At 38.7% G+C, this 288,358-nt stretch overlaps 1 protein-coding gene and 1 pseudogene across 5 annotated transcripts; both read left to right on the forward strand.

The window, feature by feature from the left end:
- The first annotated feature begins 4,314 nt into the window (after positions 1-4,314).
- LOC110552615 (DNA-directed RNA polymerase III subunit RPC9-like) lies at positions 4,315-12,574 on the forward strand (annotated as a pseudogene).
- Positions 12,575-39,970: 27,396 nt separating this feature from the next.
- Rspo2 (R-spondin 2) lies at positions 39,971-205,235 on the forward strand. 5 transcript variants are annotated; one of them, XM_060389487.1, is made up of 6 exons: positions 39,971-40,725; positions 40,843-41,128; positions 123,566-123,754; positions 141,756-141,899; positions 143,993-144,181; positions 202,938-205,235. In XM_060389487.1, the coding sequence occupies exons 2-6, from the start codon at positions 41,014-41,016 to the stop codon at positions 203,051-203,053; spliced, it is 753 nt and encodes a 250-aa protein (XP_060245470.1). In that variant the 5' UTR covers positions 39,971-40,725; positions 40,843-41,013; the 3' UTR covers positions 203,054-205,235. The 5 variants fall into 5 exon arrangements, with proteins under 5 accessions (XP_060245470.1, XP_060245471.1, XP_021499772.1 ...); XM_060389488.1 differs by having other exon boundaries at positions 39,971-40,467; XM_021644097.2 differs by having other exon boundaries at positions 39,971-41,128.
- Positions 205,236-288,358: the final 83,123 nt, after the last annotated feature.

Here is a 288,358-nt window from a genome sequence, read left to right on the forward strand (position 1 = left end):
AGGACTTCCCCTATAAGTGGACTTGGAGAGGGGCATGGGAAGAGGAGAGGAAGGAAGGGTGGAGTTGGGAAGGGAAGAGGTTGGGGGCTACAGCTGAGATTCAAAGTGAATAAACTGTAATAAATAAAAAATAAAGTTATTGTGCGTGTGTATCTGAGTGTGTATCTGAGCAGAGGCCTCTGGATCCCTCTGGAGCTGAACTTACAGGTAGCTATGAACCATCTGACATGGGTGCTGGAAACCAAGAGAACAATACATGCTTTTTATACTAAACTATTTCTCCAGGCCCCATTATCATTTATGTTTATAATTAGCTTTGAAGAATGGTTTTTTTGTTTGTTTGTTTCTGAAAGAGATAGCAGCCTGAGTAGAAGTCTAATAATATGGTGATAACTGTTGAGAACATGGGGGAGGAGACTGTTGTCTGGGTCAGTCTAAATGTACAATATAAAGCTCCCTAGCAATAGAGGATGGTCTCTTTCTGGGGTTCTTATCTTTTCTGAAGTCTTCTTCACCCCTTTCTCTGAAGCTTCTCTTCATCAGCTTCCTGCTCTTGGTAAAGCACTTATCCAGCAATTCTGCCAAAAAGAAAAATTGGATTATTTATGTTTTGGGAACCCTTTCATGTCCATTACCAAATTGAAGAAACAGTGCCAAGGAAGTGCTGGCTCTGAATCCTTCTGGTTTCTTGCCCTCACCAAGCCTCCCCACTCCTATCTGTATGGTGGCAGCTACATGGGCTAATATTTAAGAGAAAAGGTGTGTGGAAAACTTAAGCTGGATAAAGTGTTAGAAACAATAATTATTGACAAGAAAACTATGGACCTTGCGACAGAAAAACAAAACAATCAAGACTGAGTTCAGTTAGCCTCCTGTTGGCTTAGGAGTCTTGGGGCAGAAGTCTAGCCAGCATTACCAAATGACCCTCTTTCGATTTTTGTTATTGTTGTTTGTTTTGTTTTGTTTGTATGTTTGTTTGTTTTACTATGGCTTGTCTCAGCTTTATGAATAGAGCAAATCTATGCCCCTGGGACAAGCTGAAAGCACATACAATTTACACCTCTTTCCTCATATACACTGGCTAAAAGGCAGAAGGTGGCAGGGGAACAGAAATGGACCTTAGATTCTTCATCTTGAGGCCACATGTACACTCCAGTATGGCAGCCTGCATGACAGAACAAGGGTACCAGCATAGCGGCCAGATAGACTGGGTTACAGTCCCAGCTCTTTGCTTTGCTACTTAATAACCTAGTCCTGGCTGTTAATGCTTTGCTTATCAGTGCCCTCACCCAACAGATGAAGTGAGAGTTGTTGCATATACGGTGTTGGACCTGCTGAGTCAGTGGATAGAGACATCTCCTCTGGGGGGCCAAGCAGGTACTTAGCACAGTCTTTCTTATCACCAAAGTCAGAAAGGGCTGCTCACTAAGATCTCAAAGACCCAATACTGATTCTTTCCCTCTCCCAGCTCCTGGCAGGATCTTCTTGGCTTTTCTTGTCAGCTGCTAATGGTTTTGAGTTTCAGCTGAATTTTAAGTATGTGCAAGTGCTTGCTCTAAGATTGCTCGGACTCATAGCTCTCCATGAGCCACCCTCTGGGGAGAGTCAGCCTGGGAGAGAATTCACAGACTCCCATCCTTGCCTCCTGTGCTGACCCTTCCAAAGTCCTTCCCTGCCACATCCAATCTGAGTGAGGAATCTTATAAACTACAGATGCACTCAAAGGGCACTCGAGTGGGGCAGGGCAGAGGAACTGATTCTTCCCTGTGGAATGATCTCTGTGAGGGAAGGCAGAGGAGGGACAGGGTACACGACAAGGAATAATGCAGTGCAATCTTGCATTGAGAGGTTTCTATTGGCAGTTTATTTTGGTTTCTGGTTTTGAAACTGCTGTGCAAAGTCAGCTACTGACAGTTTGGGTTGCTGTTTGTTGATATAAGAGGATTATAAACTCAACCAAGTTTCCCCCAAACCTCCTCTCTGGGATTGGGTCGAAGGGAAAAAAAGATTCACTGGTCCCATCTCCCTCTTAAGATGCACTAGTTTCCCCAGAATTATTACCCTAGAAAAGAACTCTGGCTTAGTACTCATGGAAAGACACTGGGAAGCAAGAGTGCAAAGGTGATAGATGGCAGGACACACCACAGGCTGAGACCTCTTCAGTTCAAGCCCCGCCTTCCTGGTGGCTATGAACCAGGATCCCCACAGGTCAGAGGAAGGTAAATGTGATTTATGCTTGTAATGAACATGTCAAGAAGGCATCAGGACCCAGAAAGTGACTTTACAAGCCCTGGACCATAATCTCTTCACAGATAGCAGACATCTTTGATAGAACATTTGGTTACTTTTAAAAAAAAGAAATAGATGAAACATTTGTCTCAGCTGAGTATTCAGTATTTAGAGGTTGATTAAATGAATGCCTGGGTGACCATCCAAGTCTGAGTGTTTCAGATACATTTTGTATGTGTGTAATTTTAAATGATATCATTTAATAATGTATTGAAATGGCCTCAAATATAATTATGTTTCTCTTTTTGGCCCCCTTTCTCTCTTATTATCTAATGACTTCTTGCCATTAATTTAAATTCCTGAAACCAGGTGGTTGTCAAAATGTTAAAGAAGTTTTTATTGGACTTGAAAGAAATATTGGGGTCCTTGTCCTTTCTCTGTCTCCTTTTTGCTTCCTGATGGCAAAAAGATGAGGGCGTCACCACCACACACCTTCACCCCACACTCAGAAGCAATGGCCAACTACGCATAAACTGAAGCTTCTAAAACGTAAGCAAAACAAACTTTTCTCATTTTAACTTGATTTGCTCGGGCATTTTGTCACAGTGATGGCAGAAGCTGACTCACAATGCTCAAAAAAAAATTTTTTTTTTCAACTTGATACAAGAAGAACTGAATTTGGGGATGTTAAAAACATACCTAGAGACAGGTTTATATTGACTCCTGGTGAGTCAGTTCACAGCTCAAATGAGCAAAGGACCATTACCTAAAGAGATGGATAGCAGAAAGAGATACTCTCCAGATAAGATAAGATCCATGGCTTTGCACAGCAGCTCTGTGGACCACTGTGCCCCAGACTTGCTGTGTAAGTGCCTTTGTGATCTTATTCTTCCCTAACAAGGTAGAGTGAAGCAAGTACAACCATCTTCATTTTACAAATAAGACAAAAGTTCACAGAGGTTAAATATTTTATCCCCAAACATATAACCTAGTATAACTCTCTTGGTTGGAGTCCCAAGGCTATTGCCCTCATCACTTTGCAAAGCTGAAAGTGACTTTTGAAAAACCCCAAGGGTGAAATTGCTTGAGCAAAAGTGTGGCCTGAGATGGATGACATTGGCCCAGTGACTGATAAACCTGAATAAACTACACAGCAAAGAAAGAAAGGTTGAGAAAGGGGAGCAGAGTGGCAAGATCTTTCTAAACAGAGAAGAAAGCTGGGCCTCCTCCTCCCTCCGCCTGGCGGGTGCAGCACAGAGGTGGCCACTGTTTGGTTGCTTTTCAGCAGTGCAGTTGTTCTCCCAGTTCTAAGGTTGCAGCGTGAGGCTCTGTTCACCTGACACTATTGAAAAGCGGAGCGGGTGTAACAGTGGCTTATCACGAGGCACCGGAGGTCTCTGTTTCTGGCTGGGTTCTGCAGTGGACTTGGCATTCAGAAAGCACTTGCAGACAAACTGCCAAAATACCAGCTTTATAAAAACTCCAAGGTAGGGTCGAGTTTTCTCTCAATCTTCCCTCCTCTCCCTCCCCCAAGGTAGTAATCACATCACAGGGAAACCCGAGCTCCCTTCCCTTTTGCTGTCTGCTCCTATTTGCTTGGGAAAGATGACATTTACTGGAGAAGCCTCGGAGAGGAATTGCTGGGTTCTGATTTATTACTCTTTGCTGAAGAAGTTTTTGCTTCTGAGAATTCTATTGTGTCAGAGCAGGGGTGGGATTTGAGTCTTGCTCTGAAGGGATTCAATCTTGGTAATGAGATTAATAAAAGACATGTTCTGGCCTCTCAAAGAACTATGATGTGGCAACTTACTAAGGAGAATAGAGGAGGGTGGTTTGCTACATTGCTATGCTGTTCATGAGATCCTGTAAGTACAGTCTTTATGCTCACGATGGGGCAGCTCCCAGGTCCCAGGCTGGCTCTCCTGTCCTCTCCTGAACTCAGTCTGTGTCTTGCCTTTACTGTCAGTCCTTTCACAAGGACAACACCAAGAGGCTGTTGACAAGGGAAACAAGAAAGCATGTCCTTTCCCTTCAGTACCAAACACCATTTTGGACGAAGTATTCCAGTGGCTGTGTGTTAGATAGATGAACCTGGATTTGTGGGAACAGAGGGTGCTAGTGGGGATGGACCTGAAACATGGACGAGGAAGGTGGTCTATGAAGCAAGGGCTATCATCTGCTGATCTGCTCTCTCCCTTCCACAATCTATCGCCAGTCGTGTTGCAGAGACCAGAATGCACTGACAATGCTTACACTGAGGGGGCCTTTCTCTATGTGAAACCAGGGAGTACCTTCAACGGTACTTAAAAATCTGTCCTTACACTGGTGTTCCAAAAGGAACTCAAACCCAGTGACATTTTCTCTTTTATGGAACACATGTACTTTAGTCCTTGTCACTAACATCCTAGAAGGAATTTCCTGTCCCCAAGGGCTGAGGAGAGGGACTTTATCTTATTTCGGTTCAAAAACCAGCCGAGAAAGAAAGGTTATTTTTTATAAATATGTCGAAAGATGAAACAAATGTTATTATCATTAAAGCAATACAATTTCTTGTGTATGTGTGTATGTATGTATGTATTTGTCTGTGTTTTGTGAGTGTGTGCATATACACATGTTTGTGTATGTATGTGCATAGAGGCCTTAGGTTAATGTCAGATGGTTTCCTTCATTTTTTTTAAATTAATATTTTTAAAGTATTTTGGGAATGTGTCTGTGTCTTTGTTTCTAACATTTAGTGTGTGTCCACCAGCATGCCATGGTGCACTTGTAGATGTCAGATGACAACCTGTGAAAGTCAGTTGTCTCCTTCCACCATGTGGGGTTCTGAGGGTCTAACTTGAGCCCTATCATTTGGCAGCAAGTGTCTTTACTCACTGGCCCATCTCATTGGCCCCCACCCAGCTCATTTTTGGACATAGTCTTTTATTAAATATAGGTCCCATGCCAGTGAGCTTTTATGTAGATGCTGGGGAACCTTACTCAGGTCCTCATACTTGCAGAATGACCCCTTTACTGACTAAGTCATCTCTCCTAGCCCATACAATTGCTTTTAAATGATAAAATGCAATACTAAAATCCAAATGTGTAGAAAAAATGTGCATGTTTTTAGTGGTCTGGACTAATCTCCTGAATAGTCACTTAGCTGCTAAAAATGAAATAATTTCTTAGGAATCAGGGATCAGAATAATTTGATATAGAGTTTCTAATACTTTCAGAATGGGAAAGATGGTGAAATACTTTCAGGTTAAATAAAAAAGAAGAGGGCTAATGAAAAACAATAACAACAACAAATTAATTTTGAAACATTGCTGGTGCTGGAACTGGCAACGATGCTTAAACCTGAGCAGGCCGAAATGTGGAGGAGTTGGAAGCACCCTTAGAATTCTAGTGCACCTCTCTACACAGCAAAGAGTGACTCAAGTCTCCCTGCTGAGTTCTGAAACCACATAAGATCTCAGAGGTCAACAGCTATTTCATGATAGTGTTGATAGCTCTAGATACAACTCCCAATAAAGACTTGTTTCTCAGGGAGTATCCAGTAACTGCTGAATAGATCAAGTAAAATGAAATGGGAAAGTCCACCAGAGACTCGGTAGGTTAAGTGTGCCAGGTTCATTGTCTGAGGCTAGGCGTTGGTGATGCTGGAGTGAGGAACACAAAAGCAAGCAAATGAAAACAACATAGTCCGTTTCGCTGTTTCTTCTGAGTTGAGAGAGGCTCATAGACTTCGGCAGTTGAAACAAAATTAACAGGAAACTTAGAAGACCAAGGAAGTTATAGGATTCATAAGGTCCTAACTCATGGTTACATAACCAGTAAATAATTGCTGGGGAAGAGGGGAGTCTTCAAGCAGAGCTGCCTGCAACTTGCATAACAGGCTCCAGAAATGCAGATTTTATGGGCCATCCAGGCTTGGTTGCATTTTTCAGTGATGCAGCTGCCTTTGAGTCATCTGTGCGCCTGTGCGCCCTTTCACCCTCGCTCCTATGAGTAGCCTAGGGCACTCAACAAACTGGCTCACCAAACTAGCCTGGGTGGAGTTATCTCTTTGCTCTGTCTTCACTGTCCTGTCTGACGTAAAGTTACATAGCATCACCTCTATAAAACTATTTTCTTTCTTACTTGATAGTGCCATCATGGAGAATTTCATCAGGATTGTTCCAAACCAATGTGCTTTTGCTGAGAAAACATTTTTTTCTCCTGTAACAAATTGTATCAAATCAGTTTCTTTCCTGAGCAATATTCTAGCGAAAACACTGAAAACATTTCAGTTTTCATCTTTACCCTCCTATTCTTGTGGAGATCTCTTTTTCTTGTGAAAACAATAGGATGGAATTTAGTTTGCCATTTTTGTTTTTGTTTGTTTGTTTGGTCTACATATAGCATATCCAAATACAGTCTTCTTCACATTTTTGTTTGATCCATATTTTTTATTAAGCTGAAGCCATGAAGTCTCATATTTTACCTGTTGCTAACCTTGTGGTAGACTGATTCTGCTACATGTTGATAATGAGTTACAAGGTTCTTTGTGTTTGCCCCTTGTAACTGAACAACAATGTAGCAGGACTCTGCTGTGATGTAGCTTTCTCCCACCACTGGCTCCTCCCACCACTGGCTCCTCTAGCAGTGCTTGTGAGTTCTGTTTCATTCCCATCACCTTCCAGGATACCTGGGTGATAGAAGCCAAATGCACTACTCAAGGAATGTTGTTGCTACAGTATTTTCATTCTTTCTTGCTTAAGGTTATTTTGCTTATGTAAAAACTTGCCAATCTTAATGTTTAATTTTCTACATATCAAGTTTTGAATCAAGACCATCACTATACAGTTCAGGATGGTTTAAGACTCAGTCTGGAGGCCAGGCTACCCTCACCTTGTCGTCCTGCTACACTAGATGCTAGTACAGTTGAGTAATCCCACCTAGAGAATTTTACTAGTCTTGTTACTTACCTGTGGGAAGGCTTCTGGTTTTCACCATAGAATTAATTACTTTTGGTCCTCACAGGCACAGGTACATTATGTTACAGTTTGTTATACTACGGTATGCTATTGTATTAGTAAGCTCTTACCTTCTATATTAAGATAAAAATTTCTTAGAAACAGGGTTCATATTTTATATTTATATATGTTCACTAGAATAATTATCATTGTGTTTGTGAATGGTGTTTGTGTGTTACATTAACGTGTGTGTGGGTTCACATGCTTATGAATACACATGAAGAAGGGAAGAAAGACATCACCTTTCTTGTCTCATTCTACGGGAGCTTGCTATTTGGACCAAGCTGGCTTCCAAAGAAATTATGTGGTCCACTGGTCTCTGCCTTCCAATGCTCAGGTTGCCTGTGTAGCCATGCTCAGCTTTTCATGTGGGTTCATAAGAATTAAAATTCAGGTCCATATGCTTACACTGAAAGTGCTTTACCCCACTGAGCCATATCCCCAGACCACACCTGGACTTATTTTTAAAAATAAAGTTGAAGCCCTCTTGAACTACTATTATTATAGTCTGAAGAAATGATGCCTTTTGTTACTGTTCCCCTCCCATGATTGGCTGGTCCTCATGGCAACTCTGTTTCTGCTGCTCTGTCCTATCAGTTTCTGTGGCTGGTTACATCTGCTCTCTTCTTGTGGTGAGGGAAGCTCAGATACTGGTGGCTGCTAGGCTTAAGTCTCTTGGTATTTAGATAGCTCTCATCTGTTGCCTTGCACATTTCCAGGGATGCTTCTCTGGCATCTTCTGCTTCCTGTAGATTACATGTCTTTTTCTTTTCTTTACGGAAGGGCTACTTTTTTATTTTTATTTTTAGCAAATCAGAAAATCTACCTTTTTCAAGAAACTTCTACCTTTTCAGCAGTATTTTATATGTCCAAGAAGTAGAGTTGTAGTCAGCTGCCCAGAAGGCTTGACTTGAGAGAGCAGGCAGGTTGGAACAGTATGAAATGGGAAATAAATACTGGCTGGTGAGACCCTGGGAATTCAGTAAAGAGATACAGAAAAAAAAAGTCATCAGAGGGTAGAAAGCATCAGGAAAGCTTGTCAGAGATGGGAAAGGTTGGAGACTTGTACATAGGATATTGGCCTTCAAGAGGACAAATTGTACCTAGGTGGACCTCAGTACTAGAACAATAGGACATAGCATCAAGACAGGTCGTTCAATGAGGAAGAATTCCACGAGAACTTAATATCCAGAAAAGAATTTGAAGAGTACCCCTGTGCAGAAACAAGGCCGGCTTCTTGTCTGTGTTACTGAGTCACTGAGCTACTAGATTCTGATTTCAGCATTTCTCCTGTAATAATAGAAGGAAGGAAGTTTTGGTCCCAAAGTTGGAAGTGGGGCTAAACTCCAGCCTGCAGCAGAAATCTGAGTTGCCCCAGGGATCGGGAGTGGAGGGATAGGAGAAGGTGTAGACAATGAGTCAGACAGGCCGTTAAGCCAGAGTCTGGATGTACAGTGTTTGAAACGGACAACGGCGGAGGTATTAGTCTTCATACACTTGTCCACACATGGATACTGTCAATACAAACTTTAAGCAGTTCTGCTCTTTAGAAAACCATCATTTATATTTCTTTTCTAAACGTCCAATGGTCACAATCCAACATAGAAAACACTCTATATGCTGAAAACATAGCAATGGTATTGGCCCGATGACTTAGTGAAGTCTCAAGAACAGATAGCACAGTACGGGGAGTGATCAGAGCCACACCATAGATGATTGCCAGTTTATGAACCATTAATTCGAAAACACTGTGCAGTGTCTCAGGCCTTCAGTGAGGCAACAACTGTAATCGGTACAGTGTAAGCCCTGAACATTATCCAGTGACTTCAGATGCAAATAAATCCAGTCTCTTTCCATTTAAATGTAGGACACAATGAGAACAGTCTCTCTCTCTTTTTTCAATAACATTTTTTATTTATTACAATTTATTCACTTTGTATCCCAGCTGTAGCCCCTTCCCTCCTCCCTTCCCTCCCTCTTCTCCTCCCATGCCCCTCCCCAAGTCCACTGATAGGGGAGGTCCCCCTCCCCTTTCATCTTACCCTAGCCTATCAGGTCTCATCAGGACTGGCTGCATTGTCTTCCTCTGTGGCCTGGTAAGGCTGCCCCCCTAACCCCCAAGCTCAGGGGGAAGTGATCAAAGAGCCAGCCACAGAGTTCATATCTGAGGCAGCCCCTATTCCCATTACTAGGGAACCCACTTGGAAACTGAGCTGCCATGGGCAACATCTGAGCAGGGGTTCTAGGTTATCTCCATGTAAGGTCCTTGGTTGGAGTATCAGTCTCTGAAAAAAAAAAAACCTTTGCTCAAATCTTTTGGTTCTGTTGCTCTGCTTGTAGAGCTCCTGTCCCCTCTGGTCTTTCACCTTTCCCTTCTTTCATATGATACCCTGCACTCTGCCAAAAGTTTGGCTATGAGTTTCAGCATCTGCTTCAATACCCTGCTGGGTGGAGTCTTTCAGAGGCCCTCTGTGGTAAGCTCCTATCCTGTTTCCTGTTTTCTCCCTCTTCCAATGTCTATCCTGTTTGCTTTTCTGAATGAGGATTGAGCATCTTACCCAAGGTCCTCCTTCTTGCTTAGCTTCTTTAGGAGTACAGCTTTTAGTATGTTTATACCATATTGTATGTCTAATATCCACTTATAAGTGAGTATATACCATGTGTGTCTTTCTGTTTCTGGGATGCCTCACTCAGGATGATCTTTTCTCCTTCCAACCATTTGCCTGCAAATTTCATGACATCCTTGTTTTTAATTGCTGAGTAGTATTCCTTTGTGTAAATGTACCGCAACTTCTATATCCATTCCTCAGTTGAGGGATTTCTGGGTTGTTTCCAGATTCTGGCTATTACAAATAAAGCTGCTATGAACATGGTTGAGCAAATGTCCTGTTGTATACTTGAGCATATTTTGGATATATGCCTAGGAATGCACTGCTCCTAATTTTCTGAGAAAACACCTAATTGCTTTCCAAAGTGGTTGTACAAATTTACATTCCCACCAGCAATAGAGGAGTGTTGGCCTTTTCTCTACATCCTCTCCAGCATTGTTGTCACTTGAGTTTTTTATCTTAACCATTCTGATGGGTGTAAGGTGAAATCTTAGGGTGGTTTTGATTTGCATTTCCCTGATGACTAAGCACATTGAGCATTTCTTTAAGTGTTTCTCTGCCATTCAGGATTTTTCAATTAAAAATTCCCTCTTTAGCTTTGTACCCCAGTTTTTAATTGGATTACTATTTAACTTTAATTGCTGTTTAACTTCTTGAGTTCTTTATATATTCTGGATATTAGCCCTCTGTAAGATATAGGGTGGGTGAAAATCCTTTCCCAGTCTAGAACAATCTCTTTTCAATTACTAGTTCTATACATTTATCCTCTCACTTCTAAACTTCCACTGGGTCCCTAATGTACCCAAGGTCAAGCCCGAAAGTTTTCCTTCCACTTTTGATTCCACTAGCTCAGTAACAGCCTGCACTTTAACTTGTTTCTCAGTGTCAAACAAATTTGTCCTATACGCATGTTCATCCTACCGAAAACAGCTACTTTTGTGTTCTCCTGGGTACTTAATCTGTGCTGTATTTTCAAGTCTACCTTATTTTTCCTTTCCATGGTAAAAACTGCCAGTAATACACGCCGTGAATACTCACCCTTTTTTCGTATCTCAATATTTCAGAAATAAATGATCACCTACCTCATAACTCTCTCTTCTTACAGAGCTCTGATTTTATTCTGGGAAAATGTGTTGGAGCAAAGGTGGTTAATATGCTGCCAAGTGAGACAAGTGGATTTCTAAAAACATTTTCCTGGGGGTCAGAGAAATGGCATAGAGGACAGTGGCTGCTCTTCCAGATGACCCAGCGTCCCAAGGCAGCTAACAACTGCCTGTAACTCCAGTCCTATAAGACCCTCTTCTGGCTTTTGTGGGAACGAGGCACACACGTTATGCATAGGTCTACATGCAAGTAAAACATTCATACATATAAAAATATTAGAATAAATGTCTCTTTTAAAAAAAGAAAGAAATTGGTTTCCTGATATTGGCATAGCACAGCAATTTCTCTTGGGTGTCTTTTTTCCCCTTGAAACTTGGACCAGAAGTGCCAAGGGAAATTGGCATCACTTGTTCATAACGTAAACGAAAGAATGAAAACTAAATGCTAAGGATGGCATCATGGGAAGGGAGGAGTGCGCGCTGCTGCCTTGGATCTACTCTACCGTCTTACGGTGTCTTTATGTGGTCAAGGTTTGCATAGAAGAAAGTAAACCCCTACTGAATAATTCACTGTGGCTTAGTAGGCAATATATGCATCTTCATAAACCAAAGTCAAGAACATACCATATATCAATTATTTGTTCTATTTTCTGTTTTTATTGATTTTCTCTCGATAACTAGATACCCCCTTATCTAGCACTGCACGTGCAAGTGTCTCGTGACTATTCTTTATAGACTGAGGGATATAGTCAGTGACTATTAGTGCAAATATTGTTAGTATATATATATATATATATATATGTATGCTCAATCTACTAATCATACATAATAATATGACTAAACAACACAAATGCCTGATGTGATATAGCAAATATGAGGTTTTGGAGTAATTTCATTGTGACACTAAAAATCAGATCCTTTCATGTAGAACTTATTTGTTTAAAAAATCATAGCAAGGTCAGATATAGTTCAGTATTTACTATTCTTATATTTCACTGTTAAAGAAATACCATATCGCCCAGAGTGCCCTGCGGCACACACTGAGGCGGTGAGCAGTGTGGCGGTGATGCAACTTGAGGCCTTTCCCTTCCAGCGGCTGCACGCGATGAAGCAGAGACAATATGGAAGTATAAGCCGCATGTCCAGGAGAAACTGGGCTCAGCTGAGGAGCTGAGAAACTGGGCTTGGCTGGCGGCCGAGGAGGACAAAGATGAGAATGCCGCACTGCTCAGTAACTATGAGGTGTTCCAGTCACTGATGGATCTCAAAGAGCAGCGAAAGGAGAGCGGGAAGAACAAACACAGCGCTGGGCAGCAGAACTTGAACGCCATCACTTACAAGACATTAAAATACACATCAAAACCACCATGCCGGAACCAGAGTTCTGAGATTGTCCAAGAATTCCTCACAGCAATGAAAATGTGACCAAAACCGAGAAGCTTCAGCTGCTGAATCACAGGCCAATGACCGCTGCTGAGTTCCAGCTGATGGTAGAAGAGAGTCAAGAATGGCTCACAGAGGAGCAGATTGAAGCCCTCTGCACACTGTCACTAGCATTCTGCTTGCAGGGCCAGAGGATGAGCAGAACAAAAGTGCTAGCAATGATGTGGAGATGGAAGAGGAGGACCCAGCATAGATGTCAACAACGGCTGGCCAGGTTGTCTGTGAGGTTCAAAGCCCCAGTGGTCACTTCCTGGATGTGCAGAGGATTGTTTGCTTGGCTTTACCCCCTCTCTGAATTTGCCTCATCTCAGGAAAATCACAAAAATAAGATGAAAAGAAACCTTTGTGAGCAGGGAAAATGGCGATGCAGCCCTCTGGGATAGAAAGACTTCTGTGGCCGCTGCCATACTTGGACAGAGTGGAAAGCTATTCAGGCGCCTTGATGGCTGTGTTGTAGGCAGTGACAGGTGCTGCTGGGTAGAGTGGAGCTGCGGGAGCAACTCAGATGGTTGAGAGCGCCCAGAGCTACACACAGCTGCTCCAGGTGAAGGACCCGGGGCTTACTTAGCTCACTGTAGAGAAATGTTGTCATTAGAACAGGAGGTGAGAAATGGAGGCAAGAGCAAACTGGTTTGAGCCCAGCCTGGTCTACATGTGAACACACCTACCATGTATGAACATCACACACATACAATGAAATTAGTCCATTTTCTGTGACTAAAACACAGAGGCTTATTTTGGCTCATGGTTCAACCAAAATAAGGGGCAACTAGGTAGCGTGGGATGAGAAGCATTTGTTTGTTTTCAGAGTCGCTTATAGTCCATATTGATCTTGAATTCATTATTGACCCTGAATTCACTCTGCCTCACACTTTTGATGATTCTTCTGCCTCGGCCTCCTTCATGCTGGGATTAAAAGTATGTGACTAGGCCATAGAGGAAGACTATGATGAGACCTAATAGGCTAGGGTCAGATGGAAAGGGAGGAAGACCTTTCCTATCAGTGGACTGGGGAAGGGGCATGGGAGGAGATGAGGGAGGGGCAGAGGGAGGAAGGGGCGCATTGGGAGGAAGGGTAGGGCTACAGCTGGCATACAAAGTGAATAAATTGCAATAAATAAAAAATTATAATAGCCAGAAGCTGGAAACAACCCAGACGTCCCTCAGTTGTGGAATGGATACAGAAATTTTGGTATATCTACACAATGGAATATTAGCAATAAAAAAAAAACAAGGAAATCATGGAATTTTCAGACAAATGGTGGGAACTGGAAAAGATCATCCTGAGTGAGGTATCCCAGAAGCAGAAAGATACACAGGGTATATACTCACTTATAAGTGGATTTAGACATATGTTATACCATAAACATACTAAAATCTATACTCCTAAAGAAACTAATCAAGAAGGAGGATTCTGGCTAAGATTCTCAATCGTCATTCAGAAAGGCAAAGAGGATGGACATCAGAAAAGGGAGAAAACAGGGAACAGTACAGGAGCCTACCACAGAGGTCCTCTGAAAGATTTTACCCTGTAGGGCATCAAAGCAGATACTGAGACTTATGGCCAACTTTTGGGCAGAGTACAGGAAATCTTATGAAAGAAGTGGGACATAGTAAGACCTGGAGAGGACAGGAGCTCCACAAGGAGAGCAACAAAACCAAAAAATCTGGGCACAGGAGTCTTTTCTGAGACTGATACTACAGGCAAAGATCACTCATGGAGATTGGCCTAGAACCCCTGCACAGCTATAGGCCCATGGCAGTTCAGTGTCCAAGTGGGTTCCATAGTAATGGGGACAAGGACTGTCTCTGAGAGGAACTGATTGGCCTGCTCTTTGATCATCTCCCCCTGTGGGGGGAACAGCCTTACCAGGCCAAAGAGGAAGACAATGCAAACACTGCTGATGAGACCTGATAGACTAGGTTCAGAAGAAAGGGGAGGAGGACCTCCCTTATCAGTGGACTGGGGGAGGGATACAGGTGGAGAAGAGGAAGGAAGGGTGGGATTGGGAGGGGAAGAGGGAGGGAGCTACAAGGGGGATACAAAGTTAATAAATTGTAATTAATAAAAATAAAAATAAATTAAAAAATTAAAAAAACCCAAAACACTGTGAAGGGATATAATAAAAAAATAAAATGTAATAAAACTTTAAGCAATATTGAAATGCTTAAAGAAAAATTAGGCTTTTACTAGAGAAATTTATTATGTTGTGCAATTAAATTCTACATAATCTTAACTGTTGGTCATCAGAAAATTCTATTTGATGAGAACCAGTACTTCAATAAAAACTTCCAGAATAAGGGGAGGCAGAAGAAATCTCTGAATAGTTTGAGGGATAATGATGGCACAGCATTAAGTTTATTGGGTCTTCTAATCCCAACAGATATAATCACATTAGCACAAGGTTCAATGTATGTGCAGCACGGAGGCTAACCACCCATATCCCACAAATTATCTTTAAAATCACACCTACTGACCATGAGAATAAACTGGGTTTTTCTTTAAATTACTCCTGTCTTGACTAGACCTGGAAATTTCTAACAGATTTGAGAGGGTGTTTTATCCCGCACACCTTCTCTTATCTCCATCAGTTCACAGTGCAGAAGGCTAATGCAGGGGAGACCGGACATCTTACTGTAACCACAGAATGAAGAAGAGGAGTAAATATTGTATGTGAACTTTCTAGCATGTAGAGGCTACACAGGAAAAAAAGGTAGAGCTTTGTAATACTCTCTGACTCTGAACTTTCCTTTTTTGAGAGACTGAATAGTTCTATGCAGTTCCTTAATTTTCAGGGGACAGGATTAGAACCAAGAGAATGTGCACATGAGGTGACAAGGTTCTGGACTGTGAACTGGTAGAGAAAGAAGGCAGGTACGTGGGTAATCTCTCTCTCTCTCTCTCTCTCTCTCTCTCTCTCTCTCTCTCTTACTCTCTTGTCTTTGTTATAGGCTTGAGAACCTGAGAAGGTAGCATATCATTGGTTTCTTTGCCTGCTTTGTTTTGTAGAGTAATGGAATTTACTGGATGGAAACAACAGACATACATCATTACTCCTGTGTATGCAATAAGTAATGCATGTGATATGTGTGGCACACGTGGGTTAAGAGGCACCTGGGCTAGTGATTTTGGGAGATGAAATAGCTCTGATGGTAACAGTAGCTCACGACAGTTCATCGCTTACACTATATAATGAAAACAAATCTGACACATCCACTCTGTTTCCCTGAAGCCAGTTGATTCCTGAAATAAGTTACAAGAGGATAACTGTAATATCTTATGTTTGTACTCACCAGCAGCAACTTGAAAGCATTTTGCCCTGTGTTTTTGCCATGACTATGGCTGAAATAAGGATGCAATTTTGTTAAGAAAAGTTGGCCAGATACAAATATATTTGAGCTTAACTGAAACCCTGGATGTATTCATTAGCTTAAAATTTACGAGGCAGTTAAAGTATCTATAAATGCAAATTGTGACAAGTGGATAAGTATGTCCTCAGTGTTTGCATTAAAGGGGCATTGTGGAGACAGCATGGTAGCTCACATGGAGAGCACTTGCCCACAAGCATAACAATCTGAGTTTCACCCCAAGGATGCGTGTGGCAGAAGAAGAGTACCAGCACCTGCAAGATGTCCTCTGATCTCTACATGCATCTAGTCACCAGCATACCCAAGTGCACACTTCCTCACACCCATGGATAAATAAAGTGGTAGTGTGGTCTAGTGAGTGGAGGAGCTCGGGTCAGTCACTACCCAGTCACTACCCAGTATATGATTTTGCATGGGTTATTCAGTCTCTCTAACTGTTTGCTGAGGAGAGATTAAGCTAGTAGCTCCAGACAATATGACTCATCTGACATGGTACCTTAGTGTAGAAAATGCGTAGTAAATACTATTCATCATCTTATATAGCTTATAATTTATTCCAGTTTCTATTCTGCAAGTTAAAGCAATAAGAAAACCACTGGATCTATTGATTAAAAACAAAACAAAATAAAACAACAAAACAAACTGCAGCTCCTCAGGACGTGACTCAGTGGTCAAGTGCTTGGCTAGAATGTGCAGAGCCTTGGGTTCACTCTCTAGCACTACAGGGAAAATAAATAAAACTACACCGAGACCCCCAAAAACTCAGCTTTAAATTATGCAGACAGAATGATTAGAAAATATCTGAAAACCTTTCTGTTCTAATTCCCTTTCACAGTCTAGTATATTCGGATTTAGATTTGCACTTTAGGGTGTCAGGTGAGATATCTTCAGAGCAAGCAATAGCACTTGGGAAGCTGAGTCAAGAGACTCACAAGTATGAAGGCAACTTGTATTGTGTAACGAAACCTTGTCTCAGAAACAAAACAAAACAAACAGCACCCTCCCCCCCCCCAAAAAAAAATAGCATGGTTCCTTCAGTTTAGAGGTGAGTTTTATTTTATTATTTTCTAGTGGCTAAAAGTAATGCTAGGCATTTTTATGTTCTAGTTATACATAGGAGATAGGGTTAGACCACATAGATTGCATAAGAAATAAGTCAATAAGAAAAGTCAAATCAATAAGAAACACCTTTTAAAGTTATACTCTTATATCTTAAGTCAGAAACATCCTCGGGCTTCTGAGTCAGTAACAGTGGAGCTTAGTGAACGTGAAGCAACCAACCGGTACAGCCAGCTCTCTGGGTGTGCGCAAAACCAGCAGCTATGTCATGAACTAGCAATTTGCATGGGTATAGCTGAACATGGAGACTGGGAAAAAGCTGAGCATCACTGCAGCTGTGAGAACTGGTTCTAAAATGACAGTTTAAATTGCCATCCAGTGAATCTCCACGGTAAACTGTCAGATAACTTTGATGTTACAAATTTAGTTAGCGTGTTAGACCCATTGAGTAAGTTGCAAATTCTGAAGGCAGGTGCTGTGTTTCCTTTTTCTGTGCATACCCACCCTCTAGAAAAACCACTCAATGCATATTTAAAAGGTGAGTAATAAATGAATAATTGCGAGATGAAGTAGTCTGAAGCTAACAACCTGGATGGCCTTCCAGTCTAAAGAGATGGAGATTTGATTCAATGAGTTATCTTGAGAAGTTAAGTTTATTCTTCACATGTCTAGAGACAAATGGCCACTTCCTATCATAAACTGAAGGCTTAATCATAAACTCACAGGCTTAATGTGTCTATATTTAAAAACGTTAAGTTTAATGACTACATATGGAAATTGGAATATGCCATTAAAAAGGGTTTGCCTAATTTTCTTGGTTGGATATTTCTGGAAAGATTTGACTCCAATGTTTTTGCAAATGCTTTGTTAAATGTTTGTGCAAAACTGTTTGGTCATAGCTGAGTTGTGGCTACTTTCTTGGAATAGGATGAACAAATTCTAATTCCCTACAGTTCATTCCTATTCACTTTACCAATTTATGTTGCCTGTTAGAGCCCTTCTAGAGAGTAGAGCATGTGACCCCTGCCCCTGATGAGGACCTGGCATATCATTTTAAAGGACACAGATGAATTAAGAAGCCATCCCTCTTCCAAAACCACAGAGAATGCAATTGGGCTTGATGGGGTGCTGTGTTGGTTGACACTAGAGGGAATGTATATCTGCAGTGGGGCTGAATTGGGGGTGGCACTGTGCCCTGAGAGATAGGGAGGGAGATTCAAATTCCATTTTGGTGAAATAATAGTCCTTATTTTGGTAAATATAGCCCCTCCCCTCTGAAGCCAGGGACGTGCAATTACAGAACTTGATTACTGCAGAGGAAGAATGAAACCTGGGAGTACTGAGACCGAGCTTGGTCTAAACTACCTCATGCAGCTCACTGGTTCTTAGAAGTTAGCCAATTCAATTCACTTACATTTGGCTTCCATTTTTTAAAATGTATACATCAGATGACACAATCTGTTATAGTAAATTTACTCATATTTTATAGTGATATGGCAAAGTGTAAGCCAAATGTTGGAGACACATGAGATTTATAACTGTAATTAATCTTGTAAAATAATGAATTGCCACAAAAAAAGGGGGAAAGAACAGATTCTTTCCCCAACAGGAATGGAAATCAAATATACTTATTTGATGGGTGAATATTTCATCTCAAACACAGCACACACACGCATACACATGAAAATAGAATCTAAAATATTTCTTAGCACCCAATGGACATTTCCCCAAACCACCTTGGGGGGTATGACCAGCAGACTGTGTTCTCTCATCTTTCTTACGAATCTTAGCAAGTCGCAGTAGATCTTTGCTGAAGAAACCTGATATTCTTGCAGTGTTCCAGCAGGGACACAGCCCTTTAGTTGGCACGCTGACTGACACTTACAAACAGGTCCAGTGTGAAAGACGGGGATTCAGGACGCAGAACACCACATCTTTCTTATTATTTTTATGCATATTTAGCCTTTTGGAAAAAAAAAAAGTGAGAAAAGTTCCTGGACTTAAAACTCAAAAAGAAGTGTAAGCACAATCCCTTCATGTTTTTTGTTTATTGCTTTGTTTTACTCTATGATTTGAAGAGGAAGAAAGAAAACAAAAATGTACTCTATTATAAATTTAAATGAGTATTGTTTGCCTATCTATCTATCTATCTATCTATCTATCTATCTATCTATCTATCTATCAATCTGTCTGGTCTATCTATCTATCTATCTATCTATCTTGAGGAAGAAGATTGTGTAGAAGCCTGGTTGTTCCATTTGCTTTTTTGGAGGGTGAATGGGCAAGATCTGTAGCCTAGGCTGGCACTGAACTTAGGGCAACCTTATCACCTCAGCCTTTTTAGTACTGGGGTTGTAAAGCAGGAAATATACTACTTGAGTAAGTATGACCATGTCTTTATGGCTCCCTGTGCACCCACAGGCCTGGCGGCACTATGGGTCTGATTATCACCATTTTAAAATGAAGATCCCCCTTCTCTGAATTGATGTTTTCATATAGCCTAATGCTTCTTTTGTCCTCCCTCCCCCTCTCTCTCTTTTCTAAATTTGAGTTCCACATAAAAACACGGGGTCTTTATCATGGTATTTTTGTGAAAGAAAACATTTCCTTTGCAGTTCAGAATTTTAAAAAATGTTACCATTGAACTTGTTTTTTCCTTTTCTCCTAAAATCAAGAAATATAATTTTTATTTTTTATTTTTTATTTTTTTTTACATTTTATTCACTTTGTATCCCCCCATAAGCCCCTCCCTCCTCCCCTCCTGATCCCACTCTCCTTCCCCCTTCTTCACGCATGCTCCTCCCCAAGTCCACTGATAGGTGACTTCCTTCTGATCTTAGTTTATCAGATCTCATCAGGAGTGGCTGCATTTTCATCTTCTGTGGCCTGGTAAGGCTGCTTCCCCCTCAGAGGGAGGTGATCAAAGAGCAGGCCAATCAGATTATCTCAGAGGCAGTCCCTCTTCCCATTATTATGAAAACCACTTGGACACTGAACTGCCATGGGCTACATCTGTGCAGGGGTTCTAGGTTATCTCCATGCATGGTACTTGGTTGGAGTATGAGTCTCTGGGAAGACCCCTGTGTTCAAATTTTCTGGTTCTGTTGCTCTTCTTGCGGAGTTCCTGTCCTCTCCAGATCTTACTATTTCCCACTTCTTACATAAGATTCCATGCACACTGCCCAACAGTTGGCCATAAGTCTCAGCATCTGCTTTGATAGTCTGCAGGGCAGAGCCTCTCAGAGGCCCTCTGTGGCAGGTTCTAGCTTGTTTCCTGTTTTCTTCTTCTTCTGATGTCCCTCCTCTTTGCCTTTTGGGATGTGGATTGAGCATTTTAGTCAGAGTCCTCCCTCTTGAATAGTTTCTTTAGATGTACAGATTTTAGTAGATTTATCCTATATTACGTGTCTATATGAGTGAATATATACTATGTATGTCTTTCTGATGGGACAGCTCACTCAGGATGATCCTTTCCAGTTCCCACCATTTACCTGAAAATTTCATGATTCAAGAAATGTATTTTTGTTTCTTCACTGAGACCATCATTGAACAGCAGATAACCAGTTGGATCCCCAAAACAATATATGTATTGTCTGTAAATATTTTTATGGTAGCAATGGTGAAAAGGGGGCACACCTTATGATTTTTATTTTTGCTACTTAAAAGTGAAATCCTTTTTTTCCTGCTGTGACACAAGCATAAACAGTGTGTGCTGCAATACAAAGTGAAATATTTTATTTTCTTTCTTTCTTTATTTGAGGCAAGCTCTCTCTACAGAGTTCTGGCTATTCTGGACTTACTGTTTAAAACAAGCTGTCCTTACACTCACAGACCTGCCTGGTTTTGCCTCCCAAATGTTGGAATTAAAGGCATCACCTGACCAGTGGCAAAGCAAAATATTTGTCACATTGGGAATGGTAATTGGTAAAGTATTATGGAAAAGTAGTAAACCATTATTTTTGGAAGACTAGAAATAAATCAAACCTATTTTCTCATTTTTCTCTTATTTTCTGTTTTAAAATTTTCATTCCCATCTTTTAATAGACTCTGTTGTTTTATTCTTGGTTCAGGCTTTGGATATACCAACCTGCAAACAGAACAGCCAATTCAAGCCAACCTAAGGAGGTAGACGGAAGGCACTGCCTCATAAAAAAATCTATAAACATTTGTCTTTATACCCACAGATAAATGTAGTTCTCTCCCCTCATCAAAGAAACTTCTCTTTGCAACAGAGGGAGACCACTACAGAAAACCACAAGAAACCAGCATCCAGAGTTGTAAAAGCTCAGACCTGGTGGATGCATCTGCAAAATCCTTCAATATCCAAGGCTTAGTCAGGGTACATTGTGAAGGGATACAAAAAGACTGTAAGAACTGAAGGATCTGGGCATTTTCTTTGAGATTTTGACTGCTAGTAACATCAGAAGCTATACCCATAAAATCCGATCAACATCACTGCCCAACCAAACATGAGCTGAACAAGGATGATACCAATGGGAAAATTCCACAAGGTCTCAAGCTTACACAAAGAACAGCAGGCAATTGAGCAAGGCAGGGAGCAGGAGACGTGATCTTCATCAGAGAAGAGCACATCAATTGGTTGCCCAGTCCCTAATGGTCAGCCCCCACCCTTACCCCCCCCCCCAAAAAAAACAACTACACACAAGCAACATATAGACTCAGAAGTTTCTATTTTGGAATATATATGTATATACAAATACATGTAAGCACACAATAACAATTGAGAAAAGAGGCCATGAATTTGAAGGAGAGTGACAATGGGTATATAGGAGTAATTTAGAGGGAGAAAAGGAAAGGGAGAAATGCTGTAATTCAAATACAGTATCAAAAGTAAACTAAAAATCAAAGTCGCTGGGCATTATGTGCATGTCTTAATTGATTTCCTGCTGTTCAAACAGAATGTCACAGGCTGAGTAAACTATAAGTTGTTTGAGTCATGTCTCTGAAGGCTTCAGTACCCAAGAGCACAGTGCTGCCTTCTGTCTACAACATGTTGGAGAGGCAAGTGAGCCTGAGATTAAAAAAAAAAAAATGGGACAAACCATTTTCTTTTTAAATAATAGCTTTCACTCTGTCACAAAGATTCCACAAAGACTTTATCAAGTTTATGGAGTCCAGTTCTCAATGCCATCACAGTACATTTCAACAGGTTCTCTGAAGAGGAGAGTCAAGCTACAGCAACATAGCATCTAGGCACTGCTGCTTTCCATTACCTGTGGTTTGGCTTTCCAGTTACCCGTAGCCAACCACAGTGGAAAATTCCCCAAAGAAACAATTTATAACTTCATAAAAATGTTGACCTGTGTGCTGTTCTGAATGGAATGTTGCATCTTCTACCACCCTGCATTGTCCTCACCCAGGGTATGACCCATCTTTTCCTCCCAGTGTGTGTCCATGCTATTATTATGTTACCTGTGATTTAGCCACTTATCAATTGTCTTACTTATTCATATGGACTTTCTCTGTACCACTAGTTTATATTTCAAGTAAAACCCGTTTAACATAATAACAGCTTTGTGTCCAAGAGCACTTCTGCCTGGAAGTGTCAAACAGATATTTCCTCATGGGTGTTACATGCACAGGTTTGGCCATTGTCTATGTAGGTTTTGGTTCTACCCATGGTGTCAGGTAATTCCTCTGAAAATTGGAACATAGCTCCTACAGGTTAGAAGAGACTATTAACCTTTAAGTGTTTTTTTTTTAACTTAAAAAAGTGAAAGTTATTACCACAAATATGTTTATATTTATTGGCTGTTATCCCTGGAAACCCATGACTCTAATATATTCACCTAATAAGCAACCCATTGGCACAGCAACTTCAGTGTTTCAGTCTCTTCTGTGATTTCAGATAGTTCTACTTCCATGATATATCTTGGGAAGTAACCTTGCTCCAGAATCACTCATCGCGAGCAAGGGAAAGGAAAGCTTCCATTAGTTGGGCTGAGGTCAGGTTACCTCTCAAGAGCCTGCGGGAAGAGAATCCATACTTATAAATGGTGTAGGATTTTGACAGTGGCAATGCTGGGGAGATGACTCAGTGGTTAAGAGAACTGGCTGCAGTTCAGAGGATCCAGGTTTGATTCCCAGTATCCACATGGCCATTTACAATCTCTGGAACTCCAGGTTAGGGATTGGATGCTCTCTTCTGGTCTCCAAGGGCACTGCCTGCCCATGGAGCACAGACATACAGGCATGCGAAATACCCACACACATTATTTCTTTATTTACATTCTTACAGCTTCAATTGTATCCTTTGCATACTTGATAACTAAGTTTTATATCACTAATATTGTACTCTTTAAGATGTTCCAGCTCCATTATTATTGCCCAAAGCTTTCTGGCAGTCTTTACCAGATGGTTGTCCAAATAGAAATGTTTTGTGATTCCAAAGCATGACTCTTCCAGGTCAGGATTTTCTGGTAGCATCTTGACAGTTACCTGAACTTCCTAGCTAGGGTTTTATTGCTGTGAAAAGACACCGTGAACATGGCATTTTCCTTCTTATAGATGAAAACATTTAACTGAGGATGGCTTACAGTTTCAGAGGTTTAGTCCATTATCATCATGGCGGGAAGCATGACAGCTCAGAGTTCTACATCTTATTCTACAGGCAGCAGAAGCGAATAGTGCCCCACTAGGCCTAGCATGTTAGACAACAAAGCCTGCCTTGCCTCCACTGTGACAGACTTCCTCCAACTAGCCCACATCTCGTGACAGTCTCACTCCCTATGCGCCAAGCATTCTCACGCATGAGGCCATTCCTAATCAAATCACTACATCTTTTAAACAGAAACTTGGCATTGTCTTTGCATCTTACCCTGTCTTCATTCCAAAAATCTGTTTTTCTTTCTTGCTTTTCATTTACACAAACGTGTTAGTTTAGTTTCATGGATGTATTTATGTAGAGTCAACCTATGTTATCCAACAAGTCCATTTTTATAGATTTGCCTGCTTTTAAAAATTTATTAGTAAATCAGTGTTTATGATACTTTCCCTGCCATTGAGAGACGTGGCCACAATTATGAAATATTTTTTTATTGTCTAGTGTGCACATTCCCATCTGAGGTCAGCAAGGTTCTGTCCTACCTTTCCGTCTTTGCTCTCATACTGTGAACAAGCCCCAGTTTTTTGTGCACTATGCAGGGCAAGGCTTTTTACAATTTTTGTGCTTTAACATGACTGTTCACTACTGAAAACGGTTAAAGGATTGTGATTTCCTAAGGGCAAGGAGGCTGTTGGGTGCCTTATATAAAAGATAATGTAAATGATCTTACAATGGGCCTGAAATATGAAAGTGTCACCTTGTCTCAATGTCAGTGAATTAGTTTATATATTTAATAAGGTATCTTGAAACATACATGACTTATACATGTATGATGTGATGAAGGCTTTTAAGAAACTAATACTGTGCTTTTCCTCAGAGCAACCTTCAGTATTAGCTAATTCAGTTTCCTAGTGACTTTATGGAGCATATCTATAATGAGAATGAGAATCAACCTTACCTTTATTTTTTAAGTGATGTGTAATAGCCTATGTAAGATAAAACTAATTATATGGCATCATATATTTTATAATTATTTTGTTAACTGGTTTCTTTCTAATACAGACTTAATTTGGCTAGTATAGTTGTCTTTCAAATGTAAAACTGAACATGCTATGCTTTCTGCTTAAAACGTACTCTAGGCATTGACGAAAGGTTCACATTTATTAGATGGAAGTACAGTTCACCTGCACTCTGGCTGTTGTCTACTTGATGAGTCTAAATAAGTAGTTCTCAACATTCCTTGTGCTGTGTCCATTTACTGCAGCTCCACATGTTTTGGTGACCCCAACTATACCGTTATTTTTGTTGCTGCTTCATAAACAGTAATTTTGCTGTCATTATGAACTGTAATATAAATATCTGTGTTTTCCCATGGTCTTAGGCAACTCCTGTGAAGGAATTATTCAACCCCCATAGGGGTTGAGAAAACTCACAGGTTGAAAAACACTGTTCTAAACCTGCTTCTTTTTTTCTTTTTGCGGTAGAATATCTCTTTTAATTGGTTTACTATTTTATTAACATTTTTTATTATTAACATTTATTACAATTTATTCAATTTCTATCCAGGCTGTGGTCCCCTCCCTCATTTCCTACCAATCCCACCCTCCTTTTCTTTTCTCCCCCTATGTCCCTCCCCTAGTCCACTGATAGGGGAGGTCCTCCTCCTCTTCTACTTGAACCTAGCTTATCAGGTCTCATCAGGACTGGTTGCATTATCTTCCTCGGTGCTCTGGCAAAGCTGCAGGCTCCAGGGGGAGGTGAGAGCCTGTCACTGAGTTCATGCCAGAGACAACTCCTGCTCCTCATACTGTGGACCCCACTTGGATACTGAGTCTATGGACTACGTCTGAGCAGGGGTTTTAGGACCTCTCCATGCATTGTCCTTGGTCGAGGTACCAGTTTCTTCAGGACTCCCAGGGGTCAGTAATTTTGGCTCTGTTGGTCTTTGGAAGTATCTCCATTCCTACAGCTGTACTATAGAGCAACAATTATAAAAACTGCATGGTACTTGCATAGAAACAGAATGGTGGGTGGAATTGAAGATCCAGAAATAAACCCACACACAAAAGGATACTTGATTGTTGACAAAAAAGCCAAAACCATTAAGTGGAAAAAAGACAGCATCTTCAACAAATGGTGCTGGTTCAATTGGATGTCTCCATGCAGAAAAATGCAAATAGATCCATATTTATCACCCTGCACAAAACTGAAGTCCAAGTGGATCAAAGATCTAAATATAAAACCAGACACACTAAACCTGTTAAAAGAAAAAGTGGGGAAGAGCATTGAACTCACTGGCACAGGAGACAACTTCTTGAACAGAACACTAACAGCACAGGCTCTAAGATCAACAATCAATAAATGGGACCTCATGAAACTGAAAAGCTTCTGTAAAGCAAAGGACACTGTTGTCAGAACAAAAGGACAGCCTACAGTCTGGGAAAGGATCTTCACCAACTCTTTATCTGACAGAAGGCTAATGTCCAGAATATATAAAGAAATTAAGAAGTTAAACACCAACAAAGCAAATAATCCAATTAAAAATGGGGTACAGAGCTAAACAAAGAATTCTCAATAGAGGAATATTGAATGGTACTTAAAGAAATGCTCAATGTCCTTAGCCGTAAGGGAGATGCAAATCAAAACACCCAGAGATTTCACCTTACACCCATCAGAATGGCTAAGATCAAAAACTCAAGTGACTAGGAATAGCACTTCCTCAAGATCGAGCCATACCACTCCTAGGCATATATCCAAAAGAGGCTCAAGTACACAATAAGGACATTTGCTCAACTATATTTGTAGCAGCTTTATTTGTAATAGCCAGAAGCTGGAAACAACCCAGATGCCCCTCAACTGAAGAATGGATATAGAAATTGTGGTATATCTACACAATGAAATATTACTCAGCAATGAAAAATAAGGAAATCATGAAATTTGCAGGTAAATGGTGGGAACTGGAAAGGATCATCCTGAGTGAGCTGTCCCAGAAGCAGAAAGACACACACGATATATATTCACTCATATAGACATATAATAAAGGATAAACCTACTAAAATCTGCACATCTAAAGAAACTATTCAAGAGGGAGGACTCTGACTAAAATGCTCAATCCACATCCCGAAAGGCAGAAAGGATAGACATCAGAAGAAGAAGAAAACAGGAAACAAGCTAGGAACCTGCCACAGAGGGCCTCTGAAAGGCTCTGCCCTGCAGACTATCAAAGCAGATGCTGAGACTTATGACCAACTGTTGGGCAGTGTGCATGGAATCTTATGTAAGAAGTGGGAAATAGTAAGATCTGGAGAGGACAGGAACTCCACAAGAAGAGCAACAGAACCAGAAAATTTGAACACAGGGGTCTTCCCAGAGACTCATACTCCAACCAAGTACCATGCAGGGAGATAACCTAGAACGCCTGCACAGATGTAGCCCATGGCAGTTCAGTGTCCAAGTGGGTTCCATAGCAATGGGAAGAGGTACTGCCTCTGAGATAATCTGATTGGCCTGCTCTTTGATCACCTCCCTCTGATGGGGGAAGCAGCCTTACCAGGCCACAGAAGATGACAATGCAGCCACTCCTGATGAGATCTGATAAACTAAGATCAGAAGGAAGGAGAAGAGGACCTTCCCTATCAGTGGACTTGGGGAGGGGCATGAGTGAAGAAGGGGGTGGGAAGGTGGGATTAGGAGAGGAGGAGGGTGGAGTTTATGGGGGCATACAAAATGAATAAAGTGTAATTAATAAAATTAAAAAAAAACTCAAGTTACATTACATGCTGGAAAGGATGTGGAGAAAGGGAAACTTTCCTCCATTGCTGGTGGGAATGTAAACTTGTACATCCACTCTGGAAATCATTCTGGCACTTTATCAGAAAATTAGGAATAGTGCTACCTCAAGAGCATATATCTGAAATATGCTCAAACATACAACCAAGACATTTGCTCAACTATGTTCATAGCAGCTTTCTTCATAATAGCCAGAATCCGGAAACAACCCAGATTTCCTTCAACTAAGGAATAGATACAGAAATTATGGTACATCTACACAATGTAATACTACTCAGCAAATAAAAACAAGGAAATCATGAAATTTGCAGGCAAATGGTGGGATCTAGAAAAGATCATCCTGAGTGAGGTATCCCAGAAGCAGAGAGACACACATGGTATATACTCACTCCTGAGTGATTATTAGACATATACTATAGGACAAACATACTAAACCTTTATTCCACACTCCACCCCATGAAGACACAGTTAGCTAGACAACTATTTGGCTTCATGACTTTCTGTTTTCACCCAGTCTATTATTTCTGATTTAAATTTCTTAATTCTGCGATAACTTTTTACTGAGCTTTGAAGGCTCAGCTCACACTTCTCTCTGTGCTTCCGCAGCACCAGTTGTTGCTCTCTCATCATTTCCACATCTCACTATCACTGCTGCAAGGAGACAGCTACAAGAGTGGAAAAGGAAAATGGACTGGAAGGGCAGGTTTTAGCTCTGATGCCGAGAAGGACCAGACACTGTGATTTCAGGGAAGAATGAACACACTCAAAACTCAGGTCCTCATACTTAGTATAATTCTCTAAAAGAATCAAACAAAGCTGCTTGGAGAAAGCCTCAGTGTAGGCTTGGGACAAAGAAAATACAAGATGAGTCTGGAGGTTAAGTTTGTGCCAAAAATTAAGAGGGAACTCAAATACATGGGGATATGTTATTTTATCTCCTGGGTTAGAGTCCATCATGGAGGGAAGCCAAGACAGACATTCAAGGCAGAAGCTTGCAGTTGAAACCAGTGGAAGAATACTGCTAAATATTGCTGAATTTGAGCCTGGGGGTAAGTTCTTTCTTCTTCAAGTTGCCTTCAGTCTTGGTGTTATCACAGCAACAGACATCAAACTGGGACACAAAATTTAAGAAGATAATAGGAAGTCTGTACATGATCAACAAGTTGAATTCATTCCCAGGATGCAAGTTTAGTTCAACACATGCAAATGAATAAGTGTAATACAGAACATAAACTTAAGTACAAAAACCACTTGGATCTTCACAGATCCAAGAAAGGCCCTCAACACAACTCCGTATTCCTTCATTACAGAAGTTGTAAAAAACCAGTAATAGGGGAATCTTACCTCAAAGTAGTAAAAGCTATTCATGAGAAACCTATGGCCAATATTACACTAGATGCAGAAAAACTTTCTTTTCTTTTCTTTTTTTTTCTTTTTTTTTTCTTTTCTTTTCTTTTCTTTTCTTTTCTTTTCTTTTCTTTTCTTTTCTTTTCTTTTCTTCCTTCCTTCCTTCCTTCCTTCCTTCCTTCCTTCTTTCTTCTTTCTTTCTTTCTTTCTTTCTTTCTTTCTCTCTTTCTTTCTTTCTTTCTCCTTGAGAGCATTTTCTTTTGAAATCTGATACAAGACCCATTTCGAAGAGTGGAAAGAATGGGCATAGTGTCTTATTATAGGAGTAGACAAGAAGTTTCTGATTGCATTAAATACCATTCCAAAAATTAGAACTCATGCCTGTTACTATTAATTTGGCCCGAAGCCTGTATCTAGCTTAGGCAATAGGCCCTAGGGTAGAACGTAATGATATTATTCTGTTAAATGAACACAAAAATATGTTCCCCCTATGCTTTTATTTTTATACCCACATATAAGAGAAAGTTTTTGTGTCAATGGTGGTTAGCATAGTGGCCCATAACTGATCAAATGCAGAAAATAAGAGACTGTGGTGAACTCAGCAATAATTGGGACATAGTCCCATTACATGCACTACATATATGTATGAAATTATTAAGTAACAAAAAGAAAAAAATTAGTATAGTACCAAAGGCAGGTTACAAATTCAGTGCATCCCCCAATACCAGTGAAATTATTCCTAGAGTTGGAAAACAATCCCTAAATTCATATGAAAGCACAAAAGAGTCCTAATAGACAATGCAATTCTAAGCAGAAAGGGTGATGTTGAAGCTATCATAATTCTCAATCTTAAAATACAGAACTTTAGGAACCAAAACAGCCACAATAACAGTGAAATACGGGATCTAGAAATGCACCCACAGGCTACATCCACCTAACTTCTGAAAAACAGCTAATCAAAAATGTCCACTGAAATAAAAACAAACTCTTTAAAATATAGTTCTAGGAAATCTAGAATTTTATATTTAGAAGAATGAAACTAGATCCATATCTTTTACTCACCACAAAAATCAATTAAAAAATGGACCAAAGACTTTAATGTAAAATCTGGAACTTTAAAAGGTAATAGTGAAACACATACACACACACACACACACACACACACACACACACACACATACACACACACACATACCATTTCAAGATATGGGTATAGTCAGGAACTTTGTAGTGTAACACAGGAAGTAATCCTAAGGCTTGACAAAAGGGATTACACAAAAGTAAATTCTGCATATCAAAGGAAACTGTACCTAAATGAAGAGACAGTGTTCAGAGTGGGAGAACCCCTTTACAAAGTACTCATAAGACAGGATTAATATCTAGGATATGTAAATAACAATGAAAACAAAACAACCAAATCATCCAATCAATATAATAGGCCAACAAATAGGCTGTCCTCCAAAGAAGAGATTCAGTTGTCCAGGAGGTAAGTGAGCCATTGGGAAAATGCAAATTAAAACTGCTCTGAGATACTGTCTTATCCCAGTCAGAATGGCTATCATAAACAAAACAAAGCAAAACAACAAACAATAAACCAAATAACAAATTATGGAGAGTATGTTAGGAACCTTCATTCACAGTTGGGAGATAAATGGCTGCCGATTGAAGTCGACATTGATACCAAAAAGACTGCAAATGAAACTATCTTAGCACTCAGCTATATATACACTGTAATGAGCACATACCTGAAAGACTTTAAGTCACTCAGCTTAGAGACAGTTAGACATCCTCCTTTTCCCCAAATGACTCACCAAGAAATGCAGCCAAGCCTAGTGTCCATCAACAGGGGAATGCATAAGAAAATGACATAAAGGCACACCACAGGATTTTATGTAGTCATGAAGAACAGTGAAGTCACGCTGCTTTCATCGACCAGAAATCGTTTTCTTAGGTGAAACAAGCCAAACTCAGAAGGAAAATTCCAGTTTCCTCTTTCTATGTTGGAGCTCAGACTAAAGGTGATGTGTGTGTGTATTTATATCTGCATGTACATAGGTCATGAAACTAAAAAGAGGTTTATGGAAAAGGAAGGAGAGGGCTTAAGGGAGACAGAAAGTAGGAGAGGATGATAAAAGGACAGGGCACAAATGAGAGGGCACAAATGGCAGGGAAAGATGTTGAAGACAACACAATAGTACACATGTATGAAAGTTCCATGACAAAACCCATGTTTGCATGATAAAGATAACCTAAATGAATTTTAAGGTTTAAAAATTAAAAAAAAACAAAGTAAAAAGTACTAAAATAAAATAACAATGACAGGAAACAAAAATAACATCTTATTTGTTATTGTTATTGTATTATTATTTATTATTATCTATCTGTTTGCAGTTGGAATCTGTTGCTTTCCTTTTTCGCAGGATATCGGCACTGCCAATACAAAAGGTTCCAATAAATGTTTGTTAAGTGACGAAAAGAAAGCACTTGAAGAGAAATAGCAATTAAATGTACTTTTAGGCCTCTGATGTTATTCTCTTCAGAAATGACAATGAATACAAAGTAAAATAATTATATTCCAAAAGAAGACTCTGTAAGAAAGAACAAGAGAAAAAAAAATCAGCCATTGTAGCAACTGTGGAGCCCTTTGTTGGCAAAATATGAACAGTTCTTTCTGTGGAAAATATGACTTTCCCTTTGAAAATAATTAATAAATTATATTGGTTTTCTAGCCAATGATTCCATCAGTTTACTTATGTTCAGTTTTTACTGCATAGTAATATGCAAATAGAAAATCAAGTTTCAAATTCTAAAAGTTTTGAATCAACTTTTAATATCTTACTTTTAAATACAATCATTTCCCAGAAATTACCAAATTTTTATAGATGAAGCATGAAGACAAAACACAGAAAATATGGTTGAAAGAAACAGTTTACATGTTATATATATATACATATATATATTATATATAACATATATATGTATACATATATGCACATATATATTTAAAAACAAGTAAGATCTTGGAAGAAAGAGATGGAGAGAGACAGAGAAGCAATCGAAAACATGTTAGATTAGTTGGAGGATAAAACTGAGGGAAGAGAATAGAGAGAAAAAGTGACAGATGAAAAATAGGGCAAATATAGGAAAATTAGAGATTACTCTAGAGGTTATTAGAGGTTATTTCAATTTTTGAATAATAGTGTGGAGAGTGAAACAAGAAGGAGAGAAGGTGAAAATCATGTGTAAGTTAGAATATTTTCAGGGTGAAAGAAATAAATTTGTGGTTTAAAAGGCCAGCTAGTTCTCCCAAAACACAACAAAACAAATAGCCACCCCACATGCACAAGCTGCAGATGCATAAGCTTCCTGGAGTGGACTTAGCACAGGAGCCAGGCCAGAATAACAACAACAACAACAACAACAATAATAATAATAAAGCGTTGGCCTTCTAAAAGAAGTAACACTGGAAGTTAAAATGTGATACTTTAAAAATTCAAATTGTCAAATGCAAATGAACTCAGTGTTGAAGTTTATACTGAGACAAACAACCAGTTGTGAGGGTAGACATATTTGTATACAGATATTTTGAGAGCATTTATTCCTACATTTTAAAATACGATTCAGTAAGTCTTTACAGAATGCACTACACTGTGACATAGTGAAGGCCTAGTGGGAAAGCGGAAGTGGTAAGGATGGTGAAGGGACATCCCAGGATAGACACCAAAGATAACTCCTTGGCAGTAGCTCTTGAACCTTCAGAGGGAACTTTTTGGGGGTGGGGAGTGGGAGAGAGAAGTTAATACAATCAAAGAAGAGACTGCTTGGGGAAGGCAGGGAACCAACCTGAACAGGGAGCACAGTGCAAGGCTGAGAAGGAGGGAGCTGAATTAGGGCATAGCATATTGACACATATTTGAAGATACTGTAATGAAGCTTGTTACTCTTTGTGTTAATTGCTTTTTTATTGTTTTTTTTTTTTTAATTAAAAGATAAAACCAATGTTCTTTTGGAGCGAAATGAACATAGCAGAAAGTGATTCGGCTGACCAGAAAAGCATCTAAATTGAATTTATGGTCTGCAAAGGTGATAAAAATTCCAGAGGAAACAAAATAAAGCTTAGGAAAGCAACTGTAGTCCTAGTTTGCTACATGACTTTGCCCAGAATAGCATGGTTAGTAATAATAATAAAGCCACTTAATATGGATTGAAGTGGATGCGAAGGATGTGCAGATGATGTTGACAGAATGAAGGGAAAAGGAAATACATTTTCATCTTGTGTAGTGCAAAAATCAATGGATGATAGCTTGCATCAGTCATGGCACGCTCTGTTACTGAATGCTGTGGACATGAATTTCTCCATAGGAATTATATCCTACACAGCTGCAAAATGAAGCAAGGCCTTGATGCTCTGGAAGGAAAGGCGAACACCAGGAAAGCGGAAGGTCTGAGTGGTGCACACAGGCCCACATGTGGTAACGGCAGCAGGTGGGCACAGCAGAGAAAAAGTAGCCTTCACAGCTAGTCTCTGATATCGACTAGATTTGAGACCCTGAGTCAGGAGAGGGCTTGGATGAAGAGCCAAAGAGTGTGAGTTTAGGCTACTCTGTCTGTGGGCTTCAGCGTTTCTTCCTCATTATCTCATACTAAAAATGAGTTTCAAATAGCATTAAATATTTTATTTCTGTTCCTTGGACCCAAATTTCATGTCAATTCCTCTTTCTCATCCAATTCTTTCTCAAAATATGCAGGTGGAGATTTAGGAGAAACTGTTCTCATTTAATCCAGAAGACACAGTGCATACCATATCGGTTTAGCCCTTGACAATCTGACATATGATGTATATGTCTTAATCACCTTTAATTTCCAAACACAAAGGTAAATTTATGCTTCCACATATCACCAGTACATAGTAAACACAGACATACCAATATCGATATTCAATATTTGTATAACGTCAAAGAACTATTTATGACCATTTAATCTATTTTTATAACTAATTGAAATCTCTGTATCTGTTAAATTGGACAGTTAATGCCTTATCTGATTTGAATAACAGAAAAACATTCCATGTGGCTTACAAGTGTAACTTGACTCACCACAACTGAGTCACATCCAGGCTTGAGCCAGTTCATAGCCCCAGACTTCCTTAATAGATGATGTCAAGTCTAGAACTGGAATTCTTTCTCCTGGCCATCTTCACAAAGATCTAGGGTTGTTTACTTAGATGACCATGTTTTAGAATGGTAAATAATTAGACTTTGGGGGACCTTCAGATATTACTTTCAACTTACATTAAGTTTTGGTGCCTCAGAATATCACTGTGGTCCTCCAGAAGAAGGGCTTTTGAAGATTTAGTAAGGTTTTTCTTTTTCTTTCTTTCTTTTCTGTTGGCTTGATCTATCTCCTGTTGAACATGGGGGTTCACATCATGCTTATTTTCTCATTTCCATCCTGAGTAAAGTTGTCTTCAGGAACTCAAAAACTACCATATTATTTTTCTGACAAATGCATATGTTTTTTCTATTACATTTAAAAGCATTTCCCCATAATGGTCCACTGTAGTGGCTTCTGGAAATATATTTAACTTTACAAGGTAAAATGCATCAAAAAAGCAAGAAAACAATGACAGAGGTAAAATAGAGATGGAAACAAAATAGAGCAAGCAATGAGAGCAATCCAGGAAATGCCTGCCATCAGCTCCCATTTTCTGCTCACAACACTAGCTAAATTTGTTATAACTAAAAAACACAAAACTGTGTTTGGAAAAGATGTAGCTGCTTTTGGATGGTAAGACTGAGAAGCTCTGGGGAGGATGTTACCTGCTCAGTTGTTTATCTCAGCCACACCAAAAACAGATTAGCTATTGTCCAAACAAAGTGAAAGAGATACCCCATTCATAGCAGTGAAAACTGAACCCAAGTCTTAGATAACTGAGGATCTTCTTGTATCTCTTGTTGTCACAATAACATTTGCTTCCAGAAGCTACACAAGGAAATTGAAGTGAGGTAGGTTATTTTAGGGCACAGAAGATAGGGAATGAAATAACATTAAAACTTCAGGTTAGATGTTGAGTTTTCTCTCTTGAGCTGGTCTGACCTGGATTTCCTCTGGAATCAACAATATGGCTTCTGGATTATTTCTAAGAGATTGAGAATAAAATTTAAAAATATAGGCGTTATCATATCAGTATAGAGCCCAGCTTTCAAGTGGCAGAACACAGGATTAGTTTTTGGAGAATCAAATGGTTACACATCAAATGGTTACACATTTTTTAAACATTAAATAAGTGATTATGATATGGCTTTTTAAAACAACAAATTTGGCTGGATAAGGAGTGATCTGTGACCTTGGTGAAGATTTTTCTTATTAATTTAATTTCTCTACATAAATACAGTAAATGAGCATGTACTATTTCATACAGCTAGCAAAATGGACACTTAACTATTTAAAAGGAAAATTTTACATAATTAATATTGACACAATGGGACAAAAAGTCAAAATTGCTTCAGCCTTTAACTATATGTACTCTTAACAAATATCAACAGTGAATAAAAACATTGTGGGAAAATTCAGTATGAGAATATGAGTATCTGATAACATAAAAGATAAGAGACTCTAAATCAGTGAGCTAATGAAAACAAGAATCAGTGCCAAATTCAACCAAATCTGTGAACATAAACATTCAGGATTCAGAAGAAGCTAAGTCTTTTCTTCTCTAGCCTCTGTCATCCAGGCATTAGATCAATCATGAGCACTCTCAGTTCACTGTGGAAACTATGCCTCTGTCACCCCCTGGATGAAAATGTGAAGAAACTGCTATGGACAACAGTTCTGTCAATTGTGACTTATGTGAGAACATGACTGCCAAATTCCACTACTGCACATTATTTAAAGTTTTCTGTATACTAATATACATAAAAAAACACGGTTAAAAGACAATTGATAAAATTGAAAAGAAATATATTTTCAACTCACAACACAGCCACAGTACATATTAGCAGACTATATTCTGCAAAGCAAAAAACAGCACAAAGAAAACAGAAAAGGGATATATTGTACTTTGTTCATGGAAAAGTAAATATAATGATTTAAACATACTAGGGGAACTAAATTTTGTTTAAAAGCAAATAATTAATAATTAAAACTACTGTGAAGCCACTTTTGCTTACCGGTATTTAAGAAATATATTTGGTTTTTAGTAAGAAAGAATTTTCATATAATATAATATTAAACTTTTATGGAAGGCAGTTTGAAGGAAACACACACATACACACAAATGCAAACACACTAAAATACACAGAACACAAAGGTATGTACTACTGTTTGATTCAACTTCCCTAGTTTTAGAAATTTATCATATAAAATCTTGTGAAGTAGGGCTTTAAGGAAAAGAGAAAAAGAATGACAATGTACCAGTGGGGAGCTGACCAAATAAAAGGAAAATATATGTGGTTATATGAAAAGAAGAAAAATGAACACTGTGACCTAGTGTGGAATGGTCTCTAAAGCACAATTAAAATATTGAGTTATGAATTGGTAACTACAATATCCAACTAGTTCCAAAAAGAGAGATTATGATGTAAGCAAGAACACATTTGTGTAAACATGCATATATTCACATATGTAAATATATACATGTATATGTATATATGTATATATATGTATATATAAGCACAGTGATGGCAAAAGTATTTACTTCTGAAAGTCTACTCAAAACTTGGAAAGGTATACAAAAATAACTCTAAGAAAGAAAACAGGGTCCTGGGAGAGAGAGGTGCGAGAGCCTTTGACATAATGTTCTTTTGCAAGAACTGAGAATTTAAGCTATGCGAATAAATGACTTATAAAAGTAAGATACAAGAAACTGTTTGCCCTCTAGGACAGCTCGCACTCCTGTTCTTATAACCCTCTAGCTAAAAAAAAGAGAAAGATAAGAATATCTGCTAAAGATAAGGACATAACATGCACAGATACACATATTTGATTGATAAGCACACATATTTTATTAAGAATATATTTATCTCTTCAAGTCTACTCAAAACTCAAAAGGTTATTCAAGAATAACCTGCTTCCAAGGAAGAAAGCTTTTCTGACAGCACTAGACGGTACGAGTCAGCTTCATCAGTGTGCTTCTTTGTAAACAAACACTGGCACACACCCAAGTACAAAGCTCCTTAATGAAACCAATAAACTCAGAAGGAAAAGTCTATTGAGTCTCCAGAATAGAATGACTGAATGACGAGCTTCAACAAGAGTATATTCTGCGTTTGGAAAGGAAAGGAAGCAAAAGATATGAGACTAAGGTCCTTAACAGTTTAGGATCCACTGAAGGTCTATTTTTTAAGTGGGAGAACAATTTTAGATTCAGTGGGGGCCAAGGAAAAGATTTTATATAGGTAAGTTTGCATCAGAAGTGGAGCATGAGATTTTCAGTACTACATGCGTGACAGACTTTAAGGCTCTGCTCTGTCCTTTACAAAGAAGAACAAGACCAGAATGCCATCAAAGAGTAGTCAGGCATCTTCTCTTCCATAGCCTATTTTTGTATTATTAAACACATTTGACCATAGGCTGCAAAAGTGATGTGATAAATTCTTTTCTTGTGCATTGAACCCTGAAGTTCACCATTGTAAAATACTTCAGGTTAAAACAGGGCAATCCAGAGGAATAAATTCTGAGATATTGGGGGGAGGGATAAGGTCATATCCTTTCACTGATGACTTTGCTCTCAGACTCCTTAGACCCCAAAGCAAATTCCTCAAAAGATAGATTTTAGGTGGAAGAGGTGAAAGAGAACTTGACCTAATTTTCTGGAAATACTGCCAAAGAAAACGAGATACTGATAACTGTGTAATAGTAGCATACATATGCTTGGGTTTGTGCACATTTGAATGGACATTGATACATTTTTTTCCTCCCTTGAATTTCATCCTTGTAAGTATAGCACACTTGGTGTGTGCATGTGAGTATGTTGGGAAAGAGTGGCATTTATCAAGCTAGAGAGAGAAATGCCTATGCTGAGTCATTTCCAGTCTTTTCCACATTTTGTGATAAAATGTTAAGGATTGGGGCTGGAGAGACTGTCAGCAGTTAAAAGCACTGTGTGCTCTTCCAGTGGATGAAAGGTTCAATTCCCAGCATCTACATGTTGGCTGACAACTGTCTGCTCCTTCAGTTCCTGGTGATCTGACACCCTCTTGTGGTCTTAAAAGGCACCAGGAGCGAAGGCAGTATACCTGCATACATGTAGGCAAAATGCCAAATACACTTACAACACACAAGCAAACAAAGGAATGCATTTAAAAAATTTATTTTACATCCAGATTGCAGCTTGCTCTCTCTCCTGTCCTCTCTCCTTTCTCTTCCCTCTTGTCCCCCCATACTCCCTTCCCTTTCTCCTCAGGGAGGAGGAGGTCCCACATGTCTATCAACCTGTATTGTCATATTAAGATGCAGTAGGACTAGGCACATCTTTTACTTAGGCGACAATGCAGCCAAGCTAGGTAAGTGGGATTCAAAGGCAGGCAGAGTCAGAGACAGCCCATGCCCAGTTTTTAGGCCACTCCCACAAAGACCAAGCTACACATATGTTACATATATGTACGGGACCTATGTCCAGTCCATGCATGCTCCTTAGTTGGCAGATCAGTCTCTGTGGGCTCAGGTTAGTTGGTTCTGTATATTTGCTTGTGGTGTCCTTGACCTACCTGGCTCCTTCAACCCATTGTCCTCCACTTCTTCAAGGTTTCCCAAGCTATACCCAATGTTTGGCTGTGGGTCTATGCATCTGGTTCCATCAGTTGCTGGGTGAAGCCTCTCAGAGGACAGTTATGCTAGGCACCTGTCAGCAGGTATAGCAAAAAGCATCATGAGCTGGCTCTCTCCTAGGATGGGTCTCAGGTTGGGTCACCAATTGGTTGGTCAATTACTCAATTTCAGCTCCATCTTTATCCCTGAGCATCCTGTAGGCAGGACAAAAAATAAAAGAAAAAAATGTCAAGGATTTGGGAAGCTGGGTCAAAGAAACTGCTGTTATATGTCCAATCAGAAGTTTGCATCCTGTGGACGAGTCCCAATTTTCTTATCAGTGAAATGGCACAGCTAACTTCAGTTCAGGTTCACTTAGGTGTTCCGAGGCACTGAAATTCCTAGAACGGGAATGCCACTGTCTAACAGTGATGTCAGCGAAATTGTTATGGACAGCCAATAGTTGAATAATTAATAAACATGGCTTTTAATGCTTCTATTATTTCTATATGATTCTTTTCAGTTCAATAATTTGAGTACATGCAGAACTGAAGGAATAGCAAAGGAAATTGAAATTGTATAAAATATTATTATAGAGCTTGTTGGCATGTGTTTGTAACCCTAGCTCCTTGGAGGCAGAAGGATCAGGAGTTTTAGGTCAGCCTTACCAGGATGAGTTCCAGCTTATCCTGGGCTACAATCCAGTCTCAAAAATAAAATCAATCAACAGCCACTATAAAGCTACTACAATAATGTGCCTAGGAACACATCGAAAGAGACACCTGTATTGCCATGTTTAGCAATTTTGTCTTTTGCTTAAAGAAGAAATATATTATTTCCAATAGCAGTGAGTGTAGGATGGAAGAATTCACTAGAATAAAATAGGTACCACCTAGTGTATTTAATGAATGTTGTACTTCAGTATTTTTCCAAACCCAAGGCATCGAAAAGTTTAATTCAGACCCTGGAAGACCGAGGAGGGTTAAAGATTAAAATCAAAACACATTTCAGAAGGAAACAAACTGTTTTCTTCAAAGTGAAGAAGATAGTTTCTTGTTTTTTTTTTTTTTTTTTTGAATTTTGCAAAGTATCACATATCTTTGTGAAATTTTCTTGGGAAAAATAAAAAAGAACAGTTGTGAGGAAAGATAAAAGCAATGGGATACCAATTTCCCTCCTTAAACTTAGTGTGTGTTTTAATTTCAGCCCTGTTCTCCCGTCTGGGGAAGTCTGCCTTCAGAGCAGGGCTAAGATCTATCTATCTATCTATCTATCTATCTATCTATCTATCTATCTGTCTGTCTGTCTGTCTGTCTGTCTGTCTGTCTGTCTATGGGGGGGCAGAGGTGTGCCTTCTTATAAAAAAGTGGCTCAAGTTTAAACTCTGCTTTACAGAAGCAGCAGCTTCAGACTGGAGCTCAGGAAGCAAGGTAGAAGGTGTCTTCAGCGCTCCCTCAGATTCTCCTGGAGAAAGGCTAGTGGTGAGGTGGGGACCGACCCTGTTGCTTCAAAGAGGATGCTTTGGGTACGACCATATCTCTCCCCCTCTGTGCTCTCCAGTTTAGACAACCTCTCTGTGAGAGTCTGGTGAGCATTTCTTCCTACGTGAAGCTATCTGTGTGCTGTCAGTGTTCTTTAGGACCTCAGGGAAACCCGAGCGTTTCTGGCTTTAGGACCCAGGAACTCTGAGGCAGCCTGGCTTTAGATATGCTTAGGACCACAGCACCACCTACTTATAGAAGGCACCCCGAGCCTTAGCTTGTCTGCATCTCCATCGGAAAGTGCGCTGGCCACATCCCTTTGGCCTCCAGGCAGTGTTCCGTCTCCCCCAGCTCAGGCAGGGAGAAACCTCAGCTGTGAAGTGGTGGTGGAGAGAGCCGTGGGAGCAGCGACTGGACCCGGACGCCAAAAGGAGAGTGGACGAGCCCCTCGCCCAAGAATCGCTCTCTCGGAGCGAGACACAGCATCCCAGCGCGAGCAGTCGCGCTTGCCGGGCCGCGCGCTCCTGCTAGGCGAGCCAGTCCCCAGGACTCTCGGGGTCCGCGACCCCTGCTGCTGCTGGCGGGAACCCAGAGCTGCAAGAGCTCCCGGCGGGTGTCGGCAAACTTTTTCTGAGCCCACGTGCTGACTAAAAAACCCCTCCTTGTTCCCCGAGCCTAGGATGGATCGCCGCGCCTAGGCACACTGTGCAGCAGAGGCAGGAGCGCACGGTAGGCGAGCCACACCTGGTGAAGCGGCGCTGGGATAGCCCAACCCGGGAGCAAAGGGCAGGAGAGCGCCCCTTTAAAGCCCCGCGCTCGGGTGCTGCTTGAGCGCTTTTCCTTCGGCAGAGCTCGCACAACGCCCTCTCCCCAGGGTCAGAAGCCACTGCTCGGCAGAGGTTGCTAATTCACTGATTGTAATCACCTTCCTCTCCAAGTCGCCTGCAGCTGTACCATCTGCGTTAAAGTGCTGCGTGGCTCCTGCCAGTGAGTTCGCGTCCTCCCTCCCTCCTTTCTTTAAAGCAAGAGGCGCGAAGGTGCAGCTAGCTCCTTCGGGTTCTCTTCGTCCCTCGTCTACCCTACTTCTCTTTCCTCCTCTCCTAGGTTTAAGGCGGAGGGGGAGATGCTCATCGAGCCAAACTGACCATTGCAGCCCCCGGGCCAGTGGCATCTGTCTCTGAGTCCTTCCTAGGAGCGCTACCCGCGCTGTCTCCTTGCAGGAGCCCCGCGTTTCCTCTGCTTTGAGAGGTGTCTCTCCCCAGACCCACCGTCCAGATGCGTTTTCGCCTCTTCTCTTTTGCCCTCATCATTCTGAACTGTATGGATTACAGCCAGTGCCAAGGCAACCGATGGAGACGCAATAAGCGAGGTGGGTCGCGCTCAGCTGAAGGTGCGTGGGGTTCCAGAGTAGGTCTGAGTGTCGGGAGAGTTCATTTACAGTTAGGCTTTGGGGACTCGGGGGACAGGCTTGTGCTCCACAACTGCCCACTCTCAGCGTCTCGGAGCTCCACAGAAGGCTTTCTTCTGCCCCTATCAGGCGTGCTGAGACACACAGTGAGAGCTGAGAGCCTGGTGAGCTGGGCTTCCCTCCCGCAAGAGCAAGCGCTCAGAGATTCATCATGTGGTTCACAGCCTGTGTCGCCTCTCCTGAACTCTTCTTTGGATCATATTTCTTACGTAGCACCCATTTTTCTAGTGTTCTCCTTTTTTTCCTTCTTAATCATCATCCTCACAGTCCAAGTGTCTTTAATTTCCCGACCCACGTGCTCCCTAAATCCTATCCCAGATAGTTTTAGACATGGTCTGGCATGTGTGTGTGGTGTGGTGTGGTGTGTGTGGTGTGGTGTGGTGTGTGTGGTATGGTAGGGATAGCGAGAAATGTCAAATTGCATGAGAGAACCTGAATTGCCAAGAAAAAAGCCACACTGTTCTCTTTTCTGGAACCTGAGAAGAGATGGGAACTTAATGAATTAAGTAGCGACTCCTGCTCTGGCTTTCTCGGAAGTTCTCCCCTGCAGCGTGAATGTTTTTAAAAATAGGCTCATGTTGCCCTGTTTATTTGTTTTCTCAAAAGCAGCAATTTCGGAGAAGGGTTTTTGTCCTCAATGAAATTAATTTGAGGCCTTTTAAACGCTCACTTCTCCATCACCTGTGTGAAGGGTGAAGGTAGATGGAAACCTCCAGAAAAATTTCAGAGAATTGGACTTTGGTGTGCGCTCATGTACTGTCTTCCGTTTTACTGGGGGCGGTGGCTAACCCAAATGCATTTTTGAGCAAGTGGGGCCAGACACAATGAGGTTTTCTGGAGGGACTTAAACATAAACCACACCACACTAGCGTAGTGTTTGAAGTACCAGCGCAGGGCTCTTGCACAACAGCCCTTTGTTAGCACCTGATGAAAGTCAGTTGTCTGACCACCGGTTTGGCCATTTACACCGTTAGAGTTTGTAATGAGGCTTGTAGACCTTGATTTTGTTTTTCCAGGCTGTAAATGTCTATGTGGTGGGTGAAGGACTCTGATCCTGCTAGTTTTGGAGACTATCATCATCGTCATCATCATTATTATTATTGACATTTTGAAGGGTATTAAGCAGTTTGAGCTGAAGAGCTTGACCTACTCCAGAGCAAGGCTCAGGGTCGCTGATGATACTGGACTTTGAAGGAAGCAGTGTTTTATTTATTTATTTATTTTTGGTTTGGTTTTTTTTAATTGTTGCCATGTATCACTGGCTTGTTATAAAGGATACATATATCCTTTCTCTGACTCATTTCTGACATTTGGAAAATAAACTTATTTTCGGAGATTACTATGTATAAAACATAAGGGAGAAACTCCTCCCCAAAGCTGTGAGAGTATTTGTCTTTGAAAAATGACTCTCCACCTCCTCACCCCTTCTCAAGGGGGGGTGGGGTGTCCTTTCTCCATGCCATCATTGTATTTTCAGGTATTGCTTGGCAGAGGTGGCAACTTTTTATTTTACTGTGATCCACAGTGTTTGGAGGAGCTACACCCACTTTTAAAAACTGGAATTGTAATCGATTTTGTTGTGAACACCAAAGAGCATAAGGCTTGCAAAACACAGAAGTATGTAAAGATCCTTGGCACATTCTTGATTGTTACATGACTTACCAATTCAGTGATGGATTTCTGACTCACACTGTGGTCTAGTGGAGAAGAATTAAGCACATTGTCTGAAAACTTCAATGCAGAGATGCTGCTTGGTGGAGAAAGGCATTACAGCACTCATGCGGCCAAGAGTGATACTGCATGCATTTATTTTGCTTATAGGGCCATCTCCCAGGCTCTCTGCCTGTGCTTTTCTTCTTAAGTATCTGAATCAGATCCTATTTTGTTTCAGAGCTTGCTTCAGCAAAATCTCTTGTAGCATTTGCCATCTTCAGTCTCAAGCTCTGACATTTAAAAACCCGCCTAGAAACTATGCAATAGTAACATGTGCCAAATCAACCTTGTCGCTTCATAAAGTTTGAAGGCTCTCAAGTACATGTCGATTGGTATGGCTATTTCAAAAGTGCCTATCAAAGTATGTTTCTGGCTTTCTCTCCCTCAACAGATGTCTCTTTCTGAATCCCAAGTTTATGCCTAAAATAACTACAGTTTTTAAAGTGACCATACTATCTGTGCCAACAAAGGGGGCACTGTGTTTTTAATTAAAAGTGGAACTCCTTAAAGGGCTGGCTAGACAGCGCAGGGTCATAGTAGCCTTTCTGCCCTGCAAGGAAGCTTAAGGACTGTATTGTGAGAATATTGAAATGAATAGAGATCTAACTCAAGTTGTGTGTATTGTCCCTCTTCACAAACTTAAGCTGATTTTAATTGATCTCATGTCCACTGATTGATCCTACACCAATTGTTGTGCATACCAAACAACTGGCTTTTCCAAAGGAGATTGATTTAGTCTTTTTTTTAATTTTTTTTTTTGTGTTTGTGTGTGTGTGAATGCCTGACTACCAGCCATATCATGTCAGGAGTGACAGTTGACATGCTAGAGCCTATTGTGGTACCAACATGTCCCCTTGCCCCTTTGTTTTGCATAGTGACAGTTAAATATTACCTTCTAGGAAAAACAGTGATTGCTACTTAAACAAAAAAGGTGTTGTAGCATAAAAGATGAGTGATTTCCTTGGCTTTTGTGCTCTGATACAGGCAGCAGCAATGGCACCAGGATTGGCTAGCCTTGCTCCTGGGACCTGAGTTTTTTCTTTTTTGTATTCCATCTGCAAATAATCAAACCTTCACTGTGGCACATTCTCAGAACTCCTTTGGCATTATGTTTAGTCTGCTCCATGATCTCAGATGCTCCTTAATATCATTTTCTTAATGAAATAAAATCTTTGGCTGGGATCAGATCATTTAGTCAGTTAAAATCAATTGCATCCAGTCAGAAATAGAGAGCAAATGTATCATTTATCCTTATGTTTTATTTCAAAGATATCCAGGGGCTTGAGAAAATAAAATATGAACCTTGTCAACTTTAGGGCAAAACTTTGTCCGGTGAAGACCATCATAGACTACCACTGGCTTTTCTTCCCTTTATTCCATAGAGGTGCATTTAATGTTCACTAATAGGGCCCAGCTGAAACAATTTTATTAATTGGGTGCAAGCACAGTGCTGAGAATGCATATCTTTGTAGAAGGGACACACATGCCAATATTTTGGTAGGCTGATCGAAAACTGATGATTTGTCTGCATAGTAACTCTTCACATTTGTCAGCCCCTTCATTCCTCTTCACTCAGTATGTAGTCCCTACGAGCTACTGTTAACCACCACCTCTCTGTCTTGGCTTCTTGTGATTTAATTGCATTCTTAAATGGGGTTCTTTAGTTTCATTTACTTACTTTATGGGGCAATTGCAAGCCACAACCTTTTTAAAGCTGAATTACTGAAAATGTAAAATATAACTTTATTGTTATGGCCTTTCAGAATTTCCTGAGCTTGGAATATGGTGGCTTAATCTTTCACTTCCACTCCTTGGACCTGCTTGGTTATAGCAGAGTCAGGGACGCACATAGAAGAGAGACACTTAGGGGCCTATGGCTTGTGTTTCTGGTAGGCGTGGCACTCTGAGAGCTGTTGCTTGTTGCATTTTTTTCTCAGAAGCTTCCAGCACTTCTTCGCCCTAACATCTTGTGTTCACAAAATTATGTTTGGCTTCTTCTACAAAGATGAAGTGTTTATCACAAACAGTGTGGTGTGTTTCTGGCAGCTGAGGTTGGGGAAAAAGACAACAATTTCTCCTTAACTGTATTGAGCTAAATTAATTTGTTTGTCATTTATAATTCAACGATGAGACTTAGTGGTATTTGTTTTCCATAAGTACTTTTTAATAATAGCTTATTTCTTCCAGTACCCTTTCAAAAAATACAAACTAGCACATGGAACATATTAACCTACACTTAAAAGCTTCAAAATACATTTTGTATGCATGCTTACTTTCTTAAGTTCTAAAGTAGTTCAGAAAAGTTGATGTGATGTTTAACTTTCAACATAAACATGCTCTTTCTTTTCTTTTCTTCACTCCCCCAACCCCCTATTGGCTGTTTTTGCTTCCAGCATAATTGCATCAGTTTTTCTGGCCAGTGTTTTAACCAGTACAACGAGGTCAGGAAATTGCTGAACTCAGACCAACATCTTATTTGCCACTGACATTTGGAAAGGATTCAGAATAGGTGATGTTCTCTGAGCCTTCCATTTAATTCTGGCATAGTTTATCTACTCTTTCAACTAAGCCTGAGTAGAATCCAATACTGCAGCAATCACAGGTTGAAAATGACACTTCTAATTCCTTAATGCAAACCTACCTCTTGATTTATTCAGGAATTGGCTAGTTCCTAGGTTATCATTTTACTTAATATACTTATTCTTTTATTTCTTTTATACAAATTGACTGCCTTTAAATCCCTTTCTCCCCCTTTTTGAATATAGTCACTCCTATCCCCCTAACTCCAGGAGATAAATGACAGGCAAATCTTTTGCCATAATGCTTGATCTGTTGATCTCTGTTGAAAAGAGTGCTAAGCTTTGTGGTGATGATAAAGTTAAATTTTTGGAACTTTTCAAGATGTTGTTAGGGTCATTATCCTGCCCTCTCATTATGCTTAGGAAATCAAGAACTAATCCCTAGGGGATGACCGTATCATAGTTTTGGCTGAAACAAAAGTACCAGATGATAATCATGGTATAATAGATGTATATGTACCTATTATGATGAGGGTATCTATATATGCATATTTGTTTGTGTGTGTGTGAAGAGAGTACATTAGAAAAGGTTTGATAATGGAGATTTAGCTTTTTAGAACTAAAATGATTTTTTTTACTCATCTTTAGTCTTTCCTTTCCTTTGTTTTTTTCTAAGGATGTAAGAATCAGGATCAAGGTAGGGTGATGAGATGAGCATGTTTTTCTCCAAGGCTTATCTCACCTCTGTTCTCTCCTCTGGGACCTTTCTCTCTGTTGGACTCTTCAGCTATTCTGCAGTGCTGCTAACCCAATGTATTGTTTTAAATTATTATTACTATTTTAGTTAACATACACAATAATGGGCTTTGTTATGGCCTTTCCACACATTCATGCCATCATACGTTGCTCCTCTTGAATCCCTGCCACTGACCTTTCCCATCATTTCCTGTCTTGCTGGCCACCTGCTGCTTCTCAGATAGTGGCCCTTCTGTCCTCATGTCACATGCATTCCTTTGCCTTCTCTTGCTCCCTCACCACCCTTGTCATATCACTGTTCAATCTTCTCTCCCTCTTTTCACATTAGTTTTCTTGCTTGCTGTGCTTAGTCATCTTGTAGGCATCATTCATTTTGGAGTTGGTTACAATCTGGCTTCTATTGCCATTCTTTTTTTCTAAAAGGAAAAAAGGAAATTTATTCAAGATTATTGCTCTTTGCTTTTATAATAGTTTTATTTAACAGCAAAACAAAGATTGATGAGGAGATTATCTTTGAAAAATAATTTCATAATTGACCAGTGGTGATGCAGGTATCTAATTCCAGAACATGGGAGGCAAAGATAGTTGGATCTCTGTGAGTTCAAGGATAACCTGATATACAGAGCTAGTTCTAGGATAGCTGGGGCCACATAGAGAGATGCTGTCTCAAAATAATAAAAATAAAAATAACCCCCCCAAACCAACCATCTAACCAACTAACCAACCAATCAACCAAACAACCACTAGCACCACAACAACAAACCAAACCAACCAACCAAGCAGCCAGCCAAATACTTTTGTAATTTAATTTTATGTATATGTGTAGGTGTTTCACCTACAGGTATGTTTCTATACTACATGTCGCCTCAGACCTGGTGGCTAGGAATGCCGATCCCCTGAGAGACTGAGTTACAGAGTTACGGATGGCCATGTGGATGCTGGCAACTGAACCTAGTCCTCTGGAAAGGCAGCCAATACTCTTGACAACTGAGCCGTCTTGCCAGTCTGCAAAAAAGTATTCTGGATGGCCATTTGTACTCTATACTTTCCTGGTGACATCAGTTTGATCCTTCATGATGCAGCCTCAGGAGATACCCTATTGTCTCTTCTTCAATGAAGGTTTCTTCTTCTACCCAGTGATACCACACCATAGGTTTTGTTTCCAGTTGTCTCTTCATTCCCAATTGTTGGTTCTTATTCAGAGCAGGTGGGGCCTATTATTTATTTACCTTTATTCTCTTTATTTTCTCTCCATCCTTGTTTCTTCAACTTTTACTTCCCAAAGCAGTTTTCAACTTTAGTTCTTAACTTTTCATTTTAGGCTTCAGATTACATCACACTCTGATTTCCCAACAACCAGTGATACTTGGATAGATGTTTTATGTAAACTCAGGCTTGACAACTTATTTCCTCCTCATGGCTCTCCCCTGGATACGTGCCTTTGCTTGTGTTCCTGGTTTCCACTCATGGGGTTTCTGTGTGTTAAGACTGTAAGTTTTGCTCTTGCTTTGACATTTCTTTTGCCTTCTAAAATTTTTTTATCAGTTTATTTCAGTTGAGGCTATCCTTTAATTGTTGAGTATGCCTTAGATATATTTGTTTAATAGATATATATTTTTTTCATATTCAGTCATATTTCCTATCTTGGACCTTGTAGCCTTTCTATCTAACAACATCTCTGTCTTTCATACTCCAGCCATATAGAATCTGGGCACACGCCTTTAATCCTAGCACTGGGAGGCAGAGGGGCAGAGAGACAGAGGCAGGCAGATCTCTGTGAGTTTGAGGCCAGTTTGGTTTCCAGAATGAGTTCCAGGACAGCCAAGGCTACATAGAAAACCTTGTCTCAGCAAGCAAGCAAGCAATCAAGCAAACAAACAAACAAACAAACAAACAAACAGAATACTGCCACATGCACCATTCCCAGCCACAGATCTACTCATATTAAGTAACTAACTGCTCATAAACATCAACCATTCAGCCTCAATCTTACCCACAGAGTTTGTGTCAGCCTCTGCTACCTGGTAGTCAGTGTTGCAACTTTCTGATTAAAGGATGTTCTCACAGTCTCCCTTCCCAGAGCATCACATAGTTAAACTGCATCAGGCTACTTCACTTGCATTGTTGAAAGTGTTAGGTTATCTAGTTACAAAGCCATTAACACTAGACAGCCTTCTTGGAATTACCTGCTTGCCTTTTCTGAGGCCCAGTGACTTTATACCTATTTAACTTTTTAGCTTTTCATGCTACTCCTAAATGGTTCTTCTTTTATTCCTTATTCTGGTTATTTTGCTGCATGTTTTCCTACTTTGCACTTCTGTATGTCAGCATAAACTATGGTACTGACACCTTGATATTCCTTGCTGTACCCAACAGAGTATTCCCTACACAAGTTGCAGCTAAACAAATAGATATTGAATAGATTTCATTGTCTATCCTTAGGAAATTTTGGTGACTTAGGACTTACAGTGTTTGGCACATAGTTGAAGTTTTAATGTCCAACTGTCAGTTGTAATCTTATTGTTTACTATGGATGTCTAAGAGCATTCCTACCCCGCACACGGTGTCAGTCTTTGAAATTCTAGTATGCCAACACATGCATTGGACCCAAGCACTTGCCTGTCATTTAAATGATAGTTTGATAGTTTCCTAGATGGCTTTTGACTAGAGGACAGGGTAGAGAAATTCCTGGAACAGGCATGCCTATATTTCTATAAATACTTCTTTTAGAGAAAGGAGCAACAATGGACTTGTATACCCTGGATACTTTATTTATAAGAATGAACAAGACATTGAGAAATTAAATGAAAGATAGGCACTTTCATAAAAGGCATTCATACTAATATCATAGATAAATTCTTGCAAGAAGCATTTACTCTTTATTTTGATACTTGCAACTTTGACATAATATATCCAAAAAAATCATAGTTCTAAGAGTCACAGGAATATTCGTGTGTCTATGTAGTCAAGTCCCTTCATAGATGTGAAGAGGATATGAAGAGTTAGATTACATAATTCCTTTCATAATCCTGACATTTCATTGCTATGTGTAGGTGGTGCTTGCTTGGTAAGGAAGAGGAGATGCTTAGTAACATAATATGTGAATTTTAAACCTAATGGTTAAGAAAAAAATGAGTAGAACTAGATCCCAACCCTTCTGAATTAATCAGCATTTTGTTATATAAATATTTACAAAAAATAGAAATAATTTTAAATTTTGATCCAAAAGATTTGGAGACTACAGACTTTAATTACTCTCAAAATGTCTTACACCTCATAATTATACTAATAAAGAACTGACGTTAAATAACTGGAAGTTAAGGATGGAGTAATTAAGGGACCATAAGTATACTGTAGTGAAAATTTGCATAATTGGTATGTTTTCACCAATTTAGAATATGAGTTATAGCTACTTCTTATTTCTGAGACTCCAAAAGCCAGAACATGTGACTATGACACATGTATATATTTGTGCTTGCATATGTTTTATGCATGCATTTGTAGTGGCATGTATTTTATGGATATACATACATTATAGTCAAAATAACCAATAAATGATAGAAAAACATTAAAATATTTTTACTTCCTTACTCTAAAATATAGTGGAACCAATTAGAGATAGCTTTTCTTACCTTGTCATTTGAAGAAAACATTTATAATTTACATGGAGCCATTCCATTTTAATGATATATTGATAAAATAAATGCTTACCAAAGAGACATTTTCCATTGAGCAGACATGATGAATTTGGAATTAAAGAGAGGGGCAACGGCTTTTTTGTGCTTCCTGGAATTAAAAGCAAAACTTGTTTCCTTTTGGGGTGGGACAGGGAGGACAATATAGATCTAGACCTTTCCCTGAAGTGTCCAACTGGTCCAAGCTCCAACTCTTTCCTTTAATAGTTTAAGAGATGTTGGTTAATTGAAACCTTAATGAACATGGTGTCTAATGACTGCTTCAAAGTGATGAAAAATTTGTCTCCTATAAGCTTTTATTTCCTGTGTGGGGTTTCAGCCATTCTCCAGGGCACACCTACTATAAGGCCACATCAGAGACTTGTCAAATAATTTTTTTGGCATAGTTCCCTTCCTCAAAGATAATACTTAACCTTTACTGAGACCTCCCTAAGAGAACACACCTCTTTCAAGGTACCTTCTTCACCTGTCTACAGAGAGACAAGAAACAGTGCCTCATGTCAAGACCCAGTTCCTATTCCACAAATATGAAATTCCCATGATGCTATCAATTTTCCATGGTCTTTACCTGTGCACAGATGTTAGTTTGTGTAATGGTTGCCCCACTGTCTTGTGTCAGCTTCGGTATGGAAATAGAGGAGATAGGTATAGTGATTAAAATCTGTTGTAATTTTCATCCGCCGATACACAGCACCAGCTGCAAGATGACTTGTATCACACTCTCTGTCTACAGAATGCTTCGAGCCAGGGCTTGGTACTCTTGCATTCTGGGATGGCGTGCTAGATCCTAGCTTCTTTGTCAGCACATTAAATGATATTTATACCATGATGGCTTTTGTCCCTTACCTATTGCTGAGAAGATATACAACTTGTGAATCAACCACCTCAGCAATTAAAATGTATAGGCCAATAGAGGGCACACTTTGCATTCTTTTCCTGCTTTGTTCTTAAGGTTCTGTAGGATTTCTATTTGGTTTCTTGGCAGTCCTGCTCTGCTTTCTCCACTGATAATGTGATTATCTTGATATCATTAGATAGAGGGACAAAAGCAAGGAGTACTTAGAACTTTAACTGTTCCCAAGCACTTTTGGCTTGGGTTCTTTATCTTCTCTCCAGAAACCAACCTCACAGTTTTAATGCTTGTGACATGGATATTAAAGTTTGAATTTGTCTTATTTTGCAGTTAAACACTAGCTTCTATACCGGCTTATAAAAATGCCAACTTAAGGTGATTATTTAAATATTTCCCATTAAAGTGCATGCTTTAAAGTTTAAAGCATGTTGATAAAATTTGGAGTTGTGTAAGGGACTCCAAATTAGCATTTCTCTTTACTCATTACAAGTGGATTAATCACACATGCACATATATCCCTCACATTTTAGTGCTTGAAAATGGTCATTTTTTTCTGTTATTTTTTTCTGAAAATGGTCATTTAATCTTATATGGAAATTTAAAATTTACATTTTTAAAAAAGTGTGCTTTCCCTATCTTGTATAATAAAATGTAACTTAGGTTTTAAAAAGTTATTATTTCATTATTTTCCTCACATGCATTCCAACACATCTTTCATGTACTCAAAGCTAGATTTTGATGATGTACAGGGATTTGTGCTATGTCAATGTTAACCTGCACAGTTAGCTAATGCCCCGCCCCCCCCATTTTTTTTTCCTTCAAGACTTTGAAGCTCAAATTTGTCCTGCTGGGATGCCCAATCTGTTCTCTCTCTCTGAGGATTAATTGAATCGAATCACAGTGTAGTATTTATCCTATGATCAAATGACACATCCTGTATACACCCCCCAAGATAGAACACTTTGAGATAACTACATTTATTCTGTTATTCCATGGCTATTGATGCTCTTTTAATAATGCCCTTCTCTGTCTAAGAGATGCTTGCTGAAGGTCCAGTTAACTAGGGAGAATTTCTGATAGGATTTCCAGTTCCCATACCGAAGTAGGTACTAAAATGAAGCAGTCTTGGTCTTTGATTTGTGTGTGTCTTATAGATAAAAATAATTTGTGGAAAATTAATGCTAGGTTTTGGCACTTTTGTTTTGATGTTGTTGTAAAGGTGCTTTCTTTCATATATTTGCATTCCTTCTCTTTCTATGCTCAGATGTGTAAGGGTCAGGTCTTTTGGGGAACTGTGAGGGGCTCTTGGGTGCTAGTTCTGGGCTATGATATGAGATGGTGGTGGAAAACAACCTAAGGTAGATGAGTGGAATGAACAAACTTGTCAACTTTTCCATTTCTTGAAGGACCTCTACACCTACCTGATGGTGTAGAGGAGGTAGAATTCTTGTAGCCTTTCTTTCACATATATGTTGCTACCCACTTTCTCCAGCATAGCATGATGGAGAAATTTTCCTGGGGTCAGGAGACCCACTAACTAGGAACAACCAGCAACAGCCACTGATGCCTGTAAAGTGGACAAGTGGCAGTCTCCCAAATTACTTTTAGTAGGTTGGTTGAGGCTAGCATATTGTGGAGTTGGGGAAGTGTGTTTGACCTCTCCTGATGGCAAGTCATGGCATAGACAATATGACTCTTGCTAAATCCTGCTAATTATGAAAGACCTTTACCTCTTCCTTTAAGACATGTTATCTGAAAATTGATAGAAAGCTTAAAAACTACTGCTTATAGATTTAATGCCTGAATTGGGACTATAGTGTGATTTACTTGCTCCTTTATACAGAGATCCTTTGCACATTAATTCTTTGGAGCTACCAGGGGTGACCTCAACATGCCAGCGACTTGAAATGAATTCATTGCTACTCTAAAGGCTTCTGTGCATCAAACACTCAAATTTGTTTTGAATTTAAAGAGAAAGGGTTGAAGGAATGGGGAGGCAGTTAGTCTTAGAAAGAAGAAGAAAAAAAAAAAAAGCAGAAACATGTTCATAGTCTCCAGGGTATGAGGCTCCTCAAGTGGAAAGAAATTGTGAATTATCTATTCTTTTGAATTAATGTAAAATTAAACTTATACACAAGGAGGAAAGTAAATGTTGATATTTAGAAAACTGTTCATTAAACAAAATAAAATGTAATTACTAATTAAAGAGACACCTAAACACCTTGACTTTAGTTTGCTTTTACCAAGCAATAGGAACCCTTATGGGAGTATATTGAATAGGTAATTTCCAAATGCATGATGTTCAAGAACCATTCACACAGGAAACGTTACTATGTGGACAGCTGAATCCATGTGATACCTAATAGCTACTTACATTGAATTCTTGTTAACAGTGTTTGAACAAAGATGATGAGACTCTTGCCATTCTAAACAGAGAATATGAAACAAAATTGCATCTTAGAGTATTCACCAAATGCCTACACCATCAGTGTGGCCTCCAGTAATAACTAATGCGCTTTGATGATTGGTCTGAATTCCTAAAAGAAGGCATGTTTATCAGTTCTTAAGTGTCATTGATGTCAGTTTGGAGAATTACAGCTACAACCAGCATGAGTTGGTACCATATAATCATTATTTTCTATAATGAAGGAACTTTGTCAAGGTAAGTACTTGACAAATATTGATTAACAGCTGCAATTTGAAATAGCATATTGGGTTTAACAAACTATTTGGGTCCAGCAGTATAGGTGCATCCCTTACATAACTTCAGCTACTTACTTACTTATGTACTGTAAAGAAGGGATTGACATTTACTGGAGAGAATTCTCTGCCATAGTGGATGTCTCTGTCTTCAGTCTTATTGAAAGAAGTATTTTATTAGAGATTCAATTAAAGACAAATTGTATGCAACCCCCCCCCTTTTTTGTAGAATGTGAAGTAATATAGAACACTTAATATGCTGGGTGATTGTAGAAATAAAGCAGTGAAAAGTGACTGGGAGTGATGGGATAAATTTATTAATGAAAACTTAACCACAAAACACATATAACTAATTGTTTGAACTAATTGGAGACCATGGATATTAGTTGTTGGTTTTTTTTTAGACATAGTCTTACTATGAAGCCCCATCTGACCTCAAGTTCCTGATTCCCCTGTCTCAGCCTTGCTAGTGCTGAAATAATAGGTGTGTGATACCACATTGAACTTTATTGATTTTTGACTTATCCCAAGATTATGATGTGACAAAATAAGAATGGGCTGTATTAAGAGGTATTGATTTTTGACTGGGACAAAATAAAACTGGGATGTATTAAGAAATATATCTATCTTGACTCAAGAATAAAGCAGATGAAGTCCCCAACCCATGGCAGTCTTCTGTACTATTCTGAATGCTGCTTCTTTCAGAAGTATATTGGAAGCATACATTATGATGTTGTATTATTTCCTAGGGCTGTTGTAACCGACTGTAACCGACTGCCACATTCTAGTTGGATGAAAACACCAGAGACTTACTTTCTCACAGGTTTAGAAGCAGAATGTCCAATATTAAGACAATAATAAGTCTGCAAGCTTAAGCATCTGCTAAGATTCTAGAGGATAATCTCTTGTGGTCTTTCCCTGCTTCTGCTAGACCGGTATTCCTAGGAAAGCTGGTACGATGACTCTAGCCCCTGTCTCTTTCTTTGTATGCTCACTTCCTCCTGTGTTTCTCTCTTGCTTCTAATGAGAACCAGCTATGCTAGGTGTGGTGGTACAGCCCTGTTAAATGCATAAATCTAAGCATTTATGAGGCTGAAGAAGGCAGGATCAGGAAGTCAAAGTGGCCAGCCAGGGGTACTTGGTGAATTTTTGTTTTAAAACAAAATAATGGCAGGTAAAGAATACCAGTTATACTGTATTAACATTCAACTTACTGGTCTCTTGTTTACAACTATAAAAACCCTGTTTCCAAACAGGTACTGAAAATAAGGTATATTTTTGAAGTACACAGTAATACATATAACATGCTGACTGCACATCAAAATCTATAGTCCTTAAACCTTATTTTCACAATAGCCCCATAGAACAGATACCATTATGTGGTGATAACGGTAAGTACCATAGGTGATTGACCAGTAGTACTGATAGAAGTCATGTGTATTTCACATAAATGAAGAGTCATTTTAATTGCAATTCAAGGACTTGAGGACACAGTGACTTAGGGGGTGGGACATTTAAGAGATATTCCAGGCATGTTAATGTTTGGCGTATATAATTCCCAGTTTCTTTCTGCTTTGTGCAGTTCTAGTTAACTTCATGAATCTAAAGTTTCGCTTATTCATTCCTTTATAGACTCAATACATGCATAGCCCTTTTCCTGAAGCTGAATATGGGGTTCAGTTGTTTCCCCCAAAACTTACTATCCTTTTAGAGCTGTGAGTACTCTTCAGGAAGCAATATAAGTAATGTCAAAGTTACCTGCTATCATGACCTGTGGTGTTAGTCATTACGTCTCTCTGTGATTATGAGCAATATCTGACATTGGCATTGGGAAGCAAATGGGCTATTTCTATTGCTATGCTACATCTAAAGTTCTTGTGAGACTATTTAATTGTTTTGAGAATTTTGTATATGAATATTCTGTTTATATCATTCCCACCTCCATTTTCTCTGCAACTTCTGTCCTGTTTTGCTTATATTCTTCTTCTTTAATTGTTACACATGTGTGCACACATGCATGTATGTAAATATATTCTACTGAGTTTATTTAGTGTTGCCTGAAGTGTATTTGTTTGTGGCAGACCGTCCACTTGGGATTCAACAGTCATTCGGGGTGCTACATGCTGAAGATGTTTCATTCCCCCCCTTCAGCAACCATTAATTTCTGTGTGGCCTTTTGAGACTTCCTACATGTACATTAGTGAGTCAACAGTAGGTCTTGTTCATTTTAAGCTTCTGTGAACTTTAAAAAGTGCGCAGCAAGGTAGAGGGGTAGAGTAGCATATAAATCCTCATTCTATCATGAAAATTAAATAAAGTATTTTCTATAATTAATGTGTAATTTTACTTTTGTGTTGAAGTTCTATAAAGCAAATACCAAGTTTATGCTCCCTTATGCTATATATTTCTAAGTACATTTCTTATAAACATGAGCACGATATTTCCATATTGTAATGTCATTCATGTACATAACAAAATTATTTTTTTCTTGGCAATGCCATTATTAACCATATATGTAGATTTCCTCACTTGCCTCAGCTCTGTTTGTATAGCTGGCATGCATGAAGCAACATTTAAAAATCCTACTACCAACTCATTCATTTGGTTGAATGTGCCTAAAGATTCTCTTAAAAATCGGGTTGATGCCCCAGGTCCCACCTCTGAGAAAAAGGTATTGGACTGGTCTGATGCTCTTTGGGTGGATGACACCTAAATGAACATCGGTACAAAGTCCCAATTTATTTCTAATATCAGAGATCAGACCTCTACTCTTGCCTGATGCGTCTAAAACAAAAAAGGGGAACTGTAGAGAGCTGCGTAATGCTGCGCCTTAAAGATGGAGCTGGTTTCCGCCTTCCACCTTCCTGATGGTGAGTGCTCTCTGTCACAAACAACTCCATATTTGGCTAAGGCTGAGGATCTGGCTTGCTTCCATGTATGTGGACCTATCTGCATTGCCCACGTGGCACGCTGGGGTTGGCTACCCAGAGGCTATTTAAGCTGTGGGCTGGCTTTCCCCAGGGTCAGAAGATTGTTCAAGGTTCCTGAATAAATTATATTGAAAAAAAAATTAGTAGTCTTTTAGTCAAAAAAAAATTTGTTGTAATTTAATGCCTACAATTGTGATGGTTAATCTTGATTGTCAACTTGACATACCTGAGAAGAGGGACACTCAGTTGAATTGCCTCTATTAGACGTGCCCGTGGGCCTATGGTGAATCATACCTTTGATCATCAGTTGGTGTAGAAGATCCTAGTTCATTCTGGGTGCTACACCCCTAGGCAGGCAGGTTGGCCTGAGCTATATAAAAGTGCTGTTCGAGCAAGCCGGAAGAAGCAGCCCAATAAGCACTTCTCCTTGGTGGTCTCTGCTACCTTCTTGAAGGTTCCTGCCCTGTTTTGCTCAGTGGTGGATTGTGATGTGGCAGTTGTAAGATAAAATAAATCCACTCTCACCCAACCTGCTTTTGGTCGTGATGCTTATTACAGCAACAGAAAGCAAACTAGAACATTATTATTCATGTTAATCCATTTTCCTGAGACATTTCTGCAGGTATATCACAGTTCTTCTAGATTCCCCCATTCTAGGATAGTATTTCTTTCCTCTCATTGTGTGTGTGTGTGATCCATGGATTTTTTTTTTAAAGGTGAGTTTTTCACGGAATATGTAACCTTTGGCATTTTCCCACTTGCTCCTTTTTGTGGTTCATTTGACTTCCTTTATCTTCCACAATTTTGGCCAGCTTAAATATTTTTCTGGACACCTGGATTAGATTCACAGTTCTGGCTAGGGTACTTCACAAGAGTTTCTGTGAGCTTCATGCTACGTTACACCAGAGGGCATGAGCACACGCATGTTGTGATCGTAAGATGAGCTATGGTGGAACTGGCTGGTTGATCCCTTCGCTGTCAGGTTCCCATTAGCCTTTCATCTAATGGTTTCTTCTACTGATGACCTGTGTCTGAGTCATCAGTTTCATTAAGGTTGCAAAACACTGTGCCTTAAGAAGAATCTTTCTACATTTATTAGCTGAAAGTCTGTTAAAAACTTTTTGTTTTCTTTTTTTCTACTTAAATATTCCATATTTATTTATTTATTTATTCCATAGCCCTAGGCCTGTTTTAGTGCTTTCCTGTATATCTTTTTTTAATTAATTTTATTTGTTTTTTTATTATTAGTTACATTTTATTAACTCTGTATCCCAGCTGTATTCCTTATTCCCTCCCAATCCCACCCTCCCTCCCTCAGCTTCTCCCTGCCCCTTTCCAAGTCCACTGATTGGGGAGGACCTCCTCCCCTTTCATCTGACCCTAAAACTGTTTGTTTTCAAACCTAGATATTTTGTCGTGAAAGCAAGGTCTCATAGCGAAACTAAGCAAAACACACAAACAAAACAAAACCTTCCTAGGTCTCCATTGGCTACTACTAAATTTTCACAGTAAAGCGTTGCTCTGTTTCTACCGAGGCAGTCAGCTGATTTTCACTACAGGAGAATCAAATGTGTGTGTTTGTGTCAGAGCATTACTTGTCAGATGGCGGAGATCAGATCTTCAGCAGCTTCCGTCAGCTGAACTTTGTTAAGTGTCTTCTCAGACGTTTCCTATTATTGGTTTTCAGCGAAGCCTTCAAGTGAGCAAGCAGCTGCTTCAGCCTGGTGTACTTTAAGGTTCATGAAACAAATAAACAAACAAACAACACCAAAAAAAAAAAAAAGAAACAACAACATAACTACCATGTGGAAGATTTGGAGAGAAGAAGAAGGAACATCTTTGAGGTGCTTAGAATACAAAGAATGCCACCTGAGAGAAAGTAGTTTCTCAAAGCTTGGCCCACATGGAAGCTAAGCACTTAGCTACTGCACCAGTGGCCCATCCATGGCTGGTTTTCTGCTGGATACCTTCACCTTGTAAACCTATAGAAAAAGTTCGTATGATTTCATTTTTAGTGGTTGAGAGAGAAATTGTTAAAAAAGAAAAAGAAGCTTTCTTAGTTTATGGTTGCAGGTAGTTTTTCCTGATTATAGAAATCTTTATCTGGTTAAAAATTGGACTTACTACAAGTTAACACTGGTATAGAATTGAAGATACCTGTTAAAGCAGGGTCAAATGAAAGGAAAGGAGGTCCTCCCCTATCAGTGGACTTGGAAAGGGGCAGGGAGGAGAACAGGGAGGGAGGGTGGGGTTGGGGAGGGAATGAGGGAGAGGGATACAGCTGGGACACAGAGTTAACAAAATGTAACTAATAAGAAAAATAAAATTAAAAAAAAGTTTTTTTACATCTAACAGTTATATTCACGTTTAAAAAAATTATTGAGAAGACTAAATGAAGGAGCTTTTATTATAAATAGTTATGAATACAAATTGTGAAATTAAGCTGTATGTAAGTTATAAGACCCCTGTTTCCAGAAAAATACCATTCTGTTGGTGTGGTTTCCTTGTTCATAAAGTACCTTCAGAGTACATTTTGAAAAATATTTCTGGGAAGGAAAAAAAAAAAAAAGAAAGAAAAATAATTGCCAGGAATCGAACCCAAAGCCTTGGGTTTTCCGGCAAGGCTCTCACCTACTCAGCCCTACTCTAGGCTACAGAGTACTTTTAAAAGAAGAAAAAGTATTTCAACTAAAGAAACTGGTTATATTGTGAACCAGAAAGCAGAATGAAGAATGTGTACAGTTTCTTTTATTCATAAAAGAAAGGATAAATTCTTCTCTTTAACCTGCATTTTTACAGTAGATAAACAAATAAATGCCATTTAATACTTGAGTATAAAGACATGAGTTACTCCTTCCACACTTTAAAAAAAATTTTGGTTTTTGGAAGTTGTTTTTGCAATAACTTACTTTGTCAAGATGTTTAGGTGTTTGGTTTTGGGACCAATTAGTATGTTTTTGCATCTTCATTCATGTAAGGAGTTAGCTTTTTATTTTTATTTTTCAGTTATTTTTTTTCTTTTTATGAATTTTTATTAATTACAGTTTATTCACTTTGTATCCCAGCTACAGCCCCCTCCTTCATCCTCTCCCAATCCCGGCCTCCCTCCCTCATCTCCTCCCATTCCCCTTACAGAGTTCACTGATGGGGGGGGGGGTGTCCTCCTCCCCTTCCATCTGACCCTAGCCTATCAGATCTCAAGACTGGCTGCATTGTCCTCCTCTGTGGCCTGGTAAGACTGCTCCCCCAACCCTCAGGGGGAGGTGATCAAAGAGCCAGCCCCTGAGTTCATGTCAGAGACAGTCCCTGTTCCCATTACTAGGGAACCAAGCCACTTGGAGACTGAGCTGTCATGGGCTATATCTGTGCAGGGGTTCTAGGTTATCTCCATGGATGGTCCTTGGTTGGAGTGTCAGTCTCAGAAAAGACCCCGCGGCCCAGAATTTTTGGTTTTGTTGTTCTCTTTGTGTGGCTCCTGACCCCCTCTAGGTCTTTCTATCTATCTCCTCCTTCTTTCAAAGATTCCCTGCACTCTGTTCATAGTTTGTCTATGAGTTTCTAAAACAAATATGACTTCCAAAATTCCTTAATTATTAGGAAGCAAATAGATACCAAACTACCAGTAATCTTTTCATGAAGTAATGATCACTGAAAACTTTGAAATTTTTCATTCCATTTTTTTCTTCTTCTCTGATATAAGCATAAAATTAAGAAAAAAAATGTCACAGGCATGTGCTTTTAGCTATTTTAACAATTTGGAATGTCTGGACCATAGAATATTCATCAAGAAATTTAAAATCTTCTTCCTATTGGACAGCTTGTGCTGAAAATTATATTTTAAGGTTTGATTTTTTTTATTATGTGTATGTGAGTGCAGGTGGGTGCCAGAAGAGCACACCAGATGCCCTGGACATGGAGTTTCAGGTGAGTATGTGTAACTCAATGGTCTGATGTGCTAGGAACCCAAGTCTGGCTCTGTGGATGAGCAGGAAGCAGTCTTGCTCATTGAGCTATTTTTCAATATCTAATACCGAAAACTTAAAAATACCCGATTGTTTATTTATCATTGACCACTTAATTTTTGCCAAGCATACTTTCTTGTTTCATTCTGTTTTGGTTTGTGATGCTGCAGACTGAACTCAGAGCCTCAGGTGTGCTAGGCAAGTTTCCCATTACCAACATATTCTTCAGCTCCTTCAAGCGTAATTCTTAAGGCCATGTATTATTTAGTCATCCCAAATCTTCTTTACTGGCCTTATTTTCTCCCATTTTACAGATGAAGCATCAGAGGTTCTGATAAGTGAATGATATTTCCAAGGTCACAGTTGGTGTGGCAGACTAGAGGTCCAGCCTGGGCATCCTGGCTCAGCCGTGCCCTTAACCATCAAGCTGGAGTTGTGAGGCTCTTGATTTCACTGCCAGTGGTTTTCTAGAGCATTGTGCTGTTTGTGATTCTTCAGGTGAGAATGGTGGATGTATTGCTTTGGGCCTCTGACAATGTTTTATTTTATTTTCATTTTTTATTAGTTACAGTTTATTCACTTTATATCCCAGCTGTAGCCCCCTCCCCCATCCCTTCCAAATCCCACCTTCCCTCCCTCTTCTTCTTCTATGCCCCTCCCCTAGTCCAATGATAGGAGAGGTCCTCTTCCCCTTCCATTTGACCCTAGTCTATCAGGCCTCATCAAGACTGGCATTTTTGTCTTCCTCTGTGGACTGATAAGGCTGCTCCCCACTCAAGTGGAGGTGATTAAAGAGCCAGCCCATGAATTCATGTCAGAGATGTTTCCTGGTCCTATTATTGGGGAACCCTCTTGTATACTGAGCTGCTTTGGGTTACTTCTGTGCAGGGGTTCTAAGTTATCTCCATGCATGGTCCTTGTTTGGAGTATCAGTCTCAGAAAAGACCCCTGTGCCAAGATTTTTTGGTTCTATTGCTCCCTTTGTGGAGCTCTTGTTCCCTCTAGGTCTTTCTATTTCCCCCTTCTTTCATAAGATTCCCTGCACTCTGCCCAAAGTTTGGCTATGTATTTCAGCATATTCTTTGATACCCTTCTGGGTGGAGTCTTCCAGAGGCCCTCTGTGATAGGCTCCTGTCCCATGTTTTCTTCCTCTTCTGATGTCTGTCTCATTTGCCTTTCTGAATGAAGACTGAGCATCTTACCCAGGGTCCTCGATTGGCTTCCTTAGGTGTACAAATTGTAGTATGATTGCTCTATATTATATGTCTAATATCCACTTATAAGTGAGTTTATACCATGTGTTTTTTTCTGCTTATGGGATACCTCTCTCAGGATGATCTTTTCTAGATCCTACCATTTGCCTGCAAGTTTCATGATTTCTTTGTTTTTAATTGCTGTGTAGTATTCTGTTGTGTAAATGTACCACAATTTCTGTATCCATTCTTCTGTTGAGGGACATCTGGGTTGTTTCCAGGTTCTGGCTATTACAAATAAAGCTGCTATGAATATGGTTGAGCAAATGTCCTTGTTGTATACTTGAACATCTTTTGGATATATGCCTAGGAGTGGTATAGCTGGTCTTGAGGTAGCGCTATTATCAGGTACAGCCAGATATCGGGTCCCATTCAACTTTGACTTGGTAGTGGCAGTAGTTTTTCCCAGAGATTCTGAGAGTTATGTTGCTTTTTTCATTACAAATGGATATATATATATATATATATATGCTGTCTTATCTCCTTCAGATCCAAACAAATACACAAACAAAGAAACAACACCAGCAATAAAAATCCCCTTGACTTTCCATTTTTGTTGAATAGGAATAAGCACTGGCATCGGCTGGAAACAGGGTGAGTGTCCATACATGCAGTCTCAATAGGTGATTAGCATCTCACCACGTTTGCCTGTCAACGCATGTCTACTATTCAACATTTAGGAAATAAACTTAAAGACATGTAGGGCGGTCTTTTGAAAGAAACAGTCTTCCAGTGGGATGTATTTCATTCTCACACAAACTCTTTTATTAGCAATTTTTATTATAACCCACCCTTATTAACCCCATGATGTCTAAAATCTTTTAAAAGCAAATTTTGCAGCATCTGTGGACTTGTAACTAAAAAGGGTCTCATTTCTGCTGGAAGGCTCTTCTGAGGCTGCAGAAAGAGTGCTTGAAAATGCAATAGATACAAATGTATTTAACAGAAGTGATTTGAAGGACACTAAATATGTCCCAGTATTAACTAACTGTAGTGGAGACAGAACAGAATTATCTAATGTCTTCTTTTCCCAGAGGCTAAGGAGCTATGCATATAATCTAAAAATAAAAATGCTTTAAAATAGTTCTGATTTGGGATAGGAGTATGGAAAGAACTTGGTGTATCTTTCCTAAATGTTAGAATTTTAAATGGGGACAGTAATGCCTAAGTAACTTGTCACTAAAGCATTTCATTTTGGAGGGCCAAGATTCCAGGTAAATGAAAATGAATATCTTAAATGTTGGAAATTTAAGAAACAAACATGTAATTTTTAACACATTTATTTTCCTGGCATAGATTTTTCTGTAATTTTTCTGTGACTTTGTCACTTTCTCTTATTACCAGCGACAGCTTTGTGTAATGGCCCGCTCAGTGTGATGCAGAGTGAGCACACATGGGCAGGCTGGCTCTGAGCCCCTTGCCAGTATTGCTGGAATTTGCTTTCTTAAGGATTCTTGTGATTTTCCTCTTCACAAACTTGTACAAAGTACATCATGAAAAACAAGGATCTGGAAGACTAACATTCTAGGAAGAAGCTGCATATCTTCAGAAAGTTGCCCAGTTCCCTAGGTTTTAGTTTTCCCTGTCTGTTAACTGGATGTTAATAATATCTACCTATGTACGGCAATCAAAAAGACCATGTATGGATATAACCCTAGAACCTCTGCTCCGATGTAGCCTGTGGTAGCTCAGTAACCAATTGGTTTCCCATAGTAAGGGGAACAGGGACTATGTCTAACAGGAACTCAATGGCTGGCTCTTTGACCTCCCCACCCCCCAAGAGAGGAGCAGTCCTGTTAGGCCACAGAGGAGGACTTTGCAGCCAGTCCTGAAGATACCTGATAAATCAGGGTCAGATGAATGGGGAGGAGGTCCCCCATCAGTGGACTTGGAAAGGGGCAAGGAGGAGATGAGGGAGGGTGGGATTGGGAGGGAATGAGGGAGCGGGATACAGCTGGGATACAGAATTAACAAAATGTAACTGATAAGAAAAAAAATAAAATTAAAAAAATGGAATTAGAATTTAAAAAAATAATAAACTTCCTGAGAGATTATTTGTAATTTCTTTAAAAATTAAATTTATATAATTAAATAATAAAAAATTAAAATTAAAAAAAGAACTAGATAGTAATAACTCTTGATATATGTGCTTATAGTCATAGTATGTTTTGTTTAGGATTTTCTGCAACACTGATAATCTGACAAAAGGCAATCCCTTACTTTAAAAAGTAAAGAAAAAAAATCTCATTGTGTTAATCCCTCACTTGCCCCATGACCTGGAGTGCACCTATAGTCGCTGAGTGGAAACAAGTACTACCCCACTCCTCTTCTTTATTTCTACACTAAAATTAGATAAGAAAAAAATGTTTTGTTGTGAAGAGCATGTGTGAGAGGGATGCATACCTTTTTCATCATTAGAGACACCTTTTGTTGGTAAAACAAGAAGTCACAAATTTTTGCAGTTCCCTTCAATATACTTGACCTGGACTCTAAGAGCAATTGGGAGTTGCAATTAAATATTTGTAAAAAGATTGAAAGTCTTGAATGGCATTTCTGGTCATGCCCCTATCTAACACTTCATAGTCTATAGCCCATGAGTTTTGTGAAGTACAATAAAAGAGCAGGAAGGTGATGATGCCAAATACTGTTATCTTCCATGGGGCATCTGTTGATAAGGAAATGTCTGTGGTTGCTAAGCCCTAATGACTACTCATTCTTGTCTCCTAGTGCTCCGGCCAGCTTGTGAATCCCAGTAGCCTTTGTCTCTATCTTTGCCCTACCCTTCCCCTCTTTTGAACCTGCTCTTAATTATATTTTCTATTTAGCTATACAGCTAAAGGCTTAGTATTTCATGCAATTTGAACAGTTTATATATTTATTTTTTCTAGAAATGTACTATGGATTGTCATTAACCATTGATGGGAGAAAAATTTCAAAGAGTAAATATTTAATTCTTATATATTTTATGTGTATTTTGGCAGGATTATGTTAGTAAATTGAGTGTGATCTGAATTATGGCTTGACATGTTCCTTGCACAGACTCAAGGGTGCAAGAGCAGTTACTGGGGCAGAGTTCTGGAAACGATGTTTAAGGCTCATGGTACCCAATTTTAATCCAAACTCTAGCCTGCTCAGATATGGTTGTTCCTTTCTAAAATGCTTGCTTTAAAAACTTAACTGTTTTGACTGTGTGTCTTAGCTCTTTATTTTCCCCTTTTGTCTCATACGATGTTTATATCCTAATGGTTTTGTCTGCCACTGAATAGACCATGTTCTTTTTCAATCTTCTGTATAGTGTTAAAGAAGTGTTATATGTTTCATGGTGTGTATGATGTGAGAAAAATCTATAATTGTTTTTGATGTTTTGCAAGGCAATCAAATCCCAGATATTATAATCCAAGATAAATGATAGCACATTTTATCTTTGCATTTGTGAAATCTTATTGTGCCGTTCTAGAAACGCAGAAATGTTTTCTTCTCATAGAGCCATACACCTAAATTATGGCTGATCATTAACAAATGGTTTCCATACTCTGAAACATGTGTGGGTGAGCCTCGTTTGGTCAGAAACTGCCCTGATTTGCATTGTCTGGAAAAGAGGTGGGACTTTTTACAATGAAGTATACCTGCTCTCTTTTACTTGGCCCCTAGGAGATAAAAGAGGTATTTAATGTTCTGTTATATATTTGCTTATATCGATCTGACACAAGGATCCATTTCCTTGAACTCAGATGGCAAAATGAAGGAGAGAGAAGATGCACATAGCTGTGTTTTGTATTGCACAGTTTAATTCCAACCATAAATGTTGATATCTACATCTATTTCTGTATCTACATCTACCTATATCTATATCATCTATCCTAGAGTTTGACTCTGTGGCTGTCTGGATACACTCAGCAATAGCAAATTGTCATGCTTTTCCTGCAACTCGTTACTCCCCTTATGATGAATAGAAATTATTTTGTTTTTTAATGTTTAGGAACTATATGTCAGGGTAACATATACAAACAAGATGGCTGTCATTTGGTGTCTAGAGTAAATGAGCAGCATAATTCAGATAAACTTCGCATTGCAGTTCCACATGAGTAAGATTGCCTCAGCCCCTGGTATTGTAGTATTTGTAAATCTTGGTATTTATAGAGTGAATAAAATATCTTGATGATCTTCAATATTTCACTTTTATTTTTTTAATTTTAATTTTTTATATTAATTACAGTTTATTCACTTTGTATCCCAGCTGTAGCCCCTTCCCACATTCCTTCCCAATCCCACCCTCCCTCATCTCCTCCCACGCCCTGCTCCAAGTGCACTGCTAGGGGAGGTCCTCCTCCCCTTCCACCTGACTCTAGCCTATTGGGTCTCATCATGTTTAATAATAAAGGGAGAAAGGAATTCATACTTGTTTAGATTTTGAACCATTTCGAATACATGGGGTTTGCAACCAAAATATTAGTGTTTTATCTTCTAGAATCAGAATCTTTCCCTTTTTGGTCACTTTTTTTTTTTTTCAATGCAGTTTATTCAGGAACCTTGAACAATCATCTGACCCTGGGGAAAGCCAGCCCACAGCTTAAATAGCCTCTGGGTAGCCAACCCCAGCGTGCCACGTGGGCAATGCAGATAGGTCCACATACATGGAAGCAAGCCAGATCCTCAGCCTTAGTCAAATGTGGAGTTGTTCGGTGGAAGGCGGAAACCAGCTCCATCTTTAAGGCACAGCATTCCGCAGCTCTCTACAGTTCCCCCTTTTTATTTTAGACGCATCAGGCAAGAGTAGAGGTCTGATCTCTGATATTAGAAATAAATTGGGACTTTGTACTGATGTTCATTTAGGTGTCATCCACCCAAAAGAGTATCAGACCCGTCTGATACCTTTTTCTCAGAGGCGGGACCTGGGGCATCAACCTGCATGCAATCAGACATGCTCTTCTCTGGGTCGAAAGCGGTTGACCCTGAGTGCAGTGCTTAGCCTTGCATCCTGAGCGTAACATTTTAGCTTTTTATGGTAGCCAACCATGCTTGGGGAGACTGTCCTGCTTCAATGGCTGTAAAGGCCTGAATGGTCATGGCTGCATTACGCTGTTGTGAGACTCTTAAATGTATCTCACTTTTCTGTTTGGACTGAAGGATGAATGGCTTTTTATGGTCACTCACACCCAGTTAAGATTTGGTAAACATGTTTGGGATCTGTCAGCTTCTTGTATTCACAGGGCATGGAGCTCTTGAATGCCCATTGGGTATCAGGCATAACGTTGAAAATAGTTATTTTCTGTAAATCAGTAAACATATTGCTTTTGATTTATTTTTTAAGTGGAAAACTGAGGAGTTTTTCATTTTTTTTTCCTTTAAAGTTGACTCAAATGTCACCAAAACTATAAAAGTACTTTAAAATTCCTGACCATTAACACAATGTTTTGCATAAATGGCTCCTTCATATTACTTTCCCTTGAGTATTCTGCCCAACAGGGACATCTTTCCTTCACGTCCCTGGCTGGAATAGCTGTCACCAGGCTGTAGAGCAATCACATTCCATTGCTTCTTGCCTGGCTATCATAGTTATAAAGTTCAGCCAAGTGGTCACGGGTATCTCTTTAATTTTCTTTCAAATTAAACATGGAACGAGAGAATGTTGGCTTGCTTCAGAAGCAGAGGTGCTAAGACTATGTTTTGGGTTTTTTCCAAGATGTGTAATTTTCCTCCTCAAAATAACATTAGTAAAATGTCTAGCCAAAGACAACCATTCTGCAGCAGTTTACCAAAAGAGTGATCTAAATAAAATATTAGATGTAACTTTAGAAACGAATTTTTGTTCCTCAGTATGAAGCAAATCATCCTTGTTCAGCAGTGTTTCACAGACGAAGCAGCTGAAAGGCAGCCTCACCTGCAAGGCTGTAGAGCTGACAGTGGACATCTATCCCTCCGCACACTGCTGCTTCACACTAGGTTTTTATCTCTCTAAAGCTTTCACCAAAACGAATGCAGATTTTCAACTGGCAAAACATTAACCTTACATATAAACAGAGGGGGCATTTTAATCAAAACAAACACCCTCCTGCAAATTGAGTATACTAACCCGTAAGGTTTAAAAGCTCTATTTGTCAAGCCCCTTGCTTGCTTATGTAATTGCTCTTATCCTCCTCCCTTCCTCACTTGCTGGCAGTGCTGGGCTGTTTTCACTTTCATCAGCCTCCATCTAGTGCCATTCCCACTCAGTGCCTCTTCCTGATGGACAATGATAGCTACTGTTCGGCTTTGATTTTTTTGTTTCTTTATGTTTATTGTGTTTCAGCTATGTGCTTTACCAGTGCTTATTGCATTTAAACCTAGTAGCAGCCCGACGTCGTTGGTGTGGATGGTGAAGCTTATAGGCAAGGGGTTGAACAGGCTGTGGTGTGAGGCCAGGATCCTTCAGCTGTGCAGCAATTTCCCAGTTTTGGGATACTGCCACTGTGCCTGCTTTCTGGTACCTTCGTCAGCCTCTTATCACTGTTGTCCTGTCAGAAAGCTGTCCCTCACCTACTCTCAGTGACCAACCCTTGCACTTAGCTTCTGCTTCCTCAGGCTCCTCCCTGCTTTTGCGTATCTGAAGAAAGCCATGTGAGCAACAAATTGGTTCATTTCTGTACTGGCTCCACTCATCATCTTGCTTCTCAGTGTTTAATGAGTGTACATGCTACCACTGAGCTACATTCATAGTCTTTGATCTTTCCAAACTTCTGTTGCAACTGCTTGACAAATGATCATACATTCATACTAGCTTAAGCATAAATATTCTATTTCTTATCTGTTTTTCACATCTCTTTTTCCCCCTCCTTCCCTTTATAATAAGCAAATATCAAAACTTGGAAGTCAGGTGATGCTGGATACAGTTTTCAATTTGATTTAAATATTTGTATTAATATTTGAGGGCTGAATAAGTAAAACAACAAGGGAGAAAATTGATAGTTTCAATCAAAACATGAAGAAAATAAAACTTATCTCCTGTGAAGTTATTTGGCCCTAAGAGGTTACTATATGTTTTAATGTCCTGTCTACCCATGAATACATGTGCACATGCTTGTGCGCGCGCGCGCACACACACACACATATCTTTGTTCGACTTGATAGTGTAAGTGGATTTTACACTTCAGATTTGGTGTCTGAATGAGGCAGCATACCTGCCTCTGCATGTAGAGGCTAGAGCCTGATGTTGAGTATCTTCTGCTTCTTTCTGTTTTTGTGTGACTCAGGCCTTTTAACTGAACTTCAAGCTCACTGACTGGACTAGGCTCCCTGGCCAGTAAGTGAGCCTCAGCGATCCTGATTTAACTTATGCACAGATTTGACCACAATTTTTGCACAGCAGTCATCGGTTTTGTTATTGCCATTGCAGCTCCATCCTGTGATGTGGCCTATTTGGTCATTATTCTGAGTATCAAATAAAGGAGAGAAAATAGACATTACAATCTTTCACTTAAGAAATTTATAATCAAGGTACAAATAAAGTATAACCCCTATATCCATCTCAAAGATTTAAAATTTTAAGACTATTCTGCATAGGCTTCCTCTGTCTTTGCTGCAAGTATTTGTTTTTTTATTTTTATTCATCTGTATCAATTATAAATATCACTACAGTATTGTCATGTATGTATGCAATATGTTTTTATCATATTCACCTCATCTGTCTTCTATTCCTTCTTGCCATTCCTACAAACCCCTTTCCACTTCCTAGCTAATTAACTTTCTAGTATAGTTTTTTTTTGTTTGTTTGTGTGTCATTGTGATTTTTTTAAGGGTTTCTTATGATGTTTTGGGTAAAGGATTATTTATAAGGCGGTGACTTTCATACTAATGATTATACCACTGATAAAGATGTCTTTTCCCCCAGCAACCACTATAAATATTTTAGAGCAAATTTGATTTGTATTTTATCCCAACTTGCTGAATTAGTCATTTATAAAATGTTTATTTAAAGGAATGCATTGTCACATTTATCAAAAGCAATAACTGCTCAGTTTCACGGAATACTACCCTAATTCCCAAGATTATCTAAAAAATACGATATTCAGCATTTTGTTTGATTGAACCAGCATCCAGTTAGGAAAGGGTGCCTTAGAGACACAATTAAAGAGCACTTTAGTTTTGATGTAGTTAGTGGAAGTGAGGATGGAATCAACAAGAAGGAAAGAAGGAAAGAAAGAAAAACACAAAAACAAAATTCATTACCTCATGGGATTTTTAAGAATTTTGTGGAAGGAACTAAAACTTTCTCTCAGTTTTCTGTCCTTAACAGGCACTATGATCTATCCCCTGAGAATGAGCGTTCTAAAGCACTTTTTAAACAATGTAAACCACAGCTTCTGGTTTAATGAGGGATGGCTTTTCACACTGCATTTCATGTCAGTGCAGATGCAATGATTTCATGTTCTAAAGTTAGTACTGCAATTTCTGTTTTGATTGCTCTTAGAAAAATGTGCACAGAGATTACAGTGACTCAGAGAAATGTGTTACCAGTGGGTTGTAATTTTTAACTTTCCAGATATGATGGAATGGCATAGAGAATGTACACTTGGTGCTGCCATGAGTCCATCACTTTCACACAATCCCACCACAGCACCGAAGCACAGATGGCTCTTTTCTTCATTTGTTGTTTATATTTTTTCCTTAAAACAGTGATAAAGATTTGTTAAGTATGTACACGTGAGCTGCAAATATCTACAGCTGCTTCCTCATGTTCTCAATATGGTCTCGTGTAGCTGAGACTGACCTTGAACTCAATGGCTTGAACTCGAAGCCAATGCCTGCCTTTGGACTTCTGATCCTGTTGCATCTACCTGTTGAGTTCTAGGGTTAGAGGTGTGTGCTACCACACAAGGTTTTTTGCAATGCTGCGAATGGAATCCAGAGCCATTGTTGTAGTCATATATTTTACCAACTCGGCTACATCCTCACTCCATGGGACTATTAGTTCCCCTGTGCCCACAAAGACCTACAAGGATATATTTTCTTTTCTGGTGAATTATTTTGTGCAGTTCTATGTATATATGTGTGTAGAGATCAGACGACAACTTTTGATTTTCTCTCCTTTGTCTTTGAGGTAGTCTCCCTGTTTCTGTGGCCATGGGGGCATAGGCAAGCTTCTGGTTGATTCTTCTGTCTTCATTACCCCTCACCACAGGTGTGCTGAGATTACAGACTCTAGCCATTTCATCAGGCTGGTTTTTTGTGAGTCTTGGGGATCAAAGTTATCAGGCTTACACGACAAGCACTTTTATCTGTTAATATATCTCACTGGTTTTAGGATTTTTTTTTTTTAGAGAGAAAAAATATGTCTCTTAAGAAGCTTAATTTTGAACATTAATTGATGCTTATGTATCACCTTGAATATTCACATGGTGACTATATGAAAAAATACTCGATGAGTGCAATGTGAGATGGTACCTGCCTTAGGAAGGCACCTGTCTTCTGAAGGATAAGAAGGATGAGAGATGTGGAGGGGATTAGGAATGAGCAGAATTCTATAAACAATACATACTTCGCACAAAGATCATGGCTGAAAAGAGAACCTAGGGTTAAGATACTCATTATAATTTGGGTATGTAATATTTCCTTGAGACAAAGGAAGGTAGTAAAATTTGTGTTGTAGTATTTAATAAGAAATATTCATTCTTCCAAAAGCAACCAGGAAAATTGATAAAAGAGGTTAATTTTTATTTCCTTATTTTAATCATAAAATCAAGAAAAAACTCGTAAATACCTAAAAAATAGTGGATCAGAAGAGGACTATGTTTATTCATTTTTATAAACTGTGTCATCCTCAAAGCCAGAAGATGTCTTCAGGATGGTGAGAACACTGGTATGTGTCTGCTCTCCACAAGCTTACCATTTTCAGGAATGACACTCAGTGGGTGGCTTCGCAGAGGCTGTGAAACGCCAGGACTACATGCATTTAAATTCCTGTGAATATGTTTGGAAAAGCCAAAAGTTGGTAGACACCACAGGTTGTTTTGTTTTGTAACTTTCTTGTTTTCTTTTCCTATTTTTGTTGTTTTTAGATTAAGCTTCAACTTTTGAACTGGAAAAGAGATTTCAAGATTTGGGTTTCAGAGGCAAGATTGAATCACTACTTGTCTTTGATCTAGTGCCTGTGGTCTACTCAAGGTTCCTGGATTAAAGCTTTCACCTATATAAGCTGGGCCTTAGGGACAACTGCCCTGACCTCCAACCCTGTCCTTTCCTTTACTGTTTCTTGACAGGTTAGCCATTGCTGTAGTTGATGGGTCACTTGTCCTGTAGTTGAGATGAGACATCAGCCTTATTCTAGTCCATTGCCTTATCTTCTTTCATGATGTGCTAGAAATGGACGAGTCAAGTTGGCACCTCCAAAAGACTGCAGCTGAGTGCAGCAAGCTGATGTCTCTCCTGATGCAAGGGCGTGTCTTGTTCTTGCTCTTTTCCACTCACAGGAAGCAACAAATGAAACAATTCCCAACTAAATCTCCAATCTTCTGTGTTACCAATGCCAGAAAATTTATTTCCATTCACATTTGATCTTGACTTTTCAAAAATCAAGACATTTAGATTTTTATGTCATTTACTGTTCATACCCAGGTGTCAGTATGCACATTCATCTTGTACTGAAATGTTCTTTTTTATTTTTATTTATTTATTTTTAATTCTTTATTAATTACACTTTATTCACTTTGTATCCCCCCTGTGGTTCCCTCCCTCCTCCCTCCCTCCTCCACCCTCTGCATGCATGCCCCTCCCCAAGTCCACTGATAGGGGAGGTCCTCTTCTCCTTCCTTCTGATCTTAGTCAATTAGGTCTCATCAGGAGTGGCTGCATTGTCTTCTTCTGTGGCCTGGTACTGCTGCTTCCCCCTCAGGCGGAGGTAATTAAAGAGCAGGCCAATCAGTTCATGCCAGAGACAGTCCCTGTTCCTATTACATTGGAACCCACTTGGATACTGAACTGCCATGGGCTACATCTGTGCTGGGGTCTTAGGTTATCTCCATGCATAGTCCCTGGTTGGAGTATCAGTCCCAGGAAAGACCCCTGTGCTCAGATTTTTTGGTTCTGTTGCTCTCCTTGTGGAGTTCCTGTCCTCTCCAGATCTTACTGTTTCCCACTTCTTTCATAAGATTCCCTGCACTCTGCCCAAAAAATATCATCCTGAGTGAGCTACCCCAGAAGCAGAAAGATGCACACAGTTTATACTCACTCATATAGACATATAATATAGGATAAACCTACTAAAATCTGTACACGTAAAGAAACTAATCAAGAGAGAGGACTCTTGCTAAAATGTTCAATTCCTATCCAGAAAGGCAAAGAGGATGGACATCAGAAGAAGGAGAAAAGAGGGAGCAAGTCAGGAGCCTGCCACAGAGGGCCTCTGAAAGGCTCTGCCCTGCAGACTATCAATGCAGATGCTGAGACTTATAGGCAACCTTTGGGCAGAGTGCAGGGAATCTTATGAAATGTTCTTTTGCAAGCTTGAAAGTTTATTCTTTAAAAAATGCTTTAACAACATGTGAATTTTTTAAAGCATATATGATATATAGTACTATTAATTATTAGTAATATTAAAATTTATTTTTTAAGCTGGTGGTATGATAGGGCCATTTGGTTATGAGACAAGGAAGAAAGCTTGTGATGGGCTCCTCCTTACTCTTAGAGCTTTATGAGTTTACTGTGACTTATAATGCTAATTTATGAGTGATGTAAGATCTTTCTCAGATTTTTTTTATTTTTTTATTTTTTATTTTTGTTTTTCTTTCTCAGGTTTTAATGACCATGTTTAGAGCCAGCATTTAAAGGAAGGGTGATATGTTGGTAGAAAAGTCTTTCCTGTGATATTTTGGCCCAGATCTGGGCTCAATTCTGCTTGTGTCCTAGGAACTTAATATTTCAAAGTAATGGACTGATTTGCTTGGCAGAGGAAATGTCAAGGCAAGATGGTATTCATTCAGGTATTGGAGAAGCAGCTGTAGTTGATAGAGATCACCACCATTGAAGAGAAGCCTCCTGCACTGGAGCAGGAAGAAACTATTTTCTAGAGAGAGCACTCAGGAACTGTGTACCTATGGTTCAAGGGACTGGGCTACTATGTGGCGGGGTCAGAGCCTGTAAAGAGAGACCTGGAGAGAGACCTGGAGGGGCCACTGCTTCAAGCGCTATTGGTACAGCCTCCATTGTAATGGTGACCCCAGGATATTTGGACCATGTGATAGCTGCCAAGAAGAACTGACAGCATAGATTAGAGTTGGCATAGAGTTAAGAGAGTAGCTGTGTGTGCACACAGCAGCTGGGGAGTGTACTGCTTAAGCCTTTTGGTGCTCAGCTGATTGCATCATAAGCCTCAGACACCAGCCATGGAGTAGCAGGAGTTGATGTCTGCCTTGCCCGATGGAGTCTGACTTTTCTATCTGAAGCCATAATGTTAATACTCTCTGCTATTATTTGCTACAGGTTTGTAGTTTGCTTTTGATTTTATAGTATCCAATATTAAGAAACTTTGGATGTTTAAAATATTGGAATTTGAAGAATGTAGGCACTCTTTTTATAAAAGTTGGACTATAATTTTACTTTATGAGATAAACATGAGATGCTGGGGGCAAAGGATGGAAAGTTATGTTTAAAATGATGTACATCAAGTTGTCAAAAGGTGGAATGGTCATGGTTAGTTTTGTTTTACATCACCTGGAATCATGAGGAAGAGTCTCAATGAGAGATTGGATTAGGCTGGCCTGAATGCATATCTTAGGAAGGGGCCTAGATTATGTTAATTATATGAAATGATGCGGCCTAAATGCAGGTGGCATCATTCTTTGGGTGTAAGAAAGTGGAGGAAGTGAGCAGAGCATAGGTGTGCCTATTCTGCTGCTTTGACCACAGCTGTGACTACCTGTTTCAAGTTTTGCCCTGACTGCCTTGTAACGACAGACTACGGTCTTCAGTAGTAAACTGAGCAAATCCCATCTTCCTGAAGTTGCTTTTGTCAGGGTATTTTGTTTTCACAATGGCGGAAAATGAAATTAGTACACCAGATGTTTTTTTCTTTACTGTCTTAAGACTCTACCTTGCAAAAATCATCCTTCCAATTTGGTTCCAAAGTAGCATAGAGTTGAGGAAAATGGAAAGTGCTCTTTTCTATGAACAATATGTGAGGAGCAGCTAGTAAGATTTGGAATCTTGTTAAATATATACTTGTGTTTGATACTAGTGATGTACTGGTCGTTACTACACAGACAAGGACTACCTTTATTTTTACATGCTCTAAGTATACTTAGCATAATGCTACCTGGAAAATGGAGTTATTGCAGTGTCTCTGTCAGACATAATAATGAGAGTCTTGGCTCCTTTCAAATGATAGCAACCCTCATCAGTATCCTCTTCCTCCCAACATTACAGAACATTACAGAACATTCAATTACAGAACATTCAATCTGTAAATAGCCTTCTTTTCCCAAGTTCTACGTTGATATTTCTTTCAGTGGAAAAAATGTTTGGCTTCTCTTCTGTTTCCCTTGAGTCATCTTTGCTCTTAGGAACAGTGTGATAAATGCTGCCTTGCAGATGCTTCCCAGTGTAAGTGAGGGTCTGTGAGTAATGTTTCCTGAGCCTTCATATTTGTGGAAAATTGAAAATGATTTTTATGGGCTGCCTTTTCTTAGTATTTTAATGTGTGGAATATATGAGTATAGAATTTTGTTTAAACGTAGGAATTTGTTTTGCATTTGTTGTTTAAATAATTTTTAAAATTTGAGATTATAATATATCATTTCCCCTTCTGTTTCCTTCCTCAAAATCCTCTTGCAACTTCCCATGCTCTCTTTCAAATTCACAGCTTTTAAAATAACTTCAGTTGTTGTTACATGTGTATTTTAAGTACATACATACGACTGGTCAGTCCAGTTGTATACTGTTAGGTATACGTTTTCAGGGAATTTTTTCTGTTAAAAACACTACTTTGAATATTGCCGTGATACCTGTTATAGTCACTAAAGTGCTGGATGCCATCAATTGATAGCATTTTATCTACTTTTACAGTAATCCTTACATAATTTTAATAGAGGTACAGATATAAATATTTGGCCTCATGGGCCATATTTCTATAGCGATGTTTAGTTTCTATAGCAATGTTTTAGTTTAGTCAGAATCCCAAAGTAGTAGTAGATGGTATCTATAGGCATAGACATTGTTCTAGTCTAAAAACTTAGAAATAAAACCTGTGATGGACTATATTTGGCTTCTGGGCCATAGTTTGCTGACCTCTGCTGCAGAGGATACATTTTTCAAACAGTGGGGTAGAAGGAGATGAAATGAACTGAGGCATATCCAAAATCACATTACTCTAATAATCAGAATCAAGATTTGAACTGACTCTAAGATGTAATGACTCAAATTGTCTATCTACCTTCTTATATCCTCTATCTATCTATCTATCTATCTATCTATCTATCTATCTATCTATCTATCTATCTATCTATCATCTATCTATCCTCTCTCACTATCTTTCTCATCTATCTTCTACTTATCATGTATCAAATGTGTGTGTATGTGTGTGGGCGTGTATGTGCAATATGGTGACATTATAGGATTCTACAGTTTAGTTTATGACATAACCAATAAATAGCATTTGTTTTTAACTGTTCAAGTTACGAAACCATCAAAAATTTCAGGGGACAAACTAAATATCTTTGTTATAGGTAAAAGCTGATAATAGATGTAGGTTTTTGGGTACTAGAAAAAATATATTTTAAATTTATACTGGAATGAGACAGTCTGGAAGACTACATCCAGAGATAGGCAGTACGAATGGTTACAAGGTTCCATGTGGTGTTTTGCTTTTGTAACAATTCCAGAATGGAAAACTTGTTCCGAAGAAAACAAGCTGGAGGCAGTTGGTCTACAATACACACTTCACTGTTTAAGCTTCTCTAACCAGAGAACCCTTTTACCCTTCTTGTGGAAGGCTAGCAGGGACTAGGGGTGGCACTGTTTGAACAGGAGTTTCACATGAGGCACATATAAACAAATGTCTTGATTTAACTGTGACTCTTTGAGTCATTGAAATTCTTATATCCTAGCAAATCAGTCCTTGGCAAAGGACTTGGAAATTGTTGGTTTCTTGAGAGGCAGTTGAAGATCTTGAAACACCATTTATTGAACAACATATAGAATGGCTAGTCAAAGTTGCCTAATGTGGAACTCTTTGGTATACACAGTTATCTCCTAGGAGAACCAGTAGGCTGGATGGAAATGAAAGGGAGAGACCAAAGACTATCAACAGACTTGGGAATACCTAAGATGGTTTCAAAGAGTATGAAGGATGCATTAAATTTTAGAGCTTTCCTAAATTTGGATTGCATGGTTTAAATTTTTGGTGTCTCAGTATTTAAAAAATACATAAAAAATACATACATGCATATCATTTAATTGGATTCACTCCATCCACCGTTTACTCCCTTCAGATTTCTCCTGTATGCCTTAATCTCACTTTCCTCTCTCTTATTTAAGAATTCTATTGCTGCAACAAAACACCATGATCAAAAAGCAAGGAGGGGAAGAAAGGGTTTGTTCAGTTTCCAAATTCCACTGCACTGTTCATCATCAAAGGAAATCAGGAAAGGAACTCGGGGCAGGCACCTGGAAGCAGGTGCCATGGAGGGGTGATACTTACTGGCTTGCTTCCCATGGCTTGTTCAGCCTGCTTTTAAAAATATAACCCAGGACCACCAGCCCAGGGATGGTACAGACCACAATGGGCTAGGCCCTCCCTCATCAATCACCAATTTTAAAAAATGCCCTATCGGTTATGCCCTATATAACTTTCATATAACTCTAGTTTGTGTCAAATTGACATAAAACTGTCTGGCACAAGTGACCTTTGTCAACTTGACACACAAGCATATCACTGTTAAACCAGAACTTTCCCATTCTTGTTCAACCCCTAAGACATCAAATATAAAACATTTTACAAACTTTAAAAGTCTCCAGCCGTATAAATTAAAACACTTTAAAAGTGGTTTCATTAAAAATTATCTATTTTCTCTTTTCTTTATTATTATTATTTATTATAATTTATTCACTTTATATCTCAGATGTAGCCCGCTCCCTCATCTCCTGGTGGTTCCCCCCTCCCTCCCTCCACCCCCCTATGTCCCTTCTCCCGTCCACTGATAGGGGAGGTCCTCCTCCCCTACTATACGACTCTAGCCTATCAGGTCTCATCAGGACTGTCTGTATCCTCTTTCTCTGTGGCCTACTTAGGCCACCTCAGGCCACCTCACCAGGGGGAGGTAATCAAAGAGCTGTCCACTGAGTCAACGTCAAAGACAGCCCCTGTTCCCCTTTCTAGGGAACCCACATGGAAACTGGGCTACCCATGTGCTACATCTGAGCAGGAGCTTTAGGTACTCTCCATGCAGTTTTTGGTTGATTCATCAGCCTCTGGAGGACCTCCTGAGACCAGAATTTTTTGGCTGTGTTGGTCTCTGTGTGGAGCTCCTGTCCCTTCCAGTTCTTTCTACCTCCCCCTTCTTCCATAAGATTCCTTGCACTTTGCCCAAAGTTTGGCTATGAGTCTCAGCATCTCCTTTGATACCCTGATTGGTAGAGTTTTTCAGGGGGCCTCTGTGGTAGGCTCCTGTCCTGCTCCGTCTTCTCCTACTTTTGATGTCTATCCTGTTTGCCCTTCTGAATGAGGAATAAGCATCTTCCCTAGGCTCCTCCTTGTTGTTTAGCTTCTTCATGATTATAGATTTTAATATGTTTATCTTATAGTATATGGCTAATATGCACTTATAAGTGACTATACAACATGTGTGTCTTTCTGCTTCTGGGCTATCTCACTCAAGGGTGATCTTTCTAGCGCCATCCATTTGCCTGCAGATTTCGTGATTTCCTTGTGTTTAATTGCTGAATAGTATTCCACTGTGTAAATGTACCACTCGCTTCAATTTTGATGTCACTGGGTCTGTTTAATGTTTTTTTTGTGTTGTTGTTGTTTTTTGTTTGTTTGTTTTTTTAATGTGTATGAATGAGGGAGCAGCTACTGGAGTATTTGGAGCCTCTTAGAGTGCACCCCTCTGAAGAAAACTGGCTGTCATCTTCAATAACAATGTCAGCTACCAATAGCTTCACAACTAGGGGTGGACCTGTGACCATCTTCCCCATCCAAACTGACATTTTAAATGCTTTATGCTGTACAAGTCTTATCTACTCAGTCCCAGCTCTAGAGAGTGTGTGATTAAGCTGTCAAGTCTGGCAAATGTTATTTCACTATGGACATCCACTCCCTCTGGCTCTTATAGCCCCTCTCCCATGATGATCCCCAAGAAACAGGGGAGGGGCGTGATATAGATGTCTCTCCTGTTTAGGGCTGAGCCTTTCATGGTCTCTTATTCTCTCCATGTTCATCTATTGTTAGTTTCTCTATTAATCATCATCTACTGCATGAAGAAGTTTCTCTGATAAAGGTTGAGAGATGTGTGAATCTATGTTATACAGATAAAAACTTAGAGTCCCCCCCACCATGTCCATTTGGCAGAATAATGGTGTTAGTATCTCCCTTAGGCCTATGACCTATGAAGCCCTATTTTGGTTTGTTTGTTTGCACTTAACAACAATATAATTTCCATCTTGTGGAGTAAGCTTTAAGGCCAATCAAATGTCGTTGGTCAGTCGCACATCATCTTTTTAATCCTGCTGTTGGCATGAGTGGTCATAGCTTTCCAGTCCAGTCATTACTGCAGCCCTCAGGATTTACAGGCTGCATAAGGTTGATGATGACCCTTCCCTGTCTAGAGTCTGCCAGTACCATAAGAGCTGGCTAACAGGGATGGACTTTCCAGGCTTGTACCAGGTTGATTTCCCCATGTCCTAAAAACCACGTATGTGTAAGACCCTCAGCAGGAGGGTCTTACCCTCAATTCTGGAGAGTGACCAAGAACAGTAGCAATAACCTCTAATATTCAAGATAGGGGGATTGTCTCTAAATTTTGTTGCAAAATTATTTCAGAAATGGAGAAAGATTAAAAATTGTATAAGAATCCTGGTATTCCATAACTTTGATTCTTTAAATGTTAATATTTTTAACTTCCCTTATGGAAGCCTGTGCACATCCATACCACCTTTACAGGGAGAATGTATGGGAAAGAGGGCAGATCGGTGAATGTAAAGCCAGATGAGACTGTATTGGCAAATGCAGTTTAAAGAAGTGATCTGTAGCTTCTTATACGTACTTATTGTAGAATTTATTTATTTTTAAATTTATTTTTAATTTTTTTATTAATTACAGTTATTTACTTTGTATCCCAGCTGTACCCCACTTCCTCATCCCCTCCCAATCCCTTCCTCCCTTCCTCATCTCCTCCCATGGCCTTCCCCAAGTCCACTGATAGGGAAGTCCTCTCTCCTTCCCTCTGACCTTAGCCTATCATCAAGGTCTCATCAAGACTGGCTGCTTTGTCTTTCTGTAGCCTGGTAAGGCTACCCCCTTCCTCTTAGGGGAAGGTGATCTAAGAACCAGCCACTGACTTCATATCAGAGACAGTCTCTGTTCCTCTTACTAGGAAACCCACTTGGACACTGAGCCTCCATGGGCCACAGCTGTGCAGGGGTTCTAATTTATCTCCATGCATGGTCCTTGGTTGGAGTATGAGTCTTTGAAAAGAAATCTCTGAGCCCAGGTTTTTTGGTTCTGTTGCTCTCCTTGCCCAAAGTTTGGCTAGGAGTCTCAGCATCTGCTTTGATACCCTGCTGGGTAGAGTCTTTTGGAGGTCCTCTGTGGTAGGTTCTTGTCCTGTTCCCTGTTTTCTCCCTCTTCCAATGTTTGCCTTTCTGAATGAGGATTGATCATCTTACCCAGGGTCCTCTGTTTTTATTATTAGCTCTTTTTTTTTTTTTTTTGCAAAATAGTTTTCAATTTATGGAAAGGTTAGAAAGATGAAAAAAAAAAGCAAAAATTCTTGCCTATATGCTTTGATTCTTTAACTATTAATATTTTATGTAACTCTTGCAATAACATTAACCATTTTCCAGAAATTTTTGCAAGATGGAAATGCGATGGTCTTTATCTCTTAAAAATTCTATGCAAATTTATTTCCTTAAAATAAATTTTCCTTTTAATTTGTAAATGATACGCACTTGTTAAAACAAGGAAACTAAAGCTTATACAATGCTGTTTGGTACTTAGGGTTTATTCAGAGTTTGCTGCTGCCTAGTGTTGGTTATTTGTAGTAAAAGGGGAACTCCCTGACTTAGCTTTAGACTGAGGCCTTCATCACACATAGGGCTTTACCGTCTTGATTCTTTGTTCTCCTTTAATCTGATCATTGTCTTTTTGGACCTTGACTTTTTTTTCTACTTTTCTTTCATTGAGAATAGATTTTGTTCATAAAGAATATTTTCATTGTGGTTTCCCCTCTCGCCAAGCATTGTGAGATCATTCGTACCTCCACTCCCGTCAGAATTCACATCATTCTCTTTCTAGAAAATAAACAGGCATCTAAATTATAATAATAAATAAAATAATAAAATAAAAAGTAAACAAACCAGAATAGAACAAAACAAAGAAAAGAAAATATCCAGAAAAACTACAAGAAACACAGAGATGCACATACACACATAAGAATCCCATAAAAATATAAAATTGGAACCATTATATATAGGCAAAGGACTTGCATTGCTAAACATACACAGACACACATAGACACACACACAGATACACACATTTACACACACACACACACAAACACCCTGACAAAACATTATGAGACAAAGATCCTTGAAGATGCTGTTGAGTTTGTTTTGTGTTTGCCAACTACTGCTGGGTGTGGGAACTGCTCATAAGAGTGGTTTGTATCCTTAGTGAGACTCCATTGGAGAGAGCTATGCTTTTCATTTGTGATTAGTTATTAATTGGAGGTAGCTTGTGGGCTAGGGATGGGGGCTGTGCCCACTTTTCCTCTCAGCCCTGGGACACATCTGGCTTAGACCTGTGCAGGCCCTGTGCATGCTGCCACAGTCTCTCTGAGATCATAGGGACCTGTTGTATTAGGAAGAGCTTTTTTCTCCGTGTCATCTAACATCTTTCTCTTACATTCTTCCTGCCTCCTCTTTCACAAGGTTCCTTGAGCCATTAGAGAAGGGACTTGGTGGAAGACATACCATTTAATGTTCTAAAGTCCTTCAGTCTTTGCACATTCTCCAGGTGTGGGTCTCTATATTTTCACTCATCTGCTGCAGGAAGAAGCTTCTCTGATGATGGCTGAGCAAGGCACTGCTCTATGAATATAGCAGAATGTTATTAGGAATCATTTTAAGGCTGCCTTCCATTAGCATAACAGTAATATTTGGGTTGTCTCTAGCTTCCTGACCTGTCTAGTCTCAGTTTCATGTTCATCCAAGTGGTGTTGTGAATGGGCTCCATCTCCTGAAGGGGACCTTAAATCCAATCAGATATTGGTTGGTTACTTCAGCAAGCTTCGTGTCACTCTTGCACCAGCAGGCACATCTTGCATGCGGGTCATTGTTATAGGTGGAAGGGTTTGCACCTGGGTTAATGTTTCCATATCTCCTTTGGGAGCAGACAGAGCACCTTCTAGTACCATGAACACTACAGACTAGTAGGCACCAGCTTGGCTTTTCCATGTTCAATGACTTGTGTAGATGGTGTCTTCAGCAATAGGGTGTTACTGTCAGTTTGTGGGAAGCATTCAACAGAGTTGGCAATAGTGTGTTATTTGCAGGTTCCTGTGAGGCTCCTTTGCAAACAACTGGATTAGATATAAACCATTCCCACCACTGTAAGCTTCCTTTGGTGATGAGAAATGTCCAGTTTGAGTTCCATTTCCCCTGTTATTAGGCAGTTTTATTAATGCCTTTGTACATATGTATATTTTAGGAAGCTTCTACTCTATTAACTTTTCAATAACTTCTTAAATGACCCTTAATTTTAGATATCTTTTCCTGTATTACCTTCCTTTCTTCCCTCTTTTCTTCCCTGTCCCATTTGATCCTCCTATTCCTGCCTTACTGTACTGGACAGTTATTATTATTGTTATTATTATTATTATTATTATTATTATTATTGAAACAGGGTTTCTTTGTGTAGCCTTGGTTGTCCTGGACTCATTTTATAGACCATGCTGGCCTCAAACTCAGAGATCCAACTGCTTTTGCCTCCCAGAGTGCAAAATTACAGATCACAGGTGTTTACAGGTGATTACAGGGGTTACAGGTGTGTGCCACCATGTCTGCCTGTGTCCTGGATAATTGGATATGTCAACTCGACATAGCCAGAGTTATTTGAAAGGATGGAACCTCAGTTGAGAATCACAAGTGTTTACAGGTGATTACAGGGGTTACAGGTGTGTGCCACCATGTCTGCCTGTGTCCTGGATAATTGGATATGTCAACTCGACATAGCCAGAGTTATTTGAAAGGATGGAACCTCAGTTGAGAAAATACCCCTATAAGATGCCCCTTGCTTGCAGGCAAGCCAGTAAGCAGTACTCCTTCATGGCCTCTTTATCAGCTCCTGACTCCAGGTTCCTGCCCTCTTTGTTCTGTTCTGACTTTTTTTGATGATGAACAGTGATATGGAAAAGTAGCAAATAAACTCTCTCCTTCTCAAGTTGCTACAGCCATGCTGTTTCATCATAATTATGGTAACTCCAAGACATTCTCCCATCCAGAACTATATTCTAGAAAAACATTGGTCTGCACATCAGCCTTCTGTTCGCACTTTCTTTTCACGCTTCACCATTATTAGACTGAAGCATTTCATCTCTGTCTAGAATATCTCACGAGTGTTTTCCCTCAGTGCACAGTATCAGGAAGCACCTGGTAGCACCTTGATCTAATTATGATGATATTTATTTTCATCATGAATTAATGTTTTTCTTAGTTGTACACTCCCTAGTTTCTCTTTGATATTACTAAGTACCTTGTATAAGACACTGACACTGTATGCAATCTTGTTTATTTAAAACGGAGTGGGTACACCATTTCCTAAGTGGATATTAGCCCTATAATATAGGGTAAACACACTAAAGTCTATACTCCTAAAGAAGCTAAACAACAAGGAGGACCCTAGGGAAGAGGCATAATCCTCACTCAGAAGGGCAAACATGATAGACATCAGAAGTAGGAGAAGACAAGGAACAGGATAGGAGCCTTCCACAGAGGACATCTGAAAGACTCTACCCACCAGGGTATTGAAGAAGATACTGAGACTCATAGAGAAACTTTGGCCAGAGTGCTGGAATCCTTATGGAAGAAGAGGGAAGATAGAAAGACCTGAAGGAGACAGGAACTTCACTTGGAGAACAATAGAGCCAAAATACCTGGGCCCAGGAGAGCCAGAAGAGACCTGTACTCCAACTAAGGACCATGCACATAGAGGACATATACCCCTGTTCAAAGGAAGCCCATTGGCTGCTCTGTTTCCAAGTGGGTTTCGTAGTAAGGGAAAAAAAGGGGCTGTTTCTGACATGAACTCAGTGGTTGGCTCTTTGATCACCTCTCCCTAGGGGTTGCAGCCTTGCCAGGCCACAGAGGAAGATGATGCAGCCATTCCTGATGAGATCTGATAGGCTAGGGTCAGATGGAAGGGGAGGAGGACCTCCTCTATCAGGGGAGTAAGGAAAGGGTGTAGGGAGAGAAGAGGGAGTGTGGGTGTGACTGGGAGGAGATGAGGGAGGAGGCAGCAGCAGGGATACAAAGTGAATAAATTGTAGCAAATAAATATATAAATAAAATTAAATTAAAGAAAAAGGAAATGGGCACATAGGAGAGTTTAGAGGTTGGATGACCTTTTCACAGAGTCACCTAAGACTATCAGAAAACACAGATATTTACATTACAATTAATAACTAGCAAAATTATGGTTATGAAGTAGCAATGAAAATAATTTTGTGGTTGGGGTCATAACAACATGAGGACCTGCATTACAGGGTCACAGCATTAGGAAGGCTGAGAACCAATGGTTAAGAAGGAAGAAAGGAAAAGAAATTATAATTTCAAAAAATAAAATTGTAGTGTTTTACATTCCAAAATTTCTTATTGTGTGTATATATGAAGGCATCTGTATGCAGTGACAGGTGTGGGAAGGTCAGAGGACAACTTGCTGGAGTTGTCTTCTGTTCTTTCACCTTGTAGATCCAGGGGTCCAAGCTCAGTTCACCCTGCTATTGCCGGCAAGTGCTTTATCTGCTAAGCTATCTTGCTGGCCTGAAACTTTGTCTCTTATCACACATTCATTAAATGGTTTTAGCTAGAGTGAGAAAGTAAGTATTTCCAGCAGATAGTTTTCTAGTTGCTTATCAGTTTTGTATTCATTGAATAGAATTTTATAGAAAGGAATGACTTTCCCTTCTTCCTGATTTATTTATTCATCTATTTTCTTAGGCACTATTGATGCATGTTTGTTATTTTCTTCTATGTATTGGTTATAATCTGCTGCCATTTATCTTGCTCAAATAGTTTCTGATTGGACATGAGTCTCTCTGGTCTTTATGGCACATTCTTAGCATTCTGGGAACACTGTAGTGCTCTCTGGATCCAGATGTCTCCAGCAGATTTTGTACTTTCTCTAACCCAGCCTTGGAGTCAGCATTTCTCCAAAAGAGTTCTTGGGTTGAGAAGGGGACTTAGAAAATTAAATCTGCATGTGGGGTAAAATGATTGCTTCTGGGCCATTTCAGCAAAAGGAAGAGTTAAGTGTCTGTGTTCACACCTCTATATAAACCCACGTAGGTCCTCCTCCTCCTCCTCCTCTTCTTATCTATTTTGGGTTTTCTTTTCCCAATCCTTGTGATTGTTTTTTAGCACACAGTAATGCAATTCTGGAAGGTAAAACAACACAGAAGGACGTGTTTATATTTCTAGCAGCCCACCGCTTTTATTCTGTTTACATTTTTCTTTATATTCCATTCCATTTTCTTCTGCTTGCAGTACGTAATTAGTCCCTCTCATATTTGGTTTAATTCATATTATGGTTTTTGTGCATAATATCCATATGGATATTTTTAAATTTACCTTTGATTTTGTAATCAAAAGATAGGATATAAATGTACGATAGTCTTTAGGATTAGACTTGATTTTACCTATCAGTATATCCTCAATATAAGTCCATAGAAGTTTAGGAATTTTATCTATGAGACAAGGTTTCACTATGTAGCTCTGGCTGTTTTGGTATGTAGACCAATGTAGACCAGGATGGCCTTGAACTTCAGAGATCTGCCTGCCTCTGCCTTCTAAGTGCAAGAATTCATTTTTAATGATGAGTGTATTGTACTCCGCTACATAGATGTGCCATGATTTGTTCAACTACTCCCCTATCCATGATTATTTCAATTTTCTCCAGTATTTTTCAATCATAAGTTGTATAGAATTTTTCTGCAAAAACAGTCTTTTGCAAATACATTTTATGGTTAGTATATTTACTTCATTTAAGAATTCCAGAGTCCAGAGTGCTAACCATTACACCTAGGCATATATCCAAAAGAGGCTCAAGTACACAAAAAGGGCATTTGCTTAACCATGTTTTGTAGCAGCTTTATTTGTAATAGCCCCAAGCTGGAAACAGCCCAGATGCCCCTCAACTGAAGAATGGATGCAGAAATTGTGGTACATCTATACAATGGAATACTATTCAGCAATCAAAAACAAGGAAATCATGAAATTTGCAGGTAAATGGTGGGACCTAGAAAGGATCATCCTGAGTGAGTTGTCCCAGAAGCAAAAAGACACACACGGTATATGCTCACTCATATAGACATGCAACGTAGGATGGACCCACCAGAATCTGTGCATCTAGAGAGGCCGAGCAGGAAAGAGGACCCTGGCTAGAGTTTTTGATCCCCATCCTGAGGGGCGGGGAGGATGGATATCAGAGGAAGAAGAAAATAGGAAACAACCTAGAAACCTGCTACAGAGGGCCTCTGAAAGCCAGAAGAAGAAATCAGGAAACAAACTAGAAACATACCACAGAGGGCCTCTGAAAGCCTCTGCCCTGCAGACTATCAAAGCAGATGCTGAGCCTGATGGTCAACTCTCGGGCAGAGTGAATGGAATTTTGTGCAGGAAGTGGGAAATAGTGGGAGCTGGAGAGGACGGGGTCTCCACAAGGAGAGCAACAGAACAAGAAAAATTTGAACACAGGGAACTTCCCAGAGACTCATACTCCAACCAAGTACTATTCATGGAGATGACCTGGAACCCCTGCACAGATGTAGCCCATGGCAGGTCGGTGTCCAGGTGGGTTTCCTAGTAATGGGAAGAGGGGCTGCCTCTGACATAATCTGATTGGCCTGCTCTTTGATCACCTCCCCCTGAGGGGGGAGCAGCCCTACCAGGCCACAGAAGAGGATGCAGCCACTTTTGATAAGAACTGATAGACTAAGATCAGAAAGGATAGGAGAACCTCCCCTATCAGTGGACTTGGGGAGGGGCATGCATGCAGAAATGGGAGGGAGGGTGGGATCGGGGGGAGGAGGGAGAGGCTTATGGGGGGATACAAAATGAATCAAGTGTAATTAATAAAAAAAAATGAATGAAAAAAAAAGAATTCCAGCGTTTAAAAAAGTTATCTTTGGTGAAAAGGATCTTTGAGTTACATTTATTAAGTGTTTTCTTTTCTTTAAAACTACCTGCAATGTATAAAATTGTTAACTTCTACTTTTACACATAGAAATAGACTATGTCTGGACTATACACCATGAAATTTCAGTAATTTAATTCATGTTTAATGTGTGGTCAAAAGAACCCTTATTCTTCCTGGCTTTTTATTATCTTAGTAATCTGAGTAGCTTCTAACAAGAAGTTCTAAAAGAATTTGGGTAACTGGTTTTATAGCAGTAACTGAGACACAACTCTGCCTAACTCCTTCCATCTACTACTTCCGCCTCTTGGACAGGACAAAGGCCTTAAAGACCATGCACTTGGCCATGTGTATTGCCAGATTAGTGGTTGTTCTTTTATTATCAGTAGTTTCTGAGACATATTTTCTAAACCTAGTTACCAAACATCTATTACCTATAATTGTAACTAAATGTTCTATTAAACTCAGCCATATCTCTTGCAGCTTTAAAATAAAGCTGTGACAGGACCACTCTGCAACACTTTCAGTGTTTCCATTGTTCTGTTTGGATGTCCACCTATGAGTATGAGGAAGCCAGTCTTAATTTTATTTGTATATCCTTTCTCTGCACTGTTCAAATACTGCTGGTTGCTTAACGTTTAATCTAAAAATCAAAGCACATCATTTGAGTTCAGATGCCATGTGTTGCATTTTATCTGATCCTCATGCACTTGAACTCGAGTTTCCTCCACAAAGGCTCTGTTGTTTCTGGTCTGACTTATTTTAACCAGAAGCTGGTGGTTTCTAAGCTTTGCTTTCAGATGGACTCTGGGGGCAGAGTGGTGTGGTTTTCCAGGACAGTGAAAACCCTTTGCTTTTTTCCCAACTCTGAATTCAGAGTGTTTGATGAAAGGAATACACTTTTATTGTTTCAAAATTGTGATGAAGAAGGGGAATATTTACTGATTCTAAAGAGTAAATTAATGAGTATGTATGAATATGAATGAACTAAGGGAGTTAACTTAAAACTGATTATTAAGTAATTTATTATAAGGAATCAGTCTCCCCCTGTTACTATCTTTTTCTCTCTTCCTTTCCTCACCTTCGTATTTTGCTAAATCTGTAATATACAAATAAATCTTTAGTATATACAGGGGAAGGGTGAAAGCATGTTTCCCATGATACTTTTATGGTTTTTCCCTTAGTACATTTGTAATTTAGACTTATATTTTGTTGCATGTACTAGAGATATAGAGCATGAGGATTACTATAGTCCTTTGGTTCTTAATGTTCTTGATGCTGCAACCGTTTAATATAGTTCCTCATGTTGTGGTGACTCCCAAACATACATTTCTTTTTGCTGCTACTTAATAGCTGTGATTTGCTACTGAATTTGAATCATAATGTAAATATATGATACACAGGATTTCTGTTATGTGACTTCTATAAAAAGGTTTGACCTCCAAGGGAGCTGTGACCCACAGGTTGAGAACTAGTGCTATCACCAAACAAATGTGCACACCCATCATTTTCCATAGTTATATATGTTAAGAGCATCTAACATGAGCAATTTCTGTTTTTCCTGTGTTATTTTCCCTTCTTTCCATTTTAACCCATGTCTTTAGTCTGGTAAGAAAGTAGAGGTGTTATTTCTCCCCATAGCAAAGTTCCTAGGGGCAAAGACATGAAAAATTTCCCCTAAATTTTGGTGTTATTGATAGAAAGTGGAGGATTATTTCTTCAATTCTTGCAAATCTGTTTAGACATGGCTTACTCTCAGTTTCTCATGCTTGATCTTCTGTTCTGGCTCTTGCCTTCACTCTTTTCTTCAATATTTCAAGATTAAGAGACAAACTTTCTGAGGTATATACTGCCTCTGGAAAGTACTAAGAAAGAGATGAGACTTCTTTAATGGGATGCCAAGACTTAGAAAGCTACAATGGGGACAGCACCTGACAGGTAGAGTTCATGTAGATAATGAAGGTGGATGAAGCTGTCTTTATTGCTGTCTGAGTCCACTGACCAGAGACCCCTAGAGGGCCAACCAAAGAGAAGGCTAAATCCTTACCCTTTCAGAGGTAGAAAACACTGCTCTCTTTCAGCATGATGTTGGGGGTGGGGGTGTCTTATCAAATCCTCCCAACACCCATGTTCTTTTTTATTATAATTTTTATTTTTATATTAATTACAGATTATTTACTTTGTATCCCAGCTGTAGTCCCCTCCCTCATTCTCTTCTCATCCCACCCTCCCTTATCTCCCTCTCTCTCTCTAAGTCCACTGATAGGGAGGTGCTCCTCCCCTTCCATCTGACCCTAGTTTATCAGGTCTCTTCAGAATTGGCTGCAGAATTGGCTCTGTGGCCTAGCAAGGCTGCTCCCCTCTCGGGGGGAAGAGAGGTCAAAGAGCCCGCCACTGAGTTCATGTCAGAAATAGCCCTGTTCCCATTACTTGGGAACCCATTTGGATGCTGAGCTGTCATGGGCTGCATCTAAGCAGGGGTTCTAGGTTATATCCACACATGGTCCTTGGTTGGAGACTCAGTCTCAGAAAAGACCCCTATGACCAGATATATTTGGTCCTTGTGGAGCTCCTTTCTTCTCCAGGTCTTACTAACTCCACCTTCTTTCATATGATTCCCTGCACTCTGCCAAAGGTTTGGTTATGAGTCTCAGCATCTGCTCTGATACACTGCTAGGTAGAGTCTTTCAGAGGCTCTCTATGGTAGGCTCCTGTCCTATTTGTTTTCTCCTACTTCCAATGTCCATCCCATTTGTCTTTCTAAGTTAGAATTGATCATCTTATCCCAGGTTCTCCTTTTGTTCAGCTTCTTTAGATGTACAGATTTTAGTATGTTTATCCTATCTTATAGGTCTAGTATCCACTTGTAAGTGAGTATATACTGTGTGTATCTTTTTGCTTCTGGGATACCTCATCCAGGATGATCTTTTCTAAATCCCACCATTTGCCTGCAAATTTCATGATTTCCTTGTTTTTTTAAAAGCTGAGCAATATTCCATTGTGTAAAAGTACCACAATTTCCATATTCATTCTTCCATTGAGGGACATCTGGGTTGTTTCCAGATTCTGGCTATTACGAATAAAGCTGCTACAGACATGGTTGAACAAATGTCGTTGTGTACTTGAGCATCTTTTGGATATATGCCTAGGAGTGGTATAGCTGGATCTTGAGGCAGCAGTATTCCTAATTGTCTGAGAGAGCGCCAGATTGATTTCCAAAGAGGTTGTATAAGTTTACATTCCCACCAGCAGTGGGAAAGGAGGGTTCTCCTTTCTCCACAACCTTTCCAGCATGTGTTGTCATTTGAGATTTTGAGCTTAGCCATTCTGATGGAACACCTATGTTCTTTAGGGTCTTGAAAACAAGACAGTTTTGACCTGTGTTATGGAATGGAGATTATGGAAAAGTTTTTATTAAAGACATCTTAAACTGAATAGTAGTGGGGTTTTCATGTGCAAGAACTATGCTGTATTTTTGTTTGCTTTCTCTTGTGAAATCTGTGTCCTGTATTCATAGAAGTGATATCCAAGTAGAAAATGAGGTCTGCGGTAGCTGAAGAAAGAGAACCTATAATAAAAAGAAGTAATTTATTTACATATCCTACTAGTCAAACTCTTTCAGTAAGTTAAACATTTATTTTTCAAGGAGATACAATTAATTAGACTTTGAAAAGATGATACAACATGTTTAGGGTGTTTAAAATGATTGTGAGACAACTTTAGGGATATTATTCCTTTGCCACTCAATGTTTTATTAAATGTTGCATATCATGCAGGCAAATGTTGCTAGACTATAAGTTCCTGATGAGAAGGAGCCTAATTTTAGTTTCTAAGGAGTGAAGTAAAAAGAGTATGTGCTGGGGAGGGACTAGGAGGTGTAGAGGGTCGGGAAATTGTAATCAAGATATGTTGTATGAAAAATAATTTATTTTCAATAATTATGAAAAATCTCAAAAAACAACTTTAATAGAAATTCCGTTTGTTTTGGTGATATTATTATATAATAGCTGATGTCAATATTAGATGCAATGAGTTGGATTCTGGGTGTGTCAGGGTGTACAATCAACGATGTTCTTATTGGAAGCTTTCTCTCTCGCTTTCTCTCTCTGACACATAGGAGAATTGTGTGATTTAACTACAACGCGAGAAATGTAATAGAAACCTCTCTGGCTGTGTTTCTCAATTCCTGTAAGGTCTTTAGTTCTAAAAGTGAGGATACTAGAGAACTGTTCTTCTGGGGGTATTCTAAATTCTTTAAGTTTCTCATCTTTCTTAAGTGAGATAACTTAGTGTTTTGATTTATCATTGGTCCATCCCAGGACACAAGTAAATAACAAAAATGTTTATTAGTGGAGAATTGCATAGAATGAAAAATATATGAATCATGAATTTCAATAATAACTAAGAATAAGGGTGTGAGAATTGGATATATTCTTGGCATGGCTAAAAAGCAGAAGCATGAATTGCAAGTTTGGGTTTTATGTTTTGTATACAGGTCAAATTTAAATCAGGATGCTACACAACACTGTTTTGGAGGTAATAGGAAAACTATAATGGATTTTAAAGTGAGATAAAAAGATTTTATTTCTAAAGAAACCCTTTTGATGTTTTTGTGGAAAATATGTTAGAAAGATATGAAGGTTTTGAGCAGGAAGACATGAAGATCGGTGTATAATGGGTGGAGAAACGAGGTGGTCTTGTCTTCAAGTTTTTCTTTTTATGTTTAAAAGCCTTCCATCTACATATAAGAATTTCTTGACTTCCTGTTTTCAAATTATTTTTTAATTTTTTTTTTTAATTTGAAAACATGGAGTTAGTCAATTGGCATGGAGCACGTCTCACCCCTGGGGGCAATGGTCTCCTGAACCTACTCAGAGCTCGGACACCACCACTGCTAGTTCTAGAACTGACGCAGGATGTTCCAACGAGGGGGTTAAGGCTTCTCATAATATTTCGTATAAGCCCACACCTGTTTGTCTATATCTACAGCTGTTATTTTAGTTCCAGGGAATCTGGAACAATCTTCAGGCCCCTGTGGGCATCAAGTGTACAAATATACATGTAGCAAAACACCCATACACACACATATATATAAAATTAAACATTTAAAAACAAATAGTGTTGGATAATATACAGGGTTTTTAATTGAATTCATTTTCAGATTTGACTATATCAAAGATTGTGAGGTTCACAGACCAGAAATAAATAAATCTACCAACTTTGTTTCTCTGTTTTTAAATCTTTTATAGTGTAATCCAAATATGACACAGTTAAGCATACCATAAGTTGAGTTTCAGAACTATTGTAAACATGCATGCAGTAACAGAGAGTTCTTTAGTTGGCATGAAATCCATTTTAATATATGAATCATTCAATATAAGAGCCAAAATTACTAAAAGATGAAGGCATGGAACTTAGAGTATTGGCACTTTCAGATTTTGGGCATTTTACAGATGAAATTTTAACATGTGGTGATATATGCATTTAGTTTCAATGCTTTGTCTGGATTTTCAATCATACGCATACCTCCTTTCTGTCCTATTAAACACAGACATTTGGCAAAAAAGAACAAAGAGATTTAATTCTAACTAAATATGAAATTCTTTAGGTTTGAATGATGTCTTTATTTTTTTTCTAAGTCTAGAAAGATGTAAATTTTAGCTAATACTGGAAGAGCTTGAACATTTGAAATCATACATGTATGACCTTTTCTTATATGCAAAAATGTACATATATATGATCTAGTATTATTTGGTATGGTTCTGGTTAAACTGGTTGTTTGTTTGAGGTTTTCCTGTTGACCTAACAGAGGTTTGGGAAATATCAGTTAAATACCACACTGTGATTTACAAATGTCATGTAAATTTACATATTACAAATGTCATGTATTGTTAATATAGGCATTCTTCCCTTGAAAGTCCAATTTTTTATTTAAGAAAATGTGAAAAGCTCTTGGACCCTATAGGTAATGAGACTACTCTTTCCCAATGGTTCATCTTAAAATGGGTCCCTCCCTTCCTCCCTCCCTCCCTCTGTCTGCCCCCTCCTTCACAGGGTCTCCTATATCACCAATGTGGTCTTGAACTAACCATGTAGCTGAACGTGACTTTGAACTTCTGGTTGTCCTGTATCACTCCTGAATGCTGAGACTGCAGCCTGTATCATTGTTCTTGGTTATGTGCTGCTGGGATAAATGCCAGGGCTTTGGGCCTGCTAGGCAAGCGTGCTACCAACTGAGCTATGTTAAACTCCCGTCCCCCTGTGCGTAGTTCTTACATTTCTTACTTTATGAGTCATTCTCTCTGGAATGGTATTTCCTCCCTAAATGTATCCCCAGTTAAATTGAGAACTCTTCTGTTTGTCCGAATCTGTTCTAAGTATGTTAGAATAGTTTAACTATTTTATCCTTCTGAGCAAAGAATCTTATTTTCCCATTACTTAATTAATTAGTTAATTAACTTTATATCATGGTAAGAAGCCCCCCTTCCTCATCTCCTCCCAGTCCCCAGGTCTCTCTTACCTCTCCTCCTGTCCTCTTGTGCCCTCTCCCTTTCTTCTCAGAGAAGGGGAGACCACCCATGTGTATTAACCCACCTTGGCATGTCAAGAAGGACCCTGGGCTTCTCTATTGAGGGTAGCCAGGGCTGTCCAGTTAGAAGAAAGGGATCCAAAAGCAGGCAACTGAGTCAGAGGCCTTCCCTGCTCCTACTGTTAAAGGTGACTATAACAGGTATCATGGCAATATTCAAAGTAGTGTTTTTAACAGAAAAATTCCCTGAAAACATATACCTAACAGTATACGACTGGACTGACCAGTCGTATGTATCTATCTACTTATTTGAATGTGAGGTAGTGATTTAATTCCAAACTTGAGTATGCATACCTTAAAAAAATAGTGTGTTGGAAGCTAGTCGTTATCTTTAATCAGATGGAAGATTAGGCACAAGATGTAGCTTTTGGATGATGTTGATGCTGCAGAGTCAAGGACCACACTCAGCATAGCAAGACTTTAAAACATCCCCTGCTAATTTAGCACCACGGTTTATACAATTAATCTTCCTTTCAGATTTCCAGCATGTTATTGGAAGGGCAGAGGAATAAGAAAAAGAAATTATATAAACAAGAGCTAAATATTGTTTATTTGAATACTGACTTTGTTTATAAATTTATTTCTACCTATTCTGAATCTCAATCTCTCTCTCTCTTTCTCTCTCTCCTGCCTGTCTCTTTCTCTCTATAAATATTTTCATCATACTGAAAAAATGAGCAAATGAAAGCCTAAATGACAGAAATGTTTCTTGATACTGTTAAACTCAAATGTACAGGGTTTCAGCTATGTACTTTGCCTAATTGCTGGCAGTAAAAATGAGCAAAGGGATTTAAGGCTTATGACTGTTTTACTTGGAGGGAGTTGTAATTAAGGTTATTAGGGTCTTTGGGGTTTCTGAGTATTTTAAGCAAATTAGGATTTTATGTCTTCTTTAAAGAGATGGTAATTCTTCCCTTTACAGAGATTTCCTTGCCATGGTAAGTAAGTGCAGTTGGTATCTGTGGGTTAAACTACATGTGCTCTGCTTTGTTCTTTCGTGGAAATCACAGATTAGGTGAATTTTTTGTTTTGTTTTGTTTTGTTTAAAATTATTTCTGTTTCTGAAACTCTGGACAACTTAAAGCAAGAACTAACAACTAGAGATAAATGATCTGTGTATGTTGTTATCAAAATTACTTTTGAAATACACTTATTTTGAATTTCTTTAAAGTATTTTGACAGGATAATTTATTGATTTTTTTAGTATTTATTTATTTTTACATTATTTCTTTATTAAATTACACTTTATTCCCTCTGTATATTTTATTTTGAACATGACAACTGGTTTTGTTAACAAAAACTAATGTGGGTCCCTGCAAGATGCTACCATATAAACAACAACAAAACCAGTTCCTTTTATGGCCTTGAGTAACATTATTGGCATCATTCCTGGTATTTTGCCACATATATGTAAAAGGCAGATCATTTCTATGTCCTTGCTCAGTGGTGCAAACAGTCACTTTATTTTCCATACTTGAATTTGGCTTCTATCTCAAGGGTTAGGAAAATTTTTCTTAGTGAAAAATTTATTCTAGTAAATTCTGTCAATGAGATGTTTTCACATTTCATTCCTCGGTGAGCCTTGCTCTCCCTCTTTCCCCCCAGAGCTTACATCAAGGATTGTATCATGCTTGGGGAGGGAGCCCATGGAGGGGGAGTGTCCTGTGATGATGCTCTCTTCTGCTATGGGCTGTCATCACTCATCTGTCAGTCCTTACACTAAGTAAGGACTTAGTGTAGCCCATTGCATGGCCTCCAAACATTAGCGGGGCTCAGCTCACCTGTGCACTCCCTATTTCTGTCCTGGCTCTGTGGGTGTCTCTAGTCTTTGCTCTCTCAGTTCATTGTAGACACATTTTGGAGGCCTCCTGTACTGCCGCAGGCTAGAGAGGCTACCTCTAGTCCTCTTTGCCTTGAGGTCTCCCTATTTTCTTTCCCAAGATGTCAGTTTGAATCTCAGGAGAGAGAGAGGGAGTATTCCTGGTGGGGTTTTGCTTTTCAGGTCCTCAAACTTACCAGCAGTTTATGGATTACTTTTTTACCATTTCCATAAGGTGAGAAACCCTGTCCCCTTGGAGGTATCTATTCAACCCCTCTTTCCAGTTCTTTCCCTCAGCGTCTTTATTCTACCAAACTAGGATAATTTGCTCTGATAGCCTTCCGTGTTTACCTATGAGAACATTTATTGTTTTGAGTCTTGAATTTCTGATTTTAATACTCTAAGCCAAGTGTCTCACAATGCAATAAAATTAAAGGAAAGAACAAAGTTTTGCCTGTTCCAAGATTTTAAAATTCTGTTTGGATACTCAAAATTTGAGCATCTGTATTACTTTCTTTGAGCAACCTTCACTAAGCCAGCAAATTCCACTTGTGTATTTGAGTGTAGAGAAGACTAAGGACTGAAAAAGAAGTAAAATGAAAAAAAAAAAAAAAACCTCTCAGTTAATACTTCAAATTATCACATCATACATGATGTATGTACTTTTTAAAATAAAAAAATATGAATACTACAGTAGGTTATAATTTCTTTCCTCAACATTTTACATAAAAGGACTTCTTCACATAGTAACACTGCTAGATATAATAAATCAGTGGCTAATTGCAGTCAATATCAATAATTATTAGGTATAAAATATTTTATTGATATATGTTAGGTTGATAACTACCCCAACTATTTAAACGAATTCTATAATCTAAGCTGAAGTTATTTGTGCATTTACACAATTAATTTTTTCAGGTAGATCCTTAAAAGTGATATGGGTTAGGCAGAAAGTTCAATATTGCCAAGTTCTAGAAGATTTATACTAGTTTGTATTACCAAAATAGATATTTGAAATGCCTGTTTCTTAAGTTTACTTTTTATTGTAAAAAATGTTTATATTACTACTTTTTGAAAATTTCATACAGTGTCTTATAAGCATATTGATCACCCAACACTTAAGGATTCAACTTTCCACTTTCTCCTACGTACACTACTCGAGCTTTTATTTTCCTTCTTTTTTTCTTTTTTTCAATTTAGTCCAATGTGTGTTGCCCAGATACTCTTGGCAGTGGTGTCTTCTATGTACTGTGGTCAGCATACCAGGGGTCACACAACTAAAGAAAACTGCCTCTCTTTTTGTGTACTTGAACAAACTTTGGGTATATACCTAGCAGTGGTATAGCTGGGTCTGGAGGAAGCACTATTCCTATTTGTCTTAGAAAGTGCCAGATAGCTTTCCAGAGTGGTTGTACCAGTTTACATTCCCACCAGCAGTGGAGGAGGGTTCCCCTTTCTCCACAACCTCTCCAGCATGTGTTATCGCTTGAGTTTTTCATCTTGGCCATTCTGATGGGTGTAAGGTGATATCTCAGGGTTGGATGGGATGTGCATTGAACGTATGACAGGAGTCTACTGAGCGCATCTGAAAGACTCTAACTAGCAGTGTTTTCAAAGCAAAGACTCATGACTAAACCTTTGGCAGAGTACAGGGAATCATAAGAAAGAAGGGGAGTTAGTCTGATGGGGAAAGGATAGGAGCTCCACAAGGACCAAATATATCTGGGCACAGGGTCTTTTCCGAGACTGACATTCAACCAAGGACCATGTATGGATATAACCTAGAACCTCCACTCAGATGTAGCCTGTGGTAGCTCAGTAACCAATTGGTTTCCCAAAGTGAGGGGAACAGGGACTATTTCTAACAGGAACTCAATGACTGGCTCTTTGGTCTCCCCACCCCCGAAGGGAGGAGCAGTCCTGTTAGGCCACAGAGGAGGGCTTTGCAGCCAGTCCTGAAGATACCTGATAAAACAGGATCAGATGAATGCGGAGGAGGTCCCCCCTATCAGTGGACTTGGAAAGGGGCACGGTGGAGATGAGGAAGGGAGGGAGGGACTGGGAGGGAATGAGGGATCGGGACATGGCTGGGATACAGAGTTAATAAAATGTAACTGATAAAAAAAATAAAAAAGATATAAAAAAATAAAATAAAAAAAATTTAAAAAATAGTAAAAAAAAAAAAAAAAAAAAAGAAAACTGACTCTCCTTTTTCCAGAAGCTATCAGATGCCAATAGCTCCTCAGAAAGTGGTATGATTTCATGCCCGTCAACCACCCCCTCCACAACTTTCCACGCTGGGGTTTTGTCTGGCTTGATCATGTACAGGCCTTGTGCATGTTACTGTATCTGCTAGGAGTTCCTATGTGACAGTTCCTGTTGTGTTTGGAAAACAGTGTTTTCTTGAAGTTATTCACTTCTGGCTCTTACAGTCATTCTACCCTCTTTCCCATGAAGATTCCAGAGCCCTGTGGAGAGGCATGTGATGTGACTGTCTCATTTAGGGCTGAGTGCTTCATAGTCTCTTCATTCTCCTCACATTGGGCAGGTTATGGTCTCTGTGTTAATTGAGATCTACTGTAAGCTGAAGCCTTTCTGATGAGGGTTGAGAGATAAAATAATCTGTGGGTATAGCAATAAATCATTAGCAGTGATTTTGCATCTATATTGCTTTAGCAGAATAATAGTACTAGGTTCTCTCCCACGACTTATCACCTATCTGTATTCAAAGATATGTTGGCCCCTCAACAGTGCCGGGTATAAGTTCCATCTTATGTAAGAAGTGAGCCTTCCACCCAATCATAACATGGTTGGTTACTCCCGTAATATTTATGCCACTATTCCATCAGTGGGCATATTTTGCTAGGCAGATATTTGGAGATTGTCCCACTAGTGTAGGATAATTACATTGACATTAATGCTTTATATCTTTATATTTGTATGTTTTAGGAAGCTTCTTCAATAATAGGTTTCCATATGGCCCGTTCAGAAGGCCTTTAGTCTTAAGTTATCCTTCCTCATATTTCCTCTTCTATCCTGCTTTTCTATCCATAGTTAAAGGGGAATAATGGACACAGAAAGGTTAAATGTTCACTTAAGAAACAAGACAGGGTGTTGTGGATATAAACATATTTTTGTTTTGGCCCAGGTGTGGGATATTGGACTGATTCAGATGGTCCACAGCAACAAACTATTTGCCTCATGTGGGCTCTGAGAGAAGCTCTTAGCCAGATGCAGATAGTTTAAACCTGAAGGCTCTGGAGGGAGAAAAAATACCAGAGCCCAGAATTTGAGATCAGAGAAAGAACAAGGCTGCTCCTGCTTCCCTTTTGCTGCTCCTGGTTGCTGTTTTGAGACAAAAAGATGGAGATCTCCTAAAACAAGGACTAGACTGGCTTAAAGGAACCCGACAACTCTAACTATCAAGAAGCAGCTAATAGAACTTCTCTCACTCAGAATCCTTTCTCCCTCAGACCTGGTGATGGAGTGTTGGAAGGGATTGGAGTGGAGTAGAGAGAAAAATATACAAGAAATGTACATAAAAGAGTTTTAAAAAGTACTCCAACAACAGGGTTTCACTATGTTACTCAGTCTGGACTAGAGCTTGGGCTCTTCAATCTCAGTTCCCAAACCAATATTTCTTAAAGAATCATTGTTCTAAACTCAATGTAGGACGGGCATAATTCTCTACTTTGACTTATCTTTTGTTACTAGTCTGGTTCATCACATCTCTGTGTGTACCATTTCAACTGATTATTTGTGTCTTTAAACTTTTTTAGGTCTTTTTGCTAGGAGGTTTTCAAGTATTCTCAATAAAAAAAATTATTTGTTGTATGATGCAACATTTTCAATTTATTGTTTTTCTTTTTATGGATTTATCTTTTCTCTTTTGTATTTATGACTTTGTCACATTGCCTGCTAGGAAACTTTACTTATTAACATGGACTTAAAAAACAGCAAACATTGTACATAGTGTATTTGTTTGACATGGTTATGAAATTAAGAAACATTTACACGTGTTTGTAACAGTTTCATATGTGAATCTAATTTGGTTTTTATTAATATTATTTATATGATAACATCTGTTCTTTTTATGCCAGTTCTACTAAGCTCCAGTTAAAAAGCCATCATGTTATGGATTAACAATTAATTCACACAGAGAACATTTGCAGAGGTTTATAAGATGACTCAAATATCCTTGTGAGTGACTGAGTTGGATGTCGGTGAAAGGTTGTCGATGACAGCATGAACCATGGTGTCTTGTCCAAATATAGATGGTGCACCCAGAGGTCAGACAGCTGTTTAGTTCTGGCTACAGGCATGCATGCAGGATGGACTTTGTTATATAGGTGACCATGAGTATAAGGTCACTGCTACTCTGCTCCGGATGATAATTTAAGTTAGAATATGGTCATGTCATTTGAATTTTTGAGAATGAGCAAGAAGTTGAGAATTTCTATGGAACATATTCCTTTGCATTACAAGTAAAACAAAAACGAAGCTTTTCTGCTAGCTCAACGGTGTGTGCAACTTGATAATGAACAGATTTCCCTACAAAGCAGCCAATTGCACTTACTGCCTTGGTGCATATGTGCGTGTGTATACACACATGCCTGTGTGGATCAGTGTAATGATTTTGTCTTGTATTGGACAAAACCCAAACTTCTTATAATTAATGTTTACTGCCTTTTCCTTTTCCCCATTTGCTACACTCCCTTTTGGAATCTGTTACTGTCAGGGCACTGTAAGTAAGAATGAAAAGTAAGAGAAAAGGTTTCCATGATGCCAAACTCTACATCCCTGAAAGTGCAGTTTGAGACAGTGATTACAAAATACTTGCAAGTGTCTGCTCACGATACTGTTATGCAGTGGTGGACACCTGGTCTCATCACACCGGGAGGCGAGTACACAATAATGTTTGTTCCATTTTTGCTCATGCTGTTTATTAGTTAATGTGGGTTTGCTCAAATCACTCCATTATAAAGCAGCTCATGTCATTGGAATTATTAGGTAATCTCTTTGGTGACTTCTCTATCTCTCTCTCTCTCTCTCTCTCTCACACACACACACACACCTCACTGTTATCCATTGGCTTTACAGTAGTAAGATGTTTTTGTTAATGACTACAAAATAGTAATCACTGTATCACTGTTGCCTTTTGAGGCATTCTAGAAGACAACTGGCCTAACCAGTAAAAATGTCAACCGCAAGACAGTAAGTAGTGGATGATTTATTTTAAATTAAATAAAAAATAAGCAGGTCGAAGCAATGCATGCTTAGTTTCTGGATAGGTGGAAACTAAGCAATGCATGCTTAGTTTCTGAATACTGGAACACAGTATTTCAGAGATAACTGAGAATATGTGAAAGTAGACAGACTATTAGCCTTTAATCCATGTTACGTGTCTGAGGTCCAGCAATAATATTGTAGCTATAGAAGGCTGTATCCTTACTATGGGAAGTTCTCTTATTTTTCTTTGCATTAACGTTGATAAATAATAACGTTGAAGTTATTTATTTTTAGAAAATTGATAAACTACATTTTTTTTGTCTTTTTTCCAGTCACACATTACATCATACTAGACTGGTTTAACTTTTTATTTCTGACAAATTTACCATAACATTTCTCATAATCTTCAGGAAACTTTCCCTTTAGCCTGCATTTGGTTTAGGATTATTCTGCTATTTTTTTTTTCTTCTTCTGGGTATATCTTTTTGAATTTGTTGGCTCAGATTTTTTAATTTATCAGTGAACTTTCTACCAATTATGATGAATTCTCTATAATATTGTTAATTTCCCCCTTATGTAGTTTATTATTTTGTAAGTATTCCAATTCCTATTCTAATTTGGAAACTTTAGCTGTAAATGAAAACCTGCCTTCCCGTGTTACAGTTACAGTTTGTAATCTCAGTCTTCTCCAGTGAAGTTAGATTGGATAGTTCAACCACTCTACAGGCCTCATGCTCAGGAGTACTTGGTGGGTTTTAAAAACTTTTGCTTGTTTGTTTTTTCTTGGGTGTTTTAATTTTTTTTGTTTTGGTTGCATTGCTTTTTTTTTTTTTTTGAAAATGAATTTAAAGTTGGACAGGTAGTCAGGGACAGGATCTGGAAGGATTAATGGAGGGAAAGAATATGATCAAAATGCGTTTAAATTTTAAAATGTTTTAAATAATAAAAAATATAATAAAATGTAACACTCATGAAAGGACTGTTGCAGATTAAAGACTTAAAGAAATGGGAAAAACCTGTCAATGCATGTTGTAGGGTGAGAGTCTAACTAGAGGAAAAGATACGAAGGACTGTAAAAGACAATAATTGATAAGACAGTAGGTTAGGAAATAATAATCAAATAAGACAAATGGTTTTGAAAGTATATGCCTGATCCTAAAACTTGAGAGATACAGGACCTAATGTCTGCAAATATACAAGTAATTCAGAAAAAAGTATATAAATATTTGAATATACATTTGTGCTATCTGTGTGTTTGTATTATTATATATGCTTATTCAAATTCATATATAGGAATACTTTTTGGGAGTCATCAGATACTATTAACAATTTTCCATTAATGTATATATTCTACTTTTGGCTTCCAAGGTTGGAGGGTACAGGAGAGTCAGGCCAGTGAACAACTTGCTCTTAAGTCTGTTCTGTCTACACTTCCCTCTTTAGTTCATCCTTAGAGTCCAGTTTGGGTCATTTGAAGGGGCTTCCAAGGCCTTTTAATTACATAGGTATGCTTTCTGTGGGACTTCAAAGGCCCCTTAACCAGGATGGTCTCTGTCTTCAAAGACAGTGTAGAGAGTGGCCCATTTGCAGGAAATTGCATGGTTTGAGGGTGATTTTTGTTTTCTTTGAACTTGTCAAGTAGAGCTCCCTGCTTAAAAATTGGTGGCCTTTTGCTATTTGACCAAATGGTTAAAGACTTTTTATTTATAGTTTTGAAGATTTCTTTTTAACTTCTTCCAGAAGAAACCTGTAGCTCAGTTTCCCCCATTATCCTCTTTGATGTAACAGCCATTTTGTTTAAAAGATTTGGTGGGAGACATTTTAACAATTTTCACGATGTTTTAATGCATTTTTCTTCTAGATGCTGTATATGTTTTGCTTAGTGGAGAAACAAAAAACATGGCTTTTGAAGTAAAAGGTGAGGGCTAGGCTCAAGCTATCTGACCTCAGAAAGGTTTCTTAATCTGTGTTTATTCACCCGTATGCCTGGAGATCCTGAGTGATAAGTATGTCTTCAAAAAGTGCAAGGATGTGTGGCCTGTCTGTCATGTAGCATTTTCTCTAGTGGTGTCTTTCTTTACTGTTGCCTCTCTTTTTTGACTTTCTTCTTTTTCATGACCTGAATTTACAGAATCATCTTAGAATAGTTAGACTTGGTTTTTTTGGTTTTGGGCATCAGGTATGGATTAATGTGAGGTTAGCATAGCTACCAATTAATGCATATTAAAATGTAGTCATAAATAGTAAACTAGACTATTGGTTTAAAAATTGAGAACAAAATCTTTTAAAGTAGATTTAGTAGTGAATTATCAGTGTGCACAGGTGACTGTTGCTGATGATGACCCACACTGTAGATGCACAGGAATACACTACATAAAAGTGAAAGCCATAACTATATTATGATTGTATAGTAATCTTTGCCAAACTTAAGTGTTAGTATTTTTTATTATAGTTAAAAATTAAATTATCTTCAAGCACAGTAGAGCTATGAAGGGTGTGTTCATTTCTTACCTTTAAAACCCAGTGGTGAGAGCTGTGGAAGTCTCCACCTCTAGAACATGGGAGTCTATAGTTAATTCCCTTTTGTGGGTTTTGACATAAAATAGACCATTTAGTTTGTTTGTCATTTATTTGCTCTGAAAGTTCAGATGGCGTAATTTAACAAATACACTGTTTTCTAGAAAGAAGGTGACATATGTAGAGAATTGTTGAATGGACTCTGTAATACTCCTACCTCTCTTTTAAATTAATTTAGTCTTGGCCTAGATAGAAAGAAAGCTTTTACATACAGGCAGTTACATGGGCCAGACACTGACACATACGTTGCAGAACTTAGGAAGAATGCAAAACTGTTTTCACATAGTGTCAGTATAAGAAGTATTTAAATATTTAATGGATCACAAATTTGGATTTGTGAGCATCTACTTTCTATTTAAATAAATAGATTATCTTTTTGTATAAACATGGAACCATGTGAAAGTGGTGGTTTCACAATCTTCGTGAATGTATATATTTTGATCTGCTCATGTTGGGGTTACCATGAGCACAACATTGTGTCTGTATTTTGTTATAGGTCTTTTAAGTATGTCGTTAAAGTTTAAGCCAAGTTGAGGCATGAGTAATTTGTGCAACACAGCAGTTTTCTAACCATGGCTTAGAGGGTCTCATGCATTATAACTTTAATATTTTATTTTGGCATTAGAACAGTTTTATGGAATAAATTATTTTTTCCATGTGTATTCCAGGAGGTGGCTTATTTTATAGAGTAGACAATAGGATTTGTCCTTTGTTTACTAATCAATAATTAATGATATGGGTACTCACAGCCAAAGAATTTATGATGTTGAAGGTCTGTCTTCTCTCTCTTTCTCTTTTGTGCATATGTGTGTTAGTAGTTTAGTTTGGGGATAAGTATGTTCTTATCCTTCATGGTACATTTTTCATTACAAAAATTAACTTCCATTGTAGGGCTATGCAGGATCTCTTTTGTGTCCTAGAATTTGTCAAGATGTAAAGAAGAATAAAGCTTGTTAAGGCATGGCCTCACAAACTGAATGTTAGTTACAGAAAATACTTCAACATTTGTGGTTATGGTAAATGATAAATTGAAAGGTTTTATTGTGCTCTATGGATCATTGTTCTTTTCCTGTGTCTTATCTTTTATTTATTTATTTATTTGATTTTTTAAATTTTTTATTAATTACACTTTATTCATTTTGTATCCCCCCATAGGCCCCTTCCTCCTCCCCTCCTAATCCCACCCTCCCTCCTCTTTCTGCATGCATGCCACTCCCCAAGTCCACTGATAGAGGAGGTTCTCCTCTCCTTTCTGATCTTAGTCTATCAGTTCTCATCAAAAGTGGCTGCATTGTCCTCTACTGTGGCCTGGTAAGGCTGCTCCCCCCTCAGGGGGAGGTGATCAAAGAGCAGGCCAGTCAGATTATGTCAGAGTCTGTCCCTCTTCCCATTACTATGTAACCCACTTGGACATTGAACTGCCATGGGCTACATCGGTGCAGGGGTTCTTAGTTACCTCCATGAATAATCCTTGGTTGGAGTATGAGTCTCTGGGAAGTTCCCTGTGTTCAAATTTTCTTGTTCTGTTGCTCTCTTTGTGGAGACCCTGTCCTCTCCAGCTCTTACTATTTCCCACTTCTTACATAAAATACCATTCACTCTGCCCAACAGTTGCCCATCAGGCTCAGCATCTGCTTTGATAGTCTGTAGGGCAGAGGCTTTCAGAGGCCCTCTGTGGTAGGTTCCTAGTTTGTTTCCTGTTTTCTTCTTCTGGCTTTCAGTAGTCCTCTGTAGAAGGTTCCTAGGTTGTTTCCCGTTTTCTTCTTCTTCTGATGTCCATCCTCTTTGCCTTTCAGGATGGGGATTGACTGTTTTAGTTAGGGTCCTCTCTCTTGCTTAGTTTCTTTAGATGCACAGATTTTAGTGGGTTTGTCCTAGGTTGTATGTCTATATGAGTGAGTATATATCGTGTGTGTCTTTTTGCTTCTGGGACAACTCACTCAGGGTGATCCTTTCCAGGTCCCACCATTTACCTGCAAATTTCATGATTTCCTTTTTTTTCATTGCTGAGTAATATTCCATTGTATAGATGTAGCACAATTTCTGCATCCATTCTTCAGTTGAGGGGCATCTGGGCTGTTTCCAGCTTCTGGCTATTACAAATAAAGCTGCTACAAACATGGTTGAGCAAATGTCTTTTTGTGTACTTGAGCCTCTTTTGGATATATGCCCATGAGTGGTATGGCTAGATCTGGGGAAAGTGGTATTCCTAGTTGTCTGAGAAAGCGCCAGATTGATTTCCAGAGTGGTTGTACAAGTTTACATTCCCACCAGCAGTGGAGAAGGGTTCCCCTTTCTCCACAACCTCTCCAGCATGTGTTGTCATTTGAGTTTTTGATCTTGGCCATTCTGATGGGTGTAAGGTGAAATCTCAGGGTTGTTTTGATTTGCATTTCCCTAATGGCTAATGAGGTTGAGCATTTCTTTAAGTGCTTCTCTGCCATTTGATATTCCTCTACAGAGAATTCTCTGTTTAGCTTTGTTCCCCATTTTTAAATGGATTACTTGGTTTGCTGCTTTTCAGCTTCTTTAGTTCTTTATATATACTGGATATGAGTCCTCTGTCAGATAAAGGGTTGGTGAAGATTCTTTCCCAATCTGTAGGCGGTTGCTTTGTTTTGATGACGGTGTCCTTTGCTTTGCAGAAGCTTTTCAGTTTCATGCTGTTGGTGTTCTGTTCATGAAGTTTTCTCCTGTACCAATGAGTTCCAGGGTATTCCCCACTTTTTTTTCTAGCTGATTTAATGTCCGGTTTTATGTTGAGGTCTTTGATCCTCTTGGACTTCAGTTTTGTGCAGGGTGATAAGTATGGATCTATTTTCATTTTTCTACATGTAGACATCCAGTTAGACCAGCACCATTTGTTGAAGATGCTATCTTTTTTCCATTGTATGGTTTTGGTGTCTTTGTCACAGATCAGGCGTCCATAAGTGTGTGTGTTTATTTCTGGGTCCTCTGTTCGGTTCCATTGATCCACCATTCTGTTTCTATGCCAGTACCATGCAGTTTTTAAAACTGTTGCTCTATAGTACAACTTAAGATCAGGGATGGAGATACCTCCAGAAGATCTTTTATTGTAGAGGATTGTTTTAGCAATTCTGGGTTTCTTGTTATTCCATATGAAGTTGAGAATTTTTCTTTCCAGCTCTGTAAAGAATTGTGTTGGTAATTTGATGGGAATTGCATTGAATCTGTAGATTGCTTTTGGTAAAATGGCCATTTTTACTATGTTAATCCTGCCAAGCCATGAGCATGGGAGATCTTTCCATCTTCTGATATCTTCTTCTAATTCTTTCTTCAGAGACTTGAATTTTTTTTCATACAAGTCTTTGACTTCCTTGGTTAGGGTTACTCCAAGGTCCCTTATGCCATTTGTGGCTATTGTGAAGGGTGTTGTTTCCCTAATTTCTTTCTCAGCCCTTTTGTCTTTTGTATACAGGAGGGCTACTGATTTTTTTTGAGTTAATTTTGTATCTGGCCACTTTGCTGAAGGTGTTTATCAGCTGTAGGAGTTCCCTGGTAGAGTTTTTGGGGTCACTCACGTATACTATCATATCATCTGCAAATAGTGATAATTTGACTTCTTCCTTTGCAATTTGTATCCCCTTGATCTCCTTCAAGTGTCTTATTGCTCTAGCAAGGACTTCCAGAACTATGTTGAAGAGATATGGAGAGAGTGGGCAGCCTTGTCTTGTCCCTGATTTCAGTGGGATTGCTTTAAGTTTCTCTCCGTTCAGTTTGATGTTGGCTATAGGTTTGCTGTATATTGCCTTTACTATGTTTAGATATGTGCCTTGTATCCCTGATCTCTCCAAGACTTTAAACATGAATGGATGTTGGATTTTGTCAAATGCTTTTTCAGCATCTAGGGAGATTATCATGTGTTTTTTTTTTCTTTCAGTTTGTTAATATTGTGGATCACATTGATGGATTTCTGTATATTGAACCATCCCTGCAAACCTGGGATGAAGCCTACTTGGTCATGGTGGATGATATCTTTGATGTGTTCTTGTATTCTGGTTGCGAGTATTTTGTTGAGTATTTTTGCATCAATGTTCATAAGGGAGATTGGCCTGAAGTTCTCTTTTTTTGTTGGGTCTTTGTGAGGTTTAGGTACCAAGGTGACTGTGGCTTCGTAGAATGAGTTTGGTAATGTTGCTTCTGTTTCGATTTTGTGGAATAGTTTGAAAAGAACTGGAGTTAGCTCTTTTTTGAATGTCTGGTAGAATTCTGCGCTGAAACCATCAGGTCCTGGGATTTTTTTGGATGGGAGACTTTGGATGACTGCTTCTATTTCCTTGAGGGATATAGGACTATTTAATTGATTTACCTGGTCCTGATTTAGCTTTGGTAAGTGGAATCGATCAAGAAAATTGTCTATTTCATTTAAATTTTCAAATTTTGTTGCATATAGACTTTTGAAGTAAGTCCTAATGATTGTTTGGATTTCCTCAGTGTCTGTAGTTATGTCCCCCTTTTCATTTCTGATTTTGTTCATTTGGATGGTGTCTCTCTGCCTTTTAGTTAGCTTGGCTAAGGGTTTGTCTATCTTGTTGATTTTCTCAAAGAACCAGCTCTTGGTTTCATTGATTCTTTGAATTGTTTTATTTGTTTCTAATTGATTGATTTCAGCCCTGAGTTTATTTCCAGCCGTCTACTCCTTTTTGGTGTGTCTGCTTCTTTTTTCTAACGTTTTTAAGTGAGCCATTATGTTGCTTGAATGCGCTGTCTCAAATTTCTTCTTGAAGGCACTTAGTGCTATGAACTTTCCTCTTAGCCCTGCCTTCATTGTGTCCCACATGTTTGGGTATGTTGTGTCTTCATTTTCATTGAGTTCTAGGAAGATTTTAATTTCTTTCTTTATTTCTTCCCTGACCCAGCTGTCTTTTAGTAGCAAGTTGTTCAGTTTCCATGTATGTGTAGGCTTTTTGTTATTTCTGTTGTTTCTGAGGTCCAGCTTTATTCCATGGTGATCAGACAGGATACAAGGGATTATTTCAATCTTCTTGTATTTGTTGAGGCTTGCTTTGTGACCAACTATGTGGTCTATTTTGGAGAAGGTTCCATGAGGTGCTGAGAAGAAGGTAAATTCTTTCGTGTTTGGGTGTAAGGTTCTGTAAATGTCTGTTAGGTCCATTTGATTCATGACCTCTGTTAGAGATATTGTTTCTTTGTTTAATTTCTGTTTAGTTGACCTGATCTTTGTTGAGAGTGGGGTGTTGAAGTCTCCCACTATTAGTGTGTGGGGATCTATATGTGGTTTAAGTTTTATCAATGTTTCTTTCACAAATGTGGGTGCCCTTTTATTTGGGGCATAGATGTTCAGGATTGTGATGTCTTCTTGGTAGAATTTTCCCTTGATGAGTATGAGGTGTCCTTCCCCATCTCTTTTGATTAATTTTGGTTGAAAGTCTATTTTATCAGATATTAGAATGGCTACTCCTGCTTGCTTCTTGCATCCATTTGCTTGGAAAGCTGTCTTCCATCCTTTTACCCTCAGGTAATATCTATCTTTATGACTGAGGTGTGTTTCTTGTATACAACAGATTGCTGGGTTTTGTTTACGCATCCATTCTGTTAGTCTGTGTCTTTTTATTGGAGAATTAAGTCCATTGATATTGAGAGAGAGTAATGACCAGTGGCTGTTAGATCCTTTGAATTTGATGTTGGCTGTGGTCATATGGTTGTGTGCTTGGTTGCTTTTTGTTTTACTGTAGTGGGGTTATTTATTTCCTGTGTTTTCTTGAATGTAGCTAGGTTTCTTGGGTTGTATTTTCCCTTCTAGTGTCTTCTGTAATGCTGGATTTGTTTGTAGGTATTGTTGAAATTTGTTTTTGTCATTGAATATCTTGTTTTCTCTGTCTATGAGGACTGAGAGTTTTGCAGGGTATAGTAGCCTGGGCTGACATCTGTGTTCTCTTAGGGTCTGCATGATATCCGTCCAGGCCCTTCTGGCTTTCATTGTCTCTGTTGAAAAGTCACGTGTGATTCTAATGGGTTTGCCATCATATGTTACTTGGCCTTTTTCTCTTGCAGCTTTTAGTATTTTTTCTTTGTTCTGTAGACTTACGCTTTTGATTATTATGTGGTTGGAGGATTTTCTTTTCTGGTCTAATTTATTGGATGTTCTATAGGCCTCATGTATTCTTATTGGCGTCTCTTTTAAGTTGGGGAAATTTTCTTCAATGATTTTGTTGAAAATATTTTCTGGGCTTTGGTGCCGGGAATCTTCTTTTTCCTCTATTCCTATTATTCTTAGGTTTTGTCTTTTTATGTTGTCTTGAATTTCTTGGATGGTCTGTGTCAGGAATTTTTTAGATTTAACATTTTCTTTGACAGATACATCTATTTCTTCCATTGTATCTTCCACACCTGAGATTCTTTCTTCCATTTCTTGTAGCCTATTGGTTATGCTAACCTCTGTAGTTCCTGCTTTCTTCCCTAAGTTCTTTCTCTCCACAATTTCTTCCATTTGTGTTTTTTTTTAATATTTCCAATTCTATCTTCAGGTCTTGAGCTATTTTGTTGGTTTCCTTCCCCTGTCTGACTGTATTTTCATGTTTTTCTGTCAATTCCTTCAGCTGTTTGTTTGAACAATCCACTGTTTCTTTTATTTTATTCAGTGATTTAAGCATTTCCTCTCTAAAGGCCACAGACTGTTTGGCTGCAGCTTCCTCTATTTCTTTTCGTATTTTGTTGCCTCTGTTATCTTCTTCATGAGCATAGATGTTAGGTCATCTCCTTCAATTTCAATTATGCTGGGGAGTCTAGGGCTATTTGCCCCTGGATAACTGGGTTCCGGAGATGTCATGTTGCTCTGGCTTTTGTTGGTTGAACTTTTACGCTGTCCTCTACCCATTGGGATATCTTAGTTGTTTGAATTTAGTTTCTGGTTGTTCCTGGACTCTTGTAGTGGAGAGAATCCCTTTGGCTGGAAGATGGTTTTTCCTGAAGGAAGCCTTCTCAGCTTTTTGGGTATAGTCACTGGATGTCTGGTGTTTTTCAGGAGTTGCTACAGCTCACCTCAGGCATAGAGACCTGGGTGGTAACAGTGGTCCTGATTAGTCAAGAGGGCTATCCTCTCACCGGGAGAAGTCCTGGAGACAGCTGCCCTCCTTCTGGGTTTCTTGCTGTAAATTTAGTGATCAGCTGCTGTAACCTGTGTGTCCCGTGGTTTGGTCGGTTTTGTTAGGGATAACTGGTTGCCCCTCGGAGCAGTATCTGGGGTTTGATCTCAGGGTTCCCGGTCTTTTGTAGGTCTGAGGTTGGGGCTCTGTGCCCCAGAACCCAAGAGGTAATCTGTGGCAGGTGAGTACTGCTGTCCTGGTGACAGCAGGCTATCTGGGGCACAGCAGTTCACTAGGTTGGGCCAGTCTGTGGGACCTTCTCCGGGGATATACTGGGTTACCTAAGTCCGTCCCCTTTGCTTCGTTCCTTGTTCCTTGTGAGGGTTTCTCCAGACAGTGACTCTAAGACTCTGGTGTCTTGGGGCACACAGTTCTGTCTGTAAGGAGTAGTTGATACAAAGCAGGCCTCTGGGCTGGCGGAGCATGAGCCCGCCTGCTAGTCTGCAGGAGCTAAGTTTCCAATCACTCTGTGTTCCCTGTTTGGGCCCGGATCTGTGATGGCTGGGTGTACTTGCCTGTTTGCAATCTGCGGTCTGCTAGACTTTCCCTTGGTGACCCCAGCAGCGCGGTTTCTTCCTTCCCTGTGGGGCCCTCTCTGGACAGGGGTTCCCAGTCCCTGTTGCACTGGGCCGCACAGCTTGTCTGTACAGGTGAGCTGAGTACGCAGCTCTCTGAGTAGCGGGAGCTCAGTTGCCATGGTGGCGGGTACCCGCGGTCCATGAGACCTTCCAGGGAAAGACTAGGCGACCCGTGATCAGACTGGCAACTTTGCTTCCCCATGGGGTTTTCTTGCAACTGGGACTCCCAGTCTCAGGCACCCTTGTGCCCACTGATCAGCCTGGGAAAGTAATAGGGACACGCAGGCTTGAGGCTCCAGTCCAGAGACCTAAAGCCCGCGTTACCTGGGATTTCTTCCGGGTTCTGGCTGGGCAGCCAAGAGTGGACCCGACCGATTTCCATGCCGTGGGAGCCTCCCCTCACCTGGGAAACACGATCGCTGTAGTTTTAGGGCCCAGAGTTCAGTCTCCTGGTCACTGCATGGAGAGTGCTGTCCTGCTTCTCAGACACAGTGTTCTCCCAGCGCCGCCATCTTGGCTCCCCTGTGTCTTGTCTTTTAACTTGAATTTTGATATTAACTTATTAAAATAGTTTCTGAAATATATTTCTTCTTTATATTTTGTTGCCTTGTAGTCATTGGACACAGAGATGTGTTTCATACAGACATTTCCTTTCAAGTATATTATGTATTCTTGGCATAGTCACTTCCTTCCATTCTCTCTCCTGTACCCTTTCCCCTTCTCCTCATGCTAGTCTTCTTTCTTCTACAACTCTAGATTCCACATTCTGTCTCTCTCAATTTCATTTCTATTTCTGTGATAAAATATCATGATAAAAGGCAGCTTAGGAAAGAAAACAGAAAGGGTGTATTTCAGCTTTCAGTTCTAGGGCACAGTTCATCATTGTGGGGAAGTTAAGGAGTTAACTGCAGCTGCCTAAAAATAAGTCACTAATTACATCACGTCTACATCAAGAGCAGAGAATAACGAATCCATGTATGTCCACTTGCTTGCTTGACTGTGCTCAGCTTAATTTTTGTACTTCTTCATAGTTCAGATGCTCCTGTCTAGGAATGGTGCTACCTGCAGTGAGTTGGGTCTTAATCCATCAATTAACTTAAATACTCGGAAATGGATAGGCCCATAGTCCATGAATTAGAGACAATGCCACATTGAATGTATCTTCCCAGGTGATTCTAGGTAGTGCCAAGGTGACAGTTGAAGCTCACCATCATGAATGTATATGTGTATGCACACAAAACAGCTTTAGATACCTATAGAAGAATTCCAGGAACCACAAATGAGAGAAAATATGTAATATTTGTCTTTTTGCATCTAGTTTATTTTTCTTAATATGGTCTCCAGCTACATATATTTAAAAGTAAATGGACTAATTTCATTTTTCCTTATTTTGTATTTAAACCATGTTTTCTTTATCCATTCTTCTGTTATGGACACTTGGATTTCTAAATTCTTTGTTTCATTTGAGTGCTTGCATATTACTTGTGATCCTTATTCTTGAGCAGCTGCAATATGGCTGGTACTGAGTTGATCAGTGCATAAACAGACATACCAAATCTCTGAAGTGCTGAGTGTTAAGGATCAAGATCTGATTGGTAGAGATAAAGAAGTAGTTAAAGTGTTTTGCATTGTGAACTACTTGCTTTCAGATGCTCTTGTGCATTTCTGTGGCTCCCAACACTATGCATGGAGCTCTCCTTTGCTTTGTATTTTTGGTGAAACACATTGAAGGGACATTACCTTTTCTGAAGGTGGAATGGGTTGTACCAAAGTTATTTTTTTCTCTGACAACTGTTGTTATAGTCTTTCCATCTATTTTAGTCCTACAGCTGGTGTTGGCTGTTAATGATTTTTTTTAGTTGTTAAGTTCGAAAGAAAATGTTTTTATTACATTCTAGACAGGTCTGTTTTACCCTTAAACAGGGCCATTTAAGACAGCATTTTCATTTTCTCCTGCTGTCTTTTCTAGATGTACAGTCCCCGAGTGTTCTGAGCTTCTCTGGGACATGTTAGCTGACTTGTACTAGGCATTAGTGGCACGTACTCCCTGAAGACTTCTGTTTCTGTATTTAAAAAAACAAAAATGAAAACATGGCTGCGAATGTTCTCCCTCAGTACCAATTTATGAAGCTTAGGGCTGAAAGAGTGCTGGTTTGAGAGAGCTGTTAGGGGCTTATAATTGTAGTAATTTTTGTTTTGGAAGATACTAGCAGTTCATGTGTTTAAATAGTTTTGTGACTCCTAAATTTCTTCATTTTAAAATCTATCTTCTAGTGTTAAACTTTCTACAATGGCATACGTTTTCTTAGGAACAAAAATAAAACAATTAATGGCCTTTAATTCTGCCCTAATTAAGAATATTGATTCCCGAGCAGAGTGTGGTAGCATAGTATGAAAGAGGTAGGTGTTCAGCCTGAGCTGCCGAGTGACACGCTCTCAGAGAGCCAAAACAGATTCAGTCACAGAAAGAAAGCATTCATTTTTATAAAAGAGTTCCGTATTTTTGGAGGGTATACAATTTAGAAATATTATTTTCCTAATGAATAGTTCTAGAGATTATCAGTTATCCAAGCTTTAATTACTAACTGACATTTTAGGTGGATAAGATAGAATTATTAAATAACAGCATTTTTAGCTAAGCATTGGTTACTACATGTGTGAAGTCACAGCTTTGTAAATCTTGTTTTATTTCACTTTTTGTTCTTTGTTTTTCCGTTATTCATTTTCTCGAAAATAGATTTTTTTCATACAGTTTATTCTGGTTATAGTTTCCCTCTTTGCAGCTCCTCCCAGATCTTTCCTACCTTCTCACCTGCCCAAATACACAACCTTTCTTTTTCTCTCTTGTTAGAAAATAAGCAGATACCTAAAAAATAATAATAAAATAAGATAAAACAAAAAACAGACAGTCCAGAATAGGACAAAGCAAACAAAACCGAGCCAAAGAAAAACAGAAGAAACACATAGATGCAAACATTTGCACACACAGGAATCTCATAAATACACAAAAATGGAAACCATAATATAGAAACAAAAGACTTGTAAAGTTAAATCAAAATCCCACTGAGTTCATTTCATATCCCCCATCTACTGCTGGGTGTGGGGCCTGCCCAGAAATGTGGTCTGTATACACAATGAGACTGTTGGAGAAAATTAATTTTTCCTTTGTTAGTGGCTGTCAGTTAGAGATAGATCCCGGGTTAGAAAAGGGGGTTTATGTCCACTTCCCCTCTCAGCAGTTGGATCCTATCTTGTATAAGCCTTATTTTTTAAAAAAATATTGTTGAAGAACTTGTGGTGAGAAATAAACAGAAATCTTGAGAAAATATCAGTTAGCTCTAGAAGGTCAAAAATCTTGGAATTTTTTAGCCAAGATTTTCCCTTGATTATTATGTTCAGTTTTTATCTGTATTAAATACGTTTATTTTCTCTTCTAACACTATAATGTATGATATTAAGTAGTGTGGATCTATATTTTAATAGCATTTCAAATTTCAATTTTTAAACCTTGGCTATAATGACTCTGTTGTGAACATCTACATTAAAATTTGTTTTCATATTAATTGCATTCCATGTTTTATGGTGATATTTTATGTGAATACTTAGTTTTGTGCAAAATAGTAAAGTATGCAGGTAGGAGTTATGTATTTTAGTCAAGTCTTATGTGACTCATTAATTCATGGCCTAGGTTGCTTCACTGAGCTGCTGTGTGGTCCTATACAAAATTGCTGGGTTCTCATGGCAGTGTTGTCAAGATCTTATGGGAAGCATCTGGGTCCAAGTTAAGTTGTTTTCATTTCATGTAAATTTTTGATGCCACAAATTTACTTGTTTTTACCATACACTTTGGACTTGTGGCTTAGTGTGCATGTTAGCAGTTTTATGATTAGCTTCATTAATAAAGTCATCCTGTCTGTTTAGTTTAAAGATCTGTGTAACTTGTAATTTTATTTAATGAGCAAGTAAGGCGTTAAGGTGACAACAGCCCATTGTTTACTCTCCTTATTTTCAGAAATAAATATCTGTCCATTTGTCAAGAATGTATGCCTGGACCTACAAGGAATTTAGTGCTTATCTTCTTTGGCAGGCTAATAATAGAAATAGGGGAGAAGCTCCACAAGGAGAGCAACAGATCCAAAAAGTCAGGGCCCAGGGGTCTTTCCTGAGATTGATACTCCAACCAAGAACCATGCATGGAGATAACCTGGAACCTCTGCATAGATGTAGCCCATGGCAGCTCAATATCCAAGTGAGTTCCATATTAATGGGAACAGGGAATATCTCTGACATGAACTCAATGGCTGGCTCTTTGATCACCTCCCCCTGAGGGGGGAACAGCCTTACCAGGCCACAGAGGAAGACAATGCAGCCAGTCCTGATGAGACCTGATAGACTAAGATCAGAAGGAAGGAAAAGAGGACCTCCCATATCAGTGGACTTGGGGAGGGGCATATGTGAGAAGGGGGAGGGTGGGTGGGATTGGGAGCAGAGGAGGAAGGGAGCTACAGGGGGAATACAAAGTGAATAAAGTGTAATTAATAAAAATTAAAATTAAAAAAAAGGTGTCAGGCATATACTGGAAACAGATGCCTGCTCGTCATCTGCATAGGAGATAAAAATGTAGATAACTGGATACACTTAACACATGATCAGACATATAAAACATCAAGATTAACAAAAAGGCCAGACTTAATTTGCAGTTTCAAAGGAACACAATTGGATGACAGAACTTTGATTGGGATCTAACTATGCTGCTTTTTCTCGTGACACAAGTACTAGGTATGTGGTATTGCTCCTGGGTCCAAACATATCCAGGAGGCATGTTTGACCTCATGCAGAATTACCATGGCATTTTTCAGTGTTCTCCATGTTTCATGGATGAGTGTCATCTTTCCAGTCTTGGGTGGGTATAGATTTTAAAAGATGTTTTGGTTGGAAGTATGAGGCTCTGGATCTCAGCAGGGTGGAGAAGTTGAAACTTACGGAAAAAAAAAAAAAAACCCACAAATAAACATCGTCATCAAAGCTGCAAATTAAGTACTGTTTATCCACCTGCACACTTGAATTAAATCTCACAGAAATAGGCAGAGCCATTTGACTTATGACATTGATAAAATAGTCATGCTTAAGTATCTGTTTTGCCTGTGTTTGGATACAAAGTTAGGGTAGTTACCATGTCTAATAGATGGGAATGTTCTGGTTGAGTTACTCCTGGGGTATTGATTTACAATACAGAGAGGTCTACAGAGATAATTGGAATGAAGGGCAATCTGTCTGAGGACTGGGGCAAGAGGTTCTTTGCAGAACTCACCTTTGCTCTTGTTCTTTGGTCCTGAAGAGTGTTAGAAATACAGGACTAAAGGAAGCCTTAAGAGATCAGTTAGGTTGCCTGTGAGTCACAGAATCTGTGTGGGCTCCTGTCTGTAAACATTTCAGATTATCGTTATTAGTATCAGGGTTGTAAGAGTAAGGTAGGGGAAGAGAGAAGGACCCAGAGGGGACAAGAGCACCACAAGAAGACCAACAGAGTCAACTAACTTAGGCCCATGGGAGCTTACAGAGATAGAATCATCAACCAAAGAGCGTACTTGGACTGGATGTAGGTCCCCTACACATATGTAGTCAATGGGCAGCTGGATCTTCATGTGGGTTTCCTAGTAAGTTGAGCGGGTGCTATCTATGACATGGACTCTGTTGCCTGCTTTTGACCCCTTCACCCTAATGGGGTTACCTTGCGGGCCTTAGTGGATGAGGATGGGCTCAATCTTGATGCAACTTGATGTGCTAGCAGGGGTGTGGGGCTCCCCTTTTCTGAGGAGAAAGGGATAGGGGATAAGGGGAAGAGGATGGGAGTGTAGGACAGTGGGACCAGGATGCTGAGGGAGAGATCTATGATCAAGATGTAAAGTGAATATATAAATAAAAAGTAAATGTAAAAAAAGAGGTCACTTAGGTTTGGGTGTGGCACATCACTTCTGCTTTATAAGAATTCCTTATGGGTTAGGTTGCAAAGATAGTGGAGGACATAGATTATGGTAAGGATTTCCTAATTTTTTTTTTATTGTTTAAGTTTGTCAGGATTCAAGTAACTGAAGCAATGTTTTGTAACAGTTTTAAGAATACCTTTTAAAAAATAAATGTGGGACAAAATTTGTTGATTCTGAAATCTTTGTGGTCAAGATGAAAGTAGTTTTCTGATACATAAATACAAAACAAAAAAGCCTTTAATTTGTGTGATTTCCTTGGTTCTGTAATTCACTTTCCTCTGTACTTCTTACAATGGAGTATGATTTATGATGATAAAGTGCTCTTGGTTTGACCTTTGAACACAAAGCAAGTATAGCTTCACTTGAGTTTGTGATCACTGTGGGATAGAAAACCTCCTTAAACAGTCTTCTCTGAGTATAAAACTTTCAAATTCTCCTCTCTCTTCAAAGCTAGCTTTGAGATTTGAATAACCTTTTCCAAATCTGTAATTAAGCCCAAGAGCAGAAGACATGCAGCACACTGCTCAAACTGGCTGCAGAGGGCTCTGTGCTGGGCTCTGGATGTAGTATCTGCCAGCAACTCCTGTTTTGGCTCTAGTCTCCTATGTGTTTAGACAAGAATTCTTCTAAATGATAACCCTCAGGGTGGGTTTAGGGGAACACTCCTCTTGGACAACTCTGAAAATGAGTGAAGAAATTAGTGGAACTTCTAAGAAAAAAGAGTAGAATCAAGTCTGTTAAGATTATCATAGGAGTAAGACAGGAAGACAACCTTAGCAACCCAAGCTATTGGAGTTAGAAAAAGTAATACATTATTTTTGCTTGAGGAGAATTCCATGTGTGTATGTTTGTGTATCAGGGGTTGGGGGAGGTTATAAAGATATGTAAGATCTGGGCTGAGAGAAATATTTCCTAAACCTGTTCATTGTTTAAGTCTATCAAAGCTCAGAAATTACAAAGGAGGTTTTAATTTGAAGGACAGAAATGGTTGTGGTATTCAGAAAGAGCATTCTTGAAGATAACTGAGTAGTTTGGGGTAAGTAGAGGCAGCAGGTAAAACTGCTTTCAGGACACCAGATTACAGACATTGATCTGGATCATTGCTTTGGAAAGTTGGTACAGTTTTACCTAGAGGAAAAAAGTTATGCTCTGTCATATGTAATATTATCACATTTGTGAGAAATTATGAAACATTTATTGTATGTATCAACATGGATATGGAGGAACATTTGGAAAAGCATTCACCCAATATTATTACTTATAACAGAAAAGGTGATTTTTTTTTCATCTGAATTGTTTACTTCAGAAAACCTCTGGTTGGTTCTTACAGTTCCAGATTTACAGAATTAAGGCAGCTAAACTGAAAGTTAATTGGAGTACATAGTTTTGTAAGCAAGAGAATGTCCATGGGACAGGTCTCTGGGAGCCCAGGAGATAGGAGGGAATCCTGTGGAACTAAAACTTACCTGGATCAGCCAGAGTTATTGATGTGCTAGAAGCCGAGTCATTCTATGTAAGGTGTGAGGTACAGTGTGTACAATGCGTGGTGCTGTCGATCTGCTCATATGAATATGTGTTCCTTAGTGCTCTAGTAAAGATTGTATGTTCAGCAAAGGATGCCCTCTCAAAGGTAAAAAGATTCATTACCAGATTGTGTAGTTTCCAAAGTTCATATCATGTGCACAAAGATTTTTTTATATTTTCTTAAACAGAGGGACTGCCTCTGACATAATCTGATTGGCCTGCTCTTTGATCACCTCCCCCTGAGGGGAGCAGCCTTACCAGGCCACAGTAGAAGACAATGCAGCCACTCCTGATGAGAGCTGATAGACTAAGATCAGAAAGGAGAGGAAGACCTCCCCTATCAGTGGACTTGGGGAGGGGCATGCATGCAGAAAGGGGAGGGAGGGCGGGATCGGGAGGGGAGGAGAGACGGGCTTATGGGGGGATACAAAATGAATAAAGTGTAATTAATAAAAAATTTAAAAAAAGAATAACAAACTATGAGAATATTGAATTTTAGGCCATATATCTCTACCTTATTTTTTTTTTTTTACCCACCTTATCTACTAAATGGAGTATTTCTGTTGTTTATTAAACAAGGAAAGAAAAGCTGGGCCTGGTGGCAGACCTTTCTAATCCTTGCACTTAGGAGCTAGAGGTAGGTGATGTGTGAGTTTCAGGCCCGCCTGTGCTGTGTAATGAGATCCTCTCGCAACATGTGTAAAACTGGGAGTAGAGGGAAGGGTAACCGTAATCAGAATATATTACGTGAGGAAAAAAATAACATTTTCAAAAAAGGAAAAAAAAACTACAAAAAAGTGCAAAAATTTTACAGGTGAACATTTATCTTGAAGAGGTGTTATCTTTTTTTCTTCATTAATTTACTTAATCATTTTACAGCCTGTTTGCAGCACCTTCCTCCTCTATTCCCAGTCTTACTCTTACACACCTCAAGCCATTCTCCCTTCCCTTTCTCCTCAGAGAAGGGGAAGCCGCCTCCTCCTACCAACTCACTCAGACATACCAAGTCACAGCAGGACTAAGCACAATTTCTCCCAGTGAGGCCAGATAAGGCAGTCCAGCTAGGAGAAAGAGATCCAGAGGTAGGCAACAGAGTCAGAGACAGCCCTTGCTCCAATTGTTAGGAGACCCACATGATGACTGAGCTGCAAATCTGCTACATGTGTGTAGAGGGTCTAGGTTCAGCCCATGTATGTTCTTTGGTTGGTGGTTCACTCTCTGTGATCCTCCACGGGCCCAGGTTGGTTGACTCTGTCTTTTCATTGTGTCCTTGACTCCTCTGGCTCCCTTTATTCTTCCTCGCACTCTTCCACAGAGCTCCTTGACCTTGGCCTGTTCTTTGGCTGTGGGTCTCTGCATCTGTTTCCATCAACTCCTGGATGAAGCCACTTAGAAGACAGTTATTCTAGGCTCCTGTCTGCAAGCATTGCACAGTATCTTTAATAGTGTCAGGGGTTGTCTTTCACGGGGTGGATCACAAGTTGGACCAATCATTGGTTGGCTATTCCCTCAATCTCTGTTCCATCTTTATGCCTATACTTCTTGTAGGCAGGACAAATTTGAATTGAAGGTTTTATGGGTGGGCTGGTATCCTTCTTCCTCCACTGGAAGTCCCACCTGGCTATCGCAGGAGGTGACATCAGGTTCCATGTCCCTCCCTCCCACAGCATGAGCCTCTCCTGTCCCAGAGATGTTCCCCCACCCATTTCCATTTTATCTCCCCATACATGACCCTGCTGAACCCAACCCCTGTTACCCTCTCCACTCTGTTTCAAGAAGTAAAAAAATTAAAAAAACTGACAGTAAAACAATTTTAATAATAAAGGTTGCCCATGTTATCTATTCCTAAAGAGCACTTACCCTTATTTTCTTCTTTCTTTCTTTCTTTCTTTCTTTCTTTCTTTCTTTCTTTCTTTCTTTCTTTCTTTCTCACTCTCTCCTTCCTTCCTTCCTTCCTTCCTTCCTTCCTTCCTTCCTTCCTTCCTTCCTTCCTTCCTTCCTTCCTTCCTTCCTTCCTTCCTTCCTTCCTTTTTTATCGATTACAGTTCATTCACTTTGTATCACAGATATAGCCCCCTCCTTCATTCCTCCCCTTTCTTATCCCCCCTCCCTCATCTCCTTCCATGTTCCTCTCCAAGTCCACGAGTAGGGGAAATACTCCTACCCTTCTGTCTGACCCTAGCATTTCAGGTCTCATTGGGACTGGCTGCATTGTCTTCCTCTGTGGCCTGGTAAGGCTGCTCCCCCTTCAGGGAGAGGTGTTCAAGAGCCAGCCACTGCGTTTATGTCACAGACAGTCCCTATTCCCCTTACTAGGAACCCGCTTGGATACTGAGCTGCCATGGGCTACATCTTTGCAGGGGTTCTAGGTTATCTCCATGCATGGTCCTTGGTTGGAGTATCCATCTCAGAAAAGACCCATGGGCCCAGATTTTTGGTTCTGTTGGCTCTCCTTGTAGAGCTCCTGTCCCCAGATCTTTCTATCTCCCCCTTCTTTCATAAGACTCCCTACACTCTGCCCAAAGTTTGGCTATGAGTCTCAGCCTCTGCTTTGATACCCTGTTGGGCAGGTAGGGCTCCTGTCCTGTTTCCTGTTATCTCCATCTTTTGATGTCCATCCCACTTGCATTTCTCAGTGAGGATTGATCATCTTACCCCCAGGGTCCTCCTTCTTGCTTAGCTTCTTTAAGTATACAGATTTTAATATATTTATCCTGTTATATTTTTAATATCCACTTATAAGTGAGTATATACCATGTGTGTCTCTCTGCTTCTGAGATACCTCACTCATGACGATCTTTTCTAGTTCCCACAATTTGCTTGCAAATTTCATGATTTCCTTGTTTTTAATTGCTGAGTAATATTCCATTGTGTAAATGTACCAAAATTTCTGTATCCATTCTTCTGTTGAGGGACATCTGGGTTATTTCCAGCTTCTGGCTATTACAAATAAAGCTGCTATGAACATGTTTGAGCAAATGTCATTGTTGTATACTTGAGCATCTTTTGGATATATTTCTAGAAGTGGGATAGCTGGATCTTGAGGAAGCACTATTCTTAGTTGTCTGAGAAAGTGCCAGATTGATTTCCAAAGTGGTTGTAAAAGTTTACATTCCCACCAGCAGCGGAGGAGGGTTCCCCTTTCTCCATATCCTCTCCAGCATGTATTGTCACTTGAGTTTTTTATCTTAGCCATTCTGATGGGTGTAAGGTGAAATCTCAAGGTCGTTTTGATTTGCATTTCCCTGATGACTAAGGACATTGAACGTTTCTTTAAGTGTTTCTGTGCCCTTATGTTAAAAAATACATTTTCATGATCCAATCACATTGCCACTTAATGAAGTGTGAACTGTTTAAGGAGAAAAATGCACCATTATCCAAAGAGAGTTTCATATAACCAATTACATTTTCTGGTTTTACTTTTCTGTTTTTTTTCAGAATGCTAATGGGTTGAAGTACATGATCCTAATTTAAACTTTCTTTTCTGAAATGAAAATTTGTTTTCTATATTATGTTCTTTTAAATTAATTAATCAATTTATCATTATTTGTAACAATTTATTCACTTTGTTTCCTGGCTTTAGCCCTTCCCCCCCATTTCCTCCCAGTCCCACCTTCCCTCCTTCTTCTTCCCCTAATCTCCTTCCCTAGCCCACTGATAAGGGAGGCCCTCCTTCCTTTCTATCTGACCCTAGCCTATCAGGTTTTATTAGGGCTTGCTGCATAGTCTTCCTTTGTGTCCTGGCAAGGCTGCATCCCCCAGGGAGACAGCCCCTCTCCCCTTACTAGGGAACTCACTTGAAAACTGAGCAGCTAATGGGCTTCATCTGAGCAGGGGGTTTCTGTCCTCTCTATGCATGGTCCTTGGTTGGAGCATCAGTCTCTTCAGCCAGGTTGTTTTTTGCTCTGTTGGTCTCCTTGTGGAGCTCCTGTCCCCTCTAGGTCTTCCATTAGAAGTAGGAGAAGACAGGGAAAAGGACATGAGCCTTCCACAGGGGCCCTGTGAGAGACTACCCATCAGGGTATTGAAAGAGATGCTGAGACCCATAGCCAAACTTTGGGCAGAGTGCAGAGAACCTTATGGAAGGAAGGAGGAGATAGAGATTTGTTTTAAAATATATGTTTTGAGAACTTCATACGTGACCACTGCATCTATATCATTCTTACTCTCCATCTTTACATTCCAACTCCACAAGAGTCTGTCTTGCCAAACTCATGATCTTTTTTTTTTGTTATTGTTACATGTATATTCACCCTTGTATGTGCACACATGTATATATTAGACAGAATCCATTCAATTGTGTTCATATGTATATGTGTGTAGGGCTGATCTTTTGTAATTGGACAACCTAGATAAGAATTTTTCCCTGGAGGCAATTGAGTCTTCCTCTTTTAGAAAGTAGCCGCTGACTATCTACATCTCTTACTTAGGGGTAGGACCGTTTAGAACTTCCTCTGTCTGCACTGGTGTGTCAACTTGTGTAATTACTTTGGACTTATTCAGACAACCATATTGTTGAAAGTTCACCAACACATTTTCTCTGTCGTATCTAGGCAACACGATCCTTCAGCAGGCATACTTATTCTCTGACTCTCAGAATATTTCTTCCCCCTCTTTCATGATTTTTCCTGAGCCTTATGTATAGGGGTTGCATTGCAGATGTATCAATGTAGGTTTGTCATTCTGTAGACACATAGTCTCTATATTTTGACCAGGTAGGGATCTCTGTAATGGTCTCCAGCTGTGCAAAAGAAGCTTCTTCAATAATGGGTGAGAGCCAGATATATCTGTGGGTTTAAAGATGAGTATTTGGAAAACAAAAATTATAGACTTGCAGTAGCAGGTTCTCTTGGGTCTTTGACCTGAGACTTCTTTCTTTGCATGATGGTATATAGACCAAAAGTGTAATCATACTCATATTTAAAAATTTTTGTTCTTTGTTTTTCTGTTACAGCTAGCTATGTATCAAATCCCATTTGCAAAGGTTGTTTGTCTTGTTCAAAGGACAACGGGTGCAGCCGATGTCAACAGAAATTGTTCTTTTTCCTCCGAAGAGAAGGGATGCGCCAGTATGGAGAGTGCCTGCATTCCTGCCCGTCAGGGTACTATGGACACCGAGCCCCAGATATGAACAGATGTGCAAGTGAGTATCTGATTTCTATCCATCCTATTTTACTGGATATGCAATTTAGGTAAGGTGCTAAGTTTTTTTTTAATAGAAATAAATATAGGTAACAGTCTGTAGATATAGTCTAAACTAAAACTTTCAAAAATGAATAGTGTAGAATATTTTGTACAGCTGTGTATCACAAGTCAGGCACATTTTCTTTCAGTTATTTAGATTAACCATTTTTTATTATGTTGGTATACAAATGCTTGCTAGATAGAACTTTGTAAGGAGAAATTACTGCTTGCAAACCAACCAACCAACCAACCAACCAACCAACCAACCAACCACCCCACCCCTAAAATCACAAAAAATTTTACTATGCATGGAAAACTCCTCTTTGATTTAACCTTAGTTTTGTAAATCCTTTTCTTTTTCTTTTAGATATTTAATTCTTGATTTTAGTTGATATATATATATATATATATCTTTTGTTTAATATATATCTATTAATTTAAAGCACCACTACCGATAAAGATGCAATTTAGGTGTTTAGTTTCTTTTTCTTTCAAAGCATTCTAGTCAAGTAACAGGATAAACAGTTTTCACCCATAGTCAAAATAGAAATATTTAAGCTTAGATGAAATTTGGATTTCCTTTAATTTCATGATTGTTTGGGTTATTAGAGGGACATACTCATAGTAAGTATCAATACCTTGGCCAAATTTCTAAGTTTATCTTATTTCTTTAAGGTGTGTGATTTGACCATCCATAGGAGAGTAGGTATACCTGGAAACAATTTTCTGTTCTTAGTGCCTCAATCATCTCTTGTGGAATTTGAGTATCTTATTGTTTACATTTGTTCACACCTTTCATTGTGTAAGATGATAAAGCTAGAAGTGGCTAGCGTGAAGCATTTATTATAAATCTTAGAACTAGCATGATGCGAATTGTGTGTATGGGCAACAGTCTGACCATACAATGTCCTATCCAGTCGGGATATTAGTGAGTGAAAAATGATGCTACTGTTAATTGTTTAAGGGTATGCACCATAATTCAGGATGTTCTTGGACAAATTTCTATAAACAGTCGTCTCTGCAGGAGTTCCTGTTGCACCAGCAGTTTTCTTCAGAACTCCAGACAAAGGTTAACAGGCACACATGACCATGTTGACCGTTTTCTAAGAAATGGGGAATAATGTTTATAAGTCAGGCTTTAGAAAGAGAGTTTATGTATGAGAATGGACTTGTTATGGTTTTACTTTTTTTAAGTGAATGCAATCAATACTGGAAATTACAGAGATAAAGGAACTCATGACTTATATAATACAACCAAGAAGTGCTTATCAGCAAAACTCTGCAAAACTGAGTGAAAGTAGAATAATTTGTTGTACATGACATCAGATTATTATGGTTTTCCCATGCTATTGTTTTGTTTTCAGTCTAAGCCTGTATTATTACTAATTTTTGTATCGCATCAACAGAATGGGAATAATTTAAATTACAATACTGGTTATAGACAGAATTTGAAATTATAGCCACTTTTTTCTGAGATTATTGCTTGTTTATAGATACATAAACTTTGAGCAACAGTAGGATGGAAAAATCTTGTAAATTAAACTTGCCTTTGTATAATGCTGTTTTGTGTAATATAGTAAGGAGGCAAGTCTGAAGTGGTTATCTTTCAAAGAATCAGTTAGCGCTATGTTTGCTGAAGTTGGCTTCTTGGGATGTAGAGTATGAAGTCTGTAAAATCATAAGTACTCATAAAATCATTTGAACAGCATTTTGAAATATGCTGTGATAGTACTAAGAGATAATATAAATTTCATTTGTCCCAAATATTGTTTTTGGTGATGGTTCTGTCATATTTTCTCTTTCTCGTTTATTACAAATTTATTTACATGAAAGCTCATTTGATTAATTGCTATATATTCCCTTATTTAGAAAGCTCAGAAACAAATCTTATAAAATACAAATGTAAGGACCCAAAGCAAAACACTTCCCAAAGATACTAAAAGTTAGCATTTGGCTTCTGCCCTTCACATTGTGTTTCTCTGCACAGCTTTGTCTTTTCCTACATAAAAACATGTCATAGTTGTGACCTATGGATCTATCTATGCTATTTAACATAGCAGTATATATTTTTCTGGGTTTGATATACAACATTTAGCTAATTATCTGTTAGAAACTTGCATTCAAACTTTAACAATTACATGTACTTTGAGGGACATTAATTTATAAATACATTTTTCCATTTCCAAGCATACTTTTGCATATTTGTCTGATTCTTCTTTATAGCATGTACTTTTAAAATTATAATACTTTTCAAAAATCTTTAGGTGTATGTTACTCAGGTTCTGTGGAAGTTTTACATAGTATACATACAGGTATCCATTCATATCTCAATCAACAGCAGACATTTTTCCCTTGACCCTAAACAGGTATTAATGTAAAAATGTTTAAAGTGGTATTTTTGTTTCAATATACTTTTCTTTCAAATGAAGCTGTGCATTTATTTTTTAGTACAAATGCTGGCATTTAGCATATTTTTTAGAACATGTAACTTATTTCTTCTACCCACAAAATTGTCCTAAAATTTTAAAAAATTAAATGAAATATGAAATACAAATCAAAGTTGACAAATAATAAACACAGATCTATCACAAAGAGGAATGAAACATGTCACCATAGGATCCAAAAAGAATGTTGACAGGCACAGTCACAGACTCCTGGTTCAATATTCTCTCTTCTCTCAGACTAACCACCATTCTTATTTGTAAACATCACACAGCTATACTGAAATTTAAAACTTTTAGTTTAGTTAAACCCACAGATAATCAACTTGATTGTATGTCACAAAAGCACAGTTGTTTAGTTTCCGTCCTGTGTCAACATCTATATTGTATATGTTGTTTCGTCATTGTCTAAAAAATAGTGCAAGCAGCCAGGTGTGGTGGTATACACCTGGAATCTCAGCACCCAGGGAGGCAGAGGTAGGCAGATCTCTGTGAGTTTGAGGCTAGTATGGTCTACAAAATGAGTCCATGATAGCCAAGGCTACATAGATAAATCCTGTCTTGAACCCCTCCCCCCAACAGGACAAGCAGGTTGTATATTAATCTTTGCTGGATGATGTTACAGAAAGTGGTTAACATACTCTTTCAAAAATTTGGGAGTGGAGTGTAGCAATGAAGGGACTCATATATATATATATATATATATATATATATATATATATATATATATATAAAGATTAGATGTTCTTCCATGTTGTTAGGATTGAACATTTTAAATAGAAAATAAAAATATGGAGAAACTATCATCTGTCCCTAAATAAAATATAAGTGCTTCAGTACAGCTTTATTGCACAATGAGAAGTTATTCTGGGTAGATTTATTGAGACTATTGTGACAGGATTGTTTTAGACAGGATTTCTAGGTGGCCCAGGCTAGCCTGGAACACATTGTATAGCTGTGACATAGTGGTAGGTTCTCCTACCCCTACTTCTACCTCTTAGCAATGCACGTGTTACTGTATGAGCCACCTCACCTGATGTGGCAGATCTTATGGGACAATTTATGTAGCTCCCAATGATGTACTTTAAGTAGGTCCTGGAAATCACACAGTCAATATAAAACTTTGGTGACAAAGTAACAAAGTTAAATGTTAGAAGCATTTTAATTTTGACAGCATAATGATGAGTTAACAGATTCAGCAGTGGAGGCAGCAAGATCAATGATGGAAGTAGAGCCAGAATAACAGCAGTTGCCTCTTCCATTTTTCACCTGGACAATTTGTTTGCAATTTTAATATTCCTCATCTGAACATTCAGTTTCTTTCTTTGTTCCCATGATAGTAACTTGTCTATTGCTGTGCTGTGCTAAGACTCCATGACCAAGAGAACTTATAGAAGAGTTTGTTGGGGGCTTGCTTAACCGTTGCAGAGCGTGAGTGTACATGAGGATCGTGGTAGGGAGGTGCACCGTGGCACACAGGCCTTGTATTTTGCCATTGAAAAGGCAAACTTAGAGGTGGAGAAGCCTACTCCTAGAGGTGCAGTATGAAGTAGAACCAAGAATGGCGTCTAGGATTGTCTCTGATCCTGCTGCATGTTTGCCTAACTGCATATGTAATTTGTAGGAAATAGTAACAAAGGAATCACACCATTGACTAAGCTTTGGAAATGGTGAGTGGGACAGCTAATTCTTCATTTTTCCTTGTTCTTAATTAGTTCTTTGATTTTTTTACAGCCTATTTTGATCACATTCAAACCAAAGCACACTCCTTTAAGGCTCACTAGGTGCTAGGGTTCTACCAATGGAGAGCCAGGTCTGGGTTTTCCAAGGGTGTTAGGAATCTAAGCTCAAGTCATGAATGAGCAATAGGCATTTCACCTACTAAGCCATCTTCCCAGCTCCCAATAAATTATTTTAAAAATAATAATAGTATGCTTTATTAATTTACTTTTATGAAAATATTTGTTTTCTTACAATATATTTTAATCTTAATTTTCTTCTCTCTCAGCACAATCTGTTAAACATGTTATGCAGAAAGATGATGATATAAAGGCATCACAATAGTCACAATTTATCTTGTGGCAGCCCCCATTCAACATCTCTTTTATCTTTCACTGAGCTAGCAGAGATAATGATAATCAGTTTATTTCTTTTTACATCACTTAATAGAAAGTAGTTTACAATAAACCAAAAATATTTATTTTATATATTGTTTATATAAAAAGTAGACATGATTTTTGCATATACCAGAGGAAAAAAAATAGCTACAACCTATATAACGTAGTCTTAAGGATGGTGTTTTGTAAAAATAAAAAAGCTTTCACTGACCATTCCCTCCCCTCCATGTGTATGTAGTGTTTACAGACATTTCTTCCTCTCTTTCTTTGTCTCTCCATGTCTTTTCCATTACAGCCTTCTGGTTTTATTTCTTTCCTTCTTCTCCTGCCGACATGTATAGATATGGAGGTTTATAAAGAAATGGTTCCAAAGTCCTCAACAATCAGCAACAGGATACTGGTCTTGTTTGAAAACTGTGACTCATCCTGGAATATTCTTTCTTTGTGTTGTTCCTTTAAAAATGAACAAAATGATTGCTCACAATTATAAATCAGAGTATTAGGAAAACAAACCATTTTCACAAATGTGTTTCAAATCCCATTAAGTATTTCTTATTTTCTAGTGGTAGATATCATTTTGTGGCAAAACTGTGCTAGAAGGAATTCTGGGTTCTCAAGTTTGTCTGCCAGTAACTAGCTTTGTAAACTAGGACAGTTTATATAACACATTCAGAAATGAGTGTTGGCTCAGACTCTCATGAATCTATCTGTAAAACCATCACAATAGAAGAATGAAATCTTTTATAATTCCCCTTAAAGATATTGCTTTTCATTGTGACTTGATTGTTCGTTAGTTGCTTCAGAGTTCAATTTCTCTTTGTAACCCTCATATCTACGTGGTAAATAGTTAAGGGATATGTATGCATAAAAAGTGGGACATGAGCTCTTAATAAACCGATGTCTAAGTTGGAAATACTTTATGATCTAAAGTGTACTATTTATAACAAAAGAATATGGCTACATTAAGACACCGAAAGAGGATCCTGTTTCAGTATGTATTCTAAAGTGGTAGAATTTTAATATCAAGCATGTTTGTGCCTCAGCAGATATATCTGTCCTCATCTGTTGTTTCAGCTCTCAGCATCACGTTAGACAGAGTAGACTGTTCTGTTTTCTTAATTTCTTCATCTGTCCTCATCTGTTGTATCAGCATCATGTTAGACAGAGTAGACTGCTCTGTTTTCTTCCTTTAGTGGGGGTGGAGAGATGAAAGGTGTACATATAGATGAGTCCAGAGACAGATAGGTACATCAAATAAGAATGATCTGGAGCTTGAACATCAATGGCTTGAGCTTGACTTTGGACAAGAAGTGGAGTTATTAAAGAATTTAAAATGCTTAGGGCCTGGAGAGATGGCTGAGCAGTTAGGCTAGCCTGCTGCTCTTCTGGAGGACATACATTATGTTGACATATTGTTTGTCTAACAACTGACTATAACTCCAACTTCAGGGAATGTCACAATCTGCAGGCACCTATGCACATGACATCACCCACACCCACCCATCACCCACCCACCCCCTAAAAATAAATCTTTAAAAAATTAAAATACTTTAAGTTGGCACTCAAAATTGTACATAATCATATTATGTGATATATTAATATACGTATAAATTAATGTTTATCTCAGTGTGAGCATATTTATCTCCTCAGTCATCTATCATGTTGAGGTAAAAAACAAAACAAAAAAAACCTAAAGTCTTAAAAAAAAAAAAAACTAAAGTCTTTTGTGTTCTGTTACTTTTAAATGTCAACTTACCACAACCTAGAATTATCTGGGAAAGGAGTATCAATTAAAAAATTATTTATATCTGGCTCACCTATGGACATGTCTGTGAAAGACTGTCACAGTTGTTAGTTAATTTGGGAAGACTCAGCTCTTAGTGGGTAGAACTATTCCCTGTATCAGGCAGAAGACATCTAGATGAGAGAAGACAGCAGGGGTGCATTCATTTCTCTCTGTTCGTGGCTGTGGATCTCATGAGATTTTCTGTTTGAATCTCTCCTTAACTTTCTCACAGGATGGAAAGTGACCTAGAATTGTAAGCTAAATAAGCCCCTTCCTCATCTTACTTTTGTTAGAGTGTTTTATCACAGCAACAAAAATGAAACTTGAATTCTTTCTACTTGCTGTTTTGAATTATAATTACATGATCATTGTTTAAAGTAGTTAAGTCATATGAAAAATGTTTGGCCTTGAAAGGTCAAAGTGGTCCTCCTACCAACTGTAGTCAAGCAATATTAGTTTTCTCATGGTAATGGACAGCATTATGGTTAAGCTATCAATAATTTGATAGATTGTATCAAGGTTTGTTGTAGTTATTTGCTCGTTTGTTTTGAGACACCATTTCCCTACATAGTGCCACCACATCCAGCACCCCAGCCTTCTGATTGCTGGTATTATAAGCATTTGCCACCATGTGTAGCATCATCAGAGTTCGTATTAGCAATTTCCTTCAAGTAGCGTCCCTTCTACACTTGCAGTGTGAGTGCTGGGAATTGAACATGGGTCCACTTGAAGAACACTCTCTCTGACCTCAGCATAATTCCTTTTAAAAGGCTCATATCACCTTGTACTCTATGCCTCTGAAAAACAAAGCATTTAACTAGATATGTTTTAATGTTTTTTTTTTTAATTTGAGTGTTTTGTTATTATTTTTTTCTGACAGGGTTTCTCTATGTAGCCCTGGCTGTCTTGGAACTCACCTTGTCGACCAGGCTAGGCTCAAAGTCAGAGATCTGCCTGTCTCTGCCTCCCAAATGCTGGGAATAAAGGTGGGCACCACTGCACCCAGCCCCATATTTTACTTTTTAGGGCATTTGTGGAACTTCTCCCTTGTTACTGAAGTTCTCGGAAAGATAATCACAAATTGTCATTCTAAGGATTCCGCTGGTCAACCAGAAGGTTGGCTTCTAAGCATGGTTAGGGGTTCTATCTGCTATTACCATTGAGCTCAATTGTTATACATTACAAAGCCATTTTTAAACAGAGCCAGTTAAAGACAGAAGATGATAGAACTAGAACTAATGTTATTTTGGTTTCACCCAAACATGCTGTTTTAAAATTGGATTATCTCCCTTTTTTAACCCAGATCTCTCATGCACATGCCAATGAGACAGCAAGCAAGGGGATAAGAGACATACTACAGCAGGATGACATATCACCTGTTGATTGCTCATTATAGATTATTTTCCCATGTAGAGATCACTAAGTCCCTGTGTGTTTGCATTATTTGTCTATGCATAAAGCCAGATGGTAGATGTCAGACTCATCCTAAGACGCTCAGCTAAAATGCTTTTACATGGTGTTTACAAACGAAACTGTTCTCTAAGTCAGGACTCAGCCAACTGTGACTGAGGGCAAAATCTGCCCGCCATCTTGTGTGCCAGTTCTGGGGATAACTTTTAGAATTTTAAATGACCAGAGAAAAACAATCAAATGGACATTAAGATGGCACATGGGAGATAGCTTTAACTTGTGTTTAAGTGTTCATAAATAAAGTTTTTATTGGAAAACAGCTGTGCTTCTTGATTGATGTATTATGACTACTTTTGTAGTCTAATAGAATTGAATAGCTTCAATGAGACATTATGGTCTGTATTCTAAATCGTTTCCTCTCAAGCCCTGTACTCCTGCTCTAAGCCTTTCTGGAGTAGGAAGGAGTTGAGAGATTCCTCTTGTTTGGCTTGGACAGAGGTTGCGTGGGGGGTGGGGGGGTAAAATGTACACTAGCATACCCTGGGATTTTCTTTCAGTTGGGCAGAGAAAAGTTGCCTTTTCCAACATTCCAATGGGGTAAATCCCAATGGGGACTTGGGTCTGACATTTATTACACTGTTCTGGTTTCACCTTAATATGACAGGGTGACAAGTTACCAAACTAGGAAAAGCACAAGGAGTAACAAACACTAGGACCTGCTGCCGGCAAGAATGGAAAATCTGATATGAAATATTAATTTGTTTTATAATTTAAAATTCTCTTATCAATTTTACTTTGAGGTTGTGGCTTTCTCCTATCTTCCTTAAGTGGAAACACAAATCCCTTTAAAACATACTACTGCATCGCTTCTCAGTCTTTTGGCTAAAATCAAATGTAGTAAATCATACTATTGCATTCCCAAAAGAAACGTTCTTTTTCATTGCATTTGTTTGCAGTACAATTTCAAATATGCATCATTTGAAAAATGAGGAAGAAGCCAATATCTTATTTAACTAGTTTAATATCAGACTCAATGTTTCTTTTTTCTGTGTGTATGGAAAAGATACACTATTTAAAATATTATAGAGAAGGTAGTAGCGTATAATTCACAAATTTAATAAATTTGGAAGACTTAAGTTAAAAATGATTCTGTGAAGAAAATTGTTTTGACAACATATGTATTGCTACAAGTCAAAATAAAGAATCCTACGTGGGAATGCATGCCTTTAACTCTACAGCAAGAGGCAGAGGTAGGATGAAGACAGTGCTACATCAGCCTTGGCTACATAAGACACTGTGTTAAAAAAAAGTACCATGACATGTGATATAAGATAGAATTTTAGCCAGGTGGTGGTGCACGTCTTTAATCTCAGCACTCAGGGAGGCAGAGGCAGGTAGATCTCTGTGAGTCTGAGGCCAGTCTGGTCTACAAAGTGAGTCTAGAACAGCCAAGGCTATACACAGAAACCATGTCTAAAAAAAAAAAAAAAAAGAATTCTATATTTATGTGTAAAGTAACCTATTTCTAGATGGCGTTCATTCATCTGAACTGACTATATTTCTCAGGTTAAAGTCTTTACCTAAGCTAGGACTTCGCTGCATAATAGATAACTTAGGTGTTTCCCTCCTATCTAGTAAAGAACATAGGAATAGAAAGATTTTTCCTCACCTCAAAATTACTTTGAGACCTCAGTATCATAACTCCTGGTACCTAATGCTCACAGTAGTTCTACCTAGAGGTGTTGGGGGGTGGGTGGGTATGTGGGTGTGTGTAAAGCAAATTACTGAAGCAAGAGTAAAACTAATGTTTCTCCCAGATAGTGTTCTTTAAATGCGCTCTTTCTTTGAGTAGTGTTACATATTCATGTAAATGTTTATTACATTAATCATTAGCTATCTATTAATGAAAGTTAGTTTCCCATATGTAATATTTTAGAGTTTTTATTCTTTCTTCCATTGTCTTGTCCCAGTTGGTAAGTTTATCTGCTCTCTCTGTCTCTGTCTCTCTCACCCTTTCTTTCCTCCCTTCCTCCCTTCCTCCCTTCCTGTGTCTGAGATACAGTCTTCCTAAGAAGCCCAGGCTGGTCTTGAACTCATGACAGTCATGTTTGAGCCTTTTCAGTACTAGGATGACAAGCATGTTCTCTTAGTAAACTTTTGTATTCATGAAATCCCACATTCTTGGATCACTCTTTGCCCAGAAGATACTGTGCAGAGTTTATTGCACTCTGTAAGTTTCAAAATCATCTTGACAGAACAATGAAAGGAAGACTGACATTAATTTTATTTTGGGTCATTAAATCAAAGAGAAACAATCTTACTAAGTTGTCCAGAGTCCCGTAAGAGTGATTAAAACATCTGTCCTCTGGCGTGCTGACCGCAGTACTACCTACGAGTCTGATTTCTCACCACAGCCATAGTTCTGCCTTTGACCGTCATTGTCCTATTTCTGTACTCACGCTAACTGGATCACATCTGTACTAATTGTGCTTACTAGTAAAGATGATTTTGACTTTAACCCATTCTCCTGGGTTCCCCTCCCCAATACCACCACTTCAGCAGAGATGTCTATTAACTTAGTAATGCTGCTTTTCTGCATTGTCATGCAAGTAGTTTAGCTATAGGTATGAAAACCTGATCACTACCCTTTATTTTCTTTAGTTTGAAATACACTGAAACTCCTGATGAGCTGTGTGCTGTTAAACTCTATAGAAATGTGATTTTTGGCTTTTAGGTTGTAGTTTTTATTAATTCACATTGTGATGAAATTATCATACTAACATATTACAAATATATAATTTTGGTAACTTAGAAATTTTATTGAGGGATACTTATAAGCTGTTGCCAGTTTGAAGAAGGAGTATTACACAGTAGCATTTGAAGTTATTAGAGATGTCTTAAAAATATGCACTTTTAAGACGCTTCAATTTACGTTGATGTCAGTGATTCCTAAGTGAAAAATTCCTGTAAATATGATTTTGCTGCTGTTGGAATAATTTGCCTTCTTAATTTCTATTCAGTTTTGCCCCATAATTTACACACACACACACACACACACACACACACACACACACACACACTTTCTATAGCTTTCTAGTATTAAGTAATCATATTATTGCTTGATTGCTTGCCAAAGTGCCTATCCTTATAGCAGGATGGACATCTTAAAAAGGTTACTCATCCAGGTAAAAATCCTAGCCTTTCTGGATTTCTAGACAGAATGAGGAAATAAACTAGGCACTTTCACGATCAGTTTGCTCTTGTGCTCAGGTATCTGTGAACACCCGACACTAACCCACGTGTAGTCTCTATCTTGAACCCAATTTTATTCTTAATTATTTTCTTACTTAAACATTTAAAAGCTACATTGAATGTGGATAACTTATACTCTGAAACCACAACTTCTGAGCACAAGGCAGCCTCCCCATCTCTGACCAGTTCCCCACACACAGCATTCTTCACTGGGCCTTTCACAGCCCATGGGTATTTTCTCTGTTGCTTCCACAACCTTGCATTGTCAGGGCTGGACTTTTCTATGTCCCAGCTCAACATCCACAATATGTTTTACCTTGATATTCACCTTCTCAGTTCCAATTGTTTTCAGGTTATTTCTGTATGGTTTAGTTCTCTACAGCTAGTGAAGGTGGCCCGTTTTGGTGTGTTGTATTTCATATTTCATCAGAGATACATACAAGGTACATGCTAGCAATCGTGTACTTAGCATTCAGATAGTATAGAAATAGAGCTTTTAAATATTATTCATGATTGTTTACTTGGCAAGTGCTAAACTTCTATGCCATGCTCAGCACTGTGCTAAAAAAATGAAGAATTCATAAATCGAAATGAGTAAGAATTTAATGGGAGAACAGAAATGTGCCCTGGGTCTCTGCTTGTATGGAAGCAAGCATATACCTCTACTGTCTATTCTTTTACCTTTCAGTACTGTATTGGTGACACGTGGCTGTGGCCCGTTGCTTTGGTATTGGCATCACTGGGATAGGGGGATGAGCACTAAGGAAGCATGCTCTTGGGGTCTGGCAGCCTCCTCAGCACATACTAGGTTCTTAGGGAATGCTTGGTATGAACTAGACTACAGTATAATTTGAAAAATGTTACTTTAGAGCCTGTATGGTGTGGTGTTGGGAGGACAGGCGAGGGGGTTGCCCAGCATGCTTTTCTAATTCTTGGCTAGATTAAGCCCTTGTGGCCAAACGACAGCCCTGCGTTTGGCCACAGTTTCACTTGGACAGTAATTTTACTTAAACCAACATTGGCAGTCCTCACTTGCTGGATTGCATTTTTGAGGAGGCACTGTAATTAAGAAGCATGTAAGTTGGCTAAAGTAAGTTCTTACATTTCTGAACACGGACTTAAAACACATACTTTTGGAGCAAAGGCCTATGCTTAGTAAATCTTGATATTCCTATTATACAGTATAAAGTTTTCAAAGGTTAAACCAACTACTGCAGGTTCCCATTGGTATTTAAATGGTGTTTAACCCATTAAATTTATGTGTTACAAAGATTTCCTGAAACACACACAAGAAACAGTAAAGACAGGGCCCCTTCAGGGGATGAACCTGGTATGCTTTTAGGGGAGAAAGAAAATTTCTGTGTATCCCTAAAAGCATTTTGTAATGTTTTAAAATTTTATTTAGTATGATTTTTGTATGTGAAAAAAAGAATTAATGAAACTTAGTAAAATGAGGGTAACAAGCTTATGTAGTTCTGGAGAAATGGCTTCCGGCTGAGTCTAGGACTGTGAGACACCCAAAGAGATCATTTTTCTACTCAGAAGCATTAGCTCTGGGAGACATGGCCAAATGGTGCTTAGGACCTGAGGCTTTCGGATGCTGAAGCACATCAAGGTGGAATTTCTGGGGAAAGTGGATTGTGCATTGCTAATTTAGACCTTTGGTTCAGAGCTGGGGGATAAGTCTATGATGTAAACTGTGAGTCCATAAATCATGGAAGGCCAGCAGAACCCTAGGCACCAATCATAGCTTTTAAAGAATGCTTTTGTACAACAGCTTTAGAAATCAATCTGGAACTTTCTCAGACAATTAGGAATAATACTACCTCAAAATCCAGCTATAACTCTCCTGGGCATACCCAAAAGATGACCCACCATTCAACAAGGACATTTGCTCAACCATGTTCATAGCAGCTTTATTTGTAATAGCCAGAATCTGGAAACAACCTAGATGTCCCTCAGCGGAGGAACAGATACAGAAATTGTGGTACATTTACACAACGGAATACTACTCAGCAATTAAAAACAAGGAAATCATGAAATTTGTAGGCAAATGGATGGAACTAGAAGAGATCATCTTCAGTGAGGTAACCCAGAAATAGAAAGACAGACATGGCATACATTCACTAATAAGTGGATATTAGCCATATAATACACGATAGCCATCTACAGACCTAAAGAAGCTAGGCACTAAGGAGGATGCTTAAATCTCATTCAAAACAGCAAACAGAATAGACTCCAGAAGCAGTGGAAGAGAGAAAACAGGATAGCAGCCTATAGAGGATCCTCTGGAAGGATTCACCCAACAGGGTATTGAAGCAGATGCTGAGACTCACACCCAAACTTTGGGCAGAGCATAGGGAGTCTTATGGAGGAAGAAAGGGGTGGGATTAGAGGAACATGGAGGGGACAGGAGCCCCACAAGGAGACCAACAAAGCTAAAGGATCTAAGCCCAGGGTGTCCTGCAGAAACTGCTGCACCAATGGAGGACCACACGTGGAGAGGACCTAGACCTCCTGCTCAGATGTGGCCAATTGGCAGCTCAGTCTCCATGTAGATCTCTGAGTGAGGGGATCAGGGGATGCCTCTATCAAGAACTCTGTTGACTGCTCTTTGATCACTCACTCCTGATGCTGCAGCCTTGTCAGGCCACAGAGGAAAGGTATCCAGGCAGTCCTGATGAGACTCAACAAGCTATGGGCAGATGGCAATAGTGGAGAACTCCCCCTTTCAGTGGACTAGGGGAAGGGGTGAGAGGAAGGAGGGAAGGTGGGACTGGGGAAGTTGGGAAAGAGGCTTTAATTTATATATATAATAAATAAATTGTGAAGAAAATTTTAAAAAAGAATACCTTCTTGCATAGATGATATTTTAAAGTCTCTCTCTTTATCATGGAATATAAATTGTTACTCACTGAATATTAGACAACAAAGGACCTGGCAAGAAATGATGAAGGAAGGGTGTAGTTAGTTTGAAGGTTAAAGCAGGTTTGGTAATATTAAAGCTCTGGTTTTGTGGTCCCAAATCTGGAAAGGTTTGAGACATGATCTACAATGTTATTTTTTTCCTGTTGAAATCAAAAGATTTATTTCATAGTGTTAATAGAGAGGCTTAAAAAAAAAAACCTAGGTAGTTTGCTAAACTGTTTATTTTAAATAATTGTTTGTTATTTTCATATAGAAGTAAATTGCAGTTATAAAAGTTTTTTTATTTAAGAGGACGTAGCACTTCTTAACATTTCATAATGCTACCATCCTTCCTTCAAATTAAAGTCTATGCATTCTACACACACAGATTGCATACCCTTGTATGTGTCTTTGTTGTATCATGTTACATATAACTTGTCACCTGCATTTTTTTCACTTCACAATAGGCCTTTAACACTTACTCTAAATCACTACTTATAATTCCCAGTGTGCTTTTTAATGGTAATAGTATTCTACTATCAGTGTTTCAAATGTATCAAATTTGAGAGTGCATAATTAAGCTTTTCTCCAGGAGGATTTATGCCTGAAATAGTCCTAAGGGACTGTACAGAGAATGGTAGGCATTTGAGAAATTCTGCATCTGTGAAGCAAGGAATGAAATGAGGAAAGGGGAGCTTTAAGTAACAATAAAGATAAGTAAAAGAACTTGTAAAAGTAATTCCAAATGCTTGTTACTGTATATTTTTGGCCAAAAGACTTAACAACATAGAGCATATTTAAAAGCAAAATCAGACCTTGTAGATAATGGCTGATTAACAAAGTGTGGAGTTCTCACTTTTAAAACTATATATATATATATATACACACATATATATGTATATATACAAACACACACACACACACACACACACATATATATATATATATATCATTATATATATATATATATATCATATATATATATATCATTATATCATTACCCTGTTCTGTTTTATCCTTTGGAATTCTTTTGTTTTTTTGTTTTTTGTTTTTTTTTTTTTACAGTACTCTATGATTTATTTATTTATTTTTTTCAATGCAGTTTATTCAGGAACCTTGAACAATCATCTGACCCTGGGGAAAGCCAGCCCACAGCTTAAATAGCCTCTGGGTAGCCAACCCCAGCGTGCCACGTGGGCAATGCAGATAGGTCCACATACATGGAAGCAAGCCAGATCCTCAGCCTTAGCCAAATGTGGAATTGTTCCTGACAGAGAGCACTCACCATCCAGAAGGTGGAAGGCGGAAACCAGCTCCATCTTTAAAGCATAGCATTCCGCAGCTCTCTACAGTTCCCCCTTTTTGTTTTAGACGCATCAGGCAAGAGTAGAGGTCTGATCTCTGATATTAGAAATAAATTGGGACTTTGTACTGATGTTCATTTAGGTGTCATCCACCCAAAGAGCATCAGACCCGTCTGATACCTTTTTCTCAGAGGCGGGACCTGGGGCATCAACCCGCATGCAATCAGACATGCTCTTCTCTGGGTCGAAAGCGGCTGACCCTGAGTGCAGTGCTTAGCCTTGCATCCTGAGAGTAACATTTTAGCTTTTTATGGTAGCCAACTATGCTTGGGGAGACTGTCCTGCTTCAATGGCTGTAAAGGCCTGAATGATCATGGCTGCATTATGCTGTTGTGAGACTCTAATCTTGCATATATACCACAGGCAAACCAAGGAGACCAACACCAGGAATTCTTATCCTGACTTGGAAAATAATTCCAGAAGAGAGAAAGCTGCTTGTCTATTAAAAAAATATAGCAGGAAACCCAGCAATTTGTGGACCTACTGGCCATGTAGTTTGACCATGATTGAGAGGCTCCTGACCAGCTATAAGCTTTTGTTTCTTAAAGTGTAGGTTACAGCATTTAAGACTACAAATGAACCTTTTATGGGGTAACAAGATTTACTGCTACACCCACAATTTTCTTCCCCCAGCAAAGAGGCAATGCTGTAATTTAATGGTGGGCCCACAGATACTTGGCTTTCTAGTTCCTCCTTTGCTGGTGTTTAGTTTGGTCCTTCATTATCGTTTCATACACAAAAGACCTGTATAGAGTCAAAATGGAAAGAAAGGTAGCAAACTGACATTTTCTGCTTACAGCTTAGAAATTATCATTATGCACTTTATTTTGCTTAAGTTTTTAGCCTTTTGCTACTTTCTGGAATTATTTTCTCAATGTTTAAAATTTTAAGCACAAAGTAACTTTTTATGTCAGTTATATTTTCTACTTCAATTATCTCTCATTTTGTAAGAAATATGTGACTTCAGGGGTCTTTCCAGAGACTCATACTCCAACCAAGTACCATGCAGGGAGATAACCTAGAACCCCTGCACAGATGTAGCCCATGGTAGTTCAATGTCCAAGTGGGTTCCATAGTAATGGGAACAGGGACTGTCTCTGACATGAACTGACTGGCCTGTTCTTTGATCACCTCCCCCTGAGGGGGGAGCAGCCTTACAAGGCCACAGAGAAGACAATGCAGCCACTCTTGATGAGATCTAACAGACTAGGATCAGAAGGAAGAAAAAGAAACCCTACCCTACCAGTGGACTTGGGGAGGGGCATGTGTGGAGAAGAGGGAGGGAGGAAGGGAGGGATTGGGATGGGAGGGGGAATACAAAGTGAAAAAAGTGTAATTAAAAATAAAATTATATTAAAATTTAAAAAAAGAAATATGTGACTTAAGTCTTTTCAGAGTTTTTATGGCAATGAATATAGTCCTGGGAAAGGTTGGGTGTGGTGGATGTTGAGTTTGCCTATCACTTTGGATATTGATGGTCACTACCAGTTAAATCTGTTACAAGTAACAATTGACTATCGTCTGTTGAAACCCTGGTTTTCAATTAATCAGCCTGCTGCCTCCCTGCTCTCCTCTCCAGGAAGCATATTCATTGCAACCCGTTCCTGCCATGAACATCTGGCCCAGATATCTCTGGCTTTTCCAGAGAATCTGATCTAGACTTCAATCTGTTAATTACTTTCTTTAAACACCTTGTTGGAACATTATGCCTTTTGGTTGAAAGGTACATGTTTCTGATTATCCGTTGTTTCTATCTGTAGATTCATGTTATGTGTCAGTAGGGTTATATGTTATTGCAAATGTTTATCATAATCTTAAAAGGTCCATGGCATCTTAAATGTGAAGATGTCAAGGCCTAGAATGGTGAGTTGCTGAGTCCAAAGATGTAGAGCTGGTGAGACAAATCCAGTATTCCAAACTTCCTCTCTGGGGCTTCAAGCACTGTTTCACAAGCTGTTACTAGCATCCTAGTTTTTCAATTATTAAGAAAAGAGATTGCTTTTAGGGAAAGCCTAAAGAACCCAAGCAAGCATTACTCCTTGTGTGACTTACTGTCTCTTAGTACCTAGGCTCCTTCCTCATTTAGAAGCTGCCAGTTGTACCCAGACTGTAAAGAGTAAATGTATATAAAGGCCTTTGTGTAGTGAGGTTTCTACAAAATGACCCAATCTCCCTTTCCTACTCATGTCACATCTTTCTCTGAATAAAAAATAAGAGAGTACTGACCAGTGCTTGAGGTAACATACCAGGCATTTAGATAAACTTTGATATTTGAAATTTTAAGTCTTTGACTGTCTGGAAACAGAAGATACAAACTGCAGCTCCCATTCTGTTTCTCTTTGTGGGACTTAGAAAGGCAGAACAGACTTCATGCTTGGAAGTGGTGTGATTTGTAGTAGGAAGGTATTCTTTATAATCATTTGCTTTAATCTCATTTGAACTAAACATTTCTGGAGTCTTCTGTGCCTCAGGCCCTTTGCTGGCCCTCTAACTTATTAATGTGACAAGCTGTGGGAAGGGTTAGGGGTGAATTAGAATGCTATGACATAAGTAAATAAAGGCATGAGCATGTATCTCTGTCCATAGTATTTTGCTTAAGGTAACCAATGCATTTATGTAATCATGATCTGTAAAATATACAAACGTCCTTTAACTATTTTTTTCTCTTTAAAATTGTTTGTAGGATGCAGAATAGAAAACTGTGATTCTTGCTTTAGCAAAGACTTTTGTACCAAGTGCAAAGTAGGCTTTTATTTGCATAGAGGCCGCTGCTTTGATGAATGTCCAGATGGTTTTGCACCATTAGATGAGAGCATGGAATGTGTAGGTGAGTAGTTCTTAATTCAACTCTCAAATTCCAAATTTTCATGCCTGTTTGTGCAGATGTTCATCTTAGATGTAGCCAACCTAAAAAGTAAGTGGGTCCTATTGTTCATCAGAACTGAATGGATTTGTTTGTTTGTTTGTTTGTTTGGTAATTCTAAGTATTTTAGGCATCCTGATGATGAATACTTTTGTTTCAAATTTTGCTAGTTATGTATTTGCCAAGTTAGGCTACTTATGGGCTGATAAAGTTTATCATTGGTACTAGATAAATTTCTTATTATCTTAATAAATTGCTACTACAGTTCAAGAAAAGCATTTTATTTAGTAGGAAAACAAGACTTCCACACAGTATCATGCGAGCCATCCTATCGCCTTAGCTGTGTGAATAAATGAACTTTGGAGATTCTTGCTAAGCCATCTGTGTAAAAAGAAAATAAGTTAAAAGAATATTTTGTGCCCAAATATTTTTTTGGTGATTGACTGCATGTTACAAATTTTATAAAACAAACCAGGCATGGAGGTGCACACCTGGAATCCCACCACTTGGGGAGGCAGAAGCAGGTGGATCTCCGTGAGTTTGAGGCCAGCCTGGTCTACAAAGTGAGTCCAGGACAGCCAAGCCTACACACAAAAAATCCCTGTTTCAAGAAAACAAAAAAATATTAAAATAGATTAGCTGTTAGCTGAATTTTAAATCTATAGGATGCATTTAAACATACATAGTATGAAAAATCTAATCACATACTATAGAAACTTCATATGAACTTTATGTGCTTTGATGTTTATAAAATACTGTGAGCCACTGATTAACAGATAAATTGGCTGAATTTGACAATACATCTATTTATTCGTAACTGTAATTTCACACCTATGTCCCTCAAATTTTACTAGATTCACTATACATCTCATTTTGTATACAATAGAGCTATGAATCATAAATTATACAACCCATTCCCTTAAAAGGAGAGATTCTAAAGTATAACTTGACAATTTTGTTTATAAACTTTTGTGGAGGAGAATTCACTTAAAAGTGATGTTTGGAAAGAAATTGTTTTACTTATATTTATGTGTGAGTTAGTACATGCAGATTAATTAATTAATTTATTTATTAATGCAATTTAAACTGTGAAAGCCACTGAAGGCATATATTCTGAGTGCTGCTTTAGCTGTTGATAAAGAAGAATCACACCCTCTATACATTATAAATGGAACTGTACAGAGTATTCCATGACAGAATTCTGTTCTTTGCCCTTTATGCCTAATTTAAATGGGCTTGAAAAAAATTATACAATTGGCTCTTATGCCTACTGAGATTGAAAACACTGTGGGCCAAGTGTGGACATAAGACTAAGTCAGCGAGGAGGGTCAGCTCTGCATGGCCTTACTGTCTTCTTCCAATCTCCACCATTGCTCAAAAATCTTACAAAAAGGGATACTAAATGCTGTCCATGTCTAGAAATAACAGGTACCTTCTTTGCAGCAGATATCTGTTACTTTAAGCTTGTATTAAACAGCAGAGATATATAAGCATACTTATTGAAAGACTATATCGAATATGCAAATCAGAAATACAAACGTATATATGAGTGTGCGTGCGCGCGCGCACACACACACACACACACAAACACACACACACACCTCCTTGCCCGCCTCCCAGTGCTTGTAAAATAAAGCAAACGCAGTCATGGATTTGGAGTAGGCATACAAGATTAGCCTGTCAGAAGCTTGCTTCCATCGTGGCATGCAAAGAGCCTCCTCTGTTGTAGGTTTTGCCTGTTTAGAGACCATCTTCTAGAGATGACATAGTGTTGCATTTAGGCCTGACCAGCAGTATCCCTTCAAAAACATGACAAATGGAAAGCAACAACTCCTTAATTACTTACAAGGCATTTGTTTGTCTTAGCTGTCAGTGTCCTAGGATTTAAACAACTGCAGTTCCAGAAAGATGAGTACAGATCTTGTAGGCTACACAACCTGCTTTTTGTTATTTGTGGGGTGGAGGTAATGGATAAGCATATTCGTATAAGTTTTATACAAAATGAAAAGTGAATACCCAACTGATGTCTATGTTTGTATTTTTTAAATCTTTATCAGAAGGATGTGAAGTTGGTCATTGGAGTGAATGGGGAACATGTAGCAGAAACAACCGCACATGTGGATTTAAATGGGGTCTGGAAACCAGAACACGGCAGATTGTTAAAAAGCCAGCAAAAGACACAATCCCATGTCCAACCATTGCGGAGTCCAGGAGATGCAAGATGGCTATGAGGCACTGTCCAGGAGGTGGGTCTAGTCACACTCGTGTGCTATGTGCTTTCTGGATGTTCCCCCTCCTCTTTTCTTCCCAATAAATACTATTTATTCATGATGGAAACCTGATACTAACATTTGAAAGGAGATAAAATTCTACTTTTTCAGAAACAAATGCTTCCGCTGAGATGCATATACAGTAAATGTTTCATTTTCTCTCAGAATATTTTTTTAAATAACTTGAAGGAATATCAATGTGCTTTCTAAAATGAGATTTCTAAGAGTGTGGGTTGTTTTGAGTGTTTGTCTCTTTTCAAATGTTCCATAAAAGAGGGTTCTTGTGAAAGCATGCCTTTGCAGACAGATGTTATTCAGAAGGAAGGAGCCAACTTTCAGTTGAGAAGAGTTTATATTAGAAAGGTTTATGGAATCTGTAAAGTCGTCTGCATTGTTACTAGTTGAAGATGACAACTTAAAATAAACTCACCCAAATAGTGGGAGGAAAAATCCCTGTCTTAATGTTACCACAATTAGCCCCTTCTCTTTGTTTTGATACTAATTTGTAGAAAACAGCTACTGGTATGTCTATTAACTCTTTGTAATAATTGTACTCATTTGCTGTCGTTATTCTATAATAGCCGGATTAGGTTCATTTTGAAATTAGGAGATGAGTACTTAGCAAGGTGTTGGAGACCACAGAAGTAGCATGTCAAAATACAATCCTTGTGTGTGTGTGTTTGTGTGTTGTGTATACATGTATGTACGAGCATGTGTGTGCATGTGGTGGCCAGACACCAACATTAGGCTTTTCCCTTTATTGTTTCCAACCTTTTAAATCCATGGTCTCTTACTTACATGGAACTCACTATTTTGACTGCTTGGCCCGCAAAGCCCTACAACCCTCTGTCTCTGTACACCCTCCCCCAGGCTGGAGTTACTAGAATATCTGACTTCTATGCTGATGTATGATGCATGAACTTAGGTCTTCATAAAAGTGCAGCAAGTACATGACTGGGTGAGGCATCTCACCAGCTTATCCGTATGGGAGCTCCATAATGTTACTGTGCTCTTTAAAGCAGTAATCATGTGTTGACACTGAATCACTGGCGAAAGCTGTGTTGCCGATGACGAAACCAAGATTTTTTTTTTTAAGTGCACAAATAAAAAAGCAAAGCAAAAAGAAAGTTGTATTTGGAAGAGAACCTTTAAAATACTTCTTCCTCCTAATCTGCTGTTGGGGACGTAGCTTTTCAACTTTTTAACTCAAGCCCAGAAAGAGAATACATAGCTGCTTAACATGGGTTTATATCTGCATTCTGCTGCCTCATAGAGCGTGCCTATGATCCACGGAGAAAGATGAAACTCTGAAGACTGGAAGACTCCAGCCAGCCTCTGAGGACTATTAGATCCAGATTCAGAAGCTCCTTGGAGGAGGCAGCTTTTCCTCTTGAATTAGTCTTGCTTTTCCTTACTGGGCCTTTGAAACAAGTTTTTTTTTTTTTCTTCTTCTTTTGGTCTGCTTTTCACTAACAAGGATGGTTTTGTTCACTTAAAGTGGCTATTTTTCAGTCAAAATATAAGAAAATATTTTCTTACAAAACTAATAAGCCAATCTTGGATAGCTGAGAGCATTTAACCTGCAACCTTTTGCCTAAAAGCAAACCCTATGTGTTCAGGTATTGAAAGAAAGACTTTCTTTGTCGTATATTGTTTATATAACTGGCCCCTCCCCCACTTCTTTTCAAGCGTCATGGGCCTGCAATTGTGGCTTACATTAATAGCAAGAATTAAACTGAAAATATTCTCATAACAAACATGCTTATGTGTAACAAGAGCCCAAACACTCCTCTACCCCTTGCAGGGTTTTATTTTGTCCTGGCCTCAGTCATGACTGAGAATTTTCTAGAGAACTGATAGGCTGATAAACATAAAGCGTATTACATTTGTATTATTAGTGCCACCAACAGTTGCCATCTTAATGAAATATGATTGACTCTACTGATAATGTAAATTATGCCACAAAAAATAGCTAAAGCCTGATTGCTAGTCCTGCCCCTCGACAAATGACTCAGAGTTAGATTCTAGTATTTAGGTTTAACTATATTTTTTCCATTAAACATTGCTCTAGTCCCTGTTGCTGTCTAATTTTCAGTTTATTAAAAAAATTTTTTTTTTAGCCTAAACGTGAAATAGCAAATACTCTTGTGCTTATCTATAACAGAGTTTCAAAGATATGCTGGAACTTGTTTTATTGTTTGATTTAGAGGCAAATAAAATAATTAGTAAAAATTAATGGCTCTGTAATAAAATGACTTCTATTTACAAATGTAGGATATAAGAACTAAGAAATTAATTTTGGAACTTGAGCAGCAGTTTTTAAAAATTAACATAACCTTCAGTGGAGAGTCCACCTTGCCTCAGGTGAGGGAGGGAAAAGTCTCTCTCTTCAGCTGGTCACGCTCATTACTGCAAGAATGGAGAAGTAAACCACTTTATCCCCTCTTCCATCTTGATTTGATTTCAGTGATCTGCTTTGACAAACCATGCAAAAATGTAAGTCGTAATCAGGTTGGGAATACAGGCATTTTTCAGATCTTTTCAACATATGTATGGGTTTTTCTCCTGTTGGAGCCAATCTTAACCTGATTGCACTCAAATGCAGCCTGAGCCTCCTTCACACTGGAGCACGAGCACATTAAAATCAGCTGCTTTCGATTACAGAGAGGCTGGAGTTAGAGGTCAACGTCGTGGAATAGCTGCTGTGTGTGTAAGATGTTACACTGCAAGCTATTCAACAGGAGAAAATGAACAACTATAAAAGTAAAAATAACAACAAAAACATTTAGGTGTAATGAGCTAGCCTATTTATTTCTTTCCCTATCACTTGCTGATCTGTGAGGAGAAAAAGGAGCCAATATATAGATACTTTAGTAGATGTATTTGTTCTAAAATACTTATTCTTCATTTCCAAACTTTTGCTTTTGATCAATTGCCTTTGTTCTCTTGTTGATGAAACCTGCAAGATTTCTTGGACTTTTCTATCAGTCTTCAGAAGTTTGGGCTGTGATCTGGGTATCTGACTATATCCTGTCAACTCATAACTTTTGGGACCCCTGACAAGTCACTTAAACCCTCTTAGCCTCTATTTTCTCATTTATAAACTGAAGGTTTGGATGGGGGAGATCTTTAAAGCTAAGACTTCTTCTATACTTCAGTGACTATAAAACTAATTTCTGGAAGGAACAGGTGGGGTCTGTAATTAACATTTAGAAGACAAAGGAAAGAGCTGGAGTCCAACACTGGCTGAAACGGAGCTGATAACATTTCTGGTGGCAGCTGCCCTGAGCCTTCTGCAACTGGAGACCTTCTGCAACTGGAGACCTTCATTCTCCTGCTCCCAAACTGTCTTCTTCACCCTTTAAAGACTGACTAAGATTTGTTTTAAATGTGTTACCTGTGGCCTAGCTAACAGAAAGCAGAAGTGTGAGGGAGAAAGAAAGGGGGAAAAAAGGGAGGGGAGCATAAGAAAACACTCGAGGAAAAGGGAGACTCCTACAATGTCCAAACACTTGCAGATACAGCCATCCCTCCCACCTCTGCAGTGACAGATCTCACTCTGGTGGGACTCATTTACTTAAGGGATGGACAGCCCCAGACTCTGAATGGAAGGAATGGCGAGTCTAGTTTAAGTTGCATATTAGGCAGTATTTTAAGAGAAAAAGATAAATAGTATCTATTTGAGTGATCAGTGGGAGAACAATGCCAAGTTGTTAAAGTAGGAAATACTGCTATCTGTAAGTATGTATGATTTTCTATTCCTACAAGCTTAGCAAATATTCTTTCACACACACACACACACACACACACACACACACACACATACTGCATTTTTTTCAAGTTTAAAAAAAATCATTATCAGTAGTAGTAGTATGTGCGTGTGACTGAGTGAGATGGATAGACAGAGACATCCAGAGGGAACTTTTGGGAGTTAATCCTCTTCTAGCTTTGTTTGTTCCAGGGAGCAAATTCAGGCTCTGAGGCTTATACAGCAAGTGTGTCTGGCTCTGAAGCAAGTTTTGTTAGATGTTTGTTGATTAGTGTTGCATACTGTTTATTGTTCAATTGCTTAAAGAATTTTTGAGTTTTTCTTAGAAATAATAACTGAAGAAATAAGTAGATGAGCACATATAGTTTCATGCCAAGGCATGTGCTATGTAGAAAGGTAAAACAGGACATGAAGGAGGGCTTGGGTGAGAGGTGCTAACTTAAGTTTGATACTCAGAAAACTCTGAAAGTGATGTTAGGGTGGAGATCTGAGTGACGGTGATAGTGTGAATCTCAAAGATGCGTTTGTTGTAGTTTTTGACTGATGGCTATTTTTTTTTTTATCTCCTGCAATATTTTGGAGGACAGAGGAGGTCCCAGTGAGTGACTGGGATGCTCTTACTGGGCTTTAACAAGTTGTTAATGATAGAGCAAAGAGTAGGACCAAAGTGTTGCTGCCAAGAAACCTGAGTTTCTTGTGCCTTTTCCTTGTTCCTATAGTGAAGATTACAGGCAAAGCCATGGCTGTCTTGCATTGTGATGTACCCAAGTTTCGGCTCTTTCTATTTCTCCATGCAGAAATAGTATTTGATTTCTTTACTAGTACTTTAAAATGTAACTTCACCTGCCTCCATTCATTCCTGACATCTTCCTATGTAGAATAACTAGTGAGGTCATATTTCATCTGTGCTGAAGCACTGGACCACTAGCTGTGCTTTGACTCAGCCTCTGAAAGCCTTCATCTCGTCTTTAATTTTAGTGTTGCTGGTCTTCAGTTTGGGACAGTATTTGACTTCAAGATCCTCCCTTTCATATTTAGTCCTTCAGGGACAGCTTTCTGGATGAGGCTGCTTGGTGTGTTGAGCCATATTCAGTATCCATTACCCTATATCTGATGGCTCTGTGCCCAACGGTGCTCTGCTTTTTTCTGAGACATTTCAGCAATGAGCCTCTTAGGTGATGCTCTGACAGACGCCCAGTGGCTTTTTGTATTTGGTGCTGTGACTGCCTCAGCTCACTGCTAGCTCATTATTTCTTTCATCATATAGCTCATCATTAATTCTTTCATCCATAGTCATATTTCCTTAGAAATAAGCAAACAGGTTAAACATAAAGCCTACTACCATATATATGATTTTAATTTGAAAATAATCACTCTTGTGAAGATTACCTGACTGTTGTCTACTAATTTTGTATTTCAAGAGTGGTTCTTATTTAGTAGAAGGCAAAAGAAAATATTACTTAGAAAATTAGAACCTTAATCTCTGTAAACATTTACTTTTAAAAGGTCTTATTAGTAATAAGACCTCATTAATCGCTGTTTCTTATATATAAACTGACAGTATCATGTGGATGAAGCATTAGATAATACAGCTCAAGATACTTGTAGATTGTGGTGGATTAAGCCAAGAACAGGAAATAAGTTCATTTTCAGTAGAACAGGGTCAAGAAAATATTCTTTAGACATGTGTTCTTTATTTTTCTACATTCTGTTTACATTTGCGTTGCAGTTTATGTGGTCTGCTTTCTACATGCCAGTCTTAAGGGTAGTTTGGAAGAAAGGATAAGAGAAAAATACTTTTTTTTCCTGAGACTTATACATTGTCAAAAGTGTCATTAATGTATTTTTTTTTCTCTGAAGCATCTACAAGGAAATTCTTTTGCCTTTCTTTGTGTTCTGCTAAATACTTTGCTGTATTTCTTTGAGCAATCATTGCTGTAATTTTCAATTAAGCAAATCATACTGTTTCCAGGTACTCTGGATGCATAAATGGCATTTGTATTGATTGTAAACTTGAGTAGTTAACCATAGCTGTCACTTTGTAAATGTTCAGATATCGCCATTATATAAAGATGATGTTTTACAACTATATACTTGCTCACAAAATTTCTGGCAGTAGATTGTTTACAACTCCTGTTTTAGGAGTTTTAATGATGTCTTGAGAAGTGTTCTTTTCTGGCTCCTTTTCTCTATCAATCCCTACTTTAAATTTTTTCTTTTTTATTTTTTTCTTGTTTTTAGAAAATGAGGAGAGGGTTATTTGGTCTATGGATGTCTAGTTTCCTGAATTCTTTATACATTTTGGTTATCAGCCCTCTGTGAGCTGTCAAGTTGGTGAAAATCTTTTCCCATTCTCTAGGCTGCTGTTTTTTTCCTTTTGATGGTGTCTTATGCCTTATAGAAGTTTTCAGTTTTGTGAGGTCTCATTTATTAATTGTTGATCTTAGTGCCTGAGCTGTTGATGTTCTGCTCAAAAAGCTGTCTCTTGTACCAGTGAGTTCAAGGTACTCATTTTCTGTTATATCAGATTTAGTGAACCTGGATTTATCTTGAGGTCTTTTTAATCCTCTTGGACTTGAGTTTTGTGCAGGGTGTTAGATGGGCCAGGGGCAATCTCTGACTACATTGGCAGACTATGGGGCCCTTTCCCCTAACTGGGCTGCCTTGCCTAATGTCAGGAGAAGATGATGCACCTAGGCGTACTGCAATGTGATGTACCAAGCTGGTTGATATCTGTGGAAGGCCATCCATTTCCTGTGGAGAATGGAGGAGGGGTGAGTAGAGTGAAGGGGTGGTGAGAGGGAGGAATTAGGAGGAGAGGAGTGAGGCAGAGTGTCAATCAGCATGTAAAGTAAATGAATAATTACAAATGAGCAAAGGATAAACATTGGCTCCTGCTGTTGGTGGTAGCAGAATTTTCATTGTTGTTGTTGTTAGTGGTGTGTGTGTGTGTGAGTGAAGGTTTGAAAGAGTGTCTACCTCTCAAGTGTTGGCATCACTGGTTTGTGCCACTGTATCCAATGGTAGTATGCCTGTTGTTAATGTGTTTAAGGTTTATTGATTTTCACAGAGCTGAGGGTGAGGTCTGTGGAGATGTGGATTATCAAAACAGGTTCCTGTAGAATGCATGGAGATCAAAAAGTCTATAGATGGTAAAACCAACCAAAGCATAGGCATGGGCATAAGCATGGAAATGGGAAGAGAAATGTAAAAAGTGCAAGGTTTTTAGAGAATACAAGAAAGGGAAATAAGACAATTTCCTTTCTCAGTTTCACTGTGAGTTTCTCTTGGTGCCAATATTGCTTGACCAGAGAGGACAAGTGAGAGAAGCTACGCCTTTGTGCCAATCTCAGGGCTTTTCACCTGGAACCTCTGCCAGACCTATTTAATTACAGTCTAGGGCACCATGTCCTAGTCTCTTTTATGGGTACTTATAAAAAGAATTTCTCAACTGCGTATGCCACCGAAGGCCTGAAGTTCAATGTGTAACAAGGCAAGAGGAAAATTCCAGAGAGCCTTTCTTTTATGAATTTTACTCAGCAGTAAGCTAGTTTGATCTTAATGTGAAAGATGTAAAACCATTTTTATGACTCTCCAAAATAAAAACAACTTTAATAGGACACAAATGGTGCTGGAGGTAGTGTCCCCTTTATAGAAGACATTGCCCTACCGTCTGTAGGACAAGAAAGCCTTACCTACAAATCCCCTAATATTTCTTAGAAATCATTTTCCATCTCTAATGCCTGTGATCTTCCCACCTCTCCAGCTACTGGGCTGAACTCCAACTGTACTTGTGATTTTCTCCAGGGCCAGAGGCAGCAAGAGAACATTTTGTTGGAAAGAATTTCAGTTTTACTAAAATCCCAGTGTAACTCATATTGTCATACGTAAGTAGCGTAGATAGCACAATTATTTTGTATAACAGGTTTGATAAACATTTTCACTATTAACCTGCAACTATGAAAATAATAGTTTCATCTGTACAAATCAGTCTTTCCGTGATACATAGACATAATTTTCAGTAGGTCTTGTATTTTCTTCTATCTAATGATTTCAGAGACTAGGAACTTGTCTGGTCAAGTGACATTTAATAATTAATGTAACGTCCTTATATCTTCTTGCCAGATTCCCATAGTACTTAGTGATTGTGTAAAAGCATGGTAAAAGAAAACCTGAAAATGTAAAAAAGATGAGGACCAAAAAAAGAAAGTCTGAACACATTGAAGTATGTGAAGGAGCTACATGATAGAACAGAGGTGAGGAAATTGATACTTCTCGCAAAAATTCTGGTTCCATAGGAAGAGAAACACTGAGCAGGTTACTGACAGATAAAATAAATTTCTCTAAAGGGAGTCACATCCAGAGCAATGGATCTTCTGGTAGAAGGTGTGCTGAAGACGGTCTATGTCACGTCCAAGTTTCCAGAAGGCAGCTCCATATGTACCCCTCCATGAAAAGTGCAAAGTGTGTGAGCATGTTACAGCTCCACAGAGCCATGGGTCAGGTGGAGACCCTGTGAATTATTAGCGGTTTTATTTGTTTGGGATCATCCAGAATCTTTTAGTAAATATTGTTTGGAAAAGTTTGGCATCTGGAATAGCTAGATACGATACAGCTCTCTTATGCTGGGGGATGGGCAGCTACATTGAAACTGTCTGCAAATATGGTACACTTACCAGATGGTGAGGAGGCTCTCCCAAGGGACTTCCCTATACTATTATTTTTAGAAGCCCTTTGTCAGTTTCGTCTGTTTTCCAAGGCTGTTCTTGGATGATTTTAATCTGTATCAAAATGATTAGTTATGAGAAAACCACATGAAACTTGAGCAAATGCTTCCTGAGTTGAACTCACTTTATTAAAATATGTTGTGGGAGCACCTTCCCATATCCCCACTGGACCTAGATGATGTTGTGTGAGAGCTACTGTTCTAAGAAATTCGTGATTGCATGTCTATGTACTTCCACATTCTGAAGAAATGAGTAGATGGAAAGAAGGGAGTTATATAAACAAAAGTGGTAAATGTATTTCACACAGTAGCAGAAGATCAAAATCGTAAGTGTCAACTGACTATTATAGTCTGATAATTTAGTGGGGGAAGATACTGTTAGCTATCAGGACTAGCAGAGGTAGGTTAGAAGCCTTACATTCAGGATTGCTTATTTATTTACTGTTTGAGTGTTTCCTGCATGTACATATGTATGTGAACCATGGGCATGCCTGCTACTCACAGAGGCTGGAAGAAGGTGTCGGGTCCCTTGGAATTGGAGCTATTATAGATGGTTTGACCCTAGCATGTGGGTGCTGGGAGGTGAACCTGGTTCTCCTGAAAAAAAAAAAAACAAAAACAGTTTTTGGTTTTTTTTTCTTAGTTGCTGAACTATCTCGCCAGCCCTCCAAGGCTTGCTTTATTTATTTATTTATTTTTATCAAAAATACATTGTTTGATACAATATGTTTTGATTCCAATTTTCCTCCCCCCAACTCCTCCTAGTTCCTTCCTACCTCATTTCCCATCTGGATCCACTCTCCTTCTGTCTCACAATAGAACAGCAACAGGCAGCTAAAGAATAATAACAGAATAAGCTAGAACAAAAACAACTAATTGAAATAGGACAAAACAAACAGAAGAAAAAGAGCCAATGAAAAAGTATGAGAAACATGCAGAGACAGAAACACATGTACACATATATACACATAGGAATCATAGAAAAACACAAAACTAGAAGCCATTCTGCATACACAAAGGAAGAGGGTTAGGGGATTGAACATTAGGATCAAGTAGGGAGGGGAAGACAGAAGGGAGTGAAGGAGAGAATATGGGGAAGAACACCTAAAATGATAATGTGAGGGGTCATATAGAAACCCAATACAGTAGAAACTTCCCAAAATACATACATATATGAAGTTGAACATCAAATAACAGGGAAATATCTTGTCACCAGATGAAGCTCCAGTAACAGGAATGGCTTACATCTAATTGAACTGTGGCTAAAATGGCCCCCATGGGAACTGCCAAACAACTCGGGCTATTGCCATGTTTATTGACTGTTCTCCACAAACTTATGATGTCATATCACTGAAGATAACATGTATACTAGTCAATGAACATGGAGATGTCAACTGGTAGATACCTAAAGCCTTCACCCCTACTGACTAGGTCTCATGGTACTGGAAAGGAGTTGGCCTGCTACCAAAAGATAAATGTAAGCATTAACCCAGCTACAATCCCTTCTGTCTACAGTGGGGACCTGCCTACAAGATATGCTGGTACAACAGTGTCACAATGCTTGTGGGAATGGCCAACCAATATCTGCTTGGATTTAAGGTCTACTCCATGAGCGGAATCTATCCCCAGCACTGCTTGGGTGACCAAGAATCTGAGACTAGAGAGGCAGCCACGTACCTAAGGGAAAACCAAATACTACTGTTCTGCTCAAGAAAGGTAGCCAAGAGGTCTCCTAATGACATTCTGCTGTATTCAAAGAATAGTGTCTTGCTCAGTCCAGTACCATGAACACTAGTCAGAATGGTGAAGGCTCTAGGCAGTATCAGTTTGACTTCTTTGTGACCATTGAGTTGTGTAGGTGTTATCTTGTCAGTGATATGACCTTGCCATCAGTTTGTGGAGAGCACCGAATAACCTTGGCAATAACCTGAGAAGCTTTCTCAGAGAAAGCTTTCTCCTGCAGCAGATGAGAACAAATACGGAGACCTATAAACCGACAATGAGCAGAGACTGAGAGACCTTAGGACACTCAGTCCTAAATGGGATGTCTCCATCAAATCCCTCCCCTTAATACTCAGAGAACCCTGTGGTGGAGGAACTAGAAAGATTGAAAGAGCCAGAGGGGACGAAGGGCACCCAGGAAACAAGGCTCTCAAAATACAGCAAAATGAATGCACACATGACTGGCAGCCTGCAGAGGGCCTATAAAGGTCTGCACCAGACAAGGTTCTGGTGCTGAGAAGTGGACACCCCATCCCTAAAGTTATCTCCAATTGATAAGTACTTGCAAATGAAAAACTAGTTTTCTCCAAGGGAGTCTCACTGGGTAGTCAAGCCACTCTTAGTAAGTGCAGGCCTCAGGCCCAGAAGTCGATATCCAAGATAAGATGAATTTAAAGGAATTCTGAGTAAAGTGCTGGGTTCAGGAGAAAAGTATGTAGTAACCAATTTGCTTCATTTGTGACATGGTGCAAGAGGAAATGTATAGCTTACTTGTTCTCCACTTAACCTTTAACCTTTCCTCCTCAGGGCTCTTCAGGTGTCATCCTCCAACCTTCCAGCACAACTTACACATCTTTGGTAATTTATTACCTTGCTTCAATTTTGTACCTTCACTGATGGCAGACATAAGTATCTTTAAACACACAGTACATGAAATAGAGATTTGAACTTGCTATATGCTGTTCTTGTTTACCTGTTAGTTGAATAACATCAAGGTTCTTAATTTTATAAAGTTGAGACATATAAAATGGGGCTAACATGTCACAGCATGACTGAGTAGAAAGTGAATACAGATGTAAACGGGTGAGGGGTTTTTTTTGACACATTTTATTCAGGTTTTGTTATTTTGCAATACTGCCTCCTATGAGCTAACCCACTCTTGGTATTCACTCTTTTGCTTTCATCCCATCTCACAGTTTCAGCTCATATGGGCCAGCTTCCTTTTGAGCTCCAGCCTAACAGGTTCACTCATTGGTAGATGTCTCTCCTAGATATGCTGCCAGTGTGCCCAGTTTGTTGATACATAACTTACTCCTCCTTTCCCTTGGGCATCCCTTTTCCAAGCATCACAGTTTTCCAGGGCCCCTGAGCCTTTAATACAGTCAGTCCTTACACCCAGACAACCAGGACTTAAATTTTTGGTCGACACCGAAAAGCAAGCAAAATTGATTCTCAGACTTGATTCTCAATTGCTCACCCATTTTGCTTTCTATTATTTGTATTTAAAGTCTTATATTTACATTCCAACTGATATGTCATCATATTCAAAGCTGAATTGGTTTCACTTCACTTGTAGGGATGTCTGGTAAATTAAACACCAAGTTTAAAAATTGGTGGAGGCAGCCAGTGAACAGCTTTATTAGGGCACTGTACCGAGGAAGCCTTACCTCTATTATCCTTACATCATTACCTTTAGACATAGAGCAGAATTAATACATATTAATGAATAAGTTATCAGCTTACCCAGCAGGGATGGTGGTGGCAAGGTGAGGCTAGTGGTTGCTAAGTGCAGACAGTGGAGTACAGACCTGGAGTCGTCAGAGGTCTCCATCAGCAACAGTGAGCACAGCTGAGAAGGGAAGACAGTACGGAAAATGGGGCATGTGTATAGCTGAGCAAGCAGAAGCATGGCCAATCTATCTGAACCAACACATGTTGCAGGTAGTGAAAGGGCAGCAGTTTGATTGAAAGGAGCAGAGATGAGTTGACAGTCAAACCACCAGCAGGAGCTGGTTATCAAACTGAGTCTCAGGGTTAGAATGCTGCCTGACAGACTTGAAGCTGGCTCGACAATGATCACGTGGAAGATAAAGTCTGCTCCTCTAGTGGGTGATATGCTGATGAACGCAAGCCTGAGTATGTGTGACATTTACTCAGCAAGACCCTAAAGCATTGGTGTGACATGTACTATCTGACATATACAAAAAGCAGTGAGGCACCCAAATGCAATGTAATGAACCTAAAGTTAGAAAAGCAGGTACACTTGGTAACTGGTTCTGTAAATATGTATTATTTCTGTGCCTATATCTAAAGGTACCTTAGCTTTGGGGAGTCAGCCCTCCAGTCCCTTGTATGTTAGTAATTAAGCCATGAGGAACCGGTGAACTTGGAGAAAGCAAGAATCTCTAGAGACCTACATTCAGGGTTGTTCAAATAAGTCTGTAGTTTCCCATGGTGTGTGGGATTCTTCCCCAGATTTCGGTGGTGGCCAAGCAGGTAGGACACTGGTATCTTATCCCTTTATTCCTCTCTTTTTATGACTTGGGATTTTGCTTCAGACAGTACACAGAAGACAAAGAACATGGCTTTTTATCAAAGTTTTCAGGTGTTTTATAAAACTAAGATTCCCTGACACTGAGTGCATTGCTAATGGTTCAAGACAAAGCCTGATTTTTGCTTAGACACCAAGCCTAGCACATTTACACAGATATAGTTACTCTTCTGAACAGCCACTTATCATTCAGTGTACACTAATGTCTGAGACATACTCATAGGTAATTCAACTCACATTTTTTACTTTATATATTCCCTCTGTAAGAATAAGCCTTTAACTGTCATCATGCTTCATCTCAGAATAGTGGAATGCAACTTAGCCTGGACTATATTCAGTAACATGTTTCATATTTGTGGCCGACTTTGCACGATTATAAAGTGAACCAATAATTTAAAAAAAAAATCACTCTTTAAATTCACAGTCTTTCATATGATTCCCTGTACTCTGCCAAAGCTTTGGTCATGAGTCTTTGCTTTGAAAACACTGCTAGTTAGAGTCTTTCAGATGCCTTCAGTAGACTCCTGTCATACGTTCAATGCACATCCCATCTGTCTTTCTAAATGAGGATTGATCATCTTACCCCATGTCCGCTCTCTTGATTATCTTTTTTAGGTGTATAGATTTCATTATGTTTATCATATCGTATAAGTCTATATAAGCGAGTATATACCGTGTTTGTCTTTCTCCTTCTGAGATATTTCACTCAGAATGATCTTTGGCAGAGTACAGGGAATTATATGAAAAAAGGGAAGTTAGTATGATGGGGAAAAGATAGGAGCTCCACAAGGACCAAATATATTTGGGCACAGGGTCTTTTCTGAGACTGACATTCAACCAAGGACCATGTATGGATATAACCTAGAACCTCTGCTCGGATGTAGTCTGTGGTAGCTCAGTAACCAATTGGTTTCCCAAAGTGAGGGGAACAAGGACTATTTCTAACAGGAACTCAATGGCTGACTCTTCGACCTCCCCACCCCCCAAGGGAGGAGCAGTCCTATTAGGCCACAGAGGAGGGCTTTGCAGCCAGTCCTGAAGATACCTGATAAAACAGGATCAGATGAATGGGGAGGAGGTCCCCCCATCAGTGGACTTGGAAAGGGGCAGGGAGGAGATGAGGGAGGGTGGGATTGGGAGGGAATGAGGGATCGGGACACGGCTGGGATACAGAGTTAATAAAATGTAACTGATAAAAAAATAAAAAATAGAAAAAAAATAATTATTCCACTGAGAAAAAAAAAAAAGAAAAAAATTCACAGTCTTTTACTGAAATATGCCAATTATATAGCTAACTCAGATTATGATGGTTAGTGATATCAGCTTCATGGAACCTAGGATAACCTGGGGCAGGCCTCTAGAAGCATCTGTGGGGAAGTATATGACTGCATAGAGGTGGAAAGACCCACTCCCAGTGCGTGTTGCTGTTCCTGTTCTTGGTTCTAAACTGTAAGTGTGGAGAAGGGAGCCTGGTAGAAGCATTCACTGTTCTCTGCCTCCTGCTCTCTCCTGCTTGTGCGTGTGTTGTGACAATCCGTTGTGAGTTCCTGTCATTTTGGATTACTCTGCCATGATGAACTATACCCTGGAAAACTGTGACCAGAATAAATCTCCTCTTTCTTGACTTTATTTATTTATTTATTTATTTATTTATTTATTTATTGGTCAGAGTATGCTGTCACAGCAACAGAAAAAAATTTAAGATGATTAAGAAGGACACAAAAGCACACAGCAGGCCTCAGACACAGCTTGCTGTCATTTCACAGTGTGTTTAAAAGTGTTTTTTTGTTTGTTTGTTTTAAGTTTTTCTGTCCTTGACAAAAGACATTTCTCACAGGTCTTAATGTCTTTTCTGTTCAGTTTTTGTACACTTTAGTTATTAGAATATCTAGATCATGATAGTAACCAAAAGTAGAGACTTGAATTAGTAATATATATCTTTATCATTGTGAATTTAGGAAATTGCCAACAGACAGGTTGGTCTGAAGGGTCTATTTTCCAAACAACAAGTACTTATATATTGTTCTTGAACGTCCAATGCAATGAAATGGTAAAAGCAATTTAATACCATCTTAGGTAAGAGGTATCTCACAAAGGCTCCCATCCCCCCTCCCTTCTCTCCTTTTCATCTTACGTCAAATCCTACAGGGGGAAGCTGTGTGCATCTGTCTTGCATCTATACATGGATTTTACATGTTGAGAGAGGTATTGCTATCTTGAGTAATTTAAAGTAATTTCTATTTCAGACGTCAACTGTCTGCTGCATTTCACCTCTTCCTCCATTTGGTATAATTGTCAACTCCGTGTGCACAGACTGACTTAATACAGCCATCAAATGTGCTTTGAATTAAGAGCTCTTTGGCCAGCTTCTGTAGCACTGTTTGAAGCGGTGTGTGCTGTGTTGCCATTTTGGCTTTACTTTATCAGAAACATAAGAGCTGTATACCCAAGAACTGCTACATGAAATCTTTCCACCAGGTGGATGACATGTGCACATATCTCGTTTGAAAACTCAAACAATGGTAGTAGCCTAATTTGAACCGGTCCTTCCACAATCACTGACATTTATTAAGAATTTGCATAAAGGAGTTCAAACAAGGGCAGTGACTTCTCTCGCAGGGCATTTTTAAAAGGTTTATTTTTAATCACACAGTGCTCAAGTTGGTGGCATCTTATGTAGCTTCAGTACTTACAGACAAACAGCTCCATGGTCAGTGTAATGCAATAAATTCATGGGTGGGATTTGAAAATTTGAAACATAACTTATTATCCCTGCACATTTGTGCATACATGAGCTTATGTGTGAAGAACTACTGGCCCCAGCATTGCATTTAGGGAAACCTTCAATGTTGTGATTGGCATTTTGTTTGACAGTTGTGACACTGTTTTCATTGTCTCTCCCCTTTTGTTTATTTCCCTGCTTCTTAAACAGCCTGATGAAATCTCATCAGCTAACTCGGATTGAATTTTGATGAGTGCCAAGTTGCTTTGACAAAATTTAGCATAATTATCTTAAACTCAATTTTATTTGGCTTTAATGCTGACATTTTCCATATTCAGGAAATCAGCACATTCATCTGCTACTGGAGATAGAAGTCCAGACAGAAACAAAGGTAGCTAAAATAAAAAGCCACAATTTTAGGTCTTATACTTGTGTTTTGGAAATGGCTTGTATGTACATTCAAACTCTTAAAAGATGTCTAGTGTCTGTTCCTTCTAAGAATAATAAAATAAAAACAAATTATTAGCCCAAAATGCCTTTCTCTAAAAAGGAAATTACATAGTTTTCTTTGACCAAAAAGTAACTTTGGAGCCCTGATTTTTAAATTTTCATCAGAGGTTCAAAAATGTTATTTTTAAGTAAGGCTTGCTCGCTTTTTTATTATTATAATTTATTCAATTTATACCCTGGCTGTGGATCCCCTCCATTGTCTCCTCCCAATCTCACCCTCTTCTGTTTTCTCCCCCTATGCTCCTCCCCTAGTCCACTGATAGGGGAGGTCCTTCTCCCTTCTATTTGACCCTAGACATCTTTATTTTACCACTATGAAAAATACAAGTTTAAAAATCTGTGCTTTGGTTCAGAAGGCAGTATTACAAAAGAGTCGAAACATCTTGACATCCAGCCTTTAATTTCTGATACTTACACCGTGAGGAACTTAAGTTTATTGGAATTAGGTGACAGCACTATTGTATCTCTGAGGTCACTATAATGTTATGATTTAAGGAGATTTGAGAGTTAACTATGGCCCTGCAAATAGGGTTTTTCAAATAAGGTTTTCACACAGCTTTAAAAAAATGGCATTGACCTATTCGGCTAGCCAGTTTCTACCATCCCCAAGGCTCCTAAATCTAATTTGAAGTGGAACAGTTTTTGCTTGTTGTTGGAATCTGGAATTAGTAGAGAGATTCTGGGTCTTGAACATAATCCTGAGTGCAAGCAGCTTTCGGGGTATTAGGAACTTCAGGCTCAACTCTGGACATGCAGAGACTATATTGACGTTTTTCATTTGAATTTATTCCATAAAGTTATTACAGAATTTTGACATCCTCTCCCAATAGCCTGGCATGTAACATCCCCTATGTAAGACCCTTGCAGGTGATGGCAGTTTAATGAAGAGCAGATAATTGATGTCAGGTAATTGAAGACAGTTCAACGGCCCTGGGAGAAAGTGATGTATGTTGTCTTTTGTCAAAACCATGTGCTTCTGTACAACCTTGTTCAATTGCTTTTCTCTTTTCACACAGTTTTGGTAGGTTTTTCAGTAGCTGTAATGTGATTTATTAATCACTGTAAAGAATTTGCTAGTTTTACTGCAATGTTTATAGAGTGTTCAGTCTAGAATTACTTCGAATTATACCATTAGTGAGTTCTGCTAACTCTCAAACTCACCAAATTTCTATGTGACCAGAAAAGAACTGGGGAAATTCTGAATTTCTATTGGTTCTAATTATGAGCTGAATGATGCTGATAGCCAAGAGAATGAACATTCAGCACAGAGATGTGAATCTTATTTGATATTACTCACACTTTATAGTAGGTTTTATTTGTGGTTAATGGAGTATCTGTACCAAAGTAAAGACTATGGAGGAAGCTCCCAGCTCATAAAACTGAGAAAGGGTCTACAATTATTATATAAGGTATGGTGTGCCTAAGTCATTTTCACATATGCGATTTCAAAGTTTACTCATTAAGGTTTTTGCACATGTTTATTAGGGAATTGTCATTGTAATCATAACCTGGAACAAGGTCCAAAGAGGCTGTTGAGATTTTATGCTGCTAGGCTTTCCTAGTGGATTTAGAGTGAACCTTCCACAGACAATAGCTCCTAGAAGAAGAGAAAAAAGGAGTACCTAAGATTTCTACTATTGGGCTTCAAAATATAATATTGTTTGAAATGATAAAATAGAGAAATTTGACATTTTTAAAAAAGCAAAAGCAAAAAGAAGATCAAAGAATGACAGTTAACACCCCCTTGCTGAGCCTTGATTCTGGATTCTGACTGTAGTCTATATCAGAGTCCCAAATGAATCTCAAATGGTTGGACTAGAATCTGGAAATAATTGCTGTGGCTTTGGAATAAGTGTCTCCTGATCAACAGCCTAGAAGGAAATGAGTAAAATATGTACTTCTAGCAAGACACTTGGTTTTTCACTAATAAGTATTGTACAAACCACAGCTTTGCTGATAAGATGATAAGGTATCAAAGCTGCTATAATTGGAATGAAAGCAAGAACCAAACACCAACAGCAGGGAACACAGACATTTTAGAAAAACACTGACACCAAGTGCTTCTGAAGTCTATTAAAGAGATCCAGTAACCCTTTCTAAACTTCATCAGGAGAAATCAAACTGTGATTGATACTCCTATCCATGGCCAAAGCACTTTGTGTATTTGATTTTTCTGTATTCCTCGCTTGACCAAATGTTGCAGCTACTTTTTTGTATTAAATGAGTATTCTCTCTGAATCATATTTGGAAGGGCACTTCAGATTTCCAAGATTTTTTTTTGACCTCCTGAACTTGTATGACTCGTTAGTCTCAACTTCAGAAAGAAGCTTGTCACAGTAGATATTAAGTAGCTTTGGGCCAAGGAGCTGTCAGCAAAGCATCTTGGGAGCTCTACATTTCCTGAGAGAAAAAGACTATCTGCCTTTTAAAATTAGAAAACTGCTTCTAACCACACCTCTGTGTCATCTCTCTGGACTCGAAAGTAGAATCTAGGGTAGCTTTGCAAGTGGTTTTCTTTCTTTCTTTTTTTTTTTTTTTTTGTTTTTTTTTTCCATAATTTTATTTTTCTCATTAGTTATATTTTGTTAATTCTGTATCCCAGCTGTATCCCTCATTCCCTCCCTAGTCCCACCCTCCCTCCCTCATCTCCTCCCTGCCCCTTTCCAAGTCCACTAATAGGGGAGGACCTCCTCCCCTTTCAAATGACTTTCACTTTTGTCAGGTATTTTCCCGACTGGCTACAAAGTCCTCCTCTGTGGCCTAACAGTACTGCTCCTCCCTTGGGAGGTGGGGAGGTCAAAGAGCCAGTCATTGAGTTCCTGTTAGAAATAGTCCTTGTTCCCCTTACTATGGGAAACCAATTGATTACTGAGCTATCACGGGTCACATCCGAGCAGAGGTTCTAGGTTTTATCCTCTCATGGTCTTTGGTTGAGTGTCCATCTCAGAAAAGACCCTGTGCCCAGATACATTTGGTCCTTGTGGAGCTCCTATCCTTTCCACATCAAACTCCCCTTCTTTCATATGATTCCCTGCACTCTGTCGAAGGTTTGGTTGTGAGTCTTAGTATCTATTTTGGAGCACTGCTAGGTAGAGTCTTTCACACCCATCAGAATGGCCAAGATGAAAAACACAAATGACAACACATGTTGGAGAGGTTGTGGAGAAAGGGGAACCCTCCTCCATTGCTGGTGGGAATGTAATCTGGTACAACCACTTTGGAAGTCAATCTGGCACTTTCTCAGACAATTAGGAATAGCGCTTCCTCAAGACCCAGCTATACCACTGCTAGGCATATACCCAAAATTTGCTCAAGTACACAATAAGGACATTAGCTCAACCATGTTTGTAGCAGCTTTATTTGTAATAGCCAGAACCTGGAAACAACCCAGATGTCCATCAACGGAGGAATGGATACAGAAATTGTGGTATTTTTACACAATGGAATACTACTCAGCAATCAAAAAGGAGGAAATCATGAAATTTGCAGGCAAATGGTGGGATCTAGAAAAGATCATTCTGAGTGAAGTATCCCAGAAGGAGAAAGACAATCGTGGTTTTCTTTCTTAAAACATGCGATAAAAATGTAAAACCATAGTGAGGAGATGAATGAAGGGAAAAAAGTCATGTCTCAAGGTACTGATATGAGGATTAGAACTTTGTAGAAATGATTTGCATTTCTGGCTAGTGTCTGTTATAAAACATACATATATAACTTGGTCCAGGTTAGTGAGTTGGGTAATTTGCATTTCAAGTTCCTTGTAGGCAAAAATTTACCTTTTTGTCTCTGAAGGAGTAATGACCACCTTTGAAAACCATCTTTCGGCATAAGAAGAGCAGACCAATGTGAGAAGAAACCCGCTCAAAACCGAGTCCCTTTGTTAGTCAGTTTAGTGGTAAAACGTATAATTCTTTTTAAATTGTTGGTGTGTAACAATGAAGATGTTTTAATGAGAGCAAAGCTAGGCAGCTCTAACGTGGTTAGATCTGTACTCTTCAGGAAGATGGGTTCTTCTGTGTTAGCTCTTAGGACCTGAGTTGAGATCTGCATTATTAGAGTCATCCTTAATTCTAGATGACACTAAACAATTATAAAGCCTACCTTAAAAAAGCATTTTTATTTTAAAATAACCCTCCGAATATTAAAGATTTATTATTACAGCAGTAGCATACACTGTACTTTATGACTGATTCTAGAAATTTTTTTTCTTAATATGGATAAAATGTGGGCAACATATTTTCAGGTAATTAACTTAGCACTCTTACCTTGTACTCCTAGACAGATTGCCAGGATGCTGTGTGAGGGTCAGTAATGCAAAATAAATAAATAAATAAATAAATAAAAATAAGACCCATCTTGTCACATTTTTAACTGTCACCACTTTCAGAACTCTAGTTTATACTCTTGTGGATGTCCTACCATTTGAGTGACTAATCCACAAGACCAAAGCATGAGAGGCAGCCTTAGTGCTAATGAAAATTATGTCCTGTGTCAGCATCACACAGTAACTTCTTCCATCACTGTGCCCTTTTGTTTAATAACCCTTCCATCCTTCTTATTCCCATTCTCTCTGCTAAACAGTTTGTGATGGATCATGCCACCAGCACCATCAGACGCATTCAATTTGGGAAGCAAACACTCCATGGTTGTTTGAAACTGTTGAGTATTCACACAGGAAAAGCAGGGGTGGTGTCAAGTTTCTGAAACATTCTGCAGAAAATGAAGTGATAACAGTTCCTGCCAGTGGCCATATGACTCAATAACTGGAAGGAAGGAATGTTAGTTTAGGGCTTGACTGGCGTTAATAGCAAGCAAGAATTATTGATACCCACACCCCCCCTTTGATTGTTGTACACAAACATGTTTTCTTTCTCCACAATTTCTATTCTAAGACTTTTTGATATCTGACTTTGTTTGTGAAGATTTTCAGCATGTCTTTTGTGCTGACTTAAGGCTTTGTTTATGCAGTTGACATTCATTAGAAACAAGTAGGAAAATCTCAGCTCTGTGGCTGCTTACTGCCACAGGCTGCACTGCAGCTGCGCTCCCACATTGGTCCCTGTAGTCTCAGAGAGACGTCCAGGTTTCCATTCCAATTCTAGATCTTCTGCCTCAGATCCCCCATGCTATTGCCTCTTTCAGGATGGCACCAACATGTGCTAACATGAGCTTCTGCTGTGTTTAAATTCACTCCTTCCTTGGCTGGCTAGATCTTTATCTTATTTTGGTCCCTGGGCACATCTGTCACCTGTCTCCTCTGAGGCTATATGCTTAAGGGTGATGAGAGGAAGGGCTTGTTTTGACTGAACCTGTGTTTTGTGTTTAGCTTCCAGATCGTTTTCACATTCCTATGGCCACCTTAGGTGAGACACACGTTTTTAAATCGAGTTGGTTGAGGGACTGGAGAGGTATGGTCTGTTTTGCTGTATTTATTTTGACTATGTAGGTAGCTTTAATAAATGACCTTTTGTGCTGGTGAGGTTTTGGACTGCAAAATGTATATTTTGAAAAGAAAACTTTTATTTCAGTATGCTAAGTAATCCTTCACGAATCATAGTGGCAGGTTTAAGATAGTGCATTTTCATGAGAGGTGTCTGAAACATTGGTCTGGGAAATGGGTAAGTAGTGAGAACGTAGAAACAAATCACTTGAGCATTTCTGAATTAATTTTAAATTCTTCTGAATATTTTTATGCACAGAAGTCATGAAAACTTTACTGTGAATAAAATAAATGTATTTGAATAAATAAAAATATAGGAGATTATAAATTTGTCATTTACGTTAACATTTAATTTATGGATAACTTTTGTTAATTTAATTTTTATTAGTATGCATTAAGTATATACAAAGTGGATTTCATTGTGCCATTTCATATAATGTACATAATGTTCTTTGATCATTTACTTTTGTTTAATTCTTCAAATAGGCACTTTAATTTCATATATTTACCACAGTTTCAAAGAGCTAATTTTTATGAATTTTATATATACACAATATTTACATCATTTCCCACCTCCAGCCCTTTCTATGTCTTCCAACTCCCTCTAAATTTCATGACCTCTTTTTCTTTAATTATTTTTGTTATACACACACACACGTTGTTAAAAGAAAATCTGATTCTATTATCTAATCTATTTTAACTTAAAAATTAAAATCTGAGGACAATAAAATATTGTCTAGCTACACACTACTATGTTTTAATTTTATTTTTAGAATGCTTTTATATAAACTATGAGAATTTTAATAGATACAAAAAATCTTTACATAGCTCGTTCATATTTCCTCTGTATGTGTTGTATCTGAGTAAAATTTACATTGTTTTAATTGGTCTTCTGAAAATTCTGAATTAGGGTTTTTCTTGTAGCCTGGATCAAATCTATTCTTTGAAGCACCTAGCTAGCAGAAGTCTTGCTGAAAGTCACTTTAGAAAAGTCAAAATGTATAATTAACTATTTTGATACCAGGGATTTTGATATTTGGGTATTTCCCCTAAGAATGGCGTTTCTTGGTGATAGAACATCTCCTGCCAGTGCACCACCCTATAGCACCTCTCAGGGCTCCACTGTTGGCTTATTGCATTTGTTTCACGTTTTCTGCTCCTAAGTAATGGGATGCAGAAGAACACGTGGCCATAAAAAGAACACATCTTGATGCGGTCAGCATAGAGCTAATGCTTGTTAATTCTTTCTCTGGACACGTTGCTGCTAAGTCTTTCTTTTCTGTCAAGTAAGGCAAGTGGTGGAATCTATCTGACAGTCTTCTGAGGCTATGGGGTTAAATGCAGGGTCTGCCTTTACAGGGGGTATTTATGACCACTGAGATGTGTGTGGATATGGCAGCTCCTTCAGCTGGGGGTGGCTCATAGACACTAGAGTTCTTCAAGTTTTAGCAAGTTGTATTCCTGATTCCAAGCTTCTCTGCCTACTAGGGAAACCCCAGTCTTGTGTTTCTTGAAGGGTGGTGATTCGGCATTCAAGAGGTCACTATCTGTGCCACTCGTGGTCATTCTGCAACTCATGTGTCTTCTCATTCTTCCTTCTCGTTTGGCTTTCTGTCCCCACTAGCTTGGTTTGTATTCTCCAGCATTTGGAGACCTCAAAATGGTTTCTTAACATTTGGACAATCTTCCCAAGAGGATTAGGATCTTGTACAAATCCAGGCCCGAGCAGGACACCACAACATTTAAAAAATTTGTGCTAAATACTTAGATTAGATCAGTTTTGATCCTTACATATGATAGATAACACTAAGGATTATTAACATGTGTTTCTGGAACAAGTTCTAAAATTATTAGATTAAAGATTCATTGTAGTACATAATTTTTAAATATCTTTCCAAATATTGTCTATACATAAGTCTGAGCACTGGGTAAAATATACACTAAAGAGAATATGTAAGCGTAATCCTCTTACAGAGAGAAAATGCTTTGCATGTAAGAAGCTAGGATTTTATTCGTTTTTTTTTTTTTGACTCATGTCTTAATGTTACATTTACTCACTCAAGATTTTTCCGTATTTCGGTAAGTAATTTCCTGTTGTCAAGGTATCCTAATAAAAGATCTAGATGGAAAGTATGAATTTAACAACATAATAAACTACTTTTTTTCTTTTATTGTTTTTAAATTTTTTTTATACAGTATGTTTTGATCATATTCTTTCCCCTTCTCCAAGTCCTGGAAGATCCTTCCCACCTCCCTGCCCACCAAACCTCATTTTTTTTTCTTTTTCTGAGACAGAGTTTCTCTGTGTAGGCTTGGCTATCCTGTACTCACTTTGTAGATCAGGCTGGCCTCTGCTTCTCAAGTGCTGGGACCATAGATGTGTACCACTATGGCTGGTTCTAACTTCATATTCTTGATCTCTCTCTTTTACTTTGTCTGTCTCTCTCAAATACTATTTAGACAAAATATAATAAAAATTACAACATAAGAATGTTGATAGTGCAGGCCAATCAGTTCATGTCAGAGACAGTCCCTGTTTCTATTACAATGGAACCCACTTGGATACTGAACTGCCATGGGCTACATCTGTGCGGGGGTCTTAGGTTATCTCCATGCATAGTCCTTAGTTGGAATAGCAGTCTCAGGAAAGACCCCTGTGCTCAGATTTTTTGGTTCTGTTGCTCTCCTTGTAGAGTTCCTGTCCTCTCCAGATCTTAAAGTTTCCCACTTCTTTCCCAAGATTCCCTGCACGTTGCCCAAAGGTTGCCCGTAAGACTTTGATAGTCTGTAGATTGGCCTGCTCTTTAATTACCTCCCCCTGAGGGGGAAGCAGCATTACCAGGCCACAGAAGAAGACAACACAGCCACTCCTAATGAGACCTAATTGACTAGGATCAGAAGGAAGGAAAAGAAGTCCTCCCCTATCAGTGGACTTGGGGAGGGGCATGCATGCAGAGGGTGGAGGAAGGGAGGGATTGGGATGGGAGGAGAGAGGGAACCACAGGGGGGATACAAAGTGAATAAAGTGTAATTAATAAAGAATAAATAAATTTAAAAAAGCTAATAAAAAAAGAATATTGATAGTACTTGATTTGGGCAGTGAGGATTTGATTTATGATGGGGAGGCATGGATAGCTACTTTTCAGTCTTCAGGGTTTGACATTTGTTACAGCAAAGTATCAGAACAGTAAATACTTGAATGAATGTACATAAGAGTTTTTAAAATATTCTTTGCAATATAAAATTTTGGTACAATTGTTATTATCCAAGGATTGAAATCACATAACAACTAAAATAGTTTTAGAAGACAGTATTTTTGTGATTAATATATGAATATATCATCTCATATTCTCGAGTACTGTAACAAGTAGAATTACAAATGAGTATTTGCCAAAATACTCATATTTCCATGTGACCTCCAGTGGATTGTCTTTGACCTACAGGAATAGTGTAAGCACCAGTGTTATCACTGTTTCCCAGAACTGCTTTATATTTTAAAGCACAGTCTTAACCCCCACCTTTTTTTTCTGTGATATGAATCTTGTTCATTAGTGATGGGGATTTTTCTTTCATTTCTTCCCAGCTGTATAACCTCAGCCTTCTGCTGATGAAGAACATTCCTTAAAACGTTTAGAAAACAGAGGGAAAAAAGAATCTTCACATGTTAAGATGCAGGGCCAAGACTTTTAAATTGGCAGTGTTTTGAAATTTTCACAGTTCAATCCTTATAAATAAATGGTCAAGTCCAAAGACAAGGTCTTTAATTTTCAGATGGATTGAAATGAGTCCAAAGTTGCACAGAAATGTTGGATTTATAACTTGTTGTATTATACAGTGATAGTTTTAGCTTCTGTTCTTGTCTCCTAAGCTTTCTACTAAGTCTTGAGTGGCGCCAGCTAAGGCAAATAGAATTAAGGCATGTTAGCTTCTTTATGAAAATGAATTCTGAAACATTTCTCAGAGTATGTATGTTCTCTTAGAAATGCATTAAAGGATTTTGTAATTTTTAAGGATTATTAATGTGGCAACGTATATAAAACATTTTTAAATAAGTATTGGCATATATACTTTATTTTACATATATGTGTCTATTTGTATATACATATATATATATGTATATATATGTATTAAGTGGATAATAAATTTAAGGCCATTTTTATGGTCATTAAAAATAAAAGGAATGGACAATTTAATTTTATGTAGACTTCATATGGCATATATGTGATCTTCTTGGCCATTTTCTTTTCAAAATGTAAGTATCTTATATGCTCTTATATTTATTTTTATAGTAGGCCCAGTGTATAGGAACTATGTTGTAATGCTGGAAAAATACTGTCTTTGGGACTTTGTCACAAGAGTGGCATTGTTGGTGAAAATTCAGCATCAGATTGAAGAGCTATGTGATGTTCAAGTGAACACTTCATTGGTCCTTCCTCCTAGAAAACACATGATAGGTATTCCTTTCTGTGGCAGAATGTGATAGGAAGGTCTAGGGAGACAGGTTGCAGCCTTGGTTTCAGGAGAGGTAGATGCTGGGCTTTGAGCTCCCATATGAACTCTTTCACCACGCTTACAGCCTCTACCTTTTCTAGTCCTTCTAAGTCGAACACCGCTCACCCTGTGGGAAGCTGAAGAACTCAAAAGCTAGGTGGACAAGTATGCTCATAATCTCAGTTCCTCTCTTCAGTCTGCTCAAGGATCATATTAGCTATCTCAGTTCTTTATAACTCCATGTGCTTGTTGTTTAACCTTGACTTTTTCTTCCCAGAAGATGATACTGTCTTCTCCTTATAGTAGGTAACTGAAGCCAATTCACTCACCTTTATTTGCCTTGATGCATCTTCATACTGTACCCCCTTGTAATTTCTTGTAAAAGATAATTACCTTTTGATTTTCCTCTCCTTTGAAATGCTGGCATTAAAACACATGTCCTGTTAAGTAATTTCTCTACCCTGAGTTCCAAACATACTATTGGGTGCTCTTGTATCTTTGCTCATCTTCTTCAGAGGCGATTAGCTAGTCAGCTCACATAAACTTCAGACTCAAAATACATAAAATGACTTCTAGTTTTCTGGTCAAATTTGCTATTTTGCCCTCTTTAATTTAGCCACAGCCAAGAACTCAAGGTGAAGTCTTGTTTTTATTTCCCATGTGCACATAGTCACTGACTCCACTTGATTCTAGCATCTTAATATAAGTTACTAGGTGTCCCTCCACTCAGGCCTCTTCCTGATTCTTTTTGCTCACTATTACTTTAGTGAGCTTTTAAGTGATCTTTCCTTTGCCATTTTGAGATAAGCTTTACAAGAGTGAATGTTTGTTGCACAAGGTAATAATTTTCTCTTTTTTAAAAAATATTAGTTACAGTTTATTAACTTTGTATCCCAGCTGTAGCATGCTTCCTCATTCCCTCCCAATCCCACCTTCCCTCCCTTATCCCCTCCCATGCCCCTTTCCAAGTCCACAGAGGTCTCCTCCCCTTCCATCTGACCAAAGCTATCAGGTTTCTTCAGAACTGGCTGCAATGTCCACCTCTGTGGCCTAGAGGCTGCTCCTCCCTTGGCGGGGGGAGGGGGTGTGTGTCAAAGAGCCAGCCGTTGAGTTCATGTCAGAAATAGTCCCTGTTACCTTTACTAGGGTACCCACTTGGATACAGAGCTACCATGGGCTACATCTGAGCAGGGGTTCTAGGTTATATCCATACATGGTCCTTGGTTGGAGATACAGTCTCAGACAAGACCCCTGTGCCCTGATAGATTTGGTCCCTGTGGAGCTCCTATCTTCTAGAGGTCATACTAACCCCACCTTCTTTCATATGATTCCCTGCACTCTGCCCAAGGTTTGTTTATGAGTCTCAGCATTTACTCTGATACATTGCTAGGTAGAGTCTTTCAGAGGCCCTCTGTGGTAGGTTCCTGTCCTGTTTCTTGTTTTCTTCTACTTCCAATGTCCATCTCATTTGTCTTTCTAAGTGAGGATTGATCATCTTACCCTGAACCCTCTTTCTTGTTTATCTTCTTTAGGTGTATAGATTTTAGTATGTTTATCCTATCATATAGGTCCAGTACCCACTTATAAGTGTGTATGTACTGTGTATGTCTTTCTGCTTCTGGGATACCTCACTCAGGATGATCTTTTCTAGATCCCACCATTTGCCTACAAATTTCATGATTTCCTTGTTTTTATTTGCTGAGTAGTATTCCACTGTGTAAAAGTACCACAATATCTGTATCCATTCCTCTGTTGTGGGACATCTGGGTTGTTTCCAGGTTCTGGCTATTATGAATAAAGCTGCTACCAACATGTTTGAGCAAATGTCCTTGTTGTGTACTTGAGCATCTTTTGGATATATGCCTAGGAGTGGTATAGCTGGCCTTGAAACACACTACTCTTTTACTTATATTTTGTTCCCAACATTTTCAGGCCTCACTATTTTAAATGATAGCCATTTATTTTGGCTTCCAGGTAGTTTTAATTTGAATTTGTTTCTCTGCTGACTAAGGATGTTAAACAATTTTTTTTCAAGTTTTCAATTTAATTGAAAATAAAATTTAATATAACATAGTTATATATAATATATTTTATATAATAATGTTTATTTATATTTACATATTATATATAATATATAATACATATTATTCATAATATATAATGTTATATGTTTAAGTTTGTATATATTTCCCCTCCCTTTACTTATCCCAGTTCCTCCCAACCTCCCTCTTCTCTGAATCTACTCTTTTTATGTATCTCACTAGAAAAGAACAGGCTTCTAAGAGATAACAACCAAATACAAGGATGAAGCAAAAACTATCATATCAAAGTTTTCATTCCTAACTAAATATCTGTGAATTTTATCCAACTGCATTTTATCTTTCTCCTCTTATTTTTATAGTATTGTATTTGTTTCTGTTATATGATATAAATAAATACATGTTTCAGTTAGTTTTATGAGCACCAAGCATTCAAACAGAAAGTCATGGGGAGTGATAACATTCATGTACTTTGATGGCATGTCAAGGAAAATAAAGGAGGCTTGTGTTAGATGCACACTCCAGATCTCAAATTTCCAAGGCCATTGCTATATGTAGGCTATCTTGGAGCCTGAAGGACTAAAAAAGTTTTGGAGGATATGTTAGTAATAAAGACACTTTATATTAATCTTCTTTTTACTATTAAGTAAACAACATTAATTCAAAGGGAGCTAATTTAAACAAAGTAACTCTTGTTTATTGGTTGGTATAGTTTTTTTAATGCAAAATTAAGTAATTTAAATCAATTTTTTTTTTCTTGGAGTTGGCTCAATCTTTTTTGTCAGAAGATTTTATGGGAGTAATCTGATTTTTTTTATTCTGGCAAAATTCTAATATTTTTCCAGCCCGGGTAGAGAAATGTTAGATTTTATGTATTCTCTGAAACAAATTAGCACAGTTTGGTTAAAACAGCTGCCTAAATGATGAGAAACAAATTGGATTATAAAATCTTACTTGGTAGTTTAGCATGTCACCTAGTTAAGTAAGGATTTGAACCATGTCACACAGTCATGAGATGAAAAATGACGCATAGTAGGCAAGCCAAGTGTCTGGTAATGGGGCCAACCTCCGTGCCTGGGTCTGCCCTGCATAAGTGGGGGAGGGCAGGGATGCTTTTGAAAATAATCCTGCTTCTTCAGTGTTAGATCATAGCTGTCTATTTAATAAGACTTTATTGAGTAGCCATCATGAGTTAGATGACTTATTTAGGTATGAGGCAACACAGTTTGAAATCGTTACAAAACCAAGACTGTATAATTTTAGTGCAGTGGTATTTGTTTTTCAACTTTATGGCTTAGACTACATCCTGATAACCACGAGAAATCCCTGGTAAAATTATGGTGCGATGAAGGATGCTTATTAGGTTAGTTGCAGAGTAGATCTATAATGTTGGAGTTAGTTGGTATTGAAGCAGCCTTTTTCTTTATTGCAATTAGAGCAATAGGGTTTGAGCATTATAGCCTGGAATGGTCAAATCCTCTTCCTTTACATTTATTTTTATTGCAGACTTCATTGCCCAGATTCCACTCCAACATTACCTCTCACTCTCAAGGCAATTGTAACAATAGTAAATACTGCATTTTGCCAAAACTAAAAGTTTTAGAGTTTACATCCAAGGTATTTGCTGAGTAGACTGGTAACCACTAGAGTTAAATAGTTTCAAACAATTCTTACTCTCTCCATTTGTGACAGAATCCCTCCCTTGAAGACTGGAATGAGTCCTTGGTGGGTCGGTAATATAAGTCCTTTTCAAAGAACTTGTACACGAGCTTCCGCATCAATGTTAGCGAGAACCTGTGTTGGTAATGTGAGAACGTTCAAAAATAATAGACCAATCTTGCTGCCCTGGAGAAACGATTTTCAAACCAAGAAAACCAGAATCACCTGGAAGATTGCAGATGGGTGTGTGCAGTCTTTCTGTGAATACTACAGCTGACCTGGGCATAAGTAATTTGACCCAGCAATGTTTTGACACACTATACCATCTAACTTTAATGATTCCGAATTAAAAATATAGATAATTGCTTTCTGTCCCTTTCATTGTAGGGCACTTATTTTGAGAGAGGTAGAAAACAAATTTCATAAAGCAGCTTTGAAACGTATAAATGTTGAAAATTTCTCAAAATTCTTGCTATGTAGTTAAAGTGCATTATGAGAAGAGGGACTGATGCTGGGAGTTAAAGGGTCCTTCAGCAGTTTGGAAGAGTTAATTGAATACTTGTACTTCAGCAGACACTGAAGCTATTTATCTGTGTAATCTCTTCAAGCTTGTAGTTCTAGAGAAACTCTGTCCTCCCTTGCCGCTTCGCTGAGAGCAGTGTGCACATTCTGTGCTTTCTTGGGTGCTGTTCTGGGAGTGCGTGTATTTAAGGCTTGTGAGGGAGCCAAGCCGCAGGATCTGGCTGGCTTTCAGCTGCTAAACAGGGGGCATGGAACTTGCCATTGGTCCCCAACTGAGAGAATTGTGGATGTAATTTCTTTTTGGTAAACATCCATCATGAAGTGAATTTATCTCCTCTACACATTTTGTTTTCCTTTGGGTGTTTTCCTTTGGCTGTATGATCCTCACTTTGTTGGACATGAGTATTTCTGTAGCTTTAGTTAACCTCTCAAAACAATGAAAAGTTACATTGGCAAATCTGTGTAATACAGAAGATACATAAGATATGCAGTAAATCTTATCCCTACCAGTGGATACCAGTCAGCAGCAGTAGGAAGAGGCCTTTCTGAGATCAGTGTGACAACCAAAGGTATGACTGAGTGGGAACATGACTTTTAACTTCATGGTGTCAGGACACGCGGTCAAACTTTTCCTGTGGGTTTTCTCTGATTTAGATTCTTTCATTTGGTTGGTTTAAGGAAAGTTAAGATCTGTTTGTGTTCTTCTGACCTCGTTGCCGTTCTTGATTACTTTTATTAGCAGTGACACTCATGCTCACTACTGTTGTGTATTGAGTGTTCATGTTACGCCATGAGCAGGCCTCAGCTTTCCACTGAATCCAAACAGCCACTTTACCTAGCAGGTCACCGCTGTTTCTCACATGGTACAGTGCTGCAGAGGAACAGCTGTGGTTTACAGCAGGCACAGCCAGGAGGCTTTGGGTCAACTTAGAAGTGGACCTAGAACTAAGACTTGGTCTCCAACGTCAAGTTCTTAGCCTTCACGCTGTGCTGCTCTCTGAACCAAGATGCTGTAAGGAAGCATTCGCTTTAAGACCTCACTTCTTCTCAATGTTTCACATGTAAAAATTTGGAATGGCGCTGATCCTTACTTTCATTTCCTCTAAGTACCTTTATTAAATGAACCCAATGAAGAACAGCATTGCAGAAAGATTTGCAGTCTAGTTGGGGAGACTTTGCAAGAGTAAATTTTGAGTCTCTAAACTAAATACTATGTTACAAAAGATGAACGAGCACAGTATCTGTTTATATAAGGTAATTATTTTTGCAAACTCTGTCAGCTAAGCAGTATATCTATTAACTATATGCTTTCAGCAAAGATCAAGAGGGAGCTAATAGAGGTTTAAAGAGCATGCAAATTGTAGGGAACCTGGTGACCGATTATTTTTCTTGCTTTCAGAAATCATACTTGAGTAACCACAAAAGGAGGTTTGGAGCTCAAAGAGTCAACAGCTCCTCAGTACTTAAAGTTATTAAGAATACTTAAGTATTCTCTTGGGTCTTTAAAATAGTCTTTCTGGGGCAAATGGATGTAAATGCATTTTCGTGCAGAGAGCTGGAGGAGATGAGCCTGGAGGCCTTGTCCCACAGACTGGTCCAGGTAGAATTGTTAGAATTTCATCTTGTATTCAGGTAAAATCAATGGCATTGTACTTTTGAGGTTCTCAGTCATATACAAGTTTAGCTGCATGTTTTCTTTGTAATACATATTTGAATGAGCTTAGTATTTCTTTCTTTCTTTCTTTGTTTCTTTCTTTGTTTCTTTCTTTGTTTCTTTCTTTGTTTCTTTCTTTGTTTCTTTCTTTGTTTCTTTCTTTGTTTCTTTCTTTCTTTCTTTCTTTCTTTCTTTCTTTCTTTCTTTCTTTCTTTCTTTCTTTCTTTCTTTCTTTTTTATTAGTTACATTTTATTAACTCTGTATCCCAGCTGTATCCTGCTCCCTCATTCCCTCCCAAACCCTTCCTCCCTCACTCATCTCCTCTCTGCCCTTTTCCAAGTCCACTGATTGGGGAGAACCTCCTCTCCTTTCATCTGACCCTGTTTGATCAGGTATCTTCAGGGCTGGCTGCAAAGTCCTCCTCTATGGCCTAGCAGGACTTCTCCTGCACTCTGCCGAAAGTTTGGTTATCAGTCTTAGTATCTGCTTTGATAAACTGCTAGGTAGAGTCTTTCAGGGGCCCTCTGTGGTAGGCTCCTGTCCTATTACTTATTTTCTCCTACGTCCCATGCACCTCCCATTTATCTTTCTAAGTGAGAACTTATCATCTTACCTCTGGTCCTCTTTCTTGTTTACCTTCTTTAGGTGTATAGATTTCATTATGTTTATCATATCTTATAGGACTATATGAGTGAGTATATACCATGTGTGTCTTTCTCCTTCTAGGATACTTCACTTAGAATGATCTTTTCTAGATACCACCATTTGCCTGCAAATTTCAAGATTTCTTCATTTTTGATTGCTGAGTAGTATTCCATTGTATAAAAATACCACAATTTCTGTATCCATTCCTCCTTTGAGGAACTTCTGGGTTGTTTCCAGGTTCTGGCTATTACAAATAAAGCTGCTACAAACAATTAAAAAATGGGGTACGGGGTTAAACAGAGAATTCTCTGTAAAGGAATAAAGATTGACAGAGAAACACTTAGAGAGATGCCCAACATCCTTAGCCATCAGGGAGATGCAAATCAAAACAACCCTGAGATTTCACCTTATACCCATCAGAATGGCTAAGATGAATAACTCAAGTGACAACACATGCTGGAGAGGTTGTGGAGAAAGGGGAACCCTCCTCCATTGCTGGTGGGAATGTAAACTGGTACAACCACTTTGGAAGTCAATCTGGTGCTTTCTCAGACAATTAGGAGTAGCGCTTCCTCAAGATCCAGCTATACCACTCCTAGGCATATACCCAAACTTTGCTCAAGTACACAACAAGGACATTTGCTCAACCATGTTTGAGCTTAGTTTTCATGACCCCTGACTTCCAATTAAAATGGTATTTGAACAGATTTGCCAATACTCCTAAATTTCTTCCTAAAAATACTTACAATGACAGAGTGGATAACACTGTAAATGAAAACCTATTGGCAGAACCAAGGAGGATGTTACAGAACTGCTGCAAGGGCTGAGATAGAAAACAAAAAAGTGAAATACTATCTGTTGGGCTGCTGACTGTGCCTCAGGGAAAGTCCATAGACAACGCGTGACTCCACCCCCTGACATCATTGGGTGAAACCCAAAGTGAATGAGTTAGGAACCTCAGCAGATGTTTTTAGCTGCATGCCCTCTCTGCTTCATCAAAACAGCATGACATTGCCTTAAGTTATGAATGTATTCCATTTCCTTATAGGATAGCTATAATTATTAGTTCTGTTTTTGAGTCAAAGTGTCATTGTGTTGTCCTGGTTGGCCTTGCATTCTTTATCTTTCTGTCAGTCATGTGGGGATAGAAACACAACACGTACTGCCACCCTTGACATTCCAAGGAGTGTCTGTGAACTTAAAGACCTTGACTAAGGACAAATCAGGACTTGTGACTTTGATGGTGAAGTAAATTTCAGAATTTCAGGATAACATTGTTTTCTGAAGTAGAGTTGGATATTTTATCACAGAAAAGATGCCATGAATTTGGAAGGAGAGCAGGGAGGGCTATATGGGGGAAGGATGGAGGGAGAAAAAGGAAAATAAAAATGTTTTAACTATTTTATCATCTCAAAAATAAAAATAAATGATTTTAAATATGATGGTGTTAAGAGGAAGACATGTTATCAAAAGAAATTAAGACATGCATGAGGAGAGTGTGGATGTGGGCTTCTGAAAGAGGAAGAGGAGTAAATGTGTGTGCATTTGTGCATGTGCGTAAATGTGTATGTGTGTGTATGTTTTGTTTGTGTTGTTTCGTTTCGCCACCCCATAGTCATATATAGGATTTTGGTGTAGTTTTGTGTTACTGTCTTCAAAGAGTTGAAGGTCACTGGGGGGTCTCTGGAGGGGTGCTAGCAAGATTACTATTGATACAGTAAAAGTCTAGTCCACAGGGAGAGAAGAAACTGGGATATTTCTACAGTAAACAAAGCTAAGTTTTGTTTTTATATTTTTAGGCCATGTTGAGAGAAAGGAATGAGGCCCTGGGTCATGTCTGCCTTAACATAAATGTAAACTGTTGGAAACATTTACCATCTTCCATAAAACACATAAGAACTAGGAAGTACATTGCATCCTGAAAAATATGATTTCTTTGAGTGCTGTAAGTCAGGCGTAAAATGAAAAGAACCCAGAAAGCTAAAGATTACAGATGTGCTTATTTCTTATCTGTCAAGCTGAAGATGGGGACCACAGCTAGGAGCTCGCTTCTCATTACATACAGAAAACCATTTGCGTAGAGACTTAGGTTGGATAAAGGGTTAATGAATTGCCAGTCATCTGTTGGGAAACGAAATCCTCAGCTAATGAGTTGTGGCAGTCTTTTTAATACATTGGCTAAATATGAGCTGAGAGTTGGGGGAAAAATCAACTATAAAGCTGTGTAATACCATTTGAGAGTAAAAATGAAATCAACTCCAAATTTAGGAAAGCTCAGACTTCTGACATTCACCTTGAAAAAAATGAAAAATTTAGGGGAAAATTTGTCTCTAATAGGATGCACGGAAGAGATTCATAAACTAGGTGAGAATGTAAAAGTAAATGGGCTGAGATAAAGAGACAGTGTGTTCAAAGTTAAAAGAAGGTCAAGTGAGGTAAGGAATTGAAAGCAACCTAAACCCAGCAATTATTTTTAAATATAGGGATTGCCAGGTACTAAATGACCACTTGGGTGTAGGATAATGATTAAAAAAGGAGAAACTAGGAAGACTAATAGAATTTTAGAAGATGAAGACAAAATATAGAAGGTGATGATAGAATAAAGGATGGGTAATAATAAAAGACATTTGAGTTGAGAACATCTTGGATTTATTAAGTAAACTCACATGTGAAAAAAAAGGGACCAAAAAAGCCTTGAACCAAAAGGTCAAGAATAGTTTCATAAACCTTTATAAGAGACAAACAAAAAACTATCTTCAGACTTCTCAATACAGAGCCTAAACATAAATCAATCAATGATGGATTTGTCTACCAAAAGTGCAGTAGCACATAAGTGTTGAAGGTGAAGGTTGTAACTTTGTAGTAATGAGTCATGCAGCTAGTGGCCATTACTGGTGTTCTGTTGTATCTGAACTCTTGGCATTCCAATATTTGCTATAAATCTTGCAAATAAAATGGGTGTGATGAAACACATACATATGCTGACCAACAAGAACATGGTAGAATGTGAATCTGAGAAAAATGATTTCTAATGCTCTCCAGCCTCACCTCAAAGATCTTCCTATCAATGTGATACCATTCTGGCTCTGAATTGCTGCACAACCATCCTCTCAAACACAGTAGCTAAAACTCAACAACTTTATCATCATTTTTCAAAAGTCAATCAGCAGTCTAGTGGGCATTTTCCCCATTGTGCCTCATGTTTTCCTCTTGAGCAGGTATGTCTGTGACAGGTTTGGTGTGGCCCAGCGTTTCTCTGTCCAGTGTTTCTGTATGTGGGTTGCTTGTATTTCCTTGCATATTGTTGAGACATTTGATGCCTAACCTTAGGTTTTTGTTATTAATTAGTAATCTGGCTAAAAAGTCCTGTGAAGTGTTGTATGCCTCAAATACATACACATAGTTTGTGTCTTGTTTTTATGCCCCTTTTAACTTTTTTTGTAAGTGGGAGGGGAATGTAGCTGTATATATTGCTATTTTGTGGAGATTTAAGAATATTTCTTTAATTCCATATTCTGTCAAATATTTTTATTTATTTATTTTTTGAGACAGGGTTTCTTTGTGTAGTCTTGGCTGTCCTGGGCTCTCTTTGTAGACCAGGCTGGCTTCAAACTCACAGAGATCCACCTGCCTCTACCTTCCTGAGTGCTGGATTACAGGCATGTGCTTCTGCCAAATATTTTTAATGTAGACGCGATTTCCATTTTTCTTTTTTACTTTTGAGGTTATAATATAATCACAACATTTCTCTCTTTGTTACCTCCATCCAAGTCCTCCCCACTCTTCTTAAAATCCATGGCCTCTTCTTTAATTGGTATGAGGGCCTTTTTCTTGTCTTATTGTATATCTTGTCTTGTCATGCTTGATTGTTGTTTCTTGGAGGCCTGTTCTTTTATAAAGTAAAATGTAGAGGGAGTAGATCCAGGGAGAGGGGAAGTAGTGAGGAGCTGGGAGGAGTGGAAGGCAGGGAAACTATGGTCAGGATGTAGTGTAGGAGAGAAGAATCTATTTTCAATATAAAAGGTCAATTCTTTTTTCATTGTTCTGCCATCTCAGGCCTTGAAATACACATGGTATGCTCTCTATTCTGTTTAAATTAGAATGTTCAGCAATCCCTTAGGAGCATAATATCTTGATTATTACTGAAAAAAAGCCAAGGGTGATACTGGGTCTAACTATAATAAATGTTCAATGCTTATATCTGTATTTGTATAAGCATCTATTTTCACTGTTCAGGTGTGAATTTTTAAAAATTATATTTTAACTTTTTATGGGTTTTGTTCTATATATACATTGTATGTAATATAACATTATATCTAGCTAATTAACATACTTGCCATCTCACATTTTTCTTGCTGCATTCATACATAAACATGTTTTAACAGAACTGTATGCAGCTGACTGAAAAAGTTTATCTGGAACAAACAAGGTTCTGAGTGTGATCCTCATCAGTGTAAGGAAATTTTATCTTTTGAATTTTTGAAATATATATTATGTTTGATTATGATCACCTGTAATGCAATTAATTATTAATACTGCTCCTTAATCATTAATAATATCCCTTCAGCTAAGCAAAACCTTTTTAAAATCAATATCTTTCCTCTTTCTCTACCCTTCCTTTCCCCCTCAATCTATATATTCGATTTCCATGACAACAACTTTTATAGATTATATATATATAATGTATATAATTACAATCACACAGTATTGTGTATATTTTTGAAGTGGCTTTTTTTCACTTACTATAATTTTGTCCAGTTCTGTCTATACTGTGACTAATAACAGAATATTTGTCTGAAGGCCATGGGGTTTTCCACTGTGTATCATGCTTACTTTATTTGTGAATCTGTTATAGTCCCTCAGGTTGTTTTCACATCTTAGCTATTGTGGATAATGCTGAAATGTATGAGGGCATAAGGTATTCTTAACATTACTAGTTCAGTTCCTTTGGACAGATACCCAGCAGTGGGACTGCAGTAATTCTATATAAGTAGAAGAAATTTCATGCTAATAGTTTCAGTGACCTATGTTCCCACCAACACTACACAATAACTGCCCATTGCTGGCTTCTCTTCAGTATGTTCTGTTCTTCAGATAGCATCCATTTTAATGGGTATGAGGTGATATCTCATCGTGGTTTTTGTTTACATTTCCCTGGTGATTAGAAATGTTGAGCATGTTTAAACACACCCTTTGGCCATTCATCTCTTTTTGTTTGAGAAATATCTCTTTCAATCCTTGCCCATTTTAAAATTCAGTTATTTGTTTTCTTGTTTAGAATTGTATCAGTTCCATGGGCTCAGCTTGGATTTCAACACAGGCCCTTAGGACAGCATGCTAAGATCGTGAAAAGTTTGGTGTTATATAAAGCTCATAGTTCTTGCTTATCTAGTTTTTCTTGACAGATTATCTCTTCTATTGACATTATAGTAGCTTAAAATTTGACTCTCTCCTTGGAAATTTCTGATTCAGTGGCATTTTCATTATAAATCAGTTGTTATGTATTTTAAAATGTTAGTGTTATTTGTAAACTTTTAGCATTGTATGACTTCCTTTAACACCCAAGCCAACATAAACTGATAATGTAGAAATAAAATATGACAAGAAAGAGAGAGGACATGGGGTAAGATGATCAATCCTCATTTAGAAAGACAGATGGGATGTGCATTGAACGTATGACAGGAGTCTACTGAGCGCATCTGAAAGACTCTAACTAGCAGTGTTTTCAAAGCAAAGACTCATGACCAAACCTTTGACAGAGTACAGGGAATCATATGAAAGAAGGGGATTTAGTCTGATGGGGAAAGGATAGGAGCTCCACAAGGACCAAATATATCTGGGCACAGGGTCTTTTCTGAGACTGACATTCAACCAAGGACCATGTAAGGATATAACCTAGAACCTCCGCTCAGATGTAGCCTGTGGTAGCTCAGTAACCAATTGGTTTCCCAAAGTGAGGAGAACAAGGACTATTTCTAACAGGAACTCAATGACTGGCTCTTTGGCCTCCCCACCCCCGAAGGGAGGAGCAGTCCTGTTAGGCCACAAAGGAGGGCTTTGCAGCCAGTCCTGAAGATACCTGATAAAACAGGATCAGATGAATGGGGAGGAGGTCCCGCCCATCAGTGGACTTGGAAAGGGGCACGGTGGAGATGAGGGAGGGAGGGAGGGACTGGGAGGGAATGAGGGATTAGGACATGGCTGGGATACAGAGTTAATAAAATGTAACTGATAAGAAAAAAATAAAATTAAATAAAAAAAAAGAAAAAAAAGAAAGAAATGTTCAGATCATATAAAAAATATGACAAGAAATGCCCCAAATCATATATATATATATATATATATATATATATATAATATCACTGATTTTAGTTTCTATTATATGTTTGATGATATCTAAACTTTTTCTGTAATTTGAAAATAATGGCACTGTAAGTTGAAGAGATAAAAAACAATTTTATTACTGTTAGGATGTTTGACTAATTCATGTTCTGTTATTTCAATATCTGGTAGTCATATAAAAGAATATTGGGATTCAAGATGACCAGCAAAATTATAGACTTCTTTTAAAAGTCATAACTGTGATATCTTTGATGAGATATGCCAAACATATTAAAATATTTTTCATATTAAAATTAATTACTAGATTGGAGATATGACTCCTAATGACTATTAGGAACACTTGCTCTTCTTCCGGAGGAAATGAGTTTAGGCCCCACTACCTATATCAGGTGACTCACAGTTGCTTGTAGCTCTAATTATGTGTGTAGACACACACAGAGTGATACATATAAATAAAAGCAACTCTTTAAAAAGTACATTGCTGATACTTGGGTAGCGGACAACGAATCTATAATGACCAAATAATATTTTGATTCTTATTTGTAATAAATATTTTGAGAAATGCTTTTTTTCTCTATTATATAAGAATAAGAAGTATTCACTTGATCACACTAGTATATCAGACCAGTGATGGTCTCAGGCTTCTGCTTTTTATTTTTTTCTTTTTCTTTTTTGATGTTTTTTAATTAATTTTTTATTTTTTATATTAGTTACAGTTTATTAACTTTGTATCCCAGCTGTAGCCCCCTCCCTCATTCCCTCCCAATCCCACCTTCCCTCCCTCATCTCTTCCCTGCCCCTCTCTAAGTCCACTGATAGGGGAGGTGTTCCTCCCCTTCCATCTGACCCTAGCTTATTAGGTCTCTTTAGGACTGGCTCAGTGTCCTCCTCTGTGACCTAGCAAGGCTGCTCCTTCCCCGCCCCGGGGGGGATTTCAAAGAGTCTGTCACTGAGTTCATGTCAGAGACATGAGTTCATGTCTCTGTTCCCCTTACTAGGAAACCCACTTGGATACTGAGTTGCCATGGAATACTACTCGGCAATTAAAAACAAGAAAATCATGAAATTTGCAAGCAAGTGGTAGGATCTAGAAAAGATCATCCTGAGTGAGGTATCCCAGAAGCAGAAAGACACACACAGTATATACTCACTTATAAGTGGGTACTAGACCTACAAGATAGAATAAACATACTAAAATCTGTACACCTAAAGAAGGTAAGAAAGAGGACCTGAGGTAAGATGATCAATTCTCACTTGGAAAGACAAATGGGATAGACATTGGAAGTAGGAGAAAGCAAGTATAAGGACAGGAGCCTACCACAGAGGGTCTTTGATACACTACCTAACAGTGTATCAAAGCAGATGCTAAGACTCATAACCAATCCTTGGGCAGAGTGCAGGGAATCATATGAAAGAAGGGGAGTTATTATGACCTGGAGAGGACAAGAGCTCCACAAGGACCAAATATATCTGGGCACAGGGGTCTTTTCTGAGAATGTTTCTCCAACCAAGTGCCATGCATGGATGTAATCTAGAACCCCTGCTCCGATGTAGCCCATGGCTGCTTATGTTTTTAATTGTCCAGCCATTTGACTCAATGTCTAGTTCATGGATTTTGTAAAAATTTATGACTAGGAATGAAAATTTCACTGACTACTTCTTGTGACATAAGAAGACCATGCTTATCACATTATAAAGTGATGAAAGAAAATATTCAAAAACAAGCTTTAGGACCAGACTACTCAAATCCCAGCTGTACCCCTTAACACCCGTGGCCCCTGGGGTAATATAGTTTTTCTGACCTCAAAGTTTCATTTTTGAAACTATATCATAAGTTCAATTTTAATATGAAATGAGTTAACCTATGTCAGACACTTGATGTCTGTTATAGAGCTTATGGTGCCATCATGATGATGTTGTTGACGATTATGATGATGAAGATGATGATATGTAATTGACTTGTAGAGAGCACCTTTATGAATAAAGTTAAAACTTTTCTTGTTTCTTCTTTCTGTAATCCAATTAGTTATAACCTGATACTATTAGTAAGAGGTACTTTTCTGTCTCACCTCTTTGTTTCTTGTCTTTGTGTGTGTTTTCAGAACTAGGGCCAGAACCTTGGCAAGTACTGTAAAACAAACTGCATTCCCAACCCTCTTTCAATTTTGAAATGCCAACCTTGCATACTTAATGAGGAGAAAACCCGCATGTTAATAGTTAGAATATAATCATGAAATTTGCAGGCAGATGGATGGAACTAGAAAAGAACATCCTGAGTGAGGTAACCCAGAAGCAGAGAGATACGCATAGTATATACTCACTTATAAGTGGATATTAGACATACAATAATAGTATAAACATACTAAAATCTATATGCTTAAAGAAGCTAAGCAAGAGGGAGGATCCTAGGGAAGATGCTCAATCCTCATTCAGAAAGGCAAATGGGATAAACATTGGAAGTGGGAGAAAACAGGCACTAGGACAGGAGCCTACTATAGAGGGCCTCTGAAAGACTCTACCCAGTTGGATATCAAAGCAGATATTGAGACTCATAGCCAAACTTTGGCAGAGTGCAGGAAATTTTAAGAAGGAAGAGGAAAATAGACCTGGAGGGGACAGGAGCTCCACAAGAAAACCAGCAGAACCCAAAATTCTGGGCCCAGGGGCCTTTGCAGAGACCTATGCTCCAACCAAGGACCATGCATGGAGATAACCTAGAACTCCTGCACAGCTGTTACCAATGTCAGCTCAAGGTCCAAGTGGGTTCCCTAGTAAAGGGAACAGGGACTATCTCTCACATGAACTCAGTGGCTGGCTCTTTGAACATCTCCCCCTGGTGTGTGTGTGGGGGGGGTCAGCTTTACCAGACCACAGAGGAAGACAATGCAGCCAGTCCTGATGAGACCTGGTAGGCTAGGGTCAGATAGAAGGGGAGGAGGACCTCCCCTAGCTGTCAACTAGGGGAGGGGCATAGGGTGAGAAGAGGGAGGGAGGGTGGGATAGGGAGAAGATGAGGGGGGGCACAGCTGGGATACAAAATGAATAAAGTATAATAAATAAAAATGAAATAAAAGTTTTAAAAAATAGAATATTTTAGCTCTTTCAACCTCAATTTTGTTTTTGTGTATTTACAGCTTTAGGATTCTTATAAACCAACCAAGTTGCCTTTTGAAACAGAACTGTCCATTGAGTCAGTTGAGTCCTTTTGTAGAGTAAGTCAAATCTCTCACACAGAAGTACAGCTGCCATCTTGATTGTTGCCTGTAACTGGAGCCTGTTTCCTATCTGTGTACCCTCTTCCAGGCATGTGCAACTTTGTGTCTACCTATATTTCCATCCATCACCTACAAACAGAACTAGAAAAGGGAATCCATCACCCACAAGCAGAACTAAGAAAGGGAAACATGTCCAACTCACCTTTACATGCCAGGATTTGGTTTACTTTTTATTAAGTACAGATCCTGTGGATGCTGTTGCAATCTCTGTCAGATGCCCTGATATGTCTAGAAGATACTGTTTTCTTGCAGTTATTCACTGCCTCTTACCCTTACATTCTTTCTGCTCCCTCTTCACAATGGTCTCTGAGCTTTGGGAAGAGGGAGTAAGGTATAAATGTCCCATTTAGGGCTGGGTATTGCACAGTTTCATAACCTCTGCCCTTGGCCAATTGCAGTCTTTATGTCAATCACTATTTACTACTATTTACATTTCTCTGATGAGGGTTGAGAGATACATTAGTCCATAGATATAATAAGTCATTAGAAGTTGGTTTAATACTATGTCTGCTTATTAGACTCTTCTGTAGGGGTCTATGACCTGCCAAGCCTTAAATTCTTGACCTGATAATGGTGTCAGGGTTTCATCTTGTGAAGTTAGGAGTAAGGTAACTCAGACCCAGAAAAATATATTTTACATGTTTTCTGTCATTTGTGGATGCTGGCTTTGAACCTTCAGCTATTTTTGTTTCATTTGGAAAAGGAAGGGTTAAGTGACAGGACACTTAAACTCTATTTTTACTATATGCTTAAAGATTAGAAAACTAAGGTTTGATAGTGCATGCCAACAGTCTAAGATCAGTATCATAGTTCTGCTTTGAATCTAGGACTATGTGTACTCCAAAGGTATGGTCTTAGTCTTTAGTCCAGACACCTGCTCACTCCACCCCATCGCCTGACCTATCTGCTTTAGATAAGCAGTGATTTACTCAAGGTAGGCATCCCCTGTGGTCTATCTTGTGAGTGACCAAGGTATGCTGAACTTCTCTCATAAGAACATACATGTAAGGTACATGAGATTGAAACTGAGGCAGTTACAAAGTCACAGTCACATTGTCAGGACAGTCTACATATACTATGAACAAAGCTAAAATTGGCTACCTTCATGTAGTACCTATAATTTAGGTGATGGCTTGAACTGTTAACTTATGTTCATATGTACATACATACGTAGCGATCATGTGGAAACCATTACTTTATTTCACTTGTATTGGTGAGCTACAAGTCCCACTCAAATTGTGTTAACATGAATTAAATTCACGTTTGCTATACGATGATAGTGGTAAACATCACTTCTTGGATATCTTATTTGTTTAGTAATGACTATTGATTTAAGATCAAAGAAAAGACATCTGACATACTTTGCAGAGTTGAACTTGAGCAGCATGTCTGAAATGTCACTTGCTGCCTCTTGACTTGCATACCCAAAGCTAACTCGCCGGGGATGGGAGGCCAACTTGGTCAGAGTCTGTTGTCAGCATCATCACAAATGGTCAGGTTCTGTACTTGATATAGGCCTGTGCATGCTGTGTGAACTAGAAGCTGCTGAAGATCATGTTTACTTTTAAGTGTTCTTGTAAACTAGAGATAAAAACAAAAATATTTTTTTGTTGTTAGAACATGTATTCGCTTCCCCATAAGAAAATGTCAACTAAAGTTTGGCATCAGTAGTGTTTTCTCCTAAATGGCTGGGATAGTAGGATCATCTTAATAGTTCTTTTCTCTTGTCCACGGACATCTTCTTGACAGGACAGCAATTATATTTTTCCTTGTGCTGCATTGTGTCTTATTATCATTTAATCCTCTACAGAGATTATCTCTGGAAAAAAGTAAGCCTTAAACCAAAGTTAAAAAGAATTTAAGAAATAAGAACTGCAAAGTTACCCTGCACAATTAAAACAAAAACCAAATGCTTTGCCAGTAGTCTTAGAGTAAAAGTGAATTACTGCCCCCTCGTGGTGGAAGTAAATAATCCTCCCAACGTAAACAGAGCTAGAGAACTGTTTTAGGTTTCTCCCACATAGAAACTTCGCCATTTACAATGAACATAAAGTATTTATAGAAATAATTTTTAGTCATTTCGTCTTGCTTATTCTTCTATATCATTAAGTAAACAGAATGTTTTCTTCCCTCTGTGTGAGGTATATTAAGTTATCCAGAGTGACAAATGTTATATAGAACCAGGCCAAATTTCACCCCCTTCGCTTTTTGCCGACTTCATTGCATCAGGTGCATTGGCAAACAATTGGAAGTATCTTAGTCGTCCTATAAAAGTCATGTTACACATCTGAGGGATGATTTTTACAGCTATAGACCCAGAAACATTTGAAATATCAAGCACAGAAAACTTTAATGGTAGCATGATAGTTCACATAGATATAAGTGCTATTTTTTTTTTGAGGTGGATTTACCTGTTTTCTATTTCTACCATTTTGAACACAAAACAAGTTTTTTTTTCTTTTTTTCTTTATTATTTTTATATTAATTACAGTTTATTTACTTTGTATCCTAGCTGTAGCCCCCTCCTTCATTCCCTCCCAATCCCATCCTCCCTCCCTCATCTCCTCCCTGCCCATCTCTAAGTCCAGATGGGGGTCAAAACAAGATTTTTTATGATTTTCTTTTTTTTAATATTTTTTATTTTTAAATAATTTTATACATTCACTTGTATCCCAGCTGTAGCCCTCTCCCTCTTTCCTTCCCAATCCTCCCCTCCCTCCCTCATCTCCTCCCTGCCCCCTTCCAAGTCCACTGAGAGGGGGTGTCCTCCTCTCCTTCCAAAACAAGATTTTTAAACAAAGCCAAATAGCTAATGCACCACATATCTAACATAAGAGCCAAAGAGGTCATTTTATATTATCTTTATTACAGTAAAATACTGGCAGCACAGACCACAGACATCAACACAGCCTTCAGTGGTAAAAGGACAGTGACATATAGTCAGCAGCTTCCCCTTCAGTCCCAATGGCTTTAATGAGTTCAGTTGGCATGGGTAGTAAGTTTTCTGGATTTTGGTGTTCTGAAAACTTTTTATGTTTTTATAGTTAGAGAAGTACATTTCATTCATCATATCTTATTTGGGGTCATTGTTCTGCTCTACCAGTTGTGGTGCAAAAAGAAAAACTACTGGAAAGTTATATGTGGTTTGTGTGCAGATTTTTTTTATTAAAAATTGGATTTTTTTCTATTTTTATTCTCTGATAGTTTCAGGTACATGTACAGTGAATTTTAGTCACTTTATCCCCACTTTTTAAAAAATTTTTATTTATTATTTATTACAATTTATTCACTTTGTATCCCAGCAATGGCCCCCCTCCCTTATCCTCTTCTTCTTCCCCTATGTCTTTCCCCTAGTCCATTGATAGGGGAGGTCCTCCTCCCCTTCTATATGACCCTAGTTTATCAGGTCTCATCATGACTCACTGAGCTCCAAAAGGAGACCAACAGAGCCAAAAAAAAATATCTGGGTCCTGGGGACCCTGCAGAGACTGTTACTCCAACCAAGGACCGTGCATGGAGAGGACCTAAAACCCCAGCTCAGATGTGGCCCATAGACTCAGTCTCCAAGTGGGAACCCTAGTAAGGGGAGCAGGGGTTATATCTGGCATGAACTCCATGGCAGGCTCTCTGATCACCTCCACTGGGGGATGCAGCCTTCCCAGGCCACAGAGGAAGACAATGCAGCAGGTCCTGATGTTACCGCCACTTTTATTAATTTTTGAGATTACAATATAATTACCTCATTTTCTCCTTCCTTTTCCTCCCCAATACCTCCACTCATATATCTCTCCCTGCTCTCTTTGTAATTCAGAGCTCTTTTTCCATTTAATTGTTGTTACACACACACACACACACACACACACACCCCTAAATATAATTTTCTCAGTCCGTATGATGTTACTAGTATGTAGCTTTTCAGGGTTGACCTGGTATTATATAACCAGTTGATGTGCTTTTCCCTGGGAAGGCTATTTTTCCCATTATTGTATGCACCCTTGGAGTTATGCCATGGTGGTCATTGTTGTGGTTCATAGGTGTCATAGCTGAGTAGGATTGCTTGCTTCTCCTTTGGAAGCTTTCGTAGTGCCTTTTGGTACTGTGGCAGGTAGTCCTCAGGGAGGAGTCCTTCTGATCAGTTCCAAAGCAGTCATCCCTGAGCCATGTCTCTGAAGCTCATGGTGTCTTCAGCAATACAGACTTACCTCTCATACGTCAAAGGCAAGAGCAAGTCTATAAAGTTTTGGGAGTCTCTTGGACAACTCTGACAACTCAAAAGAGGGATTCTCAGGCCTGTGTTGGAATTTGAATGGTCTTTGGCTCTTGGAGGGAACATTGTCAATTCACATGGGAAAATTCCATTTAAACTATGGATATATTTATACACCAACTTACATGCATTATGACTGTTTTTAGGTAGATAGTTAATACTGTGATTCTTTATTGCTTTTATTGTCCCACTTCTGTATGTATCGCTTTCCTTCTCCCCAAGCTACCCTTACCCATTTCTCTTATTTTCCAGATCAGAACATCTATACCCAGCAGTTCTCTCAATTTTTCCCCTACTTTGGCAGTGGTCACTTTTGCTTTCCTGTTTTCTGCAGGTACTCCAGTGTATGTACTAAAATGAATATTTGGAGCTAAGAGCCTCAAATGCAAGAGAACATTGAAGCATTTGTCTTTCTGAGTCTGGATTACTTCAGTCAATATTATCTTTCCTAGTTCTCTCCATTAACCTGAAAACTTCATGGTTTCATTTTTCTTTACAGAAGAATAGTATTTCATAGTGTATATGAACTACATTTTCATTATCCATTCATCAGTTATAGGACATTTAGGTTGTCTCCATTTCCTAGCTATTGTGAATGAGCAGCAGTGAGCATGGCTGAGCCAGTATTGTGGGGTAGGCTTTTGAGTCCTTTGGGCATAGTCCAAGGAATAATTTAACTGGGTCATATAGTAGACTTATTTTTAGTCTTTTTAGAATTCTCCCCACCAACTTCCAGAGTGGCTAGACCATTTTGCTATCTGACCAACTGGATCAGAGTTTCCTTGCCTTCTACAACCCTTCCAGCATTTGCTGCTGGCTGTTTCATTATCTTTGTCATTCTGACTGGAGTAAAATGAAATTCAAAGTTATTTGGACATGCATTTCTATAATTATTAAGGGCTGTGGACATTTATGAACTATTTCTTAGCCAACATTGTTTCTCTTCTTTAGAGAACTCTTTGTTCAGGTTCCAGTCTCTTTTTCTGAATGGGTCAGAGTGATTTTTGTTGGATTTTGTTTTTAGTTTTATTTTTGAGTTATTTATAAATTCTGTATATTAGGCCTCTGTCAGATGTCTATCTAGGAAACATTCTTTCCCCTTCCCTGGACTTCCTCTTCACATGGCTAATTGTTTCTTAAACTGCAGAAGCTTTTTAATTTTATGAAGTCCATTTGACAGTTGTTGGCCCAATTCTTTGGCAAATGGAGTGCTATTTAGAAAGTCCTTTCCTACACCTTTGTCATATAGGGTACTGGCTTTGGTTTCTAGAAGTTTCAATATTTCAGGTTTCACATTTAACTCTTTGATCCATTTGAAGTTAGTTTTGGTGGAAGGTAATAAATATTCTGCATATGTACATCCAATTTTCCCAACACCATTTGTTGAAGACGTTGGAGTATGTTTTGGCATCTTTGTTAAGTATTTTTTTTAATTTTTTTTAAGTTTTTTATTTAACTTTTATTAATTAGACTTTATTCCTTTTGTATCCCCCCATAAGCCCCTCCCTCCTCCCCTCCCGGTCCCACCCTCCCCCTTTCTGCATGCATGCCTCTCCCCAAGTCCACTGATAGGGGAGGTCCTCCTCTCCTTCTTTCTGATCTTTTTTTTTTGTTTTTCTCAATGCAGTTTATTCAGGAACCTTGAACAATCTTCTGACCGTGGGGAAAGCCAGCCCACAGCTTAAAATAGCCTCTGGGTAGCCAACCCCAGCGTGCCTCGTGGGCAATGCAGATAGGTCCACATACATGGAAGCAAGCCAGATCCTCAGCCTTAGCCAAATATGGAGTTGTTTGTGACAGAGAGCACTCACCATCGGGAAGGTGGAAGGCAGAAACCAGCTGGATCTTTAAGGCGCGGCATTGCGCAGCTCTCTACAGCTCCCCCTTTTTGTTTTAGACACATCAGGCAAGAGTAGAGGTCTGATCTCTGATATTAGAAATAAATTGGGACTTTGTACCAATGTTCATTTAGGTGTCATCCACCGAAAGAGCATCAGACCCGTCCGATACCTTTTTCTCAGAGGCGGGACCTGGGGCATCAACCCGCATGCAATCAGAAATGTTCTTCTCTGGGTCGAAAGCGGCTGACCCTGAGTGCAATGCTTAGCCTCGCATCCTGAGCAAGGCTAACATTTTAGCTTTTTATGGTAGCCAACCATGCTTGGGGAGACTGTCCTGCTTCAATGGCTGTAAAGGCCTGAATGCATGGCTGCATTACGCTGTTGTGAGACTAATCTTGCATATACACCACAGGCAAACCAAGGAGACCAACACCAGAAGGCCTGCTAATGCTCCCATGCCCACCCATTCCTTCAGATGATTCATGGCTGCAGCAATCCATGATGATAATCCTGTGGCTAGTCCTGTGTCCACTCTGGTAGAATTTGCCATAACAATGGCCACTCTCAGCTGCTCCATCATAGTATTGAATTCTTCAATCCAATTACCTAAAATATAGCTAGACAATTGTTTAGACAGATTTGCAGCACAGGAAAAATTCTCATATTGTATGCTAGTGACACCAAGTCCAGCATACTTCCATTGACAGCCAAGTTGAGCGATTTGCCATAGGGTATCAATTTGCTCCCGCACGAGGTCAATCCTCTGATTGAACACCATCAAGTCTCCTTTTAGTTGAGCATTAATTCCTTTTTAATTTTTTATTAATTACACTTTATTCATTTTGTATCCCCCCATAGGCCCCTCCTTCCTCCCCTCCCGATCCCACCCTCCCTCCTCTTTCTGCATGCATGCTACTCCCCAAGTCCACTGATAGGGGAGGTTCTCCTCTCCTTTCTGATCTTAGTCTATCAGTTCACATCAAAAGTGGCTGCATTGTCTTCTACTGTGGTCTGGTAAGGCTGCTCCCCCCCAGGGGGAGGTGATCAAAGAGCAGGCCAGTCAGATTATGTCAGAGGCAGTCCCTCTTCCCATTACTATGTAACCCAATTGGACTCTGAACTGCCATGGGCTGCATCTGTGCAGGGGTTCTAGGTTATCTCCATGAATAGTCCTTGGTTGGAGTATGAGTTTCTGGGAAGTTCCCTGTGTTCAAATTTTCTTGTTCTGTTGCTCTCTTTGTGGGGACCCTGTCCTCTCCAGCTCTTACTATTTCCCAGTTCTTACATAAAATTCCATTCACTCTGCCCAACAGTTGCCCATCAGGCTCAGCATCTGCTTTGATAGTCTGTAGGAAGTATTTAATGGCTAAAAGTTACATGTGTTCATATTTAGGCCTTTAATTTTGTTCCATCAGGCTACACGTCTGTTTTGTTTCTATACCATATTGTTTTTATTACTATGGATCTTAAGTTTTAAGTTCTAGAATGGCAATCCTGCTAGCATTATTCTTTCTGCTGGGGATTATTTTGGCTGCCCAGGATGTTATTTGCTTCCATATGAATTTTAGAATAGTTGTTTCTATTTCTGTAAAAAATGAGATGGAGATATTTTTTAATTGAGATTGCTTTGAAACTTTAAAAAACCTTTTGATAAAATGTAAATTTCATACTACTAATTCAACCAATCCATGAGCACAAGATATCTTTCTATCTTCAAGTGTCTTTTTCTATTTTTTTTTCTTCAGATGCTTAAAGTTTTCATTGTAAAGTTCCTTCACCTCCTTGGTTAGGTTTATTCTTTGATATTTTATTTTCTTTGAGGCTATTGTGTATAGAAGTCTATCCATGATCTCTTTCTCTATATACTTGCTGTTGGTTTGTGCTACTAATTTGTACAAATTTATTACAAATACTGCTGTGTTTCTGAGTTTATTTATACTGTCTAGAAGTTTTCTAGTAGAATTTCTGGGATTGCCAATGAATAATATTATGTAATTGGCGAAGAGGAATAATTTGACTCTTCCTATTTGTTTTTCTTTAATTTTCTTCTCTTGCCTTATTGTTCCAACTAGTTCTCTAAGCAAAATATTGAAAAGGAGTGGACAATGTTGAAAAGGTGGACAGTTTCATTCCCATTTCCTGTGAGATTGCTTCTAGTTTTTTGGCATTAGGATGTTGTTGGCTGTTGGTTTCTCAGATACAGATTTTATTATGTTGTGGTGTATTTCCTCTAATTCTACATTCTCTCAGACTTTTTAATCACAAAGCCATGTTGGATTTTGTCACAGGCTTTTTCTTCGTCTGTGTATATGGTCTTGCGCTTTCTGTATTCAAATCCATGTATGTGGTTTATTACATTTATTGACTTGAGACTGGGGAACCACCAAGTCAACTTGGTTATGGTGGATAATCTTTTGGTATATGTTTGTATTTTATTATAATTATTTTATTGAGCAATTTTGAACCTGTGTTCATCAGTGAAATTGGCCTGTAAGTCTTCGTTTTTGTTGTGTCCTTACCTGGCTTTGGCATTAGACTGAGTCTGGCTTTATAAAAGGAGTTTGGGAGTGCTCCTTCTGTTTCTGTTTTTGAATAGTTTAAGAAGGACTGGTTGTTTATCCTCTTGAAAGTCTGGTAGAATTCTGCTATGAATCCATCCAGACTTGGAATTAATTCACAGGAAAGAATTTTATTATTATTTTAGTCTCTTCATTTGTTACAGCTCTGTTTAGGATGTTGTTCTTGATATAATTTTGGTGGTTTGACTGAATCTAGAAATTTATCCATGTCTTTTAAGTTGTTCATCTTAAGTGTTTTTTAAGTATACTCTTATTCTGAATTTCTTTAGGTTTATTGGGATGTGTTCTTGTTTATTTATTATTCTGTTAATTTGAGTCCTCTCTTTCTTTTCATTAGTTGGACAAAGGGTCCATCAATCTTGATCATCTTCTCAAAGAAACAGCTTTTAGATTTGTTGGATCTTTGTTGTTTTTCTTTGTTTCTATTTGACTGGTTTCTGCTCTGATTTTTATGATTTCTTGCTGTCAAATGGGTTTGGATTTGGTTTGTTCTCATTTTTCTAATATTTTAAGTTGCTTTATTAATAGTTTATTTTACTATTAAAAATAAAATAGTTTATTTTACTATTTCTGATTTCGAATGAAGGTACTTAGAACTACACATTTCTCTTGGACTGCTCTCTCTCTCTCTCTCTCTCTCTCTCTCTCTCTCTCTCTCAGTATATGTTTCTCTCAAGCTGTTAATATGATGGAGAGTTTTTCTTTCTCCAACTATGGCAGAGAGTTTGTTGGGTATTGGTTTAAATGACGATCATGGTCTTTTAGGACTTGAAAAGGAGTGAAAAGGAGTGGACAATGTTGAAAAGGTGGACAGTTTCATTCCCATTTCCTGTGAGATTGCTTCTAGTTTTTTGGCTCTTCTGGCTTCTAAAATTTCCATTAAGAAATGAACTGTTATTCTGATAGGTTTTTCTTTATATGTAATGTTTTTTTCTTCTCTTACAGTTTTCTGAACTTTTTTTTCTTTGTATACTTAATGCTTTAACTATGTTAGACCATGGGAAATTTCTGTTTTAATCTATTTTTCCTTTTTCCTTCCTTCCTTCCTTCCTTCCTTCCTTCCTTCCTTCCTTCCTTCCTTCCTTTCTTGTGACAGGTTTTCTCTGTGTAGCCTTGGTTGTCCTGGTCTCACATTGTATACCAGGTTGGCCTTGAACTCACAGAGATCCTCCTGCTTCTGCCCTCCTCAGTGCTGCCATTACAGGCATGCACCACTGCACCTGGCTCCACCTTATTTTCCTCCCTCTAGTCTTTCCTATAACCCATCCTGTAATCCCTTCACCCCTTCACTTCCTCTCATGGTGATTCCTGCTCTTTGTTATTGTTATTTGTACAGGCTTTTAAAAAAGCATCTGTTCTTTTGTAAAATTGAAGTGACTAAGTGATTACTTGGATGTTTTGGTTCACCCTTTGAAATCAAAGTGTCTCATAAACTTTTAATAGGTGGCTTGTTAATTTTAATACTTTAATAGTCTTGAAACAAACCAGTTAATGTTGCCATTCACATTACCTGTCATCTTCCATCTACTTCTGATTCCCAAGTTTATGTAAGTAAGAATACATATGCTGGAAAATTACAAAGGGAGACTTTAAGTGTTCCCAATAGGATAAGTATGTGAGGTAATAGATGTGTTAATTAACTTGACTTAATCCTTTTACAAGGTGAAAATATGTTAGAACACCATATGTATACAATAACGACAACCTTCATTTGCCATTTAAAATAGTGACTATACACTTTTAAAATAGAGTGTGGTCGGTCTACCTTGCTAATTATATTTGCCCACTTGCATATCTTTCTAGACAAAACCATGACAGAACTTGCATGTTATTAATTAAGAACCATTTTTAATGTCTGAAGGGTTTAGAGCAGTTATTCCTAACCATTTGTACTTCATATCTCATTATATGTGATTGTTCTCTAAATGATATTTCTTATTATAATAATAAGAATATTTTATGTTAAAGAATTTTAGGCCCATTAATGATAAATTTTATGGACATGCAATAGTAGTACTTTTAGAAATGAATTTAATTGCTGTAGCCTTAAAATATAAAATGTATCAGTTCTCTTGAAAGAATATTTTATTGCTTCAATTACCATAAACAGAAGAAGTCGTGAAAAATTATACTATGACATTTAGGTAATTCAATGTTTTGTCACTTTCATAGTAAAGTATCTATTATGCACAGTATCTCTATGCATAAAGTTTTGCCCAAGTTTAGATTATTTCCCCAAGAAAGATTCCTATGTCTGAGTCAAAAGTTATGAATATTACCAGATGGCTTTATAGAAAGGTTGTAACAGTGTTACATTTCTGTGATGTGTCCGATGCCTGCAACTCCATATTCTTAACAGATTTTTATGTATAAGGATCCTTCATCAACACCTCATTTTATTGGCATTTTTAATTGTTAAATATATTTGTTAGCCATTTTAATTTTCTTTATAAATTGTATTTAGGCCTTTTTGTATATTTTTATATGCACTCTTAAAATATTTTAAGAACCAACTGTCATTTTTTTCACAGAATCATTCATCACTCTTAAAAAAATAAATTTCTTTTTGTTAATCATTCTTCTGTAAACTCAGATTGCCCATATGAGAAAAAGAAATCACCAATTTCTCACAATTAAGACCTCTCAGACTTTGAATGTGGAGGTAACCTTTCTTGCCCTGCCTCCAGATTGCCTTCTGAGGTACGGCGGGATTCAACAGGATAGTTGTTAAAGTGACTGTGTACCCTTCAGTATTAGATACTTTAAGTGTTAGACTTTCTTCTAAGAATCTCTCTAAAGCCTAATAAGAAAACTGTAAGATTTGAGAGTTTGTAAAAGAATGAAATAGTGAAATCGGCAGATTCATTGTTTTCAGATCTTCTTGTAATTTGTGAGTCTTCCTGATATTTTTGTTCCAAAAATAACATACCCTATTGTGATTATAATAGCAGCAGTCTATAGATGAAAGGTAGGAATACTTCCACCATCATTTTTGCCCTGTAGAAAATGGATAGGATATCTTTTTGTTCCTATGTGTGTATGTCAACATGATTGTGTTGCTTCACCATGTGGCTTTGATAATGCCTATCAGGTTTTGTTTATTTTGATAAGTTTGCCCTCCTTTCATCTTAGCAACACGACTTTCTCATATAATATCTCATGACTCCTTGGTGAATAATGACTATAGGTGTGGAAATAACAGCTCACAATGTAGTGTCTTACCACATGTGTCAATTGCGGTATCCAGATTCTCTCTTCCTGGAGGCAGCTTTTCTCTGTTAAATCACATTGATTTCCATAAAGACAGTAACACAGAAAGGTCATTGTATTGCATCTGTAGAATGGTTCTCAGAAGATCTGCTCTGCGGATTGAGCTATCCTACTCTGAAGTGATTCATGTTGCAGGGATGGGTCAAGGCCACTGTGTTCTCAAAGCACTCAGGCCAAATTCAAATGTACAGAATTTGTTAGCAGGGTCACATACTTTGGAGGCTGCCTGCTTTTAAACCTAAAGCATCTTTTCTCATCTTGTGGAGGAAAGATCCTGAGTCTTCCCTTATGAACTAACAAAAGAGGAAGATTAAATCTGTTGGATTTCTTTTAGGGTAATAACCATTATGCATGCTTTTATATGTCATAAATCTGTGGAGAATGTGCAACAGTACAAAGTCCAAAGTCATCCTCCAGCTTTTAATATCAAAACCCACATAGACATGTGAATTATCAAAGATATAAGAGTAGGTTTAAATGTATTTCTCAGTTTTAACCTAATTTCCTAATGTAAAAAAAATTGGAAGAAATGTCTTTAGAATCCTTTCTATAACTTCTCCTTCAATATTGTTCTATTATTTTAAGTTGAGCTTTAAGTCTGTACAATGTACTGTGAACCACAAAATATTGTCAGTTAATTTAGTCCTGTTTATGGTCAGATTTTGGCTTGCTGTTTTAATTCTTTGGTATTTGCAGCATATTTAATATCAGAGAAGGTACTGGCCCAAAACAGCACCAATAATGGCAATCAATCGAATAATGGCAAAGAGTTTACATTCAACAGTTTTCAGAGGAAAATCATTAGAGTTATCTTGGGTCCCCATATCACTATTAGTTAGAACCTGTCACCAAAGAAATAACCATACACTTTGAAAGAATATTTCATAGGTTTTATAAACACCACCAAATAAGCCCACGATACCAACTGTTTCAAGTTAATGTTGGTAACTATCCCATTACAAAGCCAAAGAATATATGATACCGATAACATCATTGTAATACTTACTAGATAACTAACACAAAATTAGCCACCTTAAAAGTAAGAGTGTGAGTCGCTCTGCACAGATTAGGGTTTAGTGAAGGTGGTCTACATTTCCCATGGTGGCTCACAAGCATCCATAACTTGAGCTCAGATACCCTGCGACTGAAATGATGGATAGCTGTGAGCCGCCATAGGAACTGAGCCCAGGTCCTCCGCAAGAGCAGCAAGTTCTCTCAACCACTGAGCCATCTCCCCGTCCCCCCACCCATCTAGTTTATCTTGTATCAGCAACCTTTTCCACACAATGCTTTTGAAATTGTGAATGCCAGGAGTTTTCTGTGACATTTTCAGTCTAGTAGAATAAGTTAAACAATAAATGTTAGCTTTGCTTTCCATTCAGTTAATTTCCATTTACCTAAATGAGAAATACCAAGCTTTAGGTAAAGGAATGATAAACCAAATGAATATTTTATTTATTCTTTTTCATATAGTACATCCTGATCACAGCTTTCTCTTCTTCCTCTATTCCCAATCCTCTCCCTCCTGCCCTACCTACTCTTCCTTTGTTTCTCTTCAGAAAAGGACAGGCCTCCCTTGGATATCAATCAAACATGGCATATCAAGGATGAGACAAGCTAATGGGGGGAAAGCAAAGGAATCAGATACAGCCCCTGCTCTCACTGTTAGGAGTTCCTTAAGAAGACCAAGTTACATAACTGTAACGTGCAGAGGGCCTACGTCAGGCCCATGCAGGCTCCCTGGTTAGAGGTTCTGTCTCTGTGGCCACAACGGTCTCAGATTAGTGGATTTTGTGAGTTATTTTGTGATATACTTGACCCCTCTGGTTCCCACAATCTTTCCTACCCCCTCTTCTCCACCTGACTTTTGGCTGTTTCCATCAGTTGCTGGGTGGTGCCTCTCTGATGATGATTATACTAGGCTCCTGTCTATGAGCATAACAGAGTATCATTAGGAATCATTTTACTGACTTTTAGTTTTATTTATATATTTATTAATTTTGCTAGGCCTGTTCTACCCTTGGTTTCTGGGCTATCTAGCCTCTCTGGTTTTTGGCCCTCCATGCAGTGTCAGGGGCAGGCTGTCTCTCATAACATGGATGCCAAGTTATAGCAGTCATTTGTTGGCTACCCCAACAATTTCTGTGCCATCTTTACCCCAGAATACCTTATAGGCAAAACAAATGGTAATTCAAAGGTTTTGTAGCTGGGTTGGTGTCTCAATCACCCCACTGGAAGCCTTGCTTAGTTACAGAAGATGACCAGTTCAGGCTTTGTATCCCTTATTGCTAGGAGTCTTTGCTAGGGTCACTCTTGTAGATTCCAGGCAGTTTCTGTGTATTAAGTTTCTATCTCATCCCCAATGTTTCTCCCAGTTCCAACTGTCTCTCCCAGTACTCTCTCCTTCTATCTTCCCCCCACTTAATCTCTCCTGTTCCCATCCCCCATCCCACCCCACTGCCTACCCCACCATACCTCCACCCACCCTAGATGTGTATTCTGTTTCTCCCTCTCAGGGAGATTCCTGCATTGCCTCCCTCTCCCAGCTTGAGCTGTCCACACACCTTGAGCTGTCCTCGTAAACCAAATAAATTTTAAAAATATAGTCAGCAATGATTTTTTTTTGAACAAGATAATTATTTATTTAGGGGACATGGAAAACTGAGGAATCTTTGTAAAACTTTGTAATTGACAATTCTCTTTAAACACACTGTTTTCTCTTAAGTAGTTCTTTGTCATCATCATGCGTGTCATCATTAGAGATAATGGACCTACATAGTTATAACCTCACAGCTGCTTGGATTAATGATGCCTTGGACTAGGGCTTCATTGGGTAGGATTAACTGTGTTTAAAGATGGCAAGATGCCATTATAACATTAATGCCAAAATTTAATGAGAACCAGAAGTTAACTTCAAGGACCTTTATAATTTAATATGGGGGCATGATCATGTTCTCATTATTTTAATGTAGTGTCTATCAAAATGAGTTTATCATTTTATTGTCATATTTTTTTTTACTAAGGCACCATTTGTTGAATCTTGAGTGTATTCCTGTCACTTTGCCGGGGCACTGAGACATAAGACCATTTCCCTTCCTTGATACTAACAACAACCATCTAATCAGAAAGTGAAGGAATGGGAAATACTTAGGAACTTAAGTCTTCTCTTTGGTTTCCTAAGACATACATCTCCTTCATCTCTTGCTTATTTTAATTGTTAAAGATTTATTTTATTTGAATGAGTGTTTTTCCTCTATGAATGTGCTGCATGTGGTTACATGGTGCCTGTGGAGGTCAGAAAGAGCCTTAGATCACTTGAAGCTCGAGTTACAGATGGTTTTGAGCCACCATCAGAACTGAACCCAGGTCTTCTGCAAGAGCAGCAGGTTCTCTTAACCACTGAGCCATTTCTCCAGCCCCTTCTAGTTTATTTTATATCAGTACCTTCTCCATTTGTAGGTTGTAATGCAAAGGGCTAGGGGATTGAATTTCATATGTATAGGAAGACTGAAGAGCATCAGTTGGATGCTCAGCTACATATCCCATCCATGCTTATTGCTTTAGTACACAATGCCTGAACTGTACAGGAGTAGAACATGTGTCATATAAAATTGGAAGCAGAGAAGGTAGCAGAAGAGTAGTTGATGACCAGAAGTTTTTTTTTTCTAGAGTAGTCTTTCTGTGCTGAAGGTGTGTAGTGATGAGGTAGCCCCCTTTTCTTTTAAACACATCATATTTCTGTATGTTTATAATATAAAATTATGAACCAAACCCAAGTGCCTCCTTTTCCTTGTTCCTTCTTATCGTAATCCTGTTTATACATGTGTGTGAAGAAACATTAATTTCTTTTAAAGTGATGTACAGATAACAACCAGAAAATGGAAGAAGTAAAAGATGGCAGAGGTAGAAGAGAACTTGTATACAGTAACCCCTGATGATGGAAAACCCCCAAGTATTTAGTTTGTGGTCCAGGCTTCCTAGTGGCTCAGGCAAAGGAGAGAAATATAAGAGCTTGGTGTGATTTTCTGATAATAAAACACATATCACCCATCTGTCAGAACAACTGAGCCTTCTCGGTGTTAATGAGAATGATTTGTCCAGACAGATTGGACAAGAACTGATGAAATACATAATGAATGGTCCCTTATGAGTTTGTTTTTTATAGAAAATGAAAAAAAAATCAGTGTACATAGTTAATTGTTTTACTCATTGGTCTATGGAGAACCTGGTGGGTATGGTGTTAAAAGCAAGACCCCATCTTCCTGAAGAAGGGAGTTTGAAACTTCTGGTATGTTTACTATAGAGAGAAGCTTATTTTCTTTTGACCAACAGACATGTGGAGCAGCAGAAAGATGCAAAGATGGCTAGTAAAAGGTAGCATTGTTAAAAGTGGGAGAGTATAAATGGAATTTTTGTGGTAGGATCATATTTGAAAGACTGATCTGGCCTCTGGGAAGTTTTTAAATATGCCAGCTCCTTGTAACAAGAAGATCTGTCCCTGTTCTGAAGAGCATATCCAATTTAGGAAATTATTATTATTTCATCAAAATTAATGTGAACAATTTTCCCTTTGAGGCTGCCTTTTCCATAAGGTGATGTTTTCCAGATGGGCTTTGTACAAAATTCATAATGGTTTGTATTTTCTTTTCTTGAGAAAGAGACTTTTTTTGAAATCTTCTATTTTCCCCCTTTCTTTATCCATCCTAGGGAAGAGAGCACCAAAGGCAAAGGAGAAGAGAAACAAGAAGAAGAGAAGGAAGCTGATTGAAAGAGCCCAAGAGCAGCACAGCGTCTTCCTCGCTACAGACAGAGCAAGCCAATAAAAGAAAATAAATAGTTGGGGCATTTTGAGGGTTTTTGTTTGTTTGTTTGTTTTTGTTATTTGTATTGCAAAAGTGCACAAAGCTACTCTCCAATCCACACTGGCAGACAGCATTCCTACTGCTCTGACCAGTATCCATTTTCAGTAACGTTTTGAAGGGAAGTGCCCAAGCATGGACTCTGGGTTATTTATGCTTTGATTTGAATCTGGAGCCTGTGGTAGCAAAAGCTTGTTTAGCTGCATCAGTGGGAGCTGTTGCATGTGCCCTCCTGTGGTGAGCACAGTGTCACGAGAACCTGTCCCTGGCAAGCTGGACCTGCAGCAGGCACGAGGCTGTATATTGCCACCAGAGAATGCACCGGTGCCTACTCTCATGGAAGGAAATACTACGTAGGCAAGCACTGTTCACTTGTGACTTTTATTTCGAACATTGTGCATTGTCAAAGACAAGTGTGTGAGGAAAAATTGCTCAGTGTCACCTCACAGTGTTCTCAGCATCGGTGACCTTCAAATGGTCCTGGGACGAGACTGCTTTCTAGGTAGGGGTATGTTGTGGGATTTCCTTCTGTCTTTCATCCTAGTGCTAACATGTACAGATTCTGCTGAGCTACATACAAAGCTCCTTACTGTATATTTATGCTTTCTGTGTGTAACAAGTTATACCTGGTTGATAAGATGTTACTTTGTTTCTAGTGGTTCTTAGCCATGGTCTAGTTTTGAGAATTGACAAGTGCTTTATTTCCTCTTGTTTTCTTTTGTTTGTATTATTTTTGGCAGGGGTGGGGTGGGATTGTTTCTAGCTGTAAGTATAGGATAAGCTAGTTTGTATATAAAGTCAAATGACTGATATCAGAGTTTCAGCGCTGAAAAAACTTCCCCAGTTCATGTCACATGCGCACGCACGTAAACACACACACACACACACACACACACACACATACAAACACACATTCACACACAGTAAGCAGCATGCAGTATCTGGCCATCAGATGCCATAGTCCATTTTAGGCAAAAAGTGATGAGTTATGAAATACAGCTACAAACAAGGAGACTATGTGCAGTTACTTGTATTTATTATACAATTTCTAATTTTATTTTTTTTCAAACTTAAATAATTCATGACTTGCAACGATAGGTCACCTAGAAAAATTCTTGGGTCACCAGGGAAGCTGCTATCATGAAAGCACCCAGAAAATGAAGGAGAAAATAGGCTAACGTTCCCCAGCTGAGAGTCCCATCTCACATTTCTCTGTTCAGCCAGAATCTATTGCATTAGAACAGAGAGCATGACGGAAGCTTCCTAGCTGACTCACACTGTTGATATTTCAGAAACATCCTTGTCCCCTTGGGGCCAAATGATCCTTAGGCTTATGAATCAGCATGTTCTAAATGCATTGTCTTCCTGTCTAATCCAGGAGAAAATTAGAACAAAATAAGGTGTAGTTTTGAGGAACCTCCCCCACCTCAAAGCAAAGTATAGCCTTCTCCTCACCTTACATTGGTAAAACTACCTCTTCAGCATTTTTGTTGAGTAAAAAACATCTTGCCAATATGTATAAACATTATAAGCTTCATTATGAAAATATTGATGCAAGATAAGCCATATATGAATGTTGTATTCGACTTTAGGGTTTGAGCTTAACCCTAAAGTGTTCACTTTCCTTCATGTCTCCTTACACCATATCCCTATCTACTATGTGGGTTGGGGTCTCCTTAATATCATACTTCATTGTTAATAAATCAATGCTTGTTATGCTTCTGGGCTGTTGTTTTTGTGCATTAAAAACTCTAAAATTGCTTTTGGACTGCGTTTTGCTTTAAGAGTACACTTAGGGGAATACTTTACCAATATTACTTCTTGCTAGTAATATATCAAAACCAAGAGAAAATATGTTGATATCAATATCTAGCACAGTCACTTCTGTGAAAATTATTGCATTTGAAAGTGGGATTTTCAGAAATAAATTGCTCAAGTTCCAATCTCTGAGACAAACTGTTTACTTACCTGTAGCCCTGTGGTTTAAGGACTGCATTAAGACGTACTTCAGTCCTCCACACCTGCAGGTGCTAATGTGGTACATTCAACCACACATCACTAGTATTTGAAAAACATTACATCCATACTGAACAAGCATGTTTTTGTCATTCCTTAAACTTAATGTATTTAGCAACATTTAAATATACCACTTATACATATTAGGTATTTTTGATAATTTTTAGTGTATGTGGAAGTTTGTACACATAATAAGTTATGTGTAAATATGACACCATTTGCTATGTGACCATCTTTGGGATGAGGTGCCTGCAGGACATCATGGAACCAATGTCATGAGGAAAATAATACATGCTTTACGGACTGAGTTAAGAATTTAGTGATATCTATTACGTGTGTTTACTATAGCAGATTATCAAGTACTACACAAATTACCTATTATTTCTTCCATTGCTATTAATATTCACCCCCCAAACATTCTACCAACAAAATAGAATCCAGTTTATTCAATGGTAAAGAATTTTGCAAGCCTCTATAATCCTGGGTTTCACATCCTATATTGCATATGCACAGATGAACAAATGTGAAAGTATCAGACACCTTCAATCTATAGATTGACTCCTAGACATTGTTTAACTTCTATTCTTATGGGAATTTATTTACACCCACTTATTTCTGAGTTTCCTTGTTAAAACATATACAAATCTAAAACTGAATTCAGGACTATATTTCTCAGTTGGGGTGCAGTCAAGGAAATAAACTAAACCAGGCATTTCAGAGGGACTCTAATATCAAGACTATATTAATTATACAGGTAATAAATGGGCTATGAAGTAAAGTGAGTTACCAAGGTAAGCCCCTATTATGCTTAAGGTGAGGAGGATTACAGGAAAAGGTGGAATTTTCAAAACCTACCTAACTATCAAACTCATCCCTAAAAGCTTAAAGCGACAGTTGAGCTATAACCAGAGGAAGCTGGGACCAAGGACAGAACACTTGTCTAGGAGGACCTGAAATCTCAGACATAACCTGGCAACTTTGAGAAATGTTGCAAACCCAGAAAAGAAATGTCCAGGCTTGCTTTTTTCCTCAGCCACTTCTTAAAGGGCGGCCATCATTCAGATCTATTCAGATCATGTGAGCAAGAGATTCTGGGTAATACCATGCTCCAATGTACAGAAGTCTAAGTACACACTGGCCAGAATAACCACCAAGGCCTGCCGCAGAACACCCCTGTCTTCTTAGATATAATGTTTATATATGTGGTTAAGCAAAGGTCTTTGTGTTTCTCATTTACTTCTGTTCTCTACAGTTTGTCAGTAACTAAATCCTAGTAAGCCTGTTTTGATGAGTGTTTAAATACTCTCTTTCTCTCTCTCTGAGGGCTCAACATTTTTTGTTCCATTCTGGACAGTTATTTCTAAATATTGCTGCTTACTCACTACAAATATCCCCTTATGTTCTTGCTACTTCTTTTTCTATTACCATAACATATTCTACTATTCTCTTCTTCAACAATCTCCTGTTCCTTGTAAACATTTGAATTCTTTCATATTAAAGCTGTGTCTCTTTAGCATTCTGTAACCCAAGTTTCTTATAGGGATTGAGAAGAGTCTGAAGGAAACGAGGTTAGAGGTAATGTCAGGTCTCTAACCTGTTCAGTTTGCACTTGCCTATTGCCTTAAGTGATATTTTTTGGAATATAAAGATGAGAATAGATCCAAGGAGGTTTCTACCTTAAAGCAGAATAAGAGGCTGCGTAGTCTGGAAAAGGTGTGTTGAGTATTTAAGCAGATTGCCATATAAACATGGGGAATCATGTTAGCAAACCACCACATACCGCCCCTCCAGCTTTAACAGATGTTGATCATTCTTTCTTCTTTTAAATCTAGTTATTTACTTTATATCTCAATCAAAGCTTTCCCTCTCTTCTCTTCTCCCAGTCCCTGCTTCTCACCTTACCTCCCCCACCATCCACACCTCCTCTTTTCCTCAGAAAAGGGGAGGTCTCCCATGGATATCAACCAGGATGTCTTCTGGGTCTCTTGTTCTGAGTAACAATATTTAGGGAACAGAATTGGCAATAAATGATTCCACTTTTCATATTTCAAGCCTGAAGTTGTTCTAGGTAGCTAAGATGAAACAGCTAGAATTTAGTTGGTTATAAATATGGCCCTTAGAGAAAAGGTCAGGGCCAGAATATAATTCGGGAATATATTGGGATGTAGATTTTTCTTTGAATCATACACTTTCATGTGTTGGCTCAGAAAGAATACAGGTGTGAGAACAAAGACTTTGAGACTCAAACCTTTAATGTCATCCACAGGGTGGTATGGAAGTAAAAAGGTATCCCAATAGGAACACCAGAAGCAGGTACTGCATGTGACCAAGAAGAGTTGCAATGGGAATTGTAACACACACCTATGTCCCAGCGCTCACAAATTTAGAAGCCTGAGGCAGGGAAATTAAAAGTTCATGGAAAGATTCAGATAGGTGAGGCCTGCCCATGCTACAGGAGACACATCTTTAAATCAGGTTAGAGTTCCAGGCTTTACACAGCCCTCTTCCCTCCTGATTTATGGTACAAATAGTGAGAGAAGTAAGGAGAATTAGAAAAAAAAATGTAATAATTGAAGGTTAGTGACTTCTTAATTTTATTTCTGAACTATGCACTACAGGAGTAAAATTTACAAACAGCTTACAATCCCTTGAAAGTGGTTTTGATATAGAAAAACTTAAAGAACGTCAATGTTTAAAACACTTGGAAACTACTCTTCACATAAATGTGATAATGATACTTAATTTCAGGTTACCATATCATCTAGCCATTTCTTTTACATCTGTGATGAAATAATTATCTCAATGGCCCTACAAAGATTTTTCTCTTATTGCTTTCAAAATCAATAAAATATATCGAGTGAGCTACAAAACAAGTATTCTGTGAATTATAGGTCCTTGAGTTTGTAATTTTCAGCACTGAGGATTTTCCAAACTTGTAATTATTGAGTTACTTTGGTAGTAGCTCTCTGATGTGAACGCATACATGTCTGAACAGAATTAGGCAACGCACATGCACACAATCATAGTATTTAACTAAACCAAGATCATCATAAAAGTACTTTTTTTTCCATGCTTTTCTGTGTAAAATAGAGCAAATGAAATAGAGCTTTAATTACTTACATTTCATATTTAAATTAAATAAAGGTGCAGTTATAGTTTCCCTATCACACATGCCTGATCTGGATATGTTCTCTCTTGTATGTGATAGTACTATCTGGATAGTAACTGTGGTGAAGCCTGCTCAAATTGGTTCTCGTTTCTCTGAGCAACAAGGAGCACTCCAAACTCCAGTCCTTTTGCAGGTAGATGGTCCTTGTGCCCGACTTTAATCCATGGGGCTTCGGGGTAATGGTGTACAACCACTTGAAAACTAGTATTTAATAGCAGGTGCATCTCCTGATGTTTATGCCTAGGGCACAAAGACAGGTCCATGGAGTATAAGAAGCCCGTGTTTTTCCCTTACTGTGCAGAAGATGGTTGTCTCAAATTGTGTGTGCTACACAAGTAAAATTTAAATATTTGTTGAATTGATCCCTAGTGGCCCTTCATTACCCCTGGCCTTGAGTCAACACCTTCATCATGGACTTCAGAATGGTGAAAAATATATTCCTGTTCTTTAAGCCACCCAGTCTTAGGTCTTCTTTCATGAAAAGCTAACAGATTAACCTATGGACTTTCACAGGGTTCCAGAGAGCTGTGACTCCTTTAAGAGTGTTGCACAGTCCTGATTTACTGATACCTTCCTCTGAATTGCTACAGTGAATATAAGTTGAAACAGTATTTCTAAAATAAGATGCTTTTCTTCAACAAGTAAGCAATTATCTTTTTATTCTGACAACTGGACTGTATTCCAGAACCCATACATCTAGTATGTAACAGCTATCCTGCAAATGTTTGATTAAACTTGAAAGATTAGTTAACAGTGGTCCAGTATTTTCTCAGTCTTTTGGGAAGAGTGAGAAAAATTATTTCAGAATTTTGGGAAGAAAACTTTTTTCACTTACCATTTATTCTCTCTCTCTCTTTCTTTCTCTCTCTCTCTCTCTCTCTCTCTCTCTCTCTCTCTCTCTCTCCCTCTGTGTGTGTTATGTCATGCTTGTGGAGGTCATACAACATGATTAACAAAAATAAAACATCTGTTTTAAGTGACACCTTAATTTTGCGATGAGCTAAGTGACTTGAGAGGAATTGCTGTAGGTTTTATTAGCATGTGGTGATACATTATGCTTGCCCATCTTCCCTCACAGGCCACACACAGTGATGTATGGAAACATTAAGCTCCATCAAGCACAGATCCATAGGAAGCCCAGGCTCTTGCGTATGTTTCCAGTCTTTCTCTTCTCTCTTCCTTGACTCTCTACCCGTTCTGTGCTTCCCGTCTATTCCTGTCTCTGACAACATAAATTATTTTCTCTTGTGTTTGTTCGCAAATACTCCTGAAAGTTCTTTGTGTTTAGTTCTTACTGCAGTTGCTTTATTAGAGTCGTACTGAGCAATTCTGAGCATTGATAAAGTGGAAAAGGGAAACACAAGGCTTCAGCTCCAAGCAAAACCACTTCATAAGTGAGTGGCAGGGGTGCATGTTAATAACACCAGCGCCCAGGTGGTCGAATTGATGTCCACCCTCTTGATCTGATAATACAGAGCAGGAGGATGAATTGGTAATGACTAAGGCTGAAAACAGATGGTGACTCCTGTGTGTATACTGTTGAAAACGTACAAAGGGGAGGCATTAAAGATGTGTCTTTAAATTTAAATTAGTGCATTTCAAAAACATAGGCTACGAGCTTTGAAAACAGGGTAGCTGAATGTGTTTCATCTTATAGGTTTGAACTTTGGTGTGCTTTGGGGAAGAGAAACAGGCAAAATGGATGGTATGTTCATTACCCTTTCGCTAGCTCCTTATTGTCAGTGGTGCACCTCTGTAATTAGGAACTGTGTGCACTTCTTTGTCATTAAATTTGCGAAACCCTAATTATAGATGTTTAGAACATTCAGAAGACCACCATCTAGAAATTGGCATCCATTATTAAATATATTTCCTCAGAATAGATGCATCTCTTTTGCTCCATAATGCTGATTGAGTTTTGTGCTCAGTGATTTGTCTTAGAGTATTTTGTTGAATGAACACATACAGTGTTTTATCAAGATGCACCAACACACATAATATCGTACTGGCTGAATGTATTCTTAGGATATGAAGAGGTATTTGAGTTTGGCTCTTGCCAGGAATTATTATTTCCTTGATTTATACCCAGAGACAAATAAAACTGCTGCTCAAAGCCAGTCCAAGTGTATCACTGAGTAATCTGGGGAAACGTTACCAAAAACTCACCCTGTGGTTCTGTGAGGGTCTGCAATAATTTAATATAAAAGTACATCAAAACGAGTAGAATTGGAGGCTGTGTACAGTTAAAAGGCTGCTCCAGAATCTGGTATGGGCTCCCTTAATAGCGATACAAGAAATTGGGGTCCAGGCAAAGGCAGGCTGGAGAGGCGCTGTCACCTGTCTGTTCAGTGCCTGTGTTGTATAGTCTCTGGGATATCCTGAGAAGTCATGTGTTCTTCCAAGTGAAATGCAAATGGTACAATGTCAAAGCTGCTTCAACTGTGTCTTGGATATGGTCTGAGTGTTTGCCAAGTACCAGGATTTCTCACTGGGGTATTTCATAATACTCCATGGACAGACCCATACATCGTGGGTCTAATCTTCTATGATTTATACATATTTTCTCATGTCTTATGAGATTCAAAACTAAACAGAAGAGAATGTTTCTATTATCCTTTTAGATATTTTGACATGGAAATGCAGTTTTATGTAATTTAATTGCCTCAAAGATATTGATAAAGCATAAAATAATATTCAATGTCAAGCCATGTGACCTACGTTAAGAGAAATGACTGAATTTCAAACATTCTTTATTATTTTCTAAATTCATGGAGCTGGACTATGCTCCAAGTCTTTAACTGTGTATTGGGAGGGAGCACGGGATATACTGTTACTCAAGTTTCAGGCAGCATGGCATTAATTTACCCAGGAGGGCTAAGGCACATGGCGGACAAAGTGGTAATCAAAGCTACAAGGAGTAAATACTTCAATATTGTGTGGAAAGACTGTATTACCATCTCCAACGAGACCAGTCTTCATTAAAATCTACCATTCTAATGCTCTAGCCTATGGGAAGGGCATATGATTTTCCTCTATTCAAAAATGGTTACTTGTGAAACTCTGGACTAAGTGGATGGTCTTTTCCCATGAATGCTTATCCATAAGTAATATCTTTTGTGAGTGATACAAAGCAGTATGTGCCATGTTTAACATCATAACCTCTAAGATTCATTGCTGTTCATAATTTTCCTTGCAATTTTCAACTATAACTGAAGTTTTCATCATCTACATATAATCTTTAATATAGATAAAAGTTAATATATTTAATAAAGTTATGTTATGAGACTGACATTTTGATACTATTTTACATTAGTACCCCCCATGTTAATGCAGTATTAGTCATGCTAGCCAACTATCCTAATTGTCCGTTGACCGAAGATTGAGTAAAAAAAAATGTACTACATTTACTTGGTGGAATACTACTCAATAATAAACATGTGTGAAATCCAGTCATCAGTGTCAGACAACACAGATGGATCTAGCAGTCACTTTGTTGAGTTAAATATGGTAGACATGGACAAACAAATACCTGTGCTCACTCATAAGCAGAAGCTAACAAAGGATTGAAGAAAGGTAGGTGTGGGAAGCCAGGAAGATGGAATGAAAACAGGCTGGTTAATTGGAACAAAAGTGTGGTTAGAGGGGAACATTAGGCTCTAGTCTTTCTTAGGACAGTAGGATCACCACAGCAAGAGTTTACTGTGCATATCAGAATAACTACAAGACAGGGTTTTGAAGGTTTCTAAACTTTAAAAAAATGTAAATAGCAACTGTTTGAGATTGTGAATGTTAATTAGAATGATTTAGTCATTGTATATGAGATACATCTCTCAAAATACCACACTGCACCCTACACATAAGGTATAATGATTTACAGGTAATATGCTCTTTTACATACAGAAGAACAAAAATGTTCTATAATCTTTTGAAAGAACATCTGACATTTAACATTTTTTTTGGAATAGTCTAGTTTTTTTCTTCTTTTTGGAAGCAGGGTTTCTCTTCATAGCCTTGGCTGGAAACAAAGGAGTTTACTTCTTTAGACATATGCGAACCACTACTGGTGCTAGCCACAGAAAAGATGTTAATACTAAGCTTTCATAACAACATGCTTCTGAAACTCAGTAGACCAGGCTCATCTTGAACTCACAGAGACCCACCTGTCTCTGCTTTCTCAAATGCTGGGATTACAGACATTTGCCATCATGCCCAGTGGAATATATCTACTTAATTTATTTTTTATAATTTATTTACTTTATATCCAGATTGTAGCCACCTTCCTCATCTCTGCCCAATTCCACCCTCCCTCTCTCTTTTCCCCTATTACCCTTTATTACCCTTCTCTAGACCACAGAAAGGGGGAATCTCTCCTCTCCTACCATCTGACCTTAGCCTACCAAGTCTCATCAGGACTTCGTGGATCCTCTTCCTCTGTGGCCTGGCAAGGCTGTTCCTCCAAGGGAACTGATCAAAGAGCAGGTAACAGAATCCATGTCAGAGTTAACCCCTGCTCCCCTTACTAGGAGACCCACATAAAGACTTAGTTGCTTGTTGGGTACATCTGTGCAGGGGGTCTAGGTCTTCTCCATATTTTACTTTTAAGTATAGTTGTACTTTACAAACAAACAAAAATAAAAACACAGACTAAAGATATAGCTCAAGAGTGCAGCCTTTGCATATCTGTTAGAAGGTCTTGAGTTCAGTCCTTACCACCATATACACAGAAATAAATTGGAGCTATACTTATTTAAATATAATTTTATAACTATAATACATAATTGCTTTAAAACATAGTATATCATTCATCTATATGGTTAATATTGTACAGGTATTTCTTACTTTAAAACAAGTAATTTATTACATGCTTAAACTGATCCCAATGTTATCAGTCCATGTACTGAATTGCAGCTGGAAGTTTTGTTTCTGCCCTCAAATGGCTCCTCTTTTCTTCTCTCCCTTTCTCTTTCTATCCCTCCATCTCACCTATCTTCCCTCCCTTCATTTCTTTATCCTCCCTCTTTTAATTCATTAAAGATTCTTTTGTGTGTACCCGCTTGTGACTGCAGATGCCTTTGGTGGCCAGAAGTAGATGTTGGATCCTGTAGCACTGGAAATGCAGGTGGTTGCAAATCACACCAAAATGTGTGCTGAGCCTTGAACTCAAGTCCTCTACCAGAGCCATACACATATACTCTGAACCATCTGAGCCATCTCTGTAACTCTCAAATTACTCTTTCCAGAAGAGAACAAAGACTTGTATATAGGATCTGCTATATAGGAGCCTCCAATAAACTGAAATTGCAGAGAAAGACTGATTAAAAATTTAAAATTTTTAAGAGAACCTCAGTCCAGTATTAAAACCATTATCAGTCAGGAAAACTGTGCCACCCCATGGCCTCATTCCCATTAAGTCAGCCTTGAATTAAAGTTTAATTTTAAGTCAGACCTAGATGGTAAAGTACCTTGAGGAAAAAGTGTGTTATGCTGTCACGGGAACACAGTGGAATTGGTGCTTCCATCTGGACAGATCTTGTGGCTTCATCAAACAGCACAGAATAATCAAGACAGACCTCACTGCTGCTAGCAAAAAGTGACAAGCCATAAATCACACCTGAAAAAAATCAAGAAAACAAAAGAACATACTTATGCTGAATCACATAGAACACGTTGTTTCAAACACAGAATCCAACATTTGGAGAGGGCAGTCATTTTTATACATGAAGAATTATGAGGCTGACATGGTGGTGAATGCCAAACATTTATAATTTTGTTCTCTGATCTGTGGGAGCCAAGGAAACTCCTGTTGTACTCTTTTTATATGCTCTAACCCACTCAAGACAATATAATTCTAAGAAAACAAATAAAACTTATTCCAGGTCAGGCTATCAATTATTTTTGTATTTTTTGTTGTTTTGTTTTGTTTTTACAATAAGAGTGAACAAACCAATGGACCTTGTAGCTTTTCTTATTTGGAATAACTTCAATGTCTAAAAGTTGCTAAGTAACACTTTTAATAATAAGAGATTTCAAGGCCAGGAGACTAATGATCCATGACCCTATTTAAGAGAAATATTGGTGCATCATGAAGCAAGAGGCCTGAATACAGTAATGGGAACTTTGGGTAATGTGTTCAGCCACTTTGCTTTCATAGCTTCTTTTCTCTGCTGCTAATAGTTAGGTTGGCATGGTGGTTCTTTATTAGACCACTATTTTACCATCTCAGATTCACTAATAATTACATTGAAAAGCTGTGCGATCTATGCAGAGTAACGACTGTACAGCAGCAATTATCATTTTGAAAGTTAGTTTTAGATCTGATAGAAACAAATGTTGGAAGCAAACTGAATGAGTCTTACAGCTCTTAGGCTCATTTCACTAAAACCAGCCCTCTGTTCCTCTTTCTTTGCAAGTCTCTTCCCACCCCAGGAAGCATTGAATCCTTCTGCCTGCCTTGGACATGAAAAACTTGGTCCTCCCTATGAAACCCGAGCTTCAAGCTCAACCACCACACCAAGAGCACAGAACCTGGGCAGAGAACAACATCTGAAAGTCTCCTGAAGCCAAACTTGGCTACAACCCTGTATATCTGGAGTGGAAACTTCAAAGAAGAAAACAGCTTCTGTGGATTAGTGGCCACAAGAGCTTTAAGAGTAAGTAAAACACTTGACTGGAATTAAAAAAAAAATGGCTTTGGCTCATTCTGCTGAAAGCACAAAGCGTTTTAGGAGGAACACATCACCTTTTAAAATAAATGACTAATATCTGTATAGAAGACAGTGAGCAGACCGTCCCAGGAGCATATTCAGGGCACCACCATATCCAGAAGGGACAGATCAGTGCAATCCTCGTCTGACTGCTTCTCACGGCCTCTGAATGCCAACTGTAGAAGAGCTGGGAACCTATCAGGGAACTCAGGAAGATGCCCCCAGGGATGTTCATTGTGACACAAATAGAAAAGGTTGGAATTCCACAAATAGATTTTGTTGTTGTTGTTGTTGTTTTTTTCTTACACAAAAGAAATTGATAAATAACTTAAACCTGGTGTTCAGGTGCTTCATCATTTCTGTGGTAAGCTCAGAGAGCTGTCACCAGAAAGAGACATTTCAGTATCTATAGGAGGAGACTGAGCATGGCAGCATGGAGAGCTGGATTCAGCCAACTCGGAACTTCAGCTTCCTCATGTCCAGGAAAGTTTGACAACCTACCAGAGGCTTTGAAAAAGGTGGTGAGAAAAAAGGTGTTTTTTATGTAGCAAAATAAAAAATTAATAAACACACAGAGACAAATGATGTTTAAAAACACTGCATGTTAAGCATGTCAGAGAGCATTAAAAGTCAGGCCAGCATCACTCATGACTGACCAGGCCTCGCTTGCTAGGGAAGTGGTGACTCTTTGAACAGTGCTTGTGTCCATTTGTAGGTCTGTGCCATAACCGTCATTTAGAAATTTTATGTCTTTGCTTTCTATTACCAAATACACTCCCTAGGAATTCACTTCCCACGTCAATAGCTTCCAGGACATCCATACTCAGAAAGCATACTATCTTGAGCCCCCCTGGGAAATAGCTCTTAGTTTCAATTTTATTTCTGATGTTCAAGTATGAGTTATCACTGTCTCTCTATTCAGAACCTCTGGTTTGGTTCTCATTTCTTTAGTACTTTAAACTTAAGAGCCTAGATTTTTGGTACACCCTTTGTCTCCTGTGCACAGCCAGCACTGGGAAAGGGAAAAAAATCCACGGTATAGCTTTCAGCTTTTCAATTTCAGGGAAAGCTTCTTGTAAAGAGGACCATTGTGCAGCTGAGGATGAAGGTGACAAGGAAAACCACACTTAGATATTTTAAGTACGATTTTACTAATTATTCTTATGTATTTTAAGACTTCAAAGGTTCAAGTGTATTCTAACAAAACTTTCATAAAGGACTGAGACAAGGTCAGGGGCTAGGAACTCTGCTGCTCTGCTGGAAGAACAGAGTTGGACTGCCAGCAGCTGTGTCAGGCAGCTGACAACCAGCTCTAATTCCAGTTTCAGAGAATCCAACATTCTTTTCTGTCCTTTTCAGGGAACTGCATGCTGTGCACATACACACAGATACATACTCATGAATAAGATGATGATAACCATTCAAAACTACTTTAATGAATTTAAAACTAAATGTGATAAGTTATACTGATAGAAGACACTGAGAAAATGGGTAGAAATATCTCATGGATGAGGGAGGCTATAAAACCTCATGACCATAAACCAAAAAGATACTTGACTTCACTGGTAATAAAAAAAATGTAACTTCACGCCTTATTGAAGTGTGTAGTCTTTCTTATGAAAACATAACATATGGTTATATCAAGAATTAACAAATATAAAAATTTATATACTGTTGGTGAAATTTTACATCCCGACAGTCATTTTGTAATGTTCGTAAATATAAAATTTGGTACTTGATGATGCAATAACTTCACTTTTCAATATACCTCTGGGGAATTCTCTCTCATGTGTTCATGGCACATAGGAATGTTTATTGCAACATTACTGAACCAGCCTTGTTAAAATTCTATCAACAAAAATGGAAATAAGTTATGGAATGTTCACAAGAAGGAAGGAGGAATAGATAAAAGCTCACTTGCTTTATACATACCAAAGAAGAAGAACCTTATATATTTGTTGGAAAATCTGATGTTTCAGAGCTCTCAAATATGATGTCACTTACAGAAAGTTTCAAAACATGCATGCAACAGTGTAAACAAATGTAATATATAAACAAATGTAATATATATATATATATAAAGAGGGATCTGAGATGGACACATCTCAAATTTTGGATAGTAGTTCCTTCTTTGGGAGATGTAGCTGAGAGGAAGATGAAAGTGAGGTATATAACAGATTTGGTTATATTTTTATTTGTTTAATCTCTGTGGGAGTTTTTAAAATAATTTAAATATTTTTTGTATCTGAAATGCTTTATGATATATTTCCAAAGCATTGAAACACAGGAGTTAGCAAGGGTCTGGCTGTGTGCAATTAAACTCCAAGGACCCAAATAACAGGACATTACAGAAAGAAGAGTTGCATGAGAAGGTAGCTGAATTCCATTGATCCACCAGCAGATTTTAATGCCAGTACCATGCAGTTTTTATTACTGTTGCTCTATTGTACAGCTTAAGATCAGAGATGAAGATCTTTTATTGTAGAGGATCATTTCAGTGATTCTGCATTTTTTGTTATTCCATATGAAGATGAGAATTTTTCTTTCAAGGTGTTCAAAGAATTGTGTTGGTAATTTGACAGAAATTGAATAGAAGACCCAGGAATAAACACTTATGGACACTTGACCTTTTGACAAAGATACAAAACCATAATATGGAAAAAATATAGCATCTTTAACAAATGGTGCTGGTCTAACTGGATGTCTACATGTAGAAAAATGCAAATAGATCCATACTTATCACTCTGTACAAAACTAAAGTCCAACTGGGTCAAAGACCTCAATATAAAACCAGACACACTAAACCTCTTAGAAGAAAAAATGGGGAACAGCCTGGAACTCATTGGCAAAGGAGACAACGTCCTGAACAGAACACCAACAGTACAGGCTTTAAGATCAACAATCAATAAATGTGACCTCATGAAACTAAAAAGCTTCTGTAAAGCAAAGGACACTGTTGTCAGAACAAAATGACAGCCTACAGATTGGGAAAGGATCTTCACCAACCCAATATCTGACAAAGGGCTAATATCCAGAATATATAACGAACTCAAGAAGTTAAACAGCAACAAATCAAGTAATCCAATTAAAATATGGGGTACAGAATTCTCAATAGAGGAATATAGAATGACAGAGAAACACTTAAATGCTCAACATCCTTAGCTATCAGGGAAACGCAAATCGAAACAAACCTGAGATTTCACCTTTCATCCATAAGAATGGTTAAGATAAAAAAACTCAAGTGACAACATATGCTGGAGAGGTTGTGGAGAACCTCAATAGAGAAAGGGGAACCCTCCTCTATTGCTGGTGGGAATGTCAACTTGTACAACCACTTTGGAAATCAATCTGGTGCTTTCTCAGGTAGGAATAGTGCTATCTCAAGATCCAGCTAGACCTCTCCAGGGCATATATCCAAAGATGCTCAAGTATAAACAAGGACATTTGCTCAACCATGTTTGTAGCAGTTTTATTTGTAATAGCCAGAAGCTAGAAACAACCCAGATGTCCCTCAGTTGAGGAATGGATACAGAAATTGTACTACATTTACACATGGAATACTACTCAGCAATTTAAAAACAAGGAAATAATGAAATTAGCAAGCAAATAGTGTGAATTTGAGAAAATCATCCTGAGTGAGGTATCCCAGAAGCAGAAAGACACACATGGTATATACTCACATAAAAGTGGAGATTAGACATATAATATATGATAAACATACTAAAATGTGTACACCTAAAGAAGCTAATCAAGAAGGAGGAATCCTGGGCAAGATGATCAATCCTCATTCATAAAGGCAAATGGGATGAACATTTGGAAGAGGGAGAAAACAGGGAACAGGCAAGAGCCTACCATAAAGGGTCTCTGAAAGACTCTATCCAGCAGGGTATCAAAGCAGACGCTGAGACTCATAGCCAAACTTTGGGCAGAGTGCAGTGAGTCTTAGGAAAGAAGGGGGCGATAGAAAGACTTGGATAGGACAAGAGTTCCACAAAGAGAGCAACAGACCAAAAATCTGGGCCCAGGGGTCTTTTCTGAGATGGATACTCCAACCAAGGACCATGCATGGAGATAACCTAGATCCCCTGCAAATATGTAGCCCATGGCAGCTCAGTGTCCAAGAGGGTTTCCTATTAATGGGAACAGAGACTGTCTCTGACATGAACTCAGGGGCTGGGTTTTTGATCACCTACCCCTGAGGGAGGAACAGCCTTACCAGGCTACAGAGGAAGACAGTGCAGCCAATCCTGATGAGACCTGATAGATTCAGGTCTATCCATGTGGTCAGATGGAAGGGGAGGAGTACTTCCCCTATTACTGGACTTTGGGAGGAGCATTGGAGAAGAAGAGGGAGGGAGGATGGGATTGGGAGGAGATGAAGGAGGGGGCTACAGCTGAGATACAAAGTGAATAAACAGTAATAAATAAATTAATTAATTAATTAAAAAGAAGGTAGCTGAAGACCTGACAATCTACGTGGCTTCTCCATCTTTACTTCAAAGTCAATGCCTCTTGTGACATTTTTCCCTGAAATTTGTTTATATGGTTGTCTACCTGCATCAGAGAATAACTTGTTTCAGCTCAAGATCTTGTTCACTGATATCGCCTCATTCTACATGCAGTTAGTGCTCAGCACACAATATTTTGAATGAGCTGGATTGGTAAATGAATAGGTAACAGCAGAGTTGGATGAATATGATAGAATAGAAACAGTCTTGCTGTTTGTTTTGATTGCATTGATATCACCATGTAAAAATCAGCACAGACAAGAAAAGTTAAGTAAACAGAACATTTATGTTCAGCTCCAAAATGAAAGGGAACTACATACTTTATTATGGAGGCAAGATAGTTCACTTCAAAGTGGTCATTATGAGAGATGATTCTAATTTGAAACTGGTTTTCTAATTAGTGTTTGGATTTTAGAAATCTCACAGGCCTTTAATTTACATATGCTCCTCTTAACTTACCAGAGTTTGCCCCTGTCACCAACAAACCATGTTTTGTTCCCTTAAGACAGGAGACATTAATCCTATAACGGGTCAAAGATTTAATATTACTACTAACCAGAACACTCTTTCTATGATCCAGAATCTTTTTAACAAATGAAATTATAAGAATGTATGAGTGAAACCATTAGTGTGAAGAAGAGGGTTTCTGCTATGTCACCTGTGAACCTTTGACCATCTGAATCAAAATAATAACCCCATTCATGCTCCCTGTTAGTCTCGCTCCCCTGCTTCACTGCTGGCAACGACGGATACTCCTTCTGACTCTGCGCAGCGTGTCTTCCCCAGTGGCCATAGAATCGAAAGATTTACTTTCATTTTTAAAATATGATTTAAAGTGTGTGTGTGTGTGTGTGTGTGTGTGTGAAGGTCCCAGGTCCATATGAGGGTGTCAGATCTACAGGAGTTGGAGTTACAGGTGGTTGTAAGATACCTGAAATGGACTCTGGGAATGAAACCAGGGTCCTCTGGGAGAGCAGCAAGTGTTTTTAACCTCTAAGCCATTTCTCTCTTCCCTGAGATTTTATGTTTGATCTGTGGTAACCCCACCTATCGTGTATATAGTAGTATTTAGAAGATAAAAAAATCCCAAATAAATGCATGTCACATGAAGGAATAATGGAATCAATATTTCATTTTTTGCAAAAATCTTCAGCCAGATAATAATTTTAGAATGTAAGTCATCCTCTATTTTTATTTATTCCTTAAAGAAAAGAAGCTATGTTTAAATATAATCGACAAATAAATGCATATTGTAAAATAGGGTAGGATCTGACATATAAAAATCCACAATTAAGATATTAAGCACATCCATCATGTCCGAAGTCAAACGGGTCCTGAGAGGCTTTTCATTCTTTTGTTTTGCTTTCTGGTCTTAAGCCAATATTCACATGTGTGCTCTCCCTCCTCAACAGCACTATAGATTTGTTTGCATTTTTACAGGTTTACAGAAAGTTAAGTGTATACTGTGTACTTGTATCTTTGCTTTTTTCAATAAAATTTATTTTAAGACAATAGTATTGTTGTTGCATATATCACTAATTCATTCCTGGTTCCTTTGGACTACTGTGAGTGTGTGTATATTTATATATACATTTATATGTGTATATAAATAAACATATTCTATATAACATATATACCCATATGTTATATATCTATATAAACAAATAAATAAACAAATAGTTTTATATGTGTTCTTTATATATAAGTATATGTACTTATACATATATATGAACATATATACTTATATGCATATATAACATATATACTTATTACATATATACTTATTACACATAAGTATATATATGGTTATTACACATATACTTATTACACATAAGTATAAGTATATATGTAATAAGTACATATGTTATAGATTCATATTTATGTATAAGTACATATACTTTTTTCTTTTTTTTAATTTTTCATCAATTACACTTTATTCATTCTGCATCCCCCCATAAGCCCCTCCCTCCTCCCCTCCCAATCCCACCCTCTCTCCTCCCTCTGCATGCATGCCACTCCCCAAGTCCACTGATAGGGGAGTTTCTCCTCTCCTTTCTGATCTTAGTCTGTCAGTTCACATCAAAAATGGCTGTATTGTCCTCTACTATGGCCTGGTAAGGCTGCTCCCCCCCAGGGGGAGGTGATCAAAGAGCAGGCCAATCAGATTATGTCAGAGGCAGTCCCTTTTCCCATTACTATGTAACCCAATTGGACTCTGAACTGCCCTGGGCTATATCTGTGCAGGGGTTCTGGGTTATCTCCATGAATAGTCCTTGGTTGGAGTATGAGTCTCTGGGAAGTTCCCTGTGTTCAAATTTTCTTGTTCTGTTGCTCTCCTTGTGGAGACCCTGTCCTCTCCAGCTCTTACTATTTCCCAGTTCTTACATAAAATTCCATTCACTCTGCCCAACAGTTGCCCATCAGGCTCAGCATCTGCTTTGATAGTCTGAAGGGCAGAGGCTTTCAGAGGCCCTCTGTGGTAGGTAGGTTCCTAGGTTGTTCCCTGTTTTCTTCTTCTTCTGATGTCCATCCTCTTTGCCTTTCTGGATGGGGATTGGACATTTTAGTTAGGGTCCTCTCTCTTGCTTAGTTTCTTTAGATGCACAGGTTTTAGTGGGTTTGTCCTATGTTGTATGTCTATATGAGTGAGTATATACCATGTGTGTCTTTTTGCTTCTGGGACAACTCACTCAGGATGATCTTTTCCAGATCCCACCATATATACTCATATATAACAGATATACAACTTATATAAAAATCATTTGCTCATTTTGGTTATATAGCATATAAGTGTATAAGTGTATACATATATACATATAGAAGTATATGTGTGTATAATAGATACATATAAATATAAGTACATATATGTTACATATAATGCAGAAATGTATATACTTATATTTAACATATATATAACACATATATAAAACCATATGGTTTTTTTTATAGTTCATGGGCATTTGTATCATTTCTTTTTTAGGCCTAGTGCTGTTAGGAACATTACATACATGCATATTCATTGACAGTCTCACTTACACATGACAAGGTGTGGCCAGCTCAATATCCTGACAGACGTGTAGTATGTGTCATAATTCCTAACTTTCTATGGGAATATTTTCATGCTTTTATTTGTTATAAAATGCTCAGCTATCTTGACTGTTTAAAAATTTTGTATTTCAGTCTTACTAGTAAGGTATAAGAGTTCTTTGTAGATGTTGAATGTGATTACTTAATTAGATAAGTTATCACTATTTTCTTTTGGTCTATGGCTTTTCATGTCATTTCATTTCATTGTCATTCTCTTGGCAATGTGTTCATAGAGAGGGGGGAATCAAGATTTTCTTAATTGACAAATTACTGAATACTCTTTGCTAGTATCTAAGAATTAAAATACTTATTTGACTACAGTTTCTCACACTTCTGGAAGCCTACTGATTAGCAAATTATGCATCTCCACTGTTGAATGCAGGAAAATGGATATAAACTCCATCTCACTGTACTTAGTACTCAAAGGGACAATTAATTACATAAGTAGCAAAACCCATCATGACCCATCCTTGGAGGACAAAGAACTTCTAAAGAAATCTCCTAAGTGCATGATTGCTGTAGAAAATGAAAACTCTTCTTTCACAATGTATATAAACAACAGTGAACTAGAATACCATTATCTAGAGAGTTTCTGAATTATGAATGACCTTAAACATTTTAGAGATGGACTAGTTGTTTTTCATTTTAGGACATCTCCAGAACATTTGTGCCACCTCACATAGAAGAGAAATGATGTGTTTCATTAGCAGTAGCTGAAGATATGTAAATTCAAAATCCATGTACAACTTCTTAGAGAATAGAACTGGCAGCTAGTTACACATGTGCTAACTTGGAAAAGGTGGCCAGGATTGGGGGATAGTGTTCACCTCCTTAAGTAGACACACTAAGACACAGAGCGCAAACTAGGTGTGAAAGAGTGGGTAGGACACAGATTTTACAAATGCCCTAGAGAGTATTAGAAATGTTGAGCTGGCATGATTTCAGAACTGGTCATAGATAATTTCTTAGACAGATTACACTGATAGTAACTGTGTGAATGTGTGTCAAAATTACCAAAAGAATAAAAGAAGACTATACATGGATATGTCTATGTATATTTTAGAAAGGGATAGTATGTTGCTTTGCACGCAGGGTAAGTTTTATTAGCTGCTTTGTTTTGGGGCAGAAGGCAAGGCCTCCAGATGGAAATGTCTGGGGTACTGCTAATTATGACTGGTATAATGGCATCCTCAGATCTTGAGAATTCTGAACATTCTTAGTAAAAAGGTGAATCTGAGCAGCAGAATTTTAGAGGAATGTGGGATGAGTGTTGAGTGGAAAATACTGACCAAAAAAAAAAAACAACAAAAAACCTGGTGGTTGTCATTCTACAGCAATACTGAGTTTAAGTTCTTTTTACCTCTTCCACAATAGAAAAAAAAAATAAAACATTTCTACAATATCTAATGTAGTCATTAAGTATTTGGTTAACAAAGGGAGTATTTATAGGCTTTTGTGATAGCCTAGCCTAGTCCATTGTCTGAGATTTAAAACAACTGGAGAGGGGGGGGAAGGGCAGGAGGAAGGGAAGGATGGATGGAGAGGGAGAGGGAAAGGAAGAGGGAGGGAGGTGGAAGAGGGAGAGGAAGAGGGAGAAGGAAGGGGAGTTGAAGAGGAAGAGGGAGAGGGAGAGGGGGGAGGAAAGGGAGAGAGAGAAACACTCCTTTGTACTGAGTTCCACCAGGCTATTATCTTCACCCTTGGTTTCAGTTCCTGGCACAGAGTAGGCGCTCAGGCAATGTTTGTTAAGGACCAGATGGCCCTTCTTGTGGTCTCAGCCAACTCAGTTAGTTTGCTTTCGTCCATGTGTGAGCCAGATGGCTGAACAGTTACATGAATCTTTAGCTGTATAAACCAAAGTCACTTGCATCACTTTAATTGCATATTGTATATTCCATTTCTCTTTTTATTTTCTAAGGTAAATATTCCAAAGTTTCAAGCTAATTTTTCTAATGATACAATATTGAGACATATTTTGAAGATGATAAAATGAAGTAATATATCATATGGATTCCTTCTCACTTTGTCCTGTATAGAGAAATTGAAAAAGACTGAATTTTTGGTGTAGTGGCCATAGTGGAGAATACTTAGACACCAGCAAAAGATGTACAAATGACTGAAGCATCAACTCAATTGCATATAGCATGGGTCTTAAGGGGAGCTAATGATGGTTCTATAATTTTCTCTGGAAGAATTATTATACTATGGGAATTATGGAAATGGGATAAAATTGTTGATTAAGTGGAAAATAAAGAGACCCTGAGATTGAAACCTTAGATTCTGAGAATTCTCCTTTCTCATCTTTCTTCATACACTAGAATCCAGCTGATTATTCATTTGTTCCACCAGCCCCTAAACAAGTTGGCTTTTGTGGATCAACGAACTGGGGGAAACCAGTGACTGCATTTCTGATGAAGAGTCTCAACTTAGGACACATCCGTTCTTAGGTTTTTGTAACTGAGAAGACTGACTTTGAGAGTCTCAGTCTTCATTCGAGAATGACCTTAGACAATACAATCTTTCTAAAGCATAAAATTTCTCTCATCAATTCTACTTTAGGTTTTCTATCACCTTCAAAACAAAGTTTAAATGTATTTTATTTTTAACCTCCCTATCTTTTGTATTCCAAAGAACCAGGAGAAAAAAGCTAGTGAGCAATAATGTACTTTGTTTCTAGACTTCTGTACTTGAACACCTCTTATGGGGAATGTACTCCATTCAATTCATTTTCTCTTTTCATAACAGCTGAGAGATAAGGGGGGGTGATTTTGCTAACTATCAAATAATCATTTAGATGTGTTCGTGATTAGAAAGATCATTTAGTTCTAGGTGGATAGTCTAGATGGTGTACTGATGATGACTGTGACGCCTATTCTCTGCTGTCTGCGCGACACTCTTAGAAAAAGGTAACCTCATCAGTGTGGCCTATGGCTTTGTCTGTGGGACATTTTTTTTATTCCTAAGTGGTGTATGAGGATCTAGTCCACTTGAGCAGTCCAGCCGCTAGGCAGGTGGTACTGGAAGGTGTAAGAAAGCTAAGTAAACAGAAGCAAAAATGAGCAGAGTGTTCCTCTCTGCCATGTGGTCTTTTATTTCGTTACCACCTCCAGCTTCCTGCTTTGAGCGCTTGTCTTGGCTTCTCTTAATGACATAGCATAACCTCGACTCTCCAAGTAATTTTTTAGTTCTAGTATTTATCACAGCAACAGAAAGCAAACTAGACAGTAGCTCATCCTAGGATGGTGGCAGGATGAGACAGGCTTTGTTAATAGATCTGGGTTCCAATCCTACTTCTGTCACTTATTATCTAGGAGTCGTATACACTTTACTTTTTTATCTCATTCCATACAACAAAAATAATTAATTATCATGAAAAAATGAGAAAAGTTGTATACTTTATATTCCCTGACATACTTCCTGAAGCAACACATTCTCAATGAACAATAGTAGTGAACTGGTAATTTGTTACGGTTTTTTTTGTTTTTTGTTTTTGCCATTACAAAACATAGCACCATATATTATAGTTCTCACTCAAGGTTTCTTTTGTATAAAAAATTCTTAATCTATCCACTCATGTAATTTTAGTTTTTCACCATGGTATTGAAAATAGGTGTTCACTAAATGTCAGGTACTGGTATTGGCACTGATGTATAAATATTATGGCTGCTTTTATAAATTATATTATCTCACTGGTGATGTATTGATCTATGTTTGACATTAAGAAAAGTGTAGCATCTATGATGTTGAAGGTGATAGTGATTGGATGAGCTGACAGTTTCTACACACTGACTTTTGGAGCATGGGTGATGGTCCCAGCAGCTGAATTTTGCATAGGAAAGTGCTCTTGGGGAAAAAAACAAGATCTTAGTGATCCAGGATGTCAGGATATAATCCATGGACATGGTAACTTCTTCATCCGGAACATGCCCAGGACTCTGGGGCAGAATATAGAGGTGACTGCAAAGGTATTATATTGTCATCATAGTCATTGTCATCATCATCATCACTGGTTGTGAGGTGCTAGACAAAACATTGACTTTGAATGGCTTTTTTATTTAGCCTTCACAGTTACTGTTATTTTTCAGAAAACAAAAAAAAAATAGAATTATATAGATCAGGAGATTATAGGTTCCTGGTATTCATATGATATACTCACATACCAGGATGTGGCAGGTATGGTGGATGTCCTACAGGCTTGGGTCAGAATTGAGAATGTGGGGTTTTTTTTCTGCCTATTTGCACTAAATTCCTGTTATTAGGAGTTTAGTGGAGATGAAAGGTCTCTCATTTGACCTCAGAGTAGTCCTACATGTCTAGCTTTGGTACAAGGATGTCTAACTGTGATCCAGGCTACCTGTAATTAGCTTAGAGGGTCAGGGAGATGAACTGTGAGAAAGTAGTCAGCGTTGATGGGTAGCCACTTATTTATTGAGGTTTCCCGTCACTCGAGAAAGAGTTTGGAACTGACATTCTGTATTATTAGGGACAAGACAGTTTCCATTGAATATATCTAACAATATTTCAACAGAAGAGCTCATTGAATGAGAAAATAAGAAAATATTCTGTACAGACGGTTTTATTTGGAACACAAACAGGAAGGGATTTCAGAGCTATTCTGAAATTATGCAGCCCACCCAGGGATGCGACTGAGCCAGACATTTAATGGATAGTTGGAAGCTGAGACCCAGGGGTCAGGATAGGATTAATCCTCTTTCCCTGAGAACCAAAGAATCACCCCACCCCCTCCTTTCTAGGAGCATAAAGTTTTGCTGCAGAGTCCAGTAGACAATTGGGCATCTGTCTGGTGGTCGAGTTTGTAATTGGAGCCTTTAAGACCAATGGCTTGTTGACCCTTGAAATTTTACCCACTGACCTGGCATGATGAGCTATTATTTTTGCCTCTTGGAGTTAGAGTGGCCTTGTCCCTAAGAGCCATGGAATGTCCCAGACAATTTTCCTTCTGATTACTTCCGCACATATTCCAATGCCCCCTAATTTTTCTACTAGCTGGATTTTAGGGCATTGTTCCTAGACTGGTTTTGAGTTAGCTTTATAGTGAGTAATATACAGCTACTCTGAACACTTTCATTTACTTTTGCAAGAAGATCCATATTATCCATGATCAGTAACAGAGCAGCCCAAACTGACAGTGATTCTTCCAAAATTAGTTTACCTGTAAGGGTGTGTGTGTGTCACAGGATGGAGGTGAGGTGGGCACTGGGCTGCCCATTCTCAGGCCATGAGTTCTCTCTTTGGCTACAGAAGAATGCAAAAAGAGTTGCTTCCTCATGAGAAAGATAGAGTTTTACAAGACTTTTCTGTCCTTAAGCTTACTGTAGATATGTGTCTACATAATCCAGAATGCATTAGAGTCACCTTGGGCTTGTTAAACACAGTGGTGGATCAAGGCTCGTGAGTTTCTAACTTCCTAGAGCTATATTGCAAATCACATTGTTTTTTATTTTCAATAAGCTTTCATGTATGCTGCTTTTGCTTGCAAAAGAGCTATACAATAAAGAACAAATGGTTGAGGATATAAAAAGGACACATTAGGAGAATATGAAACTTGTATGCTGAAAGTTGCATATTGCTGAGTCAGAGAATGGAAGGATTGATTTGGACAAAGCACTGAGGAGATCCAGTGGGGAAATGAGAATAGAAGAGGGATGACTTGACTTCAGCTCCTACACACTGGGTTCTAGGGATGACATCACTTTCCTTAAGCTGGAGAAATGAACCTTATCTCAAAGCCTTAGCTCAAGCACTGGATGCAAGCAAGTTTATTTTACAATGTCTCTTAAATCTGTTTTCTCTTCTTCATCTGTTTCTCTCTACCTCCCTCTGTCACTGTTTCCAACACTAACAAGCTCTCAACTGATCTTCTGTTTCCTTCTTGAGCCTGTTGTCTACACCATCATAAATGCTGTGATTTTTCAATTCAACCTTGATCTCCAATTTATATTATTTCTAAAATATTAGTAAATTAAATTAATTTAAAGTGCTTTAAAGTGTTGTGCTTCTCATTCCGCCCTATGTCTACTTCATGCTCAGTAAGCTCTGTCACTGCATCATGTTCTTCACAACACTTAGACGTTAAAAATAGTTAACTTCTTTTCAAAGAAGGAAATAGAGGCTTTGAGAAGTTCAAAAAAGGATGCAAAATCACTCAGATAATATGAAACAAAGTTGAAATTTGAATCCAAGTATCTGAGTCAAGATAGTACAATCCTATAAACCCTCTCCACATGCTAACCAGCAGAAACAGAAGTCCTTTATGCCCTGGACAGGCCCAATTCTCTTGTACTTAGTTTGCCAGAGAGTAGAGCTCTCACAATCATAGATCTGGTGCTCTTCCTCTTCGACAAAATGTCTAAATTCTTTGTCTGGGGTTCCCTGACCACCTCTTTATTTATGATGCTCTTTATTCAATCAATAGTTAAAGTTTTCTATTTTTAAAGCCTTGACATTCCTTCTTTCTTTTTCCACAGCTTTTCAAACACTTCTGTGCTGAGACACATCACAGGGTTGTCAGACATGTTTTCTCCATACCATGAGTCACAGAAGCTTTTCTGGGGAAAGTCATTTTAAATCTATGTCTGGCAAAGAAGATACAAAACAGTTTGAGTACTTCTGGCTGCGAAGAACTAAAAGCCAAACTCAGTATGGCATAAATAAATAAATAAATAAATAAATAAATAAATAAATAAATAAATTCACCTGTCCATAAATATTCAAAAATGTTCAAAAATATTCATAGGTATTATAAAGCGTGACATTTATAAAGTGTGACAAGTATATAAAATATCTACTGTTTATTGCACACGTTGCATTGAGTACATATGCAGTAAATACAGGCCATCATTATCCTTGCTTATGCTTTTCAGTTACCTACATCCAGGTCACAAAATTAAGAATTGTTTATAAAAGTCACCAAACTCCAGGCTAAGTTTTTCACACTAAGTAGGAAGGTATTTCTCAAAGAATGAGGACCACGTACAAAGATCACATGAAGTGTGGCTAAAGTACACTTTTCTATGCCCCTTTTTGTACCTTCTGAATCAGCTTGGGAACTTGGAAATCTGGGGTGTAAGACAGCCTGAAAAATGAGCTCCATGGGTAGCTCCTAGTCAAGTTTGTTCAATAATGTATCTCTACCACATCAAAAGAATGATCTACGACAAAAAAATAGAAAATTGGCTTTATTAAAACTAAAACTTTGTTTTACAGGAGAAAGGTGTTTTGTAGGTGAATATCTAGGATTTGGACCCAGCAACTGTCTAGTCCCAGTCGACCAAACCAATAGACTTTAGCCACAGCCATGGAGCTTTGGTTCCCTGCAGAAGAAACTTAATTATTGAAACTGTAAACTGTCACCTTCTGAACCTGTAACTAAATGACTGGTTAACTGAGTGTAGACATTTGAGTTTTCCACGTTTTGTGTGTGTTTTTCTCTGATGCAGCTTTTCACTGATGTCACAGTGCTGGCTAGTGTCCCCAGAACCTCCTCTGGGGTACAGGCTGCCAAATCTGTCAAACCAATTTTCCTCCTCAGATAAACTTCTAACTTTCACTGACCCAAGGAATCATCCTGTTCACATGTCTTACAGCACTCATCTCTTTTCTCTTGGTTTTTGTTTTGGGGGGAAGATGGGGAGAGTCTCTAGTTTATTCAGTGCTCTCTGTTATAAGTGAGAACAGGCAAGTTGACCTCGAGTGTGACTGCACAGCTGTGTGAAGTCTGTTGCTGCTGCTCTTGCTGCCTCAAGCCTCAGTTTACCCGTTCCTACAGGCCCCTGTAGCCAACAGAGCTAGACCTGCCAGACGAGCAGGTTCCCAGTCCTTGTGTTGCTTACTGAATCCTGGGAGCACATCTGAGAGTCACTGTGACCTTTGAGGTTTTCACCCTAATTGACACCTGTCAGCTGTAACTTTGGTCACTTTTAAATCCTCATTCAGAAGGACAAATGCGACAGACGTTGGAAGCGGGACAAGACAAGGAACAGGACAAGAGCCTACCACAGACAGTTCCTGAAAGACTCTACGGATCGAAGTATCTAAGCAGAGGCTGAGACTCAGCCAAACTTTGGGCAGAGTGCAGAGAATTTTATGAAAGAAGGGGGAGATAGAAAAACCTGGAGGGGACAGGAACTCCACGAGGAGACCAACAGAGCCAAAAACAAAAAGAAACGAATAAACAACAACAACAACAACAACAAAAAAAAACCCTGAGCCCTGGGAGCCCTGCAGAGACTGATACGCCAGCCAAGGACAATGCATGGAGAGGACCTAAAATCCTGGTTCAGATGTAGCCCATAGACTCAGTCTCCAAATAGGGTCCCTAGTAAGAGGATCAGGACCTTTTTCTTGCATGAACTCAGTAACAGGCTTTCTGATCAACTCCCCCCTGAAGGAGGTGCAACCTTGCCAGGCCACAGAGGAAGACAATGTAACCAGTCCTGATGAGACCTGATAGGCTAGGGTCAAATAGAAGAGGAGGAGGACTAGGACTATCAGTGGACTAGGGGAGGGCATAGGGGGAGAAGTGGAAGGGAGGGTAGAATTGGGAAGAGATAAGGGAGGGGTCACAGCCAGGATACAAATTGAATAAATTGTAATAAATAATTTTTAAAAAAGAAATGAAAAAAAAATACTTCTTCGGCTCCCTGCTCTGCAAAATGGGCACAATTTACATTCCACAATTCTTGCGAGCATTAAGTAAGAGAGCAGAGAGAGTATTTGAGACACAGTTGACAGTAAAGGATATATAGATGATTATTTTCTGTCAACACTAGTGACAAAGACTATACCTTTCCTGCATACTTCTCTTAATTTTCCAGGGTTCTCTTAATTTCTCCAGTGCCTGGATCAAACAGCATTGTATTTTACACTCATGGTGGCTGGCCCCATGCTTTTTCTAGATTAAATATTTAGTCATTGTTTTTAATACTTGTCAAAATACTTGTAGATTTTTTTTCTATACGTTCACAGACTTCAGATGCCAAGAATCAGATGAAGTTTTCTAAATAAATAAATAAATAAAGTCTTACTTTGGGCAGAATCTTCAAACAAGCAGAGGACATGGGCAGAGGCCCTAATTAAACACTTGTTGAAAGTAAATTAGTTAATTAAAGTTGACCACTACTCCCCACAGAGAGCAATCAGAACAAGGTCGGGGAGAGCCTGCACATCCTGTGGGGGCAGACACAGGACTGGCTTCAAGGCAAAAACATGTCCTTTAATAACTGCTTTTATGTGCTTCATCCTGTTCAGGTTAGAAAAAGAAGCCAATATGTAAATAAATAAATAAATAAATAAATGGAACAACAGATAATCACTAACCAGTAACAGGGTCTTGAGGTGCTACTCACAAAGAATGCTGGTTTCTTTTCTTTTCTTTTCTTTTTTTCTGCAAGCATTAAGTGATTTTGGGGAATCAAATTTAGTTCTGTTACAATTTCTAAAGTTATTTCAATTCATCACCATGAATAACTAAAAAAAATAACAAGAATATGCCATTAATCATTGAAGCTTGTCTACCTTAGATGGAACAGATAAAATTTCTGGATATTTCTTTTGGGGAGATGAATTTCACTCCACCAGGACAATAAAAATTTTCTTCATGTGAAAGGCAAGGGTCCAGTTCAGATAAAATGCAAGCTACCCTAAGGCATCATTCATTTATAGTCTTCACACCAAGTTCTGGACACTTCTGAGGTTTGAAGATTTATGTTTATTTTCATCTGGGTATGAAGACTGTGTTTTTGGCTAACACCAGCAGTGGAAATACCATGAGGAAAAAAATGTCTCAAAACATTTTGGCCTTGACCAAACCTGTTGTTTCAGGAAACTGAAGTTTTGACATTTAAGCTTTTTTCAAGAATAACTGCCAAATAATGCTAACTTGAGTTATAACCGAGCAGTAAGTATGTTCCTTTTGTGTTTTTCTTTTTTGATTTATGTAGTGCTGAGGGTCTCACAACTCATGGTCTTCAAACATACTCTTCTTTGGGTTCCCCATCTCTAGCCCCCACTTTCCCTCTTTCATGTTGCCTAGTTGGAGGTAGTTGGGAGAAAGGAGAGCACCAAAGCAGAGAGACTACACAGGCAGTCAAAGAACATGGACTATGCATTTTATCTAGTCTAGTCAGGTGGTCTGCCTTTAACAGAGGTCCCAGTCATCATGCATGGAAATTTGTGATACCCCTAATATTCAACTTTACTCTTCTACTCTTCTATTTTTATTTTTCATTCTCCTTCACTACCTTCTGTTTTTCTTCCCTCCTTGCTTTCTTCCTTTAGTTCATTTTATTTTTCATAAAAATCTTTTCAGTGATCTCATAGCTCCAGAGCAAATAATAGTATTCTGCACAACAGTGGAAGCATGCAGTCTCTTCCTGGGAAGGTGGGAATAGTTTTGAACACACAGTCCATTTTCTGCTCATCTGAACATGAAGCTTAGTTTGAGTTCCTCTTCACTAACCCCAGCCACAGAGACTCATGTTTGAAACCGCAAATGCTATTTGTACTGAGAACAGTCCATGGCTTTGAAACCCAGCTATTTCATTGGCATCTTTTTAGCAGTGTGTTTTTCTGTTAGAGACTGGTTCTTCTGTTAAGGATGGAAAATACAAATGTGCTTCCTCTTAATATTTCTAAATCAAATGTAAAGAAATTTCAAGAGTCAAGATACCTGAATGTCTTACTTTCTTTTGTTCAGTCCCTTGACCATCAGTAACTACAGTGATTACAAGCAAAATAGATGAGATCACATTTCAATAGAAGAATCCCCCTTTTAAATGAGATGTAGGAGAAAAGATGAATAAAATTCTTTGCTGTGATTAAAACTTCAGTATTTGTATTGTAAAGTGTTAAATGTTCTCTTAGATTACTTACTTTTAATTTTTATACTTAAAATTTTATAGATTAATATAGAATCATATCTCTCTCCCATTCTGTCCCCCCACCAACCTCTGGGTCCCCAGTATATGTCCCTTCAGGTTACAAATGTTCCTAAAAAAAAAAAAAAAAAAAAACAGTTTAAACTCACATTTGCTTCGGGCAATTTAGTATTAAAAATGATTTCTCCTTTCTTGTTTGTAATAGTTGCAGCCTTCTTCACTGTCTTCCTCTGTATAGTTTACTTGGCCTCTGATATTAAAGATATTGTTGAACTTTGAGAAAGAGCTCCATCATTTGGCATCAGAACTGATATGCATGCGGCCTCCAGGATCAACTCCAAGTTTCTTGAGGCAAATCATAAGTTTTATGAATAGTCAAAAGAGTTGATTGTGACAGTCTCTGAATGATAAACATTTGACTCACACCCAGAAACTCCCCAATCTGCAGGGAAAGCCAACTGTGTCCACTTAGATATGGGTGGTTTCTTTTAGAGATGTGTGCTTGCCTTCTGGTAGGGCAGAGCAATGATCTTTTGCATCTATGACTTGTATGACACTGTCCATTAGAGGCTTACCTCTTTTGCTTTGGAGTTTATTGACATAATAGTAGGAGACCTGTTTACCAAATTTATTATATGCTTTTGCTGCTTCAACTGATGGATACTTCTTCTTCCTCTGCCTTTTGATTTACTCTAGAATTCCACGCCTACATAATATAATCATGAGATTTGTCCCGTGGCTATGACAATTTTGATCTCAGTAACACAACAGAATTTTAAAGACTGTTCCATGAAAGTGATCTCAGAGACACAATTATATACAGAAGTTTACTAGAACATGATCTCCTTAAGGACACAAATTAGGGTTTATATGTCTTGAAATATTCCAAATGTGGTACTTTTCATGGAGAGGTACTCAATGATTATTTATTACCTTTGTTTAATTTGTGTGCGTGAGGTTAACACTGCATCTTCCTGTTTTAATAATAGTAAATCAAAAAATAAAAGTAATCCATTCAAAGTGTTGTAGATATTTTTTGAATTTGATCACAAGTAGAGATTGCTTAGTGAATCTGTTTGGAATGCATATTTTCAGGCTTCACGCTTCATACCCTTAGACACTCATTCAGCAGGATTGGACAGAAGCAAATGTCTACATCTTTAAAGCTGCATGGTACTTTTTAACGTAGGTGGTTATGGAACTACAGTCAGAAAATGGGTAGCCTATACAATACTCAAGAATATTTGTAGACAATGAAGAGATTTTTAAGGATCACTCTGAATAATCCTCAATGACATTGGAATTTAAAAATACCTGCTAAATACACACTTGGTACAAAATGGACTAAGATTGTAGTGTTTTGAAAGGTGTTGTGTGTGTGCATTATGTGTCTGTGTTTGAAAGATAGAGACAGAGAAAAGAGTCTTATTAATTCAGCACTATGAAAACACAAATATTTATTAAACTTCAATAGGTGCCATTGTTGATGTGCTTCAATTAGTTAACTTTTCTAATGCTCAAGTGACTATAAATATTCTTGCTAGTCTCATATAACAGTTGAGGAAACTAAACTACAAAAAGTTAAGTAATTCCTTTAAAGTCATAAACTTTATAAGTTGTTAACAGCTCAAAATGTTGATTTTGGATAAAGTAAGATTTGCATTTAACAAATTAGGTACAAAGTGCTCGTCAAAATAAATCAAGATCAAAGTGCAAGAAATTTTGTGAGTTCCTGAAGGTGATATTAACTAAAATTTCCGGTGTTAATTTCATAAATAACATGTCATTATGCTATTTTCCAATGCAGTTTCTAGGCTGATTTTGAGATGATTTTTTAAAAGTAATCAAGGCAAAACTAGGGGCAATAGAAGTTTTGGATTATTTGATATTATCATAGTGGGGATTTTAATTCAAATTACTCCAGACCTCTGATGTGACTCCAGAAACCACAAGTATAGTGAAATTTCTGTTGCAACTGGGGCTCAAGGACCCCACAGGCAGAGTCTTGGTGATTAACACAAGGCTTCTCTACCTTCATACAAACTGTTTGACCTGGGAAACCTTCCATCCGAAGTTGTTATTGGTTCCTTTATTTCCAGATTTTGATTCAGTGAGCATCAACTGAGTGTAACGGTTAGCACTATTTAGCATTTGGACCCAACCTAGAAACAATGTCTCTAGGAAAGACATCTCAGGTGAGATTGCCTAGATCAGAGGAGCCTGTGGACAAATCTGGGGGTGAGGGGGTATCTCAATTGCTAACTGACTTAGCCCGCTACATGTGGTACTGTTCTCTGGGAAGTACAAAAGTGGAAGGAGCTAGATGAATGAAAGCAATGACCTGTGCACTTATCTCCTTTTGCTCTTGACTGAGGATAGGTACTTTAAGCGCCTGCCTCAACTTCCCTGTAACCATAGGTTATGGCCTGAAATTGTAAGTCAAATAGCCCATTCTTCATATGTTGATTTTTGTCAGGAAATTTTATCACAGAAACAAATTAAACTAGAATGTCAAGACTCTATCTTGGGATACCAATTCTGCTAGCCTTCAAATTATATATTGTCTTATTCTGTTATAGGAGGATGCCTTTGCTATTGCTTTTGGAGACTTAATTTATATAACAACAAAGGACTTACATGATTAGGCAAGTTGCTAGCAAGGGACAGAATTAAAATTTTAGTTCCAGTTTATGTTTTAAGCACATCTAAAGCCAACTTAAAAGTGATTCTGAGTATTTAATGGTTTCAGTAGTTTGTGAGTTCATAAATCAGAACTTTAAAACCTCAAAAGTTTTAGCATTAATATATTACTCACTTTTCCTTTTGCCAGTTCCTATAACTGAGGGGATGATGTGTGTTGGAGGAATGGTTGAGGTAAAAGGTATATTCATTCCACTAAAGATTCTAAATGATACTATAAACCAGGCATCATGTAAGATACTGTGGTTCATGGATAGAAGGCAAAGCTCTGACATTACACAGGGAAAACACACTGTGAAAATATAGTGTGTATGGATGTTATGTAGAAGAAGAGAGTGCTTTGTAAAATGCATCAACACTGAGATCAAAACTAGCCTGGAAAATAATATTTATGGATACTGCCTAAAAAATTTGAGGTGAAAACATTAAAGAAAAGTAAAAAGCAACATTTTTCAGAGAGAATTTTTTTCTTTATTATCCTTCACTCTTTTGTGGTCTAGTAGACTTTAGAAATTTTTTTTCTTGTGATGAGGTCAGATTCACTTCAGTCCTCCTATATGTGTGAGATTCCTCCTCCAAGTTCTATACAAAGAACATTTAGGACTCAAACAAAGGGTACCGGGGGAGTTTAGACACATTTCGCCTGCAAACCAAACATTGGCATGCACATCAAATGAACAACTTCTACCTTTAAGAAAAGTCCAACATTTAATTTAATTTTTATTTTGCTTTTGAGGTCTATAAATCTTCATTGCACATTTTCCACATAATGCAGCTTAATTCTCTTGATATTAAAGGGAGCACACAAATTACACTGGCCTACTAAATGCACAAATCAGAACAAGATGGAGGAGTGGCCAAGGCTCATAGTTTCCATTCTCTTCCAAGGAAAACCAAATAAGAAAAATAATACACCCAAATGGCCAGAATTCTGATTACAATCCTGGAAAGAAGGATGCAATTAGATATTTCACAAAAAAAAAAATTCTTTTGGGACCTTAAATTCCAAGCGGAGACTAGAAGGTTATGTAGAGTATAACCTGCCACCATTCTCCAGGCTCTACTCAGGTTTATCAATGTGTCTCCAGAGGCTCAGCACACACTCCTGTAGACAGTAGATAAACAAGAGTAGGGACCAGACTCATTAGTCATCTGGTTAATATAGATCTCCCTCTATTAAAAATTAGATGTTCACAAGATTTGTTGAAATTCTCCAAAGACCCATCTTTCACCTGCACTATGCTATGCAACATAACTGTGATGGGGCATTGTGGGTAACTGGTTAGGGGATGACAGTCCTGTCTTACAAGCAGTGAGTTCTATAAGAAAAGCAAAAACAAGCCCAGAACACTAGAATTATATGGGTAGCTTTTGAGAAAAAAATCCTTTAAACTCATGTCCCAGTCTGAGAAACTTTGGTTTAGTAGACAGTGTGGAGTATAGGCAGGAACAGTGCCTTAATTCTTTTATGCAGTGATTCCCTTTTTTTTTCCTTTTCAAAAATTTTTATTATTTATTCATGTTGTATCCAGATTATAGGCTCCTTCCTCATCTCTTCCTGGTCCCACCCTTCCTCCCTCTTTCCCCTTATCCCTATCCCTAGTCCACTGAAACGGGGAGACCTCCTCCCCTGCCATCTGAGCCTAGTCTATCAAATCTCTTCAAAACTGACTGGATCCTCTTCCTGTGTCCTGGCAAGGCCTAGCCATGAGGGGAAAAGTGGTCAAAGAGCAGCTGACCATGTTCATGTCAGAGACAGCCCCTGCTCCCATTATTCAGGAACCCACATGGATATGGAGCTGTCTATAGGCTCCATCTGAGCAGGAGGTCTAGGTCCTCTCCATGCATGGTTGTTGGTTGGTGCATCAGTCTGTGCAGGCTCCTCTGGGCCCAGATTTCTGTTTGTTGATCTCCTTGTGGAGCTCCTGTTCTCTCTAGGTCCTTCTATTTCCCCCTTCTTCCATAAGACCCCCTGTGCTCTACCCATAGTTTGGCTGTGAGTCTCTGTATCTGAATTGATCTCTTGTTGGGTGGAGCCTTTCAGAGGACTTATGTAGTAGGTTCCTGTCCTGTTCCCTCTCTTCCACCAGTTCTGGTGTTTATCCTGTTTGCCAGTCTGAACAAGAATTAAGCATCCTCCCTAAGGTCCTTCTTGTTGTTTAGCTCATTTAGGTATGTAGATTTTAGTATGCTTATCCTATATTATATGGTTAATGTCTGCTTATAAGTGAGTATATACCATGTCTGTCTTTTTGGCTCTGGGTTACCTCATTCAGGATGATCTTTTCTAATTCCATCCACTTGCTTGCAAATTTCATGTTTTCCTTGTTTTTAAAAGCTGAATAGTATTCCATTGTGTAAATGTGCCACATTTTCTGCATCCATTCTTTCATTGAGGGACATGTAGGTTGTTTTCAGATTCTGGCTATTACAACTAAAGCTGATATGAACATACTTGAACAAATGTCCTTGTTGAATGGTGGGGGCAGGGGGGAATCTTTCAGGTATATGCCCAGGAATGTTATAGCTGGATCTTAAGGTAGTGCTTTTCCCAATTTTTTGAGAAAGCACCAGATTGATTTCCAAAGTGGTTGTACAAGTTTGCACTCCCACCAGCGCTGGAGGAGGGTTCCCCTTTCTCCACATCCTCTCCAGCACGTATTGTCATTTGTGTTTTTGATCTTAGCCATTCTGATCAGTGTCAGATAGAATCTCAGAGTTGTTCTGATTTGTATTTCCTTGATGACTAAAGATGTTGAGCATTTCTTTCTTTAAGTGTTTCTCTGCCATTCGATATTCCTCTATTGAGAATTCTGTTTAGCTCTGTACCCCATTTTTCAATTGGATTACTTGGTTTATTGGTGTCTAATTTTGAAAGAATCATAAATCTAAACATATATATAACAACCAGCCATTTCTACTTTAAATCCTCAAGGTGCACATCTTCTCATTAGCAATTCTTATTAAATCATATCAGGAAGTTGAGGTGATGTCATTTTGTTTTGTTGACAGTGTCCTTTGCTTTACAGAAGCTTTTCAGTTTCATGAGGTCCAATTTGTTAATCGTTAATCTTAGAGCCTGAGCTGTTGGCATTCTGTTCAGGAAGTTGTCTCAATGAATTCAAGGCTCTTCCCCATTTTTTTTTCTAATAGATTTAGTGTGTCTGGTTTTACATTGAGGTCTTTGATTCACCTGGACTTTAACTTTGTGCATGGTGATAGATATGGGCCTATTTTTTTCTACATATGGACATTCAGTTAGACCAGCACCATTTGTTGAAGATGCTATGTTTTTTTTTTTTTTTCTATTTTATGGTTTTGACTTCTTTTTCAGTTCATTTTTGGGTCTTCAATTAGAATCCATTGATCCACCATTCTGTTTCTATGCCAGTACCATGCAGTTTTTATTACTGTTGCTCTATAGCACAGCTTGATATCAAGGATGGAGTTACCTCCAGAAGATCTTTTATTGTAGAGGATTGTTTTAGCTATTTTTGTTGTTGTTTTTCCATACGAAGTTGGGAATTTTTCTTTCAAGTTGTGTAAAGTATTGTGTTGGTATTTTGATGGAAATTGCATTGAATCTGTAGTATTATGTTAATCCTACCAATTCTTCAGCATGAGAGATCTTTCCATCTTCTGACATCTTCAATTTTTTTTTCTTCAGAGACTTGAAGATTTTTTTTATACAAGTCTTTGCCTTGCTTGGTTAGAGTTACACCAAGGTTTTTTGTTTTGTTTTGTTTGTGGCTATTGTGAAGGGTGTTATGGCTATGTGCTGGACTGAGCACCTGCAGGAACCCAGGAACTTTTCCAGGGATTAGCTGGGTGACCTGAGGTTGGACCCACCTATTTCCCTCACTGAGGGATTTCCTCTCACGTAGGGAGCACAGTCACTAGTGCTTTGGGCCGAGAGTTTGGTCTGTTGGTGTCTGTGCAGTTACTGCTGCCCTGTTGATCAGACACAGTGTGCGATTGGTGCCACCATCTTAGATCCTCCCCTTATGTAGTTATTCTAATGGACAGGCTTGTGTGAGAGACAATGTGTTGTATGGATTTAGAAAGTCCTTGAACATTCAGGGATTCAGCTTCTCCTTGGTAAAATAAAATTATTCCTAAAGCAATGAAAAGGTAAACACTGCACATGTGGTCATAGTTTTGAGATTTTATGTCTATTCCATCTTTTTGTTGTGTGTGTGTTAACTGTGTACATATTTGAACACCCTATGCTCATATCAGTGTCTTCGGATTTTGGAGACAAAGTCTCTCATTGAACGAATTTCCACTTCCCCTTTCTAGGATTATAGGAGAATGGCACCACACCTGGCTTTCTTTTTGAATGGGTGCTGGGCATTCAAACTGCTTTCATTATACCTGGTCAGAAAGTATTTTACCCACTAAGCCATCTCTCCAGCCTCATCAAACCCATCTTTAATGAGTACTTCTTATTAACTGATGGCACCATTAAAATAGCATGCATTTTGTGTGGTCTTCTTCAAGGTCTATCTATGATGTTGCAATAGATAAAATGTAAGAAAAGCAAAAGGTTATGAAGTAGTTGTTTTTAATATGTATAATGTAGTTGGATAAGAAAAGCAAAGCTAAGCATTAGAATCATATGGGTAGCTTTGGAAAATAACATTAAAAATGCCAACTGTCATGGCTTACACTTATAATCCTAGTTCCAAGGAAGCAGACAGTAAAAAGATCCATGCAGAGTGCTGGCCAGCCAACACAGCCCAATTGGTGACATTCTGGTCGATTAGAGAACCTGCCTCAAAGGAAGTGGATAACATTCTTGAGGATGACACATGAGGTTATTTTCTGGTCTCCAGAGTCATGAGCCCATATACACTGTGTGCCGGCATATACTTGAACACATATACACATGCATTGAAATGCTCCAGAGTTTGAGTTGTTTAGATATTGATAAAATGGAACTTAAGCAACATGAAAAGGGGAGGTTTAACTTGGAGAGAAGCCTGTGTGATTAATTTAAATGTTTCTTCTGCCATTAGTAAGCCAAAATCATTTTGAAAAGAAGAATTTATTTTAAACATAACCTGGGCATCTTTATTTTAAAATTTGAGCCTGCCAATTATGTACATCGATTTAAAAAAAAAATCTTTTTTTTTTTCATATTATGAGTAGTTTGGAGAAAAATTCCTAAGACTCTGGGGTTGGGGGAGAAACCCAAACAGCAGACATACTACCCTGAGGAGTTTTCCTTCCAGCACCTCACTCTCTCTCCAGAAATGCAAGATAAGCACTGCCAAGTTTCTCCTTTTCCAATTTGTTTCAGTTTATTTAATTTAATATTCAATATATTTATTTAATTTAATATGTCTAATGATTTAAAGGACATGTTTATTTTCACAATAACAATTCTTAATAAGAAAAATTAAATACAACATTTTTTCTTGCCTCCTTTGAATCATGGCTTAAAGGCAACTGCTCTCCCCTGGAGAATGACATATTTGAGTTTATGTTTGCATACACGTTTTTAGAATTGTTCCTATGTAGAATGAGATGAATTTACATTATCAAGAACATTGAAAGAGGACAGAAAATATAACCACAATTAGCAAGTATGGGCATTAGTATAGGACTGGAATCTAGTTGAGATTTTAGGATCAGGAGAAGTTTTCAAAAATGACCTTGGTCAATATTATCTATCAACATAATGGTCTCAACTTTCCAATAATAAGACACAGACTAACAGAATAGTTGCAGGAAAAGGATCCAACATTCTTCTGCATCCAAGAAACACACCTATGCAAAAAAAGATAAATACCACCTCAGAGTAAAGGACTGGAAAAACGTTTTTCAGGCAAGTGGTCCCAGAAAACAAGTGGGTGTAGCAATCCTAATATCTAATAAAATAGACTTTCAACCAGAATTAATCAAAAAAGATAAGGAAGGGCACTTCCTACTCATCAAAAGAAAATTCCAACAGGAGGACATCACAATTTTGAACATCTATGCCCCAAACACAAGACCACCTACATTTGTAAAAGAAACATTATTAAAGCTGAAATCACACATTGATCCCAACACCTTAAGAGTGGGAGACTTCAACACTCCACTCTCACCAAGGGACAGGTCATCCAGTCAGAAGCAAAACAGGGAAACAAGGGCACTTACAGAGGCCCTAAATCAAATGGACCTCATTGATGTCTACAGAACTTTCCACCCCAAATCAAAAGAGTATACCTTCTTTTCAGCACCTCTTGGAACCTTCTTCAAAATAGACCATATAGTTGGTCACAAAGAAAACCTCATCAGGTACAAGAAGATTGAAATAATCCCTTATATCCTATCTGACCATCATAGCTAGACCTCATAAAGCTAGACCTCAACCAAAGCAGAAAAAGTAAAAAGCCTGCACATACATGGAAACTGAACAACTCACCACTCAGTGACAGCTTGGTTAGGGAAAAAATAAAGAAATTAAAGACTTCCTAGAATTCAATGAAAATGAAGACACAACATACCCAAATTTATGGGACACAATGAAAGCAGTACTTAGAGGAAAACTCATAGCACTAAGTACCTTTAAGCAGAAATTTGTAACATCTCATACAAACAACTTAATGGCACAACTAAAAACCCTAGAAAAAAAAGAAGCAGATACACCCAAGAGGAGCAGACAGCTGGAAATAATCAAACTCAGGGCTGAAATCAATCAATTAGAAACAAATAATACTATTCAAAGAATCAATGAAACCAAGAGCTGGTTCTTTGAGAAAATCAACAAGATGGACAAGCCCTTAGCCAAACTAACAAAAAGGCAGAGAGAAACTATACAAATCAGCAAAATCAGAAATGAAAAGGGGGACATAACTACAGACACTGAGGAAATCCAAACAATCATTAGGTCTTACTACAAAAGCCTATATGCCACAAAATTTGAAAATCTAAATAAAATGGACAATTTTCTTGATAGATTCCATCTACCTAAATCAAGTCAAGATCAGGTAGAAAGACTGAATAGTCCCATATTCCCCAAAGAAATAGAAACAGTCATCAAAAGTCTCCCTTCCAAAAAGAGCCCAGGGCCAGATGGTTTCAGCACAGAATTCTACCAGACTTTCAGAGAAGAGCTAACTCCAATTCTCTTCAAACTATTCCACAAAGTAGAAACAGAGAGAACATTACCAAACTCATTCTATGAAGCTACAGTTACCTTGATACCTAAACCACACAAAGATCTAACAAAAAAAGAGAACTTCAGACCTATCTCTCTTATGAACATTGACACAAAAATACTCAATAAAATACTTGCGAACCGATCCAAGAACACATAAAAAATATCGTCCACCATGACCAAGTAGGCTTCATCCCAGGCATGCAAGGGTGGTTCAACATATGGAAATCCATCAATGTAATCCACCACATAAACAAACTGAAGGAGAAAAACCACACTATCATTTCCTTAGATGCTGAAAAAGCATTTGACAAAGTCCAACACCCATTCATGTTTAAAGTCTTGGAGAGATCTGGGATACAAGGCACATATCTAAACATAGTAAAGACAAGCCTATAACCAACATCAAACTCAATGGAGAGAAACTTAAATCAATCCCACTGAAATCAGGGACAAGGCAAGGCTGCTCACTCTCTCCATGTCTCTTCAACATAGTACTTGAAGTCCTAGCTAAAGCAGTAAGACAACTAAAGGAGATCAAGGGGATACAAATCAAAAGGAAGAAGTCAAACTATCACTGTTTGCAGATGACATGATAGTATACATGAGTGACCCCAAAAATGCAACCAGAGAACTCCTTCAACTAATAAAAACCTTCAGCAAAGTGGCTGGATACAAAATCAACTCAAAAAAAAAAAATCAGAAGCCCTCCTGTATATCCAAGACAAAAGGGCTGAGAAAGAAATTAGGGAAACAACACCCTTCACAATAGCCACTAATAACATAAAATAACTTGGGGTGACTCTAACCAAGCAAGTGAAAGACCTGTTTGAAAAAAACTTTAAGTCTCTGAAGAAAGAAATTGAAGAAGATATCAGAAGATGGAAAGATCTCCTGTGCTCATGGATTGGTAGGATTAACATAGTGATAATGGCCATTCTGCCAAAAGCAATCTACAGATTCAATGCAATTCCCATCAAAATAACAACACAATTCTTTACAGACCTTGAAAGAAAAATTCTCAGCTTCATATGGAGAAACAAAAAAACCCATAATTTCCAAAACAATCCTGTACAACAACAGATCATCTGGAGGTATCTCCATCCCTGATCCCAAGCTGTACTACAGAGCAATAGTAATAAAAACTGCATGGTATTGGCATAAAAACAGAAAGGCGGATAAATGGAACCAAATACAAGATCCAGAAACAAACCCACACACCTATGAATACTCGATTTTTGACAAAGAAGCCAAAACCATTCAATGGAAAAAAGACAGCATCTTCAACAAATGGTGCTGGTCCAACTGGACGTCTATGTGCAGTAAAATGAAAATAGATCCATATTTATCACCCTGCACAAAGCTAAAGTCTAAGTGGATCAAAGACCTCAACATAAAACGAGACACATTAAATCGGTTAGAAGAAAAAGTAGGGAAGACCCTAGAACTCATCGGCACAGGAGACTACTTCCTGAACAGAACACCAACAGACAGGCTCTAAGATCAACAATAAATAAATGGGACCTCATGAAACTGAAAAGCTTCTGTAAAGCAAAGGACACTGTTGTCAGAACAAAATGACAGCCTACAGTCTGGGAAAGAATCTTCACCAACCCTTTATCTGACAGAGGGCTAATATCCAGTATATATAAAGAACTCAAGAAGTTAAAAAGCAACAAATCAAGTAATCCAATTAAAAAATGGGGCACGGAGTTAAACAAAGAACTCTGTAGAGGAATGTAGAGTGGCAGAAAAACACTTAAAGAAATGCTCGAAGTCCTTAGCCATCAGGGAGATGCAAATCAAAACGACCCTGAGGTTTCACCATACACCCATCAGAATGGATAAGATCAAAAACTCAAATGACAACACATGTTGGAGAGGATACGGAGAATGGGGAACATTCCTCCACTGCTGGTGGGAATGCAAACTTGTACAACCACTTTGGAAATCAATGTGGCACTTTCTCAGACAATTAGGAATAGTGCTTCCTCAAGATCCAGCTATACCACTCCTAGGCATATATCCAAAAGATGCTCAAGTACACAACAAGGACATTTGCTCAACCATGTTCATAGCAGCTTTATTGGTAATATCCAGAAGCTGGAAACAACCCATATGCCCCTCAGTTAAGAAATGGATACAGAAATTGTGGTACTTTTACACAATGGAATACTACTCAGCAATTAAAAACGAAGAAATCATGAAATTTGCAGGCAAATGGTGGGACCTAGAAACGATCATCCTGAGTGAGGTATTCCCAAATCAGAAAGACACACATGGTATATACTCACTTATATAGACCTATAAGATAGGATATATATACTGAAATCTATACACCTAAAGAAGATAAACAAGAAAGAGGATTTGGGGTAAGACGACCAATCCTCACTTAGAAAGACAAATGGCATGGACATTGGATGTAGGAGAAAGCAAGTAACAGGACAGGAGCCTACCACATACGGCCTCTGAAAGACTCTACCTAGCAGTGTATCAAAGCAGATATTAACACTCATAATCAAACCATCGGCAGAGTGCAGGGAATCATATAAAAGAAGGGGGTGTTAGTAAGACCTGGAGAATACAGGAGCGCCACAATGACCAAATATACCAAGGCTCAGGGGTCTTTCATGAGACTGTCTCTCCAACCAAGGACCATGTAAGATATAACCTAGAACCCCTGCTCAGATATAGCCCATGGTAGCTCAGTGTCCAAATGGGTTCTCTAATAAGGGGAACAGAAACTATTTCTGACATGAACTCAACCGCAAGCTCTTCCACTCCCCTCCCACAAGGGAAGAGCAGCCTGGCTAGGCCACAGAAGAAGACGTTGCAGGCAGTCCTGAGGAGACTTGATAAGCTAGTGTCAGATGGAAGGGGGAGGAGGTCCTCCTCTGTTAGTGGACTTGGAAAGGGGCAGGGAGAAGACAAGGGAGGAACAGTGGGATTGGGAGGGAATGAGGGAGGGGGCTACAGCTGGGATACAAAGTAAATAACCTATGATTAATATAAAAAATAAAAAAACATAACTAATAATAAAATTTTATAAAAAAACAAAAAAGAATTTAAGAAGTAACTAATAATAGCACATTATAGCAACACAAAATGTTACTGTGAACACCCTCTCTGTCCCTCATAATATTTCACTGTATTACATTGGCTTTTCAAACCATGGTTGACCATGGGGACTGAAGTCAAGCCTCTGGTCTTAGCCATGTGTCTTTCAGCTTTCTGCTTACCAGCTATCTCTGTCCATTTGAACTGCCATTTTCATCTAGGTCTTTACTGTAACTGAAAATGTATACAAAGCAATTATATGTTTTCTATAGCAACAATTATTTTTGTGGGGTTGCTATGTCCCTTTTACTTCTAAATAACTATTTGGATTTTTCACCCTATTTCAAAATACTTCATTCTGGAACAAAAGACACAGAGAACTTTCAGAAAACTGGGAATAGTGCTACCTCAATACTCTACCCAATTAAAGCACTCCTGGGCATATACCCGAAAGATGCTCAAGTATACCACAAGGACATTTGCTCAAATATGTTCATAGCAGCTTTACTTGTAATAGCCAGAATCTGCAAACAACCTAGATGTCCCTCAACCGAAGAATGGATACAGAAATTATGGTACATTTACACAATGTAATACTACTCAGCTATTAAAAACAAGGAGATCCTGTGGCTAGTCCTGCGTCCACTCTGGTAGAATTTACTGTGATAATGGCCACTCTCAGCTTCTCCATCGTAGTATCGAATTCTCCAGTCCAATTACCTAAAATATAGCTCGACAATTGTTTAGACAGATTTGCAGCACAGGAAAAATTCTCATGTTGTATGCTAGTGACACAAAGTCCAGCATACTTTCATTGACAGCCAGGTTGAGCGATTTGCCATAGGGTATCAATTTGCTCCTGCAAGAGGTCAATCCTCTGATTGACCACCATCAAGCTTCCTTTTAGTTGAGCATTAATTCCTTTATGTACAACTAAGGCATGAGCTACATTGGCTAAATGATTATTCAGGGTCTGAGCAGTCTGCCTAGTATGACTCATGGCTAATGCCCTGGTGGTAGCTCCAACAGCCGCCAATGAGATGGTAGCTGCAGCCATGAATCATCTGAAGGAATGGGTGGGCATGGGAGCGTTAGCAGGCCTTCTGGTGTTGGTCTCCTTGGTTTGCCTGTGGTATATATGCAAGATTAGAGTCTCACAACAGTGTGATGCAGCCATGATCATTCAGGCCTTTACAGCCATTGAAGCAGGACAGTCTCCCCAAGCATGGTTGGATACCATAAAAAGCTAAAATGATACGCTCAGGATGCAAGGCTAAGCACTGCACTCAGGGTCAGCTACTTTTGACCCAAAGAAGAGCATGTCTGATTGCATGCGGGTTGATGCCCCAGGTCCCGCCTCTGAGAAAAAGGTATCAGACGGGTCTGATGCTCTTTGGGTGGATGACACCTAAATGAACATCGGTACAAAGTCCCAATTTATTTCTAATATCAGAGATCAGACCTCTACTCTTGCCTGATGCGTCTAAAACAAAAAGGGGGAACTGTAGAGAGCTGCGGAATGCTATGCCTTAAAGATGGAGCTGGTTTCCACCTTCCACCTTCCCGATGGTGAGTGCTCTCTGTCACGAACAACTCCACATTTGGCTAAGGCCGAGGATCTGGCTTGCTTCCATGTATGTGGACCTATCTGCATTGCCCCCGTGGCACGCCTGGGTTGGCTACCCAGAGGCTATTTAAGCTGTGGGCTAGCTTTCCCCAGGGTCCGAGGATTGTTCAAGGTTCCTGAATAAACTGCATTGAAAAAAAAAACAAGGAGATCATGAAATTTGCAGGCAAATGGATGGAACTAGAAAAGATCATCCTGAGTGAGGTAACCCAGAAAGATACACATGGTATATACTCACTTATAAGTGGATATTAGCCAAGTATAGGATAAACATACTTGTGGATGTAAACATGTTTTTGTTTTGGCCGCAGGTGTGGAAGGTGGGACTGACTCCAATGGTCCACAGCAGCAGACTATTTGCCTCATGCAGGCTCTGTGAGGAGCTTGTTGACAGCTGCATATAGTTTGAATCTGAGGACTCTGGAGAGAGAATATGCTGGAGCCGAGAGAGTGGACATCAGAGAAACAACATGGCCATTCCTGCTTCTCCCCTGCTGCTCCTAGTCACTGTTGTGAAAAAGAAGATGGAGGTCGTCTGAAACAAGGATTGGACTGGCTCCAAGGAACCTGATAACACTGACTAAAAGGAAGCAGCTAAGAAAGAACTGCACCCCCTCTCCCTTTCTCTCCTACCTGGTGTTGGGATGTTGAAAGTGGTTGGCATAAGTAGGGAGAAAAATATAAGAAAAATAAATAAAAGAGTTTTTAAAAATACGCCAACACATACTAAAACCTACAGACCCAGAGAAGCTAAACAACAAGGAGGACCCTAGGGAAGATGCTTCATTGATATTCAGAAAGGAAAGCAGGATAGACACGGGAAGCAGTTGAAGAGAAAGAAGAGGATGGGAGCCTACAACAAATGTCCTCTAAAGACTCCACCCAGCGAAGGATCGAGGCAGATGTAGAGACTCACAACAAAAGTTTGGACAGAGCACAGGAAGTCTTATGGAAGAAGGGGAGTATAGCACACCAGGAGGGGACAGGAGCCCCACAAGGAGACCAAGAAAGCAGAACCAAAATCTGGACCCAGGAGGAGACTGTAGAGACTGATGCATCAACCAAAGACCATGCATGAAGAGGACCTAACACCCCCTGCTCAGATGTAGCCCATAGACAGCTCAGTCTCCATGTGGGCTTCATGGTAAGGGGAGCAGAGACAGTCTCTGACAGAACTTGGTTTCCTGCTCCTTTATCACTTTCACCTGGTGGGGTGACCTAGCCAGTCCACAGAGGAAGAGGATCCAGGCAGTCCTGATGGGATCTGATAGGTTACGGTCAGACAGTACCGGAGAAGGACTTCCCCTATTAGTGGACTAGGGAAGAGGGATAGGGGAGGAAGAAGGAGGGGGTGGGAATAGGAGGAGATAAAGGAGGGGGATACAACTGGGATACAAAGTGAATAAATTGTAAATAATACTAATACTACTAATAAATAAGTATTAAAATTTTATAATAGGCTTTAAGACACAGTAACTGGACAGGTATCAACCCTCTAAGTTATTTTGCTATTTCCCAAGTTACTTGCCATAATTCTTCCTGCCTAAGTTGCTTCTGTTTCTTCAGGCCACCCTCATGGCCATGATGGGCATGTGCTCAGCTCATACTGCCCCATAGTGGTTTCCTTCTCTCTTGCTTCTCCTTCTCCTCTTTCCTCTCTTTCTCTGTCTCTCTCTCTCTCTCTCTCTCTCCCTCTTCCACTCCCTTGGCCTTCTTCCTGTTCTTCTTCCTCTTTCTCTCTTTCTCTTTCTTTTACCTCATGGTTTCCATATGACCCCACATCTGGGAACTTTAGTCTCACCTACTTCTCTTCTACCCATAACGGCTTCTAGTTATTTTTATTAACCAACCAACTTTTAATTGGGGAGCAATGTTTACACAACATCATTTGGTGTACATGAGAATGTGTTTGTCTGAACAGCAACTAGATCTTGGGGCCCAGCATGTAGCATTTGAATACACAGAGCACCAAGCAACCCCCAAAAGTTTTCCATTGAAAAATGTCTAAATAAATTAATTGCTATAATATAATAAACTAGCTTTCAGAAATGATACAGAGGTTAAGGTGTTTGCCCTACAAGTAAGAGGACCTACATTCAGATTCCTGGAACCATGTATATTCAGAGGGATCACTTGTAATTGATGCCCCAGAAGGTAGAAACAGGGGATCATAGGAGCAAGCTAGCTATGGAAATGAGGCATATCAATTAAATCGGGGATCGATTGAGACCCTGACTCAAAGAATATAGTGAAGAGTGATGGAGAAAGATTCCTGATCTTGAGCTCCCCACACGTATGTGGGAACACACAGAAATGTGTGCACTATACATAGTCACATGAAAATAATTTAAAAAGAAAAAAAGGAAATATTATTTTATTCATTTTTTAAAAAGAAATAAAGAATCCCTTTATTAAGTAGGATTAGGGTTTTAGTATCTGTTTATCAAATGCAGTAACTAATGAGGATGAATTGGGAGAGAATTCCAAGATACTGAAGATTTATAGCCATGGAAAATACAGCAGGGAAAGTCCTTAGAGGTGAGAGCTGAGTAGTGTTTGGACCAATTATGCCTTAGGAATGAGAAACTGAAATACATTTAGCCACATTTTGAACAGGAGTGCAGATGGCCGGTCAGTACTCAGTCTGTGTTAAATGAATGCAGGTGTTATTTCAGATCTGAAAGAGGGCTAGATTGCAGGTATTTTGAGTTACAGGGTTGTGTTTACAAATACTTCAAAAAGTGGCTTGCTCCATTTGACCATAGCTGTCTTTTGTGCTTATCCACTAGCAATTTGTATTGTTGAGGCAAATATTACCAACAAACAATCTGTGCCCCACTTGGTGTGTAACTGCACAAGTAGGGTCATCATTTTCTCTGCAGAGCAGTGTTTTCCATTGGCTTCTGAAGGGAAGACAGCAATGGTGTGAACTACCTCTTTCCCATACTTCACCCTCTGTAACAATCAGCCTGCTGTAACAGTTATGTCCTGGAAAATACTGCAATGTTTCCAGGCTGTCTAAGAGACCAGTAACATTGTATGATAAGTGAAAGCAACAGTGTTCAAATTCAGAGGAGAAACACCAGGCCAAGAGGAAATTTTGGCAAGAGGAAGTTGTTCTCTTGGAAAACGTTAAAAATTTCCAAAAATCAAACTAAATGTAATTTAAAGAAAACGGATGTGTTCTCTACTCTAGACAAAAAGAAAAACTTACAAACAGAGTTAAATACTCTGGAATCTACCTAACAGGGTCCACAAAAAATATTGCTTCCCCTGCCCCCACAGTAAATACCCTAGCTGTTATTCCCGAGCTTTGCTTTCTCAGTTGGCTGCATTCTATTTGTTTTGCCCCACAACCTGAGGGTTTCAGGACTTAACATTGGATTCTAGTTTCTAGTGTGCAATAAACATTCAAAAGTTAGGAGGAAAGAATAAGTTTCATCTTCTCAACTTTTAAATTTATGTCAGCATCAAGATGTTTTGTGCATTATTTGTGGTTTATGCTAAATGACACAGACATCCCCCACTCTGGGGAATTCATTGACTCCTTCACAATCTGCTCTACTTGATCTCCAGATTCTCTTCAGGCGTGAAACTCATCCTTCCTTCGTAGGTGGGATGGAAAATTACCAAAGTCTAGCTAACAGAGTGATGAGGCATTACTCACAGGGTTACATATTTGCTGGTTTGGTTTGGTTTTATCTGTGCTGTGGATAAAACTCTGGGTTCTAGGCATGCTAAGGAAGAACTGTACCGCTGAGCTGTGTTTCACAACCCTACTGTGACTATCTCCCTGATCTTGTGTGATATCTCTGATGACAGGGCCACAATTGCGAGTTATCTTGATAATCGTTCCAGATGATACCTTTTCCTGGCTAGGACCCAATTTCTCTGCCTCAGTGCCCTTTAGTCAAGGCAGAGCAACAACCCTAAGTCTTCCATCATCTTGATTTCCTGGTGTACCCTAAATTGGTCCATGACTTTCCCTGTCATTAGCACCTTGGATAATCTACAATAGCTTCCATTCTGTAAAATCCTCCTGTCATTTGTCTGAATTTGTCTGTCAGCTGCAACATCCTTATGATAGCTGATAATTTTTGGGCACCTAGCTTCAGTTGTTTTTGTTTATCGGCGTGTGTCTTCTGACATTTTAGAAATAGCAAAAGGAGAATGAGGAGATAAAGTACGTATCACATAAGCACGAAGATTTGAGTTAGGACACCTGCACCCAGTTGAGTGTAACCATAACCATGCTGAGTGTAACCAGCATGGAGTAACCATAGAAGAGACACAGAGAGGGGAATCCCTAGGGCTTGCTGGCCGCCCAGTTCAAGCCAATCAGTGAACGCCATGTTGGTGCTTTGGGTGGGGAAGCAAGGAAGAAGGGTCCCCTTGGATAACAGAGCAGAGTGAGGGATATGGTCAGATCAGGGAGGGGGTGGTTTCACTTTCCTGAGGCTTGAAGGTAAGGATGGATGGGTTTATTCTTTTAGACATAACAGAATCCCTCTTGTTAACAACAGAAGACGTTAACAACAGTTTAAGTTCAAGATGTCTTTATATTTATTGTTATTATTATTTTGTATGTGTATGTGAGTGAGAGAGACAGAGAGAGATAGAGACACAGACACAGAGACAGAGAGAGAGAGAGAGAATGAGAGAGAGAAAGGGTGTTGCTATGTAGCCAGGATAGTCTGTAAGTCATGTACCACCATGTCTAGGCAAAGTTTTCTTTTAAGTTGTGATCAAACTGATGTTGTATAAGATAAACCAAGACAAGATTTCATTATGGATACAAAGTAGTATCTCTGTTCCAGGCACTTAAGCCTTAATATCTTCTTTTAGGCAACTTTTAAAGAGCTTATCTACTGCATTTTTAAGCCTCCGGAAGAAGAGTCTTGTACATAAAGAAGCTGAAATCACATAGCATCTTTCTGTGTTTCACCATTCTGCACTAGGAGATACATTTTGGCTGATACATGATCAGAAGCTCAACTGCGGACAGAGTGCTCTATGTTGTTGTGAGCAGTGCATGTGGGTTGAGAAACACCAGGATGTAGCAGCTCCCTGTGGCAGGAAAGAGACTCATTGCTTTCATAATGTCTCTCCAAAATTAAGTTTTATTTGCTACATTGTGTCTCAGGCTAACTTCTTACTAGAAACCATGTCTAAAATGCATCTCCTAGGGTAAAAAGGAATTGTTGTCAGAAGGGAAGTTCCAACTTCATCTGGAAACCCAAGGAAGAATGTAAATGGCTTCAGAAGAGTTTAAAGTCAGGATGATTAGTTTACCAAAGATACAGTTAAGGTTGAAGTTACAAACTTTATTCCTGCAATGGTGGAAGGATGCATGCTTTATCAGAAAGTAAGATGGTGCTGACAGGAGAGGTGCTGTCATTTGCCATAAATTCCTTCTATAGGATCCTGTTTATAATGGTAAAGTTTCCAAGGAAGGTCACTGGAATCACTTTCACCCTGCCATCATCAGTTATCTCTTCTTGTGTGTGTGTGTGTGTGTGTGTGTGTGTGTGTTCAAGGCCTACTGTAGTCAGTTATCTACAAAATCATGGAAGACTTTACTCTAAATTCCAAGTAATCAGGAAATTACTTTCTTCATGGTCAGTTTCAGGTTTTGAAAGTGGGTTGGTCATTTGACAGCTGTAGCTCTTCTGTCCGTCTTCATGGAAATAGGAGGAATCTCAGTTCCACAGTCCAGGTCTGGGCTATAATTTAAAGCAGCTTGGATGAATTCAGGATCTCTTGAGTTCACATCAAATTTGTCTCACAGATCTTTCTTGAACCATTTTATTAAAGGGAAGATAGTTCATGCCTTATATCAATTCATGGAAAAAATACATTGTTTTAATTGCCTGGAATGTGTAAACTTGCACCCACTGCTGTCTAGCTTTGATGAATCTATCAAGGGCAACAGGGACTTACTTAATTTGGCCTAACTTGCTGTCATTACTGAACAGGATTGAAGTCAATTTTTAAAATTTTAAAATACCACATTATATTCTTGGAGTATACAAATACCAGTTAAAAAGAAATGTAGGTGGTGTTAACAGTTAAAAATAAATCTTCACATTTTACTATTAGAAACTCTGTTAGCAGTCATTAACTGTTGGTAGTCCAGAAAATTCTCAGACCTTAGATTCCTACAGAGTGGCAGCTCCATTATAAACAAGTTGTGTAACCTCAGGAATATTAATTCTCTATTTGTGCATCAGCACAGTGATGTTTGCCACAAAGGGGTGTCAATCTTCATAATACAACATGCCTCACACATGGTAGGGCATCGCAATGTGGTGTTCCCTTCTTCTCTGTCTTCCCTCTTTGGCAGATTCTCATTAATGAGACTAATTTCTTTTTTAATTATTTTTATTAATTACAGTTTATTCACTTTGTATCACCCCTTGTACCTCCCTTCCTCCTCCCTTTCCAATAACACTCTCCCTCTTCCCCACCCGTGTCCCTCTCCCAGTCCACTGATGAGGGAGGTCCTCCTCCCCTTCCCTCTGATCCTAGTCTATCAGGTCTCATCATGAGTGGCTGCATTGTCTTCTTCTGTGGCCTGGTAAGGCTGCTCCCCCTCAGGGGAAGGAGATCAAAGAACAGGCCAATCAGTTCCTGTAAAAGACAGTCCCTGTCCCCATTACTATGGAGGCCACTTGGATACTGAACTGCCATAGGCTACCTCTGTGCAGGGGTTCCAGCCCATCTCCATGAATGGAGTATCAGTCTCAGAAAAGACCCCTGTGCCCAGACTTTTTGGATCTGTTGCTGTCCTTGTGGAGCTCCTGTCCTCTCCAGGTCTTACTATCTCCCACTTCTTTCATAAGATTCCCTGAACTCTGCCCAAAGTTTGACTATGAGTCTCAGCATCTACCTCGATACCTTGCAGGGTAGAGCCTTTCAGAGGCCCTCTGTGGTAGGCTCCTGTCCTGTTCCCTGTTTTCTCCCTCTTCTGATGTCCATCCTCTTTGCCTTTCTGAATGGGGATTGAGCATATTAGCTAGAATCCTCCTTCCTGACTAACTTCTTTAGGTGTACAGATTTTAGTATGTTTATCCTATATTATATGTCTAATATCCACTTATGAGTGAGTATAGACCCTGTGTGTCTTTCTGCTTCTGGGATACCTCACTCAGATGATCTTTTCCAGTTCCCACCATTTGCTAACAAATTTCATGATTTCCTTGTTTTTTTTTATTGTATTGTATTGCATTTATTTATTTATTTATTTATTTGTTTATTTATTTAATTTGCTGAGTAATATTCCATTGTGTAGATGTACCACAATTTCTGTATCCATTCCTCAACTGAGAGGCATCTGGGCTGTTTCCAGCTTCTAGCTGTTACAAATAAAGTTGATACAAACATGGTTGTGCAGATGTCCTTGTTGGATACTTGAGCATATTTTGGATATATTCGTAGGAGTGGTATATTGGATCTTGAGGAAGTGCTATTCCTAATTGTCTGAGAAAGCGCCAGATAAATTTCCAAAGTGGATGTATAAGTTTACATTTCCACCAGCAGTGGAGGAGGGTTCCCCTTTCTCCACATCCTCTCCAGCATTCATTGTCACTTGAATTATTCATCTTAACCATTCTGATCGGTATAAGGTGAAATCTCAGGGTCGTTTTGATTTACATTTCCCTGATGACTAAGGACGTTGAACATATCATTAAGTGTTTCTCTGCTATTCGATATTCCTCTATCGAGAATTCTCTGTTTAGCTCTGTACCCCATTTTTTTAATTGGATTACTTGATTTGTTGCTATTTAACTTCTTTAGTTCTTTGTATACTCTGGATATTAGCCCTCTATCAGATATACTGTGTTGAAGATCCTTTCCCAATCTGTAGGCAGTTTTTTTGTTTTGATGACAGTGTCCTTTGTTTTACAGAAGCTTTTCAGTTTTATGAGGTCCCATTTATTGATTGTTGCTCTTAGAGCCTGTGATGTTGGTGTTCTGTTCAGGAATTTCAATGAGTTCAAGGCTCTTCCCCACTTTTTCTTCTAACAGGTTTAGAGTGTCTGGTTTTATATTGAGGTCTTTGATTCACTTGGTCTTTAGTTTTGTACAGGGTGATAAATATGAATCTGTTTGTATTTCTCTGGATGTAGACATCCAGTTAGACTAACACCATTTGTTGAAGATGCTATTTTTTTCCATTGTATGGTTTTGGCATCTTTGTGAAAAAAATCAGGCGTCCATAAGTGTGTTGGTTTATTTTGGTATCTTCTATGCGATTCCACTGATTCACCATTCTGTTTCTATACCATTACCATGCAGTTTTTATTACTGTTGCTCTATGGTACAGCTTGAGAACAGGGATAGAGATACCTCCAAAAGGTCTTTTATTGTGGAGGATTGTTTTAGCAATTCTGGGTTTCTTGTTATTCCATATGAAGTTGAGAATTTTTCTTTCAAGGTCTGTAAAGGATTGTGTTAGTAATTTGATGGGAATTGCATTGAATCTGTATATTGCTTTTGATAAGATGGCCATTTTTACTATGTTAATCCTTCCAAGCCATGAGCGCAGGAGATCTTTCCATCTTCTGATATCTTCTTCTAATTCTTCAGATACTTGAAAATTTTTTCATACAAGTCTTTGATTTCCTTGTTTAGGGTCACACCAAGGTACTTTATGTTATTAGTGAACGGTGTTTTTTCCCTAATTTCTTTCTCGGCCCTTTTGACTTTTGTATACAGGAGGGCTACTGATTTGTTTTTTTTAGTTAATTTTGTATCTAGCCACTTTGCTGAAGGTGTTTATCAGCTGTAGGAGTTCTCTGGTAGAATTTTTGGGGTCACTCAGGTATACTATCATATCATCTGCAAGGAGTGATACTTTGACTTCTTCCTCTCCGATTTGTATCCCCTGGATCTCCTTCAGTTGTCTTATTGCTCTAGCAAGGACTTTAAGAATTATGTTGAAGAGATATTGAGAGAGTGGGCAGCCTTGCCTTTTCCCTGATTTCAGTGGGATTGCTGTAATTTTATCTCTGTTTAATTTGATGTTGACTATAGGCTTGCTGTATATCGCTTTTACTATGTTTTAGGTATATGCCTTGTATCCCTGATCTCTCCAGTACTTTAAACATGAATGGATGTGGAGTTTGTCTAGTGCTTTTTCAGCAACTAAGTAGATTATCATGTGTTTTTTTTCTTTCAGTTTGTTAATATTGTGGAGCACATTGATGAATTTCCATATATTGAACCACCCCTACATACATGGGATGAAGCCTACTTGGTCATAGTGGATGATATTTTGATGTGTTCTTTTATTAGGTTTGCAAGTATTTTGTTGAGTATTTTTGTATCAATGTTCATAAGAGAGATTGGCATGAAATTCTCCTTCTTTGTTGGGTCTTTGTGAGGTTTAGGTACCAAGGTGACTGAGGCTTCATAGAAAGAGTTTGGTAGTGTTCCTTCTTTTTCTATTTTGTGGAATAGTTTGAAGAGAATTGGAGTTAGCTCTTCTTTGAAGGTCTGGTAGAATTCTATCCTGAAACCATCTGGCCCTGCCCTTTTTTTTGGATGGAAGACTTTTGATGACTGCTTCTATTTCCTTGGGGATATAGTACTATTTTGTTGATTTACCTGGTCTTGATTCAGCTTTGGTAAGTGGAATTGATCAAGAAAATTGTCCATTTCATTTAGATTTTCAATTTTGTGGCATATAGACTTTTGAAGTATGTCCTAATGATTGTTTGGATTTCCTCAGTGTCTGTTGTTATGTCCCCCTTTTCATTTCTGATTTTGTTAATTTGGATAGTGTCTCTCTGCCTTTTAGTTAGTTTGGCTAAGGGCCTATCTTGTTGATTTTCTCAAAGAATCAGCTCTTGGTTTCATTGATTCTTTGAATTGTTTTGTTTGTTTCTAATTTATTGATTTCAGCCCTGAGTTAGATTATTTCCAGCCATCTATTCCTTTTTGGTGTGTCTGCTTCTTCTTTTTCTGGGGCTTTTAAGTAAGCCATTAAGTTGTTTGAATGAGATGTTTTGAATTTCTTCTTGAAGGCACTTAGTGCTATGAACTTCCCTTTTAGCACTGCTTTCTTTGTGTCCCATAAGTTTGGGTATGTTGTGTCTTCATTTTCATTGAATTCTAGGATGACGTTAATTAATTTTTTTTATTTCTTCCCTGACCCAGCTGTCATTTAGTAGCAAGTTGTTCAGTTTCCATGAGTGTTTAGGCTTTTTGCTATTTCCATTGTTGTTGAGGTCCAGCTTTAGTCCATGGTGAACAGATAAGGTACAAGGGATTATTTCCTTCTTCTTGTATCTGTTGAGGCTTGCTTTGTGACCAGCCATATGGTTTATTTTGGAGAAGGTTCCATGAGGTGCTGAGAAGAAGGTAAATTCTTTAGTGTTTGGGTGAAAGGTTCTGTAAATGTCTGTGAGGTCCATTTGATTCATGACCTCTGTTTAGAGATATTGTTTTTTTCTTTAATTTCTGTTTTGTTGCTCTGCCCTTTATTGAGAGTGTGGTGTTGATAATAATAATAATAATAATAATAATAATAATCCCCATTATTAATGTGTGGGGATTTATGTGAGCTTTAAGATTCATTAATGTTTCTTTTACAAAGGTGGGTGCCTTTGTATTTGGGGCATAGATGTGCAAGATTGTGATGTCTTCCTGGTGGAATTTTCCCTTGATGAGTTTGAAGTTTCTTTCCTCATCTCTTTTTATTAATTTTGGTTGAAAGTCTGTTTAATCAGATATTAGAATGGCTACTCCTGCTCCCTTCTTGAGTCCATTTGCTTGGAAAGCTGTCTTCCAGCCCTTTACCCTCAGATAATGTCTATCTTTGTGACTTAGGTGTGTTTCTTGTATGCAACAGATTTTTAGGTCTTGATTACACATTCATTCTGTTAGTCTTTGTCTTTTTATTGGAGAATTGAGTCCATTGATGTTAAGAGAGATTAATGACCAGTGGTTGTTAGATCCTTTGATTTTGATGTTGGCTGTGGTCATAAGGTTGTGTGCTTGGTTGCTTTTTGTTTAACTGTAGTAAGGTTAATTATTTCCTGTGTTTTCTTGAAGGTAGTTAGTTTTCTTGGGTTGCATTTTTCCTTCTAGTATCTTCTGTAACGCTGGATTTGTGTGTAGGTATTGTTGCAATTTGTTTTTGTCTTTGAATATCTTGTTTTCTCCATCTATGAAGACTGAGAGTTTTACTTGGTAAGTAGCTTGGGCTGACATCTATGTTCTCTTAGGGTCTGCATGATATCCATCCAGGCCCTTCTGGCTTTCATATTCTCTGTTGAGAAGTCAGTATTGATTCTGATGGGTTTGCCATTATATGTTACTTGGCCTTTTTCCCATGCAGCTCTTAGTATTTTCTCTTTGTTCTGTATACTTACTGTTTTGATTATTATGTGACAGGAGGATTTTCTTTACTGCTCTAATTTATTGGGTGTTCTTTAGGTCTCTTGTATTCTTATAGGCCACTCCTTTAAGTTGGGGAAGTTTTCTTCTATGATTTTGTTGAACATGTTTTCTAGGCCTTGGAGGAGGGAATCTTCTTTTTCCCCTATTCCTATTATTCTTACCTTTTGTGTTTTTATGTTGTCTTGGATTTCTTGGATGGTCTGTGCAGGAATTTTTTACATTTAACATTTTCTTTGATGGATACATCAATTTCTTCCATTGTATCTTCCACACCTGAGACTCTTTCTTCCATCTCTTATAGTCTATTGGTATGCTTACCTCTGTAGTTTCTGTTTTCTTCCCTAAGTTCTTTCTTTCCACAATTTCTTCCATTTGTGTTTTCTTTAATTTTTCCAATTCTATCTGCAGATCTTGAGCCATTTTGTTGATTTCCTTCACCTGTCTGACTGTATTTTCCTTCAATTCCTTCAGCTGTTTGCTTAAACAATCCTCTGTTTCTTTTATTTCTTTCAGTGATTTAAGTATTTCCTCTCTATTGGGCACAAACTGTTCAGCTGCAACTTCCTGTATTTCTTTACTGATGGCCATAATCTGTTTCATTTATGCTGGGGTGTCCAGGGCTGCTTACCCCTGGATAAGTGGGTTCTGGAGATGTTATATTGTTCTATCTTTTGTTGGTTGAGCTTTCATGCTGGCCTGTACCCATTGGGCTATCTTAGGTGTTGAATGTTAGTTTCTGATGCTTCCTGAAATCCTGTGGTGGGGAGAATCTCCTTGGCAGGAAGATGATTTTTCCCGAAGGAGGCCTCCTCAGCTTTTTGGGTATGGTTATGGAATGGACGGTGTTTTTCAGGAATTGCCATAACTCATCTCAGGCGTACAGACCTGAGTGGTAATTGTTGTCTTTGTTAGTCAAGAGGGCTCTCCTCTCACCCGGAGAAGTCCTGGAGACAGCTGCCCTGCTTCTGGGTTTCTTGCTGTATATTTAGTGAGCTGCTGCTCTAACCTGGGTGTCCTGTGGTTTGCTCAGTTTAGTTAGGGATAACTGGTTGCCCCTTGGAGCAGTATCTAGGTGTGGATCTCGGGGATCCCAGGCTTCTTTTGGGCTGAGGTTGGAGCTCTGTGCCCCAGTACCCAAGCGGTAATGAGTGGCAGGTGAGCACTGCTTTCATGCATGTGGCAGGAGGCTAGAGTCTAAAGCCTGTGGATAGCCAGAATCTTTTCCAGAGCTAGGTGTCCTGAGGTAGGGCCAGATGTTTCCCCCACCGTGGGGTTTCCTCCCAACAGAAAGACCCAGTCTGTGGTGTTTGGTGTGGCTCATAGAGCGCACAGGCACTGGCTGGTGGTGGCTCCAAGTTGGTGACTGGGCAGGAACCTGAGAACTTTTCCGAGAACTTTCCCATGTGTGATCATGGGGGTGGGGGTGGTCGGCTTAGTGCTCTAAGCTGGGACCTGCTGTTTTCCTCCCTGTGGTGTTTTCTCCCAACAGAGAAACCCAGTCTCTGGTGCTCTGGGACACACATTTCTGTCTGTGATGGAGAGTCAGGTGAGCAGCAAGTCTCTGGGCCTTGCGGGACCTTTTCCAGGGATAAACTGGGTGACCTGAGGTCTGTCCCATTTGCTTCCTTCCCTGTGAGGTTTTCTCATGACTGGGACTCCCAGTCTATGGTGTTTTGGTGCCCATAGTTCAGCCTGGGAAGGTGATCAGGACATGCAGGTGTGAGGCTTTGGTCTGGTGACTGAGTGCCTGTGCAACCTGGAATCTCTTCCGGGTTCTGGCTTGGTGACCTGAAAGTGGACCTGACTGATTCTCACAGTGTGGAGTTTCCTCTCACCTGGGAAACACGATCACTGGTATTTTAGGGTCCGGAGTTCAGTCTCTTGGTCACTGTACCAACATTGCTGTCCTACTCCTCAGACACAGTGGCCTCCTGGAGCCACCATCTTGGATTCCTTGAGACTAATTTCTAAGATAAATCCTAACATTTATGTCTTCTGTTCTTCAGAAATAGGATATTTCTGGGGTATCTTCCTTCTATTTCAGTATATACAGTTGGTTAAACATTGAGATGAAAATTAAATGAATTTGTAAAATTTATATACAATAGAAACTTTATAACTTCACACCAGGTAACACAGCTATAAAAGGAATGGAATTTGGATGTGGGTAGTCCTCATATAAAATTGTGGCTAAGTGTCATTATCAGTGTGACCTTGGATAAATAACTTAGCACAAACATGTCTCCATCTTTGGGGGAAAATAAATTCTCTACATTGTAAATTGTTATTTAACCATGAACACTTACTGCCTGAGGCACTGGGCATGTAGTGGTCAGCACACTCTAAGAGCACTTACTGTTGCAGGAACAGAAGACTGAGCTAACCATAAATGTGAATCTTGCCTTTATCAGAGTTAATGTTTGGACTGGAGCAGATAGAATTACATAACAGCTGAATAGAGAAAAGGTCAAATAATCCTAGCTCCAGTGAAGGACATAAAACAGGGTGATGGACTTGAAGGTCCCTGAGAATCAGGGGAACAGCATGTTAGTCAAGTCAGGATGGTGCAGAATGGCTTCTAAAGAGTAATGGCACTGGAATTGAACTTGGATGTTGCAACAGAAGTTGTTTGCTAAGACTTTCTGGGCAAGAATAGATCCAGGATGATGGAGAGACAAGTGCAAAGGTGCTGAGCTGAGAATGAGTTGAGGGTTGTAGGTAGAGTGAGTGAGTGAGTGAGTGAGTGAGTGAGTGAGTAAGACATTTAAGGTTAAGGAGTCAGACAGAAGGTGTGTAAAGGACTTTGTAGGTCATAGTAAAGAAACTATATCTCAGAGAGAGTGATGTAAATCAGTAGTAGAGTACTTGCCTGAAAGTTCTATGCTTAAACCCCAGACTGTTAAAAAAGGGAAAAAAGTCAGCTTGATTTTACTCTAAGGAGAATATTTTAGTAAATAGGTTAATAGAGTTATGCATATGAAAGACGGCTTTGGATATAGTGAGTGAAGGATAAACTGGTTCAGGTATGCAAATTGATTAGCTAATGCACCTGAAGCTCTTTTTGTTGCTGTTGTTTTGTTTTTTGAGACAGGGTTTCTCTGTGTAGCCTTGGCTATCCTGGATTCCCTTTGTAGTCTAGGCTGACCTTGGACTTCCAGAGATCCTGAAGCTCTCAATACAGTGCCTGACAGTGCTGGTGGTTTGAATGAAAAATATATCCCATAAGCTCATGAATGTAAATGTTTGGTCCCGAGTTAGGTGGCTCCTTTTGACGAGGTTATGAAACTCAAGCATGGTCCCATCCCATGTCATCACAAAATAAAGATGATCATAGCACAATAGAAAGATTACATTCCCACGTCTTTCAATAAAATACAATGTCAGTCCTATTTAATCATTATTGTCAGTAATCTCTTCCTGTGGTAAAACTTAATCATAGAAAAATAAGTGTAGAACAAAAATGATATAAGTGGGGTTGATTCTATTTTTTATTTCAGATATCCACTGGTGAGATTTGGAACATATTTCCAACACATATGGAGGAGCTAGGCAAATATGTAATGAATTTAAATTGTAAAAATTTAAATGTAATATTTTCAATTGTTTGATAATATCTATGAAGAGTATGCATTTTACTTTATTTTGTGAGCATCTCAAAATCATTTTTTTTTTGAAAAAAGAAATAAGTGGAGCACTTCCCCCTTTTCTCCTTCTTCCTTTTCTCCTGTGCATAGCTTCTGTGGGTCTGAGGATACACTCATCACTCTGCCAAATTCCCCTTTTTCTGAATACACTTTGGAAATATTGGCCCTTTGGGCAAAATCTTAACCTCCCCAATAGATACATAGCTCTCGTAAGTTGATTATTTCTTGAGTGGGCTAAATTAATCTCCACCTCTTTCTATTACTCAAGATATAAAAGAAAATTTAGTTTTCAAGATGTATTTTAAGTCTCCCATCATCCAGGCCATATTTGTACACTTTATATCCCACCCTGTACTCTCCTTCTGCCCATCTTTCTACTCTCTACTCAGACATCTTTCTACTTGTGACAAATTTCTTGTTCCAGGAACTAGAGTTGCCAAAATTAAAACTAGCAACAAGATTTTTAAGACATGATTCCATACTGTTTTTGTTGCCATTGGAGCTGGACACATAGAAAACTCAACAAGCTGTTCCTGAATTTGGCTGGTAAAATTGTTAGAACAATTGAGAGCTTTCAATGTACATGGCTTTGAGCTAAGCATATATTGTACATTATCAAAACAACATATGAAACATTAGTGGACTTATTTTCAAAATGGTATTATTAAAATTCAAAGACATTTAGTAATGCTCTCTTGGAAATGACCAAGTCACAATTCAGATCCTGATCTGAATCTACAGCTAGGATTGCTTTCCGTACCATACCATATTACCCCTAATTACATTCATGCCTATGATAACCTAATTGTTCAGCATTACACATAACCACAGATGTCTGCATTTACCTCAATAGAAATGATGAATTTCTGCAGTATTTATTAAATTATCAGAAATTCCAAGCTGAAGATTTTGATTACCTTCTTCCTAAAATCACAATTGCACAATACAGTTGCAGCAGACTTGTTCTCAGCATCAATGTCACTGTGAGACAATAAAAGAAAGAAAAACCCTGCCAGGACAGAATTAGAGTAATCATTAAAATCATTAAGAGAAGCATTAGCAGTTTATTCTGAGCCGTATCAAGGAGGGTCCCAGCATGCAAGCTGAGCAGACAGAGCTGTATCCACTATAATCTTATTAGGGATGGTGACGAATTGCACATTTATTGCATTATACTTTGAGATCATGTACAACAGTTAAGCAAGGGAGGTTCTGTTTTTTTTTTATTTTTTTGGAATGATATTAGTTTCAAGTTAAATTTAATTTTCGAAAAGCAAACAATATGCAGTATATTTAAACCACAGTTAAAGTGAAATCTTCACTTTGTACCTAACAATATATTTTCTTAGGAAATTTAAAAATCTAACCTCCCACCACTCCAGCCTAAAAACTGATCTTGAGTCAATGGTGGCTTGGATGCTCAGCTCTTTAATTTGTTCTTTGCTGACAGCTGATTTCAATTTTTGTCTGTTTATGGAAGTAAATTAAAAGAACACACTCTCTGTGATCCAGTGGTTCTTTGTGGTGAAATGAGTCCTATTCAGCCCTAAATCAAAACCCAGACACTTGTCATGAGAACTAATCTTTATATAAACATGATTGCATTCATAGGCAGAGCCAAAGAGCTTCAGGACACAGATGGAAGTATGCCACTTTCCTGGGCACCTCAGGGGTCAATGTCTTTGTTATTGCAACTCTCAAATAATGAGTTCGTAATAATACACTAGGGACACAGGACCTTCAACTAGCTGGCATTTGGGCAATGGGTTTATGCTTGTGGGAGAGCCAGAATTTTCAGTGTGTGCAAGAGCATCTTCTGGCATCACAACTTAGGAATTCTGCAACTAATGACCTAGCTTCAAACAAGCCAGGAGTCTTCATCTCATATAACTTTTCTCAAGTTCACGTATACTTTGACAAAATATATGATTCAGCTGCATGAAAGGAGATTTGATTTTAAGTGAAAATCAATCAACAGGAGAGCACATGCTAGTTCTAGGCTTTCAGAACAAATTAGTGAACTAGGAGTGGCATGCATACATGAAATTCAAGCACTTGGGAATCTGACGAAGGAGGATCATGAATTGAAGGTCATCTTCAGCAATAGATCAAGTTTGGAGCTAGCCAAGAATATTTGGGACCCTGAATAAAAAAAAAAAAAAACTTAACCAAAAGTAAAGCAAAACACAAATGAATGAAACTAAGAAAATGACTTACTGGTGGTGGAAATAAAAATATGTGACTGAATTCGTAAAATGGCTGGTGTGTAAATATGCCTAGTATCAAACCTGAAGATCTAAGTTTGATCCCTGGAACTCACATTGTCAAAGGTAAGAAAGAATCCCCATAAGTTGACCGCAGAGCTCTATATGTGTGCCATGGCACAAACATGTCCATATGTGCCAGTGCACTCTTTGTGTGTGTGTGAGGGCTTGTGCACACACATATGCTGCACCTATAGGAAATAAATAAAATTAATGTAAACATAAAAACTGTGACTCCTCTTACATGGTCTTGAGAGATTTTCAAACTAGAACTAGATCATAGTGATTGTTTCTTCTCTTGAGATTTTATCATCTTAGAATATTCAGAACGACCCAGCCACCAGGACACGTGACTGCTTCAGAAGCATGGCTAATCTTTCCCTCTCTTCCTCCCTCTTCCTCTCCCTCTTCTTCCTCCTTCTGCATCTGACTCTTTCTCATGATAGTATTATGCTAGGTAGACTTGTTGTTAGCACCTGAATCTTGTGATCTGAACGTAAGTACAAAATATATTCTCTGATATCTGTAAAGAAAAGACACTAACTCAGATGACCTTTTAGACTCTTCATGACTAACTAATACCAGAGTCTGTCTAAGCATTGTGGTATTTCATTACACACAGAGTTGTGTTTCAGAAAAAGTAGATGATTTTGCTGTGGGCTTGAGACAGTTTTACTATCTACTGAACCTAACTAATGCAATACATTTGAATAAAGTATAGACTATTAGCTTCTCCTTACTTCTCATTACTTAGAAAAAGTAACAATGTGTTATCCATGTAAGAAAGGGTTAAATGTTACTACTGAATGCATTAAGTGCCTTTCCAAGAACTGATTAAATGGATTCTGGGCAGAAAGAGCAGCATGTGCAGAAGTCCTGAAACAGGGAAGAGGTTCAGAAAAGAAGCTGATGTGTCTGGAGCTGGTGTGAGGCGAAAGGCTCAAGTACTAAGATGACAGTGGTAGATGTTGTTCAGGTGCAAAGTTGCAAAAGGGTGTCACTCCTTTTAAGTGCAAGGGAGAATTATGAAGTCAGTCTGACTTCTCTGTGGGTAGGAAGAAACAAGGCGAGGCAAGCAGCGGAGACAGGAAATGATGCTGTTTGAGTCATCTCCTGGGGCTGCAAGAATGAAGTAGGGTGGGATGTGAATGGCGATCTTGGAATCTGCATAAGAAGTGAAGGTAAAAAGTCATAGGTGTCTGTTTTAGTCCTCAGGAGTCTCAGCACCAGCTAAAGGACAGATCATAAACGGAAAATTGTCTTTGAGAAAAATAAATGCTAACACAGAATCAAACACCGGACCCCAAAAAGCAGGTGAAATGGGGAACCAACCCATAGGGGAACTACATGGAAAGATCTGACACCCAAGAGATTGTCAGCTATTTATATTACAGAACATTATGTCTATTTTATGAATGTCTCTGGGTTTACTGAATATGGAGTGAGTCCTGCAAGGTTAAACTTTGGAACATACAGATGGGTAATCACAAAAATCATTTAAACATTTAGTCAATAATGGCATACGTTTGTGACAGTAAATGAGAAACATGGATCTACTCAACACACCTTCCTAACAAATACAGAGAGGTTGATGCTGACTACAAAGCTTCTCGCTTGAGCCCCTGTAAGAACAGCAATGTCCCTGATTAAAATGAAGAACACTGTAGGAGAAACAGAGTAGGGGTTGGAAAAATCACATAAGAATGGGATGGATTAAATTTGGAGGTGCCTGTGACATGTTCAAGTGGAGTTATTAGCCAGGAAAATCATTTTTAATAAATACCAATATTCACCTAATAATACTAGTTTAATCACATCATTTCACATTCATTCCCCATACAAATTGGTGGTAGAGACAATTTGTTTCCCTATGAAGTAGTTTCTTGAAATTAGAGATGTGTTTACATTCTTACAGAGGTTAGCTACTTCCAAATGAAACAGCCTGATGATCTGTCTCCTAGGGGCTTAAAGAGAATATAGGTTTTACATATGAATGGGCCATCATGTACTGTGTCCAAACGTGTGTATAAACTAAGGTTTAAATTGGGTGAGCATATTTATCTCCTGATATTTGATATTGTTTCATAGAAAAAAAACACTCAAAAGTCCTTTGTTTCAGCATTTAAAAACACAATTTGTCTTTATTTTGAAGATACAAAGTATAGGACTGGAACTGAAATAAAATCCTAGCAAATGAGGATATTTTTCTTAGCATTTTATACCTGCCAAATGAACTAACAAAATAAAGAATGGGGGTCTGGAGAGATGGCTCAGAGGTTAAGAACGCTGGCTGTTCTTCCAAAGGTCCTGAGTTCAATTCCCAGCAACCACATGGTGGCTCATAGCCATCTACAGTGAGATCTGGTGCCTTCTTCTGGTGAGCAAGCATACATGCAGGCAGAATGCTATATAAATAACTAAAGAACTAACTAAGTAAGTAAATAAATCTTAAAACACACACACACAGACCAACAAAACAACACGATTTTTGTGGAACATAGCTGCTGGAATGTGCTCCACTTGTAGTTTGAGGTAAATATCTTCACTGCACTGAATTGTGACATCGTAATGCTGTAGTGTGACATCTTCATACTGAATTGTGACAGTACAATGCACCCACTGTGACATCACAATGCTCTACTGTTGCCGCCTCAAAAACAAAATTTGACATCATAATGTTCCATAACATTACAGTCCTCCGTTATGACATCACAGTGTTGCACTTTGACTTCAAAATTTACGCATATAAGTCAAATCAAAGTACTGACTTAATGAATAAAATGTGATATGTAAAAACAAAACAAACAAAAAAGTCACACAGCTCATAGCAATCAGTAATTTGACCTTCTTGCATAGCACAGAAGACTTCTTACACACCTAACTATAACTTATTTGCTATTGGTCAACATTTCCCTCCTCTTTTCTCTCCCCAGTTCTATTCTTCCCAACTCTAGAAGGTGTTACTCTGTTCTCACCTCTTGTGAAATAAAACTGCATTAGACCTTGTTCAGATGAGGTAACATGGTACTTTCTGCACATGGCTTATTTCACTTAGCATAATGGACTTCAATTCTATTCACCTTGCCACAAATGACAGGGGTTTGTTATCTCTGGCTGAAAACCATTTCCAATGCCAGCAATTTTATTTCTTTATTCATTTCTCAGTCCAAGCACACTTATCTTGATTTCATTTGTTGCTATTGTGAATACCACTGAAATAAGCTTCCGAGTCCATATGTCTCCTTAACATACTGATTTCGATTCTTTGCTGTGCACACAGTAGTGAGATAGCAGGATCATGTGGTAGACATTAATTTACATTCCTTACAACAGCGTGCAAGTGTGTCATGTCTTAGATCCTCAGCAGCAGCAGCAGTTCTTGTTAGTCGTTTGGTAATGCTCGTTCTTGATGGAAGCAGTATCTGGTTGTAGTTTGGATTTAGATTTCCCTGGTGGGTAGAGCTGTGGAATGTTTTTATGTACCACACACTGGCCATAGTTACATGTCTTTTGGGAAACATCTATTTATATGTGTGCTCTCTCACTTATTACTTGGATTACTTGGGTTTTGCTACTGGGTTTACAAATTCCTTAATATTGTTACCAAGTAACTTGAGATTTGTTTCTCTCATTTGTTGATTGTTTCATTTGCTCATAGCAAATGAATATTGGAATATTTTTAGGTTTGTTTTCTGTGCTTTTGGTGTTTTATCTAGATTTTGTTTGTCCTGTCCGATATCATAAAGCATTTCCCTGGACCTACTGGTATGTTTTAATTCTTTATGTATTATTGGTTTGGTAGATATATTTTACAGTCTTGAGGATACCATAAAGCTTTTCAAAACATTTTATTTTAGAATAATAGCAGCATAACATAAGAAAGACAAGAACAAAAACAAGTTAGCATTAGATAACACTCTAATAAGAAGAGTATGCTTGTACTGCATCCCCTACTCTGTGTTAAATTGTTTGTGCTCCAAACAACTCATTTTTCTTTCCAGACAGCCTGAACCTTCACATGCCAATGTACTTATTACAGCAAAATTTTTTAGGGTTCTTACGGAAAAAAAAATGGTTGATATATCTTGCTTATAATAGCAGGACCTTCAGACACGCTTGGATGTTATAATTCAGCAGTGAGTTGCATACCTTGCTTGGTTCTTTACATATTAATATTCCTTCCAGTTTGAAAAGCATCCCTGTGGTCTTTGTACTAGAGAATATGCACGCACACTTGTGCACACACACACACCTATCTTGTTTTCTATGGAAATGTCTTTATCTATTTTTAATGATTTATTTTGAAAATATTTATTTTCTTTTTTGGTGTGTGTGTGTGTCTGTATTGTGTATGTGTAAATGTAGGTACCAACTGAGGCCAGAAAAGGGTGTTAGAGTCTCTATAATTGGAGTACTGGTTGTTGTGAGCTACCCAGTTTGATTTCTCTATAAAATAGCAAGCAGTCTTTTTTTTTCTTTTTGAACTTCTGTTTTTTTTTCCTAATTTTTAATTTTTTTTCACAATTTATTGATTATATATCCCGATTGAAGCCTCCTCCCTCAACTACTCCCAGTCCCACACTCCCCACCCCCTTTCCCATCCCCCTCCACTAATCCACTGAAAGGGTGAATTCTCCTCTGCCATCTACCCATAACTTATCAAGTCTCATCAGGACTGGCTGGATCTACTTTCTCTGTGGCCTGGCAAGGCTGCATCGCCAGGGGCAAGTGATGAAAGAGCAGGCAACCAAGTTCATGACAGAGACAGCCCTGCTCCCCTGAGCTGCCAGTTGGCCACATCTGAGCAGGGGTCTAGCTCTTCTCCATGCATGGTCTTGCATAAGCCTCTGCATGGCCCCCTGGGTTCAGATTTTTTAGCTTTGCTGGTCTCCTTGAGAAGTTCCTGTCCCCTCTATGTACTTCTGTCCACCTTCTTCTTCCATAAGACTCCCTGAACTCTGCCCAAAGTTTGGTCATGAGTGTCAGCATCTGCTTTGATCCCTTGTTGAGTGGAGCCTTTTAGAGAACCCTCTATAGTGGGCTCCCATCCTGTTTCCTCTCTTCTATCGCTTCTGGTCTGTGTCCTGTTTGCCATTCTGAATGAGATTTAAACATCTTCCCTAGAGTCCTCCTTAGTTTTTAGCTTCTTTAGGTCTCTAGATTTTAGAGATTCTATCTTATACCTATCAGAATGGCTAAGATCAAAAACTCAAGTGACAGTACATACTGGAGAGGATGTGGAGAAAGGGGAACCTTCCTCCATTACTGGTTGGAATGCAAACTTGTACAATCACTTTGGAAATCAATCGGGCACTTTCTCAAAAAATTGGGAATAGTGCTACATGTGCCTGAAGGATGACCCCCCCATTCAACAAAGACATTTGCTCAACTATGTTCATGACAGCTTTATCTATAATAGCCAGAATCTGGAAACAGCCTAGATGTCCCTCAATGAAGGAATGGATGCAGAAATTTTGGCACATCTATACAATGGAATACTACTGAGCAATTAAAAACAAGGGGGTTGTGAAATTTGCAGGCAAATAGTGGGAACTAGAAAAGATCATCCTGAATGAGGTAACTCAGAAACAGAAAGACAGGCATGGTATACACTCACTTATAAGTGGATATTAGCCATATAATAGCAGACAGTCTTAACCCTTCATCCATCTCTATAGCCATCTCTTTTATTTTTTAAAGGCTGGTTTGGCTAGGCACATTACACTTATCTGCTAGTTTTCCTTTGGCTTCTGAGATTTTTTTTTTCTAAAATGTCTACTTTTAGAAAAATTGCCAAAATTGAGTTATTTTCTTTCTGTAGCAGTTTAGACAGTCTTTTTCTCAACTTTTACTTTTTAGAACCTAATTATAAGGTATCTTGTTTTTCTTTACTGGGTTAAGACTGCTAACATTCGACCTTTCCATACCTGGTTATTTGCACTCTTCCCTAGCATTGGGGAAGTTTTTTATTACTGATTGTATTTTTTTTAACTAAGCTTTCTACTCCTTTGACATTCTCAAGTGCTTTTATATTTTCTAACATGTGTTGTTTAAACAATGTTCCCAAAGTTCTTGTCAGCATTTTCTAGTTCTCACTTTCTCCTTCTTTTATTGCCTTCAGGTGTACATTTTCAAGCATCTGGTGTTTGAGATCATTAATTCTTTTCTGCAGTTAGTTAATTCTGCACTTGATAGCATCTATCAGATTTTTATTTTACTGAGTTTATTCTTTAGTTTAAATAGTTTTCCTGCATTTAATTGCTTTAAATATCTTTGTTAACTCTCCTTACTAGATGATTAAAGCATTGTTCTGTTTTCCTCAAACTTGTTGAATTTTGTTCAGATAGTGGCTTTAAATGTCCTATCTGGGCAGTCTCCCACGTTCATCACTCTCCCTTCAGTTTCTCACATGTTGTTAAGTGAGGTGATGTCTTCCTGGAAACTCTTGTTTCTTGTTCACATGCAATACCTATCACTCACTGACAGGGTGGGCACATGTTTTAATCTCCCTGGCCTGGCTTTATTTGTGCTGGTTTTTCCAAATTGTGTAAGCTGTGTATTCACTTTCTCTGAAGCATGGAGTCACTCTCTGTGGTTTCAGTACTGCCTCACACCCAAAGCATTAGATGGACTTGGGTCCAGAGTTGCCAGAAATCACTTGCAGAGTGGTTAGTAATTTAGTACTAAAAGCGAACCTAAGCCACTTTTTTCCGAGGGCACCATCAGTGCACTGTTCAGAAAGAAATAGTAAGGTGCCTAGAAAGAATATTATAAACCTAAAATCATGGTCCAAAGTAGGCTCTTGAATACCTCAATCTTTGTTACTATGTTCATAGTTCTATGTTCAGGTACTACACAATTCTACCCATCTCTGGGAAGAGTCGCTGTGGGCAGAGTACTTCCGGGCTCGTACATTATACTTGGGACCACTAGCACTTCCATGCTGCTTCACACCCTGACCATAGCTGTTTGAGACCAAAACTACCCTCGGACAGGACTTAACCTTATACGGCCATGAAGGGCCTAGTGCTGATGTAAATGCAAAACCTAAGGATACTGAAACTGGGTATAGATGATGGTTGCTGTAATGAAAATCTGAGAGCTATGTTTTCTCTGACTCCAGAATTATTCCAGAGATTCTGTCTACAGGCAGGCCTAGCAATAGGTACCGTGAGGCTCTCTTTCATTTACTTTTACTTTCACTTAGCCCACACTAAATTACAGAGCAAAATATTACACTTCCCAGTGTGTTCTACCTCAGGGGAGTACAGTCTTGCACTGAACAATGCACTTCACACATTGGCAGAGCATAGACAGAGATAGGTCATTGGCCACTATGCTGATGCTGAGTGAATCACATGAGTCTCATGATGGTGGCAAGCACCTACAGAGTCTTAAGAATGCACAAGGACAGTATACCACATACCACAGAAGGCCATGGTGCAGGCTAACACAAAAGTCCATCCCACTGTGGCACAAGTCTTTTCTTCATGTTGGGGCAGTTACAGAACTTGATCAGGGAGTAGTCTGTAGTATCTACGATTAAGAGGTGGATATAGTTTCTTGTCCATCAAGGCTGAGATTAAGCTACACAACCTAAATCTTGAAGGCAGTACATTAGAACTAGGTACACCTAAGTACTGGTCCTGCCACAATAGAACGCAATGATGGGCAGAGCCCCATGGGAGACAGTGCTGATTCAGTATTTAAAAATGGGAAAGTTCCCTGCAGGGACCCTCAGGGTCTTCAGAGGAGGGTGAGTGAAAGTTCCAAGGCCTGTTTTAAGGCTGGAAGTAATGCAATGTAGGATGCAACAGATGTCTCTTCTACCAGTGGCCACATTTCTGCCCACCACTAGGGCTAGTCAGCGGCTCCATTTATTAGTTCTGGAATGCATACAAGATCTTCAGAGTCTACTGATCAGACTTCAGTGTGTCTGTCAGTGAATTTTAAGGTGAGGATTTCCTGGTTTGTGCCCCAGAGGGCAGTCTGGCTCTCCATTCTGCCATCTTTGGTTTGCATAATAGAGTTTGAACTGTTCTCTTTTATGTGGAATAATTCTCTCTCATCCTGTAAGTGGGAATTTTCTTCACCTGGGACTTCTGGGAGTTAAGGGAAAAGTAATACTGGCAGGTACGCTCTCCTTTTAGCCTTCTCCAATATGGCTTTTTAATTTTGTTACTTCAAAGCAGGAAGTGTGATTTCTCACATACTTTTTTTTAGTTTCTGTGACAATTGGTGTATTGGCCAAGTTGAAAAGCTTGATGTGTCTTAGGGAAGATGTTCATCTGTAGAACTTAGTGCTGTCTTGCTCTGCATCTCTTATTTGATTGATTTGATTTGATTAATCTTGGATGTCTGAGCCACAGACACTATATTGCTTTAATTACTCATGAGAAACATGCATAGTAAACTATTTTCAGTGAAAAATCTGTGAATGTTTCCTCTTCCAGAACAGGCTTAGGTGCCTTTATTGTTTAAAAATGTCAACTTTGGATCCACTTGGCATTCCCTTGGTCCAATTCATTTACTTATGAGATGTGTTCTTGGAGGAGAATCGTGTTAGTGATGGGGCTAAAGAAAACTGACACAAATGCACAGAATGAAAGATATGCCAGGATCCTAGAAACTCATCTCTCTTACAATTAATAGGTTTAAAACAACTATGGCTAAATGCAAGTCTAGAAATCTGAAGCAAACAACTAAAATCTTGGAATTCTAAATTTAGTTTTGATATAAGTGAGCCAAATCTCAGGAAAACAAATAACGTAACAGACATTTGTCAAGTGAAGACACAAACCAATCCAAGCAGCCTTTATATGACAGTAGTTTTCTTGCTGTTTTCAAATTAAGCATAATTCAAGCATAGCTTTAAACCATCAAGCTTATACATATTTCATGTAACATATGAAAGACAGTGATTTCTTAGAGGGAAGGGAGCTTTCCTAGAGCCACTGTGCTTATTTCTGGCTGAGGAGAAGGGGGGCACATAGCAGATATACTGGGGCCACATAAAACTGCAGCTTTCAAGTATTTGTGAGTTTTTGACCAAGAGAATCATACAAAAACTAGTTTCTTCCCTGACCAAACTAGAGTTTGGTCAGAAGTTACTCCTTCTAAGGTAGAGATTATCCAATTTCTTGAGATCTCCAATAGAGAAGTATAGATGGACTCAAATAAGATCTGCAATTGTGCAAACTGGGGAGGAGGGAGGAGGGAGGTGGAAGGGGGCTGGAAGTTAACCCACTTCATTATCTTCTTTGACATTTTGAGTAAACATATCAATCATATCTCAGAAGGAGTTTAGTGCCAACACTCTGAAACACATCTGGTTATGATTCCCAAGGGAGATTAGGGTATGCTGTGTCATTATCCTGTCAAGAACTCACAGGCCTCTTCCTGCATCGGAGGCTGAGGTCTGTCTTAATTTGTCCATTTTTTTCTGACCCCCACATGCAATTGGCATGCAGTTGTCAGAATGGTGAGCCATCATCACAAAGTCCTTCTTTGGAGGCTGGTATTCTATACTGACTTCTAAAATTTGGACAGGTAGATCCTCCCCATAATGTACAAGTTAACTTTGGGATTTAATAATAAACTGCCAGTTAGTTTATATTTTGGGAAAACTGTTGTTGTTTCTATCACCTGCCTTGTTTATGAGCTGTAGATTTTGTACCTATTTAGGTTGACTTCTTGTATCTTCTCCATCAGAGAAGTATTGTGTATTCCAAATAAAAAGGATGCAAATTAACAAATGCCTTCTGTTACATCTCAGACCCAAAAGTCATCATGAAGTTGTCAAGCCAAATCATCTCATTTAAAGTTAGCCCAGTTGAGGACCACTGAGTAATAAACAGCAAGAGTATGTGGGTCATTATTCAATGTGATTTCTTGTGAAGAGTTAGAGCTTCAGGTAAAAAGGTGGACAATGTTAGGCACACAGAGACACACACTGCTCTCATAATCAAATGTGGCCAAGCTGGTGAGTGCAATTTATAAAGGTATAATAGCTGATTGGGAAGCCTGTGGTAAAAGAGCCAGGTTTTGAATGAATATATAAGGAGCAGAATGGAGTTCTGAATGAATGTGTATTACTGACACGTATGTGGCTATGTCAAGGATTCCAATGCCTCACACTCATGGGAATGGCAAAGCCTTCCCCTGGACTGTGTGAGGATGCTGACAGTGCACAGAAGATGTCAACCTGAGCTCCTTCCAGAATGTTCACAGCCTGAGACTCGGCACATCTACAGAGAAACCCCCCACACACACATACACCGAGCCTGGCAAAATCTGCCTGCTTGTTAAGTTGTATATAATAACCTTGCCTCCTAGTTAAGCCATGTACAGTTAACCTGCCTCCTCAGTTCAGACGTATAAAATAAATATACTGAGTTTTTACACTGGTGCCCACTTCCATAAGAATGGACAGCTCCCCCAATGTGAGTTTTCTCTGCTTGTGTGCTTGTGTGTTTGCCTTTTCTTCTTTCTCTCATCACCCTAGTCGTGTTTCCAGGACCCAGCCATGTGGCAGAAGCCTGAAGCTTTCCCCCTTTCATCGCTGAATGAAACAAATACTACTTGTACAATTTAGATTTTTCCAAACTGTTGTTGTCATTTGGGTTTGTTTTTATTGTTTTATTTTGGACAGGGTCTCCCTTTATAGTGTTGACTAACCTGCAACTCTCCATGTGGAAGAGGCTAGACTGGAACTCACAGAGACCCAGTTGCTCTACCTCTTGACTACTTGGATTAAAAACATGTGCCACCACTCTTAGAAACACTTATTTTAGTTTGCACATGCTGTGTGTGTGTGTGTGTGTGTGTGTGTGTGTGTGTGTGTGTGTTTGAGTATATGCATGTGCACTACATCCTTGCAGTGACAGAGCATGGCTAAATAAACCTGACCAACTCCATGATGGCTTCACTTTCTTGCTAGACAGAACAGGCCTAAGAGTTACAGGAAAAAACACAGAAAAAGGGCAACCAATCAGGAACGGCCGAAACATCTGGCCTGGGGAAGAAAAGGTTGCTTAACTATTAGTTTGAAAAGCACTTAAGTCCTGACCAGAGTCACGTAGCATCCATAGGCACCAACCAATCCCAATCGAGATCACATAGCCACAATAAAAATTCCCCTTTCTGGTTTTGAAAGGGGCCTTCACGCTCTCCTTGGGTTTGCTGCCATGTTGTAAAGGTGGTGACCCCAGCATTCTGGACTTCTGTAGAAGTCTGTTGCTTGCATGTTACCAAAGTCTGGGGTTATTCTTTCAGCGTATTCCAGAACCTAACATCAGGAGCCCATAGAAGTCAGAAATGGGTATTGGATCTCTTGGAACTTGAGTCCTAATTAGTTTTAAGTTGCCTTGTGTGTGCAGGAGACTGAACTTAGATCCTCTGCAAGAGTGATCAGTGCTCTTAACTTCTGAGCCATAGTTCCAGCTCTTGGGGGTTTTCATCAGTCAACTTATTTTTTTGCTAGTTTTTCTCCCACTCCAGAGTTCAGAGGGAAGCTAATAGTTTTAGACATACCTCTTCATCTTCCGTTTCTTTCTCTCCTAGTAGAAAAATTGCAGAGGTCCCATAAAGAGAAAACATAATTTCCATGTTAACTTAGTTTTATTCTAAATTTAATTTCTAAAAGACCCTTGACAGCATACTAGTCAAAATTTACATTGATAATTAAAATAATTATTTAGTTTTACTGAAAATGTAAAGAATCACATTTTTCTCTACACTATGAGTACTTATGTATGATTCAAATGGATCTTGGTACACCATACCCCCTCTATGAAAACCAATTATATGTGGCTTTTTATGACATATAAGATGAAAATTAATGAAAACTGTTACAGAGGGCCATCTCATAAGTCACAGCCAAAGAGCTTTCAATGTGTGGTCCTTTAATGAGAAAAATATATGAAAATGTGATTTAAAAAAAATGGAATGGTGGTTTAGTTCAGAGACTAATTGTGGACATCATCAACTATCACATGGCTATAGTTATGAAAAGTCTAGTTGTCATGTCTTTACAACAGGCCTTTTTCTCTCTTTTTCATAAATTTACTTATTATTCACTTGACAAGGTCCTCCCTCCTCTCCTCCCAGTCCTCCCCCCACCCCTCATGCCCCTTCCCCATTCTTCCCTTTCCTCCTCAGAGAAGTGGGAAGTCCCCCGTGGGTACCAGCCTTAGTACATTAGGTCAATGCAGGACTAGGTTCATCTTCTCTCACTGAAGCCAGACAGGGCAGGCCAGTTAGGGGAACAGGAACCAAAGACAGGCATCAGAGACAGAGAGACCCCCACTCTAGTTTTGGGGGGACCTATGTGAAGACCACCAAGGTACACATCTGCTACATATGTGCAGGGGTCCTGGACCAGTCATGCATGCTCTTTGGTCCTGTGGTTTAGTCTCTGTGAGCCCCCATGGGACCAGGTTAGTTGACTCTGTAGGTCTTTAACTTTAGTAGTGACAGGGATTGGTTCTCTCCCCTCCAATAGGTCTCAAGTAGAGCCAGCCAATCTTTGGTTGGCCATTCCCTCAATCTTTGCTCCATCTTTGTCCCTGCACATCTTGTTGGCAGGACAAATGTTAGGTAGAAGGCTTTGTGGGTGTGTTGGTGTCTTTATCCCTCCTGTAGTCTGGCAGGACTTCCAGTGGAGGCAATAAGTCATTTTTAAATTGGCAGAAATAAACAGGTAAGAAGCTAAAAGATGGAGAATGGAGACCCAGTTTTCTCCCTTGAGATCCTACTCCGCAGACCCAAGGGCTCATAGCTCAGTGGTTGCTGCTCATTGCAGCTGTCCCCTCTTTCCAGCACCTGGCAAGTTCACCTGCCTTCCAAGAGAAAAGAAGTATTTCTGTGTCCTCACTCAAAGTCAGTGTCTTCCAGAGAAGACATCTCACTGCACGGAGGAAGAAATCAAACCTGTTTCTGTGTAAGGTGCAAACACAGTACTTGGCTAAGTACATGAGCTACGGGGAGGCTTTATGATTTATATTACACCAGCATCCAAAAAGAAAGTTAATCTCTGGAAGATGAAAGCGTCTGAGAAACACATATTATCTCTCCACAGAAACTGTGAAGACAAGTCCAGGGCATTTGATTTTTGGAGGGTGAAGTTGCTTTACACAGTTTAGCCATCATTCTAAAAAAGTCTTTGTACTTTTACCAAAAAGAAAAATAATAAAGTCTGTTGTACCAGTTAAAAGGCCAGTGGTGATGTGAGGATCTTTTTAAATCCTCGAAGCAGGAGTAGAAACTACGAGGCAGTCGCCTGCCTCCTGAACCTTAATGGATCTTCTGCTTCTGTAAAGCTGGAGAAAAGGGAAAGGCACCAAAGGTCGCTGGGGAAAATCTTACCCTGCCAGGGATTCCACAGGGCTCAGCTCACAGGCCACAGTGTGGCTGAAACTAACCAAATGTATCTGTTCCAAATAGCATTTGCCAATAGGTTCTCTAAGATTTTATGGACTAAAAAAGATTTTTAAAATTCATTTTTATGGGGGCTAGAAAGATAGCACAGCAGTTAAGAGCACTGTCTGTTCTTCTAGAGGACCAGAGTTCAACTCCCAGTGCCCACATGGCAGCTCAAAACTGTGAGTCCTGTTCCAGGGTATCTGACAGCCTAACAGAGACATACATTCAGGCAAAACACCAGTGCACATGCAATAAAAATAAAGAAATTATTGAAAAATACATTTTGTGAATTTGGGATAAAAGCAGTTATTTTATTAAATACAACCCTGGGAAGTATAAATAAAAATTATGCTTGACTGGCTTAGCTATGATTATATTTTCTAGAGCATAGGCAATTGTGTGACAATGGATTCAGAGACATAAAATGTTTGGATGCAGTAATTATTGTTTTATCATTTAAGAAAGCAAATCCCTAATAAAATTGGTTTATGTGTACAAATGCCTAAATGCCCTAATTCCCCTGGGCTTCAGAGTGCACTTTAAAATGAAATAAATCTTGCTTTCACTTTTAACTGTGCTGCTGCCCCTTTGAAAGGGGAAGCACTGTAGAGAATAGGGAAAGTAGCAGAATGAAGACCAGATGCCCAAGACTTCTAAGGCAAAAATCACAAATGACACAGATAAGAGCAAAAAGGTTGTAAACAACAAAACTTTTGTTTTAATTTATTTTTATGTGTATGAGTGTTCTGTGTGCATGTGTATCTGAGCACCCTGTGTGTGTGCCCAGAGAGGCCAAAGAGGGCAACAGAGTTACAGATTACTGTGATTCACCATGTGGGTCTGGGAAGCGAACCTGGACCTTCCAGAAGAGCAGCCAAGGCTCCTAACCACTGAGCCCTCTCTCACCCAGTGCTTCCCAGCCTTCCTAATGCTGTGGCCCTGTTTCTCATGTTGTGTGACCCTCAACCATAAAATAATTTTCCTTGCTACTTCATAACTGTAATTTTGCCACTGTTATGAATAGTAATGCAAATGATTGATATGTAAGATAGCTAATATGTGACCTCTGTGAAAGGATGGTTCACCCCCAAAAGGGTACTGACTCACAGGTTAAGAACACTGAGTCCCAGATGATGAAACTTTTGAGCAGAAATTTTAGAGACTGTAATTGCTCAATGCTGAGAAGAGATAGCTGGGGAAGTGTGGTTTTTAGTGGCCAGTCTTAAAACAGGTCAGAGTGAGGAGAGCTCTGGTGTGCATTTGTCTCAACTGGACAAAAAAGAGAATAAACAAGTCATACAAGCATTTGTGTATACCTAAGAGATTCCTGTCTCTCTTCCCTTCCCTTCCCTTCTTGTTTCCTTCCCCAGGCCTCCCATCAGTCTTCTCCCACTCCCACCTTCAGCAAATATTGAGCACCTAGTATGGATCCTGCATAGTAGTAATAAGTCGTTGGTTAAGAAAGACTTCATGAGAGCGTCGTTGTAACCTCTTCTATATGAAACAGTTCATGCTGCTCACTTATTTCTTCGGAGCCCTCCCACAAAGGCTGTTTTGGGGAACTTCAGCCTTTCCTGCACTTTGCAACTTCTAGAAGAATCAAGTTTTGAGGTATAGAATCTTCTGGAAGTCCATTAGTTCAGAATGTCAGGGAAGCTAACAGAATAGCTTTTTTATTTCTTCTTCTTTTTCTTTTTTTTTTTTTTTCTTTCTTGTTTCACTGATAGCACTTGGGAAAGATTAAGTTCACTTGGCAGGCTTTTTGCCCCAAATTGCTACTCTGTTCTTTTATTTCATGATCAAAGAAAGATGCTATTGACTAAGTGGAGTGCCAAGTCAGGTGTCAGGAGTCTCTGGTTCTATTTTTAGCAATTACTGATGAGAAACTTTGAATAAGCTGCTTAACTGCTCTATATTGCAGCCCTGCTTCTTCAACCTTCCGGGACCACTTATGTTGCCTGTTGTATTACTCAAAGTTCTCCAGGGAACAAGAGAGAATGAGATGGAGGGGAAGCAAAGGAGACAGGGGAGAGGGCAAGAGGAAATGGTGAGGGGGGACAGGAGAAGAAGAGGAAAAGGAAGAGAAGGGAAGTGGAAAGGAAGGAAGAAGGCAGACAGAAGAAGAGAGAAAAAGAGATCTATTCAAGGGTAGCTATCATGCAATGAGGTTGGCTGATAAGTCCGTCCATCATTCCTGTCCCATGTCACACACACACACCACACCACACCACCCCTGCCCTGCTCATACGCTGTCTGCAAGCCAATCAGGAAAATGAGGGATGTGGTTCCAGGGTCAAGGAAGAGAACCAAGGAAGTCTATGGTATAACTTAAGGCCCAAGTCTGAAGGCTTGAGAACAAGGAAATGCTTGAAGAACAATGGAAGAAGATGGGAGAGAGAAAGAATAAGTTAGCAGATTAGCAGAATTCCCTTTCTTGGGCTTCTTGTTTTGTCTGGACCACCAGTGAACTGGCTGATATGTGACCTTCATTTGTGAGAGTGGAAGGGTGAAGCTTCTCTCAGTCTGTGGATTCAAGCGTACTGTCTTTTAGGAATACCCTCACAGACTCACCCAAGAGTTATGTGTGACTGGTTACATGGATACCCTCTCTTCCAGTCAAAATTGACAGGTAAAATAGTCCATCATCACGTTTTATTTTAAGAAGCAATGTTGCTCTCATATCTTGAGACTCACTTGGCTTAGGTTAGACCTGAAACAGAGCAACTGACCAGCTGTGTCATGAAGGCATATGGAACACTCCACTTTATCCTCAAAGAGTAACTGCAAAGGGCTCAGGGAAGCAAATGCACACTAAGGGTACCCAAGAATGAAGCCGTGCAGGGTACTGAGAGGAGACCAAGATGAATGATAGAGGTGACGGGGGGTGGGTAATAACAAATATGAGAGGAGAAAGCAGTGGCTCATGTTAACAGAGGCTGTCAAACAAACAGAGGCTGGAATTGACCTCCTAAAAGGAGGTTGATAGAGGGTAGAGAGATGGCTCAGCAGTTAAGAACACTGTCTTTTTCTTTCAGAGGTCATGGATTCAATTCTCAGCACATATCTATAACTCTGGTTCCAGGGGCTCCAACATTTTGGTTATTGTGGGCACCAAGAATGAGGGTATTGCCTATATACATAAAATGAATAAATTAAACAATTTTTAAGAAAAGGAGATTGACAGAAAAAACAAAGGAAAAAAGAAAAGAAAAGTTGTCAGAACTAAGCCTTTCATTGAAGAGGGTCTTATTAGCTTACTACTTCTAGACAAGGATTTGAAAAAGTCAATTAACATCTTTAGAAGTAATGTGCACACATTAAGAATAACTATGCTGGGCTGACAAGATGGCTCAGCAGGTAAAGGCACATAATAGTGCCAAGCCTGGTGATCCAAGTTCGGTTCCCAAAATGGCAGAGAGGGACACCTGCAAGCTGTTCTCTGTGTGGCACGCCTGCACCTCTCTACCCCTACAAACACACCAAACAAATGACCAAAATGTAATACAAAGATTAAGAACAGAGCAACTTCACCGCATTTTCTCTTTGTGCAAACAGCACAGTTTTCTCCCCTTAGTTGCCTCAGCTCTGTTTTTCCTGACTCACTTTAACGGCCTCTGAGGCCTCTATTTTCCATCATATCGCGCCATCTAGTGGCTGATCATGGTATAAATCAAAACTCAGACCCAGATTTCCTCTACTTGGTTACAAACCTGAAGCATTCATCTTTGTGGGGAGTCTATTTATTTTTGTTACATGCTGACTTCCACCAAAGAGGATATTTCGTGGCTGAACATTGTAGTTGAAATTTCAGATCATGACAGGGCTGGGCAAGTTTCAAAGAGTGAAACCAGACAGAATTATAAATTTTCAACCACTACTTTTCTCAACATTAAAAAAATAATCACTTTTCCTGGCATTTCCCTCCACTTGAAGTTCTTGTGAATTGAAATCGAGTAGTCACTCTCCCGTCTAGTCATTCTGGCTGGTTTATTTTATTATTGTCTACTAAAAGCAACCTAACTTTCATTGAATTATGTCAAGTGGTACAGCTATTTTCCCATACTTTCCCAGCATCCCCTTTTCATTTGTATTCCTTGTTTGATATTTTCTTATCACTAAAAATCATCTGCGGTTCAACACGAGGCATGATCACATTCATTATTAAATTAGCTTACAATTTAAATGTCATTTTCGAGACTCCATTGTTTGCTCTACCTAGAATGCGTCTCCCTTCGGGACAGTTTAATGCAATGTTGATGCTGCAGGGAAAGGCTACGTAAATGAAAGCCCACATTTAGTATTCAGCTTATGCTGAGTATGCTGACTAAGCAAACAAATGGACGAGGAAGCCTGTCCACTGGCTGGTTTAAAGGACAATCTCAGAAGAGCACAGAGTCTTCTGAAACTTCATTTGACACAGTGTTGGGTGCACAGGAACTGGATTCAGCTGAGTGGCTAAGAGCAGGATTCTCACCCTTGTCCCTGCACTTGGTGGCTGTGCTACCTCATCCATATTATCTCACTTCCTTACATTTCAGCCCCTTTATCTACCAAGAACAGGCAAACATTATCCTCTCCCTGTGAAGAAAGAGTGAGAATTGAGGCAAACAATCTGCAAGCAACTAAGCCATTGTTGGTGTCTGAGCCATACCAAGCCATAACTAGAAGCCGTTACAACGACAGTGGCTGAGCAGTCAACAGCACTGGCTGTTCTTCCAGAGGACCAGGTTCAATTCCCAGCACCCACATGCAGCTCACATCTGTCTATAAGTTCCAGGGCTTACAACACCCTTACACAGAAATACATGCAGACAATATGCCAATGAACATTAAAAACAAGATAATGCTGACAATGACTGGCTAGAAATCTAGGCTTTGCGCTTACTTTCCAATTCTTCCTGTGGCCTGAATCCTTGTATACAGTAAGAATCTCCCAGGACCGGTCTCTGCATCAAGCACCACAGTCCAGAGGACAATAGCAATCAGAGGCCAATGGTATTTCCTTCTAAACAGGAGGGGTGTCTGGGAAGAGAGGAGCCCAAGGTCTTGAGCCTTACTTATCCCAATGCTGTGGGAATACACTACAGCCAGCACTGTGCAAGAGGGAGAAGGAGAGGATTTATTCACCATATGTGTCCTCAAAATGTGTGAAACTGTTGGAACTGGGGCTCGTGTGAATCTATGAGCCACCTGCTTTATGAAGAACTCCTCTCTAAACTATTCCATGGTGACTAAGCATGCATTCAGGAATGTTATTGGACTTTACAGTCCTGAAAGGAAGCAGGTCTCTTAAGCACTGGCATGTTTGTTTGAGTGGCTCTAAAGCCATCCTCATTCAAACAACCACATCTGTGACTGGGATGTAAAATGAGTAAATGAATAAATTTAATAAAAAAATGGCCGCATAGGCTCATATATATGAATGCTTAATTACCAGGGAATGGAACTGTTAGAGAAGGATTGATTAGAAGGTGTGGCCTTTGGGGAGGAGATGTGTTACTATGGGCTGATTTTGAGCTTTCAAAAGCCCATGCCAGGCCCAGTGTCTTTCTCTGCCTGAGGCTCTATATATAAGGCTGTCAGTTAATGATCTAGCCTGCTTTCTAAGATGTTCCTTAACGTGGTTAGTAATGCCATTCATAGAAGGAAATTAAGCCTGTCTGCTTCCCACCTTGATTATGGATTAACCCTCTAAAACCATAAGCAACCCACCAATTAATTTTTAATAAAAGTTGTCTTGGTCCTGGTGTCTCTTCACAACAATAGAACAGTGACTGAGACTATAGGTATTCTCTTGTTTTTCCTAGCAAGCTATTCTCAGCAAGACATGATACTCTGTATCTCATAAGTGTTACCATATTATTTATTCTAAGAATGAATGAATCAATGTTTTTTCCATTCTGAATCTCATACCTACAATTGCCTGGAAGAGACTATCAACCAGACATGTAAAATGATGCACAAAATCACTGAGAAAAAAAAAAAAGAGGACATAGTTTGCCTAGTTTCTCTATTACTAACCACGTTGGTGTGAATTTAAGAAACCTGGTTTTCCTCTTCCTTTCTTCTGTCCCATCCTTAACTGTATTATGAATGTATATAGCTTTCTTCATCTTTTTATGAGACTTTCTAAAACTCCTACAATAGACTTTAAGAGTCTTTGCCCATATTTATTATGATTCTTCAATTCATTAGGATGAATAAAAGTGTGCTGGAAAAGGAAAAGATGCATGCATAAGGTCCAAGCTGAGGCAAAAAGACATGTATTATCATGAGCAGAGGGAAGGGATCGAGGAAAGGAGACCTAAATTCTACCACTGATTCTACTGCTGCTTAGAAAAGCTAATTTATTTTAGTAGCAGAACTGAATGAAATGTCATCATTTTAGACACCTGCAGACTTTAAACAGTGGCAAATTAAGAAAGATCAAGGATTCAGAGATACAATTATTAATTTTTTGTATTTGTATTTTTATTAATTACAGTTTATTCACTTTGTATCCTCCCTGTAGTTCCTGCCCTCCTCCTCTCCCAATCCAATCCCATCCTCCCTCCCTCTTCTCTTCCCATGCCCTTCCCCCCGTCCACTAATAGGGTAGGTCTTCCTCTCCTTCCTCTGATACTAGTCTATCAGTTCTCATCAGGAGTGGCTGCATTGTCTTCCTCTGTGGACTGGTAAGGCTGCTCCCCCTCACGGGGAGGTGATCAAAGAGCAGGCCAATCAGTTCATGTCAGAGACAGTCCCTGTTCACATTACTAGGGTACCCAGACACTGAACTGCCATGGGCTACATCTGTGCAGGGGTTCTAGGTTATCTCCATGAATGGTCCTTGGTTGGAGTATGAGTCTCAGAAAAGACCCCTGTGCCCAGATTTTTTTTTTTTTTTGGTTCTGTTGATCTCCTTGTGAAACTCCTGTCCTCTCCAGGTCTTACTATCTCCTACTTCTTTCATAAGATTCCATGCACTCTGCCCAAAGTTTGGCTATAAGTCCCAGCATCTGCCTTGATACCCTGCAGGGTAGAGCCTTTCAGAGGCCCTCTGTGGTAGGCTCCTGTACTGTTCCCTGTTTTCTCCTTCTTCTGATGTCCATCCTCTTTGCCTTTCTGAATGGGGATTGAGCATCTTGGACAGAGTCCCCCTTCTTGATTAGTTTCTTTAGGTGTACAGATTCTAGTATGTTTATCCCATATTATATATCTAATATCCACTCACTCATAAGTGGATATTAGATATATAATATGTGAGTTAGTATGACTTGGAAAGGATAAGACCTGTGTGTCTTTCTGCTTCTGGGACAACTCACTCAGGATGATCTTTTCCAATTCCCACCATTTGCCTGCAAATTCCATGATTTCCTTTTTTTTTATTGTTGGGTAATATTCCATTGTGTAGATGTTCCACAATTAATTTCTGTATCCATTCCTCCACTGAGGGGCATCTGGGCTGGTTCCAGCTTTTGGCTATTACAAATAAGGCTGCTACAAACATGGTTGAGCAAATGTCCTTATTGTGTACTTGAGCCTCTTTTGGATATATGCCTAGGAGTGGTATGGCTGGATCTTGAGGAAGCGCTATTCCTAACTGTCTGAGAAAGCACCAGATTGTTTTCCAAAGTGTACCAGTTGTACCAGTTTACATTCCCACTAGTAGTGAATTATTAATGATGGGAAAGAAAGCAACCATACCTCAAATACTGACTTATAACATGATCAAACTTCCATTATTGTTCAGTTTTGTTTTTTGAAGCTATGAGTAGCCTTAATGTGATAAGTGACCTGGTCTACTAAAAACTGGAAATTTTTGTGTTCATGGTTGTGAAAGAGGTAACTGATTTTTAAAACAGTCTTTTGAAATTTGAATTGAAATTACAATGTGCATTCATATTCCCCCAAATGATAAATGTTGACAACGAAGACATTAGACTGCACACTCTATAAGCATATATATGAACATGACTAAGGGTGCATATGTAATTCAAAGTCATGTGATAGTTGTTTCAAAGATATTTGTTGAATCACTCAAAGCAAATAAAAATTTGGTTATTATTTTGCTATGCCAACTATTTAGCAAAATAGAGTCTAGTAACAAGTGGCCAGGGTCATAAAATGTTCACATTCCTAACTAAGGTTGTATATGGTGAATTTATTTTAATTTTACAAGCTATATGTATATACATATATACAAATAGATGTATACATATATATGTACACATATGTGTACATGTACATGCAATACACATGTATGTGTACTGCATATATGTACATGTATGCATAGATACACATGTGTATATGTGTATACACATGTATGTGTACTGCATATATGTACATGTATGCATAGATACACATGTGTATATGTGTATACACATATATGTGTGTCTAAGTATATGCATATAGACATATAGCATGTATACTTACAACTTTGATACTTTGCTCAATGAATGGATTAATTCCACTTTCCTGCTCTTTAGCTTTAGCGGCCTTTGTAACTTGTGCTGGTTAACAAAGTGTGTCAGAAGTGATGTTGTACCAGTGTCAAGTATAGTCTTAAAACTGTACATTTCTGCTTCTGTTGTCTTCTGCCTCCACTCTAAGAGTGAATTTGGCCAAGGCCAACTTAGAACATATGCAGCACAGATAAGACTTTCCAGGGAACAATGTTCAAGTCAACAAATCCTCAGCCAATTCAGAGCTCCATGCAAACCAACTGAGATGTATGAAGGGTGATCTCTGTGATCCAAACTTCTGAACTTGCTTTCCAGTGCAGAGGCTCAAAAGAAATGGGAAATTGTTGTGGTGGTTTGTGGCACAGTAGAATTCTAGGACTACAGACAGACATTCAAGCAAAACTGAATCAGAAGAAACAAAGGTCATCATACATTTGTAAATAGAAGATAAAATGATTATAGATGTGTATCCACTAAACTCTACAGAACTCAATTTTCAAAAGAAAAAGATAAAGGAAGAAAGAAAGAACAATACTGCCGACATAAAGAGACAAAAGAACAGATAATAGGCTCAATACAATAATAGGGAGACTTCAATAATAGATTCTATCAGGTCATCAAGAACTGCTTTGTCCTAAATAAACAAAGATCCTTCAGAATTGAGTTACACTATAGATCAAATAGCTTTAGCAGACAGGTACAAAAACTTCGGCTCAACAACTTCCTAATGTGTATTCTCTCTATAAGCTCTAGAATGTTCACCCGAAATAGAATTTATGTGAGGAAAAACATGTCTTAACAAATACTAAAAGAAATTATATTCACTTGGATGGTGATGAAATGAAAGTAACAATCAACAGAAATTGTGTAAACACAAAGAAATCAAAACAATCTGCTTTTGAGCAATCAGTGGATTGTTGGAGAAATCTGGGTAGTGTATTACAGACTCTCTAGATTCAAATGAATGTGAAAACACAGTAGAAAACTGTAGGGTTCAGACAGAGTAATTTGTAACCACCGTGTCTACATTAAAAATCAGAGAAATCAAATAGATAATTTAAAGATTCATTTAAAAGCATTAGAAAATGAGAATAAACCAACTCCACAATTAGTAGGAGGAAATAAACAATAAACCTCAGAGGTACTATTTAAAGAGATGAAGTGATGAATTTGGTG

This window comes from Meriones unguiculatus, chromosome 8, assembly GCF_030254825.1.
Source record: "Meriones unguiculatus strain TT.TT164.6M chromosome 8, Bangor_MerUng_6.1, whole genome shotgun sequence".
NCBI classification, from domain to species: domain Eukaryota; kingdom Metazoa; phylum Chordata; class Mammalia; order Rodentia; family Muridae; genus Meriones; species Meriones unguiculatus.

Coding starts and splice junctions, on each gene's coding strand:
- Rspo2 (XM_021644097.2), top strand. CDS start 41,014: ATGCGTTTTCGCCTCTTCTCTTTTGCCCTCATCATTCTGAACTGTATG. Junction 41,129..123,565: donor TGGGTCGCGCTCAGCTGAAG/GTGCGTGGGGTT, acceptor TTTCTGTTACAG/CTAGCTATGTATCAAATCCC. Junction 123,755..141,755: donor AGATATGAACAGATGTGCAA/GTGAGTATCTGA, acceptor AATTGTTTGTAG/GATGCAGAATAGAAAACTGT.